The sequence below is a fragment of the Phoca vitulina genome, unplaced genomic scaffold (genome assembly GCF_004348235.1).
Source record: "Phoca vitulina isolate PV1807 unplaced genomic scaffold, GSC_HSeal_1.0 scaffold7, whole genome shotgun sequence".
In the NCBI taxonomy this organism is placed as follows: Eukaryota; Metazoa; Chordata; class Mammalia; order Carnivora; family Phocidae; genus Phoca; species Phoca vitulina.
Genome location: NW_022589710.1, coordinates 7,336,018 through 7,596,927, shown reverse-complemented (window position 1 = coordinate 7,596,927; position 260,910 = coordinate 7,336,018). Strand labels below are relative to the sequence as shown.

Here is a 260,910-nt window from a genome sequence, read left to right as displayed (position 1 = left end):
GTTGATTTTTTTTTTTTTTTTTTTCCGAAGAACCAGCTCTTGGTTTCAGTGATCTTTTGTATAGTTTTTTTTTTTTTTCCTTAAGTCTCTATTTCATTTATTTCCCCTCTGATCTGTATTATTTCATTTCTCCCGCTAACGTTGGGCTTTGTTCTTCTTTCTCTAGTTCCCTTAGGTATAAGATTAGATTGTTTGAGATTTTTCTTATTTCTTGAGGTACACCTGTGGTTGTTACAAATTTCTCTCAGCATGACTTTCACTGCATCTTAAAGATTTTGGACTATTGTGTTTTCGTTTTCATATGGCTCCATGTATTTTTGGATACCTTTTTTTTTTTCCATTGACCCATTGCTTGTTTACTAGCCTGGTGCTTAGCCTCCATGTGTTTGTGTTTTTCTAGTTTTTTTTTTTTTTTTGTAATTGATTTCTAGTTTCATTCCATTCTGGTTGGAAAAGATGCTTGATATGATTTCCATCTTTTTAAATTTATTGAGACTTGTTTTGTTGCCTAACATGTAATCTACCCTTAAGAATGTTCCATGTGTACTTCAAAAGAATGTGTATCCTGTTGTTGTTGGATGGAATATTCTGGATATATCTGTTAGGTCCACCCGAGCTAATGTGTCTTTCAAAGACACTGTTTCCTTATTGACTGTCAGCTTGGATGATTTTTCCATTGATGTAGTGAGGTGTTAAAGTCCCCTACTATTGTTATATTATTGTCAATTTCTCCTTTTATGTCAGTTAAGATTTGCTTTATGTATTTAGGTGCTCCAATGTAGGGTGCACAAATATTTATAATTGTTAAATTCTCTTGTCTGATTGATCCCTTCATTATTATGTAGTGTGCTTTGTCTTTTGTTAGTCTTTGTTTTAAAGTTTATTTTGTCTGATACAAGTATTGACACACTGACTTTTTTTTCACTTTCATTTGCATGGAATATCTTTTTTCATCCTTTCACTTGGAATTTGTATGTGTCTTGGGTCTGAAGATAGTCTCTTGTAGGCAGCAGATAGATGGGTCTTGGTTTATTTTTATATTTTATTCATTCTATCACTCTGTCTTTTAATAAGAACATTTAGAGCATTTACATTTAAAGTGATAATTGGTAGATATTTACTTATTGCCATTTTGTTAATTATTTTCTGGTGGCTTTTGTAGTTCTCTGTTCCTTCTTTCTCTCTTTCCTTGTAATTGATGAGTTTCTTTAGTATTGTGCTTGCTTTGTAATTATTTTTTTGTGTACCGATTACAGGTTTTTGGTTTGTGGTTCCAAGAGGCTCATAAATAACATCCTAAGTATATAGCAGTCTATAATAAGTTGATGGTCACTTAAGTTGAACACATTCTAAAAGAACTTCATTTTTACTCCCTGCCTTCATTTTCTAATGTATAATTGTTGCCTATTTTACATATTTTTATTCTGTGAGTCTCCTTTCCTTTCATGATTTTATTTCTAATTATTACCTTTTATTTTCCACTTAAAGAAGTTTCTTTAACATTTATTGTAAGGCCAGTGGTGATAAACTTAACTTTGTTTGTCTGGGACACAGTTCTCTCTCCTTCAATTCTGAATTATAACCTTGCTGGTTAGGGTTTTCTTGGTTATAGATTTTTTTCCCTTTAGCACTTGGAATATTATCAAACTACTCCCTACTGGCCAGCAAAGTTTTTGCTCAAAAATCAGCTAATAGCCTTATGGGTTTCCCTTATATGTAACTAATTGCTTCTCTTTGTGGCTTTAAAAATTCTTTATCTTTAATTTTTGATATTTTAATTATTATGCATCATGTGTAGGCTTCCTTGGGTTCATCTTGGTTGGAATGCTCTGTGATTCCTGAATGTGGATGTCTCCAGGCTAGGGAAAGTTTCAGCTATTATTTCTTCAAATAAGCTTTAAAGAGTAAGCTGACTCACTTGTTAGGGGGAATAATGCAACTAGTGACTTTAAGTTGAAGCCAGTGTTCATTTATCATTCCAAAAATCTTACGGCTCTTCAGAATTATGCTAAGTCTATATTACCTGTGCTCTCTAAATGGAACAACAAAGCCTGGATGGTAACACATTTGTTTACAACATGGTTTACTGAGTATTCTAAGCCTACTGTTGAGACCTACTGCTCAAAAAAAAAAAAAATCTGTTTCTAAATATTGCTTCTTATCGACAATGCATCAGGTCACCCAAGAGCTCTGATGGAGATGTACAATAACATTAATTTTCATGCCTGCTAACACATGCATTATGTAGCTCATGGATCAAGAAGTAATTTTGACTTTCAAGTCTTATTATTTAAGAAATACATTTTGTAATGTGATAGCTGCCATGGACAGTGATTCCTCTGATGGATCTGTGAAAACTAAACTGCAAGCCTTTTAGAAAGGATTTGCTACTCTAGGTGCCATAAGGAACATTCATAATTCATAGGAAGAGGTAAAAATATTAACATTAACAGGAGTTTGGAAGAAGTTGATTTCAACCCTCATGGATGACTTTGAGGGGTTTAAGACTTCACTGGAGGAAGTAATGGCAAATATGGTAGAAATAGCAAGAGAACTGGATTTAGAAGCAGAGCCTGAAGATGTGACAATTGTTGCAATCTCATGATAAAACTTGAACACATGAGAGGTTGCTTCTTATGGATGAACAAAGAAAGTAGTTTCTTGAGATGGAGATCTACTCCTGGTGAAGATGTTGTAAATATTGTGGAAATGACAACAAAAGATTTAGAAAATTACATAAACTTTGTTGATAAAGCAGTGGCAGAGTTTCAGGGGACTGACTCCAATTTTGAAAGAAGTATTACAATGGGTAAAATGCTATTAAACAGCATCACATGCTATAGAAAAAAGGAAGTTCACAAACTTCATTGTTTTATTTTAAGAAGTTGCCACAGCCACCCCAACCTTTAGCAATCACCACTCTGATCCATCAGCAGCCATTAATACCAAGGCAAGACCTTTCACCAGTGAAAAGACTGCAACTTGCTGAAAGCTCCTATGATGGTTAGTATTTTTTAGCAGTGAAGTTTCTTAGCAATAAAATTTTTTTAGACATAATACTATTGCACTTTTGATAGACTATAGTATTGTGTAACCAGAACTTTTATATGCACTGGGAAACCAAAAGATTCATTTGACTTGCTTTATTGCAATATTCCCTTTTGGTCTGGAACTTAACCTACAGTATCCGAGCTATGCCTGTATTTGTAATTTTTCACTGGATGCTGGACACTGTGTCTAGAGCAGTAGAGAATGAGATAAATCAGAAATAGGCACATTTTTAAAATTCTATCAGTCCATGACTGTGGGGAGTTGATTTAATCTAATGAGCAGTTTAGATGGGCTTGAGGTTTGTTGTTTGTATGGTTACCTGCAGTGCACCACAGACTTGAAATTCTTCTGGTAGTAAGTTGCTATTACCTTATGTGTAGTATGTGGATCCCGATGCTGGAGGGCTTTTTCAATGTATGTTCCCTACCTGCAACTTTTAGGAGACCTTTTGTGATCTGATCATCTTAACAAAAGTTAAAATTTTATATACTAAATTACTCCATTTTCATATTGGTAGGGTATCTTTTTTTTTTTAAAGATTTTATTTATTTATTTGACAGAGAGAGACACAGCGAGAGAGGGAACACAAGCAGGGGGAGTGGGAGAGGGAGAAGCAGGCTTCCCGCCCAGCAGGGAGCCTGATGCCGGGCTCAAACCCAGGACCCTGGGATCATGACCTGAGCTGAAGGCAGACGCTTAATGACTGAGCCACCCAGGCGCCCCAGTATTGGTAGGGTATCTTGTGGTTTTTCTACTTCTTAAGTGTAGTTAGAACTACACAATTTTTTTTTAAGATTTTATTTATTTGACACAGAGAGACAGTGAGAGAGGGAACACAAGCAGGGGGAGTGGGAGAGGGAGAAGCAGGCTTCCCACTGAGCAGGGAGCCCTAGCGGGGCTCGATCCCAGCACACTGGGATCATGACCTAAGCTGAAGATAGGCGCTCATCTACTGGGCCACCCAGGCTCCCCTACACAATATTTTTTTTTTTTAATAAACCCCTTTTCATATCAGTTTACATAATAAGAATTCTGGCTGCTGAGGATCGAGTGCGCACCGCAGCGAGGAGGTGTCCTCGGCCCTCCCGCTTTCCGCCGCGTCCTCGGACTGTGTCGCTTGAGCCGGGACGCGCCTCCGCGCTCCTTGCTGCCTCCACCCCCACAGCCGCCGCTCTCCTCGCAGTCTGCACACACACCATGACGAAGAAGGAGAAGAAGTCCTTCAACCAGAGCCTAGCCCAGTGGAAGCTCTTCAACTACAGCCTGACCACCGGAGAGTTACTGGGGTGCACCGCCAAGAGCTGGGGTTTGATCTTGCTCTTCTACCTAGTCTTTTATGGGTTCCTGGCTGCACTCTTCTCATTCACAATGTGGGCTATGCTTCAGACTCTGAACGATGAAGTTCCAAAATATCCTGACCAGATTCCTAGTCCAGGACTTAACGGTTTTTCCAAAACCACTAACTGCATTGGAATATTCATTCACTGTGTCTGATCCAGAGTCCTATCAAGGGTATATTGAAGACCTTAGGAGGTTTCTAAAACCATATGATTTAGAAGAACAGAAGAATCTCACAGCCTGTCCTGATGGAGCACTTTTTGAACAGATGGGTCCAATTTATGGTGCATGTCAGTTTCTTCTTGCCTTACTTGGAGCATGCAGTGGTGTGGATGATCCAGAGTTTGGCTACTCCAGAGGAAATCCTTGTGTTCTTGTGAAAATGAACAGAATAATTGGATTAAAACCTCAAGGAGAACCAAGGATAGAATGTACTTCAAAGAGTGAAAACACAGCAGCTCTATCAACTTATACTCCCAATGGAGTTATAGATTTAAAATATGTTCCATATTATGGGAAAAAACTGCATGTGACTTATCTGCAGCCATTGATTGCTATCCAGGTCTCCTTTAATGCTACCAGCAGTACCGTAAATGAAGTGACATTCGAGTGCAAGACTGATGGGTCACCCAACCTAAAAAACCAGGATGATCGTGACAAGTTTTTAGGACGAGTTGTGTTCAAGGTCACAGCACATGCATAGTAGGAGTTAGGATATCTCCACAGAGTAAATGTTGTGTTGTCTGTCTTCATTTTGTATCAGCTGGACCTGCCGTTCTAGAATCATGAGACCACCTTGGAGAAGGGTGGGGTGGTACATGACACTGGGGTAACATCCTAATGTGCTTCCAGACCGTAGTGTTCAGTGTCCTCTCGCGTAACTGCCTGATGCTTCTGCTGCCTTTTGAACCAGTGTACAGTCGCCAGATGGGGGCCGTGAACACCAGCTCCGAACACGTGGGATGGGGGTCTGGTCTTATTTTTATGCGCTTTAATTGCCAAGTGTCTAAAGCTTGCTGTGCTGTGCAAGTATTTTATAGATTTAACACTGGTTAACTGTCATATTTTGATGCCAGCCAAGTTTTAGGGATAAAATGGCACCTGAACATCATCAAGTGACTCTATAGCTCCAAGAACTGTGGTGTGGGGAGAAGTTCTGTATGTGAGGAGAAAAAAAATTAAAAAAAGTGGATTTGAAAGGTTAGAAAAAAAAAAAAAGAATTCTGGCTGCTAAAGGAGGCAATATATGGCAATAGTGAAGGGCAAGCAAAAGAGTTCAGACACAACGGTTTTGAATCCCAGCTCTTGTTGATTTTCCTGGCTAGGTGATCTTGAGCAAATTATTAAACTCTGTCATTCACTTTCCTCTTTTGTATGGGAAGGACTGAATGAAATAATGTAAAATGGCTAATAATTCCTGACCATAGAAAATGCTCAGTGAATGGTCATTATTACCATGCTTACTCACAAAATTTAAATCTGGTGAGAGTAGAGGGCAGACTGTAGGGAGCAGAGCCCATGAGTCTGGAAGAGCAGTTAGTAAATACGTTCAGGAGATGAGAGTCACAAGGGCTTGAAATAGGACTGCAACAGAAGAGATGGAGAAGATGAACTTATAAAGGCTTATGTGTAATCACCGGTTCCCTCGTGTGGTGCCATGGGCCTGTTCTTCCATCATCCCTGTCCTTCTCTGCCTCTTCCATTAACCTCTGTTCAGTATGGTATCCCATAACCTTAAAATTGTCTACATGTCTGTCTTTCTCTACTCAGTGGGAATCCTTGGAGGGATGGGCCACGTGTGACTCCCCTAGGGCTTCCTACGGTGTCTGGCATAGAGTAGGCATCAGCAAGTTTTTTGTAACTCAACAGAAAAGTTGTTCTAGTCTCTTTCTTGCTAGTGCTGTCACTGTTCACATTGTCTGTTGTTCAATGTACGGTTGTTGGAACATTTCCAGCAGCTGTGTCCGGCTGAGTAACTCTTCCATTTTGATTTTAGCCAGATCCTAGATTTTCTGGTGAGCTTGTCTTACCTCTTGGTGTTCTGTAGGGAGAAACAATGCTGTGAAATCTGTTGGGGTTTGGGGCCTCAACCAAACAGCTAGATAATCCCACTGCTTTGATTCGTTTGAGAGCTTCATACTCTGTTACTTTCTATTTATGTCCAATTCCACAAAGATACTTTTCTTGATTTCGGTCCCCATTTCCTTGCCTGTTAGTACACACTTAACTAGTGGGTAACCTGAAGGCAGAAATGACCTGTGCTGCCCGTGGTGTCTTTTCCCTCCTGACAGAAGACCCACGATGGTGTGTGCTTTCTGGCTTCTAGGTTTTATCAGCTTATATCCCCGTGTGTGTAGGTCTTATGTAACATGATGAAGAAAATTATATTTAGCAGAATTCCTTTCAGAAAGAGGGCTGTTTTGTTTAAAAGAAATTCCTTGACAAATTTTCTTGGGGGGAAAAAAAAAAAAGAGAGCTCAAGGGACCTCACTGGGAAGAGAACAAATAGGAGTGAAAAGATGGGAGGTTTGTCTCTGGCACCTCCAGGATCTGGAGCCAGAGAGATGAGGGAAAGCAGCTCACTTTGTAATGGTACTCCTCTTGACTCTCCTTCACCATCTCCCACATCATTAGTAAACCTACCAGCTTCCTGTCGTACTTGGAATGAGTGGCTTTAAAAAGAAACAAAAATTAACATAAGAATTGAAAACAAAAAACTTGTACATGAATGTTCATAGCAGCAGTATACACAGTAGCTAAAAGGTGGAAATAACCCAAAGGTCCATCAGTGAACGAATGCATGAATAGAATGTGGTACATCCATACAGTGGAATATTACTCAGCCATCGAAAAGAATGGACTACTGAGACATGCTCCAACATGGATGAACCATGGAAACACTGTGCTGAGTGAAAGAAGCCGGGCACAGAAAGCCACATATTGTATATTCCACTTATATGAAATATCCAGAATAGGCAAATCCATAGGGACAGAAAGCATAGTAGTGGTTGCTAGTGTGTAATGTGGAATGAGTGCTTCATGGTAATGAGGTCTCTGTTTGCGGTGATGAAAACTAGAGCCAGATAGTGATGATAGTTGTACAACATTGTGAATACGCGTAGTGCCACTCGATGGAATGAGTAAATTTTATGTTGTGTATTTTACCACATATGTAGAGTGTAGGGGCTGGGCTCTGAATGCACCTGGGTTGGAGAGAACAGCCAGGGCAGACAAGGGGGTATGAAACCAGAGGAAGTAAATTACAAGAATACCTAGAGAGACATGGAAGGCCTTTGACTCTTTCATGGCATTGGGGTTTGGGTTAAGGTTAACCAGACATTTGGCAGCCCTAATGGACTCAAAGAGAAATGAGAACTTTAGAGATTGCTTTTTTAAAATTTGAAAGTGCAAACAACTTCTGAATGATGTGTAGTATAATGAAATCTGAAGTATATAGACATTTATAGACTTGCAGTCGATCTAAATTTATAATATTGTTAGAATGATTTTTTTTTTTAGGGGCACCTGGGTGGCTCAGTTGGTTATGTGTCTGCCTTCAGCTCAGGTCATGATCCCAGGGTCCTGGGATCGAGCCCTGCATCAGGCTCCCTGCTCAGTGGGGAGCCTGCCACTCCCCACTTGTGTTCTCTCTCTCTCTCTCTCAAATAAATAAATTAAAATAAATAAAATCTTTTTAAAATGATTTTTTAATAGTTTTATGGGCTGAATATTTGTATCCCCCCACCCCAAATTCTTATGTTGAAATCCTAACTCCCTATGTAATTGTGTTAGGTAGTAGGGTCTTTGGGAGGTAATTATTCCTAAGGGTGGGGCCCTCATGAATGGGATTAGTATCCTTATAAGAAGAGACAAGAGGGCTTGTTTCCTCCCTCTGTGAGGAAATGAACATTTGTTGTTCAAGCTACCCAGCCTGTGGTAATTTGTTATAGCAGCCTAAACTAAGACATGTAGTGTTGGGTGATCACTTGATCTACTTATTATCAGTTGTGGGTATGGTTTGAGTCTGTTCAGTGGTAGAATTCTCAGATCAAAGTTCAGCTTTGTGAATATGGAAGTAAGCCCTGATTCCAGTTTTTACCACCATTACTATATCTCAAATATGGATATAGAAATTCATATAATAAGAATGACCCAAGTATAAAGCTTTCCTACAATTGTCTGTGGAGGATAATGCTAGGAACCCCAAAATACTAGAGATGCAGGCTGGAGCAGTGGAAAGAGAAGGTACTCTGTCATTGGAACACATGCTTGTATACCAGCTTGCTAACCACTGATGTGCATGGTTGGGAACATTGCTAAATAGTTGGTGTGGAACCTGTACCAGCATCTCATCCTGATAAAGAGCAGAGACATGCTAGGACTGTTTGTCTTCTTGTCCTTAGCCCCCATGTCTCTATTGGAACCCTGGAGGGCTACTTGATCCTGTATGCTGAGTCATGGTGGCAAGTCTCCTTTATGAAGAAATCACAAAGCATTTCTTCAAAGCTTCATCTCCTTCAAGTCTTTGCTTAACTCTGACCTTTTCAACAAAGCCAGCCCTGAACCATTTAACACTACTCTTCCCAAACCCATTTCCCATCCCTGACTTTGTAGTACTTTTTCTTTTTCCAATAGAGTTTATGATCTTTTAACATTGTAGGTCATTTATCAAATTTATTCTTTATGTTGTGTCCTCTCTCTAAAATATAAACTCTGTGAGGGTGATGTATTTGTCCTTTGCTTGTGAGAAATTAGAATCCTTTTCAGTATAAGTTATATTGACCTTTTGCCAACTTAGAGATGACTTTACCTATATCCTGTCATCCTGCTTTAGCCCTCAGGGACGAAGTTATCATTGCTCACCTCACCAAGGTCTTTCCTGCTGGAAATCCAGTTCATAGGTACCTGGCTTCTGTGGAAATCTTCTCAGTAAAAATTAGTTTTTATTTTGCATGTTAATAATGTTGATTTTGAACTTCAATGAAGTAGTTGAAAGTGCAGCATGTACAATTTCAACCACATTGGAAAACATAGATAATGATGTTGCCAATTCTTAAAATAGATCTTGTTTGGCTAGTAAGATCCACTTTTTAAAATAGAAACTTTAGCTACATAATTTAACATTTAGATTTTAGCTTAAAAGTAATTCATGTACTTATTATAGCCAGAGTAGCTCTGTTCTAGAATAACTCTCAGTGGGGGGGGGGGGGTCAGATATCTAAAAGGACACCCAGTAAAACCACACCGCCCAGTGACATCTCCAAACATTTCCTTAAAAACACGAAGAGAATAGCCACATTGTCATAGACACAAACAAGTCAGTTCTGGTCCTACGTGGAGACTGGCTGAGGACTTTGATGATTTCGTCTTTTTTTTTTTTTTATGACAGAATGTACATGTTCAAAGGATAATTTGACCTGAGAAAAAACTATGGTGGTCAGGAAAAGTGAGGGCAACTTGCGCTTCCTCTTGGTAATGGGTGTGTTTGGGAGATTTTATAATATCAAACATACAATTTTGATATGTGGTCCTAAAATTTCTTCATGCATGCTGCCCTCTCACTCCTTCCCATTCTCCGTCCCTCCATGATTTCTGAGCCTTTTTCAAATATCAGGCCTTGTGCTAGTTGGGCGGGGGTGTGTGTGTGGTGACTAAGGTGAATAAAACTCTGATTCTGTACCAGGTAACACTTTATGGCCTAGCGACTAGGTAAGTTTACATATTGTAAACCTTCTATCACTTCGATCTGTAATAGGCATTGCAAAGATCTGGTATGGGGGAGAGAGACTCTTATGAATATGACATTAATAGACCTGAACTAACACAAAACATTGTTCATAGCTGAAGAAATATTATTTTCTTCAAAATTAAGTGTTAAATATTTTCAGGCCTTCCTAATAAGAGCAACAAATCAGAGTCCAGGCTAAGGGGTCACTGAAATTTTCCTAGCCCCGTAGCCACCCAAAGTCCCAGGCATGAGAAAAAGACAACATGATTTTTGATCAAGGCCAGCAGTGTGCCGTGGGGGCGGGAGAGCAGTCACATTTGTTAGATGCAGAAGAGAGTAAAATCTCCAGTGGCAAACCTTGGCTAGCATGGGATGTTCCGCAATGCTTGGGGAGGAGGCCAGACCACTGTTGCTTTTCTTTGGTCATAGATTGGCCGATGGAAGTAGACAAAAGTCGACGAAGACATGGTAATGTTGGCAAGAAGAGATGGCAGTGGAAGGCTCCAGTCAATATAACAGTGGTTTTTTTTTTCTTTCCTCTTTTTCCTCTTTTAAATCAGTGGTTTTTGCCTCTCAACTCCAGGAGTATTAGAATCTCATTGTCAGAAAGGAAATAAGATCACGAGCGTGGTTAAGTTGGTGGAGATACTGAGGCTATAGAGAAGGGCTTGTGAGATCGGCATGAGGACCAGGCAGAGTCCCAAGGCACTGACAGCATGGAACAGCCAAGCCAGACATGGTCCCCGTAAGGCAGAGTGTCAGTAGCATCGTCTGCTTCCTGCTGCCATAGCTAAGTCTTGAGGGGTTGTAGTGGAAGAAGTAAGCATTCCTCAAATATTTTCATTGAGCTAGAAACTGACTTTGGTTGGTTGGTAGTTTAACAGTGTAATTGTTTTAAGGTTATGATTTGTGTGATCAGAGACTCACTCAGCCTAACTCCAAGATTGGATGGCCTCACTGCAAGAACTCACACAGACCCAGGTAATAGTCCTGTTGCCAGGCCCGTGGGAACCCAGGAACACCTGTAGCCAGGCTTCCTGAGCCGGGGAAAGAGTTCAGTCCTCAAAAAGTCAATGAGGACCCACTGTGACTCCAGTGGTGAAGTCTTGTCCCTTCGGTATCAGGACTTCACGAGATCAACCCTGGTTTTCTACCCGCCTCAGCCAAGCTGAGTTCTCTTTGTTCTGACTGTCTCTGAAAGTCATTCTGCCTATGTACCTGTTCCTAACTGCTCCTTCTTCCTGAAAACTCCCTAAGAGAGAAAATCTTTGGGTTTAGCCACTGCCCAATATGGGATTATTCTCCTCTCGGCTAAGATTGTCTTACGGCAGCTTATAGGTTGAGATGCCAATCCAGTCCCCAGTGGCTCAGGTGGTAGGTCATGTGCTACAGAACATGCTTAGGGTAGCAGGGTCAGGAAATAAGGCAGTCTCCCTCAGAAAGGGCCAAACAAGAGGCAGGTGCTCAAGGTTCTTGCTGGAGCAGTTTCACTATAACTAGAAGGAAACTAACCATAGTCTGATCCCCTGGGTGGGGTGGTGTGTATCACATACAAAAGATCAAGGATGGCCATGATGTCAGACCCTATCCTGAGGTTTATAAATAAACTGACAAAATTCATACGAACACATCACTTATCTCCCTTACACATCTCTGGGGCTTTGTCCCGATAATCCAGGTGCTGCTGAGGATGGGGTGGCAAAGTCAGGTGACAGCACAGTCTTAGGAACTGCAGTCCTGGCTTCTAATCCCAGTGCTGTGACTTGACTTTATACCCCTGTGATGTTAGGTGACCTCTTTGTTTTTGTGTGTGTTTTAAGATTTTGCTTTTAAGTAATCTCTACACACAACATGGGGCTCAAACTCGCAACCCCAAGATCAAGAGTCGCATGCTCCACTGACTGAGCTAGCCAGGGACCCCCAGAAAACTTCTTTCTATGCCTCAGTTGCCTCACCTATAAAATGGTATATGAATACCTATCTCATGGACTTGTGGTAAGGCCAGAGAAGAGGGAGTATTGTATCTTGAATGTTCTAGGCTTTGTCAGCCCAATGTAAAATACATGTCTGCTGCTTAATGCCTCTGATGTCACCTGGGTAGGCTCTCAGGCCTCCCTGTTCTTGGGGCCATTTTGGAGTCCCCTAGAAGGGCCTGGTTATCCACCTTGTTGGGGCAAATTTCTGTGAATCTGTGGTTCTTTTGACACAACAGTTATTTCTTCCAGCCACTTGGCCCTGTTCCTACTGAACTCTTTCCAGTGGGAAGGGAAATACCTCTTTCCCCCTTCTGTCCAGTTCTCATCGGGAGACAAGCAGAATCTACCGTGGTAGCAGGTTTCATTGCCCACTTCACCTCCTTGGAATGGGGTACTTCCAGCAGCATGGGTTGGCTTTAGGGGTGCATTTTGTTTTTACCCTAGAACCTTCTCTTTTCTGGACCTTTAGATTGTCCCCAGAGGGCGGGTTTCACTATATAGAAAAATTTCCCCCCTTTACTGGTGATGATCTTCCTCCAGTGGCTTCTCTTGGCTCTCATCCTTGTCCATTACCCATGTCTAAATGCAAGCAATGGACAGGGATTCAGTTCTCTGTCCTGCGGCTCAGAGAAAACTGAGAAGGTGCTTGGTACAGAACACAGCTATTCTGGCTGTGTCATGGACCCAGCAGAGCTCTTGAAGGATGGTGATGCCTTAAGTCCACAGCCAGGGCCTTTCAGTCCTCTCCCCTCCCAGCTGCAGGCCCAGGAGGCCTGTGTAAAGTGCTTGGCCAGTTCCCAACACAGGAAGAGGCTCAGTCACTGGTGGTTACAATCATTATTTTTATTGCTGCCCAGGACTACTTTAAAATTAGTGCTCTCTGGTTCTGTCTAATCTAATCTAATCTAATCTATCCATACAGCCATCCAATTTATTTGGTCTCGCTGTATTGGAGTTCTCCAGAGAAACAAGAAACAAAGTCAATAGGAATATATATATAATCCTTATATGTATATCTGTATGTGATATATTCCAGCATGAATGTGTGTGTGTATATATATATGTATATATATATGTGCATATAAACGCATGTATAATGGGCGATTTATTATGAGGACTAGGCCCCCATGCTGATGGAGGCTGGAAAGTCCTACAGTCTGCTGTCCGCAAGCTGGAGCTCCTGGAAAGCCTGGGGTGGAATTCTAGCCTGGGTTTGAAGGCCTGAGAACCAGGGGAGCTGATGGTGTAAGTGTCAGTCAAGGGCAGGAGAAGAGCAGTGTCCCCGTGCAAGAAGGCAGGCAGGTGGGAAGAGGGCAAATTCCTCCTCCCTCCACCCTCCATGTCATCCATGTCCGCAGTGAATTAGATGATGCCCACCCACAAGGGGAAGGGCAGTTCGCTCTACTGAGCCCACAGATTCCAGTGCTGATCTCCTCAGGAAACAGCCTCAAAAACACACTCAGGGATGTTTCACCTGAATACCCATGGTACCGTCAAGCTGACATAAAATTAAACATCCCACTATACTATCTCGTGTGTGTGTGTGTGTGTATAAAAATATATTACATATAATGATATGTTTATAATATAAATACTGTATGTAATAAGTGTGTATATATATATAAAACCCCCAGAATATACGCACATGGGATACATTACACACACATGCACACATATACACAATACATCATCAGTTCTTTGGAAATAACTGACACTCTTGCTGGTTGCTCATCATACTTGGTATTTCCAGGGATTTGTGTCAAGCTTTTATAACTTCAACTGTTAAAAGAGACAGAAGCTTCTTAAGGAGAAATTAACCTTGGGCCTCGCAGTTAAGGATAGGCAAACTTCTGCAGGGCATGTGGATTGTCCTCTTTCTGTTCTCCTTTGTACACAACCGAACATTTCCACTGAAACAATGTGAGGGAAATGCTGAGCCGCACTGTGGCTTATGCGTACTGACGACCAGGGGCCCACTTCTTTGGGTCCATGGGCACCAGAGAAAACAGGAGACAAGCAAAAGCAAGGTTGGCTGCGATCTGATGCCTGAATCTTCCTGCGATGACAAAGCTTTCCTAGTGTTTTGTCCACATGGTGGCAGGTGCCTTTCATCTGGGAGGATGCCAGCAGACCTGCTTATTGTAAGTCTATTTGTGGATTCTGTTCCTCATGACTACCCATGCTGCTCCACAGAGGAGATGACTTCTGGCAAGTGGAACTCATAAACACTGTGTCATGGTTCATAGTCCCTCTGTGACCAGGAAGACCTGAGGAGAATTTGTGAGGCTTCTCTCTGCAAGAAGACTTTTTTATAGACACATGTGAAGTTTTAGAATTACCTGCTCTCTGATGGTTGATGGAGAGGCATTTTCTTTTTTTTTTTTTCTTTTTAAAGATTTTATTTATTTATTTGACAGAGAGAGACACAGTGAGAGAGGGAACACAAGCACGGGGAGTGGGAGAGGGAGAAGCAGGCTTCCCGCTGAGCTGAGAGCTGGATGCGGGGCTTGATCCCAGGACCCCAGGACCATGACCTGAGCCGAAGGCAGACGCTTAACGACTGAGCCACCCAGGCGCCCCAGAGAAGCATTTGCTTTAAGCCAGATCGTCCTCTGTGTGGTCAGGTGCAAACACGGTGTCAGCGGCTTGCCGTGCCGGCGCATATGTGAACGTGGCGTTCCGCAGCTCTCTCGTAGTTTGGCTCTGTGCTGGGAGGATGCCGCTGCTTGCTCGGGAGGAAAGCACAGTCCCACGCCTGGAGGGCTGCCGGCCTGGGTGGGGGCCAGGTTGGTGGAGGGGTCATAGAGGGGATTTGAGCAGTTAGGCCGGGTCAGTTGGGGTCCCCTTCAATTCTGAGTGGCTTTAATTTCATAGTTTCAGAAGCTTTTATCGAAGAGAATACTAAGGCAAGGGCTCCCAAACCCTGATGTGCTCTATTCACTTATTACCATCCTCTCTCTTTTCTTTCCTTTACAATGAAATAATTTCAGTACAGTTTTTGAAAACAGGACGTGCAGTCTGGACATGCAGAGATGGGGACATAGCCCAAGGTCCCATGGTCCAGTGCTCTAGCTCCTTGATGAGCGTGCACAAGAGCCCCCAGAGAGAACACAAACTGGAATACTTAAAAGCAGGTGGGACAAGCTCCTTTAATTTTGCTTATCCCTGGGCATCTATTTTCTGTGTACATTTGGGGTAATCTATCAACCATGGAGTTCCCTTTTGATGTGAAGCTGGGATATGGGAGGAGGTGGAGCAGGGAAAGCAAACACCAAGGGAGAAGAGTTGAGGCCGAAAGAGGACAGAGGATAAAGGTGCCTTTCAGGCAGGAGCTGATTTCTTCTCTTTGAAAATCATTATCTTTATTTTTACCAGCTTCAGAGTCAACGTGGTCTACTCCACTCTCACCTTTTTTGATTGCTTTGCTTCCAAACACGAACAGTTCGGTAGAAACCTGAGCATCGTGTGCTCTGGAGCCAAAGCATTGCTCTGGGGCTGGCTCTGCCCTGATGTCCGCATGAGGGCTGATGGCTGTCAAACATTTCTCTGACTTCAGGGAGCCTGAATGCCAGGGCGTATCAGGCTGGATCCTGGTCTTCGCTGAGACCTGGGAGCAGGCTCTTCATGTCGTGTCAGGTTTCAGAGTCCACGCCAAGGCAGATACACGGGGTATAGACACTGGCGGATTTGTCCACATGGGCAGCCAGGGAGGAGGTGATAGTTGGCACACATTACCCACTGGCAGACCACACGGGGCTGGTCACATCGGACTCTGTGCCAGGAGGGATGCAGAGCAAATCACAGGTGGCACCTGAGGCCTGAGAAAATTCGTTGACTTCCTTCCTTCCCTTCCTGTTACTACAGCGTGGAGACAAGTTGGGACATTTTGTCGTATTCCAAGAGGAGATACTTGAACTGCTGCCTGCACAGAGGCTGGTGAGGGAGACGTGCCCCCTTGACCGGAGGAATACGATTGTGTACACGTGGGGGGCTGTGCCTTTCAGCCCAACTTTGAGCAGCTGGGAGGGGTGCAGAATGGGCTACAGAATCTTGCCTTGCTGCCTACAGAATTTTATGCCCGTGCCCTAGAGCTTGTGTGACGGCCGGAGCGGCTTTTTGAACAATAGTGACACCAGTCTTTAGAAAGGTGTTGGGACGTCTCTGAGGTGGCCACGTGGAGCCCAAAGATGGCAGCGTGGAGGGGCAGTTCCTGGGTTCAGGCTTGTGAGAACCACTCCAAAACAGCCCACGGCACCTTGTGGCTGTCAAGGTCTCTGTGTGGACGAGTTGGCAGCCCCCTGAAGGGAAGGCACCGTCCTGCCTTTTGAACTTAGAGGGCAGAACCTACTCGTAGCTGACATGCCCTGAGCTTCAGACCCTGGAAAGGACGCTTGCATGGATGATGTCATGTAATCGGCACAGCGACTTTATGAAGTTGCTTTTAGAGACGATGAGATCGAAGTTTACAGAAATTAAATAGCCTGCCCACGGCCGCACAGTCAATGAGAGTTAAGGCTGCAGTTGAACTCAGGCAGTCTGGTTCCAGATGCTCTGTTGGGGATGAATATTTTGTAATACAGACATGAGCGACCACCCTTGTAGTATTGAATAGCTGTTCTTAATTTTTCACTCATGTCAAGATAGAAGGAAGTGAGCTGTACCTGTACAAAGTATTCAATGACAAATCCAGTGACACTTCCTTAACTTGATTTTAAAAAAAGATTTATTTATATATTTTGGGCGGGGGAGATGCAGAGGGAGAGGAAGAATCTCAAGCAGACGCCCCCCCTGAGCAGGGAGCCCAACGTGGGGCTCAACCCCACAGCCCTGACATCATGACCTGAGCCGAAATCAAGTGGGACACTCAACCGACTGAGCCACGCAGGCACCTCTCTTACCCTGATGCTTAACCAGGGTGTCTGAATCTCAGGAATGATGGGAACATACTGCAAATCAAATGACTCTAATTGGTACTTTAAGACAAGGAGGCCAAGGAAAGAGAATCTCAAGAAGGGAGTAGCCAACAGTGTCCCATGCTGCAGGGGGAGAGAGTAAAATAGGAAATTGGAAGATTCCCTCAGACTTGTGATTAGATTTCGTGAGCTAAAACTACCTATTGCCTCCTTGTGTAGAAAAAGAGGTCTTTTCCCCCCTCTCACTTTTAATGAAGTAGATAATACATACATGGAACTCAATTCTAAGCATGGAAGGGGTCTACAGTGAAAAACCTCACTGCCTCCCTCCCATCCCTGGCCCCAGGCACCCAGTTCCCTTTCCAGGAAGCAAACAATTGCCCATTTATTTTGTATCCTTCCTGAGATTCTCTATACACACGTAATAAATGTATATAACTTTTTTTTTTTTTACACATAGGTCATCATACTGTATGTAGTGTTCTACAGTTTTTTGTTGTCGTTGCTAATTTAACAATATATCTGTAGTCTTGTAGACTATCCTATAATAGTACAGCAAGAGTTTCCTCATGACTTTTTGCAGCTTCCTGGGGTTCCATGGTATGGATGTGTTCAAATTTATATAATGAAGGAATATTTTCAGCTGATACTCCACTGCCCAAACACCAACATTTAGGAAAGATACTGGAAATGGCCTTTTCTTTCAAGGACAGAATGTGCTATCTGGAGCTGAGTGGAGGATCAATCATGTGCTGAGGGTTGTCTGTACTGGGTCTAGTTGAACCCAGTGAGAGGCTGGGTTTACTTCTGAGAGGCTTTCTTAAAAACTACCACCCTGAATTAGGACTTAGAAACTTTATTTCTGAAAATGGCATAACTCTTATACACTGGCTAGAAGCAGCCCAGATACTGTCTCCAAACTTTTGGGAAATGAGAGAAGTTATAAGTCTTTTTGTTTCTGTAACTCTAGCATCCCCAGAGTATCTAAGTATCTTAGTTTTCTATCCTTTAATTCCTAATATCCTAATATTCTTATTATCCTCTAATTCCTCATGTCAAATGGAAAAGGTTCTAGACTCACATCTGGCCAGTTCAAATTCCACTACTTACTCACTGAATGATCTTGGATAGTACCTGAACTCTTAACCTTGTATTTCCTTACCTGTAAAGCAGGGATTGTATTACCTATTTTCTTAAGTTTTTTTATTAGGATTAAATGACCTAACATTTAGAGCACCTAACAAAGTTCTTGTCATATATTGTTAAATTAACAACAAAAACAATAAGCTGCACAACACTACATACAGTATGATGCTCTATGTGTAAAAAAAAAAAAAAGTTATATACATTTATTACATGTGTATAGAGAATCTCAGGAAGGATACAGAAGTTTAAAATTGTTTCCTATTCTTTGCTCTTCTGCCTCTTATAAGATATCCATGCAATTGATCATTGCTGATTCTTGGTTTATGTTAACTTATAAATTGGAATAGATGTTTATAAATCAGTCTTCTGTGACTTTGGTTGTAATCTTGGAATATTAATGATGGTAGCACACTTGAAGATTATATAATCTGAGCTTTTTTTAAAGTAGAAGATACCTGACCAGAAATTCGTGTGTGAACTGCGTAATTTAAAAAAAATGCTCACAGAATTAACAATTTAAAACCTATTTTAGCAGCACAAAGAAAAAGTAGCCCAAAAACAGTTTAATCAATTTTATCCTCACAAAAGTTTATAGTTGTAGACTTAGTGTAAGTAACTTAAGGCTGCCTGGGTGGCTCAGTCAGTTAAGCAGCTGCCTTCGGCTCAGGTTGTGATCCCGGGATCCTGGGATCAAGCCCTGCATCAGGCTCCCTGCTCAGCGGAGAGTCTGCTTCTACCTCTGCCTCTGCCCCTCCACCCCGCTCATGATATTTCTCTCTCAAATAAATAAATAAAATATTTTTTTTAAAAGGAAAATCCTGGCACCTAACAGACTAGGGACTTCTTGAATTGTGGCTTGGATTCTCCGGGCACATTTCAATTCTGAATCTATGTCCACATCAGCATCAGTTTTAACAGTTCTGTGAAACAGAATGCGTTTCCTCAAAACCAGTTAGAGTGATAGGTTGTCCAGAATTTGTCAATTATTTCATGACTTATTTTCCCCGCAAATAGTAGAAACTCCTCTCAAACTGTCTTAAGCCAAAAAATAAACTTACTGATATAGGTAATTGGAAAGAAAAAAAAAAAGAGCTCAAGGTATGTCTTGATCCTGTCAGTGTAAGTTTTTGGTTACAAAAAATACTTAGGAGCTATTTTTGTTTAAAAAGTTGACTTCTGGGGGCACCTGGTGGCTCAGTCGGTTAAGCATTCGATTCTTGATTTCGGCTCAGGTCATGATCTCAGGTTCGTGAGACTGAGTTCTATGTAGGGCTCCCCACGCAGCAGGGAGTCTCCTTGGGACTCTCCCTCCCTCCCTCCCTCTCCCTCTGCTCCTCCCTCAACTCGTACATGCACACTCTCTCAATCTCTCTCTAAAATAAATTAAAAAAAAAAAAATTGACTTCTGGTTCATTAAACCTAATCTGAAAAACCCAGTTCTTTTTTTTTTTTTTAAGATTTTATTTATTTATTTGACAGAGAGCTAGAGAGCACAAGTAGGCAGAGTGGCAGGCAGAGGGAGAGGGAGAAGCAGACTCCCCGCTGAGCAGAGAGCCTGACACGGGGCTCGATCCCAGGACCCCAGGATCATGACCCAAGCTGAAGGCAGCCGCCCAACCGACTGAGCCACCCAGGTGCCCCAACCCACTTCTTCTTAAGGTTTAAATTCAATTTATAAATGATATTATTCTACAGATATATCTAGCAATTTTTTCATCTCAGACATTGTCATTTCTGGAAGTCCATTTTGGGCCTTTAAAAATATTTTCTATATCTTAATGTTATACCTTCTTGAATATGTGGAATACAGTTCTAATAATTGTTTTAATGTCTTTGTCTATTAATTCTGTCATCTGTGGCGTTTCTGAGTCTGTTTGTTGAAATGTTTTCTCTTCATGATGAGCTTTATTGCCCTGTGTCTCATCTGGTAAGATTTCATTGGATTGCAGACACTAAACTTTGTTGGGTGCCTACTTTTGTATTCCTCTATTCCTGAGCTTTTTTGCAGATGGTTAAGTTACTTGGAACAGTTTGATCCTTCTGGGTTTGGCTTTTAAGGTTTGTTAGGTGGGACCAGAACCAGCATTTAGTCTAGGGCTAATCTTCCCTATCACTGATAAGTACTTTGCAAATCCTCCATGAATAGCTGTTCTTAATTTTTCACTCATGTCAAGATAGAAGGAAGTGAGCTGTACCTACCTGTACAAAGTACAGGTAATTGGTTGATGGGAACAGACACTATTCCCGGCTCCACTTGAGCAAAGAAGGTTGATCCTTGCAGGTGGTTCTTCACCTAGTTCCTCGAATTGTTTCCTCACCATCTGCACTGACCAGCATTCATCTGACCCTCTGTAGATCTCTAGAACTTTCTTCCTGTGTAGCTCTCTTCTCTCCATTACTCAGCCCTGTGAATGCTAGCTACCTTGACTCCCCCTAATGCCCAACTTTGTCTCAGCAACTCAGGGAGCCCTCTCCCTCAGCTCTACCTGTGCTACAGCCTGAAAAAAAAAAAAAAAATCTCTCCAGCAAGTAAGATGTGGCAATTGTAGGACTCATCTTGTTTGCTTTCCTTCTCTTAGGGATCACTGTCCTGTGCTTCCTGATGTTCAGTGTCTGAGAACCATTGTTTCTGATATTCTGGGTGGCGTTTCTTTGGCCCTTGTAGGATGTTTAAATCATCCGTTGGATTTTGTATCTCTTTAAGGCTCTGTCTGCTGCTGCCTGCAACACTCCCGTTACACTAAGGATAGACCGAGGGGTTCAAATGATATCATTAGCACATCTCTGAGCTCTGCATTGTCTTCATTCTCTGGTGCCTTGTGGCCATATCTATAGCCTCATTTTAAGGCCCTCCAGTTTAAGTCCGGCACATAGTGGCCATCTTGTGCCTTTCCAAGCAGTGACCTCAGCAGGAATCTAATTGCTCTGTGTTGGCTGGGTTTGACTACTCCTCTATCCCTTTATCAATTACTGTTTCGTCGGGGGTATAGTCAGCTCCACCTGAGACATATGAGTGAATGAAGACAAGACTGGGGTGACAAATATCAGGGAAAACGATGCTGACAAGCAAATCAGCATATGATAGTCACTTAGCCATAATCCTTCAGGAGATCCTAGAGTTCCTGTGGCTGTTTCTGGATTCTTAGGACACCATGTCATCTTGGGACATGGAGCTTGCTTTTTTAGCACAATCAGCTGTTCCTGTTGAGAGTGAGCCACGTTGATGGGGCTGATGCTTGGTAATTTAGAACCATCCTGAGGTTTCCATTGTAAAAGCAGCTACAAATATTTAGTCTGGTACACACTCATCAACATTCAGGGATCTCTTTGGATATCAATTTTTGAAATTCCGTGATTCTGTTGAACCCAGAGTAGCTCAACAAAGTGAAGTTGAATAGTTCCTAGTTCTCTCTGCTTAGTCTCTGTTTATTTTGATGTGGTCACTATAACAAATGAGAAGTTCAGTTTCCAGTCACATCAGTACAGTCTCAGCCTGCGGAGCCAGGTTGCTCTGTGCCTTGCAATTTGAAAACAATCAAAAAATTTCTGCAAATGTCCACTGTCTGATGACCTGGGTATATCTAACTGAATTTAAATCTTCACACCCAGCTTCAAGTTCCTTTGAATATTACCCAAAAATTGTAAGTTTTAAGGGCATGATTTGAAAATTGACAATTTAGATCATACTAGGATGTGACTTTGTCTTACAGTTTGTCCCAGTACAAAAGTACATGATAGAGCAGAAAAACAGAAGCTTCTGTTTCAGGGCAAATTTTGTTTTGACTTGAATTTTCTTTCAATCCTTTTTTATTTTGTCCTTTCCTTTTATTTTAGAGCCCCATCTATGCCAGGTGAACTGATCTTCCCATGTTGATGCCAAACTACTCAAATTCTGTCAGGTGGCTATGCTTGCCAGTCCATGCGTGTAAGCTCACTGGTAAGGCATTGGTTTTGGTGAACGTCCTGTGCTGGCTAGCCCAGGTGAGCTGCATTACCTGGAGGGCCCTGTGTTAGATGCCCGTACTCTGCACAACTCATTCCACGTAGAAGAAAGGGAAAGCGACTGGCTCAGGTTGATCAGTGAGGAGTGGCTTGGCAAGCCTTCAAGCCTCCTGCTTCCTCAGCTAGGCAATTTCGAGCAGTGGAGAGAACGAATGTGGAGCAGACAGATGTGCATTCCACCTTTGGCTCCACCATGTACCAGCTAGGACTTTGAGCAGGGTCCTTAACTTTCTGAGCTTTGTTTCCAGCTATAAAATTGGTGTTGTACCATCTGTTAGTGCTGTTGTGAGGATTGATGTAACTTTTGTAAATCACCTGGCACAGCATTTCCATTTCCTATTGACCTCCTACCCCTGATGGGCACTTTACCATGGCAGGAATCAATTCCTCTGAGAATCACCTTGGGGGCAGATAAAACTGGTTTCTGAATCAGCCAAGCTGGGGGCTTGCTGGATAGACTTGTTGAGCTGCCCAGCCCAAGACAGCAGCAACAGTGACCCTTGCCTTATTGTGGGTGGCCTGCTGGGGAACCCACAGCAGGACAGATGGGGCTAGGCTGTGGACAGTTAGAGAAAGGCCAAAATTTCCCCGGAGATTTTTTTTTTTTTTAAATCGGTTCCACAGAAAGTTTTCCATCTCAGAACCTTGGCAATGACCTTCTTTTATGTGAACTGGAGGCAAACGAAAAAAACTGTGCATTCAATGATGAGACTAGTTTCACTTATTTTTGGCGGCAAACACAACATGAAAAGAGACCACCTCCTGTGTCTTTCATGTAGTTTTAACCTAAAAAAAATTTCTGGACATACATTAAAGTCTAACTTCTCTGTTACTGAGGAAACTGGGACATTGCTTTATCTTCTTTACAGCTTATCACCTTGATTAACATTACTGTCTCTATAACATTGTCTCCTTAAGCGCTGAGCATGAAACCACTTTGATCACTTTGGCAGATGATGTGGTGCTACATACTGAATGTTTGTGTTCCCTACAAATTCTTTTGTTGAAGCCCTTACTCCCAATATAATGGCATTTGGAGGTGGGGCCTTTGAGAGGTGACTGAGTTTGGTAATTGGTAATGTGTTATAGCAGCCAAAACATTAAATTCTATCTCAAGACCAAGTCAGATTAGTAGGCCACTACCCAGATAGAACTCTTTGACTCATGAGGGTTGGGAGTACAGAAAGAAACAGTCTTGTGAATCTTGCTGTTTTATCTATTATCAGGATGTTATCTATAACATTACAGATTCCTCTTGATGAGGCTCATTAGGAGGAAAAGGTCCCTGGCCTAAGAATTTTTTCTCTGGAGCGATTGGCTTGCTTTTATCTTATAGCTGCCTTGAGTTTCAAGACTGATCAACATTCCTTATTGGTGCTGCATACCAGGAAGGTTTGAACCAAATTTAACACTTGATTTTACATACTTTTTAGAACTTCATGGGATAAATGTTTGGTCCAGTCTAGATGCTGTTAGTTGCTGCCATTACATAAAGAAGGGATTCTGTGATAAAATGTACATAGGTGTGCCAGAGGAAAAAGAGACATTAAAGTACCCACTTCAAGTCTAGAGGCAACATGGGGGACCAGGAAAACATGGGAAGGTAATTTTACAATTAAAATGCATACAAAAAAAAAAGCATTATAGTAGGAGATTCATGAACCAGTCAAGCAACATTTGCATTTTTCTTAAATTTTCACTGGCTTCAATCGTAACAAATGAGTTTTCATATTAATATTTTAATATTCAGGCAGGGTTTTCTTCCTAAGCACTTTCTCATTTGTCAAACATAACAGGAGAGAGAATGTACAATTTTAAAAATTTATTTCTGAAATACTTTATTCTTTTAATTAGTACACATTATATTAAGTATAGAATTTCCTTAAAAATTAACTCTAAGTTTCACTGTTAGGACACTGATACGAAGAAGAAAACATCTGGCTCTTTTGACTTTTCTTTTTACATTTATCTGAGTAGACTCATATTAAGGTTCTTCTGTGTTATTTCTGTCCAAGTTGTGACAGCTAAAACAAAACATAAGAATAACTTTATTTTAATCACAAAAGAAATTTATGTATTCAAACATTTGTAAACACCTTAAAAATGTATGCTTTAATCATGGTAAAATCTAGGCTTCTCATTTCATTTATTGCATTTGTACCTAAAATAATTATTACCTGAAGAGTAATAAAGGCTGTCATGTTTAAAAAAAAAAAAATGTATCAATATAGGTAGAAATTCAACTAATGGACAACAAAAACTCTGAGAATAAAGTCAATATTAACTCAGTATGAAAATGTAAAGAAAAATTTCATGTGCAGCTTTACTGCTGACAGTTTACTTCTCCACATATTTTAATTAATTTGATACTTAATAAATAAATACATCATTAAAAAGAAAAAAAAAGGTTTTCAGTTCTGGAAGGCTAGGTAAACTACTGGCCGAATTCTCCTAGGGATAGCAATTAAAACTTGAAACAAAATACAAAAACCAACTACTGGAAGGAAATGGAGAGCAACTGAAAGCTGGTGGGTTTGGGAAGAGAACGGACATTGGGAAGGAGAGACGAGCACTGGCTGAGTTTCCTGGTTCTGTGACTCTCAGCCTAAAGAACCAGAGTACGGGGACAACTAAAGCCACCGAAGGTAAGAGGAAATAAACGAGACCAGAGTGAGGGAGCCCTAAATTCTGTGTACAAACTTTTCCTAAATCTACGGTGAAACCCTGAACCACGCACAAATGAGAGAGACTAAGAAGCAAGATGTGAGCTGCTGCCCAAGAGACAGAGTTTGACATTTGAGTCTAACCAAGTTTATTGCCTGCTAAAGGCCCAAATCAATCACCTCTCCAGAAAAACAGAATTCAGTTTCCAAAAAAACATTCACAATGTTAAGGGTACAATTTAAAAAAAAATTAATATATGAAGGAACAGGAAAATGGGGGAAAGACAGTGGAGACATCTAGACAGTGAAATATATGATCTATGTGTTGAAATTAAAAGACAAGGGTTTAAAAGCAGCTTATGACAACTATCCTCAGTGAAATAATGGAGAGTATGTTCACAGTGAAAAGATAGAAAAATCCCAGCAGAGAAATACAAAGTCTATTATTAAAAAAAAAAAAAGACAACCCAAACGAATATTCAAGAACTGGTAAATACATACACCATTGCTCAAAAAAGCAGAAAGGAGATAAAGAGTGAATCTGAAGACAGTACAACTTAAATTATACACTCTCAAGAACAGAATCAGGGGCACCTGGTTGGCTGAGTTGGAAGAGCATGCTACTCTCTTGATCTTGGGGTTGTGAGTTCAAGCCCCACACTGGGTGTAGAGATTACTTAAATAAGTAAACTTAAAAAAAATAAAATTAAAAAAAATCTTAACCCCAAACAGAATCCTCAGAGATGTATGGCATAATATAAAATGTTGAACATATATAATAGGTGAATGGAGTCCCAAAAGGAGAGGAGAAAACTGGGCATAAAAATGAAGAAAGAAGAGCTGAAAATTCCCTAAATCTGGTGAAGGTATAAACTAATAGATGATGCAAGAAGCTCAGTGATCCCCAAATAAGAAAAATATGCAAGAAGTCACACATAAATACATCCTAACTGGTGAAAACCAAAGATAATGAGGAAATCATGAAAGCAGCCAGAGAAAAATTACATATTACATGTAAAATTATATTGCTCTGAATACTGTTGCCTTCCTATCAGAAACAATGGAGGGTATAAGATTGTGGAATAACATTTTTAAAGTTTTGAAAAAACTGTCAATCCAGAATTCTATATCCAGCAAAATTATTTAAGAGAATCACTGCTAGCATACCAGAGCTATAATAAATGCTAAAAGAAGTTTTGCAGTCAAGAGATGGAAATTAAAATCTACTAGAGGTGGTAGGGATGAAGAACACTGGAAATCATATCTGTGTAAATGCAAAGGATTTCTTTATGATGACTGAAATAGAAACGATAACACTGTTCACGGTCTTGTGAGGTTAATAATATGTAGATGTAAAATATATGACAATCACAGAATAATTGCTGAGGGAATTGGTCTATATGGTTGGAAGGTTCCTATATTTAATGCAAGTGGCACAATATTAACTCTATGAACAGTTAAAGATGTATATATTGTGATCTCTACAGCAACTGTTAAATTAACAGATACAACTAAAATAGAAAAGTGTTCAAATTATACAAAGGAAGGTAGGAAAGGAGGAAAAGAGGATGGCCAAACTATTTCAAACTAATCAGTAAAATGGTGGATATAAATCAAATCATATCAATAATTACATTAGACGTTAAAAGACCAACAGAACCAATTTAAAGGCATAGATTGTCAGAATGGCTTAAAAAAATCCAATTATATGCCATCTACAAGATAAACACCTTAAATATAAATTCATAGGCAAGCTGAAGCAATCAGATGGAAAAGTTATAACCTGCAAACCATAAGGATAAGACTGGAGTGACTAATTTAATACCAGATAAAGTAGACTTCAAGATAAAGAGGATTACCAGGTAAGTAGAGGAATACTGCATAATAAAAGGGTCCACTCATAAGGAAGACACAGCTATCATAAATCTGTATGTACCTAATAACAGAGCTTAAAAATAAGCTGACATGGACAGAACTAAAAAGAGAGCCTGACAGAACTGAAGGGAAAAAGAAACAATTGCACAAACATATTTGGAGATTTTATTACTAGTCTTTTAGTACCCAATAGAACTAGACCAAAAAAACCATAAAAAAACAAATCAATAAAGACATAGAAGATTTAAGTAGTGCTGTCAACTACCATGACCAAACTGAAATTTATAGAACCTTTCCCTCAACTGCTGCATAATGCACATTTTTTTAAAGTGCACATGGAATGCTCAGTAAGAGACCATATGTTGGGCCATTAAAGAGATTTAAATAAATTTTGAAACAGTAAATCATATGCATAATGTTCTATAACCACATGGTAATTAAATTATAAATCAATAATAAGATACTTAGAAAACCCACAAATACTTGAAAACAACAACAAATTTCTAAATTATACATGGGCTAAAAAAGAGAAAACCACCAAGTATATTAAAACTGTAAAACATGGTGATGAAAATATATTAACATTTGCGAAATGCAGCTAAAGCAGTGTTGGGTAAGAATTTTGATTTTTATGGCCTTAAATGTTTCGGTGGAATTTAGGAAACAAAACAGATGAACATAGGGGAAGGAAAGGAAAAATAAGATGAAATCAGAGAGGGAGACAAACCATAAGAGACTCTTAACTATAGGAAAGAACAGGGTTGCTGGAGGGGAGATGGGTGGGGGGGATGGATTAACTGGGTGATGAGCATTAAGCACTTGATGTAAGGAGCACTGGGTGTTATATGCAACTGAGGAATCACTAGATTCTACTTCTGAAACTAATAATACACTATATGTTAATTGATTTTAAATAAATAAAACTAATGAACTTAATATCCCCAAGTTATCAAAACAAAGGAAATAATAAACCAATGAATAGAGAAATTAGCATAAACATCTGGTTCATTAAAAAGATTAACTAAATTGAGAATCCTCTAGTTAACCCAAGAAAAAAATATTCCGTTTTGCCTATTCTAGAACATTATATAATCTGTGGTGGAAAAATATCAAAACCATGTTTTGGGGCAGGGAATGACTAAGGGCAAGGATTGACCGGGCAAGATTATAAGGGAACTGTGTGGTATGAGGGTTCTATATCTTGAATAGGAGTTTGGGTTGAATTATTCAGGTGAACACATCTGACAATACCCAGGAATGTACACTTAAGATCTATATATTTCACTGTTATAAATTTTACCTCCAAAGGGTACAAAACAAAAACCCCCTCAAAAACTAAAACCCCTAGGCAACGAAGTATTAAGGGGGAAGTGCACGGATACCTACAATTTACTTTGAAATTAATGAAGTTGTAGCAATCAATAGAATGAAGAATGGATAAATGAGTAGGTATCTTATAAAGCAAGTACAGTAAAATGTTAATGGGGAGTATACATGTGTTCACTGTATCTTCTTGAACTTTTCTGTATCCTCCTATCAGTGGGCAACTACATTACGGTTAAAAATACAAGAACCACATAATGGGGATAAGAAAGTTGTGCTGGAAAATGATGCTAGGAATAGCTGCTAAAAATGAGTACAGGGTACTGTTATGATTTTTATGGCAGCCAAGGCAAAGGTGAGTGAACATTACTGGTTAGACTACTGAGCATCCCCAGTAGTTAAGCTTCCAGAAAGTGACCTTAATTTCTTAGCCCAATTTATATTTGGCAAAGTCAGAAATGTGGACAGTATATAAGGAAATGGGGAACTGAATTTTGCCTGAGTACACTACTCCAAGTTTAAATTCTCTGAATTTATCTTTTCATAGACTTGGGATAATAGAAATAATGTTATGTATCAGAGTTTTCTGTATAGTTGTTCATGGCAAAACCTTGTATTTTTATAGCTCTATGGCTTTTGGCTTCAGCTGATTCAAATGAATATGATTCTCTTGCTCTCTTTTGAAAAACATCAACAGCAAGTTATGGTATATTAAGAGAAACTAACAAGGTACATTTTACCTGTTTTATGAACTGTGTAGCATTAAAAAGTTCACTGCAGCCATATAAAATGTGTTTGCCTTGTTTCCCCTGTAAAAATGAGAAAGAACTCATATAAGTAAGTAACAAGTAATATTTTCAATATTCCCAAGAAGACTGATCAAGTCCAATAAGACTTTATTATTCTTAAAGGTTTTTTTTTGGGGGGGGGTGGTTGTTGAATTTTGGTGTACACATGTCAATCCTAAAACTGCATGGAAAAAGGTGGTGAAATGGGCATAATAAATTTTTTTTTAATGTATTAATGTACCCTCTTGGTGCCATTTATACTGAAAATAGAAGGAATCTGATGACCGCCACATTTCACAGGAACAATCGTCTATAAAGTCCTAGGCCAGCATTCTTCCAATGTAGGATCTGTACTACTTGAAGAAAATATGCCTAGGGTTTTGTTATGCTGACAGCAAGATATGGTACAAGTAGCATGAATTGTCTCTGCAGTCCCATTTGTGTCATACAGTATTTCTATATTAATATACTCCATTTTGTAACTCCTTATGAATTTCATTCCTAATTTTGGCAGAATGTTATAACCCAATTACAGCAGTCAAAACTGCTGCGGAATTTGGTAAGTCCTTAATGCTGAAATTATTATATATATTGTGTACTTAAAGGAAAATTCATTTCTTCTTTAATGTAAAAAGTTTATAACAAAGCAAATACAATAATTCATCAAGAAATAGGATTATGGCTTTGTAATACAAAAGGAGAACATTTTTCTGTGATGTCTCAGCTGCATTAAACATGGTTGGCTGAATAAATGTCCTAGCTGGCCATCTCTGAGAACAAATAAAACAGTCACATCTCACTCTCATTTTTTTCAAAATGAGATGTTATGTGCAACAACTACATAGGATTTGTCATATAAGTGGGATTCTTGAGGCTCCACAGGATATACCTACACAAGACATTAAAAAAGGTAGAGATCACAGCAAAGAAGAATAAAGAAAGCATAGGGAAACTTTAGAAGGGTCCAGATATTCTAGGCACAGCTCCCAGGATCCCATCTCAGTAGCACAGGGCACATTTTATTTTCAATTGTGAACCACCAAGTTCCTGGTTGCAGGGGAGTCCCAGTCTTGTCCAAGGGGAGGGGTCTTTTATACCTCTCTGATCATGTAAACAAAATCAGGCTTTCTCCATGTGGTTTTGACTTTCATTTCCCTGATAATTAATGATGTTAAGCATCTTTTCATGTGTCTATTGGCTATCTGTATGTCTTCTTTGGAAAAAATGTCTATTCAGGTCCTTTGCCCATTTTTAATTGGATTATTTTCTGGTGTTGAGTTGTGTAAGTTCTCTGTATATTCTGGATATTAACCCCTTGTTGGATACACTATTTGCAAATATATTTTCCCACTCAGTAGGCTGCCTTTTCCTTTTGTCGATGGTTTCCATTGCTGTGGAGAAACTTTTTACTATGATGTAGTCTCATTTATTTTTGCTTTTGTTGCTTTGGCTTTTGGTGTCAGATTAAAAAATCACTGCCAAGACCCATGTCAGTCAAGGAATTGACTGCTTGTTTTCTTCTAGGAGTTTTATGATTTCAGGTCTTATGTTCAATCCCTTAATCCATTTTGAGCTAATTTTTGTGTATAGTGTAAAATAGAGATTGATTTTATTTTATTCTTTTGCATGTGGCTGTCTAGTTTTCCTAGCACTATTTATGGAAGAGACTGTCTTTTCCCCATTTACATTCCTGACATCTTTGTTGTAAATTAACGTACCATATATTATATGGGTTTATTTCTGGGCTCTCAGTTCTCTTCCACTGATCTCTGTGATTGTTTTTATGCCAGTACCATACTGTTTTAATTACCATAGCTTTGTAATACAGTTTGAAATTAGAACATGTGATACCTCCAGCTTTGTTCTTCTTTCTCAAGCTATTTGACTATTAATGGTCTTTTGTGGCTCCCTACAAATTTAGGTTTGTTCTATTTCTGTGAGAAAATGCCATTGGTATTTTGACAGGGATTACAATGAACCTGTGGATTGCTTTGAGGAGTATGGACATTTCAACAATATTGATTTTTTTCAATCCATGAACACAGAATATCTCTTTGTGTCTTCAATTTCTTTCATCAATGGCTTACAGTTTTCAATAAACAGGTCTTTCAGCTCCGTCATTAAATTTATTCCTAGGTATTTAATTTTTTAAAATGTGATTGTAAATGGTTTTCTTGATTTATCTGATAGTTTGTGTATAGAAATGCAACAGATTTTTGGGTACTGATTTTTGTATCCTGCAACTTAACTGAGTTTGTTAGTTCTGACAGTTTTTGAATAGTCTTAAGGGTTTTCTCTATATGTCATCTGCTAATAGTGACATGAGTTTTACTTTTCTTTCCAATTTGGATGCCTTTTATTTCTTATTCTTGCCTAATTCACACTATATGCAAAATTAATTCAAAATGGACCAAAGACCTACATTTAAGAGTAAAAATTGTTTTTCTTTTCTTTTAGAAGAAAACATAGGGATCAATCTTCATGACCTTGAATTTGGCAAAGGATTCCTAGATATGACACCAAAAGCATGAGCAACAAAAGAAAACAAATTGGACTTCAACAAAATAAAAAGAACTCTTGTACTTTAAAAAACACCATCTAGAAAGTGCAAAGACAACCTAAAGAATGGGAGAAAATATTTGCAAATCACATATCTAATAAGGGGCTTGTTTCTAGATTATATAAGGTACTCTTAAAACTCAATAATAAAAAGGCAAAATAACTCATTTTTAAAAATGGGCAAAGGATCTGAAAAGACATTTCTCCAAAGAAGAAACTGCCTCCTTCATTTGAAGCTGAAGGTCCAAGATGGGTTTCAGTAGCTTAAAGAAAGATTAAATCTGCAATTACCCATATTGTATGTCCTGATGATTCTCATAACATCTAGGGGATAGACAGAATAATTCTAATCCTTCTTTTCTTTTACAGGTTTTATATATTTTCTAAGATCCCTCTGGGGAAGCAAAATTAGGATACTCTTGCCACTAAAATATATACAAAATAATTTGTTCAACAACAGAGCCGAAGACCACTGTGGAACTGTTAACCTAAGTGATGATCTGTTAAGAAAGGTGCCTGGATACAGGAACTTAAAATATCTGCTGCATGCCTGACTAGTCATAGTACCATGTGCTCTACTACCTATACGCCATATTTTTGTGGGTGGAGGATAATAATCAAGGGAAAAAAAGTATTTAGTAAACTGAAACCACATACCTATCACTGATAGTCTGATGTTCTTCTGATCAAAGTGACTGATCAGAGAAAAAACTAAAGAATCAACTTAATACATTTCACAAAATTAAAATTTCTGTAGTAGAAAAAGGTAAGTTGTCAAAGCTTATACATGATTAAAAATAAGTTTGCAATCTACCAAATGTTCTACTGTAATGTTGCTCCAAAATTATGCCTGTATTTCAGCCACTTCACTCCACAAGTGATTAGTATTTTGGTGTTTATCCTTCTGGTTTTTCTTTTCTACAAATATTTTTAAAAATGCAGGAAAAAAGAATGCTGGTGAGTGTAATTAAGAAAGCTTAAACAAGACTGGGGGTGTGTGGAATGTATAAGTACAGGATTAATTTCATCTGGTCTGTTGCAGCCCTGTGTTTATCCCTGGGACCAACTGGAACAGTCATATTGTTGACTCCATGCCACACCTGAATGAAATAGATCAACTAGTGATTAATAGTCCCAGGGTCACAGATAGACCAGGGGACAACTTTCAGTAGCTTGTCAGCACTCTGTATAGAAATTGTACAGATTGATGGTGTGCACCTGGTTCCTGCTATATGACCAAAGAGGGATTTAAAAGACACCTCCTTGTACAAGATGGATGTTCCCTGGAGATCATGGCATCTTACACAGATCTTAGTGGTTCACACTCTGAAGATGAGGTATGTCCTACGTAACTGAAATAGGATCCCAGGAGTTGTGTCTGATAGTTTTGAATCTCCATGACATTTGTCTTTTCTTTATCTCCTCATGTACCAAAATCTTGACCTTTTTAAAGCCTTACATAACATAGGACATAAGGAATGATCATTATTTAAAGTGAATAATCAAGATTACAAAATGTCATTCCAACAACTGATAATTCTGTTGCCCCTGTATTTTAAATGGTGTTTTGCTCTTCAAGTTATACCCTTTCCTTCATATTCTTTTGCATAGTTGTCTGTCACTCCCTGCTGCTGGGAGCTTTGAGTAGCACTCTACTTCTAATTTGCTACCTCCTGTTTGCTGAAAAAGCAGACATTCCAAGTGTGTTAGAAGTATGTTGCTGATTTAAGTCAACAGGATGGGAAACAAGTACTTATTATTCAGGTAAATGGGTTTGGTAAATCATTTCACCAAGGGAGACTTTTTGGAAGAGGAGCTTATTTGAGGTCTCTGAGCATTTATTTTACTTTTATAGGGAGCAGGGGGAGGGGCAGAGGGAGAGAAAGAGAGAGATAATCTTGAGCCAGACACCACCACCGTGAGATCATGACCTGAGCTGAAATCAAGAGTCGGATGCTTAACTGACTGAGCCACCCAGGCACCCTGTAGTTTATGAAGATAGATAGCTTCCAAGTACATTACATGAATAAGATACATTATTTTCCAGATTAACTACAATTTTAGGCTAGAAATGTGACAGGAATTGGAAAACAATGAGCATATGGGCATTTCCCCTTTATGAGGACTTTTAAACTACCTCCAGAAGAGGGCTATGTAAGAATCAGAAGAACCACCAGAGAATGCTAGTATGCTAAAGACACAGAACAACTGTGAAACATCAAATGATTAAAGAATAAAGAGGCCAACATGTACCTTTATATAGTCAACAAGATTTTGGTATTCAATGTAGTTGCCTCCTCCCACCACAAAAACAATTGCCTAAAAATGCAAACGGAAAAAAAAATAGGTAAGTTGAAAGAAATAGTACTTTAACTTTTAAGCAATATGGTTTTTAGTTTGAAGCATATTCTACAACTTACATAAAAAAAATATACAAGCTAGCAAAAGGTCATATCCTAAGCACCTAATGCTACTTCAATTAAAAGAAATTTCTAAAAAGTGTGTAGAGGAAAATAAACCTCATTCTTCAGTTAAGTAATAGCAAATAAATCTAAAGGGCTTCCTCCAAAAGGCTTTTTAAAATTAGAGTTTATTGTAGGTAGGAAAAACAAAACTTGGCATTTATATAATTTCCAAAACAGTTCTTTACTTATTTTTATTGAGAAGCTTTTTGTATCTCAAAGGAAAACACAGTCATATCTTCACAAAAGCTTGGAAGCCAACTTTAGAAACAAGTTCCACACATATAAAACTTTTACTGCAGTCTTAAACTTCTTTTTCGTGAATTACCTAATTTTGTGTCCCTTTTTAAAAAAAAAATTTAATTCCAGTTAGTTACTATACAGTGTAATATTAGTTTTAAGTGTACAATATAGTAACATTTCCATACAACACCCAGTGCTCATCACAGCAAGTGCACGCCTTAATCCCAGTCCCCCCACCCACCTCCCCTTGTAACCATCAGCTTGTTCTCTATAGCTAAGAGTTTGTTTCTTGGTTTATCTTTTTTCCCTATGCTCATTTGTTTTGTTTGTTAAATTCCACATATGAATGAAATCATATGGTATTTGTCTTTCTCTGACTTATTTCGTTTAGCATAATACACTCTAGCTCCATCCATGTTGTTGCAAATGGCAAGATTTTGTTCTTTTTATGGCTGAGTAATATTCCATTGTATATATACCACATCTTCTGTATCCATTTATCAGTCGATGGACACTTTACATGAAAAGATGCTCAATCAACATCACTCATCATCAGGGAAATCGAAATCAAAACCACCATGAGATACCACCTCACACCTGTCAGAATGGCTAAAATCAACAACACAAAAAACAACAGGTGTTGGGGAGGATGTGGAGAAAGGTGAACCCTCTTACACTGTTGGTGGGAATGCAAGCTGGTGCAGCCACTGTGGAAACAACAGTATCGAGTTTCCTCAAAAAGTTAAAAGAACTACTTCACAATCCAGCAACTGTACTACTAGGTATTTACCCAAAGGAGACAAAAATACTAATGCAAAGGGATACATGCACACCAATGTTTATAGCAGCATTGTCTACCATGACCAAACTACGGAAACAGCCCAGGTGTCCATTGACTGTCAGTTATTTTTAGCTATTCTAAGTAGTTTTATAAATCAGGAAAATATGGTTACTAATATGGTTACACAGAATTGGATTTATCAAAATTACCATACAGTAACTGTAATAAAGCCATGTTTAAGATGAAGACAATTCTTCAAGACTGCTTGGTCATCTGCCTTCCATTTTAGAGACAGAATTTTTATATAGAACTCACCTCCTGGAATGGATTTTTGTTCCTTGGAACTGAGCTACAACAAAGAAAAACGATAGTGAAAACTTCACACAATGCTTTCACTATGGATAAAAGAGGTATGGGGAACACACACATGTACACACAATTAGATATGTATTTGCAATTCTCCCTCCTTCACTTTCTTTGAGGCTGGGTCCTTTAGTTTTGTGTACTCAAATAGTGAATTGGGAAGGCAGAGAATATGAGGTACATTTATCAGCATCTAAAAGGGAGTAGGGCAATCTGTTAGCTTCAAAATAAAACCTAAGAGAAAACTGAAAGGGAGAAGGAAACACTGAGCAGCAGCTCTCAGAAGGAATAAAATGTGGGTATAAGGTAAGTTGATAAAACACATATTTTAGTGGTAAATTATATAAAATTTTACTATATGCAACATAATGTTGCAGTTTGTCAGTATCCACATTTGTGTAAAAACTATGTAAACATGTATGGGAAATAACAGGAAATGGGGGCTGGGAGGAGGAATCTGCATTTTGCTGTAGCTTATTTCTTTGTATTTCTCTATACCATTATATATTATTACATATATTAGCCACATATTTATATACTTATAATGTATTTTAAAAATACTTGTGTCTAAGATCTTTTAATAAAGATATTTTTCAAAGCCTTTGTGAGTCAGACATATATTTGTTTCAGTGATAAAACAGGCTATACAAAGAGAACTTAGGTTTTCCTCACAAGCATTTTTTTATTTGACAGACAGAGAGACAGCGGGAGAGGGAGGAGCAGGGAGCCTGATGCGGGGCTTGATCCCTGGGATCATGACCTGAGCCGAATTAAGCCGAATTAAGCAGATGCTTAATGACTGAGCCACCCAGGCGCCCCCTCACAAGCAATTTTTTAAAAATGTCAACGAAGAGGAGAGTGCTATTATACCATCCTTAATTACTGAAAGGTCAATTCCACACCTTTATCATCTTTTCCTTATTTCTATGGCCTGTCTGAATGAATACTCCATAGAAAGGGCCAGAAGCCCACCCGACTGAAACACCTCATCTGTGATAAAGCACTCTGGAAAGAAGTTAAAGTTCCTCTAAGAGTACACATAGAATCAGGAGAGATTTAAATAGCACAGTATTATTAGTTATTAATAACCAAGATTAACTGTGATGAAATAGCTCAGGAGAAGGCAAAGGAGAAGTTTCTACGAAGCAAAATGTGTCTACTTGTTAGCCATATGCAAATCCAAGGATAAAATGTAAGCCAGAGAATATCAAGACAGGAAGAGTTGAGTCCAATGTTTTAAAGTGTACAAACCAGTGGTTTTAGTATATTTACAGAGCTGTACAACTGTCACCACTGTCTAACTTCAGAACATTTTTTACCATCCTCAAAAGCCCCATACTCATTAGTTGTCACTCCTCATTCTCTCCCTTCTAGAATTTATTCTTTGTCAAATGCTCCTTTGCCAGCTGCTCTTAGCAGCTTCTTCTGCAACTTTAGCAGTATTTCTGGTAAGTTAAGAAAAGAAAATAACCTTTTAAGTTACGATCTAATCTAATGATCTAAAACAATCTAACAGGGGCGCCTGAGTGGCTCAGTCATTAAGCATCTGCCTTCGGCTCAGGTCATGCTCCCAGGGTCCTGGGATCAAGTCCCGCATCGGGCTCCCTGCTCAGCGGGAAGCCTGCTTCTCCCTCTCCCACTCCCTCTGCATGTGTTCCCTCTTTCACTGTCTCTCTCTCTGTCAAATAAATAAATAAAATCTTAAAAAAAAAAACCAGAACAATCTAACAATCAACTATCTAGTGACTAGATTATTCTATCGACAAAGATGTAAAAGCTTAGGATAAAGCAGAGACAACGTTCTAAAGATCCCAAACATAGTAAGATGTAGGCAAGAAACCAGCTTCACTCAAGTTTAGGTGAGAAAGAAGATCATTCCATGAAGGTTTTTCCCCTCCCAATTCTGCCTGTTCTTTCTTTAGTTTTGTAGGCTATTTTTCATGCTACCATGAAGTAAATCTTGAAAAATGATATCCATTATGAAGCAAACAAGTACCTTACCACACCATGTTTATTATAAGATAGAGAAATTATCTGTAGAATGTTTCATTGCCATAAAGTATTTACAACAATCTACAGGGGCTTGGCTTTATGGACCAGTTAAATAAAAACAACTGGTATCCAACATAAAGTTCCTGTCTTTGCTTTGGTTCAATAAGAATATGCATTTAAAAACACATTATCCAAATTCCCCTCCCCCATACAGTCTATAATACTGTCATCTCGTCATAAAAAACAAAAAACACCTAATGTATTTTTTTGATGTGTGAGTATATATACTTGAAAAGAACCAAAACGTCAAGTAAAATTAGCAATGATTATCTGCAGGTAATAAGATTATACATATTGTTTACTTACCAGTTTTCTATATAGTTTGAATTTTTAATAAGCACTTACTGATTTATAATAAAAAATTAAGTTACTTCCATTCTTATCAGGGTGGAAAGACCTACAAACAAATTACACAAGTCAAGAGCTGCTTACCTGTCATTGCCCCGCAGCATTTTGGGATCAAAATATCTATAATCATCAGTTTCCTATAAAAAAACAAACAAACAAACCAGAACTTGGTTTCTCTTCAGAAAGTTACCATTTGGCTTTGAGTATTTTAATTACTTAAGCTATTAATCTGGTAGATTAATTAAATCTGTGTCACCACCACCACTACTACTAACAGAGCACTTACTACATGTTAAACATTATTCTAAATGCTTTAGATGAAATTACTCACTTAAATCCCCATAACATCTGTGAGGTAGTTACTGTTACCTCTATTTTTTCAGATGGGCAAACTGGGGTACAGAGAAGTTATGTAACTTTCCTAAGGTCACATAACTAGTAAGTACAGGAAGTCCAGGATTTGAACCCAAGTAGTCTAGTTTCAATGCCCAAGCTCTTAACCACTATACTATACTATACTGTCTTGAAAATATACCCATTTTATAAACCAATATAATTATTTTTATTTTGTTTCTGTTTTAGAATTTTATTGTATGTCCATGATTTTACTGAATATACAGAATAACCTAATACAGGTTTATAATCTCTATTATTTGAAACATTTAGAGTTTGGTGTATTCTGGAATTTTGAATTAAAAAAAATTTTTTTTTGAAGATTTTATTTATTTATTTGACAGAGAGAGAGACAGCGAGAGAGGGAACACAAGCAGGGGGAGTGGGTGAGGGAGAAGCAGGCTTCCCGCGGAGCAGGGAGCCCGATGCGGGGCTCGATCCCAGGACCCAGGGATCATGACCTGAGCCGAAGGCAGACGCTCAACAACTGAGCCACCCAGGCGCCCCTTGAATTAAAAAATTTTTAGTTAGATGATATCATGCATATAACATTCCCAGTTACGGGAGTTGGGTTATACAAAATCCTTCAGTTTTCAGAACTCTGTAGATTTCAGAAGTTGTGGATAAGGGGTTGTGGACTCTATAAGCTGGAAACTAGCTTCTTGATAATAAAGGAGCTGGAAAGTACTGTTTTACTTCTTGCAGTGTAATCACTCCCTAACCTCTGCCTCCCTCTCCTTCCACAGCACAGTCAGCCAAAGGAATCTGTTGTTTGCTGGAGAATGGATGGCCCTATGCAAACCTGATCAATGACAAACTATGCATTGGTTGCCACCACCTAGTCCTGTACTCAGTGGTGGACAGTGCTTAACCAATTACAAAACTCTCAGTGCACTCACAAGTAGCATCATAATCCTTCAACACTGCTTCGGGAAACCATTACTAACCAGATTTACAAGATGAAACCTATCTGATATTTTTTTAATTCCCTTCTTTCAATTTATCCAGTCAAGACAAATCAAAGGAGAACACTTAAATAAGTGATAAGAGTGCATCTAGAATTAGGATATAGCATTTCCAAGCCTTTGAGATAAGATGCATTCAAGATTACTAGCCAGGTCTAACTTAGTCCACTTTGCTAAGCTCTTTAGTATTTTGCTAGTCTCTCTTTAATGCCTCCAAATCAAGTTGTCTATCTGGAAACAGGAAAAGGATAAGAGAAAGTGAAGACAGCTGCCTCATTTAGCAGATGGATTAAAAAAATGCTTTCAAAGCAGAAAAAATTTACTATTTCTAATTAGTTAAAAAATATGTCTGTAGTGGGGTGCCTGGGTGGCTCAGTTGGTTAAGCGTCTGCCTTCAGCTCAGGTCATGATCCCAGGGTCCTGGGATCGAGCCCTCCATCGGGCTCCCTGCTCGGTGGGAAGCCTGCTTCTCCCTCTCCCACTCCCCCTGCTTGTGTTCCCTCTTTCGCTGTCTCTGTCAATTAAATAAATAAATAAAATCTTTAAAAAAAAATGTCTGTAGTAATGTGTCTTCCGTTATACAGTTAAAGTCACCAGTTAACTAATAAATGAATTTACATAACCTGGAGAAACATCAGAATAAGAACTGTAATTTAGCCATCCATGTGGAAGGCATGTGTATGCTGGAATGAGTAGTAAACAGAAACATAGAAATAGTAGATTTTTGGTTCCAGTTGTGCTACTAAAAATAGTGTGACTTGGGAGAAGTCATTTAACATCTCTTGGTTTCCTCTCCCCCACATTCAAATTACTTCTAATGTTTCCTTAAACTCTAAAGCTCTGTGATTCCATGAAAAGCATGTTTCTTGCCCTCTTCAATACAGCACAGTGGTGAAAAATGTGGCCTGCCCAGCTCTGCCATTTATTAACTTTGTGTCTTTGGGCAAGTTAATTAACTTTATTGTGCCACAGTTTCTTCATCCATAAAATGAAAATCATAATAAAATGGTATTTTTCATAGAAGTTTCTAATAAAAAATAAATGAAATGTGAAAATGTTTTGAATGATTCCTGGCATATAAAAAGTATGTAATAAACATTAGCTATCATCTTTATAACTGTCATTATTCATTATCTCAACTTAAAAATTAGGGATAGTAACAAAATATCCCAAACTTCCTTAACCCCTTGTGTATTTGGCATCTGTCTAAAATTCTCCATTTATTTATATTTTTAATCTTTATTAGTGTTTGGGATAATATCCTCCACAAATTTAGAGCTTATTATGAAGTAGTAGTCTCTAAGATAATTAGTTACAAATGTATACTTCTCTCAGGCTTTCAGACTTTTCAAGAAGAGCTACTTCTTCGTATATTCTAGGATGTTTTAAGGAAGTCTATTGTTACACTACATTGTATACCATTTTCTCTGTATCAATTCCTAGACCGGAGAATCCAATCTTTTTAAGTTTATCATTATAGAACATTCTCTTATTCCTTTCATAATTGTAATTGTCCCCTTTGGGGATGTTTTATTACACTCTTTGTTTTCACATGGGCAGATTTTTAAATATGTTTTGTTAATTTCCTTTAATGTTATTATCATCATGTTTTAACAATTACAAAAAGTGACACATTTATCTGAAGATTCTGTTCTTTCTTAGCATGGGATCTTAAGCCTTGCTGCCAAAATCTATGGAGATCCAGATCAATCCAAACTAGGGTTCTGATGCTGCCTTTCTTGATTCTAGACTCTTGTGATAACCACCTTCTAGTTGCCACAATAATAGGATGAACTGTTTCATGAAATGGACTGCGATAATTTTCACATTCCTTTCTTAAATTGTAAACAGATAGCTTGGAAACCCAGTAAATGCTAACAATATTTACCCATTTGTCTATTCAGCCAACAATATATCTCTCTCAATTTACTTTTCAACCCAAGACTTTTGTGCCATCTGAACACATGCACTTAAAAATTTCACTATGTACTCCTCTCCTAATTTTCATAAAGTTAAATTGGTCTGGTACTCTTTATACTACACCAGCTGATGCTCACTAGTTCTTTGTCATTTACAGAAACTTGCTCCTTAGGATATATTTTACATTTAACTATATATGGAATATAATCTACATTTAATTTGGATGACAGCTGGCCAGAATAGTTATAGCAGCTGAGAAAACCAATTCTCATTATCTGTGATAATGGCTAAAAAGGCTCTTTGAGAACATGGACTCTTTCCTTTCCCTCATGTAGTTTGCTGTGATTAAGCCCACAATGAACTCAGATTTTACTGCTTTTCATGTACTGAGTTTGATATGTTCAAGAACTTACAAGTACCATGTCAATATGCTACTCACAGGGTTTGACTTCATCTCCATGAGATTGTCTAAAATACGAGTAACAGGTAGATTCTGTGGAAAAGATAAGTATTTGTTAAATATTAGAAGAATAACCAAAGTTCTTCTCTATTAACAAAACAACTGAATTTTTTTCCCCACAGTTAAGTATGCTTACTTTTCCATTAAACACATTCTAAAATTCAGTATTCCGTGAATGGTGTCGTAGATGTAAATACCCCTGGCACTACTCAAGTTTCCAAAGAAAAAATATAATTCTAAATCAAAAGGTCCTTTTGATGTGAAAGTGTAACCAGGTTTTAATACAAACACGTTTGGGCTTTTTACTTTGTTGGATGTTTTCTTTTTAATATGACCAACTGCAAAATTTTGATCAAATAAGAATCCCATTTTTTCCCTATTTCCTTTCTGCAGGTAGTAAGAGTTTCTTTAGAAGCAGAGTAACTTAAAGTTTGAAAATGTATGAGATTAAAGAAACTCAAGAGTCTTTCATTTCTAATGTATATTCTTCTAAGCCAAAAGGATACTTGTGATCTTTGAAAAATGGGGAAATGGATACATATAAATTCTATTGACCATTTTTGTTTTGCCTAGGATAAATTCCAAATTTCCAGTGACATACTGCATTGTCTTCTTACAGAAGAAATTCCACTTTGAACATGAAATATGTAACACTGGTGTTGGCAGAAGACTGCCTCTTGACATGCTTACATGCCTTGGGATAAGAAGTAGTATTGTTAAATTTCAATCTATTTTTACCATTATTTTGAACATAAGACATGAAGTACAGAAAATTTACTAAGTGACTATTATGTTTATTCAAAATGCATTCCTACCAGGATGGTATTCTGCCTACTTTGAACTGATATTTCATTTGTGAACTGTACAGGATGTTCTGTCTATTTTGTATCTTAGAGACTTCTTACAACAAAGGCAACATTAAACCTGATTATTTAAATAAATGTAGATAACACATTACTATTTTACAAGAGTTTTGCTTTCTTTAGGTCATAAAACATTTTACTGTTACCAAAATGGACTTCCACTACAGAAAATGCTGCTTTGCCCAGACAGAAAATAGGAATTTTTTTCTTTTTCTTTCTCTAGATTAGCAAATAAAAAACCTTTTAAGATGATCTTAACCAAGTAAAATTAAAGCTATTTCATTATTCCCTGATATTTGTGTTGGCCAGAAACTTTTTAAATAAACAAAAGCACCAAAGGTTCAATCTAACTGAATGTACTTCCTGAATTCCATTATTTGGAGTAAAAAAAAAAAAACATAGCTCAAAATTTTACCTTTTAAGTTTTGTTTCAAATAAAATTGAGTTTGTACATGTAGGAATAAGTCTAAACCATGACTTTCTCTGAAGAATGACTGGGGGCAGATTTACATCTATAAAAATGCTTTATCCCAAAGAAAAAACTAGTTATATATTTGTTCCAAGTCATGTTAACAAATGATGAAGTATTTCGCAAAATAAAAGGAGGGAATAATTTTTTAAAAACATCTAGAGCAAGAATGCATTAAAATTATAAAATTTTACTAAAATTAATTTTATACTAGTTTCTCTATTTACTACAGCTCTCCACTGAAATCCCTGAATTGCACTACTAGATCTGTGCCATGGAGAAAAATTCAGAAAAGATGTTATGTAATGATAAAGCCCTAAGAGTCATATTACTTTTATATTTGTGAAAATAACTGGAAATTTGAATATTTATATCAACATCTCATGATAAATCCTCATGTAGTATAAAAATGAGATTTTTCTAAAAGGTACAACTAAATTTTATAACTCTGCAATACCTTAAGACAAACCTGCTAGTGAACAGGTCATTAAATAATATAAGCAAAATTTTTTTCTAGCAAAATAATCCAAAAGTTCATGAGCCCAGAGACAATTCTTTATGTTTTTGTCTGGTCTTTACAACCACATAACACCCAAAGAATCATCTACCACTGCTGCACCATAGGATATTCACATACTACCAGACATTAAGGAAAACTTCAAGTGTGGAGAATGATAAAGGACATACAAAATTTCCTTTCCATAATGTTAAAGGCATAAGAAAGAGTACTTCAGAAAACAACTTCTGAGATCCTTGTCACAAACTAATGCTCTACCTAGCTTTTGTTCTTTTATCTAAATGAAGACTTGAACTGAGTTAATCATTAAATCAAATTAATTTTTTTGAGAGTGAGCAAGAATGGGGATGGGGGGCGGGGAGGGAGGGGCAGAGGGAGCGAGAAGAGAGAGAATTCCGAGCAGGCTCCACGCCGAGCATGGAGCCTGAGCCTGACGTGGGGCTCAACCTCACAACCCTGAGATCATGACCTGAGCCAAATCAAGAGTCAGACACTTAACCCACTAAGCCACCCAGTTAATCATTTTAAAAGTAATTTTTTGGGGGCGCCTGGGTGGCTCAGTCGTTAAGCGTCTGCCTTCGGCTCAGGTCATGATCCCGGGGTCCTGGGATCGAGCCCCGCATCGGGCTCCCTGCTCAGTGGGAAGCCTGCTTCTCCCTCTCCCACTCCCCCTGCTTGTGTTCCCTCTCTCACTGTCTCTCTCTCTGTCAAATAAAAAAAAAAAAAAAAAAAAAAAATCTAAAAGTAATTTTTTGTTTTTTTTTGAGAGAGATGGGGGTGGGGGCAGGGAAGGGCAGCGGAAGGAGAGAGAATCTTAAGCAGGCTCCATGCCCAGCACAGAGCCCGAGACAGGGCTCGATCTCACAACCCTGAGATCATGACCTGAGCTGAAATCAAGAGCTGGACACTTAACCGACTGAGCCATCCAGGGGCCCCAAAAATCAATTTCATATTAATAATTTCTATACAATACTAATCAATGTTTGAAGAAAACTGAACTATGGCAGCTAAACACTAACAAAGAGAAAACATCAGAACAAAACCATACATGAGACCAGAGGGAGACAAACCATAAGAGACTCTTAATCTCAGGAAACAAACTGAGGGTTGCTGGAGTGGAGGGGGGTGGGAGGGATGGGGTGTCTGGGTGATGGTCACTGGGGAGGGTATGTGCTATGGTGAGCACTGTAAATTGTGTTAAGACTGATGAATCATAGACCTGTACCTCTGAAACAAATAATACATTATATGTTAATAAAAAAAAAGTGGGCTAAAAAGAAAAAGAACAAAACCATACAATTTTCTCTGTTCAACAAATGTTACCTTACTCATCTTCAGAAACAAAAAATTTCTGTAGCTCAGTAAGAGGTATAAATGAAATTTAATCAAATAAAAAAACCCATTAATTGTTTAAAAAAATTCCCAAGCATAGTTTTCAATGTTTTTGGAAACTGTTTTAGAAAAAAATGTAAAACATTATCATATAGGTTGGCAAATAAATCTCTAGTAGTCGAAAGCCTAATATATTACATAGTGTTGAGAGACAAAAAAGTCTCATACACATGAATATCCTAAATTAAAGATCAGTATTTCTAAAATCCTCAAATTTCAGATACATGAACTAGAAATTTTATTTGGAGAAAAAAAAATCTATTTCTAAAAACCCTTACTGGTTTTATGACCACAGTCATGTTTTGTAATTTTAGTCACTGGAAAAGTTTAAACAGAAACAATGTTAATTTTATCTTTGACAGTGTCATTGCTTAAAAGCAAAACTGAAATAAAATATTCACAGAAATTAAAAAACAATCTAAGAAAAGTAATACAGCTTTACATCCAAAACAGTTAAAAAGTTTTTTTCCTTTAGTTCTCCTAGAATTAGCCACTTGTTGCCCTATATTGCCATCTGGTCTATGGTGACTATTTCTAACTCTCTCCTTGCAGCCCTGGCCTGGGGATGATATTCTGATGCTGAAGTCAGCATTGAGGCTGGGACAAGAGTTGCTGCTGTTGTGATTGTCAAAGCCCTGGATAATGAAAACTAGTATGTGGACTTCCTTGAAGAAAATGCTTATCTTGAAGACTGTATCAGCCAAGTAAAGAATAAGATGAAATGTGTGGATACCAGAAACACATTGGGAATGAGCAATTATCAATGATAATAAGGGATAGAAAGTTGTCAGTGAAGTAAAGATAGGAAAAGGGAGGGGGAATAAGATAGATCACCTGTTTCCAAAATTTTGAAATTATAAATCATAAAGGGATCTATGGGTGAATCCAATATCCACATCAGTATCTTACAGATGAGGAAATAATAAAATATATAGTAGTATTTTTGTTTTGCATTTTTATATGAATAAATGTTTTAAGCTATAAATGAAATAAAAAGAATATTTATTGTCTAGTTTCCTACATTGCAAGTAAGAGCTTTGTATATTTTGTTTATTGGGCAAGGTAAGTTTTATGCATCACAACTATCAGCTATCACATAAAACCACCTGAATGATATTTACAGATTTGGAATTTATTTGTGTGAGGTAATTATACAAGAATGTGATGAGTAATACAGCACAAAGTTGAATAATTTAGAAGTCTTAGTTCACTCTGGCTTGTTTGCTAAAATAATCCCTCTTTTAAAAATGAATAAATAAATAAATTGCAAGCAGTGGAAATCAGTAGGTTAAAAAAGAGTTAAAGATGTATCCTCTAGGGGCACCTGGGTGGCTCAGTTAGTTAAGGATCTGTCTTCAGCTCAGGTTGTGATTCTGGGGTTCTGGGATTGAGTCCCGCATCGTGTTCCCTGCTCCTCGGGGAGTCTGCTTCTCCCTCTGCCCCTCCCCCTACTCTCTCTCTCAAATAAATAAATCTTTAAAAAAATTATTAAACTGACAAAGACCACACACATATACACAATATATGCACGCACCAAGGTTGGGAAGGATGTCAAGAAACAAGCACTTTAAGTCCCTGCTAGTCAGTAGGTACATCTTTTCTGGAGGGCAGTTTGGTAATATTTATTAAGAACAATGAGAAATGCTCACCCCTTTGATTCCATAATTCAACTACAGGAATTTATCATATGGAAGTAATCAGAGATGAATACTCACCAAGAAAAAACTAACATTTAAAAATTAGGCATATATCCTTCAGTAAACTCATTTTTATGGAGCACTGGGTGTTATACAAAAACAATGAATCATGGATCACTACATCAAAAACTAATGATGTTCTAGGTAGCATTGACATCTTCACAATATTTGGCGGGGATGCGGAGAAAGGGGAACCCTCCTACACTGTTGATGGGAATGCAAGCTGGTGCAGCCACTCTGGAAAACAGTATGGAGGTTCCTCAAAAAGTTGAAAGTAGAGCTACCCTACAACCCAGCAACTGCACTACTGGGTATTTACCCCAAAGATACAAATGTAGGGATCCGAAGGGGTATGTGCACCCCGATGTTTATAGCAGCAATGTCCACAATAGCCAAACTATGGAAAGAGCCAAGATGTCCATTGACAGATGAATGGATAAAGATGTGGTATATATATACAATGGAATATTATGCAGCCATCAAAAGGAATGAGATCTTGCCATTTGCAACGACGTGGATGAAACTGGAAGGTACTATGCTAAGCGAAGTAAGTCAATCAGAGAAAGACATGTATCATATGATCTCACTGATATGAAGAATTCTTAATCTCAGGAAACAAACTGAGGGTTGCTGGAGTGGTGGGGGGTGGGAGGGATGGGGTGGCTGGGTGATAGACATTGGGGAGGGTATGTGCTATGGTGAGCGCTGTGAATTGTGTAAGACTGTTGAATCACAGACCTGTACCTCTGAAACAAATAATACATTATATGTTAAAAAAGGAAGAAGAAGATAGTAGGAAGGGAAAAATGAAGGGGGGGGAATCGGAGGGGGAGACGAACCATGAGAGACTATGGACTCTGAGAAACAAACTGAGGGTTCTAGAGGGGAGGGAGGTGGGGGGATGGGTTAGCCTGGTGATGGGTATTAAAGAGGGCACGTTCTGCATGGAGCACTGGGTGTTATATGCAAACAATGAATCATGGAACACTACATCCAAAACTAATGATGTAATGTATGGTGATTAACATAACATAATAAAAAAAAACTAATGATGTATTGTATAGTGACCAACATAATAAAATAAAATTAAAAAAAAAAATAAAGACTAGACTTACTGTTTAAAAAAAAAAATGAGGGGCCCCTAGGTGGCTCAGTCGGTTAGGCGGCTGCCTTCGGCTCAGGTCATGATCCTGGAGTTCTGGGATCGAGCCCCACAGCAGGTTCCCTGCTCAGCGGGGAGTCTGCTTCTCCCTCTGCCCCTCACCCTGCTTGTGCTCTCTGTCTCTCACTCTGTCTCTCTCTCAAGTAAATAAAATTATATTTTAAAAAAAGTTAAAAAAAAAACCAACAAAAGATCATATTAAACTTTGTTTTTTAATATAGCATTTTTTACTTCACAATATAAAATGAACTACCCTCTGACCCAAAAAAATCAATAAATATTTCCTCTAATTTGAGCCTGAAATGTATGTCTTATTAACATACACTTTAAAAAAATGACACAGCTCTTCTAGTCATGGGGACAGAATATACTACAGATAGAGATAACCACCAATCATACCAAATTTTACTTTTATAAGTGAGAAACTGCCTATTTCAAAGTAGTTTGTTACTTGTAATATTAAGAAAAGCAAAGGAATTTGAGGTTACAGATGCCAGGTTCTTTTTATATACTAAATGAATTTTAAACAAACCAACTTTTGTGTTAACACAATAAAATACTCAAGTTGATCAGTTCAGACACTTCTTACAAACACTAGTGGACATGCAACATGTGACTCTAAGGTAGTAAGTTAAAAAATCTATCATTTCAAAGACTGAAGTCTATAATTCTCCATGCTGAGTTATTCTACTACTGTGATTTCCTTGTAAGAGTGAACCGTTAGAAAAATAAGTAAATCTCCTTATACATAAATTTAACTACATGTGGTTATACAACAGCCACTCTGTCTACTGAAAGGCGGACAGTATCTTAGGGGCTGGCGGTTCCCCTTCTGTATCACATGACAAAATCATCTTGTCCATAGTTAATGATAAATTAAGTGGTGTGACAGAGATTCTCTCCTTGACAAAACTCTACTCAGGCTCCCCTGAGCCCTTTCAATGGGGCCTTGACTTCTGAACTCTGTCCATCTTTGAATAGTCCGATTTAAAAAGAATCCTGTTAAGTCAGTTTAGCGAGAATTTCTCATCTTCAATACCTGATCACCCTAATATCTGATCAGGTTCCTCATCCTCTACCATCTCCCAGGTGATGTCTGATCACATTTGGCCTGCCTTCAGTAAAGATCCTATTAGGTTGGTTTAGCCAGAATCCTCTTTTATCCCTGATGTTTCCTTTTAGTAATTTTATATCCACTGATCCCTACCCTGATCCTTGGCTATAAATTCCCAGTTTTCCTTGATAGATTTGGAATTGAACCCAATCTTCCTCCCCAACTGCAAAACCCTACTGTGGTGGTCCCAATACCTTTTGTAGTCCCCTTGAATGTCTGTCTTATTGTTCTTTAACAAGTGTCATGAGTAATTTTCTCTTTAGCAGGTGCTAGGTTAAACTGTAAAGTATAACACGTTGGTCTCTAATGTGCCCAACTTCCTATTTTGTATCTTTTCAACCTCTACAGTCAAAGAGAACAAAGAAACTGACTCAGGGAAGTACTGTAAACCAGTAAAAGAGTGGATTAAGTACTTACTAGTAGCTCCTTACCAGGAGAGAGGTAGACTGGGAGAGATTGAATAGAATTCCTAAGAGGGATAACGAAGCTAAAAAGTATTCCTAAGTAATTAGGAAATAATGAAAACTATCTAGAACGTATCTTAAGTAAAGTTTGGAAAGTCATCAGCCTTTTAATTAAATAAATCAAATTATAATTTTTTCACTGTTCTTTACTAATACTACATGGCTTTTATAATAAAACGTTACCCAAAAAAAGAACTGAATTACCTACTGTATGCAAAGTGCTATTGAAAATTCAAAGATGGGGAAAAAACTGCTTGTCCTCAAGGATCTTATCAAGAAGTAGTTAAACATATGTCAATTTTATCTCAATAAAACTGGGGGGGGGGAGTAAAAAATAACATCAATACAAAATACTACATGTAAATATTGTAAAAAAGATAAAAGTATGGAGGAAGTTCAGAGAAAGAAACGATCTATTTTTTTCTGAAAACAAGTAAACACTTAATATTCACATTTGAATAACCGCTAATTCACTCTCTTTTTAAAATCTGGCCTTTAAAATCCTTCTCATTATAAATTGAAATATTTATGTATGAAATATTATGTCTCAGATTTTCCTTAAACTATCTCAGTAAAAATAAATAAATGAATAAATGAATATATAATATATATATATTATGGAATATGAAACAAGAATGACAGGATGCTGAGTACTGAAGCCTGGTGAAGGGTTCAGGAAAGATTGCTATACTAATGTATATTTGAAAGTGTCAATAAAGTCCAAATGAACAAATTAAAAAAAAAAGCTCTGAACTACACATGTAAAATATTCTTAAATATACCAGAATAAAAGACCCTTTGATTTTACTTTATTCCAAATATTTCCAAATAACTTGAATATATCTAGAAAGTTGTTCTAGCTGAGCATCAACCTGCCAATATTTATGTTCAAAAGTTACCAAAATGGGGGCGCCTGGGTGGCTCAGCCGGTTAAGCGCCTGCTTTTGGCTCAGGTCATGATCTCAGGGTCCTGGGAATCGAGGCCACATCAGGCTTCCTGCTCAGCAGGGAGTCTGCTTCTCTCTCTCCCTCTCTCCTCCCCACCATTTTTCTTGCTCTTTCTCTCAAATAAAATCTTTTTTTTTTTTAAGATTTTATTTATTTATTTGAGAAAGAATAAGAGAGAGAGAGAGAGAGCACATGAGAGGGGAGAGGGTCAGAGGGAGAAGCAGACTCCCTGCTGATCAAGGAGCTTGATGCAGGACTCGATCCCAGGACTCCAGGATCATGACCTGAGCCGAAGGCAGTCGCTTAACCAACTGAGCCACCCAGGAGCCCTCAAATAAATAAAATCTCAAAAAAAAAAAGTTACCAGAATGTTTTTTAATAAGTATACTCACTTGCTGTTTCAATACCAGGTTCTTCACTCCCTCCATAACAAACTGTGATCCTGTATTCATGACTCGTGATAAGAGACTAGGGAAAAAAGAAGATCACACGAAGTATAAATTATCTTTCCAATTTGTTACAGATAAAATATTTGCCTGATTATACATGACCTGCTGATGCTCACTGTACCAGCACTTTTATTCTCACTAAACAGAAGTGACCTAAGAATTTTTGCTTTCATATACATCATTGCTGTAATTTTATCTAACAATAAAAGTGATAAAATACTCTGACTAGTAAATAATTATTCATAAAATGTAAAAATAAAAGCTGTCTTCAAATTAAACATTTTAATTGCTTAGTCTTAGCTATATAGGCATACCTCATTTTATCTTGCTTCAGTATAGTGCACTTTGCAGATAGTTGTTTTTTTAAACAAATTGAAGGTCTATGGAAACCTTGCATTAACAAGTCTATTGGCACCATTTTTCCATCAGCATTTGCTCACTTCATGTCCTTGTGTTACATTTTGGTTACTCTCACAATATTTCAAACTTTTTCATTATGACTGTATTGGCTATGGTGATCTGTAATCAGTGGTCTTTGATGTTACTACTGTAATTGTTTCCGGGTGCCACAAGCCTCACCCATGTAAGACAGCAAACTTAACTGATAAATGCTGGGTGTGTTCTGAATGCTCTATCAACTGCCTGTTCCCTTGTCTCTCTCCCTCTCCTTGGGCCTTCCTATTCCCTGACACACAATATTAAAATTAGGCCAATTAATAGCCCTATAATGGCCTCTAAGTGTTCAGGTGGAAAGGAAGAATCACATGTCTCTCCCTTTATTTTTTTGATGTCTGATCTTATTTATTTGTTACTCTTAGACAATCTCCTTTTTGACTGGATTCAGACTTAGAGGTAGAAGCTCTCAGAGAGGACAGCCTCCATCCCTTGGCAATCTGGTCCTGGTGTTTTTCTTTGGCCTCCTTCATTCTCTTGGCCAAAAGTCTAGTATATCCTGTAGCTTCTTCCTTGCTTTTCTTAGTACACTGTTTCTTCAGAGCAATATGCCGATGCTTGTGTTGGAGGACATGTGGAGTAACAAGATGTTAAATCTTGGATGCTTTTGGTTCCTGGTTTCCTACCTTCTTTGTTTAGGGGCTTTCTTACAACATACTGGTGGACATCATCTTTACAGACACTGAAAAGTTTGCAGATTCTGCTAGCTCGTTTGGGCCCCACGCAATGACGCCCAGTGCTTTCAGTGAGTCCAGGAATATCCCTTCCCCCCCTTTTTCACAATGACCAAGTTGAGAACATTGAGATTGGCATTTACAATGCAACCTCAAACAGATTTGTGCTTTCTTTCTTCAGTCCTCCTTGGTCTTTCTCCAGACCTCAGGAATGTTCCTTATTCAGCAGCAGGCAGACATGGCCATGGGTCAAGACACCTTGCTTTACTGGGAAGCCTTGTCATTGCCACCACTGACTCAGACCACGTAATCTTTCTTCACCCAGAGCATCAGCAGCAACTTCTGTGGCCAACACTTCTCATAAAAGAGGTGAAGTTTGTGTTTATCATCCACTTCAATGAGTTTCTGGCAGCCAGTAGCTGGTAAAGAGATGCTCAGCTGCATCCTAAAGCAGCCTACCACCTCCGGGCACCACGAAAAAGAGCACGTCTCTCACTTTAAATCAAAAGCCACAACTAATTTAGTGAGGAAGAAGGCATGTTGAAAGCTGAGAAAGGCTGAAAGCTAGGCCTCTTATGCCAGTTAGCCAAGTTGTGAACACAAAGGAAAAGTTCTTGAAGGAAATTAAAAATGCTATTCCAGTGAACACACGGATAAGAAAGCAAAACAGACTTATTACTGATATGGAAAAGGTTTGTGTAATCTGGACAGAAGATCAAACCAGCCACAAAATTCCCTCCAGCCAAAGTCTAATCCAGAGCAAGGCCCTAACTCTCTTCAATTCTATGAAGGCTGAGAGAGGTGAGGAAGCTACAGAAGAAAAATATGAAGCTAGCAGAGGTTGGTTCATAAGGTTCAAGGAAGGAAGTCATCTCTATAAGGTAAGTGCAAGATGAAGCAGCAAGTGTTGATGTCTAAGCAAGTTATCCAGATTTAGCTAAGGTAATGAATGAAGGGGGTACACTAAACAACAGTTTTTCAAAAGAGACAAAACAGGACTTCTACTGGAAGAAGATGCCATCTAGGACTCTCACAGCTAGGAGAATTCAAGGCTTGGCTTCAAAACTTCAAGGACAGGCTGACTCTTATTAAGGGCTAATGCAGCTGATGACTTTAAATTGCAGCCAACACTCATTTACCATTCTGAAAATCCCTAGGAATTATCCCTTAAGATTATGCTAAATCTACTTGTGCTCTAGAAATGGAACAACAAAGCCTGGATGACAGCACACCTGTTTGCATGATTTACTGAGTATTTAAGCCCACTGTTGAAGTCTACTGCTCAGAAAAAAAGATTCCTTTCCAAATATTACTGCTCATTGACAATACACCTGGTCACCTAAGAGGTGTGATGGAGATATACAATGAAATTAATGTTGTTTTCAAGCCTGCTAATAAACTATCCATTCTGTAGCCTATGGATCAAGGAGTGATTCTGACTTTCAAATTTTCTTATTTAAGAAATATATTTCTTAAAGCTATAGCTGCCACAGATAGTGATTCCTCTGATGGATCTGAGCAAACTAAACTGAAAACCTTCAAGGTTTTACCATTCTAGATGCCACTAAGAACATTCGTGATTCATGGGAAGAAGTCAAAATATCAACATGAGCAAAAGTATGGAATAAGGTGATTCCAACCCTGCCAGGTGACTTAGAGGGGTTCGGGACTTCAGTGGAAGAAGTCACTGCACATGTGGTAGAAACAGAGAACTAGAATTAGAAGTGGAGCCTCAAGATGTGACTGAGTTGCTGTAATCTCATGATACAACTTGAATGAGTAAGGAGTTGTTGCTTACAGATGAACAAAGAAAGTAGTTTCTTGAGACTGAATCTACTCCTGATGAAGATGCTGTGAAGACTGCTGAAATGACGACAAAGGATTTAGAATATTCCATAAATTTTGTTGATAAAGCAGTGGCAGGGTTTGAAGGACTGACCCCAATTTTGAAAGAAGTTCTACTACAGGTAAAATTATCAAGCCCTATGCGTTGCTACAAAGAAACTGTTTGTGAAGGAAGAATCCATCGATGCAACAAACCTCACTGTAATCTTGTAAGAAATTGCCACAGTCACCCCAACCTTCAGGAACCACCACCTCGACCAGTCAGCAACCATCAACATCAAGGCAAGACCCTCCACCATCGAAAAGATTATGACTCGATGAAAGTTCAGATGATGGTTAACATTTTTTAGCAATAAGTTATTTTTAAATACGTACGTTTTTTTGACAATATGCTTTGACACCTTTAAGTGACTACAGTATTGTGCAAATATAACTTACATGCATGGGAAACCAAAAAATTAATTTCGAGTTGCTTTATTGCAATATTCACTTTATTGCAGTGGTCTGGAACTGAACCCACAATATCTCTGAGGTATGCCTATAGTTTTTATTTATTTATTTTTTAAAGAGGGAGACAGCGAGAGAGGGAACACAAGCGGGGGGAGTGGGAGAGGGAGAAACAGGCTTCCCGTCAAGCAGGGAGCCTGATGTGGGGCTCGATCCCAGGACTCTGAGATCATGACCCGAGCCGAAGGCAGACGCTCAATGACTGAGCCACCCAGGCGCCCCTGCCTATAGTTTTTAGGCAAATTATAATTTGAAGAGAATTCCCTGCTTTCCTGATTGCCTTAATACTAAAATAACAAAATTAGAGACAGTAAATAAGATAACTTGTTTTAGGAATTCAAAACACACTAACAAGTTGAAAATATATATGAGTGTTAAGTATTACGAGTAGGTCAAAAGTTACTATTTTCTCTACATCACAGCAGCTAGATCCAGTCCTGTGTTATACGATCCCCCCACAATACATAAAATCTATCATATAAAAATGTGAAGCACAACATACTTAGTGAGTTTTACCTCAATTCTGAAGCAATGTTTATTGTCTGAATTTTTAACAACAAAAATAACACCAACAAATGACCTGCCACATTGGGTTTACATTTGTGGCTTAGTCTCTCACTTTGGATCAAGGGATGCTTTGTGGGATAGAATGGTACTCCTGTATTATGATATCAGAAGGCTAGGAATATCCTTCAAATCAAGATTTTCCTATAGCACATTTTATTAAAATTCTCAAGTACGAAATCCATAAGAAACCTAATAGGCTTTTAATATTCAGTTAAGATTTTAAGACATGAAACTGGAAAGTCTATTAAATAGATGAGAGAAATTTTCCAAATAAATTTCCTTTTCCCTATCTTGTCCTTACTCTTCTCTGAAATGAAGAGCTGGACAAGACGGAAAATCCTTTCTTTAATAGAAACAAGAGAACGTAATCTTTGTTGGAATAAAGAGTTTAGAAGCAATTCCCTAGTACCAGGCAACTTTGAGTGCTAACCTACATAGCACTGCACAAAGGTGAGGCTAGCTGGATTCATCTTATCAAGCATTTACAAGGTCCTGCCTTAGGCTGAGTGTTTTTGCTTTTTGCAAACTGTTTCATTAAAACCAGAAGCTCAGGGTGAGGCTAGAATAAAACTGTTTTCCTGTTCTAAAAATTAAGGAATTTGAAATAAGTATGGTATAAAAAAGAGTAGTTAGAATTACCTTGCTCAGCTACTTTGAAAATCATGCACACTATAGGATTCTCTGGAATCAGAAGTCAGACCCACCTCTGGGGACCTCCTCCTTGTCATTTAACAGTATACCTAGGTCTATCTTGAAGCTAAGTCTCGAGTGCCTAGCTCCAAATCCATATACTTATCAACACTGATACAAGAATAGCTTTAACCTTCATATAACTTCTGAAAACAAAAAATAAAATGTTTTAAGAAGGAAGAAGAAGCTAACAGCTCATACCATGTAAAATATATTAACTTATATTTTAAAATGAGAATTTAAACTTAAGGAAGGCAAAAGCACGTTGACATTCATAGCACAATGAAAACATTCTGAATACAAAGTGTCAGTGTGTTTCTGGGTGCCTGGGTGGCTCAGTTGGTTAAGTGTCTGACTCTTGGTTTCAGCTCAGGCTCCCTGCTTATCGGGGAGTCTGCTTGAAGATTCTCTCCCACTGCCCTTCCCCCACTCGCTCTTTCTCTCTAAAACAAATATATCTTAAAAAAAAAATTAAAATTAAAACCCCCAAGCCCCCCAAAAACCAAAGTGTCAGTGTGTTTTTAAGGCACGTGAGTCTAATTATGGTCTGGAGTACCAGACTTATTCAATCAGAATTATTAAAAACACTTACCCCATTGGTTTAGTGGTAGTGTTACCATAGCTGGCAGGAGCTGAGGCCATCTTGGCAAAAGCCCTATGAAATAAAAAAGTTATATTAAAAAGTTGATTATCAGAGCTAACATTCAGCATCACAGAATTAAAAACTCTATTGACTATAACTCTTACTATGCAGACATTTTCTGAAAATTGTAATGATTTTTCAACTAATACAATGTTTCAGTGCAATTAGCACTGGAACAAGTATATAAATACTGATTATATGATTTTTAATCATGTAAAATGACACCCAAGTACAGTACAATTAGTACTGAAACACTGAGATTCTTAAAAAAAACCACAAATGCATTTCCCAAACTTCAAGATTTTTTTCCTTTTATTATATATGATCCTTAACATGAAACAGACTTGCTGCCTTAAAAGAACAATCATGTGCTGATTAAGTCTCTTTTACTGTTCCCCACATTCCATACTCCCTCATCCCCAGACACGTATCTTTACTCATGCTGTCCTTTGAGGGGGATAAACTGACTGCTTTCTTCTCCAACAGAAATTGTGCATTTCCTTTTAAGACTCAGCTCAAAACCCCTTTCTTCATTAACACTATTCTAATTCTACTACCCAATGATTTTTCCTTTTAAGAGTTACATTCTACAACACACACTTTTATACTTAATTGCATATAATCATTTATTTTCAAATCTTTCTAAATGTCCAGAATCTATTTAACTAAACTATGGAATTCCTGAAGGCTGGGCAAAAAGATGGCACTTAAGATGTGTTTTTAAAAATATTTGTCTTCTGAGAATATGTTCACGGTAGAGAATCCAGAAAACAGAATGGTCCCAAAGAACCTTACCACTTTGAGGATCACTGTTAGGATTTGTGTGTATTTTCTTCTAATCTTTGGATATATGTATATATAACATATAGACTTTCAAAAACAAAATTGATATCATATTGTAAATACTTGTTCAATAACATTTTAACAGCATACCATAAATATTTTTATGTGACTCAATATTCTATTACAATAATTCCTAATTATTTCAACTGTTTTTGTAAAAGAAAAGTCTACTTACATATGAGAAAATTTCATGAGAGTAAAAAAGGAATGAGAATCACTAAGATGTGAGAGTTGAGATGCTAAAAATACGCTATTTCAATCTGGACAAAAATCACAATCTTGTTCAGAAAGGAGGGTGTGAATCAAATGTTTTCAGAAGTAGACTAGAATTTCTGCCTTCAACCAATATTTATTTTTCACTAGATATATACTGGTACATTTTTATGGCTGAACATTATGCAAACACTAAATACCACCACTGAAGAAAATTTAAAAAACTACTATTTAAGAAAACGAACTGGTAATGAAAGTTAATGGAAAAACTAGAATATATATTAAACTGTATCTATAATAATGATTTCCAAGTCTTAAAAAATACATGTAATGTGCATATAAAAAGATATACACTAATATTTAGCTGTAGGCTCTGGATGATGAGATTACAGGTAAAGTTTTACTTTATACCTGAGTTTTCTAAAATTTTCTTTGAAAAAGTGGTATTACTCATAATTAGAAAAAAAAAACTGTTAGAAATTCAATATTTTATAACCATATAAAATGATGCCCAAGACTGGCTTTCTTCTTATAACAAATGTTTGATGAAGGAGTTCCAGACAAATCAGAATGTAAAAAAACAATGACAATATGCCACACAGCCAAATGTGTAAAGGGTATGTATTATAAAAATTGGAAAAGGCAGTTTTCAGTTTCTCTTTTTAAACAGACATTTGTTGTATGTTTTTCTTATTGCAAGAACACAGTCAAATGAAAGAAATTTGAAAAAGCAGGGGTGTCTGGCTGGCTGGCTTAGTCAGTACAGCATGTGACTCGATCTTGGGGTCATGAGTTCAAGCCCCACATTGGGGGCAGAGATTACTTAAAAAAAAAGAGGGGTGTCTGGCTGACACTCCAGTCAGTGAAGTGTGTGATTCTTGATCCCTGGATTATAAGTTTGAGCCCCATGTTTGGTGTAGAGATTACTTAAAAATAAAATCTTAAGGGGCGCCTGGGTGGCTCAGTCGTTAGGCGTCTGCCTTCGGCTCAAGTCATGATCCCAGGGTCCTGAGATCAAGCCCTGCATCGGGCTCCCTGCTCAGCGGGAAGCCTGTTTCTCCCTCTCCCACTCCCCCAGCTTGTGTTCCCTCTCTCGCTGTCTCTCTCTCTACCAAAAAAAAAAAAAAAGATTAAAAAAAAATAAAATCTTAAAAAAAAAACATAAAAAAACAAATCTGAAAAAGCAAACAAAAGTATAGATAATAAAAAGCACTCAAATTCAAAAACTCAGAGATAACTCCTGATAACAACTTGGCACATTTCTTAATACAGTTGAGCTTGGAAAGCATATTCAATCTTGTAGTATTAATTATTTTAAGAAATATTGTGATGGTAATGTTTGTTGTAGAAAATTTGGAAAATAAAGATAAGCACACAAAATAAAAAAATTCTACTACTTGGAATTACCCACTATTAACATTTTAATGTATGTCATTTCAGCTATGTAATGATATGTATATGTTCATACATACATACACACACAGAGATGGATGGATAAATGTATAGATAATAGAGATCATACTGTAAAAACTGTCATCTAAGTTTAGCTCAAATACCACCTACTCAAGAGACTTTGCCTGATCCTCTCGACAAATTTAACTCTCACCCCCAAGTTAAGATCTTATCACTTGCACTCATATGTGGAATTTAAGAAACAAAACTGATGAACATAGAGGAAGGGAAGGAAAAATAGAATAAGATAAGAACAGAGAGGGTGGCAAACCATAAGAGGCTCTTAACTACAGAGAAAAACTGAGGGTTGCTGGAGGGGAGGTGAGTAGGAGGATGGGGTAACTGGGTGATGGGCATTAAGGAGGGCACTTGATGTAATGAGCACTGGGTGTTATATGCAACTGATGAATCACTAAATTCTACCCCAGAAACTTAATAATACACTAAAAGTTAACTAACTTGAATTTAAATAAAATCTTAAAAAAAAAAATCTTATCACTTGGTGTTATTTTCTTTATATCACTTAGTATGGTTTAACATTATTCTGTTCATTTTTTGCTTATTGGTTGATTTATTGTTCCCTCCATGTAAATTCAGTGAGCATAGGGGCCTTCCACATGTTTGCTATTGTATTTCCAATGTCTAGGAGAACCCCTAGGCATAGAGAAGAGGAATCAATGAAATCAATAGTGTTATAAACTATTTTTTCACTTTATCATATAACATATACATTTTCCAGTGTTATTAAATAAGTCTTCTATAACATGATTTTTAATTTTCAATTGTATTCTATCTTATGGAAATGCCCACTATACGACATTTAGGTTGGTTGCTTCTAAGATTTTACAACACCAATTACTTCTTTGGGATAAATTCTTATGAGCAGAAGTGTGCGGTCAAAGATTTTTTTTTATTTTTATACCGTCTAGCAAAAATTGTGACAATCTATATTTTTAATAGCAGAATTTAAATGCACCAGTTAAGCTGCCTATATCCTTGGCACAGCATTTTACTAAATCTTTGCCCTATGCTAATCTGCATTTCTCTACTAGTGAAATTAAAATTTTCTTTTAATGTTTTTGAGACATTTGACCCAAACTTTTCAGTCTTTGATGTTCTTATCTAATCAATGAAGAAAATATAAACTTGTCTAGGAAAGAAAGTTATCACCATTTTATGTAATTTTAAGTTGTGGACAGGGAAGGCCAGATAGGGAAATATTTATGCCACTGGAAAAAAAAAAAGGTATTGTTAAATTTTCTTGGTAACACTCCCATTTTCTTGGGAACTCTACTTCCATTGTACTCTCTTATATAAGAAGAAAACAAAACTTACTTCCACTGTTTGATATATTGTAAGGGATTAAGGTTGCATCCTGCATCAATTAGAGCTTTTTTGTATTGCTCCAAATCAGCCTGAAATAAGCAAAGAATGGTATCATAAAAAATTTTACTTTTGTGAAAGAGAAGACCATTTTGTTTGTTATTATTAGATTAATCAAAACGTTAGATCAAAGGCATGAGTTTAAGTTCTAGGCACCCAAGTAGAGTGGAGTCATATTTTAAGTGAGCCTGTGAGTGAGCACCTGAGACAAAAATCACATCTAATGAAAATTACCTTTGACAGGCTCCCAAATCACCTATCTGGTATTTGGTCATCCCTCATTGAGTCCAACAGAGCCAGTTTTTTCTCCATTTTTGAAATAGACTGCCTTTCCTTGGGATAAGCACTAAATGAAACATTTGACTTGACCAAGAATATTTTTAAAACCAGAAACACAAGGGGACATTGTGACATGACACTGACTGAGGGGAAATGCAGATTCAGGTTTTCCCCTCTCATATGCACTCTTGTGGTCCAAATTCATTAACTGAGTATCAGGTGTCTTACACTTTTTAAACTGTTTTCTCTTTCTTGCTATTTTTGTTTCTTGATGAGTAAGTGTAGTTGAATTCCTGTACTTTATAAGAGCCTATCATCGTAGTGACTCCATCATAAAAATTTTACAAGACAAATTTAAAGCTCACCTTCAACGAGAGATGTTTACTACTTTGCATTTTTGGGGCTATCAGGCTGACATCAGTAGTCATAATTTGCTTTAAGCCTCTTAATGATCACTTAAACTTATGAAAAGACACGGTCCTTACCAAAAATAAATAAAAATAAAATAATGTGGTCAAATTAAGGGAATATGGAATTAAGTTTTAAAATCATAAATTCTTAAGAAAATATTATAAATAGGCTATAATCCTTTATATATATATATATATATATATATATATATATATATATATATATATATACACGCCTGTAAGAATCCCCAAAGATACAGGTATGAGATATTTCTGAAAAGAAAACCACATTTTCTTACTGAATTAAAATAAAAGCTATATGCCCAAAATAAAGTAGAATTGGCCTAAAGCAAATATTGGGTTTAGTTTACTGTTTTAACACGCCAGAGATTTTTGACCAAAAGAAGTGTTAAGATCTAACAGGCTTTTAAAAATAAATGCTACCAGCGAAGGAAAGAAGTTTACAACAATTATATCATTCTAGATGTCATCTCTAAAATTCTTATGCTTGTTGCTCATCCAGTAAAATTTCACTGAGTTAACATTAGAGAGAGTTAGCAGATCTCTAACCCGGCAACAACACTGATACCAAAATCACCATTTGCCTTCAAAATCAATTACCTATATATACTTAAAATTTTTTTTTCTTCAAAAGCAAATGATGGCCTATGACAGAAAAAGAAAACAACAAAATTACCCACAATCCACTCTTCCAGTGAGGAAAAAAAAAAATCTAGAAAGGAAAATTTGTCATTTTCCAATCATTCTGAAATTTATTGATATAAAAGTTATTTGATTGCAATACAAAAAAATGTCAACTTTATTTTTATATGAGTCATATGACAGATACAAATCCGAAGTTTAATCTCATTAAATTAAATTATAATATTTACATAACTTTTTGGAACTCTGGGTATTTTCCTACAACTGACTCCTTATATTCTATAACTAACATTAGCTTTTAATAACCTTAAAATATTACCAAATTTAAAAAAATATATTATCAAATTTTTACTTTGGGTTAAAGATAAATTTATTGGAAAACATTAGTGGCTATAACTCAAAGAAACAGTTTTTAAGATTATCACATAATGAGAAATAAGACCAATGTTTCAAAAAGCATAGCAAACTTGGTTAACTTAGTTTACAATAGCTATTTTCCAGAAATAAGAATTTTGGCCATTTGAATCCAATTCATATTCCAACAATTTAAAAGTGGTCAGACATTTCATGAGTGGATAGTTCTCTTAGTGACAATAAATATTGCTATAAAACTCAGCAGTAAATAGAACCAGCCTTAACAAATTGTTTTTCTTTTAAAGAAAGGAATAAGGTAGTTATTTGGCCATAGTGATCTGGTCTTCTATTTTTGAAACAAACAAATATTTCTCCTTTTGCCCAATAACTGAACAAAGAGGACATACCTCAGAGGGTGCTTGCTGTGCACTTATATAATAAATAAGAAACAGCCTCATTTTATCTTCTGGAGTTCCTGCTACATAGGGGAATATAAATAAAAAAACTTTCATAATTGTGGTTAAATATTATAGTCAACACAAGTATATAAAAATTTAAGGCACAGATAAGTGACAAGATAAAATATGGTTCTTGATTTAACTGACAAAATCTATAGGCACTATAACTATAACCATGGATAATACAGATATGGAAAAATTATTAAATGCTGTGGGATTAAAGGAATGGAATATAGAAGTACCTCCATTCTATCTTTCAAAATGTCTGTAAGAGATTTACCTTTTAGATATAAACTCAGAAAGAAAGGTATAGGTAGGGTAATCATAGAATTCTAAAACAGGATACTTCTGGGATGGAAAGGGGATGCCAGTAATAATTATGTAAGGACAACAGATATAAAAATGAGACTGTTCTGGGAAAATAGCTGTATGGTCACTCTAGGTGTTGGGTTACAAAACTTTGGTACTTCTCAAAAGTGGGGTCACTATATATATGACTCTTTCTGAAGAGTATTGTATCACTTATAAGATTTGGGAAAAGAATACATTTATATTAAAATAAACACTGTTGTATAATACAAACTATATTTGCCTGAAATTGTTTAAGACAAAACATAAGATTTCAAAGAAATTTCTTGCTCGCAGTGAGTTTGATCTGCTACTCCTATTATCCAGAGCCCAAAACTGTACAGAGAAACTCACTTATTCTCCCCTCTGCTACTGGGTGTACTCTGGTACAAAGTGATAAAGCACTGGTCAGAGATAACTCAGTTTCACCACCAACAAATAACAATATGCACTCTCACTTCAAAGTGTGTCCTAATCCTCAAGAACTCGAAACTGTTATATTTTATTATAGAATAAAAACTAGGAAAAATTTTTCAAAATATGACTAATGAACCATTGAGTTTTTATATGGTTCAAAATCCAGATAACCATTCTCAAATTATCCTTACTCCCTAAAAGTGTTAATAAAGATCAATGATGGGTTTTTCCAAAGTTTTAATATTTACAAATAAACATTGTATCTTGGACATTTTGAAAATCAGATTATGAAATTCAGGGTCTTGTTTAAGTCCTAGGAGAAAGCTGCTATTTTTGTTTAGCAGGTAATTAGACTGGTTGGGTTCAGGCCAAAGTTTCTACAGCTTTCTCTGGGTTGTGGTTCCATCATTGATTTATATTTTCAAAACCTTCTGCAGTGCTACTGGGATCTGTCCAACTATCTAGTGGCCTCTATGGGAACTGGGAAACTGTCTAGCCCTTCAACTCTCAGTCTTTGGAATAATACTGTTTAGGATCTGATTCACGTATGTGCAGTTCAGGGGTGAGCCCAGGAATTCATAAACAACCTTATGAGGTTGCTTTCCTGAGCAACTTCCTCTCTGCAATCTCCCTGGTAGCTTCCAATTCCCTTGGCTTTCCCGTTTTGGTGCTCCATCCCAAAAGCTTTGGCTTTAGTTACCTGTTCCATTGTGCATTTCTTGCAATTATGACTAAGCAGTTAGAAGACAAAGAGAAAAAGAGCAATGAGGCTTGCTGCAGGCTCTTGGGACCACTACTCCTAAAATGGGAGAGAAAGGCTCCCCACCTTCGGAGTTTTAGGGGCCTTGCTATTATTTTTAACATCCTCAGCATCTAGCATAGCCTTTCTAATAGGAGGCACTTATTATGCTTAAAGAAGAGAGAGTTCCCACTCTCTTCTTCAAGAAGAAACATATTTTATAGTTGCTATAGTGTTAATAAAAGGCCTCAAAATTTCTGCTAAGGGTTTTAAGAATACTATGATAAGAGTTGGAGAGTATCCTGATGCTTATAATGATATTAATCACAGAGAAATCAAATGGAAATTATAAAAATGTATCCTTTACAACTGCAAGCACTCTAGAACCTACAACTAGCAGCCTGGATCCTCTTGTCATACCTAAGTTTCCACTGGAACTGCTCTCAATTTTAAAGTCAGTTTTCTTACTGAGTAATCTGATACATCTTAGAGAAAATTTTAAGCAGAATTCAGAAAGCTTTTTATCTCCTTGAACAATCTGAGAGTAAGTTGTTGACCTGCTGTCCCATCATTCCCAAATGTCAGACATTCTCCAATATAATAAGCTCAATATAACAACTACCAAAATCAGGAAATCAGCATTGATGTATTACTAACATCTAATCCTCAGATGTAATTTCAAGTTTCACCACTAGTCTCTATAACATCCTTTATGACAAAAGGATCAATTTCAGAATCACGTGGTATATACAGCTGTCACACAACACACAGTTACCTTCTGTATGGAGCAGTCCTCAGTCTTTCCTTGACTTGCATGGCCTTGATGTTTTAGGAGATTACAGGCTGGTTTTTTGTTTTTGTTTTGGTAGACTATCTCACAATTAAATTTTGTTTGATATTTCCTCATGATCAGATTGAAGTTATATGCCTTTGGCAGGAATATCACAAGAGAAATACTATATTCTTTGTATTGCATCCTACTGGGTGGGGCATTATTTCAATATGTCTCATTACTTATGATGTTCACTGTGATTACCTAGCAAGGGATCTATCATATTTCTCCACTATAAAGTTAGTTTTTCTCTTTGTAATTAGAAGTATTTTGTAGGGAGGTAATTTGAAACTAAATATCTTGTAAAACTTCAATTTATTCATTTACTGTATCTCTACGGCCTGATGGCTTCCTATTTCATTCCGTGAGTTATAATGTTATCATTATTTATTTTGATGCTCATGATGTCATGATCTGGCCACTAGGGGCCTCTTCAAGCTGACTCTGGGTTTCTTTGACATGTCCCATCACTTTCTGAGTACTTGCTTTCTGACACAACAAAATGTTCTAGGCTCATTTTGTACTTTCTCTTCCTACCTCAGCCCTGGAATCAACTACTTCTCCAATGAGTCCTAGTAGAAAATGGTATTTATAAGCTAAAATCTTTACTACTGGAGTATTGTTGCCCCAGCCCTGCTTAGTTGGCTGGACTAGGGAATACATATAGGTGTACACACACGTATCTGTATTTATTTCTCTGACAAATACATAGTGAAAACCCAGGTCTACAATGATGCCTCCAATTCCAATCCAACATTACAGGGCTCATTATAGTTTTCTCCCTTTCCATATTTATACCTTCCTTCTCTGACAACAGGAAACCTAGCTCCCTTTGTATTATCTGACATATACACTTATTTAACCAGTCTGTGGTACGTAACAAATACCCTATCTCTGCAGCCATCGCCTTGCCTGCATGGATGCCTTCTCACTCCATTTGGGCTCTGATTTCCTACAATGGATTTGCTCACATGCCTGGCCACACTTCTCACCCCACTTGGACTGATGCTGGGTTGCTCCTGCGTACAGTCACCTTCCTCAATCTGTTAGGGCTTTTATATACCATGCTTTCACATGTGGATACTCTGCTCGAATTCACTGGGACTTTGACACTTTATGGTAGGTCACCAACCTTCCCTTTACTCCACATGTGGTTGCCCTTCTCAACCTGCTCAGGTTCCAACATCTTGTCCTGGGCTAAAGTGGCACCAGACTTCCACTTTGCATGAATGCCTACCTTGCTCTGCCATTCTTAATGTCTTTACAAATAAACTGAGAAAGTAAGGGGAAAGAAAACAGAAAGGTTCTGATTGTTTTTCTATTAACACATTTATTTGCTTCAACTTTACTCAAAACTTATTGTAAATAATCAGGAACATCTCTGAAGTGATGGGCTTATATATTTTGCATTTTTTTCATTACAAAGCATAAATACGTAAATACTTTCAGGAGTTTGAGCCCCACATTGGGGGTAGAGATCAAAAGTGTAAATACCTTCAAAATGCTAGGTTCTCACTACAAATCTAGCTTCTTAAAAGTGTGAGCAATATTTATAGCTTCTTAGAAGTTTTTAGGAGTAGAATCTCTAATTACAAACAATTCGGAATTTATTATTTTTCAACTTAAACTCATACCAAACTTTAACTCAAAAACCATCATCATTCAGCTAAATAACTTGTATGCAAAATATAAACTGAACAGCTTATATTCTCTTTTTTCATTTTGGAAAAGCACTGAGATTTGAATTGAAAGCTACTCTGAAATGATCAAATCTCTAAAGTTTAGATAATTTTAGAGGCTAAAACCTATGCAGATCCCATGATCATTATAACTGAAAGCAATAATTATAATACGTTTTCTTAAGTACAAAGAATCGTATCTTGTTTTAAGAAAATCTAACATACAAATTCTTAGTTAAATGTAAATATAAAGGGATTAATTAAGGAGTTTCTTTAAAAGCAAATTCCCTAAATATTTAAAACAGAATTCAGTTTTAGATGTATCTTTTTAGGAAACTCTTTAGGGTTAAACCAAAGTAATTAGAAAGCGTATCACTTAGAGACACCTGCTTTGAATTGTCAAATCTTCCTAAAATCAGGAGAAATTGAACTTCAGATATATCACTTTAAATAAATGAATATAACGAGTTCTTAAATACCATGAGAGAAAAGTTCAATGAAATAAAATGCAAATCATTTTTTCCACTTTAGGAACTGCTTTGCTACAAACTTCTCAACAGAAAATAGCTCATTTAGTTATCTCATTATTAGCATGGGTTCTCAGGAAAAAAAAATAATTCTATTCATATTTTACTTAAATTGAAAATGCTGGATTCATCAGCTGTGAGTCTTAACAGTAACCTCAAATTTATGGTACATACCATCAGGGTCTGATATTATATCTAGAAGAGATTTATCCAGAGTAGTTTTGCTCATTATTTTTTCTTCATATTCAAAATATACATCTAGTTTTCTTGCCTGTTTCAAAATAAATATTAGATTAGGCTACATCAAGTAATAAAAACACACTAAGGGCCTCTCAGCTTACAAGTTTCTATTTTCTATGATCAATTTTTAAAAACATTCATTTCCTAACAGAATTTATTTTCAAGTTTCTTACTTTTGATCATACACTTAATGTAAAAAACAATAACTATTTTATCATATCTGACTTTATATATATTAGCAAAGATAAAAATCACACCAATCTCAATTACTATTAATTCATAACTAGCATATAAATCATATTGTATTCCATGCAAATTAATGTCAGGTGGTCATGTTACGTTTACTTTTTTAATGCGCAAATCCACACATTTTCACCTTAACTGGACAGAAAATTACCCTAAATAAATTACTTTCCATGTTTTTTAAATAAAACTAATTTTCCTCATTAATTTTCCTACTTAATACTTTGAAGTTTTAGGTAATGGAAAAGTAGTCAAACTTAGCTTTTCTATATGATACCTCTTCTAATTTAAAATTTATTAAAATTATCCAAAAGAAGTTAAAATGTTAGGATCCTCCAAAGTAAATAAAAATCATCTTTATCAAGTATCTACTAAATTATGTTTCAATAATACAAAAGAGAAAAGAATATGATTTCTATTGAAAGTGTTAAAATCTAAATGGGAGTAGAAATCATTCATGAAATAAATCAGAATACTCATAGAGATACCAATGAAGAATCAAAACAGAGAACATAAATATATTAAGCTAAAATGATAGAATGAAATAAACAGTTAACCAACTGTAGAGAAGGAAGTAATGTATTTTGACTTAAGTTTTGAAAGTGATTTGGGGACATGAACAGAGTTCATTTCAGTGAAAGGGATCACACCATGGCATAATCAGAGAGCAGAAGTCTGAATGGTAGACTAAGGAGTGATTTCATATATAAGGTAACAGAAAATCAGTCAGAGTCCTTCAATCCCACTTCCCCCACAGTGGCACACAAGGCCAGAATTTTAAATAGATGAAATACTCAGTTTAAAAATCAGAACAACATAAGAAGGTATACTTTGAGACCTGTCCTCACCCATCTTCTCTTCTACCCCTAAGCCTATGGATATTTACTTCAATTATTTCTTCTATACTTGTCCAGTTCCTTTATGCAAAATGTTAAGAAAATAGGGTCTATATCCTAATATTCTTCAGCTTTCTGACACAAAGGGAATATACTATACTCTTCTGTTCTTTGCTTTAACTCAACAATATATTCTACATCAGTACACAGAGAATTCCCTTGTCAATCAACTCCTGACAGGAGTTTAATAAACTCTGTAAGAGTTTTCCTTCTTATAAACCTTTTGGCCCTTCACAGTCTTCAGATAGGAACTATTTTAGCTATTGTATTAAAGCTACTTTCAGTACCAAAACAGATTAAGAGGTGAAGTCCTAGGAATGGAAAAATATAATATTAAAAATGGACAAAAGAAATGGAAAAGAGATCCTAGGAAAGAGACCATGACAGTGTCTGTGGGAATGGAAAGAAAGAGACAGGTATATAATAATTAACATGTGAATAATAATTAACATGTGAATGGATATGGGAAGCAAAGCAGTGAAAAAAAGTCAAAGATAACTCCAGGGAAACTAGGATGATGGCAGTAGGAATTATGTTAATGTGAACTGAGTATCAGACTGGGAAAGGCTAATTATCTGTAGAGTGAAGTCAGGGAAGAAGAGGGGGGAAGGTGATAAAATAAGGTATTAAGCTGACTTTCAGGCTCTAGTCAACCTTTTCTGTTTCACAACTATTCACTGTATTTAGTTTCCTCTAGTCACATCAAATACCTCACTTTTCATTAAATATCATGTATGCTTTTAGTCCTCTTAAGTATAGGCTTGGGTTATTCTCTTAGCTTTCTAAGAATATATTCCTCCTCTATTACCTGTGCAGTGAATTCTATTCATTCTTTAAGGACGAGCTTCTCTGCAACTCTCTTCAATCTCTGTTCCTTCCCCTGACTGCCCTTCCCTCAGTCTCCTTCTTGGCTGGAAGAATTTATTACCCTCTTAAATGTGTACCATCAGCATTTTACATACCTCTTTATAGTATGATCACACTTTATTACTCTCCTTTGTTTACATTCCACCCTTCTAAAAATTGTTAAATTAATTGTTTCACCCTAGGAGTCTAACATAGCACGTGGCTCATAACAAGTACTTGACAAAGTATTTGTTGAATTTCTCAACTAAGACCAGGAGATACACAGATCAAGTAGTCATCTTTAGAAGTCATGAAGGTAGATAAATGAACTTCTAGAAGTGAAAAATGTAAAGAACTGTCTTTGGTGACTTAATATATAAAATTAAGTATGCTAAGTGCCATAATGGACTCTAATGTCTGTACCTACAAATCAGTGAAGAAACATGGTTCATTAGATTTGTTTTCCTTTCTTCTTGATATATCAATTTACTTATATTTAAAGTTCTAATAAGCAATGGAAATAGAATCCAAAATAAGTTAGTCTGATTGATAATGGGTAGGGAGTTTCTTTTGGAAGTGATGGAAATGTTCTGAAAGTACATTTTGGCTGTGGTTGCACAACTCTGTGAATAAACTAAAAACCAACGAATCGTACCCTTTAAATAGGTGAACTGTATGGTATGTGAATTAGACCTCGATAAAGCAGTTAAAGAGAAGTAACTTAGCATTTTAATATACTGATTCCCATGAAGGAGGGAAAGGAGTGAAGTCAAGATTTTCTAACCTGCATGAGAACTAGCATACGTCCAGTTCTATCTGTGCAAGGCACTTTACTTGCAGCTATGGCTTTCAAATGTTTTTAAACAGAGAACCTCAGGACCCTCTCTCTCAAACCAAATCTTCTGCAGAACCCCATAAAATAGATACAAATGACCCATCAAATGTCCCTACAGTGACCTAGAGTACCAGAGAAGAATGTTTAAAAACTACTAATTTAGATAATCTCATTTAATTCTCCAAGTAACACTATGAACTAGGAATTATTAGTCCCATTTTAAAGATGAAGAAACAGACACACAGAAACATATATTTATTCAAGGTTACCAGAGTAGAAGTAGTAGAGAGTTGAGATTCAAATCCAGGTCAGACTCCAATGTACACCACAGATAAAGAGTAGGGAAAATTATATTTTCCTCAAGTACAATTTATTGCTTCTTTTGTATATGCTTTATGAAAGAAAGTATATTTGTCAATTAGTACATATTTGGTTTTTTGGGGGGTAATACACATAATTTATGTATATGTGGTAAAAGGTTATTTTGGCCAATATATATATTATCTAGAGATCCTTTCTCAGTTTCTTGAAGTAAAGGAAAATACTAAGAGAAACAATTTCTGTAATCCCAAAGATTAATTATTCTTATACATGTGAGTTCAAAGGAGAATACAATTTGGATAACAACAGTTACATGGAAAACAGACAAATTAAAAATATAAAACAAAATAACGAGGTCAAGATAATAAACAGATTTTTGGTAACTTCAATAAATATCAAGAATAAATAGTAAGAAGGGAATACTATAGAAAACCAAAGGACTATGCATGGAATACAAATTACATCTAGTGAATATGAACTCTGAAAGCCATAAATTTCTCAAAAATCCCTTTAAAAGGGCTAAGTGAAGAATCTGATTTTTAAAAAATTCTAGTGTTTTTCTCCCAATTTCAGAGTTACCAGTGGAAAATCAGCCTGATGTTTTTCACTTTTCAGTACACTACCTCAACATTTATATTAAATTAACATAACACACACACACACACACACACACACACAACTTTTTTGACTGGCGACAGCCTATTTTGAAATGGAACAAAAGAAGAGGGCACTTTTAAAAACTAGCTTGCCCCTTCACTCACAATAATAGAGAACTCTTAAGAGTCATCTGGGATGTACAAGTAGTATTCATATTTTGTCTTTTGAAAATCCATTACCAAGGGACATTTGTCAGATGAACTGTACAGGGCATGAAACGAATTCCTTTTTCCCTGTGAGGGATTTTTCCTTCTCTTAACCATTCTTTCCATTCTAGCTACAAACACCACCATTCTGGTGTTCCCTGCTCCCTGCTCCCTGCTCACTGCTCCCTCCTCACATGAGGAATTCTCATTCCTCACCTCAGTCTATGACTGTTGATGACAAAGTCTAGAGTGGTATTTCTTGGCCTTCCCTCTTTTCCAAACCCTAATTCTATCCCCTAGCACAAGTCAGCATTGAAAGTAAAGGTAAGAAAGGATTAGAGTTGGGGCACCTGGGTGGCTCAGTCGGTTAAGTGTCCGACTCTTGACCTCAGCTCAGGTCTTGATATCAGGGTCATGGGTTCAAGCCCTGTGTTGGGCTCCACGCCCAACTTAAAAAAAGAAAAAGAAAGGAAGGATTAGAGTTATATTTCCTTTTACTATTAAGAATCTCAATATTCCTCTCCTTCTACTTCTCACGGGAGAGAGAGGGGATGATAAACCCTTCTCAGTTGAAAGACAATACTAGGAATATTCCACATAATGAATTAAATAGGGTTTGAAAGAATAGGGATCTATACATCACATTTTATCTACAGGAAAGTATAGCCTAAGCTAAGATGAACTTAGAACTGTATTTTTATTTTATTTTATTTTTTAAAAGATTTTATTTATTTATTTGACAGAGAAAGAGACAGCAAGAGAGGGAATACAAGCAGGCGGAGTGGGAGAGGGAGAAGCAGGCTTCCCGTGGAGCAGGGAGCCCAATGCGGGGCTTGATCCCAGGACCCTGGGATCATGACCTGAGCTGAAGGCAGACGCTTAATGACTGAGCCACCCAGGCGTCCCTAGGACTGTATTTTTAGAATATAACCTATACCTAAGTTGAAGATCATTTATAACCTAGCTTTTCCTGTTCTTTCTTTCTTCTTCACATGTCTAATACCTATCATCTTTTAGTGCTATATTTGGATATCTGATCCCCTGGGTGGGCAGCACTTGTATTGTAATAGTCTGCAGTTGGTCGGTCACTAGAATATGAACTCCTTGTGACTACTTATTTATTTTTATATGCCTTGTCCCCTGCAAGGTAATGAACAAATTCTCCAAATCTCAACTGCTTTTTATGATATAACAAAATAGCATGTTAATATATTTTCCATTCTTTAGGTGTACATTTTGTTGCATTTCATACTGGTGGGTTTGAATTGGTTGCCATCATAAAAAATTATGTGGTGCAAAGCCCAGATAATACATGAAATTATCTTTGAAGGTGTTCTGTAACACAGGTGGATGAGTATATTTACTCTGGAGTACTTGTTCATATGACAGAGTGACTTAGAAATCTTAAATAAAATTCATCTATGCAGTGATGGACATTGATTGCACTGTCAGGGTGAGGAACTTGGTTAGGATCCTCAATTTTTACAACAGGCTATCAATCTTACCACTTGATTATCTCATTTCCAAATAGATGCATTTTTCTCTCAAATAAGAACACTGAATTTCTAGCATTTCAGGCCCAAATCAGAATATGCCACTTCAACTTCTCTGCTATCAAATTCCTACCAAAAGCTCAATTGAAAAAAAGTCATAACATATTATTTAAAGAATATGCAATCTTTCCACTCCAGATACTAAAATGTTATAAACTTAGACCTTACTACATTGGAAACTCATAAAACTGCCCTCACTAAATTATATATATTTTTTAATTTTTTAAAAGATTTTACTTATTTTAGAGAGGGAGAGAGTGCGTGAGCAGGTGCAAGCGGGGTGGGGGGCCCACGGGGAAGGGCAGAGGGAGAAGAGAGAGAACCTCAAGCAGTCTCCCTGCTGAGCATGGAGCTGGATGTGGGGCTGGATCCCCCTGAGATCATGACCTGAGTGGAAATCAAGAGTCAGACACCCAACCAACTGAGCCACCCAGGCGCCCCTGAATTATATTTTAATATTATACCTTTGACGTTCATTAAAGTTGCTATACAGAATTTTATATTAATATTTATATTATTTATAATATATTTTGATAATATTTATATTATTTTATATATTATTTTATTTTAAAATTAAGTACACAAGAATTAAAATTATGTTATATTAAAATTCATTACACAAGAGTGTAACTGATATTAATACACTATACCATTACATCACTTAATTTATTCTAGATAATGCCCAATATAAGCAATGTATTTTGTGATATGATGCTAAGGAACACTTTGCTTAGAATAAAAAATATACTTAAAATAAATAAATATACTTAAATAAATAAATTAATTAATTAAATTTAAGGGGTGCCTGGCTGGCTCAGTCAGTGTAGCATGTAACTCTTGATCTCGGGGTCATGAGTTCAAGCCCCATAGTGGGAGTATACTTAAAATAAATAAATAAAAATTTTTAAAAAAGAATAAAAAACAAATTCTCCTTTCTGATAAGAAGGGTTTTGTTTTTTTTTAAACTTAATCACATCTCTCTCTTTTTTTAAATCTTGGTTGCCTGAAAATACAAAGCCAAATTTGAGAATTATCATTATAACTATATGTCACCTACTCCATTTTTATTTCATTATTTTTGTCCTATATGCTATTTGTGAAATCTGCCTTAAATCTGTTTTAGAATAAACAACTTTAATCTATAAATGATACTATATATTGACTCCTAAAAAAAACTCTGACTAAAGTGATCTATGTAATAAAAAATTTAAAATGTATGTGAAACGATCTTTACAGATGAAAAGTATTAAAAATACAAATATTAGCAACCTTATTATAATGAAATACCAAAAACTGCTTTATTTATAATATTTCTGGAAAAAATAGATTTATATGGCACTTGTAAACTATAATAAGTCTTATTTTACTATGACTCTCAGAAGCATTTAGTTTTAATTTATAACAACAATGTGTTGAACTCTTAAAAGATATAGCCAGGAAAAGAAGAGTAAATTAAATTTAAAGTAAGCACCAGAAAAGAAATAAGAAAAATTAGAACAGAAATCAGTGAAATTAAAAACAAAAAATTAACAGAGAAAATCACTGGAACCAAAAGCTGACTCTTGGAAGAGATCAATAAAATTGATAAATATCTAGCCAGGTTAACTAAGAAAAAAGGAGAGAAAACACAAATGGAAAAATATCAGAAATGAAAGAGAGGCCATCACTACTGATCCTATGACATCAAAAGGATGATAAAGGAGTATTTTGAACAATTCTATGCTCACAAACTTGAGAATCTAGATGAAATGAGCCACTTCTTTGAAAGACACAATCCATGAAAACTCACTAAAAGAGAAATAGATAATCTGAATACGTCTACATCTATTAAAGAAATTGATCAATAATGAATAACCTTCCATAACAGAAAGCATAAAGTCTAGATGTGTTCACTAATGAATTCTGTCAAACATTTAAAGCAGAAATTATAACAGTTCTCTACAATCTCTTTTAGAAAATAGAATGCAAATCATGAGAAACTAGATGCTTTCCAGCTAAGATAGGAACAAGGCAAGGATGCCCCCTCTCGCACTCCTATTTAACACCGTATGGGAAGCCCTTGCTAATGCAATAAACAAGAGAAGGAAATCAGAGGTATACAGATTGGGAATAAAAAAAACAAAACTCTTCATTTGCAGAGGACACAACTGTTAATGTAGAAAATTTCAAAAAACAACCAAAAATTTCTGGAACTAATAAGCGGCTATATCACAGGTGCAGGATACAAGGTTAATATACAAAAGTCAATGGCTACAGTAGGAAAAAGGCAAGGATGTCCCCTCTTGCACTCTTTCAACCGCATAATGAAGGTCCTAGCTAATGTAATTAGAAAAGAAAAGGAAATAAAAGGAATAAAGACTGGGCAGGAAGAAATAAAACTGTCTTTGTTCACAGATGACATGCTTGTCTATATAGAAAATCCCAAAGAAACAACAACAAAAACTCCAGGAACTAGTAAGTGATTATATCAAGGCTGCAGGAGACAAGGCTAATATATAAAAGCCAACTGCTTTCTGATGTATTAGCAATGAACAATTTAAATCTGAAATTAAATAAAAAATACTATTTTCATTAGTACTCAAAAAAATAAAAAAAGAAAGAGTTATAAATCTAACCAAATACGTGTAAGATCTGTATGAGGAAAGCTACAAAACTCTGATTAAAGAAATCAAAGAAAACCAAATAAATGGAGAGATATTCCATGTTCTTCCTAACTTGATCTATAGATTCAATACAATCTCAATCAAACTCCCAGCAAGTTATTTTGTAGATATCAACAAACTGATTCTAAGGTTTATATGGAGACATGGGAGACCCAGAATAACCAAAACAATATTGAAGGAGAAGAAAAAAGATAGAGGACTTTATGACTTAAAATATAGCTACAATACCTAACCATGTGTTACTAGCCAAAAAGTAGGACAAATATATCAATGGAACAGAAAAGAGATATGCAGAAATAGACCCACACAAATATAGTCAACCTATCTTTCACAGAAAAGCAAAAGCAATTCAATGGAGAAAGGACAGTCTTTTCAACAAACAGTACCGGAACAACTGGGTATCTACATGCAAGAGAAAAAAAAAATGAATCCAGACACAGACCCTACCTTTAACAAAAATTAACTAAAAATGGATCATAGACCTAAAGGGAAATTCAAAACTATAAAACTCCTAGAAGATAACATAGGAGAAAACTTAGTCGACTTTAGGTATAGCAAAGACTTAATAGATACAACACCAAAGGCATGATCCACGAAAGAAAAAAATAAGCTGGACTTAATTAAAATGAGAAGCTTCTGTTCTGTGAAAGATACCGTCAAGAGAATGAGAAGACAAGCCACAGACGTGGAGAAAATATTTGCAAAAGATACATCCATTAGAGGACATTTTCCCCCAAAATACAGAGAATGCTTAAAACTCAACATTAAGAAAATAAACAACCCAGTTAAAAAAATGGGCCAAAGATGGGAACAGACACCTCACCAAAGAAGATCCAGATGGCAAGTAAGCATATGAAAAGATGATCCACATCATATGTCATTAGGGAACTGCTAATTAAAACAATGTGATACCACTACACATATATTAGAATCATTGAAATCCCAATGCTGACAACACCGAATGCTGGTAAGGATGTGAAGCAACAAGAACTCTCATTCACTGCTGGTGGGGATGCAGAATAGCGCAGCCCCTTTGGAAGGCAGTTTGGCAGTGGGCAGTTTTGTTACAAATCTAAACATACTCTTATCATATGATCCAGCAACCAACTCCTTGGTATTTATCCAAAGGAGCTAAAAATATATCCACCCAAAAACCTTCTCATGGGCATTTATAGCATCTTTATTTATAACATACATACATATATATATATATGTATGTATGTATGTATGTATGTATATATACCCATGAAATCATGAACACCATCTAGATAGTGAACCTACCATTCATTACCCAGAAAAGTTTCCTTTGTAATGCCTCCCTTTTGGCCCTCCAATACTCTTCTCCAGGTTACTAGGCAAGCAGTGATATGCATTTCGTCACTACAGATTAGCTTGCATTTTTATGAATTTAATGTAAATGCAATCATATTATGTACTTTTCTTTAATGTGGCTTCTTCGTGTATTTGAAATTCATCCATATTGTTGTATGTGTCAAAGCACCTTCCTTTTCATTGCTGAATAGTATTCCATTTTATGGATATAATTTATCCAATTCAGCTGTCAGTGGACATTGAGTTGTTTCCAGTTTTTGGTTATTACAACAAAGTTGCTGTAAATATTTGTGTACAATAAACATAGGCTTTCATTTGCCTTGGGTAAATACCTAGGAATGGAACAGCTGGACCAATGATAGGTTTCTGTTTAACATTTTACAAACTGAGGAACTATTTTCCAAAGTGGATATACCATTTTATATTTCTACCAGCAGTGTATCAAAGTTCTAGTTCCTCTGTACCTTTGCCAAAGGTTGGCATGATTGATTTTTTAATTTTAGACATTTTTAATAGATGTGTAGTGATGTCTCATTGTGGTTTTTGCTTCCATTTTTCTAATGATTAACGAGATTAAACTTACTTGTCATCTATATACCTTTTTCAGATAAGTCTGTTTAAATCTTATGCCCATTTTTTAATTAGGTTATTTATTTTCTTATTGAATGTTCTGAGAAGTCTTTATTTCTCTGAATTTAATCTTTATAATTGGATCTCAATGACAATGCTTTATCTTCTCAAAAGCAGATGGCAGAGAAGTGAGAGCAGAGAGCTAGAGAAAGGTAATCACACACTTTTTTGGGAGTTGTGGAAATAGTCTCCTGAAATTCACAGTGAGTGAGAAGTTAAAGGATATTCCACTCATTCAAGAGCTACCTTTGGTCAAAAATTGAAGAAAACTTCAAGTTCTGATAGTGACTCATCTTATTTGGACAAGAAGAGGTAAAAGACAATGAGAGCTTATCCACTGGGGACTTTCTATTACGGAACATATTGTCCCCCTGCCTCGAAAAGACATCAAGATCATACGAACATTCGCTTGGTATGTATACTGAGATCATTTAAAATATAGCCAGAGAGGGGCGCCTGGGCGCCTCAGACGGTTAAGCGTCTGCCTTCAGGTCAGGTCATGATCTCTGGGTCCTGGGATCCAGCCCCCCATTGGGCTCCTGGCTCAGAGGGGAGTCTGCTTCTCCTTCTCCCTCTGCCTCTCTCCCCTGCTTATGCTCTTTCTCTCTTTCTCTGTTTCAAAAGAATTAAAAAAAAAAAAAAAATACAGCCAGAGAAATGTTCTGATTTCTAGTACAGTAAAATTTCTTCCCTATTGTGATAGGGGAGTGGTGATCAGTTAATGAAAGTCAGTTAATGTAAAGAATGACAAAAAAAACCCCCACAAACCTGTGTTTTGGGTGTGTGTGTGTGTATAATATAAAACACAAACATACATTCTAAATACTGACTTTTAACTTAAGACCTAAAATACACAATTGTCTGTCAATCTTTTTTTTTTTTTTCCAATTTTTATAGCATTTATTTTATAATCATGATTTCTTAGTCCTTATTAAGTTGATACAATTTGGGGAAATAAATACTCCCCTTTTTGTTGCATATGTATGAGTAGAGGAAGAGGGAAGAGAACATGAGAGAATAGGCAACAGGTGTAGGGAGCAGAAAGATAAAGTTGAAGAGAGACGGTGAGTGTTTCTATGAACCCTTCCTAAGCAGTACCAACCAACAAAGTATACGAAGTTGGCAACGTGAGCGTTTTCTTCTCAGTGGACTTCTGAAAGTGTGAAATAATATGGAACCACATTCAGCATACATTAATTATATAGCATCGTGGCAGATGTTTTCTATCAGACATGATGTATATATTCTTTTTTCCTCAATTTTTAAGCTCCACAGATGACACTATTCATGAAGCACTTTTAGTGTATTATTCAGCAAATATTAATTATGATCATATAAACCAATCTTGCTTAGCAGAAAGCACTATTAGCTGCCATGCAAAGGTCCTCCTTTCAAGTAACACTTAAATGTACACTTGGAGCTTTCAGATAAAGTTCTTGAAGGGCATTCCTCTTTCAGTTGGGTTTACAACTCATCTGCAACACTAAATGCAGATAAAATAAAGATCACACCTTGTTTAAAGGTTTCCACATAAATGCCCCTTGCAAACGTAGCCAATATCTTGTCCAGAGAGTAATGGTAAAGAAACTGTTCTCCTTCAGCCTTTTTCTTCTCCCATTTCCTCTAAAGGTCTTTATCCCAATGTCTCGGTGCTCCATCGGTGAGTGTGAGGCAGGGCTGCCTCCGTGCTGGAGATGCCTGTCACAGAGAAGGTCGGAATGTGCGCAGATAACCCTGCCTTATGCTCATCTCATCAGCTGATGTAGGTCCGATACCTTTTCTTTGAGTGCAGAGGTTTCACTAAATTTTTTTTTCTTTCCTGCATAAAGCACATCTATAAGGGATCACCTATGATTTCTAGTTTCAGATTCTTTGAAGTGAAACCAAAAAACTTACAGACATTTGCAAAGCAATTTTAGTATTTTTCAAGATTTTCCCAATTTTTACAGTTAAAAAATTTTTTTTTTAACCTAGTACTAATTTAAACAAGAGTTAAATCACCATCTTCAATAAGTCTAAGGTGTATAACCTAGTTTTAAAGAAACAATCCTCTTTTCCTACTCATACAATTGGCATAAATAGTTTGGAATCAAATATAAATAACTCTTAGGTAAGCAAAAAATTCAAACTGTGAGGCATCCTAGCCGCCAGCTGTCTGCATGTCATAGTGTGGCCAGCAGCCGCTATGTTTTATAGAGGGAATAAAGGGCATCAGTTAATTTGGCATGTTGACTAGTGGAAATCAGTTAAGAGAGTGTCTATTTTATTTTTAAAGCTTGTCTTCCCCTAGAAGAGATAAAAAGTTGAGCCAAAGTAAAATAAGCCCCCTGGAGGAGATGCTAAGTTTAAAAGCTAGCACTGCTACCAAGGGCTAAACCTTGTACAGAGTGTAGACATAAGGCAGTAGTACATCTGCTTGATCAGATGATGTCTTTAGATCTAATTCAGTACCTCTTAACTTTCTCCACAAGAAGCAGCAAAACAAAAATAAAAATTCAGCACCAGTGAAGCCTCAATCCATAACAGCTTACTAACAGCTTGTTTTTGCTGGTTGTATTCAGATGGAGTGTTCAGATGTTAGAGATCTTCCTTTCAGGTGGGAGCATTAGGGGAAAGAGTACATCATGCCATTTCTAACTCTCATCTACTATGACTTACACATAGGGGTCTTTTCCTTTTCTTAGGTATCTGCTAAAGAGTACTTAATTCAGTTTAACTATGCAGGTGGGATAACAATAACTGAAATAAATTAAAATCTGTCTATAAATTATTTAAGTAATCCCAGGAGTCATTCCCCAAAAACCAGCAAGTGGTGAAGCCATATTTGTATTAGAAATGAAAGAATTGCTAAGGAGAGATTTAAAAGGTATGGATTACTCGAAACAAATGAGAACTCAACAATTTACTCTTTAATCTATTAAACTAAAGTTAACCACCCAAGCCACTAAAACCCTTAGAATAGTAACATAATATTTGCCAAAGTTGTTGCAAATTGATGTGCTACTTCTAGCTTTCCACCAAAACAATGATTGCCAGATAACTGTCACGACTTCTAAAGAAATTATTTCCTTCTAGTATTCTGCTTCAGAAAATGATCTAAGGAAATGTAAAAAGCAGCTATGATCTAAACATCCCAAAAGGAGAAATATGCAAAACTGAAATGAAGATGAATGAATACCAAGGGAAATGTTCTAAGATCTCTTCATAAAAAGTCATAATATTCTTCCTAATAGTAATAAAAAATATTAGGTGAATAAAAGTTTACAAAGAAGTGAAGCTCAAATAGTCAATAAACTGGGGAAAAGAGCAAGTGACCATGGAGAAAACTACTTACTTAGCTAATAGGAACATTACAGCCAGAGGTACCTGGTGTAGAATAGTAATAGTACAAATAAACACGCCACTTAAAAGTAAATATTATGAGGCTGGAAATTTAATAATTATGGAAAACTTTAAGAAGAAATTTTATAACCAGCAGTAATGAGAAATATTGGGAATAGCAGAATTTACATCCTAATTTTGACAAGGAGGAAGAATAACTTAAAAGAGAGGGTCAACATTACAAGGACTCTTCACAGAAAACATTCCAATTTTTCTCCACTAAAAGAATTTCTTGTATCAGAATATTTCTTAGAGTATGCAGTTTATTAAATACAACTATAACTGATATGTAAGTATTTAAGATAAATATTCTCCTTTATCAATGATATTTAAAGATGTTCTGATGTTGACTGGGTTTTTTAAGAATGACCCAATGAGGAACAGTGTATCCTATAGAGGGCATCAGTTTCCTTCTCCAAGTGAATGTCCTTTGTAGCACGGTTTCTTTAAATCAGACCCTGTTAAAAGGGTGTCCTCCTTGCGTTAAAGCAGAACAATTATCCCAAAATATGTGGCTTTTTAATAAAATCACTTAACACACTGAATGACAAATTAGTTTGAACTTGTTTTATAAAGAGAGCCAAATTACCAGGTCTTAAAGCAGAATTATGTGGGTCATGCATGGTAGCATGTTAAAGTCAGACAGATGGCCTCTACTAGCACAAAATGATTTTGAAAAACTCATATAAAATCATTAGTGTAAAATTACAAATAAACATCATAAAGAATTTATAGTAAATTTTGCCTTAAAAAAACACCATTTTTCATCTAGACAGTAGTAATAGCTGTCTTTCAATTCCACACTTATTTCCAGAACTCACCCATCACTCATACTCTTCAATTCTCCATTTGAAACGCAAATCAGATCATGTCATTAATCTCCAATGACTTCCCATCACACTTAAATTGCTATTTCTCTTGATCCCATAGTCTATCACTTTTTCCCTCCTCACCATAAGCACTATTAGTCTTCTTTTACATCCTTAAACACACCAACCTCGTTCCTTGTCCTAAGGCTTTTGCACTTTTTAGTCCCTCTGACTGGAATGGTTGGCCCTGAGATTTTTACTAAGTGGCTCCATGTGATTCAGGTCTCAACCCAAACATCACATCAAAGGTGATTTCCCTAACCACTTAGAGTAGCCCTCTCAGCTGTTCTCTATCACCCTGTTTTTACGTCACCTAAATGACTGAAGTTATCTTATCTATTTTCTAATTTGGGTACTTTGTTTATTGTTACTACAATATTAGCTCCAAGAGAATAGAGAACTTGTCTTATTTACCCCAGAACTTCCAGTGCCTAGCACAACATACAGTTTCAAAAAACATGACTGAATAAGTCAATTACTTTAGCTAGAATTTTCCCAAACCATAAGCTCTAGTCTCTGACCTGGAGTATATTCATATAAATTTGTAGCAGGATAATGTTTGTAAAGTTTTATGAATAGGATGAAATTGAGTGCTTTCCACAGGTACAATAATCAGTTACTTTGGGTTACACAAATCAGGTTTGATGGAGGAGCTGAGCTTGGCATATTCCTGGTTTTACAGCTATGAGACCTGAGGTCAGAAAGTAAAATATAAGAATAAACTTTACTAATGAAAAAATACACAAACAAAAAAAACTAAAGTCAAAGGAAATCCAAAGAACAGCTTAAATCTTAAAGCCCATATAGGACTATTAACAACTGTCATAACTTCTTAGAATTTGTTTTTTACTTCTTGTCTATTTATTTGCATGTAGCACCTAGCACCCTGCCTGGCATACAGCAAGTACTCTAAAAATGTTTAATGGATCATAAGATCCTCAGTATATAATTACAATTTAACAGATATAAACTAGAACTTATATTTTGTTCTGAAACAGGAAATTTAAAAAATTTTTTATATTAGATTCATTCTTCACCTTGTAAGCAAAGCCTTTCTTTCCTACTGAAGGGAATTCTCAATATAGCTCTCTGTTACATTTCACCTGGTTATATACATTATCTCCACAGGAAACAATGACCTCAGGTGTTTACAGATCTGAGCAACCTTTTCCCATTTTACAAAGATGCTACATATGGAAGGGAAATATCATCAGCAGAGTCATCTATAAACAGCACAATTATTCTATTTCTATTTCTGTAGGTACATGAAAATAGCAAATATCAATACTGAGATGTGGAACAAAAGAAATTATGCATGTTTAAATTCCATGCTGCACACTGTCCATTATCCATCTGTACTAACTCCTTCCTATTCTTATGACTTTTTAGATCATTAAAAAAGAAAAATGTTTAAGTCCCCTTTCCATAAATTCAAGGTGTTATCAACATCCTTGACAGGCAACAAGCATATTTAGCTTTTTTACATTCCTTTTTCAAATGTAACATATCACATGGAAAGCAGGGGTTAGTAATAACCATGTTCTAGCATATGGTCAATCTGTCTTTGAAATTCAGCTCCACACCCAGAGAATAAGTGACAGTAGAATACTGAGGGGCTGATTAAGTCAGGCTGATATGGGATAATCATGAACAAAGTAATGAGGTAAAAGAGCTATAACAACAACATATAGAAAATACAATCTACTATTTTCAAAATCACAGTACAACAGGAGACAGAAGCTTTAATGGTGAAAGACTCATCTAAAACTAAAAGTTAATGGACATTTTAGATAGTACTATAGTAAAAGGGGTGTCTAAATCTGTATTATTGATGGTTAGACACAGGTCTACTGTTAACATAGTAAAGTGTAGAGATAGTATTGAGGCAATATTGAGGCAACATAATAGAAATAACACAGATTCTAACTTCTATTTACTGAACGTGTGACCTTGGCAAATCACTATTCTTTCTGGATTCTTAAGCTTCCTCATTTGTGAAAAATGAAGGTAATAATGTTGCCTTTGGTAATTGTATCTCATAATGTTATAGTGAGGCCTCAATGGGATAGGGAATATGAAATCATCTTAAAAAGTATAAAACCCTATATAAATAGAATACATAAATACTGTGGGGGGGAAAAGTTAAATTTACCTTTATATGCTCTAAAACAGCAGTGGCAACATTTGTATGGAGATCAATAAGTCTTTTTTTTTCAAGGAGTTCTGGCAAAGAACTACAAGTATCAAAAAATTGAAAATTAACCATTAAATTTTCTAAGAAAATGACACAGACCTTAATAAAACACACACCTGGGTGTTTCTTCTGAGGAAACTTAGAACAGTAAAAAAAGTGACAAGATGACAAGTTAAACTGTCTATCAAATGAATTTAATCTCTAAGCTTTACCATACACAGTATTCACTACTTTAATATAGGCGAAATGCTTCTTGGTTTAAAGTAATCTGTCTCTTAAATATCATTATTCCACCATTTCACTTTCTGATTCCAAAATCTGGAGGTTTAGAATATAGTCAGATTAATGGAAAAACAATTTTACCTATATATCTAAAACACATTTCCTCTCTTCTTGATGGCATTTCATAAATATCAGAAAGAAATTGCATTTAACCTTTAGTTAATAAAATAATAGCAGCAATGATAAAATTAATAATAATTTGCATTATTTTATCACCAATACTATCTTCTCGGTAAAAATATCCCATTATACAATTCTAACTAGTGAAAGAAGCAAATGATTTGTTATATGAAAAAGGGAATTTAAATCAGCTGGAACACATTAAAAACACAATTTAGTTTTTCCAAGGTCTATGCTATTACCTACTATTTCTTATTATAAAAATATTAGCCAAGTTTTTAACGTTCAAAATAAATCTTATCAACAGAAAGACTTAAAGAGCATATACTGCTTACTTACCTAACAGCTGATGTAAGCTTAGCAGTATTGTCAGAAAGCATACTTATGGCTCCTTCATCTTCCCCTTCTAGTCCCTGAGGAGGAAAAAAAGATCTCAGAAGCATAAAAATCAATATATTCCTAAGATCAGTGATAAACACTAAGATTTAAGTCACTCAGAGTAACAGTTCTTCTCCTCTAAGGAACAAGCATATCCATTTTTGACAGTTACAGAAAAGTTCTGGTCACCACCAGTCTAATAAGTTGGATGATGAAGGACCAGCAAGTATTTTCAGATAAAGAAATAGGTACAGAGACTTGCCACAGGTCATGTAGTAATAAATAGTAGAGCTGAACTCTGGGATTAGGTCAAAGTGTAGTAGAATGAGCAGCACTGGAAAATATATCTCTAAAATGAAGCCACATTATATATTTTTTCAGACCGTAAGTTCAGATTCTTTTAAAACACTTTGCTCTTCTCATTATTCAGGTTTCTTTTTGACAAAGATCTTTTATGTAAGTTGAGAATACTCTTCTTATTAAAACAATGAATGGTTTCAAATTTTCATGAGAAAAAAAAAAGTTAATCTCTTTCTCTCTCCAGATGTCCTGCTTCCCTGTAATTCTAAGAAAGCAAAGGAAATCTTACCATAATGCTTTTAAGTCGTTTAACCTCATCTTCCTGTGCTCTGTAAGATTCTAGTTCTTGCTGAACTGACTCTGCAACTTCTGGGAATGGACTGAAACAGTATTGAATAAAAGGAACTATGAGTATGACATTAAAATGTTGATTTTGTGTGAATTCTGAAATATACTCAATGAGGATTTATTTTTATTTTAAATGTACCTATTTGAATTTGAATATATTTAACATATGATATAGCATAAATTTAGCATAAATATAACCATATATCCTTGGATATCTATTTATATTATAAATACTATTTCTTTAAAATGCGTATCATAATTCTTATACACCTAAGCAAATTTAAATTTATTTCTATTATTTTCATTAACCATATCACATTTTTCTTCACATATACACTGTTAGAAAAAGAAAAGTAAAACATTTAAGTGACTGAAAAACAAAGAAGAGAAGGTATGGTATATGAAACATCAATTAAATATTACCACCCAAATTAACACAGAGGGTCAGATGGTTCATATAATTACAAAGATGGCATTTAAAAAATATTTCATGCAAGTAATTGTGAAAAAAAATTTTAATTCTGTAAGCTTAGTATCTTAGAACACTGCTAGTAAAAATAGAACATAGGTCACAGTTTTGTTGGTCTAAAGCCTGATGTCTTCTTCCAGGCAAGTGTGGCTTAGCAGTAATTTCCATAGACTTCAGACACAAGTGATCTGCAATCATTGAGAAGCTTTGATAGAAAAAATTTCACATGGCACTAATCTTGAATAATTCTAAATAAGTGTATGTTGACCATAAAATGGTTCCTAATGTAAGTATTTTTCATTTACAGCTTTAGAGGAGGCCAGAAGCTTTTCTTCCTTTAAGAAAGAAAAGGTCATATTTGAGCAGCAATGAAACAAAAACCCTTTGCCCTGACATTTGATAGCACTTCATTAATGATCAGCACATTTCATCCAGTAGACACTGAGAGAAATGACAGAAGACCCTGAGAGGACTTTGAAGACCACGGTCCAGTTTTATATGACAACCACAGGCGCTAACCTCCGCTTCAAGAGACTCTATGCTGGCAGAACATAGCACTGAGCATATTAAAATGTGCTGGTTGAACTAGATGATCCTGAAATCTCCAGTATTTTAGATCTCAGAGCTAACAGACATCATTAACTGCTTACATTTATGGAGTGTTTACTGTATGCCAAACACAAAGTGCGAAGAATGTGTCTCTATTCTCTCATATAACCTAACCACAATCTTGGTGAGGTACACTGTATTAATAATTAGGACCAGGGCCTTTTGGGATCTTCCAGGACTGGGCTTTATTCTTGCTTTTATCAATGACAACTGGATGACTCTGGGTAAGTTACTTCTTTATATTATTTCACTTCAACTTCATAAAAACCTTCTGAAATAGGGCAACAGGTAGAATTATCATACCTACGTTTTACTGATGTGGAAACTGAAGCTCAGAGAGATTTAAGTAACTTGTTTTATTCCACACTATCTGCCAGTGTCTTTGTGCCCATATTGCTATTACTATATTTCTAGAATATCGTAGTATGACATTCAGAGGGAGAGTTATTCAGGGCTATTCTTACAAACAAAAAATTAAAGTTCTTACTATTCAACTGACTTCTTGGATTGTTCCTAAATATATAAAGAAAATATTCAAATCTTCCATAAATGAAAAAAAATTTTTTTAAAGATTTATTTATTTGACAGAGAGAGAGAGACAGCGAGAGAGGAAACACAAGCAGGGGGAGTGGGAGAGGGAGAAGCAGGCTTCCCGCAGAGCATGGAGGCTCGATCCCAGGACCCTGGGATCATGACCTGAGCCAAAGGCAGACGCTTAATGAATTAGTCACCCAGGCACCCCGAGATTTTTTTCTTAAGCTTTTTTCTACTAGAAAATATAAATCCTAAGATTAATTTTAAAATATCCTGCATCCTTTAGAAATAATGTAAATGTAATTTCTTGTACCTTGCCACTATGGCAAAAAGCATAGACTATGAAATTCCAAAGAGAAGAAAATTATTTAAAATAAATTATAACAGTACCCAAATTGCCAGTCAGAAAGAGGAGGACAGGGACTTTTCGCTGCAGAGAAAATAAAATTCCTTGTTATAAGCAATGTGACTTTGCAATGTTAAAAAAATAAGTTAATAAATAAAAAGATAAAACACACAAAAAACCCAGCTGGTTGAATCAAGTCTTATCTTACTTCTGTTTAAACATAAATGAGGTCAAAAAGAACAGCCATATCAGGACTTGGTCACATATATAGGTACAGTAATACCTGAAATACTCAAAATAATAATAACATTTTATTTCATAATTGTTGAGGAGCAGCATTCTTTTTCTCTCAGAAAAATGATTTTTTTTTTTTTTTTTTTGGTTTAGAATGATTTCTCCAGCCATAATGACCACTAGATAACTATTTTAACAATTACTGAGCCCATGAAATACCCTAAACTTTAAGGGACATAGCAATGGGATCTGTATATCTGCCTATAAGAAATCACACAGCTAATTATTATTTCTAATGTGCTTTAAATAAACGTTTTTCAGGTTTAGGTATTCTCTTCTCCACAGAGATCTAAAACTATGTTTGTATGAAGGCAAACATGGAACAAAGAGGGAAGATTACATTTCAATGTTTCTCTATCATAAAAACCTATTTTAATGAAAGGCAGAAATGGTCTTGCAGAAGGTCAGTGGGGACAACAACACAATTTAGAAAGACTACCTGTAAAATCTACAAAATCATATGGTATGAGCTTACTGAAAAGGGAAGTGGCCCCTGAAAAACAACAAGACACAACCTAGGAACCGGGAAGAAACAGATATATCCCTATAGACTAATTATAGCTCCTACTCATTGTGTAGAAGAACGACCATGATCTTTTTGATTTTTTTCATCAAATTCATTAAGTCAGATGACATCTTCATTTCCTTATAAGGGGTGAATCTTTAACTTACTGATGTTTTTCTTACTTACCTTCCTTTATGTTTCTGCCAAAATTTATCAACTGGAGTTAAATCATAAGACTTCTTGTTTTTTCTCTTTGGTCTAGCACCAGCTGGAGAATTTTCTACTCCTAAAGATTCTTCCAAATTAACTCTGTTTAAGTGGAAATCCTAGGAAAAAGTAATCCTTTTTTAAGTAACAGTTCAAGAACCATAACATTTCCTACAACAAGGAAAATAACACAGATTCTTAATGCCTTTTCTAATAATTCTAAGGACAAAATTCACATCTGAAATTTAAAGACCTCCTTCCAATGTTTTGTTACACACAAATGTACCTTTAATATTTATGTATTTTAATTAAAGTAGTAGATGCAAATGATTAAAACTTCAAAAAATACATAAAAATCATGTTAAGGTTCTTGTGTATCCCTCTAGAAAAATATTTTTGCATATGCCAGCATACACATATCCTTTTATTTTATTTTTTTAAGATTTTATTTATTTGACAGAGAGAGACACAGCGAGAGAGGGAACACAAGCAGGGGGAGTGGGAGAGGGAGAAGCAGGCTTCCCGTGGAGCAGGGAGCCCGATGCGGGGCTCGATCCCAGGACCCTGGGATCATGACCTGAGCCGAAGGCAGATGCTTAACGACTGAGCCACCCAGGCGCCCCCCACACATATCCTTTTAAAGAACTGCATTACATTATACGTTTTTTGTACCTTACTTTTCTCAAGTAATAATGTATTTTATTATTATTTTTTAAGATTTTATTTAATTATTTGCCAGAGAGAGAGAGAGAAAGCACAAGCAGGGGGAACAGCAGGCAGAGGGAGAGGGAGAGGCAGACTCCCCGCTGAGCAGGGAGCTGGACCTGGGACTCGATCCCCAGACCCTGGGATCATGACCTGAGCCGAAGGCAGCCGCTTAACTGACTGAGCCACCCAGGCATCCCCTCATGTAATAATGTATTTTAGAGTTCTTTCTCTAACTGTATATGTACATCTACCTCATCTTTATCATTGTTATATAGTAGTCCAACATTTGGACATATCCATTTATTTAAACAGGCCTCTTGATGCTTACTTGCTTCCAGTAACAAACATAATCTTAAACATAATATTTATTTTTATTTTTTTAGAGAGGGGGAGAGAGAGAAAAAGAAACAGGGAGAGAGGGGGAAGGAGGCGAGGAGGGGACAGAGGGACAATCTTAGGCAGGCTCCATGCCCAGTGTGGAGCCCAATGCAGGGCTCGATCTCATAACCTGAGATCATGACCTGAGCCAAAATCAAGAGTAGGACACTTAACTGACTGAGCCACCCAGGTGCCCCTTAAATATAATTTTTAAACTCTTAGAGAGTCTTAACATTCTGATCTATTGATTGATGGTTTGTATTTTTTAAAAATAATTATAACAGAAGCTACAATAATAATAGCACTCCCTTTTACATAAATTCTAAGAGCTAAGTTGGACCATTATATAGTTATAAACTTTTCTGCCCCACTCATGTGAGGCTTGATTTTTTTTGTCCTTTCTCAGAAAAATGAACACACAAAAACCACAATAAAATTTTTGTTTTTTTTTAATCTTTCCCCCTTCCTTTTTGCCTTAGACCTGGGGGGTTCCTTCATGTAATAACAGTATTTTATGGTTCAACTCTTCTCTGAAGAATAGTGAGCTAAAGACAAAATATGGCTATAGGGACGCCTGGGTGGCTCAGTTGGCTAAGCGTCGGACTCTTGGTTTCCACTCAGGTCACGATCTCATGGTCCTGGGATCGAGCGCAACGTCCGGCTGAGCTCAGCAGGGAGTCTGCTCAAAGATTCTCTTCCTCTGCCCCTCTCCCCATTCGCACATGCTCTCTCTAAAATAAATAAATAAATCTTTAAAATAATAAATACACAAAGGAAACAGTCAACAAAACAAAGAGGCAACCCACAGAATGGGAGAAGATATTTGCAAATGACACTACAGATAAAGGGCTGGTATCCAAGATCTATAAAGAACGTTTCAAACTCAACACCCAAAAAACAAATAATCAAATCAAAAAGTGGGCAGAAGATATGAAAAGACACTTCTCTTTAGAAGACATACAAATGGCTAACAGACACATGAAAAAATGTTCATCATCATTAGCCATCAGGGAAATTCAAATCAAAACCACACTGAGATACCACCTTACACCAGTTAGAATGGCAAAAATGGACAGGGAAAGAAACAACAAATGTTGGAGAAGTTGTGGAGAAAGGGGAACCCTCTTACACTATTGGTGGGAATGTAAGTTGGTTCAGCCACTTTGGAAAACAGTGTGGAGGTTCCTCAAAAATTTAAAAAGAGAGCTACCCTATGACCCAGCAATTGCACTCCTGGGTGTTTACCCCAAAGACACAGATATAGTGAAAAGAAGGGCCATATGCACCCCAATGTTCATAGCAGCAACGTCCGCAATAGCCAAACTGTGGAAAGAGCCGAGATGCCCTTCAACAGATGAATGGATAAAGAAGATGTGGTCCATATATACAATGGAATATTACTCAGCCATCAGAAAGGATGAATACCCAACTTTTACATCAACATGGATGGGACTGGAGGAGATTATGCTAAGTGAAATAATTAAAGCAGAGAAAGTCAATTATCATATGGTGTCACTTATTTGTGGAATATAAGGAATAGCATGGAGGACATTAGGAGAAGGAAGGGAAAAATGGGGGGGGTAACTGGAGGGAGAGATGGATGAACCATGAGAGACTATGGACTCCGAGAAACAAACAGGGTTTTAGAGGGGAGTGGGGAGGGGGGATTGGTTAGCCCGGTGATGGGTATTAAGGAGGGCATGTACTGCATGGAGCACCGGGTGTTATACGAAAACAAGGGATCGTGGATCACCACATCAAAAACTAATGATGTACGGGAGGATGGGTTAGCCTGGTGATGGGTATTAAAGAGGGCACGTTCTGCATGGAGCACTGGGTGTTATGCACAAACAATGAATCATGGAACACTACATCAAAAACTAATGATGTAATGTATGGTGATTAACATAATAAAAACTAAAAAAAAACTAATGATGTATTGTATGGTGACTAACATAACATAATAAAATTTAAAAAAATAATAAAAATTAAAAAAATAATAAATACAAAAATAGTAAAGACAAAATATGGCTATCAATAAGTGAGTGAATGATGAACAAAAAATAAATTATGTGGAGAAATTATCTAGCATGGCTATATTACTATCATCTTAGTTCTAAGATATGTTCTTAATTAATAATTAAACTTCTAGGTTTTAGCAGATTAAATGTACTGAATACAATTTAATCTCCTCTTGATATAACTAGGTCAACAATACTGAGTCTAATACATTAGACCATACCCTGCAACTTTCTCAAACCCTTTATACAGTAATTTACTTCCTTGTTATTTTCCCCTATGGCACAAAAAACAAGAATGCAAAATATACAGATGTCCAATTGCCATAGTTGATTAATAAGTCTATTGACAAAGAGTATACAATGTTATATTTCAGCCTGCTAATACTATGTCTTTCCTATAGACTCTTCATATCCTCACAGGATAAATACATCAGTAACCTTACTTAATTCCTCTTACTTTCCCATCCCCAAACTGTTAAAAATAGTTTATATAACAAATCATCCAAATAGGAAGAAAACACAATAAATAGATATTAACAGCTAAATCTGAGAAGAACTCTTGCTTTAAAAATTAACAAAAGATACTGATAGTTAAATAGTTATGCCTTATTAACTAGAATTTTTTTTTTTTTAAAGATTTTATTTATTTATTTGACAGAGAGAGAGACAGCAAGAGAGAGAACACAAGCAGGGGGAGTGGGAGAGGGAGAAGCAGGCTCTCTGCTGAGCAGGGAGCCCGATGCAAGGCTCGATCCCAGGACCCTGGGATCATGACCTGAGCCGAAGGCAGACGCTTAACGACTGAGCCACCCAGGCGCCCCGTGTGCTCTTATTTTTCAACCAGTAATTTCGTTAACAAGTTACTTTATTTTGAATGAGCTGTATCATCACCATGGAAATAGTACTAATTTACTAGAAATTCTAGTTAAGGGGCACCTGGGTGGCTCAGTCGGTTAAGCGTCTGCCTTCGGCTCAGGTCATGATCCCAGGGTCCTGGGATCGAGCCCCGCATCGGGCTCCTTGCTCAGCGGGGAGCCTGCTTCTCCCTGTGCCTGCTGCTTCCCCCTGCTTGTGCTCTCTTTCTCTGTCAAACAAATAAATAAAATCTTAAAAAAGAAGAAAAAGAAGAGCATATACTATTACTGAAGTACTGATGGAATACTTAAAAGAAAACATAAAATGATAAAGGAATAAAAAATGGTAAGAATTTTGAGAAATAACAATAGTGGCAAGAATACTTCCATTGTTTGCTTAACAGCCAGGCAAATAAGGAAAATTTTAGTCTTGAAAATTGGGAAGTTAGAACATTCTGTGCTGAACTTAATCATGTTGAAGAAAGTGAACATTTATCCACAAATAAAAGACAACAGAATTAGTTTCAACATGATAGAGTCTAACCTGTTCCTACTGATATTCATATTTTGACTTAGAAGACTGGACAATGGTGTACCAAATCATGAGATAAAATAAATCCCATTGAGAAGAAAAACATGGATAAGTTTTCAGCAGTCTTAGTTTCCTTTTACAAGTTAAAGCAGACCAGTAAACCCAAACAGAGCTAATGTTAACAAAATTACATTTGGATGATAATGGGTGACACCCATTTATGCAGAGCTAAGATTTATATTCACATGAGGAAAAAAAGCATAAAAGTAACTTTTATTTTGGCAAACTGAGCCAAATCTAATCAAGTCTCTAGATCTATCAGTTTACAGAAATACCGGGGATAGAGAACCACATCAAATTGTGTACCACAAGAATACAATCAACCAAATGCAGAAATATAGGAAATTCTTTAGAAAACCAATCCAATTCCTTCAACCAAAAAAAATGGCAATAAAAAAGGAGTGGAAAGAGAGGAATTGTTGTAAACTGACAAACTTAAAGATGTATCAACCAATGCAATGTATGGATACTGTTTGGATCCCTATTTGAACAAACCAACTGTAAAGATGTGTCTTTGAAACAATTAGGAAACACTGAATACAGAGATAGTAGCAGATATTACCAAAGAATAATTGTTAATTTTGTTAGGTATGATAATAAAATTATGGTACTTTTTTTTAGATATATTTTTGCATAGATCATACAATGTCCGGGATAAGAGGCATATTGTCTGGGAAACTGAGTGATGCACGTGGGGAGTTCATTACAGTATTTTGTAACTTTGTGTGATTTTATATGAAATATTCCCTAATAAAAGTCTTAAAATTTTATTCATAACAATGAAACAGGATTTAAAATATAACCCACAATTGTTTGCCCCTTGCCATAGTGACTGTGAAAGTATGTGTTGAGATGAGGCCTCATTAACCTTAATTTGGGAGTGACTATGATAGGTCAGAGGTCCTCCTTGCTCATCCACATGGGACAAGAAACAAGAAATACCGTGAACAAAAATAAGTATTTGTTATTTTAATCCACCAAAGTTCGAGGGTTCTTTTATACTGAACATATCCTAATTCAGATGCCAAGGTATTCTGTACAGATTTAGCAATGTCAGGAACTTTGATAAGCTTGTTCATTCTTATTAAAGCAGAATTCCTTATCACTCTAGGAATCATGGGCCAGAAGCCACCTGAGATATATTGCTGACAATATGCAAACATTTTCTACCAGTCTTCGTGTAATAATCTCAACTCACAAGTAACTTCTTTAGTCTCTAAACTAGTGAAGAACTTGAGTTGTAACTACTTAGAAACATGCTGTCTAATGCAGTTGATACTGTCAATGTGGCTACTGATCATCTGGAACGTGGCTAGTCTGAATCAAGATATAAGTATAAGATATATACCAAGTTTTTAAGACTTAATATATAAAAAGAGAACACAGAACAGTTTTAAATTGATGATGTGTTAAAATGCTAATAATTTAGACTTATAGGGTTATATAAAATACATTATTAGAATAAATTTCATCTGTTCCTTTTCATCTTTTTAATGTGGCTATGAGAAAATCCAAAATTACATCTGTAGCTCATACTTTATTTCTGTGAGACAACACTGATTTAGAAACCCTGCATTTTGCTCAATGGTGACAAGAAGGAAAAGAAAAATATGTACAGAAGACCAAAAAAAAAAAAAAAGGCAAAGAAAAATCTAACTTAGACTATTTCTAAGAATCATTTAACTGAAAAAGAAAATCTTTGTATAATGCTCATCACAGACATAGACAAAGGTCTCAAAATCTTATGTACTAAGCAACTGGGATATAAGGAAAAAAAACAGTAGCAACCTAAAACAGATTAGTAAATAGCAAATAATACATACAGCAATGAATATGTAAACACACTAAAACAATACCATTTTTTAACAAATGAATGAAATCAAAGATGTTTTCTTGGATTTCACATAGTCTACACACCTTTAGTAGGAAATTCCCAGGAACAACTTAGATTTAAGTAAAAGTTTACCTAAGATATGAAAAACCAAAGCCCAAGTAAAGAACAAGATACTAAGATGAAATAAAGCCCATCCCTTTGCCTAATGGTAACTACTCATTACAGATGAACAATCAAATCCACCCCTCCCACAACCAAGGTATAATAAAAAGGAGTCATGACTTTCTATTATTTTTGCTTCTTATATCCCAGTAAAAGGAAAGGGGCACTGCAAAGTTTTTCACCAGAAGAGTGTATTTCCCATGTTAAATGACAAGAATCTTTCTGGCACACAGGAAAGTTGTATGAATTTTCAGTTGTTTCCACAGTCTGATATATAAATACTATCAGTGTTCGAGATTTTCAGGCAAAGGTATTTAATATAAAAAGCAAGCTCCAATTTCAGATTAACAGTTCCTATCTAGAACTTTTACTCCATCTTGTGGAGGTAAAGGGTATTAAGAATTTTAAAAACTCCAAAGAAACTTCAAAAGCAGCAGTTTTAACAAAAAAAAATGACATGAGAATAATTTATGATATCCCAGTTATAGTTGTTTCACATCTAGAAACTGCATTAAAATTAATTAACAGGAGCTACCATACGATCCAGTAATTGTGCTACAGGGTATCTACCCCCAAAATATGAAAACACTAATTCGAAAGGATATACGCACCCCTATGCTTACTGCAGCATTATTTACAGTAGTCAAATTATGAAAGCAGCCCAACCGTCCAATAGATGAATGGATATGGGTGCCTTGGTGGTTAGTCAGTTAAGCACCTGACTCTTGATTTCAGCTCAGGTCATGATCTCAGGGTCATAGGATTGAGCCTTGCAGTGGGCTCCCCTCTGAGCGCCCTTTGCCCCTTCCCCCCTTTGCCCCTTCCCCTGCCTGCACATGCACATGCTCTCTCTCTGAAGTAAATAAATAAATCTTTAAAAAAAAAATAGATGACTAAAGATGTGGTATATATATATATATATATATATATAATGGAACATTATTCAGGCATAAAAAGGAATGAAATCTTGTCATTTGCAACAATATGGATAGATCTAGAGAGTATAATACTAAGCAAAATAAGTCAGTCAGAGAAAGACAAATACTATATGATTTCACCCATTCAAGAAACAAAACAAACGAACAAAGGGAAAAAAAAAAGAGACAAACCAAAAGAGACTGTTAACTATAGAGAACAAAGAGATGGTTACCAGAGCTGAGGTGGGTGGGAGGATGGGTTAAATAGGTGAAGGGGATTAAAAGTACACTTATCTTGATAAGCACTGAGTAATATACAGAACTGTTGAATTACTATATTGTACACCTGAAACTATAACACTGCATGTTAACTCTACTGGAATTAAAATATTTTTTAAAATTGAAGAAATTTTTTTAAATTAAAAAATAAAATTAATGAGCAAGAATAAGTAAATATAAATTGTGTAGTTTATCTTTTTTTTTTTTTAAGATTTTATTTATTTATTTGAGAGAGAGAGAGAGTGAGAGAGAGAGAGCGCAAGAGGGGGTAGGGTTAGAGGGAGAAGCAGACTCCCCGCCGAGCAGGGAGCCTGATGTGGTACTCGATCCCGGGACTCCGGGATCATGACCTGAGCCGAAGGCAGTCGCTTAACCAACTGAGCCACCCAGGCGCCCAAACTGTGTAGTTTATCTTAACCAATCTCTTTAAAGACACTATTTTCATAAGACCTAAATATTCTGATAATAATGCCGTGAAAAGACTGCCTAAAAAGGTAATATGGAATCTGAGAACCTAACCTAAGAAAGTTAACTAGAGATGTGCATTGCTCTATTATTTATAAGAAAAACTAAAACCAACAATAACCCAAATGTCCACAGGAACCCACTAGTCTAACCTCCATGCATCAGGCATAACATCTGCTTGGTTCACCATGTATCCCAGAGACTAGCAGTGTCTGGTACAGAGTAGGCACTTAAAAAGTATTTGTTGAACTGAATTTTTGGAGACACACGGTTGCCAACTTTTAATTGGCTTACTTGTTTATATGTATGTATGTATTTCTTGATTTATTCAAAAGATTTATTTATTTATTTGAAAGAGAGCGTGAGGAGAGGGGCAGAGGGAGAAGGAGAGCAGCAAACTCTGTATTGAACACTGAGCCGGACGCGGGGCTTGATCTCACAACCCTGAGATCATGACCTGAGCCAAAACCAAGAGCTGGACATTTAACCCACTCAGCCACCCAGATGCCCCCGCCTTGTATTTCTAAAAGGATTATTTTAACTTCCAAGAATAGGAAATAAAAAATTAGTAAATTATATATCTCACAAAAATACAAGGATAATAAAAAAGGTAAGCACCCACAAATTAGCAAAAAGGTCGATCAAAAAAACTCATTTCATAGCCCTTAGTATTCTCATTTCACTCTGGAACAGTAAAAACCTCAAGGACCAGGATTAGCCTTGTCTGGTTTGGGGAAATCTCTGCCCTAAGTTATGTTTCCCAATTTTCTCTTCTAACAATACAGAATAAGAGCATATTCCTTCATGGTGCAATTACTTGTATATACATCTTGTCTCCTGTGCTCAAAACATCAAATACTTTCATTAGAAAAGGAATTAAAAGGATTGAAGTATCTCAATGCTCTGTATAGCCTCCACATACAACCAGGAGTGAAGAGATGACTCCTGATCTGTACCACCCCTTGCTCCCACCCTAAAGCCAGGACTGCACCAACCAAATCTAATTTGAGATTATGAAAACTATCTCATCATGCCAATCTCTCTATGGCTCCCTATACCACCTCTTTCAGATTCCACTTCTCATCTTAACCAATTCCTAAAACCTTTCTGTCATTAACCTCTAGAACTCATACTCAGTCAATAGCAAAATCTCCTATTCTGAACATCTACTCTAAACTTCCACTGTACTTTCTCACTCTAATTGAACTCCAACTGGATGAACCCGAGACTGAGATACCTGCCTTCCTTGCTACTCCCAGACTCTTCACTTGTCTTCTTCCCTAAAACAACTCCAGCTTTGAAACTCCTGTCATCAGCCTATTAATAGCAATTCTCACTCAGAGGCAATTTTGCCCCTCTTCACAGCCTGGGTATATTTGGCAATGTGGGAAGACATTTTGGTTGTCACAACTGAGAAAGTGCTACTGGCACCTAGAGGGTAGAGGCCAGGGACGCTGCTAAACATCCCAAAATGCAAAAGACAGCCCTCCACAACAAAAAAATTATCAGGCCCAAAATGTCAATGCCAAGGTTGAGAAATCCTGGCCTATAGTGATCCTGATCATTAATGCCTCCTACAGACCTGCATCAACTTTTCTCTTTCGATCATTCCCACTGATATACAAACATGCTGGAATGTTTCACATTTAAAAATCTTTTTTGACCTCACATTCCCTTCTAGCAATTACCACTTTTCTCAACTGTCCTATGCAGCAAAAACCCTTTTAAGTTGCTCTTACCAAAGTTAGTAATAACCTTCATGTTGCCACATGCATTGGTGACTCCTTAGTCCTCAGCATTTGTCCAAGTTAATTCCTGCCTCCTCTCTGAAAACAGTTAATTCACTGGTTTCCAAAACAACACAGATCTAGTTCTCATATCTCACTACTGGTTGCTTCTTTCTACATTATATTGTTGGTTCCTATTCATCACCCAGAATTCTAAATGTTGAAATGCCTCAGAGTTCAGTTCTTGGCCCTCTTCTCTATTTATATTCATCCCTTTGGTGGTCTCATTTTATCTCTTGGCTTTAAATACCATCTATAAATGGACTACTCTTAAATTATTTCTCTAGACCCATACATCTAACTATTTAATATCTACTTGAATATCTTAATAGGCATCTCACATTTAACATGTCTAATACTCAGTATCTGATCTTTCGCTCGAAATTTCTCCTTCCATGTCTCTATCTCAATAAATGACATCTGTCCATTTGCAAAGGCCAATACTCTGGACTCATCTTTCACTCCTCTCTTGGATCTGCATCCAATTCATCAGCAAATCCTATGCTATGCATTCCATATATTATCATAACCCTCACCATTTCCATCCTGTTGTAAGCCATCATCATCATCTCTTGCTAAGATAATTCCAACAGCCTCCTACTGGTCTCTTGACTCTTCCTATGCCCTTTAAGGAGTCCATTTTCAGCACTGCAGCTAGAGTGGTACTCTTAAAATGTGTATCAGATGCCACTCCTTTACTCAAACCTGCATTGGCTCCCCATTTCCCTCAAACTGAAAGTCAGTATCCTTATAATGGCCTATAATGTCCTATGCTATACTGCTTCCCATATCCTATTTAACTTTGCCTCCTGCTATTTTCCCCCTGCCTTACTTTGGCCACCTTGGCTGCCTTGCAATCCTTGAAACATATTAGGCATTCTTCTGCCTAGAAAGCTATTCTCTTCCACGTAGCTATGTAATCCACTACCTTATTACCTCCTTTAGATCCTTCCTTAAATGCCTCTTTTTCAGTGAGGTCTTTCCTATTTTCAAGTTACAATCCTGTTCACCATTACCTGCTTTATTTTCCTCCAGAGTATTTTCCACCTTCTAAAATGTCATATATTTCATTTTAGTTCTTGCCTATCCTATCATAATGTAAGTTCCAGGAAGACAAGAATATTTTCATTTGCTTTCTTTATTGCTAGAACCAGGATCTAAAATGTTTTGTCAGACAGCACACCCTCCAGTAGTGGCTGAATTCTTCTTCAGCCTCTTACCTGACTTCCTAAAACTAGCTTCCATGTTCCATTACTCAGGGTTTAATTCAGTAGTCCCTCTGATTCTTCTTGCCCTCTCAACTGACTCAGAGTTGCCTAGTATTTCATTGACACTCATCCTTACAATCTAAAATGACACAGGACTCTAGGATACAGAAGGGTACAGAACTGCCAATTTTCATCAGTAACTCTGAGATCTGATTTATTTAATAAATATCTTATAGCTAGAATCTGGGCTTTAAAGAAATAAACCAAACAAAAAACCATCTATTATGTTTTTCATTTCCTTTCCATATGACATTTCAGTCACTCTTTGCAATAATGATACCATTATATACTATAATCCCTAGAGGCCTGGGCTAGAAGTCAGTAAATTAGAGTGCTAGTTTTGGCAGAGCCAATGATTTGGATTCAAATCATTTAACTTCTGTGTCTAAAATTTTTCTATCAAACGGGAACTAGTCTGGCTTTATTACATAGTGCCTTGTACAGAATTTATTTGTGAACATATTTTCTTCCCATTGACTTTAAAGATTGGGCCTGTTTTATTTATCTGTGTATATCACATGCTATACACAATATTTAGTAGATGAATATATGCATGAATATAAATACAGATTTTTGTTTTAAGCATGATTTTACATATGTGGAATTACCTCAAAAAACATATGGTACAATATAAAAAATGCTATTTACATTTACCATAAAATGAGGCTTAACTGATTCCCAGGAAAATGGAAATTATCGCTTTCCTCCCCAGAGAGAAACATATTTATTTACTTCCTCACTATGGAAAAAAAAAAACTACTTTGTTAGAAAAATTTTTTAAAGTCACTCACTGAGGGGTGCCTGGGTGGCTCAGTCGGTTAAGTGTCCGACTCTTGGTTCGGGCTCAGGTCATGATCTCAGGGTTGTAAGACTGAGCTCTGCCCGCATCAGGCTCCACACTGGGCATGGAGCCTGCTTAAGAGTCTCTCTCCCCCCTCCCTCTGCCTTACCCACCGACCCCAACTCGTGCTGTGTCAAAAAAAAAAGCACTCACTCATTTTCCTTCATTCCTTTTCTCCCCATCACTGCCAATAATACAAATAATCTTACACTTTAAAAATAAGTTTAGAACTTTACACTTCAATGCTTCACTATTCTCCAGCATCTACACCCAGTGATACCAAATTCCATCACTTTTTTGTTCATACTTCTCAGCTCATTCTTCTCACCTGTGTCTCTGTAGTCATGACGTTAATTTTAAATTAAAAGGACCATTGAGTATTACTACATTTTAGTAAAATGTGGTATATTTAGCCTCTTACCAGTACATCATGCACCAAGGCTTGATATGTCCAAGTATGGTGTAAAGGAGTCGCCAAATCTATGTTTCTGTCAACAAGGACTAATAAAGGCCTTTGGAAGCTGTAAATATATTAAAAAAATATTATGTAACTCTTAATAACAGTTTCTACATCTCAATTTTTCTAATACTTTCTGGTTTTATCATTTGGACATGAACAGTAAGTATGCTAATATCGACATTCCATAAGTATTGCTTTGGACTACTCAGAGCCTGTGTATAATGCTAGATTATAAGTCTTGAGGAACTGTCTTAAAGAAAAAAATCTATGCAAGTACTTTTACAGAATAATATTTATAGTTATCAAAGTAAGAATAAGTTGCCTCTACTTAGATTTGTATTTCACATTTTTTTGGGAAAAAAAGGAATAGCTATTGTCAGTTTCAGAGAAAACTATTAGAGAGAATAGGATCTTAAAAATTTACAAAAATGTTTGACAGTTTCATAAATTACAAATTGCAACTTTTTTCTGTAAACACAAATTCAAAAAGCAGACTCTAGAGAAGAGCCTCATGAAACCATATCCCATTACAATATATAAAACTAAAACATTAAGCCACGATGGTACCTAATTATATAATTATTCACTTACCAAACACTTCATATGTTGTTTACTGCGCTATTACAACTTAGATGTGAAATAGACTATACTTAAAGCAAAGTGAGGCACAAAGTCATCTGTTGTCCTATGTCTCCAAAAGTTGTAAAGGTCTGCTGTGGCAATACCATATCAAGGGTATACATCAATTTTCAAAAGATACTGTTATATGATTATATTAACTATTCATATTTTGTCCTGCAAGAGAACTCTGACTATTTTAGTAACTCATTACACTGCACGGATTAAAAATGCACTGCACTGATTATAAAACTCTGCAATAAATAAGTAGGAGTGGCACCCTTACCACCTACTATCATTTATTACTCCAGAGCTAGGTGAAAGGCAAAGAAAGATAGCCTATGGCAAAGTTTCTTAATTCAGCACTACTGAGATTTGGGGCTGGATAATTCCTCATCATGGGGGCTTGTCCTGTGCATCGTAGGATGTTTAACAGCATCCTATAATGCAACCCACTAAATTCCAGTCGTATCTACCCAATTGTGACAACCAAACATGTCTTCAAGCATTACCAAATTCTTATTGAGGATCATTAACCTACAACTGGATTCAAATGTCCAAAACAATAGTTCAACAAAGTTGCTGACCCCTAATTAAAATAATTTAGAAATGCACCCAACAAATTAAAAATAAGACAACTATATTATAAGTTTTTAGAAATTATCCAAATAAAACAGCGCCTTTATGTGGGTTTCTAAGGCTTTTATGAGAGCACTATAGAAAGGGTACTGTTAAGTAAGAGATGCTACAGTGGGTGCTTCTGTTGGGAAAAAAATCAGGGCGCCTGGGTGGCTCAGTTGGTTAAGCGACTGCCTTAGGCTCGGATCATGATCCTGGAGTCCTGGGGCTCCCTGCTCAGTGGGGAGCCTGCTTCTCCTTCTGACCCTCTCCTCTCTCATGCTGTTTCTCTCTCTCTCTCTCTCACTCTCAAAAAAATAAAATCTTTAAAAAAAAAAATCAGGTGAGAATTTGATATTTCTGCTCTCCTTAATGAGAAGCATTCTGAAGAGTATTTAAGACCAGCAATGAAATCACAGAAGAGTTTAAAATAATGTGGGGGCTGAGACAGTTGGAACAAACAACTGAAATATAATGTTAGTGTTAACTCCAAATTATAGGAATAGTACATAAGACAGTAGGAGCCATCTAAACTGACTTGAAATGAAGTCTATGGAAAGTTACCACAGAATTATCATCCCTGGAGGTCAGTTATACTGACTATCAATTTATTTTTACAGGCTTTATTAATTCACTTAAAACTGGGGGTAGGGATTAATTTTCCAAAATACTGTCTATTCCCTTTGAAATAATTCTCAGCCATTTGTGTGGGTTTCTTTACTTCTTCATCCCAATATTGTCCATTATTTTTAATAAACAAGTATTTCAATGTAAAAATGGAAACTAGTTGATAGGTAGAAATAGACATAAGCATCACAAGTTTTTCACTTACTTTTGTCATTACCAAGAGGCTTAATGATAACTGAAATAAAATGGCTTCTGACCTTCAAAGCCATATAAACAGAAAAATTTCTCCTACAGATGAGAAAAATGCAAAACAATTTCATGGGGCTTGAACTCACAATCCTGAGGTAAAGACCTGAGCTGAGATCAAGAGTTGGACACCTAACTGACTGAGCCACGCAGACGCCCCCAAAACAGAAATTTCTAACAGAAGGTAAATTAAATATTCCATTTGTATTTCAAGAACAAACTGAGTCAAAACCCTGATAAAACATAATACCTGAATTGGCCAGCTCCAAGTGTATCACCTGTAAAAAGACTGTTTCTTGCATCTCTTAGATTTTCTCGAAGTTTCTTATCTAGTTTCTGAAAAATCAAATTTGATAATAACTCTTAAAAATTTCACAGAACTTTATATAGGATAATAAAATGTGTTATTATGAACATTAAGAACATAATGTGTTCTTAGTTTCATAACTTAGAAATCTGGAACTTCTTTACAAAATAGCAATTCTAAAATCTAAGTATTTTAGTTTCTTTACTATTCAGTAACATCATAACTTGGACTTGAAAAGACCAATGCCTTTTTTATTGTGACTCAGGCCTGGTTTCACTAACAACCACTTTCCACTGACTATTTTTACTTTGGGTACAGGAATGATCTGCAGTAATAAGCCACCCTCTTACCCAATCATGACTCTGTTTTACAAGGAATGTCTCTATATAGTGATGGCTGCAAGAGGCTCCAGAATAGAAATGGAATATGTGAAAGAAAGCAGCCCTCCATCAGTCAATGATTCATTGTGGCTAATAAAACTAAAAAATGTTAGTGCATCTTCCATCTTTCCACTTACCCTTTCCTTTTCAGTAATTCTGTAATTTCTCTAATCCCTTATTTTTTAATCTTTAAAGCAAATTTTTGAATGCCCAGTTTATACTGAATATTTTACTCCAATATAATGGGATAGCAAATGCACTGCATTTTAAAAACAGTTATGATTGTCAATAAACATTTGCTAAATGAAGTTAAATATAAAATGATCTGGGGGATCAAATAAGCGTTACTTGGAGAAACAAGGCAGAAAGACAAATATACATTTTAGTAAAAAAGAAACAGCTGGAATAGCATGTCGAAGTAAATCATTTTTCTCCATCACATAACAGCATACGATGTTTACTTTTTTTTTGGTGTAATCCCAATGCCGTAAAATAAGAATATTTGCCTTTGGTACTTAATATATAACCCATAGCAATCACATACTTAATATTAACAAAAACACTTGAGGCACTGAAGGAAAACAACTGATAGAATATTACTTGTCATCAATGGATATCTGTATGAACTCACCACTGCTACCATTTCCGCTGCTGTTCCTCTTGAACATCTGATTATAGGAACAGCACCTATTTTAACAACAGATGTTAGCAATGATTTCAGCTCTTAATATTCAAAATGGATATCTGTAAAATACCTAACCATCAAAAATACAAGAGAAGTATAAAATTTCAGGCTAGAAACATAAGAGGATTTATTATCTCAAGAGTAAAATCAAGGTTTCAGAAATAGACCTTTCCATTCAAAAAGAAAATATTAGGGAGTTAAAAAAAAAAAAAAAAAAGACCATTTTTATATGGTGTTGGCTAATCAGTGTGACCAGATTTTTTCAGTGAATTAAAACTAAGGAATCAAAGACTGGCATTCAGGGCTGGAAATTAAAGGAGAAAAATATCTGAAAGGAGGGAGCCCCAAAGCTTACACGTAAATTCTCCTCAAACTTCTGTTTATATCCTAAACTATTCATGGTATCTCTCTTTTCCTCAATTTTCTCATTTGTGAAATGAAGAGAAACTTTAATAATTTAGTGTAAGGGTCATTTTAACTAGGGTTTTCAGTGTCTGCAAAATTAAAATTGCAATTCGAAGGTTTCTAAACAGTAATTAGTAATAGTAAAGCATAAAATCACACATTAGACACTGAACACAAGGTAGCTATAAGTAAATTTAGATGTACCAAAGAAATGTTTAAAATTCTGAATATAGTGGATTAATGGTATATGTAAATTTAGTGTTTTCTGGAACCTTGGGAGTGTGCCTTAATAGTTACATTTATCTCCATACTTAAAAGTGTATTTGAAATTTTTCCTAATGGAGTATTAAATATTTTGAAGAAATAACTAGAAAGATTTGAGAACTTACCCAGAGTAACAAAAAAGCAGAAGAGGCTGTCAACAATAGTGTCCATAACAGTTTCCATCTCTGTGTCTGTGATATCTGGCCTGTTAATAGCTAAAATAACATAGAGAGAAAAAAGTTACCAAACTCCTATGCCTTCATAACATTTGTAATAAACACTCAAACAAGTAAAATTTTTCATGTGTTACACTTTTAAGTGAACAAGTATCCATTAAGAACTATACTAACTCAAAAAAACCCCAGAGCACTTCAGTATCAGTAGGAGTGAGCAGTATCAACACCAGAGTAGTACTAAGAAAAAAATCTGCCACATAAGGTATACAAAATTTTTGTCAGAGCAAATAAAAAAATAAATATCATATTCCATAATTTTATTCACAAACACTAGATGGCCTCAAGAAACTACTGAACTTATTACCCAACTACTGTCAGAAAGGACAATGCAAATCAATTATCACAAGCCCAGTGTCCCATATCATTTTTTTTGTATTACAGTAAGTTATAGGAACTTCTTTTCTGATGTACTACACTGTACTGAAATGGTTTCTAAACTTTAGTGGGTATAAGAATCACTCTAAAAATATGAAAGAAGAGAAAGTTTCACTGGAAGCTATTAAAAATTCAAGATTCTTAGCCATTTCCCCCAACAATTCAATTCAACAGATCTGGATAATTCTAAGAAATCTGCAATTTTGACAAACACCTCAAGTGATTCTTAGGGCTACACTTAAAAAAAAAACAAACATTGCCATGAAAACTATACTTGACAAAGACCTTGCCTTACTCCTCTTCCATCTCTCACAATACTTAGGCCTAGTATTTGACAAATAGATGCTCAATAAATGTTTGTTAAAAGACTGACTGGACTAAAACATTATCTATATAATATTTTAAATTTCCCAACACCCTGAATGCGAAAACAAATATAAAATTCAATACAACTTGTGATTATCATGAGAGGAAAGCAGAATCCAACTGTATATATTAAAGTATTTAAAGAAAGTATGAACCATCCAGAGGACATAAAAATAATAAAGAATTCAACCACGCAATATAGAATCTAGATGAGGAAATATACTGCTACTTGGTGTTGCGGATTCAAATCAGAAGACAGAAATGACCAAAAGATACAATGTGAATTATGTAAATTCAAGGGACACCAATCCAGGGAAATACTCAGCTCATTCCATCAATCTAAGATGCAGGTAAGATCCAAATGGAAGTCTCCAGCCCTTAGGTTCTACAACCTGGTCTCACACCTCTAAATAAGAACTGACTTGAAGAGTCAAAACATTGCCCATCAATAACCTCAACTCACTTATGTTAACAACTTGGTTTGTCTGAGATAGTAGCCTGACTTTGAGAAGATAAAATCTGCTTCCTTTAAAAGGATAAATTTCCAATCCATGAAAAGTAGGTGAAATAAATAAAATCCATGACACTAACATATTATGTTGGGACTAATCTGTTTATCAGTTGAAGCACTTGTGATATTTGAGAGGATTTGGCATATAATTATGTAATGAATAAGAGCACTGACTCTGGAGTGAGTGCCTCGGTTTAGTAATCTGGTTCTGCCATTTCCTTACCAAGTTACTCAGTATCTGTGCCTAGGTTACTTCATCTGGAAAATGTAAGTAATAATACTACCTACTTCACAAAGTTACTCGGAGGAGTAAACGAACTTACATTGTAAAGTGCTTAGAGAACAATCTATTATTATTATAAATATACTATTGAGAATCTGGGCAATTAAGCATACAATTATACTTTAAAATTAATAAACTTATACTTTAATAATTTCAGACTTGTGATTCTTTAAGTTGAGAGGTATAAGAAAATTGGTTATATTTATAAGTACCTGAAAATGTAATGAATTTAGACTCACTATAAATTTAATTACTTAAAAAAATTATTTAAATATTTGGGCAGATTTTGCTTATTAGATTTATAAATTTGTCTGGTCTTATATTTAAAATACTTAAAAATGAAAACACTGAATTTACAAATGCAATTTAAACTGTTTAAGGGAATTCAGCAAACCAAGTTTGCTGACTAAGCTTGTTAATTGGGGCTCACTAGAATCGAGTCTGTTCAATCTGAGTTAATTGATCAAAGAAAAAGTTAAGGTGCTTGCTTGTTTTTTGCTGTTGTTATTGTTGCTGTTTTTATTGAACACCTCATGAATTTGCATGTCATTCGTGCACTGCGGCCATGCTAATATCTGTATGGTTCTAATTTGAGTCTATGTGCTGCTGAAGTGAGCACAAGGTGCTTTGTTTTTATACAACCATATTTATAAATAACAATTTATAAGTTTCACTTAAAGGCTTAAGGAAAAATAGGTTTTATTTTTTTATTTTTTAAGATTTTTTAATTTATTCATTCAAGACACAGAGATACAGAGAGAGAGAGAGAATATGAGCAGGGGGAGAAGCAGAGGAAGGGGGAGAAGCAGGCCCCCCGCTGAGCAGGGAGCCCAACGCGGGGCTCGATCCCAGGGCCCTGGGATCATGACCTGAGCCGAAGGCAGACACTTAACCATCTGAGCCACCCAGGTGCCCCGGAAAACTAGGTTTTAAACATGTAACTTAAATACTTAAGTAGCTAGTTAATTAAAACTCAATTAATTGTAAATAGACTTCTGTAAATAACAACTATTGTCAAAAATCTCTGACACGGGCAATTCAGCAAATGCTTACACCCCTTTAGGGATGTTGTTTAATTTCTAAAAGACAGCATGCTATGGAGCTCAAGAAAGTCAAAAACTGATGTTCCCTTCTCTCAGGGAGCTTAACATCTGGTCCAATATTTCCTAATAGGGTACCACTGGCATTTTGGGCAGAACAATTTTCTGTTATGAGTATGGTTTACACACTGCAGAACATCTAGCATCCCTAGTCCCTGCTCACTGAATGCTAGTAGCAGCCCAACTTAACGTGACAATCAAAATATCCTTACACATTTCCAAATGCCCCCTTAAGGGGCTATACTCTCCACTTAGGAACCAATGAAGTTCTAGTCAGCCCCAAACATCTCAATCCTTAAGCAGCAAATTAATGATTATTTGAATGAACTGGCTAATCATATCTACTACAGCCTGTATTTTTCTTTAAAATATCTGAAATCATCAGTGGACATAACGTTTCAGTTAAGCAAGATGAGTAACTTTTAGAGATCTGCTATAAACACTGTATCTAAAGTCAACAATACTGTATTGTACACTTAAAAAGATTAAGGGACAAATAAAAGTGTTTTGCAAAAAAAAAAAGCAACATAGATAATAAAATGGGGCTTGGGTGTTGTGTGTGTGTGTGTGTGTGTGTGTGTGTGTATATGCATGTGTGTCTACTAGTTTTAATCTACATCCAGGAATGGTCAGTTTACCAAAATTCTGAATACAAACTCCAGAGGTGGTTAGATAGCATTTGATCAAATACCAATATTCAATCCACTAGTGCATGAAGAGGGTATAAGAATCAAGGGAGTCTAACAACCTGTATTTGAGAAAGGCACCTGTACTTCATTCCATAATAGTGCTATAATAACGGTTGACAAAGAGCAATATTAGCCAACCTTTTCTGAGTCCTTATTATGTGCCAGGAACCTTTCTAGGCATTTTACACATACTAATTCATTTAATTTCCACAAAAACTCTGTGAGGTAGATAGTATTATTATCCCCACTTTACAGATGAGGAAACTAAAGCAGAGAGAAGCAGAGTAAGTTGATCTTGTCCAAGAGTCAAAGTACTAGAAGATACACTGAATCCTACTACTAAAATACTGTCTTATTTGCCATGAATGAACCATTCACGCAAGCTGCTATGTGGCACCTAAAAGGTCAGAGAATTGGTACTTCACTGAGCTTACAAAACAACTTTACTACATGTTGCTTACAAGTGACAGAATTCAGTCTGAGACTTATTTTCTTGGGTGTGCTTTAAAAAGTCTTTTAGAGTTCTACTGCTGTAATCAAAGCTGGCTTTTGACTGTACCAAATATGCTATTTTTGTTTACGGTACATCACTCATTTTGTTAACGACGAATTATAATATTCCTGTTTTTACATACCACGATATGAAACAAGCTCCTTATTTTGATTACATAATACAAACATATCATCTTCCAAAGTAATAAAATTGAGATACTGATCAAAAACCTAGAAACAAAAGAAAAGGTTTAGAAATCAATTTTACAACATATTTTTTTAAGTAGACTCCATGCCCACTGTAGGGCTTGAACTTATGACCCTGGGTCCAAGGGTCACATGCTCTACCTACTGAGCCACCCAGGTGCCCCAATTTTACAATACTGAAAGCACACTTAGTTTGATTTAATCAACCAATGGTAAAAATGGAAAAAATTATAATTATATTCAATAACTAGAAATTATACTATTGTAGCAGACTGCCTCCCTGAGTAAGAATGAGGAGTTAGTATCAAAAAGGAATGTAAATAAGGAGGGCAGTAATATTTTCAGAAAACAAAATTTAAGAAGATACAAAAATATAGATATAGATATAAAAATTTGTTTAAAGACTGTGGTGGGGATCGGAATTTATATTAGTTCTGAAGAAAAAAAATCACAATTTCACATTCATTTTAATAACATTTTCTTAAGAAAGTCATAGTAACTATTTTTCCACCTTGAACACTTATAAAGAAGTTATACTAGTTCTTTAGAAGTGCAAATCAGGGGAAAAATTAAGAAAACTCTTTGAAATATTATTTTATTTAAAATTAATGATAAACTTTGAAAAGAAGAACATTAAGACACAGGCCTCAAAAACTAATCAGTAGTAGTTAGTAGACTATCTAAATCTAACCAGTGGGAAAAAATGGGAAGTAAATACATAGTTGTTTAGGCTTTTATTTGTCCTATATCATTTCCTAGAATTTCATGTCTTGTCCAAATTCAAGAAGCACAGGGCACAGTAGGGCTATAACCAAGAATACATTTACAGATTTATTTATAACTAAGCTGAACCTATCTAAAAAGTAACTGTGATGTAGAATGGCCGGCCTGTCCTAAGTTCCTTCTTTCTTATAATACGCAATATAACTTCTTTGGATTCTCTCTTCTAAGTAGATCTGAAGATAGTATGGTGACTATAAATAAATAATGTCAATATATTTTTAGTATAATTTATAACAACACAACTGTCAAACTATTTCTAAGTCAAGCTAAAAAGATTACAAATCCTAGCCTAAAACAAAGACAGATTTCCGCATTTTATTTTTATCTTTCAAATTCATTGAATTATAGGTACCTTTAGTTTGGTTTATTTTGCCTAGTTCAAACTGTAGATAATTTGCATTATCAGAACTCTTTCTAAAAGTAATGAGTCTAAATATTTCTTAGGTTGATTTGGTCCTCTGTAAATTAGGCACCTAAGTCAATTAACAGGTTTCAGAATATACTAAATTTTACATTAACAAAATGTCATCAGCCAACCAAAATCTCTTACCTTGGCTACTTGTGTTACTGCACTGGCCGCTAATGCTGCATTTGCAATATCTTCCAGTTTACTTCTTGAAATAGCAGAAATAAAATTTAAATAATATGATTCATAGAGTTGATTTCGCAGATCCTAGAAATACAATGAATACTTCATTCTTATGAGCAAGTATAAAGGATGACCACAAATAAAAATCTTTTAGATAACTACAGGAGCAAGATTTTGTCATTATATAAATGACAATAAAAAAAAAAATCCCAAGAGAAAAAAGTCATGAAGAAGTACTGATTATTTGGTTGCCAGATATAATGGACCTATATATTAATAAAGTTATAATATTATCAATAAAATTCTATTTTAATTACAATATCACATAAAACTGCTTGAAACAGTGTATCTGCGTTTTTCTTAAAAATATCCAGAAACGGCTCTCATATAGTAAAATGCTTATTATATTTTGCAGATACTATCTTCTACTGCTCTAGTCATGCAGTAATACAACATATTTCCTTTGCTGTTCAGACATAATTCCAATGACCAATTCCAGAAGTATTACTTCTCAAACATCCAAAAGTAGTATAATTTAAAGTTATGCAAATTCTTAAATCAAATTTACTTATGTTTTTAAACTCTAGGCAAATAGATACCTAAATAACCATACAAGCATACCTTGTATATGTTGCGGGTTCAGTTTCAAGCCACCACAATAAAGAAAACATTGTAACAGAGTGAGTCAAATTATTTTTTGGTTTCCCAGTGCCTATGAAAATTATGTTCATATGATACTGTAGTCTATTAAGTGTGCAATAGCATTATGTCTAAAAAAAAAGAGTATATACCTTACTTAAAAAATACTCTATTGCTAAAAAATGCTAACCACCATCCAAGCTTTCAGCAAATTATTACTGATCACAGATCACCGTAACAAATATAATAATAATGAAAAGTTTGAAACAGTGTGATAATTACCAAAATATGACAAAGAAACATGAAGTGAGCAAATGCTGTTGGAAGAATGGCACTGACAGACGTGTTTGATGCAGGGTGCCACAAACCTTCAATTTCTAAAAAGTGCAGTATCTGTGAAGCACAATAAAACAACGTATGCTTGTATTTGTTTGAACCTAAGATACTATCCATTGAAAGAAGCACCATTATGTACCACCAAGAAAGAATTAATGCTGCCAATAAAATTCTATAACACACCATCAATTTTAAGATGCATCTGGTATCAGAGATGTTTAAGTGTGAAAAACAGAGGGTTTGGAGCCTGTGTGAGGAAGGCTGCTGAGCAGGGCAGTGGTTAAACAAAGGTTGCGGGACTGATTAAAGGATGAAGGACTGAGAATTAAGGGGAATGAGAAAATAAGTCAGTACGTGGAAGATATTGGGAGTTATGTTTCTCATTGTCATAAAAAGGAGTTACAGATTTGCAAAGGGAAAAAGAAAAAACTAGGATGAATCCTGTATTTCTGAAATGAAACAGTTTTAGATATTACCTATCTGTCTTTTTATCTAGAGAGATAAGGAAGATTTCTAGAGTTAAATATAGATATAAAGTGTGCGTATATATACCTACATATATTTCCTAGTTCTGTCCATTGAGATGTCCTAAGAACTCTAACACCCTCGTAGCAATGCCTATGCCTTATTCCCAGTTGCTGATTTCTAAATACCATTCTCTACAAAAAACAACCAGGGCTCCTTAGACAAATGGCTGAATCTTGGGCTAGAACAGAGAAAGTATGAGATGAGACTGAATAATCTTATTGTGCCTAAAAATAAGGAAGTGGTCCAAGAATGATGGAGACATTGCAAAAGGACACAGAAATTGAACAAGGTTGCAGGATATAAGATCAACATATAAAAGTCAATTGTGCATCTATACATTTGCAATGAGCAATCCAAAAAACAGAATTAAAACAATCCCATTCACAATAGCATTAAAAAAATATGAGGGAATATATTTAACAAAAGAAATGTAAAACTTTTATTTGCACACTACAAGACATTATTGAGAGAAATTAAAGAAGATCTAAACAAATGAAATGATATTCCATGTCAATGGATCAGAAAATTTAATACTGTAAAGATGACAATGTTCTCCCCAAATTGATCTACAGATTCAATGCAATCCCTATGAGATGCAAGCTCCAGGTAGCTTCCTACAGAAATTCACAACCTAATCCTAAAATTAATATAAAATTCAAGGGACCTAGGAAAGCCAAAACAATCTGGAAAACAAAGTGTAAAGTTGGAGGAATAAATTTCCCAATTTCACACCTTGCTACAGAGCAAGAGTAGTAAAGACAGTGTGGTATTGGCATGGGACAGACATAGAGATCAGTGGAATAGAACTGAGAGTCCAGAAATAAACCAATGTATCTATTGTTAATTAATTTTCAATAAAATTGCCAAAACCATTCATGGGAGAAAGAATAATCTCTTCAATAAATGATGCTGGGTCAACAGGACAGCCACATGCAAAAGAATGAAGTTGGACACCTCACTCATACTATACATAAAAACTAACTCAAAATGGATCAAAGATCTAAATGTAAGAGCCAAAAGCATAAAAATCTTTGAAGAAAACATGGAGATTTGTCCATGGTTTCTTAAATATGACACCAAAAGCACAAGCAACTAAAGAAAAAATCAACTTAAAACTAAGTTTAAAATCAAAATTAAAAATTTTTGTGCTCCAAAGGATACCATCAAGAATGAAAAGACAACCCACAGAATAGGCAAAAACATTTCCAAATGATATACTTGATAAGGGTCTAGCATCCAAAATATAGAAAGTACTCTAACAACTCAACATTAAAAGAACAACCCAATTAAATACTGTACAAGGGATCTGAATAGACATTTCTCCAAAGATGTACAAATGGCCAATAAGCACATTAAATGGTGCATATAATATCATCAGTCACCAGGAAAATGCAAATCAAAACCACAATGAGATAACACTTCAGGATGGCTATAATCAAAATGTCAGATCATAAAAAGTACTGATAAGGATCTGGAGAAACTGGGAGCCTCACAGACTGCTGGAAAGAATATAAAATGATGCAACCACTCTGGAAAACAGTCTAGCAGTTTCTCAAAAGGTAAACCATACACATGCATATCCATAAAAATATTTGTGTGTGGGGGGCACCTGGGTGGCTCAGTCGTTAAGCATCTGCCTTTGGCTCAGGACATGATCCCAGAGTCCTGGGATCAAGCCCCGCATCAGACTCCTTGCTCCGTGGGAAGCCTGCTTCTCCCTTTCCCACTCCCCCTGCTTGTGTTCCCTCTCTCACTGTGTCTCTCTCTGTCAAAAAAATAAAAATCTTGAAAAAAAAAATTGTGTGTATTCTTCAAATGCTACATAAACAACAAAATGAAAGTAATATTCTATATAAAATTTTGTCTCCCGCCTTATAAAAAAAAAAAAGTTAACTATAGAGTTATTTGACCCAGCAATTCTATTCCTAGGTGTTAATGGACATAAGAAAAATAAAAACACATACATACACAGAAATGTGTACAAATATGTTTATAGTAGCATTATTCATAATAGCCAAAAAGTGGAAGGGACTGATAAATCCTATCTCTTTAAAAAATGGCACAGTCAGGTTTATGCAAGATAAAAGAGAAAGCTGGGCATCATCAGCTACATAGGACACAAAATATGTGACCTTCGTTAACAATTTAAATACAGTTGACCCTGGAACAACACGGGGGTTGGGGCGCTGACACCTTGCACAGTTGAAAATTCATGTGTAACTTCTGATTCCCCAAGAAATTAACTAATAGTCTACTGTTGACCAGAAGCCTTACTGAAACCTAGTCAATTAACACATATTTTGTATGTTATATATATTATATACTGTATTCTTATAATAGTGTAAGCTAGAGAAAAGATTAAAAAAATCATAAGGGAGAGAAAATACATTTACGATACTGTACTGCAAAAAACCCGCCTATAAGTGGACCTGTGTAGTTCAAACCTGTGTTGTTCAAGGGTCAACTGTAGTAATTTGATTCAATAGTCAGCAACAAGATGCTAGCAGACACTGTTAGCTACTTATCTAATATCCATTTTCCCCCTCTTCCTTGCTATAAGAATCCAGATTTTGTTCGGGGACAATACACTCATTTAAATATTAACTTTTGCACCCTCCTTTGAAGTTAATTCTATCCAGTGAAACATAAATAAATTAGAGTCTTCTGGGCATTTCTGGGAAATCTTAGCTTTCCTGATCAAAATGAACAGTTAGGACTGGCATAATTTATTTCTCCCTTCTTGCTTTGAACATAGATGTGATATCAGCCTCAGCTGCCACACAACATCCAGGAAGCAACAATCAAGACATTTAAAAGGAGAAACCAAAGACAACAGATCAGAAAGACTGAAGGAGCCGGAGTCTTTGACTACTTCATAAAACTATTATACCAGCTTGGACTGCCTACTTCCAGACTTCCTATTATCTTAGAAAAATACAACCCTATTTTTAAAGTTAATATAGTTAGATTTTCTGGGGCGCTTGGGTGGCTCAGTTGGTTAAGCATCTGCTTTCAGCTCACGTCATGATCCCAAGGTCCTGGGATCGAGCCCTTTATGGGGCTCCCTGCTCAGCGGGGAGCCTGCTTCTCCTTCTCCCTCTGCCCTTCTTTGCTGCTTGTGCTCTCTCTATCTCTCTCTCTCTCAAATAAATAAATAAAATCTTTAAAAAAAAGATACATATAGTTAGATTTTCTGGTTTTTAAAGCCAGGTTAAGTCCTAATCAATATGCTTCTTCAGCCAAAAAATTTTAAATCTTTCAGTCTCTTTAAAATTCAAAGATAGTCTCAAAAATTAAAGTGGGAAATTGGGTAAGACAACTTCTGATTTTTCACACTGGAAATCTAAGAAATTTTTAGTTTTTATTTATTTGATACAGAGAGAGAACACAAGCAGGGGGAGCAGGAGAGGGAGAGGGAGAGTAGGCTCCCCACTGAGCAGAGCAGAGAGCCCACATGGGGCTCGATCCCAGGATCCTGGGACCATGCCCTGAGCTGAAGGCAGCTGTTCAACCAACTGAGCCATCCAGGCGCCCCCTAAGAAATTTTTTTTTTAAAGATTTTTATTTATTTGTTTGTTTGTTAGAGAGAGAGAGAGAGAGAGAGAGAGCGCGAGTGCACACAGCAGGGGGAGCGGCAGGCAGGGGGAGAAGCAGGCAAGGGGAGAAGTAGGCTCCCTGCTGAGCAAGGAGCCCAATGCAGGACTCGATCCCAGGACTCTGGGATTATGACCTGAGCCGAAGGCAAGCGCTTAACTGACTGAGCCACCCAGGCATCCCGAAATCTAAGAAATTTTTTGGAAAAAAACCTGTTTCCACATTACAGGGTCAGGAAATTAAGAACCCATATTACCTGGCACATTCTGTCAATATTTTCTTCAGTTGGCATTACAAAGTACACTGCAGGAACATCTGGTATAGGATCTCGATCAGAGTGCAAAAGCCTAAAAGACATAAAGAACATAAAATTCATTTTTTTCTTAGTCACTTATCTACAAATATAGTTTAGAACAGTATTTCTCAAACTAGGAATTAACCAGTTCAGGGACAAGAACCAGTATACTAAAAGTGCTTGCTGAAATTAATCATTTAACCCAGCTTTTTCCTTGTATCATTGCTAATATTATTTATTAGTAAGATTCTAATGTCAGTCTTCATCTCTTCTACTACAATCACCTTATTTCTAATACCAATATTCTTCCTGAAGAACTAAAGCACATTCAATATCAATTTTATTTCCAGTTTTCATAGAAATATGGTTGGGGAGTGCAGTTCTGTAAGAGGGTAAAAAGAAAGCTGGAAGAGTCTTTAAAAATAATGAAAAATTTTGGGGCGCCTGGGTGGCTCAGTTGGTTAAAGCGTCTGCCTTCGACTTAGGTCCTGATCCCGGGGTCCTGGGATCGAGCCCCACATCGGGCTCCCTGCTCAGTGGGGAGTCTGCTTCTCCCTCTTCCACTCCCCCTACTTGTGTTCCCTCTCTCACTGTCTCTCTCTCTGTCAAATAAATAAATAAAATCTTTAAAAAAATCATTAAAAATATAATAATGAAAAATTTTAACCATAAATAAAATCAAATATATTTTTTAAATGAAAGATATATGAATGCTTCCTTAAAACTTTAAAACAATCTATTTTTTTATATTTATTGCATCATAAGAGAGTGAACAAGAGATCTAAGTATTTCATAGATTATACCACCTGATAGTTTTCTCCTACAATTCAGGGAGTATCTTGATTCAAATATCCCAATATCAAATAACAAAATGTCTCTATTCTTCACTGTAAGATTCTGCTATCCTTGTATCAGGAAATATGACAACATGCTCTTTGTACAATAGTCTAGTCATCCTATGAACAATCTTCTAAATGCAGTCTTCCTATACATGCTTCTCTATTGTAGTCACCTCTCTATAAGGAAGAGAGTGAAAGAGGCTGCCGCTGTGTCTGCATTTCGTGACTTCCTTCCATCTGTTTGGCTGCTGCTACTGACACCAGAAAGATTACACCGTTATGGCAGCCATTGTTTGTTATCTTCTTATGCTGGCTGTCCAACTGCCTAAAGGGCTACAACCACCATTTCATCTTCTGGAAACTTAATAATTATTATTTTCTACAAATCAGCCTAAACCAGCTTGCAGGATATGAAGTAACTGACGAAGTATTCTTCAGCAAATAGGGAAGAATAGCCAGAGGCACCATGCACAGAAATTCACAAGGGCAGCTGTGTGATCTTTTCATGTTCTGGTGACAACAGCAACAGGTAGCAGAAAGAATTTATTACTCTCAAACTGGCAGACTAGCTTGTCACTCCTTAAGGAAGTACTAAGGCTCATCTCTGTTAGTCACCGTTACTGAGCCATTATGGCTCAGTAGACAAACAGTAGAGAATTCATGGTCAAGCAACCTGAACACTGCTACTAACTAGCTGTACAATTATGGGACAATCACTTAAACTCTATAAACTTTAATCTTTTGTTAGTAAAATAAATGAATTAATAATCAGTTAGGCAGCAATAGTAACCAATGCTTATTTTTTTCATCTTTTTTTTTTTTTTAAGATTTTATTTATTTATTTGACAGAGAAAGAGCGAGAGCAGGAACACAAGCAGGGGGAGTGGGAGAGGGAGAAGCAGGCTTCCCGCGGAGCAGGGAGCCTGATGCGGGGCTCGATCCCAGGACCCTGGGACCATGACCTGAGCCGAAGGCAGACGCTTAACGACTGAGCCACCCAGGCACCCCTAAATAAAATCTTTAAAAAAATAATAATAATAATAATTTCTGTTAAAATTGACAGAAAAATGCTGCCAATTTAACCATGACATAGCATTAATTAGAAGATAGATCCTAATTTCAGAAATATAAGAAAAGTGAAAAATATATTTTAGAATTAATGCAATATAATATTCTATTAATTTAAAACAAATGCTCAACATAAAATTGTAGAATTTAAGAATTTAACCACATTCTGATATGTTACTCACTGTAAATCTAAAACCACATTCCCACTAAAAGAGCACATTTCAATCCAATATATCATAACATAATAGAATGAGAACTGGTTATAACACCATAAATAGAACAAAATGCAAATATGTTAGAATATCTTGGATTCCTTCAGTACATAAAAGTATTAGTATGTATTCATGAGTACAGCCCTTCTCCAAATGTTCTATTCAGCCAAGTCTACAAAGCAATGCAATTTGTTTTATTTATCAAACATATCAGAAGTAATAAAATCAAATACAGTCAGTAGTTAAGAAGACAACATAGATAGGTCCTATGGTGATTAATAGTGATTATTTCATAGATACTTATATTTTTCATATTAATGATAAACTAATTTAGATATTCTTTTTAAAAAGTATATTTAAATTGAAGAAATAAAAAATTTTCAGAGATGGAAGAGACCTTAACAGAACCAGTTCTTTTCCTTCACATGAGAGGGTAAACCAGTCTGTATGAAAAGACACAAGAGAGAAAATTTAAATTCTGAAATTATAAAGTCTCAGATTGAGAATTATTTTTAACTTCAGAAGTAAATAGATAAAAGGAGATAAGAGAAAAAAACATTGTTTTATACAAGTACTGTAGCTAGTATTATTTTCTCTATAAATGTCCCTTAATAATTTGATTTCAAGGTGGCCAAATATATCCTTTAACAAAGTATCTGAAAACAAATGTCATTATTAGAAATATGTCATTATTAGAACTCACAGATGCAGAGTGATTCCCATGTCTCTCAGCTCTTTCACAGACAGCAGTGGAGAGATGATATCTTGGCCAAATCTGTCATAAATGAGCACCTAGTTAAAATTAAAAAAAAAAAAAAGTGTTTTTGAATATCAGTGAACAGTCGATGAAGAACTCATATTAAGACAATGCTGAAGTATATTTTATTTTAATAAATCATGTATGCTGAATTCTTTTACTTACCTCAATTTAATATTTTCCATCTTTTACTAAAATGTACATTCATGTCCTAATCTATTTTTTAAAGCATGCTCACTTAAGGCTGAAATAATATTACATAAATTTATTCTCCTAAAGTATTTTTTCTAGGATAAAAAAGCATACTAGAAACTATAAAATATTCATCCGAAACTAGTAATAAAGGACTCTGAACATACAACAAACTCACATATGCTTCCCCACAGAGTTAGCACATATCTTTTCTAAAAAGAGAGAAGTAAAAATTAGTCCCTCTCAAAACTGATGTGTAACAAGTATAAAGAAAATTTGGTAATTTAAGCATCTCAGGTTAATAATATACTCATTTAAAAAATTAAGTCCCTCAAGAGTACTTGCCAGCCTTATTGTCATACATTTTTCCACATTCTAAAATATTAAAACTGACATCTTTGAAGGGTAGTAAGAACTCTGAGTCTTCTAACTCAAAATTACCTTTAGAGTTAAAGCAAATAAAAGAGAAACTTCAATTAGTGTTTCTTCATAACTACCTCAATAATTCTTTATGGAGTAAGAAATTGCTAATGAGAGGATGAAACATGCTGTCATAAAAAAATGCTTTTGCTATATGCCAGCATTTCCTTTAGAAAAGCTAAAACTGGAGGCATCTGGCTGGCCTAGTCAGAGGAACTTGCCACTCTTGACCTTGGGGTCATGAGTTTGAGCCCCACACTGGGTGTAGAGATTACTTAAAAATAAAATCTTTAAGGGCGCCTGGGTGGCTCAGATGGTTAAGCATCTGCTTTCGGCTCAGGTCATGATCTCCAGGTCCTGGGATCGAGCCCCACATCTGGCTCCCAGCTCAGCAGGGAGTCTGCTTCTCCCTTTCCCTCTGCCTCTCTCTCTCTTAAATGAATAAATAAAAAAAAATCTTAAAAAAAGAAACAAAAGCTAAGACTCTTCTGCTCTAGTTATAAGAAGTTGGATGTTTCATCTCTCAAAAGTCTTCCCTCTTTAAAACTCCGTATATTTGTATTATTAATCTTGTATAGAAGAATGGGAAAGGAGAAAATTTGACACAAATCTGTACCCAAGAAATTCTCAAGCTATTTAATTGAAAAGCTTAATACAGGCTTTAGAAACAATAAATGAGCATTGCTTATGCAAGGGGCAATTAAGAGGATGCCCACAAATAAACATGAAGAAGGTAAAAATTAGGGGATACTCTGAAGCTTAACTTATAAATTCAAAATAGATGACTTTAACCACCTTTAGAGTTAACCCAAAGGAATTAAAAGGACTCATCAGAGTTTTTGAAACATCCATAATAGTAATCAGGTTGATCTGTTCTCAATTATTAGTAAAAAAGAAGTATAAAGTGACGATAAACTAGTAAGTTTAAACCTAATCAGCTGTATTCTAATCTCTTCGAAGAAAGAAAGTAGAAGTTTAGAATGAAGAAGCTCAAAGGACAGGAATTTTTAAAGGTTCTCCAGCATTTCTCAAAGGAGAAAGATTATAGATTGCTTTCTAGTCCAATTAACAGTTTCCCTGACAGTTTTATAGATCATAAACTAATAAGCTGGCATTCTAGTTTACAGATCACTCTCTCATGAGTTGGTTAAAACGGACCAGTCTCCCTGAATCTGACTAACCTTGAACAAGCTTGCAAGATCCAAATTCAGGACTTGCAAAGCTAAGGAACAAAATATCAACCAGACTAAAGACCTACTAGTGAGAGCCAAGAGATCAGCTGGATTCCCCAGATGAGTATTACCATCCTTGTCTGTCTCCCTCCATAAAGTGTTTATTAAAAAGATTCACATTAAGAGGCTCCTGGGTGGCTCAGCTTGGTTGAGCATCCGACTCAGGTCGTGATCTCAGGGTTGTGAAATAGAGTCCTATGTTGGGCTCCTCATTGACCATGGAGGCTGCTTAAGATTCTCTCTCTCCCTCTGCCCCACCTCCTCCCCCCCACCGCTTGCTCACATGCGCACGCTCTCTCTCAAAAAAAAAGAAACCATGTTTAATAAAAATACAACTAAAATGTGCTACTGTTCAGCATTAACAAGAAATTTCCTCCTGAAGAGCCAAGAAAAAGGAAACAGTCCCCATTAAAATAAAGTCTCTTACCTTCCATACTGGTTCTCCAGTGCTATTTTTAACATGAGGCACATTGAAATTCAACATACGCTTCAAAGCCACTGGAAATGAAAACGGTCTTATTAAATATTATCATTATTTTTCAGGATTTCATTCCATGCCCCCCGCATTTATTACTCACCACCTCAAAACAAAATGCACAAATCATTCCAGTAAAACTGATTAATCAAATGACTGGATATGCAGAAGCAGGATAAGACTTTGTAAGACCATTTCATCAACAGTTAACTGGCAAGTGTTGGGGAGATTTTTCTGTCGCCAGATGAAAATGTGAAAAATGTTCAGGAAGAAGCCTTTCTCGTTTCTCATGACAATCCCACACTACGTTTTTTTAAGTTTTTAAAAATTTTAATTCCAGTATAGTTAACATAGTGTTATATTAGTTGCAGGTGTACAATATAGTAATTCAGCAACTTTATACATTACTCAGTGCTCATCATGGTAAGTGTACGCTTTAATCCTCATCACCTATTTCACCCACCGACCCTCACCTCCCCTCTGATAACCGTTAGTTTGTTCTCTCTAGTTAAGAGTCAGCTTCCTAGTTTGTCTCTCTTCTTTTTCCTTTGCTCGTTTTGTTTCTTAAATTCTACATATGAGTGAAATCATATGGTATTTATCTTTTGCTGACTGACTTATTTCACTTAGCATTATACTGTCTAGCTCCATCCATGTTGTTGCCAATGATAAAGGGTTAGCATCTAAAATATCTTAATAACTTATATAACTCAACAACCAAAAAACAAATAATCCAGTTAAAAAATGGGCAGAAGACATGAACAGATATTTCCCCACACTACATTTTATAAAGATGAAAAAGAAGTTTTATCAACTGCAAACTTGCAGGGGTCTCAATAGACAACTGGAGCTGTTGTCTATTTACTGTTGGGCTGAAAGCACAGATCAGAATCACTTGAAAAACAAAAATTATGTATGATATATTTAAGTGGTTCATATACAAAACCTTCATACAGCAGGTCTATGTTGTAGTTATCTTGCAGTACATTTTATGACCAATTTATCTCATTAGATTCACAGAAAAGTTGTATTGGTTTAATATTATATGCTCCATGGAAAAAGTGAGACTTTCCCATAGATATAGTAGATAACTCCTGCTAAGAAAATACACAATTTCTTTTTTTTCTTAATCAAACAATTTTAATCAAATGAATAGTAAGCAGTAAAAGTGCAATTGCATGAAGAGCCCCATATTTCACATGTTCAAACTGTTTTCCAGTGTCTTTACTTGCAAGGTGTTGAAGGTGGGACCCACTCTTGAATCTTCTTTCTAGTGGTAGAATAAGGTACATATTGTTCTGGAGTGCCACTCACATTGAACTTATGGTTTGTCCAGATGAATTTATGAGTAACAGGTGGTTTTGTTGTTGGAGGATCATCGGTCATACAGTGAAGCCAATGATGCACACAGAAGGCTGTGGCTTCCATCTCAGGTGATCTCTTTACTTGCTCTCAGGAAGCCACATCCAGAGATGGCCTTGTGGAGGGGCCCACAGGAGTGATCGCAGAAGCAAATCTTGGAGGTCTGCCTACAGCCATTCAGGGGGCACCATGCTTCCATCCACATCCCAAAATGTGTTTTTGCCATTCGTTTCAGTAACCCATCGGTGACGGCCAAAAAACTGCTTGTTGTCTTCATAGTATTTGTTACCATATTTGTCCTCCCCCACTAAGGTACCAACCCTCACATCATTTGCCCTGAAAAAAACCCGTAGATAGCCCACATTTCAGGACCTTGAAAATACACAATTTCTAAAATCAAAGCAGTTATGTTCTATATGTTATTGTACTTTGAGGTTTTTATTGCTCATCTTTATGTGTGATAACAGACTCAGAAACATTTCCTAAGGAAAATAAAAATCTCAATATACTTTTATGTGAAGTCGAGAATGCCAATATTGAAGGAAGGGTAGTAGTTAGATAATTTAATTTTTAAGATTGTCAGCCCTGAAATCTACCTGGCTGATTTTTAAAAGCATTTGTATTAGACTTTATTAATATTAATCTACAAGTCAAACTCCTACCTATATAATACTATATACTGTATACTATATATAGTATATATAATTTATCATATAATATTCAAATCACCAGTGTTATCAATTTATAGTAGACTGATTCATTCACTAGAAAAACTTCTATTAAATACTTACTTCTTTAGGTAGGTAAAGTACTATCAGTGTACATACAGACATGACTTTTTGGTAAAATGTTAGTAGCTAATGCCTAGCCAATAATACACACTGCCAATAATTTACAGCTGCTTCAAAAGCTTACAGATATTATATTATATAAAAACACACATAAACACACAAAAAAACCACTTTTGTATTTAAAACTGAAATAACATAGAAGGCATAGAGGGTGCTGCAGAATTAACTCTCCCACTGAGCTTTAATGAATTCTTCCTCCCACTTCCAGGTAATATAGACATCACCACCCTGGCACCCATGGCCTAAGAGAGAGAAAATCTTGTTTCTGGGAACAGCTATTCATATTCTTGAAACAGGACAACTAGGAAAAAAACACAGCCTAGCCTGCATGTGAGTCCCAGGAGTTCTCTAGAGCTAGGCCTTATCTTACTGAAAAAAAGGTGTTTTAGCAGATATTCCATTTGCCTTCTCAGTCCCATCTAGGTTAAGTTTCCTCAACTCTGACCCTTGGCTAACTTGTTAACAGAGATTTTGACACAGTGGATTTGATTTAATAAAGTACAGGGTCTATGTTTAAAGAATGTGTAAGAATATAATTTTACTTTCATCAGAGTAACTCCCTAAAGGCTTAAATCATTGCTTTTAACTGAAATAGCAAACTAGTTTTCTTTACTGACCCTAAATATACCATCCACAGTTCTAGGCTTGGTTAATGTAGTTTCACCCTTACCTGGAATATTTTCTTCACTCATTCGCTATATATTCAACTATACTTACTATTCATTCAACAAATGTTTAGTGATTGTTTACCATCTGCTGGACACTGCTCCAGCTGTTGGCACTAAACACAACAGATGGAAAAAAAAATGACCTATCCTCAGAAGCTTTCATTTTAGTTTGGGGAAAAAGACAACAAAGTAAGTTAAACATGTAGCATGTAAGATCATGACAAGTGCTATGAAGAAAAACAAAGGAAAGAGGGAAGAGAGAGTTGCAGTGTAATTTTAAGCAGGGTAGCCGACAAAGGTCTCCTGAGAAGGTAACATCTGAGTAAAGGTCTAAGGGAGGTGAAGGAGTGAGACACCCAGTTATCTCTGAAACACTATTCCAGAAAGAGGTAATAAATAAAAAGGCTCTGTAGTGGGAGCATTCTGGTGTGTTCAAGGAAAGAGGAGAGTAATAGGGAGTGAAGTCAAAAAAGTTAAGTGGGGAACAGATCATTTAGACCTTGTAGACCACTGTAAGATTTTTTTGGCTTTTACCATGATTGAAACGGGAAGCTGTTGGAGAGTTCTGAGCAAATATGTGGCAAGATCACTTTGGCACTGTATGAAGAAAAATGAAGAGGAACAAGAATATAAAAGCAAGAAGACTATATAAGAGGTTAATGCAAAAATTCATGGTGTTTTGGACTTGCGTGATAGCAATGACAATAATCAGATTGTGGATATATTTTCAGAATAGAACTGATAAGATTTACTCACAGATCTAATATGGGATATGAAAAACAAAAGTCAAGAAACCTTAAAGGCTTTTGACCCGAGGAACTAACTACAAGGATGGAACTGACATTCTGATCTAAGAAACAAGGACGGAGTTGCCATTAATTGATATGGTAGACAGAGTTCAGAGGAAAGGTCTAGGGCAGAGATATAAATTTGGAGATCATTAGCATATATATAGTACCTAAAGCCAAGAGGCTACATGAGATCACTACAAGAGAGCAGTTGATCTGTGGCTCCCCAATGCTGAGAAGTGGGGATGTTGAGCAAGAACCCTCAATGGAGAGGCATGCGTGAAAGGCTACGGTTACACAAGATTCTGCCTGTTGTACTAAAGGTAAGAAGAGAGAGGGGAGTGTTCCAGGAAACTTCCACAAACGAGATGACTTTTGAGGTGACTTTAAAAAGATAAATATTCTTCAAGCAGGCAAAGCAAAAAACAGGCATGCTAGTTACCCTCCCTATACCTTAGTTTCCTCATCTACAAAATGGAGACAATAATACATGTAAAATCACAACAGTGCCGAGCAATATTAACTGCTCAATATCAGCTATTATCTACCCAAATAGATTGCAAATTCTTCTGTATCACAGTGTCCTGTACTCAGAATATTTGAGAATTCATTTTGATTTACTTCCCAAAACATTCTCAACAGTCATCAGGGAAATGTTTACTTCTGCTCCTATAGCACATATACAGGGTTTTACCTTTCTCTGAAAATAAGAACTCAACTAGAGTAGTAATTTGATAAATGATTAATGTGGCATAACCTATCTAGTTATAAGGTGAAATCTCACTATAATGAAGTTTATTTCCACAGAAATCAAAATTATACTATTAGATTTTAATATTCTACAAAGTTTCTGCATGTAAAAATTATGACCATACAAATTTCATTTTTCGAAAAGCTCCTTTGTAGTGGTTAAGTCTTCCTTGATATGTTGTTTTATTTTAATATGTAGTATGACCTAATTCATTGGGCTTCATTAAGCTGTCAGAACCATACTGCAAAGACAAGTGGGGCTTCTATTTGCTTACAGATAAAATGTACGGCAGGTATTTCCCTAATCTTATTTAAATTATGCTTAACTTTATCTGATAGCTTATACTAAATTACCTAATGGGAAAAGCAGGAACACAATTCCATATGCACTCTGTCATTACTAGATTGAAATCTATCAATTTTTTCTTTGAATTCTAAAGGAAGGAATCAAGCACAACCAAAATCCCTTCTGTAAGTCATATTAATTGTAACCATTTATTTTTCATTTCAGATTAACATGCAGAACATGGTTACAAGTGACAGAATTTCCAAATATGCATATTCTTGATGGGTTGTTTCTATTAGCTCCTCAAACAGCTTGCCAACTTTCAGGACAATTAGCTAATAGGCATAAACCATTAGTTTGTAGCTAACAGGTATAAACCATGTTTATCAGAAGTTTACAAAAAATAAGGAAAAACAAAGTCTCTAAGATGGAAAAAATATCGAAGATCAAGGGAAGAAATACGTACCCTAAAAAAAAACCAACCAGATTTCACTGTACAAATGGAAGCTATAACTGCTCTATCGAGGATGAAACTAATAGTTTTAAAATACTAATCTGTCAAACGGTTAAAATGACAAAGCTACTAATTCATTTGATTTTTGCCATTCCTCAATTCCATTCCGGCAAGCTGAAGAAGGAAATCTTTATCACTAGGCATTTCTCTTCAGATACCCCCAAAAGACTGGTCCAAAGGAGAGAAATAGCAGAACGTAAACTGCTCTGAAAGAATACCTAAATTTTGTAATTGTGGAGGAAGTGCCAAAAACGAAACTCCTTCAACATTAAAACTAGCAGAGAACTGAACCACGCACAGAAACAAACCCAGAGACTTCATAGGTGGCAACAGAGGGGGGGAAATGCCAGCTACCATATCTTCTTGTGATGCCCTTCTGACGCCCAGTAGAAAAGAGACAGGAGCAGGCCCGTAGCAAACTACCCACCCTGAAGCCCATTCTCCTGAACCACATATGAGGGATCGAGTTCTCAAGCCACTGGCATCTTCCCTAAAAACTCAAAAGGGGAGGGGCTCTCAATGCTCTAGAAACTGGACTAAGCCTCTGGAGGGCCGTCTCTGAGCTGCACGCACCGCGACCGAGGGAGGGCGACAAGCAGAGGAAGAGGCTGTCTCCACCGCAAGCGTAAAACCGCAGGGAGAAGGGAATAAATCGTACCGGTTTGTCTCTCTCGAATACTGGCCCCTGCAGCCGCCGCCATCTTGACTCCCACCATCCACTGCACGGTTGGCGAGGACAACCCGAGGATTACGTGGCCACCCCGACTGCCCCGGAAGCAAAGCCCAGAGGGGCGGGCCGAGGGAGGCTCTCGCGGGCTGGATCCCGCCTCCTTCAGCTTTCTTAAAAACTTGGCAGACCCGGGGAGTTAATACCTGAACACCTGGTGTTTACTTTCAGCTGTGAAATAGTAGGGATTTTTATCCTATCTAATGAAGCCACAGCTTCTCATATCGTAGCTGCTTTAAACCGAACTTTTAGGGAGGAGCGTGGTGTTAGTAATTAAATACTAAATTGGTCGTGGTGTTAGTAATTAAATAGTAAATTGGTCGTTTTCAGATCTCTTAAATGTTGAGAATGCTCTAGGGGTTTAAGGATCACTGGACTAAAGTAAATGAAGCTCCAGGAACAAAGTAGGCGTTTAAATGCTAGCTCATTTCTCCGTTTCCAAGTGCAGTAGAAGTATCCCCTTTGCCCCCTTTTTTCGGGGAAACAAGGCAGTTTTGGAGCATTGCTCTAAATTCTGGCAGATTTCTCAATCTCATCTGTTAGGGAAAACGGTTTAGTTTTATGGTGTTTTGCCTACATGAACACAGGAACTAGGAAGGTACAAAATGGCAAATTGGTATCCTCCTCCCTTTTAAGTAACTGCAAGATCACATAACATAACGGGTGGGGGAGGTTAGTGGACAGAGCTGGTATTTTAATATACGCGTGAAGCCATGTGATGACAAAACGTATGCGCTATTGATAACTGATTTTAGTTACTTTTGTGTAAAAAAGTTTTTCGACTTTATCGAGGTGTAACTGACAAAATTTGGAAAGTAAAGTTTACATCGTTAATGATTTGATAGAAGTAGAACACTGCGAAAGGATTCCCCCTATCTAGTTACCACATCCATTACCTCATATATTTCTCTTCGTTTAGGTGAAAATATTTAAAATCTACTCAGCATATTTCAATTATACAATAGTTATCAACTGTAGTCACCATATTATATATTAGGTCTCAGACGTTATTCATCTTACAGCTGAAAAGTTGTCACTACATCAAATGAACTATATGTGGAATCTAAAAAAAAAAAGGGCGCCAAATTCATGGACACAGACCAAGAGTGACTACCAGGGGCTGGTGGGTGGGGAAAAATAGGTTGATAAAAGGTTATGAACCTACATTCTTTACCTTTAAGAATTGCATCATCTCTCATTTTTACAGCTAATTGGCATAATCACTAAGAAATTTACTGTTGGAGTATTTACTGTTTTCTTCAGTGTTATTTTGAAGGAATATTTTGAAGGAATCACCAATGATGTAAGTGTACTGTAATTAAACAGAAATGACAATTCCTGCCCTAGGGGAAAGTTCTACTTCATCGTTTGTCTTCATGGAAAGTAAAACATACACTTTATCATCTTCCAATATCTGAAAGCCCAATCTTGTTCATTTGGGTACTTTCATTTTCAAATGCAAATCTATCAGCTAACCATTTCAGTTCTATCACAGACTTCTTCCTAAGACTGTGAGTCATACTAATACAAAACATTAAGACAATGTTTAACATTTATATACAGTATATACATATGAAATGATAAAAAGTGTTCTGACCAAGGAGTGCACAGAAGGTGGGCAAAAAAAGTATAAAAAAATATATCCCGCAAAATAGTGGCAGTAGACAAATAGAACCTGTAAGGCTGAGATTGAGAGAGGAATTTGTTATGCATTCCTAGAATCAGCAAGAATCAAACTATGGTTTCAAAGTGTTAACCTAATTTACTGTAGACTTTTAACTAACTGGCTATACCTATCCAGATTTTTGGCTTAAATAATTTATTCTGGCAAACAACTTTTTTACATTAGGGAATAGTTTTAACACAGAATGTCTCAGAATGGCTCATTCAAGAGAGGTTCTCAGGTGTCAGCCAACAACTGCTTATAGGATCTCTCAAATATGAAAAAGATCTTGTATCTATTTAGTATTGTCAGAATCTTGACCTCAATAAATCCTAACAAGTTACTTAACTTAGTTCATATAAGCACTTCACATTTAGTAGCATGAACGTATTTATTTAGGAAACGTCATTATATCATGTTTTCTGGTTACATCTGAAGTCAAGAAAGGGGGAGGGGAGAATAGGCTGCCACATCAACTATCACCTAGCATAATATCTGGCATACAGTAGGTATGGGAATATGTTTGGCAATTGGAAAAGATAACAGTCGAAATGAGAACTTGAAAATTGGGTCTTTTCAAAGCAATCCAAATTTTTCTAAACTACATATACATTCAAGTAATCCATTATTCAATGTGTTCCACTTTGTATTGCATTACTTGAAGCATAAAACTTTGTATTGCATTACTTAAAGCATAAACACTAGTTTAATAGCTTATTGTAAAACTAACAATGAAGAATGTGATAATCCCTATATCAAAGAATTACATATAAATAGAATTTCTGTTCTAATCATTTTCTTATAATGACTAAATACTAAAGGCAAAGTCATGGAGAAAACTTACCTATTATAATCTCCTTTACTTAGCATTCAGCATTGAGTTCCAATAGCTTCCACAAATTTAGGGAAAAAATTATTACAAGTTAGGCATAAAGTAGAAGCCAAAGTGAATTCTCAGGTTAGTAATCAAATGAAGGCTTTTTACTTGACCCAAATAATGGCTTATTCATAATATGGAAATTAAATATTACAATGTATAAAATCATAACCCAGTTTCTGACAAGATATTTTAAAGAAACTTTAACCTTAAATACTAAAACATTAAAACGACTAAGTACAAGAATAGTAAAGAATTGTATAAAAGGTATTCACATGAAGTTCCCATACTAAAAGTTTTTAAAAGTGTCTAAAAACAATGAATTTAAAACTAATCAGACTATTAACAGTAAATGTACAATAGATGACTTTATGGTTTTCCTTAATATTGAGAGCAATAGAAAACAAACTTGAAATATATGACATTTAGATGACTGAAATAGTTAAGAAATACAAATACACACTTATAAGGCTTTATAGCATAATTACTTTTAAAAATCAGTGTAAGTTGTGTACTGACTAGAACGATGAATAGAAAAAGAACATCAACCATGTGACATAGTAACACTGCAGAAAATAAATAACCTATAGGATTCTCTACGATGTGCCTTGACTATATAGACTAACTAAAAATCAAACTCATGTAACATCCTTAAGCCTAGAAAATGCTTTGCAGTGAGTATGCTTCACTTTAAAACATGAATATCCTAAATTATTATTTACATCACACCTTATCCCAAGGCCCTGTCTACACATAAAATAGTGAAATGAGAGCTGAAATACTGTTTTTAATTATAGTCAACCCAAGCACATTGCTTCCCTACAACCCCACCCACCCAAAAACTGTGTGAATGTTCATCAGTTTTAATTACCACTGTAGGAGAAATTAAAACTACAAATGACCAGAAAATAGCTTTAATTAGATTTTTTGGTTTCTATTGGTTTAATGGCTTTTTATAAAAACTAGGTACGGTTGAGAAATATCCAATTCACATTTGGAATAAAAGTTGTATGGCAAATTTGAAGTTTATGTTAGATATTCAAACTCTTAATCAATCTTTGAATTACTTTTGATGATCTAACAATTCAATACAAGACAAATAAATGCCTTGTATAATGTTCTTAAGAACTTCAAGTTAAAATGAAACTTTAATTTGCTGGGTTTAATTTATGTTTTAGTTTTCCTTTGGTATTAAGAGATACATCACCAGTATCAAATCAGTCCTGTTGTTTTTCTTTGAAAATATCAGTAACTTAAGGATGTCTTGGGGAGGATGAGAATATGATGATAGTTGTTACCTGCTTTGTATATAAAAAAAATGTCGTTAAAACCAACCTCTCATAATGATTTACCTCTCGTCCAATTTAAATTTACTTTGGTGGAAGGCCCATTTATGTTTGATAATAGATTAGGAACATAAACTTTTCCACAAATCTTTTGCAAGAGTATAAACATGGGGACATGACTATGGAACTATGTACCTTCAAATTGTTATTACATGATTTATTACTTTTAGATATTCTTTGACTTTTAGTAACATTAATAAAGTTTAAAAGGAAAGGAAAGGTAAATAGTTTATAGAATGAATGAAACACAGTAGTTAATTCTGCATGCTGAGATTAGAGTGGGTTTTTCATTCTATTTGTATTTCTTTCTTACATATTTTTACATTGCTTATATAATAACAGATATCTTTCAAGAGCAAAGAAGGTAACTGTATAATGCAATGGTACCAGCTTACCTATCATACAACCAACTTGATAATAAATAACTGTCAAAGAGTCAAATCTATCACATGGCAATCCACAGAGATAAATTGACACACCCCAAATGATTCTGGATCAGACATAATGTGGCTTAATACCACACATGGGATACAGAGAAAAAAAGAAAATCCTATGATTAAAGCCAAGCCTTTAAACACTTTTTAAGGTATTTTCAACAATACTTTATCCACCTCAGAAGTGTTCTTAAGACTATGGAATGTCCATAGGTTCTAGAATATTTGTGCAATTCTGCTTTTTCATATAATACTTCCCATTAGGCATAATCTAATTGCAGTGTGGATCTGTTTCAACATAAATCAGTAATCTAAAAACATTTTTAACCAATTTAGAGCCATCCTAGAAAAAATACTTATAACACACACCCCAGAATATATGCCTTTGATTTATATAACAGGATTTATCAATTTGCTTTTCCATTTAATGCTTTAAAATAAAATAAGAATTTGAAAATTACAAAAAACTAGAAAAATCATTGTGGCATCCTATAGCTAATGCTAATTTGCAGAAACAGTGAATATAAGTTTTTTTCTTATATATATATATATATACACACATATATATATATCATGCTATTATACTTGAAAAAAGTCTGTACAGCTGTTTTAACACTATTTATATTAAAATTTATGATGCGTGTGTATTAAGAAAATAGAAAAGTATCATCACTTTGACTGGTACACGTTAACAAAAAATTTTTTTAGCTTAAGTGGCCAAAACATTCCTTTATGTTCATATAAATTTTATTGGGCCAAGAAGCTGACAAGTTTGTTCAAATAATGGACAGATTTCTGAAACAAAAAGTATCAATAGCAGCTTGTAAAGAAGCATTTCTTTCTTCAAAACATTTTAATGTCCAATGTAGTGAGAACTTTCTTCCTTTTCTAGTCTTAGAGTGTTTCTTATAGCAAAGTCCATATTTTCTTGAAACTCTTGATATGTATTGGTGATTGGAAGAGCTAAACAGTTATTACACTTGTTTCCAACAGGAAAATCCATATGAAGGCACTCAATTGAAGGAGTGGGTTTAAATCCCGCAGGTGGAATGGAACTGCAACCAGTTGCAAAAATAAGAATGTCTTCCATTGTTATTGCAGATTTACCATCTGAAAAGTTTACCAAAAAAGAAAATCTATGTTATATATATTACTATCATCATAGACTCTTTCCCAACTAGACAGGGAATATTTAAGAGACTAACATCTATCTTGGGCAAAATAAATCACCAGATCAAGCGCAGTAACAGGAAAATAGTACACTCAATAAATGTTTAGTTGAACCTCAAAGTATAACTCAGAAAGTCATTTAGTTGAACTACTCATTATATATTTGAATGTCTTCTCTAATATAAAATTATCAGATAATCCAAGAGGTTCAGGGGGCATGATAGTAAAAATAATTTTAAGCCATTTCTAGATCATCACTATTTGATACACTAGGTCATCAAACTCAGAGAGGAAAACTAAATGGTATAAAACAACTGAATAACCTACCTAAAAAAGAATTTCAACTCAAGGTTAAATCTTTCCCACTCTATTAAATGGAATGATTTTACATTGCTTATGCTCAATGATGTTTAACGTAAAATTGAAAAAGATGAAATAGATGATAATTAGCTTTAAGATTATTCTATGCTGTGGCAGTCACCCATATAGTTTTCTAGGAAGAATGTCTTTCACCTCAAATTATCTAGAGGAAAACAAATTGCAAAATTGAAATTTACTCTGTAATCTTTCCTCATCACTTTGAACTCAGTAATAATATACACTTGACTTAAAATAAATTTTGTAAATGTGGAGTTAGCAGATGAAAGTATTACCAAAAAGCAAAACTCAAAGAAATAAATTAGTATACTGAAACAAATGTTCTATGACAGTTACATAAAAATAAAACATCCACATACCCTCAACAGCCTGTAAATAACTGTTCCAAAATCCCAAAGCCTGTACATCAGATAATGTGCGTACTGTAAAAAGATCACTAAGGATTTTTGCAGAAAGATTCTCAGGTTTATGACAGAAGATGCTATAAAAGGCTTCCGGGTAAGTCTGAATTTTTTCCAAAACACCAAGAGTTTTCAGACCCTGCTTAAAACTTAAGAGAAGATAAACAATAAGCCAACATTCATACACGTGTTTAGTATTACAATTACAAATTAACATTTCTAGCTAATTTACTATCACACATACTTAGATGTGAGGAAAATATATAATATAGATATACATGATATGATACTTTTAAGACAATATCAAGCAAGTTTATTAATATAAAATTAATTTTATCTGCCCACACTATTTGATTTTATAAAAGTTTTAAAACTAAAACAATAAAAAAATAAATAAGCTAACAATTTTTAAGAGGAAAAATGTAGACATGTGAAGTATTTTATACTTCAAAGCTAATTATAGTATAAAATGAAGTTTCCTAGAAACTGCAAAGAAAAAGAGCAATAAATCTTAGCCACAAAAAAATTAAACTTATGTACTGCTAAAAAGAAATTAACAAAGACAAAACAATGTGGGAATATATATGACAGAAAACGAATTTCTCTAATATACAAAAAATACAAATCATTTTTCTAAAAGAACAATTTAATAGGAAATTAGCAAAATATGAATGGATAATTAACAAAATACAAGTAACAAGTAAATTATTTTAAATGCACATTCTCACTAGTTAGGAAAGAATGGAGGTATATTTTTATCTATCAGACTAAGTCCTACCTGTAGCTCTGGTACCCTGAGGAGGCTACCCACCTCCTCAGGTACCCTGCTACAGATTCATCTCCCCTTCTACTGGCTCTTTCTCAAGATAACAGAAATGTGCTTATCTTTCCCATCTTTAAATGGAAAAAAATTTCATTCAATCCCATGTTTTCCTTTAAGACAACCTACCTGAAAGACTTAGTACATTCACTGTCTTCATTTGCTAATTGCCCATTCACTTTTATTCCACTCCTGTCTACGCCTGAGGAAAAACTGCCCTAACTTATGAATGATCTCCTTCTATGGCATCAGTCTTCTGGTTTCCCTTATTTCTCTGGCCAGATCTTTTCAGTCTCTTACAAAGCTGCTTCTTTCTTTACTTTGCCTTAAATGTTGCTATTTGTGCCTCATAGATCTGTAACAAGGCCAATTTCTCTTCTCCCTTACCCTCTCCCATGGCTCTATTTAGCAGGCATACACTCATCACTATAAAATCTATTATTTCTGGGAGCCTGGGTGGCTCAGTCAGTTAAGCGTCTGCCTTCGGCTCAGGTCATGATCACGCAGTCCTGGGATTGAACCCCACATTGGGCTCCCTGCTCTAGCAGGGAGTCAGCTTCTTTCTCTGCTTCTCACCCTGCTCGTGCTCTCTGTCTCTCTCTTAAATAAATACAAATCTTAAAAAATAAAATAAAATTTGGCTTGTGTTAAAAAAATAAAATAAATTAAAAATAAAATCTATCTCTAGCCCAGAAATATATCCAACAGGCTAATGGGAACCATATAGTCCAAGTACCCAAACTTATTAAGTGCAAAAGAAAGTTAATCACCTTACTACTAAAATCTAAACCATAATTGATGGCATATGCCTCCATTATCCATCAAATGAGTATAGCTGAATCTAAAAGTCCCCCTTAACTATTTGCTCTTCCATTTCTTATTACCAAGTCCTATGAATTTCCTTGTCTGTAATCCCTTTTATCTGCTCATTTCTCTATATACCCCTTTACCACCCTATTACAAACTACCTGCAGAGGAACTGCTTTACCAGGTGTGCAAATTCCCAAGTTCATTTTCCATGTTGTAGCTCTAGGCATGTGCCAGAAATAAACCCCAATACTGTCATTTATCCTGAGGTAGACTGGAGTCCTAGCCCCCCAACCCCTGCCAGTAAGTCTACATCCTATTTCCTGGAACCTATGAATGTGATCTTATTTGGAAAAAGATTCTAAGCAGATATAATTAAAGATCTTGAGATCATCCTATCTAGATTACTTGGGCTGGCCCAAAATCCAATGACAAGTGTCTTTATAAGACACACACACAGAGGAAAAGGCCATGTGATATAGATTCTAAAAATAGAAGTATTTACTACTATGGAGTAACCGCCAGTATATATTGCCAATTTTAAAAAATGACTGGAAAGAGTGGATGGTATGTTACTATTTATCTAATAAAAGAAATTAGTACATATGCACACATGTATTTATCTGCTATCATTTAAAAAACTGACAAATAATAGGAGAGTAAACAATAAAAGCAACTGAAATGATGACTTCATAAGGGGGTGAAAAGTAGATGTGATAAGGATGAAAGCTATACTTCTTTGAATGCAATCTGTATCATAGAGCTGAGTTCTTTTGATATACTTTCATTATAATTTGAGTTTGGAACCATGCAAATATTTTACAGAACTTTAAAAAAAATGAAATTTTTAAAAATCACTAAAAATAAAATAAAAAATGAAAATAAAATGTATATACAGTTGGTAATATAACAATACAGAATGAATATTCCAAATGTCTTTAAAATACAGTAATTTGACTACACAGCCCTAGAAAAATAATGTTAACCTGTTTTCAATAATAATATGTTATTGGTGATAATGTTGGTAATGTTACTTGAGACTATTGTTTATGAAATGTGGAATAAATCAAGTAAGTAATTATTTCATACTCTAATTCTCCTGTGTTGTTCATAAGTTGATAACGGAGATTCTCAACATGGGACAAAGAAAAGGTTAAAAAATCTTGTAGTAGTGAATTTGAAGTATCAGTAAAATGCAAGACGTATTTTACCTTAAAAAACTGAAACCAAAACCAAACCAAAACCCTTTATGTCCTAGGTTGGGTCCACTGAAAAGGCCTAGAAACAATGACCAATCTGGCAAAAATAAGCATCCCTACCATCCAGATTGTAGTTTGGAAATATCATTCCCCATTCAAAGACACAAAGATTCCTCAGTCCAAAATGCACAAAATGAGCCTGAAATACCTTGCTATATACCATATACCAAGAAAGCTATAAAAGATCATTGAGGTCTACCTCAAAAAGAACTCAAAAGAAACAACGTAAGAACATTTACAATGGCCAAACATGGAGACACTGAGAACTCCAGGAAGATTAAGAAGTGAATGGTTGTGAACACATCAAATATATTTAAATCTATGGGTTAATGATACTGAAAATTTTTTTAAAAATGATCACTTCTGAGATGGTATTATGTCTGGAATTTGCTTGAAAATAATCCTGGAGTCAGGGCGCCTGTGTGGCTCAGTCGATTAAGCATCCAAACTCTTGGTTTCGGCTCAGGTCATGATCTCATTGGTTGTGGGATCGAGCCCCACGGAGGGCTCCATGCTCGGCGGGGAGTGTGCTTGAGCATTCTATCCCTCTGCCCCTACCCCCATGAGTGCTTGCTTTCTCTCTAAAATAAATAAATATTTTTTTAAAAATTAAAAAAAAAAAAGATAGAAGAGAATCCTGGAGTCAATAATAAAGGCAGGCTAGATGAACAAGACTGGCCACAGGTTGACTGATTACCTATTACCTAGCAGACAACAGGTACTCAATAAATAGTTATTAAATGAGTGAGTAGAAATGGAATAGTTGGCTTACATGCTAAGAATTTAAAAATTTTTTTGATTTAGAAAAATTGTAAGTTGAGATAATGATTACTTTTCCTACCCAAGCATCATACATTTATGCAGTTCTGTATAAAACAGTTAGAGCGGTAATCATCCTTAAGACATCAGTTTTAAAGCATTATTTTAAAATAGCATTTAAATTTTTATCAGCTATATCTCATGTTATAAGACAATCACTTTAAACATGTAATTTGAGGGGCGCCTGGGTGGCTCAGTTGGTTAAGCGACTGCCTTCGGCTCAGGTCATGATCCTGGAGTCCCGGGATCGAGTCCCGCATCGGGCTCCCTGCTCGGCAGGGAGTCTGCTTCTCCCTCTGACCTTCCCCCTCTCTCATGTGCTCTCTCTCTCTCTCACTCTCTCAAATAAATGAATAAATAAAATCTTTAAAAAAAAAAAAAAATAAACATGTAATTTGAGAGAATCACATATAAACAACTTACCTTTCAAAGGGTGCTTGGACTCTCTTAATTACATGGTAAACTAGTATGTCTTTTGCCAACATATATTTATCACTTAATGAAGTTATAAGTCTTAGACATCCAATAAGCTCTAGGTAGTTATAGCATTCATTTACTATTGAGTTTAAGTCAGCCACATTTGTTGCAGTATTTACCTATAACAAAGAAGAAAATATACCCAGTTTACTCACTCACTTGTGAATAATATTCACATTTCAAATGACACTTACTACTTTATAATCAATTCTGGAGAACACCACCGTGGAGTAAAAGTATATCAAGAATTATTTTTCTAGAACAAAGGACAATCCAGTTTAATAAATAGTGTCAATTTCTGCCTTCAAGAAGCCTACAGTAAACTGCCACTTTAATACAGGAAATTATTTACATAAGAGATAATAACTGACACAGAACAGTTACATAGCACTAGAGAGGCAAGAGAAATAACCTGAGATTTCATGAAAGAGAAAGAATATCAGCTATCTGGCTTTAAAGACTTAATGAGGGACTTAAAACAGGGATAGAATCAAAAGAGTAGTTCAGGAAACAGTATAAACAAAGGAACACCTGACCATTTATGTGCCAGACACTTCCACACAGGTTAGCTCTTTAACAAAGTTACACAGGGAAAGAAAGATTAAAAATAGGAAGCAGTCAATGGTTCATTTGAATACAAAATTTCCTTTTTATCTCTTCCTTCCAAAAAACTTTTTCCAGTGATTTATATGATTTCCCTCATTCACTTCAGATCTCTGCTGAAATTCCAGAAGTTTTTCAACTACCCTGTTCAAAATATTACCTTCACACACTGTCAGAGACTAATAGTTAGGTACATATTACCTTTGCTCCCAAACCCACTACCCTGAGTTTTAGTTGATAGCCAAACTTTCCTTGCAGCTAAATGTGGCTATATGTGATTGAGAGCTATCCAAAGGAATGTGAGTGAAAATGTGTCAAACTTCCCTAAACTCTACTTCCATTTCCTCCCTTAAGAGCAAGCTTCATGTAGATGAAGACGATATCCTAAGTGATTACACAATGAGAGGAAGGAATCCAATTCCCTAGATGACTTGGTATATCATAACCACACTGCTAAAATACAAGCCATCTGAAAGGCCAGACAGCATCTTATGATATGTGGGCTATAGCGTGTCTGTCACAACTACTCAACTCTTCCACTATAGTGTAAAAGCAGTCATAGACACATAACAAATGGGAAATGGGTATGGCTGTGTTCCAATAAAACTTTATTTACAACAACAGAGGCAGCAGGCCAGACTTGGCCTACAGCCATAATTTGCCAATCCCTACACTAAAATCTAGATAACAAATTTTAGAGAAATAAAATATCTGTTGGGGTCTCTGTTACAGAAGCTTAGCCTAAGCTCCAACTTATTATACCCCAAACATTATCTCCTTTCTCTTATTCTTTTTTATTTATTTTTACAATACATTTTACTACACGACAGTATATTATATATTTATCTTCTCTGTTTCCTCTAAAATGTAAATTTCAAGGAGGCAGGGACTTTAGTTCACTACTATATCTTCAACGATGAAACAATATGAGGTACATAGTTATTTGTTGACTAAATGAACAAACAAACATTGGATAGGAGCACAGAAACAGAAATAAAGCGATGAGAGGAGTTGGAAGTCTTAAATACTCTAATGAATAGCTTGAACTTTGTTCACTAGGCAATGAGAAGCCATTGAAGATTCCTGAGGAAGAAAGCAATGTTATCAAAACTATACTTTTAAAAGAATCATCCTGAATATTAGAATAATATCCTAATTGTTTGAACCCAGAAATAATTTCAGTTTGGTATAGTAAATACATTAGAAATAAGAGGGAAGGGGCACCTGGGTGGCTCAGTCGTTAAGCATCTGCCTTTGGCTCAGGTCATGATCCCAGGATCCTGGGATCTAGCCCCGCATCGGGCTCCCTGCTCCACGGGAAGCCTGCTTCTCCCTCTCCCACTCCCCCTGCTTGTGTTCCCTCTCTCGCTGTGTCTCTCTCTGTCAAATAAATAAATAAAATCTTTAAAAAAAAAAAAAAAGAAATAAGAGGGAAATGCTGAAGATAAACTTCACTTTTAGAGATAAGATGACTTGACACATACTGATAAATGGAATATGGAAGAATGAAAATGGCCCTTTTTCCAGAAAGGCATGGAAATAAGAAATCTTTTGAAAAGAAAAATCAGGCAAAAAAAAAAAAAAAAATTCTGGGGAAAAAACAGTTGTCTTATTAAACATGTTGGGCTCAGTGTGTTAGGAAGACTCAGACCCTATCTGGATATAAAAGACTGGTGGCTCAAAAACACAGGTCTGGGAATCATTCAGAAAGGTTATGGGTAAGAAGAAGTTTTCCAAATAGTACAGAGGGAGGACTGTTAGGATAACACGGAATAATACCCAAGTTTCAGGGGTAGGAAGAAATGCAATATTAAAGAAAACAGAAGAGATAAACTCAAAGACAGTGGTGATTATAAAAGGAGGATATGAGGAATTAGGAAAGAAAGGCCTTTGCATGTGGTGATTTAGATCCCTGGAATCAGCTACAAACTAGCTAACTTGGGAGAATGTTCTGTGGGAACAGAAGTCTGACTATAAGAAGTTGAGAAATGGGTAGGATAGAGGAAGCTGAGACAATGAAGTTCTACTAAAGTACACGTTTTGGTAAAGAGGAGAAAAGGAAAAATCAGTTCAGTTAAAGGATCAATTTAAACTACCATTTTAGGGGGCACCTGGGTAGCTCAGTCAGTTAAGCATCTGCCTTTAGCTCAGGTCATGATCCCAGGGTCCTGGGATCAAGCCCCGCATTGGGCTCCCTGCCCCGCGGGAAGCCTGCTTCTCCCTCTCCCACTCCCCCTGCTTATGTTCCCTCTCTAGCTGTGTCTCTGTCAAATAAATAAATAAATAAATCTTTAAAAAAAAAAAACAAACTACCATTTTAGGATGAGACACCTTGGGCCAAATAAAAGGACACACTTCCATGTTGTTTACTTTGTGATTTTGAAACTGAGGCTTACCAAGATTAACTAACATGCCCAAGGTCACACAGCTTATAGCAGTTATTTCAAACTAAAATCTGACTTCTGAGCATTTGCTTTTAACCATTAAACTATCCTGCCTATTAATGGAGACAATGGATAGCAGGAAGAAGGTTAAGAAGGTTAAGCAGGAAGAAGGTTAAAGGAAAAAAAGTTGGATGACTTTCATTGTCTCAATTAGTTTCCAAATCAGTAACATGTAGGCAATAATACTTATAGGGCATTATGATAACTAAATTGAGTTTGTACAGGTAATATGTAGTACAGGGCTTAATAAATGGTAACTATTTTTAGGTGGAAACATTGAGTCTCCTCACTTGCTTCCATAAAGAAGAAGTTCAGCCTGGTCCTTCTCTCCACCTATCATACTTATCTCCCTGTAGGAGTCAGACTTAAGTTTTTTGACTGGTAAGCCAAGTCCTTCCTCTTTGCAGATCCACCTGCCTGTAGAAAGTGCACTTTCATCTGAAATCTAGCAGACAATAAGAACCTGCCTTATATTGTCTCTGGCAGGGTAGATAAATCCATCTAATTCTGAGAAGTGTTAACAAACCACTTTGACCACAGACCAAAGTCACATTATCTAATTAGTTATATCAACATTACACCTGGCCCTTTGATCTCTAGTTGTCTAACCTTAACATCTATCTCTTAATTGTTTGTGAACTCTGCTGGTAAACAAAAATATTGATGCCTCTTGACTACTGCACAAAGAGTATTATTCTATTGTAGATCCAGCATTTACGTTCAAATATAACTAGAATGTAGTCTGTATTTTAATAAACAAGCACATTTCTTACCCTGATTATAATTTGTGCCACGTCAAAGTCTGAAACATCATCTAAAATTGGTTGGGTATTTTCTGGTCCATAAACAAGGCAGTTAAACAAGGTTTTAGAAAAGAAACCAGGTGAAGGACCACCATGAACCAAAGAAATGGCAAGGATTTTGCCAGCTTCGTAGTAAAGATTTTCTTTCAGAGCTGTAGATACAGATAAAAATACATCAAATATAATTCTTTTATTATAAGATAACCATATATAATGAATACATATACAGTAAATTAAAAATCCCAAAAAACTAAGACTTAGACAAATGTAAAATAATTTACAGAAACTAGAATCATGTATAAAATACAGATCTCACCTAAATATATTTTTCTGAATACAAAATAACATAATAGAAAAGATGTAAATACAGAAAATCTTTAATAAAAATCACATATAATTCAATCACAATAACCAGTGTGCACACTTTGATGTGTATTTCTAGTATGTGTATTAGTGTACAAATAGTTTGACTTTTGCTTTTTTTTTACTTACAATATTATTGTAAACTTTTTCTATGTTATACACAATTATTCAAATCTACAGTTAATGACTGATTAAAACTAATTTATAGATGTGCTGCAATGGAAACCATCTTATTACTGGCTACCTTGGCTAGGTCATAATTTCAAAAATATGAGAAACAATATTATAATCAATATCTATTTCCATATTCTTTTTTATATATCTTTGATTATTTGATTAGTATAGTAGTTCAAAGGAGGTTGTTGATAAATAGGGCTAAATTATTTTCCAAAATGGCACAAATTTACTCCCAAGAGTATATGCTATCTTACCATGTCATCATAACTTTCAATATTTTTTAAATTGTCATTTAAAATGTTTTAGCTACTAAGCAAAATAAGTCAGAGAAAGACAAATAACTGTGTGATTTCATGCATATGTGGAATTTAAGAAACAAAACAAACAAGCAAAGGGAAAAAAATAAGAGAGAGACACACACACACACACAAATCAAGACACAGACTCTTAATTATAGAGAACTGATGGTTACCAGAGGGGAGAATGGTGGGGGGATGGGTGAAATAGGTGATGGTGATTAAGGAGTGCACTTGTCGTGATGAGCACAGGGTGATGTATGGAAGTGCTGAATTACTATACTGTACACCTGAAACTAATATAACACTGTATGTTAACTTGAATTAAAATAAAAACTTAAAAATAAATAAAATGTTTTAGCTTTGATAAATCAAAAAGATATGTATATTTTCCTTTATTTCTCTTAATAAAGAGCAAATTATTAAGTAACATTATCAATACATGAACTAATAATAAAATCTCAACAATAACCTTATATGCTACGTATTAGCAGTCACAGTTTCTCTATCTGTTAAATGAATTCCAGAGAGGTTGCATAATTAATCTAAGGATATAAAGCAACTGAAATAGATGTGTACAAAACTGAATTCAGATTTTGTGAATTTATGCATTTATCCACTGTACCAAAACTGTCTTGAGTTAACATTACTGATTATTTGGAGTGATTTTTTTTTTTGGGAGTTTAGAGTTAAACAGTGTGTACAAATAAACCTTGGTAGTTTCTCAGTTATTTTAATGATGCTTCAGGCAACAGTAAGGAAGTTCTAGGGAAAATATAAGAGAAAATTCAAATGGAATGAAGTTAAGTCTTCTCACTCTTTTGAATTTCCTATTACAGCAAAAGTGGTATAAAAGCTCCTAAAAAAGAATGCTAGAATTAATCACTCTTTTGAAATTCATGTTTTAATTCATCATCAGAAGATAGAAAAGTATCATATACATAAATGTGCATGAAAAATTCTTGAAAGCAAAAGTACATTAAAAAAATCTGTCAGATGTGGACCAGAAAATTATGTGATAAAAATCCTAGGCTGTGAAGAAACATCCGATCTGCAAATTTCAAATATGTGAACAAGAAGGGCTCAAATAATCATCCATTCTATTTGGCCACTCTATTCAAAGGAAATTAGAATGAATATAAAGTACATTTTTAAGAAGTTACACTTAATTATAAATTAAGGAAGATATTGCTAAAACAAATTAAGTATATTCTTAAATAAAAAGTTTCACTACAAAATTTAAAGAACATCACTCCCCTTTCTCTACTCTTCTGTGATTCAATCAGTATTTTACAACAAAGTGAACTATACATTTTGACCACAGGGACTGAATATTAATTCTAACCAGCTATCTCTTTCACATGGTATATTCAGCAGATACAGTAATAAATAAAATTACCTTGAGAATTTAGAGACAAATTCTTTGACAAGGACCCTTCAAATATTGGTGAATTCTCAAGATGCTGCATTAAGAGACTTAGGAATTCTTGCTTTGATCCAGGATGCTCTCTTCCAAAATTATCATTTTCACTGATATATGCTACTTCAATTGTGTATGAAGGATTAAAGTTTTGATTTCTGAATCCATCTAAGGCACTATTCCAGATATTGGCTTTATTAATCCATAATCTTTTAGTTTTTTTTTTAATTTGAAATCCTAATTCCATCATTATCGTTGAAACGTCTCTTCTAAATTTACTGCTTTGCCTATAAGATATGAATTTAAACAGAGAGGTTAAGTACTCTAAAGTACTTTACATGACACAGCAGTTATTTAGCCAATAAAAAATAGAAAAATTAGTTAAAAAGGAAATTCTTCCCCAACTCCCACCCAAAAACGGACAGCAGCTGCCACCAGAACCAAAAAGCTATTTGTTTCTAAATTCTTGACTCCCCAATTTCCTACCAATTAAAATCTAATATCATAAAAGATCTATGAGAATGTTGATAGATCATTCTCTCAAATTTGATCAATTCAGTGGATTCAGATGTAAGAGAGAAGCTCAGAATCTCACCCTCCTGGCCAATGGCTATAGCAAACAGTTGCTCCAAGGCATTTCAAGTTTACTAGATCCTTTAAAAACAGAACAAATGTAATTTCTGCTTACTCTATGAGAGAACCATAGTTTCAAGAGATTTCACAATGTATTTCTAATCATAAAGTTAGTTAACAGTAGAGTCAATATTATAAACACAATTCACAATTCTATAGCAATAATTCTCAAAGTGTGGTTCGAAACTAGCAGCAGCAACAGCATCTGGACACTTGTTAGAAATGCAAAATTTTCCCCCAAGACTTTATATTTAAGTAATCTCTACACCCACGTGAGACTCGAACCTACAATCCTGAGATCAAGAGTTGCATACTCCACTGACTGAGCCAGCCAGGTGCCTCAGAAGTGGAAATTCTTGAGCCATAACAGCAAGTAAACAGAATCAGAACCTCTGAGCATGAGGCCTAGCAACCTATGTCTTATTAAGACCTCCAGGCAATTGTATGGACTAAATCAATTGTCTCTGCCTCAATTTCTCCATCTGTAATTGAAATTAATGTACTCAAAATAATCTTGTTTGGAGCAACGTCCATGGATCACCTTTCCACATCAAGTATAAATTTTTCTCATCGTAAAACATTACAATGCTCCAATGTGGACAAGGCTTTGCTTTTTCTTTCTTCACACACACCCCCTAATTCATTAACCCAGGTTGCAGGAAAACCGAAGTCTTTTGGAAGTAAGACAATCCTTCAGAAATATGCCTTTGTGTAACAGGTTGATTCCTTGTTCCTGCCTGGAATGGCAATGCTGATGTTATTCTTTTAGAATATGATGTTAAAGCATGGAACAAGGAATCAAACTTCCCTGGTATAACATCTTTGGAAACCTACATATTAAAAGTTTTAAAATTAATGTGAACATTTTTGATACTGAAAATATTAAAAAACATCTGTAACAAGTTTTCAGTTAACACAAGTGATATCTTAAAACAGCAATTCTTCACTTTTTGAATAGTACTTCATATTCCACTTCATCTATAAATCTAGTTATCAAGTATTTTCACAGAAATTCTCTTTACCTTCTAAGTTTTAACTTGATACTATTTTTTTTAAAAAAAGAGTGTACGCGTGGGTGCATGTGCGGGGAGTGGGGTAGGTGGGGAGATGCGGGGGGAGACAGAGGGAGAGTGAGAGAATCTCAAGCAGATTCCCTGCTGAGCATGGAGACCCACGTGGGGCTGGATCCCAGGACCCCAAGATCATGGCCTGAGTCAAAACCAAGAGTCAGCCAGACGCTTGACCGACTGAGCCACCCAGGCGCCCCTAACGATACTACTTTTAACAAAAAAGTACTTCCTTCCATCATGCTTAGCTACTAACGTTAGCTTTGCGTGTTTTTCTAAAAACTCCTTCGCAAAGCTACATATAGTTAAAAATCCTAACTTCGGCTGAATAAATAAATACCTGACATGATACTAAGTTGTAATTCTAGTCTTATTTAAATGTTATGATTTTGAAAGTTACTTATTTTACTATGTACAGTGGCGTACACCTGTAGTCCCAGGTACTCAGGAGGCTGAGGCAGGAGGATCGCTTGAGCACAGGAGTTCTAGGCTGCTGTGTGCTATGCCAACTGGGTGTCTGCACTAAGTTTGGCATCAATATGGTGACCTCCCGGAAGCTGGGAACCACCAGCTTGCCTAAGGACGGGGTGAACCAGCCCAGGTAGGAAAATATTTAGGCATTAATACAATACAATAATACTTGTATGTGTGCCTTAAACTTTCTAAAGAGGTGACATTTAGACCTCTGATATTGACAGCAAATATATTAAGCAAATGATTACACAATTAAAAAAAAAATCACTATATTAAATATGATTCCTTCCTTTCAACCAAGTAACATGGTATACTTGGTATTTTAAACTATCTTGAAAATGATCTATAATATATATTTTACATCATGACTCAGTATACAATAAAATAAATTTCATATATATTCTATTTGCAATGCAATCTGATATTTTACATTCATTCTATCCTGTTTTGTTTTCTTTTTTCAATGCTGGTTGCATTCCTTCATGATCAAATATTGGTCCTACAGTTTGAAAAACACTCTTCCAGAATACTAAGATCAGCTAATATTCTAAGTGTGTGTGTGTGTGTGTGTATATATACATATATATATATATATATATATATATATATAGCGCCACTTCCTAGTCTAATTTTCTCAAAATAGAGCTTTATAGGGATGCCTGGATGGCTCAGTTGAGAGAGCATGTGACTCCTGAGCTTAGAGCAGTGAGTTCAAGCCCCACACTGAGCACAGAGCTTACTTTAAAAAAAAAAAAGAAAGAGAGAGTTTTATATTTTTCCCCAATTCAAAATACATACCTCAGTAGATCTTTATGCTGGGCTCCAGGTGACTGTCTGGGTAATTTAGGTGATGATTCTTCCAACAAACAATCAGTTATTCCCACACTGTTAGTGTTGGGTAATGTATGTTTTTTGGCTTTTTGGAAATCCTCTGTAGATTTAAAACCCAATGTTAGCATTACAGATATACAGGAAGAAATTTTAAAATAATATACATTTGAAAAAACGTCTTTATTCAAAATTACAAAATATTACCTGAATTGTAGAGAATACCTCTACATTCCAAACACTCCCAATTTTGTTCCCATGATCGTAATGAGGAACAAGCTAAATGTGTTCCGCTAGAACCACAACACTGACAGCGCTTTATTTCCCATTTGCTGAGGACATAAACAGAACAGATGTTTACATTTTAGTATTAACTTGGTCTAATTCCAACCACCTGCACTGCCACAGGCCACATTGTCCATCTCACATATAACCAACCCTTCTACCAAAGGAGGGAAAACAGATTATCTGCTTTGACACTACATTACTCTTATTTTTTTTCTATTTCACTTATTATGTTTGTAACCTCTTCCTCTAAATAGTCACTAACTTAAAATACCTAAACTAAATATCAACATGTACATGCACATACACAAGACTATAAACACCAGAAAGAATAGGATTAAGAAGGAAAAAAATTTCTTTTATATTTGGAAATTACTAGCTCATAGGGAAATTGCTATAAAAATGTGGCCAACATGGAAGAAGCATCAGTAAATATATTATCTTACCTAAAATATTATTTTTCACATTCATTGTGAGGAATTACTTCCTATAAACGCCAGTATTATGTAGCTCAACAGGATCCAGACTTACTATCTTGCCCATATTTATATTCCCCTATTTGTTCCCTTCCACCCCCACCTCCATGTTTCTCCACTGGATTGTGTGATATATGCCAGTCCACACTCACATTTTCTGTATAGGTGTGGGTGTGGGTTGTGGTGTGGGGCTTACTTTTTGTTTGGTTATGAGTATACCCTCTAAGAATAAAATGGGTATACTCCCTGAGTGTGTGGATGTGTAGGTGATGAGAGAGGTAGTTGGGGGCGCCTGGGTGGCTCAGTCGGTTAAGCAACTGACTCTTGATTTAAGCTCAGGTCATGATCTCAGGGTCATGAGATGGGTCCCTGTGTTAGGCTCCATGCTGGGTGTGGAGTCTGCTTAAGATTTTCTCTCTCCCTCTCCCTCTGCCCGTGCCTCCTGCCCCCCCGCCACGTCTATGTACATGATGCTCTCTCTCAAAAAGAAAAAAGAAAGAGAAAAAAAGAAAAAGAATGAGAAAAAGAAAAAAAAGGAGGTAGTTGGATACCCTCCCCTCCATTAGGTATAGGTGAATCTCTCTGTGTGGATATGGGTATGGAGGTGTGTGTCTCCCTCACTTTCCCAGATAGTTCTGCCAAATGATGAAGAGAAAGAGGACATCTAACATGAGTGCTTACTATACACCAGGCCCAGTTCTCAGTCTACACAAAAAGTTTAATCCTCATAATTTTAATAGGAAAAATCGCTATTATCCTTCATTTTAAAAAGGAGGAAACCAAGGCATACAGAGGTAAATAACTTGCCCAATTAAGTTCACACTGCTAGTAAGTCCCAAAGTGGGGCTTCCAACCTAGTTTACCTGGCTTCGGACCCATGCTCCTAACCACTACACCATGGTGCCTTTCAGCAAAACCACCTTCCTATCACTAGAATGAGGGAGTGAGATTACAAAACAAACAAACAAAAAAACAAAAAGCATTCAGATGGCAGGTACTGTGTCCCAGGAGAAAAGACAAGGAATAGCAGCCTCAAGTAGTTGCCAGAAAGGAAGGGGAGTTTGGTAGCTACTGACTGGGTGATCAGTAATATATAAGCAATATATACAGATTAACTAAAACAGCCCAAAATAGGGGCACCACGGTGGCTCAGTCGGTTAAGTGTCTACCTTCAGGCTCAGTCATGATCCCAGGGTCTGAGATTGAGCCCCACACCAGGCTCTCTGCCTGCTGCTCCCCCTGCCTGTGCTCACATGCTCTGTGTGTCAAATAATTAAATAAAATCTTTAAAAAAATAATAAAAATAAAACAGCCCAAAATAAATTTAGAAAATATCAATATGAGTGAATGTATTGTTTCTTAGAAATCTAAAGTGCCTTATGGTTTACAAAGCACATTTATATACATTATCTCATCTGTGCCTCAGCACAACCCTTTAGAGGTTTACAAACGAATAATCAGGGTCACCAGTCATGTAAGCAAGAATATACAATACTTGACATCTTCAATAAGATCTCTGCCCTTAAATAATTTTTAGTCTAATGACAAAAACAAATTCCAACAATGTCACTTGCATTGTAACAGGCACACAAAAGAAAAAACCCAGCCTAGAATGGGAAATCAGAAGTGGTAAGAGATGCTTAGGGAAATTTTTCAAAGCTGGCAAGACATCAGCTGAGTCTTTGCAAATAAGAGCTAGCTTACCCAGCCAAATCACTTTCCATGAGAAACAAGACTCCCGATATTCTGCTTTGCACTTTAAGTTTCAGCTTGCCATGTTAAGTAAGATTGTATAATAGGGATTAAAAATTTATTGAAATATCCTCCATAAACTCAACAAAACTGGATTTGTTACTATTTATTCTGCATCTTAAAAAATGAAGATACTCTTGGGCGCCTGGGTGGCTCAGTTGGTTAAGCGACTGCCTTCGGCTCAGGTCATGATCCTGGAGTCCTGGGATCGAGTCCCACATCGGGCTCCCTGCTCAGCAGGGAGTCTGCTCCTCCCTCTCATGCTCTCTGTCTCTCATTCTCTCTCTCACAAACAAATACAATCTTAAAAAAAAAAAAAAAAAAAAAAAAAAAAATGAAGATACTCTTGATTTCTGGTATCTAACACAGTATGGTGTATACATAGAAGGCACAAAATAATGGTAAAGATTAGAGCCAGTATCTACTGACATTACAAAAGAATCAATAATTTTAAATATTAAACACTTTTTATAGTGATCCAAAAGAACACTGTTAGATTACTTTAGTTAAATTAAGCTCTAGAACAGTGCCATCCAATAGAAATACAATGCAAGTCATTTAATGAATTTAAATTTTTCTAGCGACCTGATTAAAAGAAACAGGTGAAATGAATTTCAACATTCATTCATTTTACTTGACATGTAATCAATATAAAAAGATATATATATCTTTATATATATATATATATAACAAGATACTCTTAGTTCTTTTTGTCTTACTATTATGGGCTGAATTGTGTTCCCTCCAAATTCATAAGTTGAAGTCCTAAAACCCAGTACACCTCACTATGTCACTGTATTTGGAGATAGGGCCTTTAAAGAGATAATTAAGAAAATGAGGTCATATGGGTGGGCCCTAATTTAATATGACTGGTGTCCTTATACGAAAAGGAGATTAGGACACGACAGAGGGACAATTATGTGAGGACACAGCTAGCAGGGAACCATGTACAAGCCAAGGAGAGAGGCTTCAGAAGAAATAAAACCTGCCGATACCTCTATCTTGAACTTCTAGTCTCTAGGATTGTTAGAAAACAAGTATCTGTTGTTATAGCAGCCATAGCAAATTAAGAACAGTGAGTCTTCACTGTGCATATCACACTTATAACACCTCTCAATTTGGAATAGCCACATTTCAAGTGCTCAATAGCCACATGTGGCCAGTGGCTACCACATAGGGCAGTGCAGCTCTAGAAAATGAAGCCTCATGAAAATACACCACAGAAAAAAGTTACAACTATGCTGATAGCAATAATTTCTCTGTAAACAGATGTCAACATGTATTTAATAAATATACTTCCTCTCAAGTTAAAACTTCAAACATCCTAAGAGCAAAACTACATTTCATTAACTAGAAAACTACTTCCTCAGCTGACAGTTTAAATAAGTACAATAAGCACAACTGGACTTCCCAATATACCTATCAGGTGCGTTATAGTCTCGCCCTTCTTTGCAACGACATCTTCGGACATCACAATGCTCATAGTGCTGCAGAAGTTCTTGATAAGCATTTTCCTCTAATTCCCAAGATGCATCTCTGTAAATGAAGAAAGATATAAAATACACTTTGAACTAAAATGTTACATAAAAGGATTAGTTATGAAATCTAAAAACAAAAACTTTTCACATACTTAGGAACAAGGATAAAACTTTTTCTTTTTAGGATTAATCATTCTCTTCAAGATATAAATCTATTAGTGTCATTTTATCCTGCAGTTAATTATTCTCACAGTGAATTTTCAAATGTTAAATGAAAAATTAGATATTTTCGGGGCGCCTGGGTGGCTCAGTCGTTAAGCGTCTGCCTTCGGCTCAGGTCTTGATCCCAGGGTTCTGGGATCGAGCCCTACATCAGGCTCCCTGCTCAGCGGGAAGCCTGCTTCTCTTTCTCCCACTCCCCCTGCTTGTGTTCCCTCTCTCACTGTGTATCTGTCAAATAAATAAATAAAATCTTTAAAAAAAATTTTTCTAAAACTTACATTTTTCCTAATATTTTACTTCTAATCTTTAAATTTCAAGTTTAGTAACATTATTTCTGGATTCCTCATCTTTAAGTATTAAGAAAATCCTTGTTAGGGCGCCTGGGTGGCTCAGTCGGTTAAGCATCTGCCTTCGGCTCAGGTCATGATCCCAGGGTCCTGGGATCGAGCCCCGCATCGGGCTCTCTGCTCAGCAGGGAGCCTGCTTCTCCCTCTCCTTCTGCCTGCCACTCTGCCTACTTGGGATCCCTCTCTCTCTCTGTGTCAAATAAATAAATAAAATCTTAAAAAAAAAAAAAAGAAAATCCTTGTTATACATTTTAAACCACATCGTGATTCTCTTAATTTATACATGCCATTTTGAAGTCTATTATATTGTGTATAAGTCAATCAATTAATACTGTACACAATTGAAGTATTTATTAAAGAGACTATAACTCAACTAATGAGACATTAAAGTCACAGTCCCTGCTCTCAAGAACTAGCAATCTGGGAAGAAGGAGGCAGTGGTAGGGACAGGTTTATATTTCCCCATTTAAGATGACTGCTTCTCTATGACAGACATAAGTGATTACTTCCATTGTTATTAAATCCTACATGTAAATTATCTTTTTGTCAAAAGGCTAAATGGTACTCACTTTTCAGGAATATGAATTCCCATTCTCAGCATCTCTTTCTGAAATATATCACTATTATTGCATATTGTGCATCTAAAGAAAAACACTCCTGCATTTATTGCTTGAACCTACAGTGGAAAACAGAAAATCTATTGTTAACAATTTAACACGGTATCAGGTCATAAATTATAATAGCTAACAGAACATGTCCTACTTTTCACTTAATATATTAGGAAAACATTTTCTATGCTAGTTCTCAAGCTTTGATAAACGAAGTTATTCTACTGCTAAAATTTTGAGATCTTTTTTCCCCAATGATAAAAAAATTAAGTTAAAGAATTGGCTGTTTTTAGCTTTACATCTATCTTTCTCAACCTTTTTATCCAATGTCATTTCTGTCCCCACATATCATGTTGTTCATCACTCTTAGTGAATAAAACAGTAAAAATATTGAACTACTTCAACTAGGAGGGATATTTAAATAAGTGTTACTATAAAACATCCTTGGTTCTGTTTTTAATTCAATCTCTAAGCTAGTTTTCTTCCTAAAAGGGGAGAAATATAGAACCTACTCTCACTGCTTCAGCAAATACAAATACAGAACCAGCAGGCAGAGGGTACTCAGGAACAGAAAACTATAAACCTACTAGAAAGAGTAGCCAATCCCCAATAAAAAAAAAAAAACTAGTAGCACACATTTAACAATTATTTAACCCTACTGTGTAAGTAGCAAACACTATGCTATATACCAAAAAGAGAAACAAAATAACTTAGATCCTACTTCAAGGAATAATTGTGAGATACAATTATAATACTTTATAAAAGTGTGGTGTGTGTTTGTGTGTGTGTGTGTTTTAAAGTATATACATGGAAGAGAAAGGAATAAGTACCTAAGGCTGCGTAAGAGCCTGACAAAAATGTCACAGGAATGGCAAGGTCAAAGCTAAGTTTGGAAGAGGAAACAAAGGTTTGTCAGGAAAACAGGACAAAAGGCATTACAAGGATAGGGAATTGCACATATCAAGTCTCCATGGCAAGAGAGAGCACAATGTGATCAGGGAACTAATTAATAATATGCTTAGGGATTACATGATGGCAATTACATTACATGTCTAACTCAGTAATGAGGTTAGACAGGGAAATCAAAGCCAGTATTAATAGAATAAGGTATGCAGGAGAAAAGGCCAGTTAGTAGGCCCCTTCAAAAGTCTAGTTTTGTTTTTTTTTTTTTAAGTGTCTAAAGTTAAATCACAGAGGGTTTTAGGCAGAGGTTAGCAACAAAAAAAAAGATACACAAAAAATATCTATTAGGTAGACCTGATATACTTGGGAATAGTTTATGAATGATAAAGAAAACAAAAGAATTCAGGTTCAAAGAACACTAGTAGCGGGGTGCCTGGCTGGCGTGGTCGAAAAAGCATGCGACTCCTGGGTCTTGGGGTCATGGGTTTGTGCCCCATATTGGATGTAGAGATTACTTAAATAAATTAAAATAAAAACAAAAATAAAAAGTGGGACACACAAAGAATGTCAGAGGAAAGCAACAAGTTACTGAAATCTCTGAACCTAACGGGCCTTTAGGAGTAATTGGACACAGATATTAAGATCGTAGTAAATAGATATGATACAAGGGAGTGTCTAATATGGAGGAAAAAAACAACATAGGGCATAAGGAAGATACAAGACCACTGCAATGATGGAGAAATCCAAACTGAACAATAGTGGCAATTCTCTATATACACAGAATGAAGTTCCCATCAGCTTTAAAATATTAATCTGCACTCTCTCCGTATAAAATTCCAATGAATATACCATTGCAGAGGTCACAAATGATGAAATATGCTTAACTATATATAATTCTCAAGCTATTGCATAGGACTGTTCTTCCTTCAAGTCTTATATTAATGAAGTTTAGAGATTAAAAAAATTTTTCTTTGGGTATTGTTATGTAATAGGGTAGACTCCATTTACTATTTCAGTTAAGACTTGTTTGACAGAATGGAAAAGGCACTGTAGCTCCTTTACAGAACATGACTCAAGAATTATTTCTAACTGGTCTCTAATCAGGTTAACAATTGCATGTTCATATTTAGGTCACAGACAGGTGTCCATGTGGCTGTGATTTTATATTATATTTGCATAAAGTAGACCTACATTTTTGTAAGTAATATTGACTTTTTAATGACACGATTAGAAATTTGGTATTTTCAGTGCTCACAAAAAAGCCCTATGAATACTAGAGTCAAGTTTGAGAACCTCTCTGTGTTTCATTACTAACAAATAACTGAAGCAAGTCTTTTTTATTTTTCTTATTTGTTGAATGAGGCAAATCTTAATTTGAAAAATAACATGCGCTTATAAAATTAACAAGATAATAGATTTGGCAGCAATTACATTCATTCAAATATAAACTCTTAAGATAAATTACTTTTGTAAAATTCTCATACAGTGTTAACTTCTTTCTCATTAGGTGAAGATAACTTTTCATGATATTTATGAACTGCACTCCCCGGATACTTTTACGAACACTTCTTTATAAGAACTAACAGAATTTATAAAATTTACCCAACAAAACAGGCTCCATCCTGACACTTTTAACAGAATAATCCTAAATATAAAAAAGTTCGAGGCTCATGCAAAAAAAATACAAATTAATCACTCTAATGTTTTTCTTTACCCAAATCATGTTTTTATTAATAAAACAAGTAAAAACGGATTTATCAATCTTCACACAGAACTGCAGGTGAAGGCGTAGTTTTAAAACAAAATGCACCATATACGTAAGGGCTTTGGTTCTGGTCTAATTAACTAGGATTGTCATTCTTCTTCCCATATACCAGATGCAAAGCCTAGAAGTCAAGGCTTTGACATTCATATAGATCACCTGTAATAATCCTACTTATTTAAAAAATATCTATTTACAGACATCTACAGGGGATGACAGTCACCATTATCTCCTACCTTTTGTTACATTTTTAGCACTTCCCTTCACCCCATTGTAAGCATAGATATCTAATTTCATAATTCTGATTTTTTTTTAAATGTATAGTTCTTTTTCTTGATTTCATTTAGTTATATACATTCTTGGCCATATTTACTTTCTTTATAAAAATAAATCAACAAAATAAAGAGATGGCTTGAGGTTGCTTCAGTGTTCAAGTTTGCTTTTCTTTTTTCCAGCTTTTCTTCAGTTGTCCTAAATATGACTAGTCTCATTTTGTAAGTACACATGATACTGCCACCAAGTCAGGTTTAGATACTGATGGTCCCAACAGTAAGGCATTTAAACTTCTCCAGAAACCAAGGCTATAGCTACTGCTGCTATTGCTGGTTTTGAAACCCCAATTACCCCAATAGTAATCTCTTGTGAAAATTCTGTGGGACACCAGGCAGATGAAGCCAGCTTAACCTTGTTGCTCCGTCAGTGGGTTAAAAATCTTTTAAGCTTCCCTGTGGAAGATTAACACTGTATTGTGTCACCCACTGCTAAAGTCAATATATAGTGTGACTTTATAGACATAAGTCTTGTAGTATTTCCTGCAATTCACTGGGCATCATCTGTCTGTATGTCTTCACGGAACATCGGCACTCATGAGGGCAAAGTACAGAATAAGTAGAGGAAAGTTATTTTGTGCAGTTTCATTTCACTGAAGTTTTTTATTTTAAGGCACTGCTTCTCTCAGGTAAGGCTTAAAAAGGGACATGATTGTGCTTAATCACTAAAAGGAGAAAAGAAAATCAGTTAACAAAAGACTATTACACTATACATAGAAATAGAAGAAAATAATAAAGAAGAAAAGAAATCACTTAAACTCAAGAGACAGGTACAGTAGGAAAAGCTCTGGGGTATTTCACTACATGTTTTTACAGACAATGCATGCTGCTTTCCTTTTCATCTTTAGACCCTGGATGCTGGCTTCACAGAGTGGAGACATTTTTAAGGAAGACAAAGACAAGGCCAAGAGTACCACGAAATCATGAAGTTTTCCCCCTGTCCATTGGCACCAGGAGTCAGCAGTTTTTAAAGAGTTAAACCTTGTTTCTTTTCTTCATGTAAGTAGTGTTTCACCTAAAGCTTTAAAAAAAAAAAAAGAAAGAAAGGCATGGGGTGCCTGGGTGGCTCAGTCAGTTAAGTGGCCAACTTTTTATTTCAGCTCAGGTCATGATCTCAGGGTCCTGGGATCAAGCCCCATGTTGGGCTCCATGCTCAGCAGGGAGTCTGCTTGAGGATTCTCTCTCCCTGTTCTCCCTTTGTCCCTCCCCCTACTCACACTCTCGCTCCCAATAAACAAATCTTTAAAAAAAGACAAAGAAAACCACTGTTCTATTTCTTCCTCTTATCAAAATTCAGTAGTGACATGAGGGGGAAAAGGTATTGGGCACTGGGTGTTATATGCTGGTGATGAATCACTAAATTCTACTCCTGAAAGATATAGTACACTATATCTTAACTAACTTGAATTAAAAAAAAAAAAAAAGGTACTGGGAATACCTAGGCATTAATACATTGAGAATTATCCACAATGGGCTACTGGTAATACTGTACATGGTTAGGCAGCAGACAATCAAGTCTTTCAGCAGATTACCTTTCATGTGATGAATTTCAACTGCTCATGACATTACATTGAGGTATTATTAGCTCTGTGGGCTGACATTTAACATTAGCACACCACCATCTTGCCGTACCTTCAATTTGACAAAATCCTATGAGGCAGTGGAACTTTGATGACAGACTAGTTTCTTGAACTTCAAATGTGATTTTAGAGATATAGGGCCTTTTGGCTCAGAAACGCCTTGGTATCTTACACTGTTCACAACAGATTAAGGCTGTTAAGAATGGTTCAAAGAAATACAGGCAGTACAACACAACTGAGACCCCTCATCATTTTCTGTGTCTTGAGTCCTTGGTGTTTTGATGGTGGACCTTTGATCTTTGGGTTTTGGTGGTACGGGATCTACAAATCCAATATTGTCATAAAAGTTATGAACAGCGCTAAAAAATAAAATGTGGTCCTCGGGCGTGAAAAAGAATTTCTTTGGTTAATGTCAGTGTCAGTCTGGAGTTGTCTATTACAGATTCTCAACTGCTGCCTTTCTTTGAGTGAAGGTACTTGGGATATAGAATTTGATCTTTTCAGGTGCCTTTGAGTTAGATTATTTTCCATTTCATTGACCTCAGATTTTAGTTTATCCAGCTTTTTCTTTTGAATCTCAAATTCTCTTTGAAGTCGTTCCATTCTGGCCTTTTGGTGTACCAATAGAGCTTGAGTGTAGACAGCAGCATCAGACCCCATACTCAACCTCTGTGCTTCACTCATTCTATCCACATGTGCTATAAAGTAGGGTCCATGAGGTGCTGAATATTCTGTTTCTACATAATGATCAGGATGGCTTAGAAGATTTTTAAGTTCAAAGGCAGGGGATACCACCCCTGGTGAAACTGCAGGGGTTTACTAGGATAAACTGTAATTTTGAAAGTATATTTTGTACTAGGTTGAGTGATCACTACTTGAGAAGAAGTTGCATAATTATTGCCTATTGTTCGACTCACTCATGTACTTTGACTATTATTAGTACTTTTAAGACTTTCTTGAAATATAAGAGGATTTACAACATCTCCTAAATTTAAAAAATACTTTTGTGAATAACCTGTAATCAATAACATTTTATTTTACTAAACAATAATAAAAGCCAAGCTCTAAAAAAAAGTGTTAAACTTAATTAAATCCTTTGTTATTTGGCATTCTATTAACTGTAACTGTCTCTCAGTTGGCACTTTCATACATGTACACTATTGTATTTGATGTTATCAATAAGTGAGATCTTTTTAAAAATCTTCAAGAATCTTCTGAATCAAATAAATACTAAAGTGTTTAATGTTATGTGTTTCATGATATTTACTTAAAAACTTGTCATCGGGGGCGCCTGGGTGGCTCAGCTGGCTAAGCGTCTGTCTTCAGCTCAGGTCATGATCCTGGGGTCCTAAGTCTTGCTCCCTGCTCAGTGGGGAGTCTGCTTCTCCTCCTCCCTCTGCCCTTCCCCCCGCTCATGCGCGCTCTCTCTCTCAAATAAATAAAATCTTTTAAAAAAACAAAACAAAACAAAAAAAGGGGCACCTGGGTGGCTCAGTCATTAAGCGTCTGCCTTTGGCTCAGGTCATGAAATCGAGCCCCGTATCGGGCTCCCTGCTCGGCGGGAAGCCTGCTTCTCCCTCTCCCACTCCCCCTGCTTGTGTTCCCTCTCTCGCTGTATCTATCTCTGTCAAATGAATAAATAAAATCTTTAAAAAAAAAAACAAAAAAAACCCCCAAAAACCGGTCATCAGGTTTGACATACAAGGTGGCTTTCAAAAAGAATACCTTTAATTCATTAAACAGTAATCAGTCCCTGTCAAGAAGCTGTGATAAAGTGTTTACATAGTTTTTTTTTTTAAAGGCCTCAACATTTAAATATCTTAGCTTCCAGTTAAATTAATCATTTCACATATCTTAGTTTTCTAAGCTTAAATATGTAAATGAAGTTGGGAATTAAATCTGTGTTTTATTCATTGTGAAATACAGACAAAATCTTAGGTTAAAACAGTAAAAACTTTTAAGTGTAAATATACATTAAAAGGTAGTGTTCTAAAGTATTTTAAAATATTAGTTGTACACTTCAATAGAGCAAATTTTATACGTAAAATATGCTTTGATAAAGCTGTTTTTAAGTTACAAGTAGAGGTAAAATACACAGGTCAACTCTTTACAATTTAAAATTCAAATCAGGGGTGCCTGGCTGGCTCAGTCAGAGGAACATGCAACTCTTGATAATGAGTCTGAGGCTCCCACTGGGTGTAAAGATTATGTAAATAAATAAGTAAATAAACCTTAATAAAATAAAATATAAAACAAATTAAAATTCAAATCAGCTAGGAACAAATTTTATATCAGATAAAGCTTACAAAATAACTTACCTGTAAACAGTCTCTATGAAACCAAGCATTCTTACAACAAGGACTTCGTAATATGCTGTAAGTTGGAATAGGCTCGATAAATTCCAAGCAAATGGTACATGGTAAGGAGTCTCTATAATTATTAGATGAAATTATTTGAACAGGTCGATGTTTCCAACAAAATGACCTAAAATGTAAATTATTTAAAAACAACATCTAATAAATTACAAAACACAATGAGACTACCATTACAATTCGCATTTATAAGAGGAAACTCATTTGTATCTCACTCATAATTAACCTACAAGACTGGAACTTTGGCACTCTTAATCAGTCTCACAAACTATGACCAAGGAGAGCAGGATTTTTATAATGTGAACCTTTTGGTGGTAAGACTTAACTCCTAGAGGGGCGCCTGGGTGGCTCAGTCGGTCAGGTGTCTGCCCTTGTCTCAGGTCATGATCCCAGCATCCTGGGATCGAGCCCCGCCTTGGGCTCCCTGCTCAGTGAGGAGCCTGCTTCTCCCTCTCCTCCCTGCTCCTGCTCTCTCTTGCTAGCTCTCTCTCAAATAAATAAAATCTTACAAAAAAAAAAAAAAAAAGACTTAACTCCTAGAATTTCAGTAACTAGTATTATGTTGAGAATCCTATGTAATATTGTTAGCAACACCATTATACTCAATATTGTACAAAATTAAAGGAACTTAAAAAGAAATATTTTAATTATGTAACATAAAATACAAATAAAAACTTATTCCAAACCCACTAAATTTAGTTCCATTTGCATTTTCTAAACTGCAGTTTTGTACATGCTAACAATCCATTAAATAGGTCAAGAACACAAAGACTAAAAGAAATAGAACACTCATAATATCAAATACTAAAATTCATAAATCTTGATGTTTAAAGCTGGATTCAGAAAGTAAATATTGTCAGGGGCACTCCAGGGCACAATATTTATTTTTTGGACTCCACCAAATCTAAATGCCTTCAATTTACTCAATGAGAAATACATATGGCTCTGTGGAAGAAGAGTGGACCATAATAAAGAGTGACATAAAAATCTAGAATTATGTAAGGTGGAAATTTTTACAAAATATTAATAAATTAACAATTTCATATTATATTCCAGAGCTGAAGATGAATATTAATTGTTAAGCCCATTCAATTCTGGCAATTCCCAAGACTTTGCAGATAGAGATGACTCCACAAAGGAGGGGGGAAGCAATTTTAAATATATATAAAACATATATGTAACATATATGTGTAAACTCACATGTGCAGCTCTGAAAAGAAATTTTACAAAGGATTTATATCATTGGCATATCCATACCCATTTTCCATTTTTCCTTAACATTCATCTTTCATATTCAACAATTAATTAACTTACGCAAAATTGCCAGTAAATTGGAAAATACATTCTCTCTGAAGTCCACATGGGAAATGATAACTTCGTTTACATCGGGGTGCAACACATCCAATTGAAGCACCAGTTTTCTTGCAAATACAGCATTTCTAGAAGAAAATATGAAAACAGAGGTCATAACATACAAAATCTGAGTAATATAGTATGACCAAGTTATAAATGAATATTCCTGTGGGGAGTCTGAAAATTATTTTCATCATACAACAGCTATGATGACAGTTTATTAAAGCAATTTCTGAAAAAACTGTTCTACCCAGAAACAGTCTAAAGACACTAAAGATTCACTCCTATAACAATTTCTGGTAAAAGAGTCATCTCTAATCTAACATGTGGATGGGACAGAGAAGCTTTTCCTTCCTACCTGGCTAAAATATTTTCAACTGAAGGGTTTTGTAAACATAATGGCTATACATTAAAGTCTCAAATCTCAATAAAAAACACATAAATAGGAAATATTCATCAAGGAAAACAGCAAAACAATATTAAAAACCAATCTGTGAAAAAAGTCAGCTAGGATCACCGTATCCTAACCAAATGAAAAAGTGAGATTATGACTTGAGCCAAAACCAAGAGTGGGACGCTTAGGTGACTGAGCCACCCAAGTGCCCCAGAAATAGAGTCTTTGTAAATGTAATTAAGTTAAAGATCTCAAGATGAAACCATCCTGGATTTAGGGTGGTCCCTAATCAAATGATTGGTGTCCTTCTAAGTGAAAGGAGAGGGAAATTTAAGACACATACTCACAGAGGGGAAGACCATGTGAACATGTGCAGCTGGAAGCAGAGACTAGAGTTATGCTGTTACAAACCAAGGTTACCAGCAGCTGCCAGAAACTTGGAGAGAAGCGTGGAAAGGGATTCTCCCCTCACAGCTCCCAGAAAGAACCAATCCTTCTGACAGCTTGATTTGGAATTTCTAGTCTCCAGAATTGTGAGAACAAATTTCTGTTTTAAATGACTCGGTTTGCTGTAATTTATTATGGTAGCCCAAAGGAACCAAATACAATACCGCTGCCACTAACTAAAATATAACAGTGGTATAGGAATACAAAGACTATTAGATGATTAAAGCATTACTAAGATACAGAGCAGTATCTAAAATATCTTGGAACCCTTGAGAGAGCCATTATAAAATGGTCACTGATGAAGGGATTATACAGTCTTATGCTGACCCATGAAATACCACTAGGTTATTGGAGAATACCTTGCCAACCTGAGGCTTTTCCAGTAAACTGACATACGGAACTCTAGCTTAATGTCGCAAATGGAGACAACTTCTTCAGGATAAAGATATTCTCAAAGGTTCAGAATAGGGGAGCCTGGGTGGCACAGTCGGTTGAGCATCCGACTCCGTTTTGGCTCAGGTTATGATCTCAGTGTTGGGAGGATCAAGCCCCGAGTTGGGCTCCACGCTTGGCGCAGAACCTGGCTTGATATTCTCTCTCCCTCTCCCCCACCCCTCCTGCTGATGCGCTCTCTCTCTCTAAAATAATCTGGGCACCTGGGTAGCTCAGATGGTTAAGCCATCTGCCTTCGGCTCAGGTCATGATCCCAGGGTCCTGGGATCAAGTCCCGCACTGGGCTCCCTGCTCCCTGGGGAGCCTGCTTCTCCCTCTGTCTCTGCCTCGCTCTCTGTCTCTCATGAATAAATAAATAAAATCTTTAAAAAAAAATAGAAAATAAAATAAAATAATCTTAAAAAAAAAAAAAAGGTTCACAATATAGTCAGAGAGGATTCAGATGTTTTAAGAAAAAGATATTTCCAAACTGCACAGAGACCTTTTGAGGTCATCTTTCACCACAAGTTCACTATCATCAGGAGGTTGAGGAATTTTGATACTAATACTCTCACATAGTCCTTAGATAAATGCCACTGCTAACCTTTCTCCCAAGGTTTTCTCTTGTGTCCTACAGCCTCTATTTTACCATCTGGCCCCCAGCATCCTCAACATCTTCAAAAATAATTGCTTCCATTTTTTTTGCTTCAACTAAGATAAAGGTCTCTATATGCTTGCTTCCCTTACAGAATTTCTTGAGTGAAGCTACTTATTTTCCCATCCTCCTTTATTTTCATCCAGACTTGGCAAGGGTTGGGAGTAGGATATGGAAAAAGGCAAGGGGGACAATCAGAACATTATTTTAGTTCTCTGTTGCAGGTTGTAGGCCATAAATTTGCCTTCATACTTTAAAAAATCTGGTCCTTTGAGCCTAATGATATCTACCCTCTGTCACCTACTAGCTTCCTCCACACTTTGGCACCTTTCTCTAGCTTCCTCCACACTTTGGCACCTTTGGTATCTTAATTCTTGCTACCCCTTTGTAAACAACTTCGACATTGATGAGACAACCTTTCTTTGACAGTTATGATGTGTCCCTTCATCACTACTCCAGTGTAATAATGAATCCTGTCATCACCCAAAACTGCTCCACCACTGAAACCATCAGTTCCAGTTATATTCTCTGGACAAAATTCCCTGTACTTCCAACTTTCTCATTTTTTTTAACCTTCTCATTTTCTAACTCTCATTATTTTTTTTTTAAAGATTTTATTTATTTATTTGACAGAGAGAGAGACACAAGTGAGAGAGGGAACACAGCAGGGGGAGTGGGAAAGGGAAAAGCAGGCTTTCCGCCAAGCAGGGAGCCAGATGCGGGGCTCGATCCCAGGACCCTGGGATCATGATCTGAGCCAAAGGCAGACACCTAACAACTGAGCCACCCAGGCACCCCTAACTCTCATTATTTCTACTCAGACCAGGTGGAAACCTACAATCCTTTCCTTGCATTATCCTGGAGAACATGAGAACACAATGAACAAAGGTACACAATGTCACAGAATGTCCACAAGAGGTGGAGATATCATAAATTACTGGTCTGCATAGCTGTGTAATTTCCACCTCAACCCATCATGCCAACCCAGCAACTGAGGTATAAGAATGAAAAGTGAACATCTGGGTTGACTCAGGATTAAAGGTTTGAAGAACAGCAGAGTGGAAGTATGGTCATAATTCGGATGGTAGGAGTGGGTGAAATGATAGATAGGTTGGAATAAAATAAGGAAGTGAAATCAGCACTGTCACATATATTATTCAGGGTTGGTTAACCTCGCTTTTATTTGCAAATACACAAAAAGTTCTTCTAAAATATACCTTATTTGACAAAAATAAGCCTTTGAACAAAAAATCAAAGTCTTATAAATTTCCAGTAGGGAAACGGATGGAAAAAACTTCCCTAGTATGATCATACTTATAGTATTTAGTATAATGAGTAAAACAATTTACTTACCAGTTTAGAAGCCCTGTTCACTTCTTTCCTGATGTCTTCTATTAGAAAACCATAAACTCCTTCTTCTTCTTTACCTCTCTGCCAAATTCCACTTGACATCAACTATAAATATATTCTCAATTAGAAAATAGACCTTAAGAAACTAGTTTGAAATATATATAAATGTAAAATGTGTGAATATATAAATATATATGCATGTGTTTGTATATATTAATATACACACACATATAATATATATAATGTTCCAATAAAAAATGGACATAACTTGAATTTCAAGCACCTCTTATCTATAATAGTTATTTTTCATGGTCAAAGTAAGAGGCTACTCACATTCCTTGATTTGGAAGACATTGTACATTAACAGTTCATATAACCAAAGTGGTTTCTAAAAGTATTCCAGGAAATAACAGAAAAAGGAAGAATGCAAGGCAGAAAACATCTGTAATGAATGAATGAAGCTTTAGAAAAAAAGGCGATAAATACCAAAAGGTATAAATGTAATAATAGTAAACACTATGGCAATAATTCAGTTTATCAGTGATATTTCAGGCTAACTTTAAATGTAGCTGGATTCTGAATCATAAAAGGTGTATTTATGGAAGCCTATTGAATCATGGTTAACATAAATGTTTGAATTTTTAAATATCTTTTAACTTCAGTTTAAATATGTTAAGGAAATATGAATCAAAAAAATGGATGGAACTGTGAATAAGAAATCCTGGCTTGCAAACCAGGCTCTGTGTCCAACTTTCTGGAATTCTAGGCAAGTAATTTAATGTCCCTCACCTTAAACAACAAAAATAAAAACTGTACTAGATTGTCTCAAGTCTCGTTAAGCTCTAACATTCCATTACCATTTATAACATTACTGCATTTTCCTGTTCACAGTGAAATAGAATCTTGTAAGTGTTGAGCCTAGGGTGGGTATGTTTTGAATTATTACACTCATTAATGAAAAACAGAATACAAAGGAAATTTGATCAAATTAAATATATTAATTCAAAGCTACTTCAAATTTGTGATTAGAGAAGAGGATTATTTTAATCAATATAATATATCCTAGAGAAACAACAAAAAAAGTAGACATTACTTAAGAATTGGTTATGAAAAAAAAAAAAACCCAATTCTCCTAATTCTACTGCATAAAAAGTAAAATAAACTCTCAGAAAAATGAAAAGGTTTCCTTTGGTGATACAAAATATAAGACTTCCAACTTACAAATAAATTTGGAATGCCAAATTCATGTTCCCTTAAATCTTGGTACAAAGTAATTAGGTTCCTAGACAAGTCTAGAAGTCTATTTAACCCACAGGGTACTTGAGATACAAAACTATAGTCTTAGACAACCACCAAGAAATATGTTAGATGGTTTCTCAAGGAAGCATCTAGAGTTTTAACATGGATGCCGGGGTGGGTATAATAATAAATCTACAAATTTGTTGATACTTCTTCTTTTAAGAGACGGGGCCTAATTCCCTTCCCCTTGAATGTGGGCTAGACTTAATGACTCACTTCTAACAGAATAAAGTAAAAGTGACAGTAGTATGTGACTGTGAAGACTAGGTCATATGGTTCTATCTTGGTGTCTTGTCTGTCCGTCCCTCCCTCCCTCTTTCATCACTTACTCTGGAAGAAGTCAGATGCCATGCTGTGAGTACCCTACAGGGGTACCCAGGAAGTAAGGAATAGAGGCCTCCTGCCAACAGGTAGTAGGTACTAATGCCAAAAGCCATGTGAGTGAGCCATCAGAGGTGGATCCTCCAGCCCAGTCTAACCTTCATATGACCGAACGCTGGCTGACATCTCACTTGCAACCTCATGAGAGCCCCTGAGCCAGAACTATCCAGTTCAGCCAATACCAGATTCCTGACCCTCAGAAAATGTTTGAGATAATTGTTTAAGCTGCTAAAATTCAGGATAATTTGTTAAGTGGCAATACATAACTCATACAGTATCAAGAAATATTGTGTCTATTAACTGCAGCCTTGGCAGGCTAAGGCAGTGATGGTGCCATTAAGATCTTAAGGCACAGATTTAGTGAGGTGAAAAGTTGGTGGAGGGAAGGGGAAACAAATGAGACACTAATTCTCAATATGAAATCACTTTTTCTTTCTTCCGAGTGACCCATAAATTCACCTATTTCCTTGTCCACAAATATTTACCACCTTTATTTAGAACTTTTCTTTCTAGGTTGTCTGCAAAATAAATACTTTCCTTCTCCTCCCTGAACCTTCAAACAACTCTTTTCTGAGATTTATCACTAGCAACAATGGAAACAAGAAAGTGGTAAAAAGATAACTCCCTTAGAGATCTAACCATTTTTTCCTTTTTTCATTTAGGCTCTAAAGGGTTAGGCAAAAATAAACAGATAATGATGACAGGTCTTCCCTCATACATACCAAATAATTTCACAATCTTAGAATTTGATAGATGAAAAACCTGATTTTACGTACAGGCAAAATGAGATCCAGAGAAGCAAAATGACTTATCCAATTCTCAGAAACCAGCCATCAAAATCTGTCTTCTTTAGAAGAGTATCAAATTTCCAGCATTTAATTATAAATTATACTCACCAAACAATAGTAATGTACAGTGAGATTCCATTTCTCATTAGTTTTCTTTTCTCCATATTTATTAGGACAGTCATCATTTTTTCGACAAAAAACACAAGCTAACAGTGAAAAAAGTAAATAGATATAAAAATATTTTTAAATTTTTAAAATAAAACCTATGGAATTGGAGCTCTCAAGTGATGTATTCAATTCTTTCTGAGAGCAAATCACATTATATTATCAGTAACTTAAAATTTTTAACACTTATTTCTAAAGCAATAAACATTGTTTTAGACTTTACATTTTTAAATTAATTTTAATAATGAATTCCAGTGTATAATTAAAATGGCAACTTGTAGGGTAACATCACAGAAAATAATGGATTAGGAAACTCCAAAACTCTATCTCCCCACTAAAGCAACAAATTAAGCTGCCAAAAACTGTCAGAATCAACTTTTCAGAAATTCTGAAATCTAATTTTAAAACTTATAACAATGAGGAGAATGCTCAATAAAGAAACAGAATGGTAAATTCTGATAAGCACTCTGTAGCATTTTAACTTACCTGCCTACCATCCCCCACTCTCCAGCTGAGCAATGAATGGCCTTAGGTTCGATGGCCCATGTTCCAGGTTTGGATTGTCCAAGAGGAGATAAAATGAACCTTGTTCTTAAAGAAAAGTGATTGTGTGTTTTGATCTGCGTGGTGGATCCCTGAGGGATGGGCTCAGATGCTTGCCCTTGTTTTGCCTGCCTCAGAACTTTCTCTGTCAAAAGTGTTTAAGACAAATACACTAGATGAAGCAGCTTGGAGTTAAGGGTAACAGATAGGACAAGCAGGTGACAGACCAAAAGACCTACAAAAGAAGAAGCTGGGAAAAGGAGATACATGGGTAAATAAGGGCTTTGAAAAGCTCCCACAGATAACAGGGAATCTAGAGGACACATACATGCTCAAGGCTGGATGTGTGCTCAGAAAAGACCCCAGAAACCCTAAGCTTTCACCTCTGGCTGATCTTTATGTAAGCCAATATGAAAAAAGAAAGACCCCCAAATCAGTAACAATTTTAACCTTAAAGAGCTAGAAAAATAAGAGCATATTAAGCCAAAAGCTAGCAGAAGGAAGGAAAAAATAAACACTACAGCATAGATAAATGAAATAGAAAACAAAAACAAGAGAATCAATAAAAACTGAAGTTGGTTTTCTGAAAAGATCAACGAAACCGACAAAACTTTAGCCAGACTGACCTAGAGAAAAAGAGTAAATTCAACACTGAGGAAAAAGCTACAGAAATCAAAACAGTGTTGTAGTGGCATAAGGACAGTGATATAGATCAATAGAGGAAAAGAGGCCAGAAATAAACATATATATCTATGGTCAATTAATTTTGAACAAGAATGCCAAAGTTATTCATCAGGGAAAAACAGTCTCTTCAATAAGTGGTACTAGGACAGCTTGATAGCCACATGCAAGATAATGAAACCTAACCCCTGATACCATAAACAAAAATTAAATCAAAACAGATCAAAGATGGGGTGCCTTGGTGGCTCAGTCAGTTAAGTGTCTGACTCTTGATTTTGGCTCAGCTCATGATCTTGGGGTCCTGGGATCATGCCCCATATCAGGCTCTGTGCTAAGCGGGGAGTCTGCTTAAGATTCTCTGCCCCCCCACCCCTCCCCCAGCTCGCAGTCTCTCCAATAAATAAATAAATCTTTTAAAAAGCACAACAGATCAAAGACCTAAACATAAGCACCAAAACTAAACTCTTAGAAGAAAATATAGGGGTAAATCTTTATAACCTTGGACTGGCAATGGTTTCTTAGAGATCACATGAAACCAAGGGCAAAAGTAAAAATGAAAAAAAAGAAAATAAACTGGACTTCATCTAAGTTTTAAACTTTTATGCAAAGGACACTAAAGAGAGTGGAAAGACAATCTATAGAATGGGAGAATATATTTAGAAACCATATACCTGTTAAGGGTCTAGTGTCCAAAATGCACAAGAAATTCTTAGAACTCAACAACAAAACACAAACCAATTTTAAAATGGAGCAAATGATGTGAATAAACATTTTTCCAAAGAAAAAATATAAATAGCCAATAAGCATATTAAAAGATGTTTAATATCATTAATCAGGGAAATGCAAATCAAAACCACAATGAGATATTACTTCACATCCGTTAGGATGGCTATAATCAAAATGTCAAAAAATAACAAATGTTGGCAAGGATCTGGAAAAATAGGAATCCTCACACACTGCTGGTGGAAATGTAAAATGGTACAATGACTTAGGAAAAATAATTTGACAGTTCCTCAAAAACTTAAACATAGTTACTGTATGACACAACAATTCCACTCCTGGGTATATATGCCAAAGAACTGAAAATGGATGTTCAAATACTTGTATACTAATATTTATAGCAGCACTGTTCTCAACAGCCAAAAAGGGAAAACAAACCAAGTATATATCAATGGATGGATGAATGGATAAATTAATATGTTATATCCATACAATGGAATATTATTCTGCTGTAAAAAGAAATGAAGTATTGATACCTACTACAACATGGATGAGCCTAGAAATATTATGCTAAGTAAAAGAAGCCAAGCACAAGAGGTCACATACTATATGACTCCATTTATATAATAGATTACATTATCCAGAATAGGTAAATCCACAGAGACAGACACAAAAGCGGATTGGTGGCTTCCAGGGACCAAGGAGAAGGGAAATGAAAAGTAACTGCTTAATGGGTAGTTTCCTTTGGGGATGATGAAAATGTTCTGGAACTAGATAGTGGTGATGGTTCTCACTCCCCCTGCTTGTGTTCCCTCTCTCACTGTGTCTCTCTCTGTCAAATAAATAAAATCTTTTAAAAAATAATAAAATAGTTAAAATGGTGAATTTTGGGGTGCCTGGGTGGCTCGGTCGTTAAGTGTCTGCCTTCGGCTCAGGTCATGATCCCGGGGTCCTGGGATCGAGCCCTGCATCTGGCTCCCTGCTGGGCGGGGAGCCTGCTTCTCCCTCTCCCACTCCCTCTGCTTGTGTTCCCTCTCTCGCTGTGTCTCTCTGTCAAATAAATAAATATAATCTTAAAAAAAAAAATGGTGAATTTTATGTTATGTGTACTTTACCATAATAATAATAGTTTTTAAAAGGCAAACTGTAGAGTCAGGAAGATCTGAGTTAAATCTTGGCACTACACTCTTGCTGTGTAACCTTGGACAAGTATAATTAAAAGGGTGTGGCAGGTACATATAACTGAATAGACATTAGTATAATTATCAATTTTTCTAACTTATGATGTTTACTTATACAGAAAATTTCTAATAAAACAATGAGAAAAACACTAGCTAAAGAGAAAAGACTGAGAATCTCAAGGCAGCAGATGAATACAAGATGAAAGGAGCCTGAATCTCTAAGTGATTGCATGGAGCAGAAACTCCCCGTTTGTTCCAACTCCCCTAACCAATCCACATTGAATTGTAACATAAGCCAAGTAATAAACTTTTGTTGTGTTAAACCAGTAAGACCTCAGCATTTACCTATTACAGCAGCTAATCTTATTTACTAATTATTAGCTTAAAATAAACAGTCTTATTACTAATTATTTAGCTAATACATGTAATCAAGAATGGATGTTATGCATTGAAATGGTACATCTGTTAACAGACTACTCACAAAATAGATTCCAGGACTGGAAAAAAACATCATGAGCTAATACTTAATGCCGTTAAAATATCTCCCCTATATTTGCCTCCCTCACTATAGGTTAATGAGATAAGCCATAACTGAAAGCCCTTTCCTCAATCTTTCAAAAGATTTCAACTCCCCTTCGTTTTGACCACATCAACTCTAGCAAATTGCCATTTATTTATTGGACATCTTATACCAGCAGCTCTCATCTTAATTCCTTCATTCCCAGTGCCTATACTTTTAGTTCTAAGTGTGCATGCAGCTATCCTTTTCCTATCGAGGAAAAGGAATACAAGGAATGAGCTGAGACTACAGAACAGAAGTACTCATGATGAGCGCTGGATGGAGATGCATTTGCTATTATGCTGTGGACCAGTAGCTCTTCCATTTGTTCCCTTCCTCCCTTCATCCAGATATGGAAACACTGGATGCAGAACAGACTAGGTTTCAGGCATGCGTTTTTATAAGTAGACTGCTTTTGTTTGTATTTGTTGTTTTTGAATTTTAATATTTAAAATTCAGTAACATTGTTCTGACTTCACTATATTAAGATCCCCTCCTAACTATGACAAATGATACTGGCTGTATTAAAATAATGACACAGGGGCGCCTGGGTGGCTCAGTCGTTAAGCGTCTGCCTTCGGCTCTGGTCATGGTCCCAGGGTCCTGGGATCGAGCCCCACACTGGGCTCCCTGCTCTGTGGGAAGCCTGTTTCTCCCTCTCCCACTCCCCCTGCTTGTGTTCCCTCTCTCACTGTCTCTCTCTCTCTGTCAAATAAATAAATAAAAAATCTTAAAAAAAATAATGACATACACACATATAAGTAAAAAAACTGAGTCAATCTTAGGAAAAATACTAAGTAAATAACAGTAAAGATAGTATTTGCAGTCTACAAATACATGAAGGTAGACTATGAATTACTAAGTTTCAGAACAATGAGCACAGTGGATAGAAGTCTGTAGGTAAAAGCAGAAAAGCAAAGTAGAGGGAGGATTAAGAGCAAATTTCCTTATCCAACATGATGTGGTGTTAACAGATATTCTCTATCAGTGATGGTCAAGATAGAGTTTTAAGTATATTTTAATTTGTGAGGGAATCAAAAAATAAATCTTAAAAAGGGTAGATGAGGGGAGTAGTGGCAGAAGAATATAAAATAACAATTTAAATTTCTCATTTTCCATGGTAGCAAATCAATATATACTGTTAAAACTAATAAATGAACAAAGCAACAACTAAAAGCAAAGGTCTCTGAATCTATTTGAGATTGTTATGAGCACCTACAGGTAAGTTTTCCTTTTCATGTTAAGTTTAGTGTATTGTTTAAAATGGTCTCGCCTGCATTTTTCCTTATATAAGAAAAAGTCATACAAAAAGATGAAAAAAATTGTTTATCAAATAAACAATGCTGTTTCATTCAGATACAAAGCATACCTGATAAAATTTGGCAAATTGTCCTCTTACAGCAGATTTTTGTTGAAATGAATACATGTAATATTATGTTTTCGTATATGGATGTGTGAACAAAAGCATGGATTCCTATATTTTGAGCCAGCATTCTAAAAAGTCTATTGTAATAAAAAAGCAAGAGTAAAATATCTTAATATTTTAAATTATATTTGAAAATGTTTTAAGTATTTTACTTACCAAGATTCTGTGAGGCACCAGGTTTATTTTCATTCATTTTACTAAGAAAAATAAGAACATACAATACAGCCATCTTAATTTCTAAAGTTTCAAATTATCAACTTTAATAAAATTTAGTCACTGAATAATTACAAATAAGTTGCATAATTCTTTCTTTCTCTAGTACTTAATTTCCTCACCTTTCACATATCTAAAACCATTAGTTTTCAACAAGCATGTTAAAGCCTGGGAACAGTGTTAAAATCAGAGGGAATGTTTTTTAGTTGTCAAGAAGATTAAGATGACTACTGGCGTTTAGTGGAAAGAGGTCAGGATTGCAGGGTAACCTGTAATGCACCAAAAAGACCTACATAACAAATAGTCTAGACTTCCAAATTTCCAGCTGGATGTTTGAATAGGTTAAAAACACTGTAATTACATTAACCTAGAACCTAAGCCCATTTGACACATAAATACAAAGTCTTTTCTTTCCTTGCTATTTTAGAACAAAATGAATTATTTTCAAACTACAACTCCTATGTAAGTCAAGAAAATTCGTATTTTATTTTTGTTTATAAGTTTATCAAGAATTGTTCATTATTTAGGGGAAAAAAGTCACATCATCAATAGCAATGCCACTGAGTTGCCTACAAAACAATCCTTATCAAGCTATATTTGTGACTTGTACTTGCAGGGATTCTTCACAGAGCTGCAAGCATCTGACTTCCATATCACATCTTCTAGTACAATGTTCAACCTTGTGCATTCTGAAAGACATTGATCTGCCTCTGTCTCCTCACTCCCTGCTAGTTAACAAAGTTACTTATATTCGTTATTGAAACATACCTTTTTCTGTTCTCTAGTTTGAAAAGATCAGAACATTATCATCAAAGTTTCACTTTACCAAAAATATATAAACAGCCTACTTAAAATGTTACGAGATTCAAGTAGATAATGTATGTGTGAGCTCCTGGAATTTAAGTAGAAAAGAATAAACTTAATAATGCTACTAGGTAAATGTAATCTCATTTTAGTTTTCAAACCAATGCTCAGAGAAGTTAAATAGCTGTCCAAAGTCAGAGAGCTAGCTGAGTGGAAATAGACTAACTTATTACTGACTATACCACTTTACATGAAAATAATGAGCACAATAAATAACACAGAATATTAAATGTCAAAGGAAGGATAAAACCCCCCTACAAAGATTACTATCAAATTCCATCAATGCTTTTTTACAATTTGGAATTTATATTTCATACTGATTGTAAGAACTGTTTTGGGTTTAAACACTGATTTTCTCATATCACTTTTGTGTTTTTATAAAAAGTCACAGACCAAATTTGGGTCATTTTGTCTCCAAGCCTTCGGTATTTCCTGGTTCTTCCCTACAAAAAATCACATGTGCCATTGAGATTGGTAGTTTTTTTTCTTTTTTAAGGTTTTCTTTTTTTTTTGGTAAAGATTTTATTTATTTATTTGACAGAGAGAGACAGCGAGAGAGGGAACACAAGCAAGGGGAGTGGGAGAGGGAGAAGCAGGCTTCCCGCCGAGCAGGGAGCCCCATGCGGGATCGATCCCAGGACCCTGGGCTCATGACCTGAGCCGAAGGCAGACGCTTAACGACTGAGCCACCCAGGCGCCCTGAGATTGGTAGTTCTTAAAAGAATCCATAAAACAACTAAAGAGCCCCGTGTTAAGCAGGCTTTGCAATTAAGTAGGTCTAGCCTATCTTTCCCATCTCCTCCCCACAACCATTAATGCAATGTTAAAGTAGTATTTTAGTGTTTTCTAGGGGCGCCTGGGTGGCTCAGTCAGTTAAGCGTCTGCCTTCGGCTCAGGTCATGATCCCAGGATCCTGGGATTGAGCCCCACATCGGGCTCTCTGCTCAGTGGGGAGTCTGCTTCTCTCTCTCTCCCCACCTGCCCCTCTACCCCACTCGTGCTCTCTCTCTCGCTTACTCTCTCTCACATTAATAAATTAAATATATTAAAAAAAGAGTGTTTTCTAGACTTTTTTTTTTTTTTTAAGAAGCACGGATTTTACTCTATAGGCATATGACGACACTTTTGATGTTTATACATGTTCATACAATGACTGCAGACTGCCCCACTGGCCAAACTGACTAAGGATCACAACCTGATTTTAAAACATGCTAAAAGATGTATGGGGATAGGGGTCCATCTTAAAACTGATGAAATACAATAAATAGGAAGATTAAATGCCTCTTTTATTAGGACTTCTTTATAATTCAACTTCCTTTTTTTTCCAGTTATATTTTTTTTATTAGTTTCAGAGGTAGAATTTAGTGATTCATTGATTGCATATAACACACAATGTTCATCACAATGTCCTCCTTAATTTAATGCCCATCACCCAATTATCTCTTCCCCCATCCACCTCCCCTCCAGCAACCCTTAATTTATTTCCTAGAGTTCAGCCTCTATACTTCAACTTCTGATGAATTCTGCATAAAAATCTATTCACATATAAGTACATGTTTATTCCATAAACATATAACTGTAGTTCACCTAGAGTAAACATAAATATTTTAATTTATAAATGATGCTTAATCAAATCCAACAACACAGATTTATATTTGAGATCCACTCTCAGTTTATAATTCCTTACCTTCTCCCCTCTGTCGGTAAATTGCAACTATCTTTTTTTTACTTTTAGATTTAGTGTAATTCAGAATAATGATTGAGGTCCACAACACAATTATAATAAAGATATTTTAAATTCTCTCAATGACCTTAAAGCAAACATTAATCACATATTACTTTGTATTATGTTTACTTCAATTTTTTTAATTCTTCAGCTACACTGGCAAATTCCCTGAGGGTAAAATTCCTGTATCCTTCAGCACAGTACTAATAAATATTTGAATATGACTGATACATAGTCCAGAGATAATGATATGACGGGCAAGGTTCTAGACTACATTTTCTATGTGGCTACATCTTCTCTTCCTCTTCCCCTTCCCACTGCAAGGACCCAAGGCATCTCTTGGTGGACAGTGTGATGAAGTTCTGTTGAGATCTTTATAACATATATAACTATGTTACCTTAAGAAAAAAGGTGTCTGAATTTTTTGTTATTACTAGTCTCAAAATTCTGCACTAAAACAAGAGCTTTCTCAGTTACAAATAAATGTAAAAGAATTAAAAGTGAACATCAATCTCACATGACACACACACAAAGTATCACAGAGTATGTAGAGAACCACGCTGAAAAGCCTCCAGATGTCATTGGCTATAAGCTGATCATAAGAAAGATCTCCAATGCTGGCAAAACATGTATGGGAAAGATTTTTCCTATGTATGCCAATATCTAATAAACACTTTATGTAGTTTTTCAAAGTGTATTAATATACACAATTCCACAAAGACCAATGGAACAAAACTAGAAAGCCTAGAAATAGATCTTTTTCCAGTCATTCGATTTTCAACAAAGGTAACAAAGCAATCAATGGGGAAAAGAAAAGTCTTCAACAAACAGTGCTGGAAAAACTGGATATCCATATGGAAAACGAACAAATGAACCTTGATCCATACTTCACACCATGAAATTATTAATTCCAAGTGGATAATAGACCTAAATGTATAAGCTACAACTACAAAAGTTTTAACAAAAAAAGTAACAAATTATACTACATAAAAATTAAAAGCTTCCACTCATCAAAAGATATGACTAAGAAAGTAAATATGTATGCCACTGTAAAAGATGTGTCTGACAAAGCCTTGTACCTAGAATATATAAAGAACTCCTACAACTCAACAAATACAAAGCAAACAATCCAATACAAAAAAAAAAAAAAAAAAAAAAAAGGTAGGGCACCTGGGTGGCTCAGTTGTTAAGCATCTGCCTTCAGCTCGGGTCATGATCCCAGGGTCCTGGGATCGAGCCTCCATGCTCTGCGGGAAGCCTGCTTCTCCCTCTCCCACTCCCCCTGCTTGTGTTCCCTCTCTCGCTGTGTCTCTCTCTGTCAAATAAATAAATAAAACCTTAAAAAAAATTTTAAAAAAAGGGCAAAAGATATGAATGGACACTTCATGAAGGAAGATATGTGAATGGTTAATATACACAGGAAAAGATGTTTAACATCATTTGTAATTAGGATAATAAAGATTAAAACCAAGGCACTGCTGGCTGACTCAGTTGGTAGAGCATGTAACTCTTGATTTCAGGGCTCTAAGTTTGAGCCCCAACATTGGGTATAGAGATTACTTGAAAATAAAATCTTGAAAAAAAAGTTAAAACCACTATGACAGACCACTTCATACCCACAATAATGGTTAAGATTAAGAAGACTATCAACACCAAACATTGGAAAGGATATGAATCAACTGAGAAACTCACATAAATTGTTGGAAGAAATGTAAAAGTGTTAAACAGATACCCATACACTAGCCTGTGACGCAAGAATTTCACATCTAGTTATTTATCCAAGGAAAAATAAAAACATATACAGACAGAAACCTTATGTACATCTTTTAGCAGCCTTCTTCATGATACTCCAAAGCTGAAAACCCACTAGTTCACCACTAAGAAAATGGATAAACAAATTGCAATTTATTGATAAAATACACTACTACTTAGCAATAGGGGCGCCTGGGTGGCTCAGTCCGTTGGGCATCTGCCTTTGGCTCAGGTCATGATCTCAGGGTCCTGGGATGGAGCTCTGCATCAAGGTTGCTGCTCAGCTGGAAGCCTGCTTGTCCTTCTCCCTCTGCCCTCCACCCCCGACCCCATGCTCACACTCTCTCTCCCCCAAATAAATAAATAAAATCTTCAAAAAAAATACTACTTAGCGGGTGCCTGGGTGGCTCAGATGGTTAAACGTCTGCCTTCGGCTCAGGTCATGATCCCAGGGTGCTGGGATCGAGTCCCGCATCGGGCTCCCTGCTCAGCGGGGAGCCTGCTTCTCCCTCTGCCTCTCTCTCTCTCTCATGAATAAATAAATAAAATAAAATCTTTAAAAAAAAAAAAATACTACTTAGCAATAAAAACGTAAGAAGTGTTGCAAGATGCAAAAAAACAACCAAAAAAAACCCCAAAAAACCACAAATGAACCTCACAGATACTATGCTGAGTAAAAGAAACTACATAGCATTCATATTTACATTATTCCATTTGTAAGACGTTCTGAGGCTGGCAAAATCAATCCACCATGAAAATATCAGAACAGTGCTTATCTCTCAGTCAGGGAAATGACTGGAAAAGGACATGAGGAAACTTTCTGAAATATCCTACTTTTGCTAAGAGGATCTAAGTCAGTAACTGATACAGAGAAGAAATCTCAATTTCCACAAAGATACAGAGCTATAGATATGGGCTTTCTGAACACAACATTCCTCCTTCCTCTTAATTTTGTAGTTTTCAAGGAAACACCACCATAGGTCCACTGTGTAGTCCAGATCTGATGCTGACTCCTTTAGTTTACACACAGCCCTGGCTTTGCCTGACCTTATCAAAACACTAGTTCATTTAAATTTCACCTAAATGCCACCCTTCTCCAAAATCCTTTAAGAAATTGTTTTACCCTTTGTTTGGTGAGAAGCCCGGTGGTTCCTCTGGTCTGCAATCTCTCTCACTGCAATGAGTTAATAAACCTAACTTTATCACATTACAGGTTTATCTCTGGTGGTTTTAGGCTGACTTTTAGGTCACAAAACAATTGCTGAATATTATTCAGGAGTTCTGTATACTATTCTTGTAACTTTTCTCTAAGTTTAAAATTATATCAAAATTAAAAGCTATCCCCAAATTGGATTTCTAAAGATAGGACACAATTAATACTTTTGACCAGTTGACATTAGCCTTCTTCTTAATCCCCAGACCTGAAATAAAACTTTTTTCTAAATCCTGATTGATGATCACTTTATTTCAGTCTCCAAAACTTTAGCAAAAAAAAGAAAAAAAAAAAAAAGAGGGGCACCTGGGTGGGTCAGGTCATGATCCTGGAGTCCTGGGATAAGCGGCTGGCTCTCTGCTCAGCAGGGAGCCTGGTTCCCCTCTCCCTCAGCCCCTCCCCACCCATGCTCGCACTCTCTCTCTCAAATAAATAAAATCTTAAAAAAAAAAGATTATTCACATATTTTTAATTGATTTTATCATTTGTTTTCCTTCCAGTGTATGAACTTTGAAACTTCCTAAGTAGGAGGAGGAAAATGTTATGTAAATATGTCTCAATAACAGCCCAAGTCTTAATAGACTTGGTGTTCTAAATAATAGCAAACTATTCTCTCCTTCCTTGAGACGCCATGAACAATTTAATGAAGAGTTCTAAGAAGCCACTGTCAAAATGTATTCTGAGTCTCTTCCACTGTTTACCTCCACTTGGCCAATCAGTGATACTCCTCCCTTCAAAAAGTGAAGCCTGATTTCCCTCTCCTTGATTGCGGCCATGCTTAGTAACTTGCTTCTACCAAAAAGGCTGGCAGAAATGACAATGTATGACTAGGTCATAAAAGTCACTGTGACTTCCTCCTTACTCTCTATTATGGAGGAAGCTAGCTGTCAGGTCATAAAGACTCTGAAGATGCTCCTTGGAAAGGCCTACTTAAGCAAGAGTGAGCCATTTTAGAAGCAAATCCTCCAACCCCAATTAAGCCTTCATATAACTGAAGACTAGCTAACAAACTGAGAGCAACTTCATGGGAGACCCTAAACCAGAACCACACAGCTAAGCTGCTCCCAAATTTCTGACCCACAGAAACTGTCAGATAATGTTTGTTGTTCTAAGTCACAAAGTTTTGGGCTGATTTGTTACATAGCAACAGATAACTAATACAATAAAGTAAGCCAAATTCCCTCTTGTTACAGCGGGATAGCTATTCTAAAAGTTTTCTCGTGAGATTTTTTAGGATTTTCAATATATGATTGTGTCATCTGCAAATAGATAATTTTACTTCCTCCTTTCTGGTTTGGATGCCTTTTATTTCTTTTTCTTGCCTGACTGCTCAGGCTAGGAATTCCGGCCACGTTACATAGGAATGGTGATAGTGGGCACCCCTGTTCTATTCCTGATCTTACAGGAAAACTTTCAACCTTTCACCGCTGAGTATGTTAGCTGTGGGCTTGTTATGTTTGGCCTTTAATATGTGGAGATATGTTCCTTCTGTACCCAATTTGAGAATTTTTATCATGAAAGGTTGTTGAATTTTCTTAGATGCTTTATCTGGATCTATTGATATGACCATTTGATGTTTATTTCTCATTCTATTAATCTGATATGTCACATTCACTGATTTGCATAGGTTGAACCATCCTTGCATCTGGAATGAATTCCATTTGATCACGGTGTATGATCCTTTTTTTAAAAATTGAAGTATAGTTGACATACAATATTAATTTCACATGTACAACACAGTGATTCAACATTTACAAACATTACAAAATACTCATCAAAATAAGTCGTTACTATTTCTCATCATATAAAGTTATTACAATATTACTGACTATATTTCCTATACTGTACTTTTCATCCCCCATGACTTATTTATTTTATAATTAGAAGTTTGTATCTCTTAATCCTCTTCACCTATTTCACCCATTCCCTCCCATACCCCTCTGCTCTGGCAACCATCAGTTTGTTCTTTGTATTTATGAGTCTGTTTCTGATTTTTTGGTTTTTATTTATTCGTTTTGTTTTTTAGATTCCACATATAATTGAAATCATGCAGTATTTGTCTTTCTCTAATTTATTTCACTTAGCATAATACCCTCTAGATCCATCCATGTTGTCACAAATGGCAAGATTTCATCTTTTATGCCTGAGTAATATTCCAACGTGTATATACACACACACCATATCTTCTTACCTATTCATTTATAGAGGGACACTTGGGTTGCTTCCACATCTTTTAAATAATGCAATAAACATAGGGATGCAGGTATCTTTTGGAATCAAGTGTTTTCATTTTCTTAGGGTAAATATCCAGATGTGGAAATACTGGATCATGTGGTATTATGATCATTTAATGTGCTGTTAAATTTGGTTTGACAGTATCTTGTTGAGAATTTTTTCATCTACACTCATCAGGGATATTGGCCTGTAGTTTTCTTTTCTTGTAGTGTCGTTATCTGGCTTTGGTATCAGGGTAATGCTGGCCTCATAAAATGAGGTTGGGAGTTGAATATATAGTTTAGAAAAGAAATACAAGGCCAACAAACAAATGAAAGAAGGAAAGCTGGAAAAAAAACACAAAACTGCAGAGTATCCCTCCACATATGAATTTCAAGGAACCCTTGATAGTCAAAACCAAAAAATAAAAAGTGAATGATTTATACTTCCCAATTTGGACACTTACCACTACAGCTATAGTAATTGAAAAAGGTTAGTACTGGCATGAGTATAAACATATAGATCAATTGAAAAGAAGAGTACAGAAATAAAGGTGTAAGTCTATGATCAATTAATTTTTGACAAGGGTGCCATGACTATTCAATAGGGAAAGAACAGTCTGCTCAACAAATGGTGCTGGGACAAATGGGTAGCCACACACATAGCAATGAAGTTGGATCCCATCTTGCACTATATGCAAAAATTAACTCAAAACAGATTGAAGACTTAATATGTAAGAGCAAAAACTATAAAAATCTTAGAGGGAAACATAGGGTCATGTAAATCTTCATGACCTTGGATTTGGCAATGGTTTCTTATATATGACACCAAAACCATAAGCAAACAAACAAAAAAACAAAAAATAATTTGGACTACACAATCAAGAGAGTAAAAAGACAATCCACAAAATGGGAGAAAATATTTGAAAATCATATATCTGATAAAGAGCAAGTACCTAGAAATATTTAAGAAACTTAGAACTCAACAACAAAATGACAACCAAATTTAAAAACAGGCAAATGGTCTGAATAGACATTTCTCCAAAGAAAATATTTGTATGATCAACAAGCACCTGAAGAGATGCTCAACATCATTAGTCATTAGGAATATGCAAATTAAAACAACAATGAGATACCACTTGATGCCCCCTCAAGTGAGTATAATTTAAAAACCAAGAATATAGAGGGGTGCCTCAGTCAGTTAAGCATCTGCCTTCGGCTCAGGTCATGATTCCAGGGTCAGCAGGGAGCCTGCTTCTCCCTCTCCCTCTGCCTGTCACTCCCCCTGCTTTTGCTGTCTCTCTCTCTGTCAAATAAATAAAATCTTTAAAAAAATTTTTTAAAAAAAGCAAGAATAGAGAGAAATTGGAAACCTCATACATTGCTAATGGGAATGTAAAATGGAGAACCTACTATGGAAAATAGTCTGGCAGTTGCTCAACACATCACATGTAGAACTACCATATCATCCAGTAATTACACTAGGTACTTATCCAAAAGAACTGAAAGCAGATTTTCAAACAAAAACTTGTACACAAATGTCGTTAACAGTACTATTCACAATAGCTAAAAAATGGAAATAACTCATTTGTCCATTAAACTGATGGTATACAAAATGTGGTATATCCATAGAATGTAATATTATTCAGCTATAAAAAAGAATGAAGCACTGATATATGCTACAACATGGATGAACCTTAGAAATAAGCTAAGTGAAAGAGGTCAGACACAAAAGGTCACATATTATGTAATCCCATTTATATGACATAACCAGAACAGGCAAATCCATAGAGACAGAAAGCAAATCTGTGGTTTCCAGGAACTGGGGGAATAGAATATATGGAATGCTTGTCTAATAGATATGAGTTTTCCTTTAGGGGTGATAAAAATATTTTGAAACTAGATCGAAGTGATGGTGATGGTACAACATTGTGAATGTACTAAATGTCAATGAATGGTTAAAATAGTTAATTTTATGAGTGAATTTTACTTCAATAAAGTTAAATGTACACCTATCATATGATGCAGCCAATAGTAAGAAAGACATGTGCATTGTACACAAATGTCCACAGTGGCTAAAAAATGTCCTACTTTTATAGCCAAAAGCCATAAGAAACATAATTGCCTATCAACAGAAAATGGATAAGATAAATTGAGGTATGTTCAAATAATAGAATACATTTATTAAAACCAAACTGTACCCATAAATGGAGTGAATTTTATTTTATACAAATTCTATTACCAGAAAGATACATAAAATTAGTACCTTCACTAAAAATATATTTACTTAAATTAAAAAAAAAAAAGCAGCATGTGAGTAGGTTTTAAGTCCCTACTCCATCCTAACAGTAAGAGCTGAAAACACTGAAAAATCAACATTTTTTGGATCAGTAAGAGGGAGGGACACCAGACAAACCACTGCCCCCAAGAATAGAGACATGGGTGAGTAGAGGGAGTCACAACTTACTTTAGCAGAGACTTAACAGCTGGAACCACTGTGGGATCCAGTGCTGGGGTAGGAAAACCTGAACTGTAATTGCCTAATGGCTGGTGACTCAGTATGGACAATTTGAGAGTTAAAAACTTCAGGGGGACCCAGTTATGGGGAGTCCCCACAATATTGTTGAGAATTATCACTAGGAACTCAACCAGGATCTTGACCAGGATTCCACAGTAAGTATCAGAGAAAAATCTTGTCATTCTGGCAGGAAGAGGGGGGAAGGTACCATTTTGAAATATGTCAAAGCATTCTGTTCTTTTTTTTTTTTTTTTAATTTTTTTTTTTGTTTGTTTTATTTATTTATTCATGAGAGTCAGAGAGAGAGATAGAGAGAGGCAGCGGCAGAGGGAGAAGCAGGCTCCCCTCCTAGCAGGGAGCCCGATGCGGGACTCGATCCCAGGACCCTGGGATCGTGACCTGAGCCGAAGGCAGACGCTTAACCATCTGAGCCACCCAGGCGCCCCCATTCTGTTCTTTTTAATAAGGCCTGCCCTCAGGAGAAACTAGTTAACCAGAGCCTAACCTGCTAGGGTATTATCAGAGCCTAACTGACCTGGGGAAAGGGAAGTAACTGACTCCAAGCTACTCTAGCCATCCTATCTCGTATGAGGGGAGATGTGGGGGAAGCTGAGAAATACCTGTAAGTTCACAGACATAAGCTCATGAAAAGACTAAGACCTAATCATAGGACTACTGAACTCTTTCCCTTCACCCACAACTTAACCACCACATTACTAACAGCTATTTACAGCAATTCCTTTTACTCGGTATGGCTATCAAGAAAAAATTATAAATCACTGTGGCAAAAGGCACAATTTGAAAAGACAGAGCAAGCATCCAAACCAGACATGGCAGGAATGTTGGAATTATCAGACTGGGAATTTAAAACAACTATGATTAATATGCTAAGGCTCTAATAGATAAAGTATACAGTATACAAGAACAGATGGCAATGAAAGAAGAAAGATGGAAATCCTAAGCAAGCACCAAAAGAAATGCTAGAGATCAAAAACATTGCAACAGAAATGAAGAATGTCTTTGATGGGATTCCAGGTAGACTGGACATGGCTGAGGAAAGAATCTCTGAGCTTGAAGATATCTCAACAGATACTTTGAAAACTGAACAAAGAGAACAAACACTGAAAAAAGAAAAACAAAATGAAATAAAAAAAACAAAACAAAATATCCAAGGACCTTGGGACAACTACAGAAGGCGTAACATAAACGTTTTGGGAATACCACAAGAGAGGAAAGAACAGAAGAAGTATTTGAAACAATTTAATGACAGGTGCCTGGCTGGCTCAAATGGTAGAGCATACGATTCTTGATCTTGGGGTCATGAGTTCAAGCCCCACGCTGGGGGTAAAGCTTACTTAATTAAAAAAAAAAAAAAAGCTAAAAAAAATTAATGACAAGTCACTGTGAAACATCAAACCACCGATCCACTAAGTTCAGAGAACACCAAGCAGAAGGGGAAAAACACCTTACCTATAGAGGAACAAAGGAAGGAATTACATCTGATGGCTCCTCAGAAACCATGTAGGCAAGAAGTGTTGAGGAAAAAAAAATTCCAATCTAGAATTCTGTATCTTGCAAAATTATCCTTCAAAAGTGAAAAAGAAGGGGCACCAGGGTGGCTCAGTTGGTTAAATGTCTGACTCAATTTCGGCTCAGGTCATGATCTCAGGGTCATGAGATGGAGCCCTGCCATCAGGTTCTGAGCTGGGTGTGGAGCCTGCTTGGGATTTTCTCTCTCCCTCTCCCTTTGCCCCCCACCCCCCCAACTTGCACACATGTGCACATTCTCTCTTAAAAAAAGTGGAAAAGTAAAGATCTTCTCAAACAAAAATTGAGAGAATTTGTTGCCAGTAGACCTGCCTTATAAGAAATGTTAAAAGTAGTTCTTGAAAGAGAAGGAAGATAGTATTCAGATACTCAGATCTACATAAAGAAAGTAAGACCATCGAATAAGGAATAAGTGAATGTAAAATAAAAACTTCTGTTTTTCTTATCCTTAACTGACCTAACAGACAACAGCTTGTTCAAAATAACAGTATCAATAACATACTCAATTATTGTACTAGTTGTAAATGTATATTGCAAATTCTAGGACAACCACTAAAAAAAGTTAGAAAGGAAATATAACTGATATCCTAAGAAAGAAAAAAAAATCATTTGAAATGCTTAACTAAAACCACAAAAGGCAGAAAAAGAATGGAGACAAACAGGAACAAAAAACAAGGGCAACAAATAGAAAACAGTAACAAATATAGTAGACATTAATCAAACTATATCAACAGTCACAGTGAATGTCAATGGTCTAAATGTACCAAATTAAAAGACAGATTTCTTAGGGTAGATCAAAAAATAAGACCCAACTATATATTTTCTACAAAAAATCCACTTTAAATATAAATTAAACATAAATGGAGAAAAATATAACATGCTAATACTAATAAGAAAGCAGGAGTATATTAATTTCAGACAGAGCAGACTTTAAAGTAAGGAAATTATAAGGTATAAATAGGGCATTAAATAATGATAAAGGAGTCAACTCTCCAAGAAGATGTAACAATACTTAATATGTATACACCTAAGAACTATGTTTAACTATGTTAAATTATGTGAGGCAAACTATGGGGGGCAAAAACTAATAGCACTGCAAAGAGAAACAAGTAAATCCACAACCACAGTTGGAGACTTTAACACCTCTCTATCAGAAGTGGACAGATCCAGTAGGCAAAAAATCAGTAAGGAACTGATTTGATAGTTGAACTGAACATCATCATGAAACAACTAGATATAATGGACTACTTTATCCAACAAGAGCAAAATGCAGATTCTTCTCGAGCTTACATAGAGCATTTGCCAAGAAAGACCACATACTAGGCCATAAAACAGTCCTTAAATTTAAAATCGAAATCATACAATGTCTGTCAGACCACAATGGAATTAAACTAGAAATCAATAATAGAAAGACAGCTGGGAAATCTGAAAAATATGTGGAGATTAAACAACACATTTTTAAATAACACAAGAGTAAAAAAGAAATCTCAAAAGAAAATACAAAATATTTTGAACTAAATGAAAAAGAAAACACAACTCATTAAAATTGAGGGATGCTGTCAAAGCAGGGCTTAAAGGGAAACTTAGATCATTGAATGCATATATTAGAAAAGATCTAAAATGAGTCATTTAAGTTTCTACTGTAGGAAACTATAAAAAGAGTAAACTAAATCCAAATTAAGTAGAAGAAAATAAGTAATGAGAATTAGAGCAGAAATCAATGAAACTGAAAACAAGAAATCAATAGAGAAAATAAACAAACCAAAGCTAGTTCTTTGGAAAGATCAATAAAGTCAGTAAGACTCTAGACAGGCTAAGAAAAAAAATCAGAGAGGACACAAATTACTAATACCAGAAATTATAGAAGGGATATCATTACAGATCCTATGGACATTAAAAATATAATAAAGGAGGGATGTCTGGGTGGCTCAGTTGGTTAAGCATCTACCTTCAGCTCAGGTCACAATCCCTGGGTCCTGGGATGGAGTCCCACATCGGGCTCCTTGCTTGGCAGGGAGACTGCTTCTTCCTCTGCCGGCCGCTCCCCCTGCTTGTGCTCACACTCTCTCTCTCTGACAAATAAATAAAATCTTTAAAACATATATATAATAAAGGAATACCATGAACTCTATGCACACAAATTTGATAATCTAGATGAAATGGGCCAATTCCTTGAAAGACACAATTTGCCAAAACTCACACAAGGAAAAATAAACACTCTGAATAGGACTGTATCAGAGAAACTGAATCAGTAATTAATAACCTTCCAAAACAGAAAGCACCAGGCCCAGATGGGTTCGCTGGCAAATCCTACCAAACATTTAAGGAAGAAATTATACCAATTCTCTACAACCTCTTTCAGAAGATACAAGCAGAAGGAATACTTCCTAGCTTATTCTGTCATCATTACCCTCATACCAATGTCAAAGACACAGATGCAAAAAACCTTAACAAAATATTAGCAAATCAAGTCTAACAACTTATTTAAAAAATTATACACCACAACCAAGTGGGATTTACCTCAGTTATGCAATCATGCTCCTTGGTATTTACCCAAAGGAGGTCAAAACTTATGTCCACACCAAAACGTTCACATGTTCACAGCATCTTTATCCACAATTGCCAAACTTGGAAGCAACTAAGATGTCCTTCAGTAGGTGAATGTATAAACTATGGATCATCCACGCAAACTATAGATCATCCAGACACAAAAGAAATGAGCTATCAAGCCATGTAAAGACATGGAGAAAACTTAAATGCATAGTACAAAGTGAAAGAAGGCAATCTGAAAAGGCTACAAACCGTATGATTCCAATTATATGATATTCTGGAAAAGGCACAACTCTGAAGACAGTAAAAAGATCAGTGGTTGGGAAAGGTGGAGTGTAGAGGATCTTTACAACAGTGAAAATACTCTGTATGATATAATGATGGACACCTGTCATTATCTATTTGTCCAAACCCAAACAATGTACAAAATCAAAATGAACTGTAATTTCAACTATGAACTTTGAGTGCTTATCATGTGTCAATGTAGGTTCAACGATTTCAACAAATGTACCACTCTAGTGGGGTATGTGGATAATGGGAGAGGCTAGGCATGTGTGGGGGAAATCACTATTACCCTCCCCTCATTTTTGCTCTGAAACTAAAATTGCTCTAAAAAAATAGTCTTAACAAAAGGAAAAGCAATAAAGTTATACATTTTACTGACTTTTATAACTAATCTCTGGAAAACAGGTTGCCCTACCCCATTGTTTATTGGCTCCCTCTGCCACACTTTCTTATTTCTTCATGATTCCACTGTGATCTCAGCAATATAAAGACCTTTCTGGCTTAGCTCCAGTAATTTTTGGTATCCCAATTCCAAAATTCAAGAAGAAATAATGTGAATGGTCTAGACATTCAGCTCTTATTCATTCCTATATCTGGTACTTCTTTGGCTGGAGAAGGTGTGTGGAATGGGAGCATATCAGGATCATAAGCTCCTTAGACCAAACCCTACCCAATGGTCTTTAGAGTGATGTCCCTATATTTTTGGGCAGCTTTTTAGAGAAAAGGTTACGGGCAAAGAGATCAAGTAACAGCTATTCAAACTCAAAAGGAAAGGCAAATTTTGCTGTTTTTTAACTCCCCAATATTTTCTTAATTTAGAATTGAATTAACATAGAAATGAATACTTATGTATGTACTTCCCTATTATTAATCTAATTACACTAAACATATATTATTCTTGTAATAAAAAAATTCCACCAGGAGAAAATGGAATGCAAAAAAAATTTTTTTAAGTTACTAAATCTTTTGGTACCTAGTTTCTTCATCTTAACATGGGGATAATAATAAAAGTGAGAAAAGTGAGATTAAGTGAGAAAATATGTATAAAGCATCTGGAGTTCTGTGAATGTTAGTAAATATTACTCGTAATTTTTTACCACTTGAAATGTCTTCTGAACCTACAATTTCTATACATATTTTTCCGTATTTGTGAAATTTACAAACCATATGGTATCACTAAAATCTCTACTAAGCTATCCAGAATTACATTCTATCACTTCAGAAAAAAAGTTAAAAAAAACAAACAAACAACAAACTTCCTCAGCATTTAACAAGATACAATGTGTTAAATTGTTAAAATAACAAGCACTGGTTGAACATATACAGTTTCAGAGTACAAGGACACTCACTGTTCTGTACCAAGAATTGCAGATATAAAGACAAAGAGGACAAGAGCTCTCAGTCTAGTGCTATGTTTACAACTAAATTGCACTGAGGAAGAATTCCACCTGGGGAAGTCTAGGAAAGTATTGGAAACCCACTGGGTAAAATCTTAAAGGGACCTAAAAAAGTTGATGGTTAAGTATATATAAAAATGAGAGAACAGATTTGGACAATGGTACTAGTACGGATAGAACATCACAGGTTGGAAAAGAGTGGTAGAATATTATGAAGTTGATGCTTGCAAACAGAGGTTGGAACCAGATTGACAAGGGCTTTGTAAAAAAATGAAAAGGTTGAGAAATCTGAATTATATGTGGTAGACAAAGAGGAGTCATCAGAGATTTTTAAGAGGCAATAATTGAAAGGATAGACTGCAGAGAGAGGCAGGAAGCATTATTTAAAATAATAATAATAATGACATAAAAAAAGAAGCATAAACTTTCTAATTAAATCTAGTTTCTGAACCTGGTTCAAACATTTTGGTAGTTGTGTGAGAACTGAACCCTCTTAGCCTCCATTAATTTACATGAAAATAGTAAATATTGCAGTGTTATACGTGAAGATTGAGATAATGTATGTAATGTGGTTTGTACAATGCTCAGTAACTCAATATAATTGGAGATATATGTATCATTTACTATGTGCCACACACTAATCTAAGATTTTTATATGTGTTGAGTCATTTGACTCTCACAATAATCCTTCAAGGTACGTATTGTTATTATCCCATTAACACAGGTCAGGGATTTGAAGCACAGAAAGGTAAAGCAGCTTGCTTGGGTCATACAACTACCAACTGGTGGAGATGAAATTTGAACCGAGGCAATCTGACTCCAGTTCCCTGCCCTTAACAGTGTATTATAATGCCTCTCTAGGAAAGATCAAGTCAGTGCCCTTAAAACTCTGTCAGGGTGCTCCTGGGTAGAGCAGTTGGTTGGGCTGCGGACTCTTGGTTTCTGCTCAGGTGGTGATCTCATGGTTTGGGAGATGGAGCCCAGGACGGGCTCTGCACTGGGCATGGAGTCTGCTTGGGACTTTCTCTGTCTCTCAAATAAATAAATCTTTAATTTTGAAGTGTAGGAATCAGCACTTAACAAACCCTTCAAGGTAATGTGTACATAAGAAAATTTGAAATTCGCTGATGATTTAGGTAGATGGAGCAAAAATAAATGAAAAAAGTCCAGGTAAGGACAAGAAACCTATTAAAATGTAGAGACTAATTTTTTTTAAATTACTATTTGCTGGTAGCGCACATAAAATGAGCAGAACAGCTGTCTGCAATTCTTAGGAAAGTACAGCTAATGTCTTTGCTGCAATCTTACACAAACGTTTAAAGTTCAACAATCATAAATACTGAATATTTAAATCTATTTTTCCTGGCTAATAATGAAACAAAAGTTCACTAGCAGGGATAGGAGAGTAGGAGCAGCCAGTAATAGATGAAGAAATGTCTATTTTTTAAAAGATATTTATGCATTTTTATGGTATGATACCCTGGTGTTAAAATCTTAAAAGGAACATAAAATACCGGTTCCTATAAAACAACACAATATTAGACAGTGTTCAATAAGGCAAGATATAAAATTTCTATACATTTAAACTCATTTATATTTTAGATGTAGGGTACACATTTAAACTATTCCAGAAGAAGGCAGACTTTGCTATGGGGTTAAACAGCGTTTGCTATTTGAGGTAGTCCATCACCAAAAGTTAATAAAGCAAACAACAACAAAAAACAAAACAAAAAAACAAAGAAAACCCAATTCTGTTAACATTAGTAGAGTGTTTCCATAATGACTCCAAAATAACCCAGTTGGCCAATGAATGAAGCAGCTGAAAAGGCAGATCTGTGGAACTAGCTAAACCTTATCCCTATTGTTAGCAAACTAAGACCTCTATGAATTACAGCTGTTACTATAGTCAGTTTAAATGAGCAAGAGTCCCGGATTTTTGCGGTACAAGAAAAATGTCAATCGTGAAAGAAAAATATCCGGGTTTTAAATACAAAGGATACTCAGATTTCAGTTTAAATCCCCACCGGGCATTTCAAAGACTGTCATATCCCTGCGGTCCAGAGTAATAAAGACTACTCTGAGTATCACTCTTAGGAGGAACCCGGAGCCACGTACAGCATCTCCTCATTCTAAACCTGCCCCCAACCTTCCATCTTTAATAAAGGAAGATCCTTTTTACCTGCGGTAACGCTTTCGCAATTAGATCTAACTACTGTTACAGCTTCAGCATTCGAGTCCAATTGGCGGAAATACTAAACTGTGTTTACCAGAACGTCAGATTAAATAAGGCTTAATCTCGGGGGCGGGGGGCCTCGGAATCCTCAATACTTAGAGTTGGCTCGTGTGCGCCGGCCCGGGAGACGCTCCCCAGCGCCCCGACTTCCCAGTCTTCAAGCCCAACCCCACCACCCGACACCCCCAAAGGCACTCCGAGGCCTCCGCTACACTGTCCCGCCTCTCGACCCCTGTCCCCTCCGACGGTCCGAATCCTCTCCCTGGAATACTCAGTTTCTTCCCATTCTCCATTCACTCACCAAGGCGCGTTGGGCAGAAGTTCCAGAATGGTCGTGTGACTTTTCCCTTCTTCCGCGGAGCCGCAAAGCCGACCGCAAGCAGCCCCATCCAACGGCCCACGAGATTCAAATTCGTCCACTTCCGCCTGCTATCCGGAAGGTGCGCTAAATTCCACCCCCTGTGAGGCGGGGCCCGCGGCGACGCGGCGCGTGGGGGAAGGACGAAGTACGCCGGGCTCTTCTCTGGAGGAGTGCGGTCTATGTTGTGCTTCCTGCGCTGGTGTCTTTTGTCTGTGTTCTTACTTCACAGGCCACAGAAAAGTGCAGGCGCAGAGTCGGTGTTTCTGCCCGGTGACTCTTGAGAGGATCCTCTTGTTTCTGAAATGACAGAGACGGCGCTGAAGTTTCATTCCTTCAAGGACTGGAGAGAATAAAAGCACTAATGGGGCCCTGACGTTTTCACTCCTCCCATCGCCCCCGCGTAAACAGCTACAGCGAAGAGGAAAAAACAAACCGTGCACAAACCTGCTTTCCGGCACAGTCAGGACATTTACATGTCCCTCCCCCTCTGAGGAAGACAAAAAGCCAAGTGCACCAATCACGCTTATTCGAACCACGAAGTGAAAATAAGTGGTGGTCGAACTAGTTCTGGTCCCAAATGAAAAACGTGAGGGTAAGTGTTAGAATTTCCCCCTCGGATAAGAGACTATTTTACATGATTATTACGTAGTTGTCCTGTGAGATTCTTAGGACAATAGTGTCATTTTCTTTTACCAAGGACTGCTTCTGAAGGGGTGCATCTGGGAGCTACTAGAAAAGAAAGACAACATTTTTTAGCCCCAACCCCTCCAAAAAGGAAACTAAACAACTCTGATTTTGACGTTGCCACCAGATCATCCTCACGTCTGATTTACCTCAACAGATCATTTCAAACCAAGCCATGACAGAACACCTTGAGCTTCTCTCAAGACTGCAATTTGAAAGATCAGATTTCTATGAATTTATTTTACAGATAATCTGACAGAAGGGAGTGTAAAGCTATTAACTGGTGTACTGTTTTTAACAGTGGAAAATAGGAAATAACCTGTGTCTATCAATAAGGAAAAGATTAAATAAGTTATGATACTTTAGGATCTGATACACTGACATTGTACAGGCACTAAAAGAAGTAGATCAGTAGGTACTCAAATGAAATAAGGAAAAAAAATCAACTGTAGAAGGACTAAATATTGTATCCATTTAAAGTATGTGTATGTGCATGGCATACAAAGTTTCCAGATGGATAGTAAACTGTAAAAAGTTTTCTCTGGTAGTCAGATTGGTGAATGGAGATATGAAGAGACTTTTTTATCTTTTGCTTTATAACCAATTGAATCTTTAAAAACATGTTTTACTCTTGCAATTAAATGGTTTTTTAAAAGAATATTGTTGGGATGCCTAGGTGGCTCAGTCGTTAAGCATCTGCCTTCCGCTCAGGTCATGATCCCAGGAACCTGGGATCGAGCCCCACATCGGGCTCCCTGCTCAGCAGGAAGCCTGCTTCTCCCTCTCCCACTCCCCCTTCTTGTGTTCCCTCTCTCGCTCTCTCTGTCAAATAAATAAATAAATAAATAATCTTTAAAAAATAAGATTGTTAGAAATTCTATGTTGTAGATACAGAATCAGGTTTAATAAATGTATAAAAGTATAATGTTTGAATAGTCTGTGTCCACTCATTCATACAGATTCATTCAACAATTATATGGTAATGGTTTGACCACACATTTTGTCATCCATGATATGTTGTATTATTTAATGTCACCACATTTCTAATGTGGCCGCATTAAATATATTGCTCCTTCAAGTTCTTTGAAGGCAGAAATGATGTCATATATTTTCCTATATTCTCATAATTCTTGGCAACTTCCCACCATTAAATTTCATCCTTCACATGAATTAAATTCTCAAGTTAATCTGCAAGCAAAAGTTAAATACTCAAATTTTCTTCTGAGTTAGAACTGAGTTAGAATTGAAGAATTTAGAGTCCAAAAAGAACTGTTTTTCCTTACTCAGTTCTTCTTCTGCAGTTCTTCTTTTTAGACTCTAAATAAATTCTTCAATTTCTTCCACCAGGATGTTGACAAAGTTATCATCACTAGCAGCCCTGCCATTAGTCAGACCAATGATATTGATTTCTCATCTGCAATGGAAGGTCCCCTTAAAGTCACTGGCATATTTTTTCCCGTAGGGCTAGCCAGGCTTTTACTGTATAAATTGTCTAGGGCTGGTGTTTATTGAGTGGAATATCAGGTTATTTGCACTTTTTAAACTGTTACACCCCCTCCCCAAAGAGTGAATACAGATGAATTTGAATACAATCAGTATTCAAGTAATGCTACAGCATTTCATTAACAATATCTGCAATAAATACCCAGTGACTAAATCAAAGAACCTAAGTAATTAGACTAAAGAACATTTTAAAGAAAATATTCACTACAGGATATATTTAAATCTAACAAATCTGGCCATCAAACTGGGCATTCAAATAGCTAATAAAAGTTTTTAAATTAAGTAAAATGCATTGATATGAGTATTCCACTTACTAAAAGCTGCAAAAACTGGAGGAAAAAAAAAACACAAAAGAGTCTTATTTAGTTTCTGATAACCCCTCAGTAATCTGAATTAGCTGAGAACTGCCCCATAGAAAATTTGAATCATAGCTAATATAACCACTCTTCCCTGCTTTCCTCCTCCTGTTCACTCCATATGCTGCAGAAAACAAGACAAAAACACTTCTGGGACCAATAGTCATCAGTTCACACACAAGAGCCAACACAAAGTGCTTTGGCAGAAAAGCTCCTAGAACTTACTTTGAAAGGTTCTTATCACAAGCAACATGACTGACAAGAACAATAAAATGCCTAGAAATAAATTTTTTTTGAAGTATAGAATATGTAAAAAACTGTCATTGGAAAATGTAAATGATTTCAATATTAACAAATGGAAGATGAATATTTAAGAATGGTTTAGAAAAAGAAGATTAGCAGAGGCTGGTAGTAGGAAATGTGTCTTACTAGATAGTAAAACTTAACACAAAGCTATTATGATCAGAGTTGTAGTGAAAAAAATTATTAGTATAAAAAAGATAAATACAGGGCACCTGGGTGGCTCAGTCGGTTAAGCGGCTGCCTTCGGCTCAGGTCATGATCCCAGGGTCCTGGGATCAAGTCCCACATCTGGCTCCCTGCTCCACAGGAAGCCTGCTTCTCCCTCTCCCACTCCCCTTGCTTGTGTTCCCTCTCTCGCTGTCTCTCTCTCTCTCTCTGTCAAATAAATAAATAAACTCTTAAAAAAAAATACGTAGAGAATCCAGAAAAATTCAACTATACATAGAATATTAATATATTATAAAGGTGGCATTTCAGTTTAGTGCACAAGGAGTATTTTCATTCATAAATTAGCAAAAGAAGGCAATAACTGGCTATCTGGAAGATAAAACGTTAAGCTTCTACCTTGCACCACATGGCAGATAAATTCTATGAGAATTATAGATTGAAATATAAAAAATATAACAAAAATGTATTGGGAGAAAAATTAGAAGAATAACAGTGACTTTGGGTTAAAGAGATTTCTTAAGGAAGGAAGGAAACTTAGAAGCCATAAAATTAAAGATGAATAAGCCATGCCAAAATATGACACTTCAGCATAAAAATTATTTTGAACTAAAGAAGGCAACTGAGAAGCAGACGCAGGAAGAACTCTACTTTCCCCCATCTAACAAAAGCAGGGCATAAATTTCCCTTTGTGAAGATGTTCCTCTCCTCTCTCGTACCCAAAGGAGGGGAACAACCCTTAGCATTAGAGATGGATATGGCACTGATGAGTCTGCATAAAAAAGTCTTACTAAATAACCTTTATCTACCATTAGTTCCCCCATATATTTACCTTCCCACAATTTACCACTCCTAGAAGCTCAAACTCCTCTTCCTTTGTCTACTCGTTTCACAATTTATCATCCTTCATTAAAACAGTATAGGAGCTCTCAAGCCTAACCACTTCTTTGAGTTTTTACTTTTTTCTGTGGACCCCTATGCATGTAAAATTGAAAAGAGAATTTCATACCTTTCTTCCTGTGAGCCTGTCTTTGCCAATTTAGTTTGTAGGACTCCAAGTTCTACCAAGAGGGTAGAGGAAAAATCTTTCCTCTCCTGCAAATACACATGGCTATGCTAAAGTTTAAAGTATTTATTGGCAAGATACACCATAAAACCTCAAAAGATAAATGAAAGAGTTGTGATAATATTTATAATACATATGATACAAGGTTAACAACTCTAATGTAGACAATGCTTATAATTTGATTTTTTCAAAAAGTAATAAAAATGAGCAAAAGAAGTGATCAAGAGTAAATGAGAAAGGACAGTAAACAAGAAAATACTCAAACTGACTACCACACAGCCAAAAGCTAGTTTTCCTTTCTTGGATTGGCAAAAATTGAAACAAGTCATAACATCTAATACTGGGAGGATGTGGTGGTAAAATGTACATTCTTGCCTACTGGCTGCATGCGTTACTACAACTCTTCTGAAAAAATCACTCTTTGACCAAATTTTCTCAACTTTAGGATTCTCCTGTAGAAATAAACATGATAGTGTGTTTTGAGGCACTCCTAATTAGAAACAACCATCCATCAGGAGGGAGGTGATTGAGAGTTATGGTACATCTATACTATCAAAAGACTTCACAAAGCTGTATTGCTGTCTCCTAAACTATTGCCTCCAAAGTTAGGGCTATTGAACCCCCAAAGACATATAAGTGAAAATGAAGAATGGCATTATTTAATTAGAAAAGTAATAATATTCTGCTCTACAGTAATACTGATAAACCTGGCCCTGGAAAATGGCATTCATTCTTAATTAGCACTCACCAGAATTGGCACACATTGCTGGATTAATTGTCCTTTGCAGCAACTGAGTTGCTGTAAATTAGCCATATTGGACTACTGGTAATCCTTTCTGCCTTTCACACAAGTCAGATTTTCTTTCTTTCTTTTCTCTTTTTTTTTAAGATTTTATTTATTTATTTGAAAGAGACAGAGCCAACGAGAGAGAGCACAAGCAGGGGGAGGGGCAGAGGGAGAAGCAGACCGTCTGTCTGCTGAGCAGGGAGCCCCACGCGGGGCTCAATCCCTGAGGGGAAGGTAGACGCTTGACTGACTTAGCCGTTTAGACGCCTTAGCCACCCAGGGGCCCCCGATTTTCTTGATCCTCGTCTCCTATCGACACTTAAAGCAAACACTTGACCCAGATTTTGGCAGGTCCTGGTCTCCCCTTCTTATTCCCTGGTAGGTCCCTGAATGCCTGTTCCCCTTGAGGATCAATTTCTAGCTTTCTGCCCTTAAATCATTCCTTATTAATCCCTATCAATATTGTGCCTAGTACCCAAGGTTACCTCATCCATCTCTCCTGACTAGTGACCATCCCTGAGACCTTGGAATGAAACTTTTTATTATATCAAGTTTCTTGCTATTCAGAACCCTATCAGAGTCAGACAATGAGAAGTGTACTTCTAGAAGGGACCATTCGAAGAGTCTAATCAGGGGTACCTCAGTGGCGCAGTCAGTTAAGCATCTGCTTTTGGCTCAGGTTAGGATCTCGGGATCATGGGATTGAGCCCTGAGTGGTGCTCCCTGCCTGACCGGAAGTCTGCTTCTCCCTCTCCCTCTGCCCCTCCCCCTGCTTGTGCTCTCTCTCGTTTGCTCTCTGTGTCTCTTTCAAATAAATAAATAAAATCTTGTGTGCTCCTGCTTGTGTGGTCTTTCTCCTCTTCCTCAAATAAATAAGTAAAATCTTAAAAAAAAAAAAAATAAGAGTCTAATCAGAGGCATACTCAGGTTCTTATAATAGGGTACCTAGCCTAGAAACACCATGGTTGTGTTTGGGTTAGGGTGGGGAGGGAAGAAGGGAGAGGGTTGGGTGTTGGTAGCTGAGGGAGTAAGCAAACATGTAAAGACGGTGTCACTTTTATTTTTCCCAGTCTTGATTTCACACTTCTTTCTTCAACATCTTTTATTATGTCATTATAGACTTAAATCTAATGTCAACATACTGCTTTACCAAAAAGGTACTTCTTTTGGAGATTATGCTAGGGGAGCAACAAACTAGAATAGGTCCCACTTAGTCTCTCAGCAAATTCTTTAGACCAGCACTGCCCAGTACAAATATTAGCCACAAATAGTTTTCAGTTTTCTAGTAACCACATTAAAACAAACAAACAAACAAACAAACAAAAGAAACAGATGAATAACTGAAATAATGTATTTTATTTAACCCACCACATTTAAAATATTTAAATTTTAATATGTAATCAATAGAATCAATTATTCATGAGATATTTTACATTTTTTTTTGTGCTAAGTCTTCAAAATTGATAGACAGTTGACCTTTTGAACAATATGGGTTTTAACTATGCATGTCCATTTATATGTGGATTTTTTCAATAAATACAGTAGTAGTACTCTAAATGTCTTTTCTCTTCCGTATGATTTTCTTAACATTTTCTTTCTCTAGTTACTTTATTGTAAGAATACAGTATATAATACTTACAATATACAAAATATGTGTTAATTGTTTATGTTACCAGTAAGGCTTCTGGTCAATAGTAGGTTATTAGTAGTTAAGTTTTTGATGAGTCCAAAGTTATACATGGATTTTTGACTGCATGGGGAGGTCGGTGCCCCAACCCCCGTGACGTTCAACAATCAACTCTATATTTTGCACTTCCATCACATCTCAGTTGTACTAGCCATATTTCAAGTGTTCATAGCCATATGTGACTAGTGGCTTCAATACTGGCCAGCACAGTTTAAAATATGCCACAGTTAGTCCCTCCAAAAGAATACAGGCTACCAAGAGACTCAATTCCCAAAATTCTATTTCCCTAACTTCTAACAAACATTTGAAAGCATGAAATAGAGGTAATTATCTTTTTCCCAACTAACTTTGTATCTTAACTATTCCTTCCATATATACCTCAGATCTGTTATTTTCACTTTCTTCTTTAATGACCCTCTTTGTGCTCATTTTTCTTTTCTGTTCCATAAGCTTTATTCTACGATTCTCAGTAATATTCAAATACTTTGGAATATACTTATTTGCAAAACAAATTAGCCCATTTAATTGATCACTTCTTGTGGACAAGTCATAATGAGAATACTGTACAAAATAAGTATATGACCTTTATTAGTGTCTGACTCCATGATCAATAAGTATTTATTAAGCATCTACTATGCTATCAGCAGCACTAATAAATTTCCGAATGGAGTTTTCACTGTGTACACTAACATATTCCTTATATTAGTTTGCCTGACCAGTCTTTTTACATCAATTTTTAAACTTGAATCAGCATACATTTTAGGAGAAGTAGGCTGTTTGCTACCAAACAGAATTCTTTTCCTCAGTGTCTCAGTCACATAAATGTTTTGATCTAAATTTTTAATCTAACTGTGGTTTGCTGTCTTTTAAGTCAAACACACCACCTCCTGGCAGCAGGAAGCACCACCCAAAACAGCAATTTCAGGTTTCTTGTTTCAGGGTTGTTTGGATAATAAGTAGGTTTATTAACAACAGTGATTTGGAATGATACCATTCCTGCTGGGTAACTGCATGATTTTAGCAAGAAGGGCTCAAAGTTTGTTGTAGCCAATATGAGACATGGTGTTCTAATATAGGTCAAAGTTATTATCTATTTTGATAACATTCTTTCTCTCCAGGTTGGTGTTTCAAATGGTTGTCTGGATTGCTTTTCTTAATTGCTGTCTTTTGGCCTGAAGTGTTTACATAGAAATCAGAGCCCTTTTCCAGTTAAGAGTAACTCCACATGCAGGCACACACGTTGGTAATGCCACCCAGAATAAATCAAGTAATGAACAACATGTTTGAACTGAATCTTAAAAATTCTTGGATACAATTGCTGGCAATCAAAACTGTTTTCAGTTTATTTTGTGTACTTTGATTTTTTAATCCCTCCCAGAATACTCGAGGGAAATGACTTCTCAAGTGAGTTGATAAAGTGATTATAATGAGCCCAATTCTCACCTGCGTGTCTTGATGGGGGTGGAAGAAAATTTCAAATTCTTACTAAGGTCCAGGGCATAGAATTACCATTTAGGAAGCAGGTACTTGCTTAAAGCCTAGACCCTGATAGCTGTTCTTTAGGGAAAATTCTTCAAGGAGACCAACATAGTACAGTGTTAAGAACCTGGCCTTTCAACCTAGACAGCCAGGGATTTAAATACTAGCACTATTACTTAAAAGCTAAGTATGAAGGACCCAATCCTCTGCGCATCACTATTGGTTTATAAAATGTAAATCGTAGTAACTACGTCACAGGTTTGTTGTAAACTTTAAATGAGAAGACATTTTCCAGGTAGTTATGAGTAGGCAAAATGGGCATAAGATACAGTCAACATCCTCTTCCTTCCCTCGATGGCATGAAGAATGCCACGTCCAGTTCCTTTAGGCAGGTGATCTACTTAGAGTTGCCCAGACTCTCATCCCAAGTGGATCTTCACCTTGTTCCTCTCCTCTCCCCTCAGAGCCGATGATAAATTACTCGGTGACTTGCTCTCTACTTTCCACTTTGGCAGCTAATCCGAAAAATTTATCCTTGTTAATATAAAGAGCCAATGGATTAGTTTTAATAAACTCTACCTGTAGCTCAAAAGGACAGTGAGAAATTTGTGGGTAGTCAGATATGACGTTTGGTATCTAACTCTCCCTCCTCTTTTTTTCAATAATTTGGGTTTACAAGTCTGGTATCTCAGAAGCAGTTCACATCTTTTTTTGGCATTAGTACAGTAATAGATATTAAACCTTCAGCATGTGGGCAGTGATTATAATGGGCAATCAGATTTCTCATAAATGAGATTAACTAATGAAAGGCATATGATTAGAAAAGAAAAAGAGAACTAACATTTATTTGATACTTTCCATATTCCAAACACTGTACTAAAACTATTCAAAAGTTGATTTACTTAATCCTGACTAATAAAATAGGTAATGAAACTAGGTTTTAAGGCAATTAAATAATTTATCCAAGGCCACAGTAGGCAGAATTGGTATTTAACTCCAGCTCATTTGCATACAAAACCTATTCTTTATCCATCACAATATTTTAATTCACACATCCCATGAGAGATAGGAGCAACTTTAGGAAACCTGACATTAACCTTAAACAATCAACTAATAGTAGAGTTTGGCTTTTATGGGAAATCTGTTTACTTATCTGCAGAATTATAGGATGTTAATTTGGTAAACGACCTTAGATATATCATCTCTTCTCTACCCCATAGCATGTAAAACCCTCCCGACTTTCTGGGCCTTTCGTAAAACATGTATTCAAGAGAACTGAGGGGAAAAGAAAGTGGTCCAGAATTCCCCTTGAGCAGATAGAGTTTGGATCTCAAATCAAGCTCCAGTTTTCTGCTCATTTAATTAAGCTATCTACATACTTATTTTTCTAAGAGGGGCATTGATATTTACAATGAATCCTGATTGATGTCTGGCATCACTTTACCAAGGTACAATCCCTGACCAATTTTCAGCTAGTGGCCAGTATGCTTTTGTAGCACAAATCCCATAATACCAGTTGTTGAGGACCACTTGATGATCAGTTTTCCACTAAAATACTCTCAGGAGTTGTCAAATAGTGTGGTAACATTTTGACATCACTGGTACCAGGCAATGTTATCTATAGTATTGAGATGCTTAAGATAGATTTAAAGCAAAAGAGATGCAGTGTATCTCACTTATAAAATCTGTGGCAGTGAGACAACTTCCCAATATACATTATCTGCTCCTTAGAGCTCTTTAAAATTCTATTCCTCTAAATAATTGGTTACAAAAGCTAGCTCCTATGAAAGTACCCTAATTTTTATTTCAGCAAAGATAGAAAACTCCATTTCTATCATAAAGATGATATGATAGGGGATTTTAGATTTATGGCTGCCTGACCTATTATATTGTTTACCATCTAAATATTCACCCAATGATTGAGTCCAGTTACCCAGGAAACCTTGGGTTTCCTTGATTCATTACAAGAAACTGGTGCCAAGGAATGCTGAGTGTCTCCCAAAGGAAAATGTATACAAATCCATGAATCAGTAAGATTGTATGCTTTAGTCAATTCATGAGTAAATTGCAGCCAGGTGTTGGATTCATACCAGCAAGTGACTAAAAGCACAAAAACTAACATTAAGAACAAGAGCTTTAAAGAAAAATAAACAAAAGGCATTTAGATAGGGAAGAAAGAAGTAAAACTTTATTTGCAGATAACATGATTGTCTATATAAAATTCTGAAGGAATCTACAAACAAGTAACTAGAGCTAATACATGAATTTAACAGGTTTTTGGATATAAAATCTATATACAAAAATGAGTTGTATTTTTATATTCTAGCAATGAACACTTGGAAATTAAAATTTATGAAATTATCTGGATTAGGTAATGATTTCTGAGACTCAACACTAAAGCACAAGTGATAAAAGAAAAATTTGATAAACTGAACTTCATCATTTTTTAAAATGTGCACTTCAAAGAATACCACTAACAAAGGTAAAAGACAAACCCACAGGCTGGAAGAATATATTTGCAAATCATATAATATGATAAGGAACTTATATCTATAATATATTAAGAATTTATAACTCAACAATAAGACAACCCAATTAAAAGATGGACAAAAGATTTGAATTAAAAAAAAGTACACAAATGGTCAATAAACACATGAAAGAATGCTCAGTGTCATTAAGCAGTAGGGAAACGCCAATCAAAAACCACAAAAGAGGGACACCTGGGTGGCTCAGTCAGTTAAGCGTCTGCCTTCAGCTCAGGTTGTGATCTCTGGGTCCTGGGATCCAGCCCCACGTCAGGTTCTCTGCTCAGCAGGGAGTCTGCTTCTCCCTCTGCCTCTCCCCCCACCACTTGTGCTCTTTCCCTCTCTAATAAATAATAACAGAAGTCTTAAAAAAAAAACCACAAAAGATATCACAAGAAATATAGCCACTAGAATAGCGGTAAAACAAACAAAACAGAAAATAACTAGTACTGACAAAGATGTGGAGAAAACAGAATGTAACTGTGTCCCAAGCAGGCTAGAGACTACATATCTCTAACTCACAGACCTCTAGCCCCTAGCGTATAGCTTGTGGCCTCTAGCTTATAGCTTGACTAATTATAACTTCCTCGAGATTTCAGTAGAACACTGACTCTGAGGAAACAAGGAGCACTAGCCACTCACTGCTGCTAATGTGACCAATTGTTGGATCAGTCATCCAAAGCCTTGGTGAGTATGATTATTCTAATCCTACAGTTATTCCTGTATATAATTTCACTCATGTACACCCATGTGCCAAAAATAGTTTGGCAGTTTCTTACAGTGTTTAACAGAATTGTTACATGACCCAACAAAATTACTCCCAGGAATCTCCATAATAGAAATGAAGTATGAGTGCTCACATAGAGACGTGTGCACAAATGTTCATAGCAGTATTATTCATAATTGCCAAAAAGTAGAAACATCAACTGTTGAATGGATAAACAAAATTTAGTGTATCCACACAAAGAATACTATTTAGCAATTAAAAGGAATGAAGTGCTGATACATGCTATAACATGGATGAAAGCATTATATTCAGTGAAAGAAATAAGATACAAAAGATCAGATATTGTATGATTCCATTTATATGAAAGGTCCAGAAAAGGCCAATGTATAGAGACAGTGATTAGTGATTGCCTTGAGCTGTCAGGAGGAGATGGGGATTGGTTGCTAATGGGCACAAGTTTTCTTTGTTTGAGTGATCAAAGTATCCTAAAATTAGATTGTTGTGATTTTTGTACCAGTCTCTAAATACAATAACTGCCATTGCATTGTAGACCTATCATGAGTGAGTTTATGGTATATAAGTTATATATCAATAAAGCTACTTAAAAAATTGTAAATTTTGTCTTTTTGGATAAGAGTTTCCTGGAAATATAAGTCATGTCAATAAAGACAAAGGAATGATAAAGTTTTGTTTGTGAAGACAGCAGAATAGTAAAGCCAATTTATGTAGACAGTTAATTTACGGGTTTATGGTTTCAGTTTTTAAAACCAATATATATCTTTTTAAATCATAAACACATCAGATAGTTAAAACTGCAATGCAAAAATTAAAATATAGTATGTTATAGAGTGAATGGGTGGTTATTCTAGATTAAGCATTCAGAGAAGAGTTTTACAAAAACACCTTTTATTTATTTATTTTGCTTACTAAACCTCTGGTTTAGTAATATGAATGATAAAGAGGAGCCAACCTTGTGAATATGGAGGTGGGGTGGGGTGGAAGAATAGGAAGAGCATTTTAGCAAAGGAAATAGCTAGTGCAACTAGGGGTCTCTTTGTTCGTATTTCTCTAATGAACTCTTCAATTTCATCTCTCCAGACATCAGAACAATGCATTTCTCTACTTCCTGCCAGTGCTCAGCAAACTCTTGAATTTATTGATCTTTCTTTAATTTAAAAAAAATCTTTATTGGGCTATAATTCACATACCATAAAATTCACCCATGTTAGGTGTACAATGTAATAATAGCATATTTATAGATTTGCTCAAAAATCACCACAATCCAATTTTGATGACCTCAAAAAGAAACCTTGTAAATAATGTGACTCTTCTTTATACTCCTCTCCTTTTGTTCCTTTCCCTCTCTCTCTCATCAACCCAAGGTTGGTGAAAACTTTTTCACTCTTCTGCATTGGCCCACTGACCACTAGTTAAGAGCCACAATTTTATAGCAGTTTCCAACATTAAAATTTTTGTGATTCTCTGACTTATCCATTCTTTCATTGTACTTTTCTTTCTTTCCTGAACTTCCTAAACTTATTTTCTAGTTGACAGGGTAGGGGCCAAGGGCAGGCTTGGCAGGCCAAGATGGGTACTTTGGCATGAAGATTATTTTGAGTGGAAGGCAATTGAGACCTAACTTCCTTAACTATATAGAAGGATCTAAATTGGGGGTCTTTTCCAGAATAAGGGTTATCAGCAGAGATAAATTTTATATGAGGGACCCCTGTGTGGTAGGGCAAACATCTAATCAGCAAACATGTGCTCTTCCTATTGCCCTGTGAAGTGCAGTCCTTTCCTCTGAAGTACCAGCCCTGGCCGCCTTCCCCTTGTTCAGAATGACATATAGACCTCATTTTGCCTGTCTCCAGAATTTCCATGTCTGTATGGATTCCCCATATGTACGCTATTAAATGTGATTTTCTCCTGCTAATCTGACTTATGTCGATTTGATTCTTAGTCCAGCTAGAAGGACACTTGAAGGGGACAGGAATTCTTGCTCCCCAACAGCGGCATTATCTTTATTATCTCGGGGAAAATTAGAATTGTTACGGCAGAAATCAATGCAAGTTTTACTATTTTTAAGACTTCAGCTAAGTCTCTTAAGAATAAAATATTAAGGGGGCACCTGGGGGGCTCGGTCAGTTAAGCGTCTGCCTTCAGCTCAGGTCATGATCTCAGGGTCCTGGGATTGAGTCACGCATGCGGCTCCGGGCTCAGCGGTGCATCTGCTTCTCCCTCTGCCTCTGCCCCTCCCCACTGCTAGTGGTCTCTCTCTCTCTCTCTGTCAAATAATAATAAAAAAAAAAAAAGAATAAAATATTAGGGTCCTGAAAGGATAGAAACACAAAATTAGTGCCAAAACAAAGATAAAATACTAAAATAGGTGCAGATATACCTAATTTCTTCCAAGGCCTCTTGCCACCTCTTCAAGACACCTCATTCTGCCCAGAGACTTCTTTGAGGATACAATTTAATGCCCTATATGAATACTTTCTTTTTCTTAACAGAACAGTAGTAAGCTTCCTCCCCTATTGGAGGATGGCGTCCTTAATCTCCTATAGTCCCTGTGGGTGATGGTGGTAAAGAAGGGAAAGCCCTGGTGGATCAGAGGGAGTCAGAATAGTGGGGAAACCTCCCCTGATTCTAATTCATTTAGTAAATATTTGTACCAAGCATTCTAGACTCTGAGTGTGCTATGACTTTATGACAGTGAAATTTTAGGTGAACAATGCACTGTAAAGAATTATAATTTGGTAGATTTTGCAATAAATATTCATGAAATTTATTGTTTATAACATTCTGGAATAAAAGTTTCACTATGTTTCCATCTATTCGAGTAAATTAATGTCAATAGCCCTTGTCAATGTTTTTATACTGAAAACTAAGCTTTTAAAAAACTATTAACCATCCACTAAATAAATTCCATACTTCCTCATTTGCCTTTTGAAAATAGTAAAGTCAGCAGGAGAGGAGTTCTTGCCAGCATTTACTCAGGTTCCCTCCTGCTATCCTTCTCTTGCCTCCAATCAACCCTTGCTAACTCTTGCTAACGTTTTGTTTGCAGAGAGAAGATGTAAATAAAAACTTTCATTGAAGAAGAAGTAATAGGCTTATTCCAATGAAAATTCTGATTAGAAGCCAAATACTACACATGGTGTTTTTCTGGATTCCTAATTTTATTTTATTTTATTGTATTGTATTTTTTTAAAAGATTTTATTTATTCATTTGAGAGAGAGAGAGAGAGCAAGCATGAGCAGGGGGAGAGGGAGAAGCAGACTCCCCACTGAGCAGGGAGCCCGATGTGGGGCTGGATCCAAGGCCCCTGAGATCATGACCTGAGCCGAAGGCAGACGCCCAACCATCTGAGCCACCCAGGTGCCCCCAGGCTCCTAATTTTAAATGAATTTTTAAAGCAGATTTTTCTAGATAGCTAATACATTAGATTGTCCATAAGAATTTATAGTCAAATATATGCCAGAAAAATACTGCCTTATTAGTACCTTACTGAACTTCATATATTATCTTTTCAACACAAATTTATTAAATGACTGTACTCAGCTGTTAGAGGACTATTACATGTATAATATGCTGGCATAGCCTAGAGGTTATAGAGGTTGCCAGACTCCTCTCTGGTCCCTCATTTTCATTCATTACCCCACCTCGGTTTTTCTTGAGCTTTAGTTTCTGGGATCTTTCTCTCTCCACCATGGAGCAGATGAAAAAAGAACTGTGTAGAATGTGCCTTTGAATTACCAGCTGGTGAGACAGAAGAGAGGGTATTTATTCTCAAGCTTCTGTTCTCCCATTTATTAAGGGTTCTGTAGGTAAGCTAGAATGGCTGAAAGGGTGCCCAAAGGCATCCCAAGTGGTGACGGAAGACAAGTCTGGCAGAAAGTAAGAGAGCCTTGCTGTACCTCAGACAAGGTGCTGCCAGGCCACACCTTCCTATAGTTTCTTGTGGCAACAGTTCTGGAACCAAAAAGTGAGCCAAGATCATGTAAGACAAGACATAGAGGATGTGCAACACAGCCCAGCAGTTCTGGACCCAATTCTAATGTGTGTGTGTTGGGGGGGGAGGGGTCAGTTTTTCACACCACCAGTCAACTCTCCGACACCAGCTGGGTGTCCGGCAATTCAACTCAATTCTGACACTATCTACTGGAAGATAGCTTCACATTCCCCTGGTTAAGGGCTCAGTCCCACAAGACTGCTTCTCTGTCCCAACTTCAGACCCCAGTCAAAGCCCATCTTATCACCTGTGCTTCTGACCTACATGCTACAGATTGGGGGTTCCAACAACCCCATCCTTGGACTTCAGAAGTCAGTCCAAAGTCCAGGTCATTACTTGTACTTCTGACCAACTGGCTATGTATCAGAGGTTCCCACATCCCCTCCTAGGGTTTGATTAATTTGCTAGAATAGCTCACAGAACTCAGGAAACTCATTTGCTCCCTAGATTTACCCATTTGCCATTTTACTATGAAAGGATATAACTCAGGAAGAGTCAGACAGAAGAAATGCATCAAGGCAAGTTATGGCGGAAGGGGGCAGAGCTACCATGCCTCCGCGGGCACAGCACTCTCTCTGAATCTCCATCTGTGCACCAAAGTGGAAGCTCTAAAATCCCATTCTTTTGGGTTTTTATGGAGACTTCAGTATATCAGCATTAATCAATTCAATCTCTAGCACCTCTCCCTTTCCTGGAGGTCAGTGGGTGAGACTGAAAGTTCTAACACTCTAATCACATGGTTGGTTCTCCTGGTGACCAGCCTTTCTCCTTAGGTGAGGTCCAAAAGTAACCTCGTGAGCATAACAAAACACACCTTTATTGCTCTTGTCACCTAGGAAATTCTAAGGGCTTAAGAAGCTCTGGTGGCTCCTGGATGGCTCAGTTGGTTAAGCGTCTGACTCTTGATTTCGGCTCAGGGTCCTGAGATCCAGCCCCACATTGACCCCCACATTGAGCCCCCACACTCTGGCTCCACGCTTAGCAGGGAATCCGTTCCTCTCCCTCTGCGTCTCCCCCAGCTCATGCATGAAATCTTTCTTTCTCAAATAAATAAATAAATCTTTAGAAAAAAGAAGCAGCAGCAGCAGTTCTGCCAAACAGGAACGAACACCAAATATATATTTCTTATTATTAGTCACAATATCACACGGTCTACTTCTAGCCTGGGCAAAAGAAGACCGTAATGGGTCATGCCCATCTCAACTGAGGACTTTTTTTTAAAGATTTTGTTTTTAAGTAATCTCTACACCCAGCATGGGGCTCAAACTCACAACCCCAAGATCAGGAGCTGCACACTCTACCAACTGAGCCAGCCAGGTGCCCCTCAAATGAGGACTTCCAAGTTTGGAACAAAAGCCTCATGGTAACAAAGATTATACATTTGTTCAGCATTATCTTCTCTGCATACACATTCTTGGGGAGTCTGGCAAGGACATTTAGCTATGGCTTAATGAGATTAGTGTGTTTGGGGACCTGGATTCTTGCCATCTCTCGGTATCATTCTACCTGGTAGGTATGACTGAAATAGGCCATGGCTCTTGACCTCACACAGCGCAAGTGTTTCTGGCATATTGTCAACTGAAATGTCTTACTGATTGTGGGATAAGTGTGAAATAAAACCTCTGGTCTTGAAGAATATACCTCCATTACAACAAAAAATTTTAAATGTGTAAAGCTGATTCTGATATGACTAAAAGGAAAATATCAAGATGAAAATTTAATTATTAATGTTCACAACTGGGTTTTCCATTGATGGGCTGGCAATATAATAAGAAATGCAGGGCGCCTGTGTGGCTCAGTCAGTTAAATGTCTGCCTTTGGCTCAGGTCATGATCCTGGGGTCCTGGGATCGAGTCCCACATCGGGCTCCTTGCTCCACAGGGAGTCTTCTTCTCCCTCTGCCCCTCCCCCCTGCTCATGTGCTCTCTCTCTCTCTCAAAAATGAATAAAACCTTTTAAAAAATAAATATATAAAAATAAAAAATGCAAATAGCATAAATTCTGTAATAAATAAGGAATAAATAATAATACACATTTATATCTATCTATTTTATAAAGTGCATTTTCTTACCTTACTTTCAGAAATTCCCATCTTCAATCACTTTAAAATCCTTTGAAAAAATATTCCTTGGGGCATCTGGCTGGCTCAGTCAGTAGAGTATGTGACTCTTGATCTCGAGGTCATGAATTCAAGCCCTACATTGGATGTAGGCTTACTTAAAAAATTTTTTTTTAAAAGAATATTTCTTTAATACCCAAGCATTATATCTCAGTTATATTTTAATAAACCCGAAAAAATTTTTAAATATATCACAAATGCAGGAGGCCTGGGTGGCTCAGTGGGTTAAGCATCTGTCTTCTGCTTAGGTCATGATCCCAGGGTCCTGGGATCGAGTGAACATCAGGCTCCTTGCTCAGCCAGTAGCCTGCTTCTCCCTCTGCCTGCCACTCCCCTCTGCTTGTGCGCTCTCTGTCTCTCTGACAAATAAATAAAATCTTAAAAAAAATAACAAACTTCTTCCTAGGTTCTGCTTTAATGGCTTCACACAAAATTTGATATGTTGTGTTTTCATTTTCATTAAATTGAAAATATTTTCCAACTTCTTATTTTGATTTATCCTTTTACCATGGATTATTTAGAATTATGCTATTTAATTTCAAGTATTTAAGGATTTATCAGAAATCTTTCTGTTATTAATTGCTAATTAAATTCCACTGTTGTCAAAGAATACACTTTATATGAGTTGAATCATTTAAAATTTATTGAGACTTTTATCATGGTCCAGAATGTGGTCTCTCTTGGTAAATGTTCCATGTGTACTTATAAATAATTCTGCAGTTCTTTGGTTGTGTTTTTATAAATTCAGTTAGGTCAAGTCAGTTGATTACCTTGTTCAAGTCTTTTATAACCTTAATAATTTTCTATCAGATATAGAGACTAGGGTTTTGAAATCTCTGACTGTTATTATAAATTTGTGTATTTCTCTTTGCTCTTCTATCAGTTTTTCTTTATTTATTTTGAAACTCTATTATCTGGTGCATACATGTTTAGGATTTTTACATAATCTTTATGATCTACACTTTTACCTTTATAAAATGGCCTTTTATATCTCTGGTAATCCTTGTTCTAGAGTCTACTCAATATGATAATAATATATTAATATTGCCATGATAGCCTTTTGGTTTGCTTGTTTATTGTAAGCATGATATATCTATTTCTATCCTTTTCCATTTCCATAGAAATTACACAAGCCAGAAATCAGTGGAGCAACATCTTTAAAGAATTGAAAAAAAAAAAAAAACAAAACCCCAAAACAAAAACAACTGTCAACTGAGTTCTATGCCTAAAACTTTTTCAAAAACAAAAGAGAAATAAAAATATTTCTAAACTTTTTTAGACTTTTATTGCCAGCAGACCTGCATTATAAGAAATGTTAAAGAAATTTCTTCAGACAGAAAGAACATATACATGATACCAGATGGGAATTTAGATCTATGCAAAGAGATTAAGTGTTCTGGAAATGGGTAAGAATGAGCACAGCATTATAAGTTGTTTCCAGGAATTTTCCACTACTCATGCCTCTTCAGCCTTTAACTGTACTATAAAAATTTAAAGATATTTGAGCAAATTTATGATAGATAAAATAAAAGGAAAAACATTTCTTATTATCCTCTGAAATATTACTGATTCATTTTTCTACACCTCAGGTTTTTCAAGCTTTATCTTTTACGTATGTAATATTTTTCATTTCATATATAGAATTCATAGTCAATGTTTCTTATTAAAATATCTTTATAGCCCTTGTGTTTCTGTAAACAGAGACATAAGTCATAGGGCTAACATCATTTACTAACACTCTGGTGACTATCAGAATGAGTATAAATGGCATCTTGACTGAAAAAAATCCAGTAATATATGGCTTAAAACCATTTATGTCTTTGCCTGGGTGGCTCAGTCAGTTAGGCATCTGACTCTTGGTTTTGGTTTGGGTCATGATCTCAGGGTAGTGAGATCAAGCCCTACGTCAGGCTCTGTGTTGGGCATGGAGCCTGCTTGGGATTCTCTCTCTCCCTCTCCCTCTGTCCCCTCCTTCCCCTAAAACAAAAAGAGAAACTATTTATGTCTTGGATATTGTCTTTTAGAATACGCATTTATTTAAAAAATTTATTCATTCATACAATGAATCATTCAACAATGATTATTGAGTTGCCAGGTACTGTTCTAAACCCTGAAGACAGAAGAGTAAATAAAATCTTTATTCTCATGGAGCTCATAGTCTAGTGGAAAAAGACATAAAATAAACAAGTAAACTATATATATATATATGTAATATGTCAGATGATGGTAAGTACTGTGAAGAAAAATATAATAGAGCATAGTAATAGAAAGGATGGAGGTTTTAAAGTGAGAGATCATTGAAGTTCTTTCTGATGAAATGACATTGAATAGCTATGAATAAGATCAGAGAATGAGGGGCACCTGTGTGGCTCAGTCATTAAGCGTCTGCCTTCGGCTCAGGTCATGATCCCAGGGTCCTGGGATTGAGCCCCTGCATCGGGCTCTCTTCTCTGCAGGAAGCTTGCTTCTTCCTCTCCCACTCCCCTTGCTTGTGTTCCCTCTCTTGCAGTGTGTCTCTCTCAGTCAAATAAATAAAATCTTAAAAAAAAAAAAGATCAGAGAATGAGACCCTGAGACAGAAATGTGCTTGACATGTACTAGGAATAGGAAAGGTGTCAACTGGTTGAAAAGAGTGAATGAGACAGAATTGGAGGAGATGAGGTAATTGGGGAGACCAGATTATGTACACTTTTGGGCTATAATAATGACTCACATTTTACTCTGTGTGAGATGGAAAGCTATTGAAGGGTTTGTGGCAGGAAAGGGACACTATATGACTAGTGTTTTAAATGTGTAACTTCGGCCATTCTGTTGAGAATAGAGTGAAGGCACGTTGAGAGAAGAAGCAGGAAGACGTGTTACAAAGATAAATAACATGACATAGAAAAGCTTTAGATCAACTCTATGCACCTTGTGCTCTGATGATAATACAGTCCAAGTGTCAATTTAAGGAGCAACTGAACCAGTGCTACTTTGGAGCTTTCTAGGTTTGCAGCTCTGTAAAATGGCCTTTGTGTCCATTTGGCAGCTACTCTGAGGAACTGTTCTAAGCATTTGGGTTGCAGTTCATTTTGGTGGTGTTCCAGTTATCTATTGCTACCTAATAAATATCCTTAAAACTTAGAGGCTTAAAATAATGACATTTGTTTTGTTCACAAATCTGTCATTTTGGCAGGACTTGTCAATTCAGATCTCTGTTCCACTTGGCAACAGCTGAAAGGGCTGGAATCATCTGAAGGCTGGGTCACTCACATCTGGCATTCGATGCTGTCAGCTGGGTCCTTGGCTGTGGTTGTGGTCAGAATACTTACATATAATCCTCCCATGTAGCTCCATGGCGTCCTCACAGCATGGTGGCTTTGTTTTAAGAGCCAGTATCCCAATGGTGGCTGGGTTCCAAAGTGAGCCACATGGAAGCAATATCACCTTTTCTAACCCTGCCTTGAAAGTCATGCAACAATCCTTCTGCTGCCTTCTAGTCATTAGAAGCAAGTTTGTAAGGCCAGCCCATATTCAGGAGGCAGGGAATTAGTTGCCACCTTTATGATAAGAACATCAAACCCCACTCTGAGGCAAGTTGAGTTGACAGAATGGATGGCCTTAGTAATATCTCTAGGCCTTGATAAAAAAAACTTTCTTTGCCTAGCTTTAAGAGGACACAGAGTTTTGGAAGAAAAACATGTGAAATACAAGGTTAAAAAGAGAGAACGCATCAGAACCAAACTTGATAATTTATTTTCCCAACAAACAGCTGAATCCTTGTCACATTTTAGGAACCCCAAAATGCAAATGCAAGTCTTTGAAGAGCTCATGATCTAATGAAGAGAAAACACACAAACAGATCATGAGGTCGTCAATAGAAGGGCCCATTTCTCACTTATGTATCCTCAGTGCCTAGCACTGTTGCTGCAACATATTAGACACATAACAAATGTTGGGTAGTTGAATATTCTATTGTAACAAGTGTATATACAAATATTTAAGAGAGTACAGAGGAGGGGAGAATATACCATAAGGGGATCATAGATTTTGCAGAGGATGTGGCATCTAAATTAGGTCCTGGGGCTGCCTGGGTGGTTCAGTCAATTAAGCTCTGACTCTTGGTTTCTGCTCATGATCTCAGGGTTGTAGGATCAAGCCCAGAATTGGGCTCTGCACTCAGTGTTGAGTTTGATTGAGACTCTTCCTTTCCCTCTCCTTCCCCCCGCCCACCGCCCCTCTGCCCTTCTCCTGGCTCACACATATACTCTCTCTCTCTCAAAAAGATACATAAAAAATCTTTTAAAAAAATTAGATCCCGAATAATAAAGAGGCATCAGAAATATGTGCAAAGACTTAGAAGCATGAAAGACCATGACTGATTAAGAGAACAGCAAGTTCAGATGACTATGTGGCTAAAATATGTCCTTGATACAGAGTAGGCACTCAGAAAATAAATTGTTGAATAAATGAATGGATGAAGAGCGTTGGATGGTCAGCCTAGAAAAGTGAGGTTTATGTTGGGATGTGAATCTTTATGTCATGTAAAGAATGTTGGAATATATCCTACATGCAATATGGAGCTATATAATGTTTTTACACAGGAAAATGATGTAATTAGAGATGTGTTTAAGAGAAAGAACTCTTGTAACAACAAGAATGGTTTGAGAGGAGGGAAGATTGAACCTTGGTAGACCAGACTAGTTTGGAAGCTACTGCAAGAGTAAGACAGTAAAGTAAGAGGAAGAGAGAATAGACAAAAGAGATAGTTTTGATGGTGGAATTGATAGGATTCAATAAGTTGATTAAATCTTGGGGAGTAAAAGTGAAGGAGAGGATACTTCTTAGTTTTCTAGTTGGGTGACTAGATGATGATTATGCCATCAAATGAGATAGAAAATATGGGGATCAGGATATGCTTTGTATGTTTTGTTTTGTGTGGATGTGTGATATAATCTGTTCAGTTCTATGTATTGTATACTAGATCCTCAAGTGGGACATACAGAGGGAATGACTGGTTTTACATTTAGAATGATGTATGTAGTCTTGGTTTTTCTAGGGCCCACAGGCTGGGACATAAAATAATATTCGAACAAGAGACTTAAAATTGCATCTCATCTAACTAACTGGAAATCTAGCTTCATATTGTTTCTTCCTGATTCAACGATATTTCTGAGCTGTTTAATGTGTCCTAGCAGGTGGTGGTAATAATCTACTTCTTACTTCCCTGAAACATTTTCTCAGTTTTCCCGTTACTATCAGTATCAGGAAACTAGTACTGTGGTTGAGCACAGATTCTTTTAAAATTATTTTAAGGATTTTACTTATTTACTTTTAGAGAAAGAGGGAGAGAGAGAGAGAGAGAGAGAAAAGGAGTAAGAGAGAAGAAGGGTAGAGGGAGAGAGAAAAATCTCAAACAAACTGCACACTGAGCAGGGAGCCCGACATGGGGCTTGATCTCATGACCTGAACTGAAATCAAGAGTCAGACACTCATTCGACTGAGCCATTCCAGCGCCCCTTTAAGATTTTATTTTTAAGCAGTCTCTGCACCCAACATGGGGCTCGAACCCACGACCCCGAGATCAAGAGTCACATGCTCCACTGACTGAGCCAGCCAGGTGCCCGTCACTGATTCTTCAAGACAGTTCTTGTTTCTGTTTCATTCCTTGCTTTTTCACATCCATTGTCGGGACCTCATGGAACTGAGATGACAATTCGGAAATTTCTGAAGGTGGCATGGCTGTTCTTCCATTCTAAATCAGGAGACACCATCATGATGAAATAAGAAAAAAGACTCTCCCCAGCAATTGTGTGCTGGCCATGGAGGTGTGCCTTCTACATGTCCCTTCAAGATAATCTCTTGTTACTTGCTTATTGACTGATAGCCTCCAGCTGCTGCACCTTGGGATCCGCTGTGGTACTTATGCCAAAGTTATGTTTCTTAAGGGCTGCTCCCAGTCAATGACTGAGCATGGCTGGGGTACTAGAACTGAGCTACCTCAGCCCAACATGGGACGCCTCTAAGGGCAACCCTTGCTCTGAGACACCCCACTGGTTTGGCCAAGGCTTTCTCAAAATGACGCTGTCATTTGAAAATCTTCCTGCCTTGTGATCCGAAGGCTCTTCTCATCTATTCCTGTTCTTTCCCCCTTTATCTTTCACAGGTGTTTTCTTCCCAGGAAGTTTCTTATATGTCTAGTCCTGTTTGGGCATTTGATTTTTGGAAGACCTGAACTGACAAGAGTGGTCCCGAGAGTGGGGTTGTGAAGCAGGAATTCCTACTATCTATGTGTTCCCTTCCCCCAGATCAAAGGTGAGATTTTTTTTTTAAAGTGGTTCCAAGTTGGTAGTTCCAATGGGCACTTTAGATGCAAACCCAAATCTTTCTGAAGAAACTCACTTTAAATTCGGTCCTCAAATAAATTTCATATACGAAGTTCCAATAAGTGTGAGTTCACAATAAAAAAATCACAAAACACATGAAATATATGCCTTTCAAGAATTAAGCTCATACCTGTAAATGGGAACAAATGGAGCAATAATGTCCTATACAAAGATTCATCACAACTGAAAGATTGATAATGCATAGAAATGGAATAAAAGCAAGAATTACAGACAATTTTATCATAAAATAAGGTAAAATTTCTTGGATATTTTAGTTTATAACAACTGAACACAAAGATAGGATTCTTGAATTCTGGTTTTGTCAAGAGAAAGAACATGGGCTGATAATGAGAAGCAATAAATAATAAAATTAGTAAATTCTTCAATGCCTAGAATTGTTCAGAAAATATACCCCCTAGGAGTACTTATGCTCTCCAAATGGTATTTTTTAAATCGCTCAATAAAACTTCTCTTCTTTTAAAAATGAGCTATCATTTTATATTTGCAGAAGTTTTGACACTGCTGTCTTTAAAAAAATCCAATACCCTTGAGACTGGTGTATCTAATTAATAAAATGCTCTTTGCAAACAAAATAAATTCGGCAAAATTCATGCCACAATTATAACATTGAGATAAACATTTGCATCAAAGCAATTTGATTTCAGATGTTGCATCAAATAACAAGCTGAACACTTCACACTGTATTTATAGACATTCCAAGAGACTGAATTATGCATAATTTATTGTAACTTTGAGCTTGCCACTCACTATGTAGTGTTAGCAGCAAATACTGTGGGATACATATAAGTATCAAAATAAATTATGGAAGGTGGGAGAATATGTATTTAAAGCTAAAAGCCTCAGCAGCTCTTTTTGCATTTTCTACAAAACAAGAATTAAAGCCCTATCTGTTAAGTTACCGAGTAATGGTAAATATACTTGCGATCAATTCCTTCTAGAGTTTCTCACCACAAAGATGCTTATTTTTCCAGGTTAATTTGACAAATACTTTGGTAAGCTTGAAAGTATGCGTCTTTTCTTATGTTTCTCTCTTCCATGTTTTGGATCTATCTGCTTTCTCCAGATGATTTCTGCTATGGACTATCAGCTGAAAACAGGCCTAGATTGTATGATAAGCACATGGAGATTATACATCATTAGACCCTTATGCTGCATTACCACCAGCAAGTCCAGTTCAGGAAACTGTTGAGTCATTCTTTCCAGCTGCGGCAAACGTGGGACCAGGGGCTTCTTTTGCTATGAAGAGGGAAGGACTGGCCTGAGGAATTTCAGAGAAGGCGGGGGCAGCAGCCTCTTGCAGCCCGACGCCATCAACATGGTGGGATCTCTTTGGGGATGAAGAAACACAGGAGGAAGTGCAGGAGATTAGGAGTGTGTGAACTGCCTGATATAAATGTGGTGTTCTTTGCTCACAAGAAGGCACGGAATCTGTTTTCAAGAGAGACTGCTGTCAATTCAGACTCTGGTGCCAGGAATGCAGGGACCAGAGAGAGATGGAAAGAGAACACTTGAGGTTTTAAATATATGCAATATATGGTAGGTGGAGAATGTGGCTTCGGAAAAAACTTTATGAGTAGACAGACCTAGGGACAAATCCTGGCTTCAACAACTGCTAGCTGTATCACCTTGGGCAAAGTGTTATAAACTCTTTGAACCATAGTTTCTTTGTGGCAAGAGGATTAAATGAGCTAATGTATATGAATATATATAAAGGACTCAACGGAGTGTCTAGCATGATAAATGCTCAATAAATACTAGTTTTCTCTCTCTAAAAAGATTATTATTTACAAAAGAACTGTAAATACAATTGTATGTCATTTTATAATTAGTCCCACTTGAAAGGGTCTAAGCTTTAACTGTTTATATACATATATATATACAGATATATATAATATTATAATAACAACAATAGCTAGCTTTCGTTAAATTATTTAATTTATGCCCAACATTGTGCTGAGCACTATATATGCATGATATCATTTAGTCCTCCCATCTGCCATATGAGATACATGTTTTCTTTTTTTAATTATTATGTTATGTTAATCACCATACATTACACCATTAGTTTTTGATGTAGTGTTCCATGATTCATTGTTTGCATATAACACCCAGTGCTCCATTCAGTACGTGCCCTCTTTAATACCCATCACCAGGCTAACCCATCCCCCAACCCCCCTCCCCTCTAAAACCCTCAGTTTGTTTCTTTTTTTTTTTTTTTTTTAAGATTTTATTTATTTATTTGACAGAGAGATAGAAGAGCACAAGCAGAGGGAGTGGCAGAGGGAGAGGGAGAAGCAGGCTCTGCACTGAGCAGGGAACCCGATGTGGGACTCGATCCCAGGACCCTGAGATCATGACCTGAGCCGAAGGCAGACGCTTAACCATCTGAGCCACCCAGGCGCCCCCTCAGTTTGTTTCTCAGTGTCCATAGTCTCTCATGGTTCGTCTCCCTCTCTGATTTCCCCGCCTTCATTTTTCCCTTCCTGCTATCTTCTTCTTCTTCTTCTTCTTTTTTTTTTTTAACATATAATGTATTATTTGTTTCAGAGGTACAGGTCTGTGATTCAACAGTCTTACACAATTCACAGCGCTCACCATAGCACATATCCTTCCCAATGTCTATCACCCAGCCACCCCATCTCTCCCACCCCCCACCACTCCAGCAACCCTCAGTTTGTTCCTGAGATTAAGAATTCCTCATATCAGTGAGATCATATGATACATGTCTTTCTCTGATTGACTTATTTCGCTCAGCATAATACCCTCCAGTTCCATCCACGTCATTGCAAATGGCAAGATTTCATTCCTTTTGATGGCTGCATAATATTCCATTGTATATATATCTCCCCACGATTTCCTTGCCCTAATCCATTCTTATCTCCAGCTGCAAGAAAAAACTTTCTGAAGTTCAGCTTCATGCATTCCTCCTCTTCCCACTACTGACTGAATTAAGTCCAAATATCTCTGACTTTCTTTCAATATTCTCAATAACGAAGTGTAAATCCTTCTTTTCACCCTAATTCTCAGTTTAGTGCTGCATTTTGGATGCCCCAGTTAACCTGGATTACCCATGGTATCTTGGATAATGCCCAGCTACCCTGGACAACCTTAACTACCTTGCTTTGCTGCCTTTAACAGCTCCCTGTTCACCTCAGTCCCTAAAGCCTCCCCTCCCCTAGCCCCATCAGAATTTTACTCATATTCTGGAGTTTAGAGCCAATATTCCTTCATTAATCAAGACTTTGCTAATCTTTTACCTCTCTTTGTGATCAATCCCTCATTTCAATATACACAGCTCTTTATTTTTGCCTCCATTATGGTACCTTTCTTTTTCTGCCATATTACTATTTTAGGTTAACATATTCTTAAAAGTAGAAACTGAGTCTTATTTATTAAACATCCCAGTTATTTGAATATAGTAAGTCATAGTCAACACATATATCTCTTAATTCTGTTCCAGGCATTGTTCTAAGATCTTCTACATATATTAACTCAACCCATGCAATGAACCTGCTAGGTAGGTGTGGTAGGTAGCCTTTAAGATGGCCTGTGATGATCCTGGACTCCTAATGTTCATACCCATCTGTAATCAACTCTTTTTGAATATGAGCTGGACATAGCAACTTGTTTCTAATGAATACATATGGCCAAAGTGATGGGATGTCACTTCTGAGGTTAGGTTACAGAAAAAACTCTGGCTTCCATCTTGGGCTTCCTCTTTGTTCATTTGCTTGAGGGAAGCCAGTTGCCATACCAGGAGCTGTGTCACAAAAAGGCTCACATAGCAGGGAAATTCGAGAAGCTGCTGGCCAACAGCCAGAGTGAACCTGAGGACCTCAGTCTGATAGTCCATGAAGAACTGAATCCTGTTAAGAATCAAGTGAGCATGGAAGTAGATCATCACCCAGTCAAGCCTTCAAGTGAGACCACAGCCCTTGCTGACATTCTAAATACAGCCTTAAGAGAGACCTTGAAGCAGAGGTACCCAGCTAAGCCATACCTGGATTCCTGACTCACTTTTGTGGTAATTTGTTATACAGCAAAGGATGATGAATACAGTATTATTATTATTATTATTCCTTCTTTTCAGATGAGAATGCTGAGGCTCATGTACTTAGTAAGTGACAGGGACAGGATTCAAACCAGGGCAGTATAGCTCCAGAGTTCACATTCTTAATCACAAAGTTAACTTGTCTCATAAATGATGAATAAAAGTTCTTTCCTTAAACTGGACCATTGACTATAACATAGCAAAGTGATTAGCTCAAACAAACAATTAAGAATTGACTGCAAAAGAGTTTATAGTATCCTAATTCACAATTATACCAATGGATCTCTGATTATATCAAACAGGCTTATATTAAATATGCTTATTTAAAAAAAAAAAAACAAAAAAACCCCAAAACTTTATGAGTAGAGGTGCCCAAAATGCAATTTCTAAAATGTGAAAGAAAACAGGAGTGTTTCAAGTATGTATTCTCTGAGAGAGGCAGTGCTGCAGTATGCATAAATGATGGATTTCCCATTGGCTCCCCCCATCCCTTCCAAATATGGAATTATAGGGTCACACCTCCTCATGGGCTCTTTCTCCTAAGTGAAATTTAAGTTCACAGATGGGAACTGGCATGGATTGACTAGCATCCCAGTGAAACTGAAGCCATTAAGTTTTTTTTTCTTCTCTTCTCTTCTCTTCTCTTCTCTTCTCTTCTCTTCTCTTCTCTTCTCTTCTCTTCTCCTCTTCCCTTGTGTGTGTGTGTGTGTGTGTTTTGTTTGCTATAGTTTTGGCTGGTAAAAATCATGTGGGTTCTGATTTTAGTATTTCCTGATTTGGCTGCATTGGTTTTGTTGGGGAAATGATATTTAACAAATAATTTATGCTTGTGTTGTAAATTGCTGAAGCAGTGGTCATATTTGTTCTGGAAGTTAATTGTGTTTTGTAATTTTTTTGTTGAGTGTGAGGTTTGCAAACATATTGTTCATTCCACCATGCTGTACCTCCAGCATTTAAAAAAAGGAGACATGATATGTTTGTGGTCAGAGAAACTCAATTTTGTAGACACTGATGGAGCTACATTAATTTCAGTGGAAGAGTGGAGGGGGTCCGTTTTTAGTATTGTAGCTTGCTTAAGCCTATCATTGTGATAACCAATTTTTCCCAAACTTGGGAAACTATTCTGCAGTGTCTTTAGTAGGAGTGTTATGGTAAGAGAGTTCGTGGCCAAACAAGTTTGAGAAAAACTTTCTTGAGCAGATTTATCTCATTTTTTTTCCTGCAGAACTTCTCAGTTTTTAATTCATTAGTATGCATTTTTATTTTTAAAGATTTATTTATTTATTTTAGAAGGAGTGGGGGAGGGGCAGAATCTTTAAGCAGACTTCCCGCTGAACAGGGCCCTGGACACAGGGCTTGACATGGGGTTCCATCTCAGGACGCATGAGATCATGACCTGAGCTGAAATCATGAATTGGGCGCTTAGCCAACTGAGCCACCCAGGCACCCCTAATATGCACTTTTAAGTGCCAAGAGGGAAATACACAATGCAGTATTTCCATGATATTTTTGGTCATAGAATACTTTAATATGCATACTAATTAACATCTTTTAAATAGTTTCTTAGGAAAAGAGTTGAAGAAACATCAAGCTATGGAAAGGGACTTAGCTACTTGTTCCTGCTTAGTTCATACTCTGGGGCTTTGGACAAAAGCTTCATAGTAATAAGGAAGGGATATTTACCTGGCTTTAGGCTCTGCCTAAATTCCTTAGGCATCTTGCAAAGGGCCTAGGGAGGTAAGAGTAGTTTGGACAGAGGGAAGGGAAGGGAAAGAAGAGGTATGGTTATGGCAGGACAAAATACAGGCATTCAGAAATCTTGCATCCTGGCCAAATAACTGTTTCACTTCCACCTTTGACCACTTCTTATTAAATCAGAGAGATCTGGGTTGAAATCAAAGCTATCCTAGCTATCAACAAGGTGACCAAGGGAATGTTACTTAACCCCTTTAAACTTTAGTTTCCTCATCTATAAAATTGAGGGACTATAACTAGCTCATTGAATTAGCGTAAGAATTACTAACAACCTACCTGGCACACAATAAGCATTCAGTAAGTATTCATTGAACAAGTGTACCTAGTCTAGTGTCTGGCATATAATCCTCAATGAATAGAAGTTTTTGTGCTTACTGCTATCATTATGATGTCTGAATCCCAAATATAAATGCAGTCATAATGGACATCAGTGTTGAGAAAGATGTATTCACCAAACCTAATTTTAGACATGCTTATGGATATTTTTTGAAGGGATCATATATGGGTCTATAAATAATCATAGAGCTAATTCTAGACTTACAACATATCATAAGGAAGTATTAAGTGCCCAGATCAGGGAGGAACAATATACCATGTAACCAGGGCAGCAGACATCTCATCATTGCTTGTGCTAGGGAAAAAATGGGCCCAAATGTGAATAATAAGTTCTCTGCTCGTATCAAACTATCCTACACACCAGAGCCAGAAGAATCTTCCCAAATCTCAATATGTCAGTTTGCAGCTCAAAATCTTTAATATTTGTCTATTAACAGAGCAATGAGCCCCAGTTAGAATCTGATGACACTTATGGATATCCTTCCTAGAGAAATGCATGTATGCTTATGCACAGAATAACTTCCCTATTCCAAGAAATTCTTGGACACACCCAAAACCCATATGAACCATGTATGGTCCATGGATGCCACCATCATAATTCCTAGGATTGAATCTAACAAGATGTAGTCCAGCATTTTAATCTTGACATTAAGACCCCATACAACAGATCTACAATAATTTTATTTTCTATCCTTCCCACCCCTGTTGACCACACACATAAACTCATTTTTGCAGGGAAAGGATTTATCTACTGTCTTTCAAAAATGCCAGAGCCAGAAAATTCTTGTCTCCCAATCCTGTTTGTAACTATTCCTCCAGCCTGAAATACTGTTCTCAGTCTTCTTTGGTTATGTAATTCCCACCCTCTCTTTAAAGACTATTTTATTTTATTTTAATGAATTAATTAATTTTTAGAGGGGGGGGAGGGACAGAGGGAGAGGGAGAGAGAGAATCTTAAGCAGGAGCCTGACATGGGGCTTGATCTCACAATCCTGAGATGAAATCAAGAGTCGGATGTTTAATTGACTGAGCCACCCAGGCACCCCTAAGACCATTTTAATCCCATGTATTCCTTGAAGCCTTTTTCAAGCAAAGGTGACCATCGAAAGCAAAGGTGACCACACCTTCCTCAGAGTTCTTATAGTATCTGCCTTTATCATTTGATAATACATGTTCTCTTTTATCACCTTTTTGTACACATACGTCAAGTCTCTCTGATTTGTAACCAGGGACTGTGTTTTATTTCTGGGCTCAAGGGTGAAATACTACAGATAGTAGTGCCATGTTTCTACAAACTGTAATAAATTCTTTCAGAAAACATACAAAATTTAGCCTAATTCTTCATAAATACAATTATCTGATACAAGCATGGATATAAAAATAAAATGACATTTAAAAAAAGGTGAAATGTATTTTGGAATTTGGGAGAATTACAATCATTTACCACTAGATGGAGGAAGTGATTTTCTTAGTCTCTGAAATTGAAGTTTTTCCTTTGAAGAATTACAAATGCTTGCTTAGGCCTCAGATTGTTATAGATAGGAATTTATCAGATTATCAATATCTTTAAGAAACTTAGTTTTCTTCATAGTTTTATAAAGAGTATTTTCTATCTTCCTTTCTCAAACCCCCACCGCTAACAAAGGCAAAACAAAAAAAGCAAACAGGTAAAATTTGTATGAAATGAAATCCACTAAATAAGTGGTTTAAAATATACCTTTAGACTCAGGAAGAAATTTTATTATGATTTCATCACATGTTAGCATAATTAATGTCTTTTTATAATAAGATAAAATAAATGTGCCGATGTTTATAGACATTCATAGACTTCAGTGTCTTTCAGGGTAACATGCTGTTTGACTGTATTTATTGCTAGTGTTGTATTTTAGACATCAAACATGCCAACTTTTGCTTCAATTTACTTTTATTTGAAAAGCCCTTTGTGTTCCTTCAAAAAGGTAAACTTGCAACTTGGAAAAAAATGAAATCTGTATAATGGTGAAAATCACTTTTCACTAAGAGCAAAATTGGTATCATTGCAATTGGTTAGAAAGTGAAACCCTTCACCTTTCTTTCTTTCTTTCTTTTTTTTTGTAAATGTTGTTACTTTTCTATAACTCTAGCAGAAATGTTAGAATTATCATAAATGAGCTTTTGCGCATGCTGTTATTTCATCTTCTGTAAAAAATTTCAATCATATTCTTAATGTTTCTGTTTCCAAGCCAACTGTTTAATGCTCAAGGCTTTATTTCGGATTGCAGCTCAGACTATTCATTTATGCTAACAGTAGAGCTTGAACAATACTCTAAATTAAAGAAAATGTAATTTTGGGATTTGTCTTATAATTTACCATTTTCAAAAAGCACTCTCTGGAGAAATTAATAGCTTAAATATTACTGGAATAATGAGGATCAAGTTTGAGGAAAATATAGCTTGAAAGTCTATTACTGAAAATGATGGAAATAGGCATTTTTGTATTGCTATCTGAGCAAATATAATACCATACCATTTATCTCTAATTATCCCTAAGAAAAAGAACAAGAAGCACTGAAAAAACAAAGAATAAAGATTTAAATGGATCTGTTATTCTCCTGCTTTCCCTCACCTACTATTTCTGTTATTATAAATATTAACAAAAATCAGCAAATAGAGCTAGAGAGTAAAAACAGAAGGCCGATATAGTCTCTGGGCCAACAAAGAGCTTCTACCTAGCACATTGAAAAATCTTGAGCCTATTATTCTGGGAAAATATCCTCACATATAATCCAAATGTTCATTTTCAAATCCATTCATGTTCAATGAAGTGTGTGATTTTTCTATTCAAGTTAAAGAAAGCCAGATTGAGAATTTATCTAAATTCAGCTAATTACATTTGGTCAAGCATTGTCCTTGGCACGATTAATCTCCAGATCTAAATTTTTGTACTTTCAATCAGCTATGGCTGAAGGGGCCATTGGCTGCAAAAATAGGAATTTTAATTACCTCAGGATACAGTGCTACCACTAGACCTCTATATTTTTGTGTTGCTTCTTCCTGTCCAAATAAATGGTTAGGTTTATGCAACAAATGTGTCCTAAAGAGGTAAAAGAGGGACAGACAGCATGGAACAGTTCAGAGAGATTAATTTGTATCTTAGTTCAGCTTTGTCAAGTTTAGAACTTAATTTCTGAATGGTAGGTAGCTTCTGACAGCCATTTACGTTGTTGTATCTCTTATAGCAGAGTCATCATATGGGCCGGGCAGTTTCACCACCACCCAATTAATTTTTAAATTATACCACAAGGAGTTGACACATTGTCCTGATGCATTTGTACCTGTGATCTTGAAGCTGTGATGCTTCACTTACTGCTGCCCTCCCCAAGCTGTGAGAAAGACTTCTCTCCTTTGTAAAGGCGGGGATGTGAAACAGAAAAGAAGCAGGCAGCGTTTTTGCCCCTCCTCCTGTCAGTCTGGATGATTCACTAAGCTTGGTAGGCTCATGCCCTGTATCAATACAATTACATAATCATTACCTGTAAGTTAAATCACTTCACACACCCACTGGCAAAAATATAACAATAAAGCTATTCTTACGATTTTTCCCTTTCAAAGTAATTATATATAGTTGAAAAACGAAACTGCCTTCAAACTAATGTAACTTCAAACATTACCTTTTCCCTTATGAAACTTTTTGCTCTTCTTATCTTGCACTATACTGAATTAAAAAAAACCCAACTAGTTAGTGTGAAGAGATAAAATGAATTTCTCAGCTATTCAGCAGATATATTCAGAAAAAAAAAAAAAAGAAACTGGTAGCATTTTCACATTGCCTAACAGGTAATAGGTGCTCAAAAAGCCTTCATCAAAGCAATGTTAAATACATAAATTTCTTTCAAAATGACTTGAGAAAATGCCAAGATTTCCAAGAATAAAAATGTGTTTCGGGGATTATTTTTCTGTAATAAATGTGAGCATTAATACCATTTCCATGAATTAAGGGAAATAAGGATGACTTTCTGATTTTATAATTAGTTAGCTTTGAAAATTAGTGTGCCTAAGTTCTGAGTATTTAAAGGATTTAGTGATAGGAGAGGAAGCCATGTAATTTCCAGGGGCATGCTTTTGAATCCAACGAAGGTTGTCACAGAAAGTTGATACCATTTGACAACTATTTTGTGAAATGAGCTGGTCTCAGTCCAGTGGACAGATGTCCATACCACAAAATGCTCTAATTGGCAGTCTTAGTGGCTGAGCCAAGAATGGAACGGGCCTGGAATCTGAACCCTCTTCTCAATCTCTAGAGGGGCAGCCAGAGGTTCATTCATAAAGGGAGCTTAGAATTGCTGATGGCAATCATATATATGTTTTATGGATAAACAGAAGACATTGTGTTTAAAACCTGTCAGTCTAATTTTTCAATATACTGAAGTACTTTTAATAAGGCTCCCCCAAGTTGAAGCAAGTGTTCATTACTTTCTGCTGCAAAGTAATATTGCAAGCTTGCATTTTGTTAAAGAAAAACCAGAGCCGGACAGTATTTAAAGCAGTAGAAACAGATTTTTTATTCAGGAACTGTTGCAGTTTGGGAAAAGGACCTCGACAGAGAACTGGGCTCAATTCTAAATACAGCATGGGTAAGTGAGGATCTATAGCCAAGGAACAGGGTAGGGGGCAGCAAATGGAAAATTACTAAGAGGAAACATCAGCCGTAAGGAAAGATTCTGGCTAAAACGACTTGATAGGATTCTTGCTGAAGGCAGGCCTGGGTCATCAGATATCACCTGGAGGATGAGGAATTTGATCAGATATCAAGGGTGATCAGACATTGAGGGTGGGAATTCTTGCTAAACTGACTTACCAGGGTGTTTGCGAAAATTGGGTGATATAAAGTTCGACAGGGAAGTCTGAAGGTTGAGGCTTAGTTGAGAAGGTAGTTCAGAGAAGCCTGACTAAAGTTTGGTCAAGGAGAGAGTCTTTGTCAAAACACTAGTGCGTTTCTCATATAACATGTGCACTATTGTTGGGTTTAATGACTATCAGTAGTCAGCTAAAAATATCACACATGCCATGAGAACTGGCAAGTAAAATTCAGTAAGTACTTGAACTTAGAATATTTGCCTGTGGCTCAAAATATACCCAATCTGCTGTAGCTTTTCTGTGTGCCACACTGAAGCAGATATCCCCAAGGCCTGGGAAATCAGATGGACTGAATTACTGACCATATCCTTTTAGAATTAATGACAGAGCAGTAGGCTTGATCAGGGTCTTTACATGGAAAAATAACAAATGACTGCCTGTTGATATGATTTTAGCAGCTATGAGAATGCCTATTGTCTCCATATGCTTAAAATTCCAACCTGAAGGGTCATTCTTGTAGCTTTGGTTTTGTGCCTTTGGGAGAGGTCATTTTCCACAGTCCACAGAACACTGCTAGCTCTATGGCTGTTCCCCTAACTTCCCCCTCCCCCCCCCCAGAAATGGGGGATGTGTCTGTGTTTGTGATTCTGTGGTCATATAAATTTGGGGAAAACTTAGTTAAATAATGTTAAATAGGTTTATTTATGCAACATTTACAAAGCCTTTAACATACAAATATGTCTTTTGATTCTCAAAGAAGAGAGACATATCTAACTCAACTGAAGCCCAAGGTGGCCCCAGACTGGCCCATTAACAAAACAGGGACCAAACTCTGCCTACAACAGGCAGAGAGCACCACTGTGACTGAATGCAAATGCAGCTTAGCTGCAACGGTAGGGAGCATGCAGCCCACATAGGAGACCCCCCTGAAGTGCCAGGTTCTGGTGAACAGGGCACATCACACTGCCGGGCACAACAGGACCTCGTCTTCATAAGGCCACTACTTTTAAGAGCAGGAGGCGTAGCTGACTTCCCTAACACATAGAAACAGATGCAGAGAACTAGGCGACATGAGGAGACAGAGGAATGGGCTCAAATGAAAGAACAGGACAAAATCCTAACAAGAGAGCTAAATGAAACAGAGATAAGTAATATGCCTGATAGAGAATTTAAAGTAATGGTTGTAAAGACACTCACCGGACTTGAGAAAAGAGTGGAGGACCCCAGTGAGACCCTCAATGAAGAGATGGAAAACATAAACAAGAATCAATCGGAGACTGAGAACTCAGTAACTAAAACATAGAATAGCCATTAACATTGCTGGAGACTAGTGTCCCAAGGACCACAGATGGAGATATGCTCTTCTCAGTCATTTAGAGGATGGTGTGTGCTAATTCCTAATTATTACCTGACAGCAGAATTTCCAAAGGAAAGGCGGAAATAGGCAAAATTTATTACCTGGAATTACTAGGGACTGTTTTTCCGCAATTCTGCTGACATCAAAACATTGTTAAAAGAAATAAAACTTTCCCCAGAATGAAAACCGTTTCCCTCTCTGAGACGTTCAGTCGATTCTCAGTAGTGCGTTGCTGCAGGTAAACTATTCTCAGTAAATCCTCGGGACAGGTCAATTTCTTGTTATCAATTTTCTTTGAAATGTTAGATGAGTAAAGTACTATTTGGAGTCCTTCAGTGCCCTTTCTCTTTCAGCCTGCAGTCCTCCTCTGCATGGGATTGTCACGGCAGGCTACCACCAGTAACATCTGCGACGTAAAGGAAAAATACACTGGACACGTATTGAGGAGAACCATCTGTGGAAAATTCTTTCATCATCATATGTGGAAAATTATAGGATTTGATTCTCACCGACTCTAATCAATTTTTCTCCTGTCAGAAATGTATTTGATAATGGAGCAGAGACAATTACAATTACAAATGGGCCACTCATTTTTTCTTTATTAATAGGAATTGCATAAGGTAGAACTTATTTCATGTTCCTATTTGTAGGGCACAAACTTGTAGCAATACTATTATTCCTTCTATAGAGAGTATTGTAAAATCATTGCCATATGAAGAAGGATTCAAAGAATATGAATCCAAAAGATGTGGGGGAAAAGTGTCATAGAGGTGTGTCAGGTAGTTAATTCGCAAAAATATTATATTATTTTTCTGGCATTTGAGATATACATAGCATTGGTAAACTTTTATTATTTTTTAATTGCTTTGATTATTCTCATTAAGAACAAATATTTACTTTAATACTTAATTTTGTACTATTTAGCTGTAGGCACCACAAAACCTGGCTCTCTCCCTGATATACTGATCCTAAAATGAATTAAAGTAGTATTCTTTTATATGTTTCCATTATATTGATCAACCATGCTTTAGATTAAAAGAGAAAACAATTCTCTCTCTCTTTCTCTCTCTCTGTCTCTGTCTCTCTCCAACTTTGAAGGAAATCCTTAGTGGATGAAAGTTAATTGTTAAAAAATTGCGATAGCTCCTCAAAAAGATGTGTTTGATTGGGTGAAGAAGTGGAGCTCAAAAGAAGACTAGAAATAAGAAGATGAGGGAAAATGAAAAGAGGGGTAGTGCAATTTGAAAAGGAGAAGAAAGAAAGTTAAGGCAGAAGAGACATAAGAAAAGAAAGGAATTAGTGAGAACAGAAAAAAAAAAGAAAAAGGCAAGAGAAGAAGAGAGGATGGATAAAATACTAACTGGCTTTATAAATAGTTACTGACAGCTGACTTCCATAAATTATAATCTCTGAGTGGGATACATAGTGTGATGATCAATTTTCTGTGGCTTTACTTCTTTCTTAGTTTCATCTTCTGTGTTTCATACCATACACACTCCCACCTCACATGATCTAATGCTCATTCATATGAAAGTGCTAGAGATCAATTGTATTACATAAGAACTTAGGAATTACCACATTTGGGTGAGATTTATGGTCTCTCAACTCAGCATTTTGTTTAAACAGGGTCTCCAAGATGTGGGAGAAAGTGTTCTCAAACTGTGTTTATATGGATTTGAAACTGCTGGAAGTACTGTTTATTTCAAGCAGTCCTAAGGAAAAGCTAGACCAAGAGAGTCTGAAGTATTCTGTTTATCAAGAGAACCTAAGTAATACAGGACCAGTGAGTTTGTTCACGTGCAGCTTAAATGAGCAGATTTAATTTCTCATAACAACTCTACAGATTAAATGGAAAAATACAATTTTATATTAAAAATGTTTATTACATACTTTGTGATTAAAAATAGTTAATGTATTTAAACAACTAGAAAAAAACTATAATTCATGACCTGGTGAAATCTTTGCATTGCTGACCTCCTGATCCTCTATTGATGGAAGCATGATCTCTCCAGTCATTTAAACTATAAATTTTGGAGTTCTCCCAAGTTTCTGCCCCCTCAGCCACAATATCCAATTGGTCACCAGGTCCTGCCATTTCTACCTTCTTAATGTTTCTGGAATTGTCTCCTCTGTAATTTCACGTCCACTGCTCTAATTCAAGCTCTCATTATCACTCATATGGATTATTGCAGTCACTTCCTAACTGATCTTGTTGATGTGGGATAAATCATCTAATCCAGGGGTTGGCAAACTATATAGCTCACGGGCCAAATCCAGCCTGTTGCCTGTTTTTTCTTTTCTTGAAAATAAAGTTTTTACTGGAACACAGTCATGTCTATTCATTTACCTATTGTCCATGGTTGTTTTCATGCCACAGCAGCAGAGTAGAGTAGTTGTGACAGAGACTGGCCCATAGGCTCCAAATATTTACTATCTGGCCCTTTATAGACATTTGGCAACCTCTGATACAATCCATTCTCCACTCTGCAGCCAAGGTGATATTTCAAAAACTCAAATCTGGTAATCACTCCCGCTTAATATCTTGTACAACTTCCCATAATCCATAGACGAAAATTCATATACTTGTATACCAAGTATAATTCCAGGCCATTATTTTTTTTGGCCCATGCCTACTTCTCTAGTCTCATCTTCTATGATTTTTCCACTTGCTTACTGTATTCTATTATGAAAAAGTACTTGCAGTGCCCTGGAGTTGCAATGTTTTTCCTCAAGTTCTTGCTTTTGGTAAACTCAGTCATTTTTCAAGCATATGCACACTGTTGATCCTTAACTAGACTTTCTAGATCTCTCCATGCAGAATTAGATTCTCCTTGTGAATTTATCATTTTAAAAATACTTGTCACTAATTTTAATTTGTTGTCATTTTTAATTACTTCTCTCACTTTCCTAATAGATTATGAGCCTTTGAAGGATCTGGAGGGTTTCTCATTTATTCTAGTATCCGCTGTGTCTAACACAGTGCATTATATATAATGAACACGTATGAAACATTTGCTGAATAAATGAATGAAGAAGCTTTAGCTGAATTTCTCTTGCATAAACTTGAATGTGATATGTGGAAAAGTGAACTTTTTGCTTCAAAGACAGTAAAACACTACTGAATGTTTTTATACCAAAATTTGCTGAGGACTGTAAACATAAAACAGAAAAATAGCACTTCTCTATAAATTTATGTAGAAGAACAAAAATCATTGTTTTAAAGTCAGAGGAATGAAAAAAATTTTTAATGAGAAAAACAAGAAAATGTTTTTATTATTGATTGTGACTATAAATATACTATTATTTAAATTAAATTATGTTGTAAGTTGAATTCATGAAGAGATTCAATTTGCATTCATAATATAAGATGATTTTTTACCTTCTAATAATGCTTTACCAGGTTTAATAGACTGAGCTGATTTACACAGACTAATGTTAGGACTTGAAAGGCTTCACATTTTTTTTTTTAAGATTATGTATTTATTTATTCATGAGAGAGAGATGCAGAGGAAGAGGGAGAAGCAGGTTCCCCGCAGAGCAGGGAGACTGATGTGGGACTCGATCCCAGGACCCTGGGGTCATGACCCAGGCTGAAGGCAGACGCTTAACTGACTGAGCCACCCAGGCACTCCTGAAAGGCTTCGCATTTCTTATGTGAAGGTCAAATTAAAGGCTCTGAATCCAGATAACCAACAGATGTAATGAATATACCTATCAGAGCACACAAAACACATCACATGGTAAATATCCATGTAAAAAGCCAGATAATATAACAATAATTGGAAAAAACCAGAATATGAAAATATATATTAGATTTAAGATTTTAGAAATAGCAGAGCAACTTAGCCAGAATAATCTTGCAGATAACAATTATAATATATATATGAACAAGATATATTCAACACCCTCCCCCATGCCATATTTAAGAAAGACAGAACTGCAGCTAGTGAGATTTGGGAATCTGTACTTTTTGCCTGAGGGTACATCCCAATCCGTACCAGGCTGTTGGTAACAGAGAGTTGCAACTTTATGGCTTGAGATAAAGAAGACAGAGTTCTAGGCTGGCAGAGAAGCTAGAAAAACTAGGGGGGGAAATCCTGGAAGAAAGGAGGCTGCAAAAGGAGTGAACCTCAGGATCTGTATATAAATTCCTCTCAAACCCTTGATTGACCACTAAGCTATACATGCCCCAGAGATACTCCAGTATGCCCGGTGAAAAAGCAGCAGCTGGAAGAGGAAGGACTTGGGCAGAGATTCTAGCTGCTGCCCACTATAGGGAGATACATTTTGGGATTCTAAGCAGAGCCAAGTTAATTACCTGCTGGAATAAAAATCAATACTCTTCAAAGAAATGTAACTGAAGCCAGAGTCTTTAAAATATAGTTTTCTTTTTTTAAATAAAGATTTTATTTATTTATTTGAACAGAGAGAGAGAGAGAGAGAGCACAAGCAGGGGGAGCCGCAGGCAGAGGGAGAAGCAGGCTCCCCGAGAAGCAGGGAGCGCAAGGTGGGGCTCGATCCCAGGACTCTGGGATCATGACCTGAGCAGAAGGCAGATGCTTAACTGACTGAGCCACCCAGGCACCCCAAAATATAGCTTTTAGTATATGATGGGGAAAAACCCACCAGATATACAAAGATATAGGAAAATGTGATCCAGAGTCAGGAGAAAAAGCAGTTAGTAAAATCCAGGTCCATAAAGCCAAAGCAAGCTTGAGGAAGAAGAACAAAACTGGAGGTATCACAATCTCAGGTTTCAAACTACACTACAAAGCTACAGTAATCCAAATAGTATGATTCTGGTACAAAAATAGAAACATAGATCAATGGAACAAAATAGAGAACCCATAAATAATTCCATGCTCATATGGTCAATTAATCCATAAAAAAGAAGGAAATAATATATAATGGGGAAAAGATAGCCTGTTCAATAAATTGCATTGGGAAAACTGGACAGTTACATGCAAAAGAATGAGACTGGACAGCTACATGCAAAGGAATAAGACTGGACCACTTTCTTACACCAAACACAAAAATAAACTAAAAATGGATTAAAGACCTAAATGTAGACCTGAAACCATAAAACTCCTAAAAGAAAACACAGGCAGTAAACTCTTGGACATCAGCCTTGGCAATATGTTTCTGGATATATCTCCCCAGGCAAGGGAAACAAAAGCAAAAAATGAACAATTGGGATTATACCTATTTTGGATATTAACCCTTTATTGGATATATCATTTGCAACTATCTTCTCCCATTCAGTAGGTTGCCTTTTCATTTTGTTGATGGTTTCCTTTGCTGCGCGAACTTTTAGTTTGATGTAGTCCCAATTATTTGTGTATTTTTAGAAGTTTTAGGTCTTACATGTAGGTTTTGGGTCTTACACTTAGTTTTTCAATCCATTTTTATTTTATTTTATATTTTATTTAAATTCAGATTAGTTGACATATTGTGTATTATTAATTTCAGGGGTAGAATTTAGTGATTCATTAGTTGCATATAACACCCAGTGCTCATTACATCAAGTGCCCTCCTTAAAGCCCATCACCCAATTACCCCATCCCCCCACCCATCTCCCCTCCAGCACCCCTCAGTTTGTTCCCTACAGTTAAGAGTCTCTTATGGTTTACATCCCTCTCTGTTTTTTTGTTTTTTTTTTTTTAAGATTTTATTTATTTGAGAGAGAGAAGGAGAACATGCACAAGCAGGGGGAACTGCAGAAGGAGAGGGAGAAGCAGGCACCCCACTGAGCAGGGAGCCTACTGCGGGGCTCTATCCCAGGACCATGGGATCATGACCCGAGCTGAAGGCAGACACTTAACCAACTGAGTGGCTCAGGCGCCCCTCCCTCTCTGTTTTTATTTTATTTTTCCTTCCCTTCTTCTATGTTCATCTGTTTTGTTTCTTAAATTCCATATATGAGTGAAATCGTATGATATTTGTCTTTCTCTGACTGACTTATTTTGCTTAGCATAATACACTCTAGTTCTATCCACGTCATTGCAAATGGCAAGATTTCATTCTTTTTGATGGCTGAGTAATATTTTATTGTGTATATAGACCACATATCCTTTATCCATTCATCAGTTGATGGACATCTGGGCTCTTTCCATAGTTTGGTATTGTGGACATTGCTGCTATAAACACTGGGGTGCATGTGGCCCTTCGAATCACTATCTTGTTTCTTTTGGATAAATACCTAGTAGTGCAATTGCTGGGTCAAAGGTAGTTCTATTTTTAACTTTTTGAGGAACCTCCATACTGTTTTCCACAGTGGCTGCACCAGTTTGCATTCCCACCAACAGTGTAAGAGGGTTCCCCTTTCTCTGCATCCTCACCAACATCTGTTGTTTCCTGAGTTGTTAATTTTAGCCATTCTGACTGGTGTGAGGTGGTATCTCATTGTGGTTTTGATTTGTATTTCCCTGATGTTAAGTGTTGTTGAGCACTTTTTCATGTGTCTGTTAGCCATTTGTATGTCTTCTTTGGAGCGATGTCTGTTCATGTCTTCTGCCCATTTCTTGACTGGATTTTTTTGTTCTTTCGGTGTTGAGTTTGATAAATTCTTTGTAGGTTTTGGATACTAGCCCTTTATTTGATATGTCATTTGCAAATATCTTCTCCCATTCTGCAGGTTGCCTTTTAGTTTTATAGATTCTTTCCTTTGCTATGCAGAAGTTTTTATTTCGATGAAGTCCCAATAGTTCATTTTTGCGTTTGTTTCCCTTGCCTCTGGAAATGTGTCTAGTAAGAAGTTGCTGCAGCTGAGGTCAAAGAGCTTGCTGCCTGTATTCTTTTCTAGGATTTTGATGGATTCCTGTCTCACATATAGGCCTTTCATCCATTTTGAATATATTTTTGTGTATGGTGTAAGAAAGTGGTCCAGTTTCATTCTTTTGCATGTGGCTGTCCAGTTTTCCCAGCACCATTTGTTGAAGAGACTGTCTTTTTTCCATTAGATATTCTTTCCTGCTTTCTCAAAGATTAGTTGACCATATAGTTGAGGGTCCATTTATGGGTTCTCTATTCTGTTCCATTGATCTATGATACAGGAATTTAGGAAAGTTGCAGGATATAAAATCAATGCACAGAAGTCTGTTGCATTTCTATACACCAATTACGAAGCAGCAGAAAGAGAAATCAAGGAATCGATCCCACTTACAAGCGCACCAAAAACCATAAGCTACCTAGGAATAAACCTACCCAATGAGATAAAAGATCTGTACTCCAAAAACTATAGAACACTTATGAAAGAAATTGAGGAAGACACAAGAAATGGAAAAAGATTCCATGTTCATGGATTGGAAGAACAAATATTGTGAAAATGTCTATGCTACCCAAAGCAATCTACACATTCAGTGCAATCCAGCGAAATACCATCAGCATTTTTCACAGAGCTGGAATAAACAGTTCAAAAATTTGTATGGAACCGGAAAAGACCCTATTCAGCCAAAGTAATGTTTGGAAATGAAAACCAAAGCTGGAGGCATCACAATTCCAGACTTCAAGCTGTATTATAAAGCTGTAATCATCAAGACAGTATGGTACTGGCATTTTTAGTTTATTTTTCTGCATGGTGTAAGAAAGTTTAATTCTTTTGCATGTAGCTGTTCAGTTTTCCCAAGATCATTTATTGACTGAATGAAATTCTTATTTATTGATCTGGGTGCTGTATATATGGATATGTTTATTTTGTGATAATTCATGGAACTGGACATTTATGATTTGTATACTCTTCTTTATGCATGTTATACTTAAATAAAAATGTTTACTTACAAAAATGGGCTAAGATCAGGCTGTGTAAATCTAGAAAGACACTATACAATTAATCATTTCCCTAATAAAAGCATATCAGTGCAAAGAAATAGTCTATTTTAAGTCAAATATGTAAAAGCAATGTTCAAGTATAAAAATTAAATTTTAAAAAATCTCCATAGTTCAGAGCTATGGGTAGTGAAACCCAATCATGGGTGACTCTATAGAATCCTCTGTAAATGTTTTTTTCAAAGTTCACTAAAAAAAAAACAAAAACAAAAACAAAAACTAGAAAACCGGTACCATAAATAAGGAGAGTATCGATGTCATTTTGTAAATCTTGAATTTGTAATAATGTTTTTATTACCATCTTTGCTCTTCAAGATCGCCTTCCTTCTACATTCTTTTATGAAATACTTGCAAATTTGTTGTTATGTTGCAGATAATATTCATAATAAGAGCATTGTATTTTTCTTTGTGGTATTATGACTCAGAACTGTCAACTCCCATGACTAGGGTCATGTTTTTGGTGTCAGAAATCTGTAGTTATTTGGATGTTTGAGATGGAAAAATCTTTGAATTATCATTATTTAATTAACTCAGCCTAGCTGGGCTCATATTTTTCAAACCTGCTCCTCGATATACGAGGTTATCTGATGTTTCACTTAATAGTATCTTGCCAAAGCACATGTCTTCCACTCCTTCATCTTCAGTTCCCTTGAGTTAATAGATTCAGGAATACAATTCTAATTTCGGAGTTTATTTTCTTCCAGCTCTAGCTATCTAAGAATTCATTGCTAGATCCTTTACTAATTCTTAGCTAGTTTCTTTACCCTTCCTTTTGAGTTTCAAGTCCTTCTTTTTCTGATATTCCCATTAGGAGTGACTCCAGTTTGAACATATGTTGAAACTTCTGTGGTTTCCAGAAAGGTATACTGAAATAAATCCAGATATTTCGTAAGGGTTACTTGTAGTAGGCACTAGTACCATATATCATATTAACAATGACTATCTCTGGCTTTTAGAACTATAGGCTATTTTCTTCTCTTCTTTTTAGTATTAATCATTTTCAATTTTGTATGCCAATTACCTTTATAACAGAAAAAAAAATCCCTAAAACAGAGTAAGTAATCACTTGTGGACTGCTGGAACTGACTCTTATTGGATCAGGGGAGCAGGCTATGGACATTTCTTCCCAACTTCCTGCTCAGTGATCTCATGTTGGTAGCTTGAAATCAGCCATGGTGGGAACATTTATACCATGAAAATTGCCAACATGAAACATTGGGGCTCTAGTTTTAGAAAGTCTGCTCACCAGTGCACCATAGACAACCAGTATCTCTGTATGAACCACAAGAGGAATCAGTTGGCTCTACAAACAGCAGCTAGAAAGTCCACAGACACACGAGAGTTGGGGCAGGGCTGCCCTTATACATCACGCACTTTGATAAAACCCAACCACAAGCAATCTTGGTGAAGGGCTCACTAGAAATGAAAACATTAAACTGCTGGCTGGTTGGGTAGTGAATTCTGGGATGAGAAAAGTAATTGCAGCTCTCAATTCTTTGGTTCACTGTAAACAAAGCCACAGAAGGCCTGAGAATTATCTTATTCCTCATATTAAAAAAAAAAACTACTAGTTTAATTGAAGGTTAAATCAGAAAAGGTAAGTTCACATTTGGGTGTATGTGCAGTTTGGATTATATATAAATCTTGTGAACTGCTAGAACCCGTGACAAAATTAATCATCTAAATCTCGTCTTTGGTGACTTTTCAGACAATAGAATGCTGTTTTGGGGGGTTTGGGTTTTTTTTCCCCTGAAGACAAGGGAAATTACATGGTATTTTCATGTTTCTTTTGGACTTTGTGCTTATAAAAATTATTTTGGTGGACACATTTTTATAAGAATTATATTCACTTAAAAATAGTGGGAGAAATGCTATTTTCTTCTCAGTCAGAGTTACTGGGTCTTAGTATAGTGCTTTTCTCACCATGGAAGTGTCAGGGAAAAAGACTACTGCTGAGGATGCATTATTACTATTCATAGCAATATTTAAAGACACAAAAATAGAGATGTTGATACTCAGCTTTAATGCACTAATCAAAGCGATTGGAAATTGCTTAAGTGGACCAATTTTAAATCTTCTAAATGCAGAAGACTTCTAACCCAATACCAAGCAAGAAATGTGTTAGAACCTAATGATTAGAATGTTGTGCTTAAAAATGATTTTACTTGGAATTTAATTTGGTTAGATTAAACAGACATTTGTGAGTTATTTTTTATGTGGTGGTCACTGTTTTAGAAATAGGAGAACATTGGGGAGACACACAGTGTTGGTTCTTAAGGAGTTCAAAGACTAATTGCAGGGGCTGTCATGTAAAAAAAAAAAAAAAAGCCACCATTGTTAGAGACCTACGCAAATCCCCAAAACCCTAGATTCATGATATTTGATAAAGTATTTCAGCTCTCAGAACCCTGAAAAAACAAGTTGCCTGGTCATATAATAATTACTACACTGGAAAGTCCTTTTATATGCCAAAATAACCAGTCAATTCAGGAAAAACAATTCAGTTATATTGTACAATAAAAAATGTTACTGAAATTGGTTGTTTTATGAAATTCAAAAAATAAATTGATTTATTTTAATAAAATGTTTGCTAGATTATCCACATAATTGCTTTTCTGATTCTGTCCTGGCTGTTTGACATAATGAGTAGAGTGAACCTCAGGATCCTGAAAATACTGCCATTGTGACAGAGAAGACAGCAAAATAGACATGCCTGCCACCCAGTGCTGGCAAAGGCAAAATGAGGGGCTTGTGGATGTTATGAGCACAACCTACTTGAAATTATCTAGACAGGTGAAGTCAATGGCTAAGTTTTCTGGTTTTTTTTTTTTTTTGAAGATTTTATTTATTTATTTGTCAGAGAGAGAGAGAGCAAGCAGAGCCAGGGGGAGCAGCAGAAGGAGAGGGAGAAGCAGACTCCATGCTGAGCAAGGAGCCCGATGCGGGGCTCGATCCTAGGACCTTGGGATCACGACCTGAGCCAAAGGCAGACGCTTAACCAACTGAGCCACCCAGGCATCCAAGGTTAGGTTTTGCTTCCACATTATTTAATTTAAAGAAGCTGGGACTAGGGTGGCCTTTTTAGTTGTTTTCTTAGATAGGGGTTATTATATGCAAAATATTTTTGCCAAATATACTAAGAGTTTTATGTGGTCTATACAATAATTAACAATACCTTGGTTTGCTAAGTAAGTAGGTAAAAGAGTAAAGAAACCATTTGAAAAAGGAGCCAGAGACATGAAAGGAGAAGTAATTTTCATAAGAAAACAAAGCATCATCTAAAAAATAAATTGTGATTTATCTTGGACAATTTTCAATGGTCTGCGTATTGTATCAAGTTCTCTGATTTCCAAGATATTTCTCTTCTTTTTTTTTAAAGATTTTATTTATTTATTTTACTCGAGAGAGAGAGAGCGCAGGCAGAGGGGGAGAGGGAGAGAATCTAAAGCAGACTCCATCCCGAGCACAGAGCCCAATGTGGGGCTTGATCCCACAACCCTGAGATCATGACCTAAGCCCAAACCAAGAGTCGGGTGCTTAACCCACTGAGTCAACCCAGTCGTCCCTAAAATCTTTCTCTTCTGTTGTTCCTTGGATTTATACAGAAGCCACCTTAGACCGACAAGTTAAAAAAAAAGTAAGGTTCTATGCAATAAACCCATTCTGTTCCTCTCCAAAAATGAAATATGGATAAACCAAATCAACAGAGACTTTCAAATTCATTTTAGATATTATTTTTATCTTCTACCTCGGAACCTGTATGTAAAGGGGGCAGGGAAAACCATCCCCTGAAAGTTTCAAGTTTTCTCTTCCAATTCTTCCTGATCTATTCTTGATTGCAAAAAACTAATAAGGACCAAAAGAAACAAAAACTATCTCTCAAAGGAGATATCAGGAACAAGAACAATTAACAAACCTGTCAGTCTTACCCTAAAAATGAGAGAATTGTTCTTAACAACTAAGAGAATAAACAGAAAATCCTAAACCTGTAGTGGCGTATTTTTCCCCATGGTAGAACATCAGCAACAACTAGGTCTAAAGTGAATTACCTACTCACCACAGGAAAGTATTACTGAGACAACACCCAAGAGGGTTTTGGGGGTAGTCTCCATAGCATTTCACATTGAAGAAGGGATCGGTTTCAACACCTATTTCAGAAAATCTTTTGGTTGGCTTATTATGTAGGTGTGCTTTAGATGTAAAGATATAAATTAGGTTCTTTCTCAGTTCAGTTAATTAGTTTTACAGGGAGAACTCAGAGTTATTTAAAAGGAAGGTGTTTTTTTTTTTTTTTTTTTGGTGTTCAGTGCAGGTGATATTTATTAACAAGTAGACTGTGTGCATAAAGAATATGTTTGTATGCATGCAAAGTGGTATTTCATTGAATAACGCAAGGTAGGTTGTCATGGAGATTAAAAGCCTTGAAGTGCTATTCACTGGTGCTAGTTATGGTTGCTGGGCACTAGGATATTAGGTTCTGGCACCCTGAATCTCTCATTGTTGTAAAAATAATTACACTTTTATCTTCACTGTAAGCGCTCTTCAAGTAGGATAAATAAATACAGACGCAAGAACAGACCTAACTTAAAGGTAAATATAGCAACCCTATGACCCATCCTAGTGTAAAATTATGTTGCTGTAGTTACCATACCATCAAAATGCTTGATTTTCATTGCAGGGTCATTGAAGCTGTTTATAAGATGAAATTACAAAATGCACAAAATCTGCACTTACATTAAAAGGCAAAAGAAGAATGAAAGCTATTGACCGTTAGTATGGTCACTGGTAAATATAAAGGTTTCCTTCAGAAGCAGAGGAAACAAATGAAAAGCTTGTAATATGTTTTGCTAGCGTTTTCTTGAAATACTATATTTATATGAGATTTCCAACCTCACTTTGAGCTCTATGTAAAGCACAGAGTGATTTTTCTGGTGTTCTTTTCTCTTCGACGATTAGATGAAATGATCTTGACAAGTTTACCTCAGTGAGAAACTATGTATTTTCTCTATAAAGAGAACACTTATGTCTGGCAGAATCAGTATGGACATTTTCTTAACCAATAAATCAATAGAGAGAGTTGGAATATAGCAAACTACGCAACATACACAATATAACACTGAAATTTGCAGCAGTAAGTAATGTGGTTTTCAAAACTGCCTTAAGTGATGATTAACTAGAATTATATATATTTATATTTAAACTGACACCATGGAATTCTTTTAAGTCTTGACAGATATGTGGAATATTTAAATGTAGTAATTGCAGTTGCTAAACCTCCTGGGATTAACCTGCTGGAGAGATAGTGATATCTTAGGCAGAGAAAAATGATTTATACTGTGGGGGGAAAAACTAAAAATGAAGTAATTCCATGTGTGTTTTATATAACTCTTCAGAAAAAAAGTTTATTGTAGCTAATGAATTGGTAATATTCTGTAATAATCCACCATGTGAATAATTACATAATTTATATAAATGTAGGCATATAATTTAGTTTTTTCAACATTGATTTTTAGGTTTCACGATATAGCACAGTTCACAAAAAGTAAAACAGAATGAGAAGTAGCTTAGCACTGTATTCATGTTAATGGTAGGAATCTCAGATTTTTGTTTAAAGGTGGGCTCCATATTACTTTATTTTCCATTGGTGGGGAAGGATGTAACACAGTACTTCTCAGATCATTTTAAGAAACAATTGTTGTGTGCATATACAAGCTTATATATGCTTCAAGCATATGTTTCAGTGAATTTAATTGAAGTCAAGGAGCAAAATCATTAGTAGAGGGAGATACTATTGATATGTTTTCATCAGATTAAATTATATAAAATAAGTTTATAGTATTGCCGTATTATCTGTAAATAGCAGATGTGTTAGTCATAAAGATTTTTGTCCCTGGTATTTAGAACTTCTGACAAAGTTCCTTGAGTTGTATCTACATAACATAATCAAATAGTCTGCAACTTGAACTTCTGAAGCATTTTAATGATCTTGACAAGATATAAATCCTTGTGCATCAGTATAGCGGGAGAAGATATTAGCAAATCTCTATTTGGGTAGATACTTTCTAAGTTTAAGTCTGTCTAGGATTCTAAATATCAAATTGTATCTCAAAGCTTTAACATACTTTCAAAATTGGCAAGTTTATATCCATAATATACCTGAGATAGTGGGATAATCTATTTTACATTATGGTAGATTGAGGTAGGTATTTTTTTTTTTTTTCAGGGTAACGGGTTTGTGGCTGACACCATGCGTTTATTTATTTTTTTCTTTTTGAAGATTTTTTTTTGTTATGTTAATCCCCATACATTACATCATTAGTTTTAGATGTAGTGTTCCATGATTCATTGTTTGTGCATAACACCCAGTGCTCCATGCAGAACGTGCCCTTGAGGTAGGTATTTAGTAGAAGTATATGTTGCAGTTGTACACAGAGAGAGGGGCTATTGGATTGAGAACCATAAATCTTAATTACAACTGTGCTACTAACCAATTGTGTGATTTAAAATAATTTGTTTATTGCATTGGTGGAAAATGCTGGGCCACTGTGTTATGGAAATTTCTCTAGCATAGCTGCCATTACTGCCATTGGAAAAAGGGATGTTTTTCCATTCAACAGCCTGAAGGCTGGCTTTCCTGACTACCTGTTCCCAGAATCCCTACACTGTAGGGAGTCTAATGGTTCCCTTTCTAAGGATAGAACAATACTGTCCTCATGAAACTTACAACTGAGTAGGGAAAGACCAGCACTGAACAAGGTATTACAAGTGTGAGATGATTTACAAAAGCTAAGTCCAGGATGCACTGAGAGTATATATCTGTTTGAAAGAGCTGTAGATGGAATATCTGACCCTACTAAAATGACTCCAAAATGGCTTTAACTCTAATCTCAGCCTCTTTTCTGGTTATAGACCTATGTTTCCAGTTACATTCTTGCAGTTTCAACCTAAATGGAATTAGCTCTTCTAACTCAACGTGTCTAAACCCAAATTCACCATCTCCTTTCCACACACTTTCTAACTTTCCTACTTATTTTAGTGGCCCTGTCCTTTTCCCAGTCACTTAGGTCTGAATCATCAGCAGACCTAAGATCCATCTTTCATTCTTTTTTTATTTTGTCTTTCACATCCATTCTGTTGCCACGTGTTAGATTCAATTTTGATAACGGTCCTCCTATCTCATTATTTTTTCCATTCCTATACCCACCAGCATTGGGCTTTTAAGTAAATTAAAATCATTATTTATTCAACCAATAAATATTCACTTGTTTATTCAACAAATATTTGAGTGCCCATCATAGACTATGCTTTGTGCTAGGGATATAATAGCAAAGCAAAACATCTATTGTCTTGCTTTCATGGAGTTCACAGGGTCATAGATGAGGTAGATATTAAATGAATTATCTCTCCTATAGTATATATATTATCTACAAAATATAAATGCTATGAAGGGAAAGTATGGGCTACCATGCAAAATGATAAGAGGGGCATTTTGTTGGGGGAAATCCTCTCTGAGACCTAAGGGATGAGTAGGAGTTTGCCAGAGGAGGAGTGGAAGGAAAAGCACTCTAGGTGGAGGGAAAAAGTCTTGCAAAGTTTCTGTTTCTAGAGAGTGTAGGGTATTTGAAGCTGGAAAGAAAGGCAGAAGTCACACTGTGCAGGATATCAGCAGTCTTTTTAAGGAGTTTGGATTTTATTCTAAGGGAGATGGGAAGCCACTGACGTGTTTTCAGTAAGGGAGTAAAAATAGAGATTTGAGATATACATAAAAAGTAGAATGAGCAGAATTTTTTGAAAGATTGTATATGACAAAGTAGAGGAGAGGCTAGATTTCTGACCGAGGTAACTGGGTAGCTGAAATGCTGTTTGGTGAGACAGGGAATCCAGGTTTGGAAGGCAGGATGATGAGCTCAGTTTTGGACATGCTAAGTCTGAGGAAAATAGGGGTATCTAAATGTTTGTTTAGGAAGTAACTGGATATTTGGATAGGTACCGCTGTCAGGGAGAGCATTTATCTAACGGGTATTAAAACATGTAGAATAACTGCATGAGAAGGTAGGTTATATTTAATGCCACACTAAATTGATGGCTCAGGGAAAAACTTATGGAGAAAGTGATGTTTGAGAGGACCTTGAAAGGGAGAGAGAATTTTGACAAACACTACTTGGTTGTCCACATTTGAGAATGATGTACTCTAATGCTGACAGGATGTTCTAAATTTTTTAAAATTAATTAATTTATTCGTCAGAGAGAGAGAGAGAGAGAGAGCACAAGCAGGGGGCGCGGCAGGCAGAGAGAGAAGCAGTCTCCCCACTGAGCAGAGAGCCTGATGCGGGGCTCAATTCCAGGACCCTGGGATTATGACCTGAGCCGAAAGGCAGCCGCTTAACCGACTGAGCCACCCAGGTGTCCCAGGATGTTCTAAATTTTGAAGTTGTTTACTGAATGGTGTAGAATGGTAGGGGGTGCATTGATCTTTTCTTTGAAGGGTCCTCAAGTGACAGTTTCTATAGATTATTTCTTTTGGCTGATCACTTTCTTCCAGTTTCTGGCCCTGGACGTTATAAAGTTGGCTGCCAGTATTCTAGAAGTCAAATGGGGAAGAGACTTCTGGGTATTACCATTTCATAGATGAACTTTTAGTCAATTTCTCTGTTTTAATTATGACGCCTCTGCCCTTGGCTTATCTGATGACCCAAGACCAGAGTTCTTTAGGTTTAACTTCCCCAGAGAGTAATCTCTGCCAGGGTGGGAAAGAGGAACCCACCTTTTTCCTTGGGGAGGAGATCTGGAAATCTCACTGCTATTTACCTTTCAACAAATTCTTCAGTCCGTAGCCTTCCAAAGTTCCAGGTGCTTCTAATTCGCAAGCCTTTCTGCCTGAGGGGAGAGTAAGAAACCTCTTGCTGCTTATCTTCCTCCTCCAAGCTTAAGTTTATACTTCCTTTAGCCTGCTAACTCAGTACCATAATTTATTTCCTTTCCAGCTTCCCAACTTTTGTCCAGTTCTTCTGTTCTCTTTGCCTTTGTGTGCTATCTTCCTTTACTGTCTGCTGTGGTCTGAACGTTTGTGTTCCCCCAAAATTTATATGTTGAAATCATAGTGCCCAATATGATGGTATTTGGAGGTGGGGACTTTGGGAGATGGTTAGGTCATAAGGGTAGAGCCTTCATAAAATGAAATCAGTGCTTTTATTTTTTTAAGAAGAAAACATTTATTTATTTATTTGTTTGTTTGTTTGTTTATTTATGGGGGCGGGGGGAGAGGGGCAGAGAGCAAGGGAGAGAGAATCTTAAGCAGGCTCCACACCGAGTGGAGCTGACGCAGGGCTCAATCTCACCACCCTGAGATCATGACCTGAGCTGAAATCAAGAGTCAGATGCTTAACCGACTGAGCCACCCAGGCCTTGGGATTAGTGCTTTTTTTTTTTTTAAAGATTTTATTTATTTATTTGACAGAGAGAGACACAGCGAGAGAGGGAACACAAGCAGGGGGAGTGGGAGAGGGAGAAGCAGGCTCCCCACCGAGCAGGGAGCCCGATGTGGGGCTCAATCCCAGGATCCTGGGATCATGACCTGAGCCGAAGGCAGACGCTTGATGACTGAGCCACCCAGGTGCCTCAGGGATTAGTGCTTTTATAAAAGAGACCCCACAGAGGTTCCCTAGCCCCTTCAGCCATGCAAGGAAACAAAGAGTTCTCTGCAAGAGGAAGAGGACCCTCACCTGACCAGGCTGGCACCCTGATCTCAGACTTCCATCCTCTAGAATTGTGAGAAATAAAATTCTGTTGTTTAGAAGCTACCCAGTGTGGTATTTTATTATAGCAGCCCAAATGGACTAAGACACTGCCATTCAGAGAGAGTTGGAATAAACTTGGGTTTAATCTGCCATGTGTACCAGTAATGCAATTTCTAAAATGTGTCTAACTATAATGATAGTAAATATTGGAAGATGATAGATTAATAAAGTATATATTCTAATTTTCTCCTATAATAACATACTTTTTTAAAAAAAGATTTTATTTATTTTGAGAGAGAGAAAGAGCATGTGCGTGAGCAGTGGCGGGGGGGGGGGGGGGGGGGGGGGGGGACAGAGGCAGAAGAGCGAGAATCTCAAGCAGATTCCACGCTGAGTCTGGAGACCAACTGGGGGCTAGATCTCAGGACTCTGAGATCATGACCTGAGCTGAAATCATGACTTAGATGCTTAAATGACTGAGCCACCCAGGTGCCCCAATAATATACTTCTTTAAGGGAAATATTTCATAAATTCAGACAACATTTCGAGCTTCAATTATTTTACAGTTCATTTAGTGCCATTAGTGCCTTATATAACTTCAGGCATCCTTTTTCTCTCTTAAGTCCATCTGCATCAGATAATCACTAAATTAATGAAAGCATATTTATACCAAACTGTTTTTAGAGAATGAGCTTTGGTTAAAAAAAAAAAGCTAAAGCTATTAGAAACAAAAGGCACAAGGACAAAAACAGCTACATTTAATTAACACTACAGTTGTGAAATAGACTGACAACAAATAATGAAATTGGGAATTTAGGCTGGTACTATAGACTGAAGTATAATCACTCTGTGCCTGAGGATGGGACTTAGAATGATGGCATCAGGTGATATAGGTGGTGGGATGGTCCAAGAATGATTTCTCAAGATCCTAAGATAATGTCAGCTTTAAGGAAATAATTGAAGGTTCTGTGCCTTGTCTTTTTTTTTTCTCTCTCCATGTCTTTCCCCATCTTACCAAATGCTTTATTTAAACTACAGATTAAGGGGCATCAGTTGGGAGTCTGCCTTCGGTTCAGGTCATAGTCCCAGGGTCCTGGGATCAAGCCCTGCATCGGGCTCCCTACTCTGCGGGAAGCCTGCTTCTCCCTCTCCCACTCCTCCTGCTTGTGTTCCCTCTCTCGCTGTCTCTTTTTCTGTCAAAAAAATAAAAATTAAAAATCTTTAAAAAAAAATAAACTACAGATTAAATTTCTTCAAATCTTCATAATTAAACCTTATGAACATCAGAACAAGCTAAGATGTTCATAAAATTTTCCTTACTTCTGTTAGCTTAATAGTCCCAAACTCCAACTAGTAAAGATAGATTCATTTGTCACTCCATCAGCTCCTTCACTCATTTACTCATTCAAGAAATAATGAGCACCAATTTTTTTAAGCACCAATTCTGTTGGGCATATTCGAAGATACTGGTGGACACAGTGGTGAACAAAAGGAAGTGTAATCCCTGTTGTCAGGTAGCTTTTAGTCTAGGAGAGGAGACAGATATTAATTAACTAAACCCAAGAATCAAATAAACTGAGATAAGTGCCCTGAGGAACAAAAAACAAGTTTTGTTGGTAGGTGTATAACCAAAGGGTCTTACCTACACCGGAGGGCCAGGGAAAACTGGAAGAAAATGATAGTTGAGCTGAGATCTTAAGAATGCCAACTTAAATAAACTAAATGGGTAGTGGCATGATGGGATCAGTATTTACCAGCACAGTAAAGGAGTACAAGGTATTTGAAGGAGGAGACAAGCCTAGTGTAGGGAAGGCTTAAAGAGGACCACGATTGGGCTGGGGAAGTAAAATGATCAGATCATAGAATAATGAGAAGTCTGCAATATTGGGAGCGGGAATGAAGGAGTAATATTAAAGGAAAATTTCCTTCAAATAGCAGTACCTGCGTAGGTGATGTTAAAACTGATGCTCCTATTTCATCACAGCTGTTCTAACCAGGTAAAGCTGATAAAGGACCATGAATTTGAATGACACCCACCCCCATCACCTCAGGATATCAGACCCTTACTGGATCTAACTGCAGACTCTTTTCTGATTAATGATGAACAATGAATGGGACTACTTGTTTTAACCAACTATGTAAAGACCTATAGACTCATTTTATCCGACCCAGAGTGCTAGCTTTCAATGCTTAATTAGTATGAACACCGTAAGTTCTTTCTTTCTGGGTACTTCTGAGTACCTCACCCCAGCTAGGATTTCTTTCTTTGCAGGTGTTTCCTTGCCTGGCAAGAAATATTTGTTTTTAATTTTTTAGCTTAAATGTTTGTTTGTTTGTTTGTTTTGTTTGTTTTAACAGTAAGATATGGGGTGATGGGCCACATAATATTTGAATCAGAGAAACATCCTCTCTGGTTGCAGTTTGGAGGATGGGTTAAAGAATGAATCAATGGATTCCTGGAGCCAAGTTAGATGATTACAGTAGTCCAGGCCAGAGATGGTAACAGCCTGCTCTAGAATGGTGCAGTGGAGACAGATAGTAATGGATAGATTTGAGAGATATCCTGGAGGCAAACCCGCAAGACTTGGGGATGGATTGGATATGGGAGTGGAGAGAAGAGTCATAGATGACTTCTAGCCTTGAAGGGATGGTGATGTCAGTCATTAAGGTAGGGAACCCTGAAAGACACCCAAATTGGAGGGTGGAAAGAGATGATTAGGAGTTCAGTGTTGCTGTTTGTCATCATCCAAATTATTTACATGGGTTTCAGAAGCTTTTTAAAGGAAGAATCTTGAACAGAATTAGGTTTTTATGTGTATTGTATTTCAGAGTCATTAGACCTACAGTTTTTCCTATGTAATACTCTTGATTTATTTGTTACATATCTCTAGATTTTCCTTGGGCAATCCTACTGGTATTTTCCACTAATAATGACCATAGTCCTTTCAAATCACATTTTAAAGGAAGTTACATATAAAGGTATTGTGTGGTTTTGCTATGGATCATTTATGCAGAGTGGAGCACATACTGAGAGTTCAATTCAAAAAATAAAACAAAAAAAGCAAAGGCTTTCTTACATTAGTGCATTGTAATGTGTGAATATTGGTTTGGATGGAAGTAATTGTAGAAATCAAATATGGGCCTGGGGAAACATTACCTATTGCTCACTTAGCATTGATCGTAGTGGCAGCAGGTTTAGATAAAATCTGGGATCAATGGACTGTCACAACTAAATGATCTCTCTCATTTCCAAAGGAGGAGAAGAAACCCCGACTCTTTTCTTAAAATAAAATTTTCTTTTCTTACAAAAGCAATATGTTTTCAATATAGAAAATATGGAAAACAAAAGTTTTTATTCTAGAGCCTTTTTTCTTTTTCCAGATAGATGTCATTTAAGAGGTTCAGAACAGGGCACCTGGGTGGCTCAGTTGGTTGTCTGCCTTCGGCTCAGGTCACGAACCTGGGGTCCTGGGATGGAGAGTCCCTTGTTTAGCTCCCTGCTAGGCGGCGAGTCTGCTTCTCCCTCTGCCCCCCCACCTTGTGCTCTTGCTCTCTCTCTCTCATATTCTCTCTCCCTCAAATAAATAAATACAATCTTAAAAAAAAGAAGAGGTTCAGAACAAGTCTCCCCAAAATGTTCCACTTTGGCATGTAGGCTATTTTGAGCTGAAGGTAGTTGAGACCCTGCAGCCTCAAGAGAAACTTTTGCCCCTCTCTTAGCTACCTAGAAGAATTTAAATTGGGGGTCTTTCTCAGAATAAGAGTTATTACCAGAGAGAATCTGAATGACCCATCTGTATGGCAGGGCAAACATCTAATTGCCAAACATCTGTATTTCATATCACCCTGTGTATCGCTCTCCTGCCCTCTGAAGCCCCAGGCCCCTACCCCATTCCTTAGCTCAGGATGGCAGATGTATCTCATTTAACCTGTTTGTCTTTAAATCCCTCGTGTATGTGGGCTTCCCATACATATGAGGTTCAATTTGATTCTTTTCCTGTTAATCTGTCTCATATCAATTTAATTCTTAGAGTAGCTGGAAAAACCTTTGAATTGTAGAGGAAAATCCCTGTCCCCCCCCCCCCATTAGTGAGGCTTTTGGGTTTTCTTTTCTTCTTTTTCTTTTTTTTAAAAAGATATACAGGGAGTGGGAAACAAACAAACAAAAAAACTAAACAGAATCTCTCAATTCTATTTGTGACCCACAATTCTAGTTGCTCCAAAATTTTAATTCACAACTAGATTATCCTTAACACCATAATGTGACTAGATACGAAGTAAAATAACATGCTTATGTCTGTTATCCCCCCTAATATAGAATTGATCTTTAAGGAGCTAATGTTGGTCATATTTTTGGTAAACCTCTAATGTTCACTTTTAAGGTATTGGTGCAACTTTTCTTCCTTCCTTCCTTCCTTCCTCCCTCCCTCCCTCCCTCCCTCCCTCTCTTTCTCTCTTTCTCTCTTTCTTGTAGGTCCCCAGACCAGTACGGAGCCCACCGTGGGGCTTGAACTCACAACCCTGAGATCAAGACCTGAGCTGAGATCAAGAGTCAGACGCTCAACCCACTGAGGCACCCAGGCATCCCTGGTGCTTCTCTTTTTAAAAAATAATGTATTGTTCCTGTTTTATATTATTTATCACCTTATCTCTTTATTTATTATATTTATATTCTTTTTATGTGTGTTCCAATATTTCTACTTTAACTATATTGTAGAGACTGTTTTTAGGCAACAGGCTTGAACAATGGTAACCTGAGTAAGGTAAAAGGGCCCACAATGACCACTGGGCTGAATGCAAACAGGCTCAGCAGGCGACCCACCTCAAAGTATCCATAGGCCCTAGCTGACCAGTGGGCCTATGTACTGAAAGGGGAAAATTCCATAGTTCCCATACCTCACTCCCCCGCTTAATTATTGTCCCCCACCATTGCCTCCTGGCAGACAGTTTGCCCTTTGCTGTACTCCCTGCTGCTCCCTTACAGTGTATTCGATAAACTTCTATTTTGTTTGTTTTGCATTGGGTACATTTTTTCACTGCCAGAGCCACAGGCCTCCACCTGAGCTGGTCGCCCAACATGTATTATGTTGGTTGACCTCCTTAGCTATTTCAATATTCTGGCCTTTGAGCTGAAAGGGAGCAGAAAATGATACCCCAAAATATGCTTTTGTGGCATAAGGATTATTTTGAGAAACTGGGGCCGGATGCTTGGTTCCTGGGACCTATTTTGAAAGCATAAGCAGCACTATAGTTGTATTAGTTATATTCTTAACTTAGCTGCATGTTCTGTTTTGTTCCTTACTTGTGTTTTTTATGTTAATTAAGCCCTATGCACTATTAATCATTACCTTTGCCCTTTTGACTCTACCCCTTGGTTGCACATTGATTATAAGAATCTAATGGGAAACAGATGATAACATTTGTCTTAAAATTATTTAATGTGCCATGTCCCAATGGCACCTCACTGTCTGGAAGAATGCATACCTCCAGATTTTGTCAAGGACCCACCCCCCACAGGCTTACAAGGTTTCACTCCTCACTCTCCTCATATATTTACCTACTTCCCCAAACAATAGGCTATGCCTAGGCTCAACAGGGCAAGGCAGATTTAGGAATGATCCCCCATGGGGGCGCCTGGGTGGTTCAGTCGTTAAGCGTCTGCCTTCGGCTCGGGTGGTGATCCCAGGGTCCTGGGATCAAGCCCCGCATGGAGCCCCGCATGGAGCCCCGCACCCGCATGGAGCCCCGCACCCGCATGGAGCCCCGCATGGAGCCCCGCATGGAGCCCCACATCGAGCCCCACATCGAGCCCCACATCGGGCTCCCTGCTCTGCGGGAAGCCTGCTTCTCCCTCTCCCACTCCCTCTGCTTGTGTTCCCTCTCTCGCTGTGTCTCTCTCTGTCAAATAAATAAATAAAATCTTTAAAAAAAAAAAAAAAGGAATGATCCCCCATCTCCTCATTGGACTGCCCTTCTGATACAAAAGTTTTCCTTGCTTCAAGACCTGTGTCTCAGACACTAGCTTACTGCGCATCGGGGGCACAGAGTTTGAGTTTGGTAATAAAACTGCAGACAATGGAGTCTCTGAAAATAGAGAACTTACTCTTTTGCAAGGGAAATTTAATTAGAAAGAGGGCCTATACAGGGAAGAGAGCCAATACCGGACGGAGATAACACTGGTAACTACTGAGAGACTCACCTGCATGGCAGGGCAAATTTTCTTTCCCACATAATTCCTCTTCTCATCTTCCTGTGATTTGCTTTCCTCCCTTTTGAAGCCCCAGACCCCTACCCCTTTCCTTAGTTCAGGATGGTATATAAGGCTCAATTGCTTGGCTGTCTTTTTGGAGTCTCATACCTTTGTGGGGTTCCCGTACGTAATTAAAATGGCTTTTCTCCTGTTAACTTGACTGACTATTGTGTTTCATTGTGACTGGTTCTAACTACCTGAAGCTGATAAAAGACCATGCAGATTGGAGATGACCCCCGCTGTCTCTGCCTCCTGCCTGTAATAACTAGACCTGGCTGAGGACTCCCTCCTGACTAATAAACAAAGGAGCTTGTTTTAACCAATTATATTGAAGAGGAGCAGAATATGCCATTCCAAAATACTCTTCTTTGACATAAGGATTATTTTGAGCTGATTGTTTTTAAGAAACAGCAGACACAGGAATATTTCTGAAAACAGAGTAGAAGTTGCCTTTTTGTGAGGGAAATTTACATTTATAAGGGAAATCTCCATTTGTACAGGGTGTCTCCCTCTCTGTACCAGCAAGAGGAGGATACTAAATTTCTAGAAACTCTTACCAATGAGAAGGCAGAGACTTAGTCTATATACCAAACATTTACTTGTTTACTGTGCTTTTCATGGTAATCTCCCATAACTGGCCTCCCCTTTTCCCCCCAACATCTTTTGTCTTTAGATGAAGAAGGTGTTCAAGGTGATGGCTCAGGCCATTTCAGAGAGTTACTCAGTTTTCCTGGGTGTCTCCCATGAATATAGGAGGTATCCATGTTATTAAACTTCTCTTTGTTTCTCTTCTGTTAATCTGTCTTTTATTACAGGGAGGTCTCAGCCAAGAACTCGGAAGGATAGAGTTCCCTCTACCTTTTATTATTTTTTTTCCCCCTACAGTTTATAAATTCAAAGACTCTTTTCAATTCTTAATTAACTCAACCACCATAAACTGTCTTCCCTCTCTGCTTCCTAGCATTTAAAACCCCTGACTTTTCTCCCTCAATAGAGTACTCAATGAGTTTCTTGTAAGATGCGCGTTCCTTTGCCTGGCTGAGTTTGTTTGACACTTATTTCTGAACTTGCCTTTCTAAGACTCCTCTCTGCTCTCTGCCCCAGGCTGCAATCACCCTTCCCCACCTAGTTCACACCGGCCTTCCATCTGCCCTAGCATTTCTCAGGGTTTCCTTATCTTCCTCTTATTTTTACTAGTTTTCCTATCCTTGCTTCTTTAATTTTCTCCAGGGTTGATTGGTGGCTAGTTCACTTTTTTAAAGGAAATGAAAACTCGTGTTCCAGTTATCAAAGAAAATATTTCTTTTTTTATCCTCCAAGAAAACTTTTATAAATAAGCATCTTCTAAAGAAAATGGGCACCGGAAAAGGAAATGCCTATTTTCATAAACTCTCTCCTTTAGGACCTTGAAGCACTATCTTTTTGCCACCTGTAGTGTTTGGCTCGTTGTGACTGTTTACGTATTCATCCATTTACTTTCCTGTAATAATTATGTGGGCTGGCTTATGAGGAGCCTTTACATCCCATGTAAAGATAATTTTGCTCAGCATCTAAAATTACTACTTCTAGAATATGATATTTATATCATTTGGGGGCTACTTGGCAAACATGTTGATTCAACTCTACTGATTTCTTTTTTTAGTTAACAAATTTTCAATTCTAGCTATATATTTAAGTTAGGTCTATCTTATTGATGCATGAACATTAGAAATCTAATGGCTAGGCTTGGCTCAGGGTCTTTTGCTGTGTCATTATACGATCCTACTTTGCTAAAACAAGTTGTAACTGAACTAACATGAGTCCACTCCTTGGTGAGTTACAGGTGGAGACTGCACCAGGTGTTGTCATACAAAGGAAACTTTATTTGCAGCAAATAAGGAGATCACCAGAAAAACTTCCAAAGCTGTGACTCCTCTAGTGGGAGTGAGTGGATTTCTTTTATTTAGGTTTAGTATGAATATTCAGAAAGGGTAGTTTTATCATTGCAGGCAAAGGGGGGCATAAGGTCAGACAGGCATACTTAGAAAACATGCCTGAATGTGCATCCTGTGTTACGTTAATGAAGCTTGTGTTCCTCCTCCAGTGGAGATTTTAACATTATAATGAGGTAGAGGTAACTGTTGGATACTCCATTGTCCATCTGTGTAGGGGTGTGAGTTGGTGGTGGTGGAGCTCAAACTGGAGTAGGCCACTGGAGCTCTTCCTGTTGTTTGCCTCTAAAAGGTAAGGTTAACATTCCTGTGAAAAAAAGGGGGGTCACCGGGGGTCTTGCTGGTGACAGTTTTAACCTCATTAACCCTATGGGGTACAGTTTCAAAGTTACCAAGCTTTAAGGTATTTGAATGTTGTCCCTCCTGCCCCAATACCACCAAAACAGCCTGTTAATAAAACACAGCTGACTTTATTGTAGGAAGGGAAACCACTACATTGACAGAGTCTAAGGGTCTTGAAAGGTAGAAAGAAAAGTTGAGCAGTTGTCCTATTGGGGAGAAAGAATTCCTGTCCCTTTCAAGGTCCTTCTAGCTAGACTAAGAATCAAATTGGCATGAGACAGATTAACAGGAGAAAATAAAATTTAATAGCCTATGTACTGGGAATCCACACAGATGTGGATGTTCAAAGATAGGCAAAATGAGATATAAATATTATCCTGAAGGCAAGAGAGGAGGTAGGGGTCTGGGATTTCAGAGGAAAGTAATACAATTTACAGGAAGATAAAAAAGATTAAATGTTTGGTAAACAAATTTTGCTGGGCCACTCAGAAAAAATGGGACAGAGAGAGGACTTGATCAAAGTGGCCTTGCTAGGTTCCTCATTGACAACTATACCTAGTTTATGTCATAATGTACTTATCCGTGGTGATAACTCTCTTCCTGGAGCAGGTTTTCTATCTAAAGTCTTTTAAGCAGTTGAGGGGGAGGTAAAGAACTTTTCCTTAATTTTTCAGGGTTTTGATTGCTTTTTAAGTCAAAATAATCTTCATGCTAAAGTGGCCATTCTTGAAGTGGTCTGCTTTTGGTCCCTATTGTCCCTAGGTACCCTTCTAGTGAGTGGCCAACATGGAAGTCAAACCTCCATCTGGCTGACTCTACAGCTCCCATCATTAACCACAAGATTACATGGTGAATTTTGTCTTAACCGTAGGGGGTAATTTCACATAAAAACTTGTAAAGTTCAAATTGAGAACCTCTGGTGCCACCACGGGACCTTCCCCTTCAAAAGATTATTTTCTCTTTGCTTATAGGACTGAATTAGAGTCCCATCTATTTCTACATGAAATACTTTTGTGAGAGTCTCCAAAAAAATCTTCTCCAACATCTATAGATTTTCCAAACTTCTTGGATTACCCATGAAATTTAGGGTCCTGAAGTTATCCTCAGGGTCTTTCTATTTTACCTTTTTTTTCTCTTGTTTTTTTGCATCTGTTCTCACAAATAAATAAATCAATTGTTACAGATCTGGGAGCTCTGAAGTTTATGTTCCTAAAACTATACTACTAGAGTGTTCTGTAAATTTCTCTTCATCTTGTCTAGGCTTTGGGAAGTCTTTGACAATGATTCATCACTTAAAATGGTACCAGGCCATATAGTCAACCATGAGGGATTTTTCTGTGGAAAGATTAATTTTAAGAGGTAATTGAGTCTTGGGTGTTACTGGCTGGCCAGAAAGGAAGGGAAGTAGGTCAGAAGGAGAGAGAGAATGATATGTAGGAGCATAGAATGGGGGGAAGAACAGTAGGATAAGAATCTTTCACTTCAAGTTGAGATTTGAAGTATCTTGAAGAAAGCTAGTTTTAAGTTTTTCAAATTTTGCTTTGGCCAAGGAATCTCTTAATAAAGCAATTCTGGACTCTGAATTTCTTTGGCATGCTTCCTCAGACCAATAAAAACATGCTGACCATTGGCACTTAGTATTTTGTTCCCTTTTCATTCTATAATGCCTATCAAATGAGCAATTTTGTTGATATCTAAAGCTCACCAAAGTGGCCACTATAAATTCTATATTGGTGAAATTATATTACTTGAAAACCTATGTAGAAGAATTTGAGATGTAGCATAAATACACATGAGAAGGAAGAGTCCAGCCCAGAGTAGCTGACCTGGATTTAGAATGAGACTAATCCATGAGCATCTGGGAACAGTCAAAATTGCTGCTCATGTACTTTGTGAATTTATTCACCAGCCTAATGGCCATACCATCTCCTACTGTGATACTATAGAAAATATATATTGGTTTCTGCCCCCAGTTGCTGGCACAAAGCTCCTGAAACCTTTGTGATTTCCGAAGTGATAAGAACACTAGGAGTATCTCTTGTTCTAATATTAGTCTCTGACCTCTGTTCCTGACACAGAGCTTCTGCAACACCTGTAATTTCCTGGGGATAGGAATGTCTTTTGTTCTAATGAGGTGACTCTGGGTGGGCTCCAGAATGGGGGTGGTCATCAGAAAGACCAACCCATAATTAGAAGCTTGGAATTTTCAGCCCCGTTCCCCCCATTCTTTAGAGAAGAGAATAGGGCTGAAAATGGAATTCATGATTGATAATGCCTATGTGATGAAGCCTTCATAAATCCTACAAGTATGGGGCTTGGGGAGTTTCCAGGTTGGTAAACACATCCATACCTGGAGAATGATACACCCCAAGTCCACAGGGACAGAAGCTCTTGGACTCAGGACCCTCCTAGAGCTTGCCCTGTGTATCTCTTCATCTGTATCTTTTATCATATCCTTTAATAAACTGGTAAACGTACAGTTGGGGAGCAAGAATTTCTGTCCCCCTCAAGCTTCCTTCTAGCTGTACTAAGAATCAAATCAACATGAGGCAGATTAAAAGGAGAAAGTCAAATTTAATAGTGTACATATGGGAAATCTATACAGACATGGAAAGATAGGCAAAATGAGGTATATGTGTCATTTTGAATTAAGTGGTCTGGGACTTCGGAGGGTGATAAGAAAAGTAGATGTTTGGTTAATTAGATGTTTCCCCTGCCATATAAATGCGTCAGTCAGATAAAATATATCTCTGCTAGTAACTCTTATTTTGAAATTTAGATCCTTCCATATAGTTAAACGAGAAGCAAACATTTTTCTTGAGCCCATAGGGTCTCAATTGTTTTTGGCTCAGAATAATTTTCATGCCAAAGTGGCCCATCTTGGGGCTGCCTGCCTTCCACTCCTATAGTAGGTAGGTGTTTCTCTGAGTTCTGCGAGCCACTGTAGCAAATTAATTGAACCCAAGGAGGGGGTTTTTGGAAGCTCTGATCTATAGCTGATTGGTCAAAAGCACAGGGAGAACTTGGGCTTGCAACTGGCATCTGAAGTGTGTGTGTGTTGGGTGGGGGGGATGGTCTTATGGGACTGAGCCCTTAACCTGTGAAATCTTTGTGTTGATAATGTCAGAATTCAGTTACATTGTAAAACACCTAGCTGGTACTGCAGTGAATTGCTTGGTGTGGGGAAAAACCTCCACACATTTGGTGACCATAAGTGTCAGAAGTGTTCTATGTGAGTAGTAAAGGAGACACACAGGAAAGAAACATAGTAGGGAAGAACTGTTTTTTTCCTCAACACAGAAAAGTGGAAAAAGCTGTTTTTTCTTTACACCAACGGAAAACTCAACTTACTTATAGTTCTTGGTGGAAGGAAAGGTTAAGAGGAAATCTGACCCAGAACCAGGATCTCAGGGACATCTCAGGACTGAAGGAAGTTCCCATGATGTTTTGATAATTGACCAAGGGTAGAGTCTGTCCAAAGGATACCAGTCTGAGAAGAAATCTTCAGAAATTCTCCATTCCCAGGGCAGCTCAATGAATGGTCTTAAAATGGACCTATGCCCTTTCTCTTCCCTATTACTTTTCTTTCACAGATACACAACAAAAAAGGAAGAACAGACAAAGATAAATAGTAATTATTGTTAGTAATTAGTCAGGTTTCCACTAGGGGCAAAGGTTTTGTAAATCTGATTCAATAATCAAAGAATTCCTAAAAAGGGTTTCATATTCCAAGTGAGTCAAAATAAACTCACCATGTGGGGAAATTAAAAAGAAAGAAAGCAATTGAAGCTTAAACCCACTGTGGACTTACCTCAACACTATCATCTAGGAGACTTTTGAAGAGAAGAGACTCACCCAGCCTTTGAGGAATACTCCTTGTGGATGGTTGAGCCACTGTGGTGAACAGATTTCTACTGTATCTTGATGGGACTGTGAAGATTGTTGAAATACCATCAAAATAGCCTGTTGATAAAGCAAAGCCACATTTATGTTTACTGCAGTATGGGAGATCACTACCTTAACAGAGTCTTGGCACTATGTCTCAGAGGGGATAGTAAGAGTGGCAGATTTATGAAGTTTTATGGGTTTGATTTAAGATAGATTTTTTTTTTTAAAGATTTTATTTATTTATTTGACAGAGAGCGAGACAGTGAGAAAGGGAACACAAGAAGAGGGAGTGGGAGAGGGAGAAGCAGGCTTCCCGCTGAGCAGGGAGCCCGATGTGGGGCTCAATCCCAGGACCCTGGGATCATGACCTGAGCTGAAGGCAGACGCTTAACGACTGAGCCACCCAGGCGCCCCTAAGATAGATGTTTAATGCTTCATCAGGACTGGGCAAAACTCATGATATAATAGTTTCAAATTAGTAAATACAGCCAGGTACTGTTTTCAAGGCAAATCTTTAAGAGTAAACAGTCATTTGAGGAGCTTAATTAAACTATCCATTGTCTTGAGAAGGGGATATTTATTCTAATGACAGTAAGTGGAGCAATCTAGTGGTCAGATAAATGGAATTTTGGCAAGTTTCCTGAAACAAGCTATAGTTATTGCAATTTTCATCTTCTTGGGCAAGAACTTCCTACAATAGTAAATTTATGTTAATGCACACAGTTGAATAGTAATGTCATGTTGTAGACAGTAAGTTGCGGAGATGGTCTCATTTGTCAATACTTACCCCCCAACACACACACACACACTTTTTTTTCTTGTTGAAACTTTGGAAATTTAGGTTCAGGAGCCATATGAAATGTTGCTTCAGTTTGCAAAGTTCTTTCTGTTTGCAGTGACACTTTTTCGCTTAGTTGACTTAGAATTTGCTTTATTCTGTTGTCAGTTGGGATTTATTTTGTAAAATGAAATTAAAATGCCAACAGTGAATTTAAAGCACATAATGGCCTATAAAAATGAGAACATTTAGCCACAATCAACATAACTTTTTCCATTTTAAATCATGGTCAAATTTGGAAAGGAAAATTTAAAAGTATGATTTCTTTTTTTTTTCTCCCAGCAGGCATTATTAAATATAGAAAGCTTAAAATTTCAGAAACAGTCTATGTTAACATGATTTAAATAAAATATTCTGTTAAGATCATTTAAAAAATAGAAATCTGGGGTAATCTTGGTGCTATATTTTCATTGTACACTTTAAAAAATGTTCTTTTGCCAAATTCAAAATCAGTTAAAAATTTGCAGAGCATACTTACTTTTTGTTTCCAGATGATTTGTTGAAAATAACATCTTTTGATTTTAAAAGCAATGAAATTTTTATTATAACATTTTAGAAAATGTAGCAAAGTACAAATGAGAAAGGAAAATTTGTAAAAAAAAAAAAAGGCTACTTTCTAGAGACAGCCACTGTATTAGTTTTTTATGCTGAATTGTAAATTGCCACAAAAGCAGCTTAGAACAACACATTTATTACCTCACCGTTTCTGTAGGTTCGAAGACCTGGCACAGCATAGCTGGGTTCTCTGCTCAGGGGCTCAGCAGGCTGTAATCCAAGTGCTGGCTGGGTTGTGTTCTCATCTGGAAGTCCATCTAGAGAAAATCTGCTTCCAGGCTCATTCAGATTGTCGGCAGAATTCACTTCTTTGCAGCTGTATGACTGAAGGCCCTGGCTTCTTACTGATTGTAGGCTGGAGGCTCCCTTCAGGCCCTAGAAACTGCTTGTAGTTCTTAAAGGCTGTTCACAGTTCCTTGCCACATGGCAGCTTGAATTTTCAAAGCCAGCAGGATAATCTTTCTCTCTCCAGTCTGCTAAAATGGAGTCTTATACAATGTAACATAATCACGAGAGTGATATTGCATCCATTGCCTTTGCCATATTCTATTGGTTAGAAGCAAGTCATCAGTTCTGTAAGCACTCAAGGATAAGGGGATTATATAAGGGCAGGACTCACTGGGGATCAATTTAGGATGTCCACCACAGCCACTTTATTTTGGGGGGGATATACTTTCTGTGCCTTTTTCTATGATTGCCTGCATATAGTATATTACAAATATACTGTAAATTGACATTCACTTTTTGTCCATATTCTTCAAGAAACTGTTTTTTATTTAATATACATACATAAAGTACATAAATGTTCCTATGTACTATAGTATATAATAGTGCCATAATTTGTAATAAAAATACATCAGTAGTATATATCAGTTGTAAAGTGTGTAATATAAAAACAATGCATCATATCTAAATGCCTGATAAGAGAATGCTTACATAATTTTTACTTTTAAATCTCCTCTTATTGTATATTAAGATGACTTCTAATTTTTATATATTACAAAAAATTCTTCTACAGAGATCTTTGTGTATTAAAAAAAAAAAAAGCCATTAGGATAGACCAGCAGCAGGGAAATTCCCAGGTCAAATGTCAAGAACATCTTAAAGGCTTTGGATTTATAATCCCAAATTACCTACCGGAATGGCAGTACCATTTTAAACTTGTCCTATTCCTCCAATTTGATAAGTGGAAAAATAGTATCTAGTTTTAAATTTCCTTCCTTTCCCTGTAAGTGAGCAAGACATTTTCCATATGATTTATTCTCTATTTACATTTTTTCTTTTATGATTACCTGTTCTTTCGCTTATATTTCAACTAGTTTGTAGTTCCTTTTTATTCTTTATGTAGAAAGGGTATTAAGGGATATGGGAAGCATTAAAAGTTTGTTTTTTGCAAGTGAAAAATGCTTTAAGATAGGCTTCAAAATATATAGATAATAATGAATACTAGCACCTTATAGCATTGCCCACTGAAACACTAAAAAGTACAAGAAGTTCACAACATATTGTAAGGAAAATTCATCAAGAATCTGCTCTGTTATCTTGGAGGTACCAGACATACCATATGCTGTGTCTAGGAGTTGCTATGGCAACTACTTTTAAAATTTAAGAACAGGGTAAATTGTTGCCTAAAATCTCCATAACTTAGTGAGTCAATTAAGATCTTGTCAGAGCACTGCATTCCTTTTACCTGGTAATGCTTTATTTCTTGTAGTTTTCTCGCATGTAAAGTCTCCGGGTCAGAGAAGAATGTGTTTATTTCTGGCTATTTAAGATCCTGGAAAAGGAGCTGTTCACTTGGGATTTTTTTTTCTGATTAGCCAATGAATCATTGTAAAGGAGACACAAGAAATAGCCTCACTGAAGATGGGCAGATTTGAGCATGTAAGTGTAAAATTGAGAGAAATATTTAAAGCCCTGGCTTTAAATAAGGAAACTAAAGTGAAGAGACTTGGCCACAGTTTTTTGGATTTGGCAGAGCTGGGACTAGACCTCAGTTTCTTGCCTCCCATTGTATCACCACATGAGACGATTGCCACAGTTTAGTCACTTTTTAGAAAATTAAATTATGTTTTTATTAAGCTAATGCATTAACCCACCTGCCAAAGCCCCCAATGTGAACTCAAAGCTTTATAAGAAAATGATCAGTTTCTGACCCTCCCCTACCTCCTGCTAATTTCAGGTTTTCAAATTTTGATATTATCTACAGATTTTTATGATGGTAATGGAGGTTTTAACTCTTTTATACTTTCCTCTGTCCCTTTCCTTCTCCTTCATACTCCCTAAATAATTATAAAATACTGTTAATTCAATAATCAAATTTACAAAAATCATGATCTTATAAAATCATTGTTGACTACAGAAACAAGTAGTTTTTTTTTCTCATACAACTTTTTATTTTCCCTGGAGTTAATAATTGTCCCCTTTAAAATTTTCTATGTATTCATCACTATTTTTTTGGTCATACACCTTTCAATTATAAAACAATATATTGAAACACAATTCTAAACACTAGGACAGTTCAAGCTCCCACCCTGAGATATACTTCCGAAGCCATCTTTCCTCTTGTTTCCATTTTGACTAGTTGCTTTCTAGGCTGCTGCATAGCTGTCAACCTGGATTTCCCTTCATTGTCCTCATGTGTTGGAGCTATTGCTTTCTGAAATCCATGTCTTCCTCTTTCTCCCATGTTGCTGAATATTCTCCACAAGGTTCCTAGAAGACAGTGTATAGGAGGAAAAATTTTAAATTCCTGAATGTTTGAATTGACTTTAATTTAATCTTGCAGTTAACTGATAGATTAGGTACACAAGTTTTAGTTGAAAATAATTGTCTCTGAGAATTTTGAAGGCATTGCTACACAACTGTGTAGCATTCATATTGCCACTGAACAGCCATTTTTTAATCCCGGTGTTTTGAAATTTCACAATGATGAACCTTGGTTCATCATAATGCACATTCATTATGTAGACCTTTTTTTCCCTAGAGATTCATGAGCTTCAGTTCTGAGAAAGTTTCTGGTACTATATCTTTGAGAATTTCCTCCCCTTGGTTTTCTCTGTTCCCTCTGGAATATCCTCTGGGAGATTTAGCCAATTTTACTTGCCTATCCTACTACTGAAATTTTAAAATATGGCGGGGTGCCTGACTGGCTCAGTTGGTAGGACATGCAACTCTTGATCTTGGTGTCATGAGTTTGAGCCCCATGTTGGGCATTAGAGAGTACTTAAAAAAAATTAAAGGGTTTTCTTTCTTTTCTTTTGTTGTATATTGTATGCATTATCTCTATTTGCTTAAAATTCCTAAGTTTTCATTAGAGACTCCAAATATGCCTTTTGAAAATTAAAAAATATATAGAATTATGAGATTTTAGTTCATATAAATGATCTTATTTAACATTTTTGGTAAAATATTTTATTTTTTTAAGTAATCTATACACCCAATGTGTGTCTCAAACTTATAACCCTGGAAAAAACCAAACAAACACAACACTGAGATCAAGAGTTGCATGCTCTACTGACTGAGCCAGCCAGGTGTCCCTGACCTTATTCAACACTATGACAGAAAAATACTTAACTACTGAAATATGTTCAAGAAACTTCTTTATAAAGAAAGTTACTAAATAGCAGTGATTATGCATTTTACTTTTTAAATTTCCTACAATACATACAGTAGGAAAACTTTTATACCTATGGTGTATACATACAGTATATATAAAATACATACTGTAAATAAAATTTTTAAAGTGCTGATTCTGCACACTTTGACAGGAGTCTTACAGGAGTGGAAAAAATAGTACTCTCTACTCACCATGTAGTTTCTCTTTATGTATTTATATATTTGTAATTTTTAAAAAAGGTTTTACTTATTTATTTGACACAGAGAGACACAGGGAGAGAGGGAACACAAGCAGGGGGAGTGGGAGAGGGAGAAGCAGGCTCCCCGCCGAGCAGGGAGCCTGATGCGGGGCTCGATCCCAGGACCCTGGGATCATGACCTGAGCCGAAGGCAG

The 260,910-nt window shown here is 36.5% G+C and overlaps 3 protein-coding genes and 1 non-coding gene across 6 annotated transcripts; 1 reads left to right on the top strand and 3 right to left on the bottom strand.

Moving 5' to 3' along the window:
- The first annotated feature begins 4,248 nt into the window (after nucleotides 1-4,248).
- On the top strand, nucleotides 4,249-5,092 carry LOC116632610 (sodium/potassium-transporting ATPase subunit beta-3-like). Its single transcript, XM_032404559.1, is given in 2 exon segments — nucleotides 4,249-4,488; nucleotides 4,490-5,092. Coding segments are annotated over 2 exon segments (843 nt in total).
- An 18,874-nt stretch (nucleotides 5,093-23,966) lies between these two features.
- Nucleotides 23,967-126,520, bottom strand: SCFD1 (sec1 family domain containing 1). Of its 2 annotated transcripts, XM_032404873.1 has the most exons (26): nucleotides 126,410-126,464; nucleotides 121,847-122,230; nucleotides 120,485-120,555; nucleotides 118,160-118,248; nucleotides 115,299-115,389; nucleotides 109,907-110,029; nucleotides 108,510-108,597; nucleotides 104,440-104,529; nucleotides 103,592-103,647; nucleotides 102,524-102,609; nucleotides 100,126-100,225; nucleotides 87,578-87,717; nucleotides 84,576-84,666; nucleotides 83,948-84,021; nucleotides 83,165-83,246; nucleotides 66,575-66,671; nucleotides 61,808-61,878; nucleotides 59,647-59,726; nucleotides 55,753-55,815; nucleotides 50,368-50,443; nucleotides 41,329-41,382; nucleotides 37,696-37,748; nucleotides 35,164-35,197; nucleotides 33,616-33,681; nucleotides 28,756-28,824; nucleotides 23,967-24,178 (listed from the first exon to the last, which is right to left on the bottom strand). In XM_032404873.1, exons 3-26 carry the CDS (start codon nucleotides 120,539-120,541, stop codon nucleotides 24,155-24,157), a joined length of 1,854 nt encoding a protein of 617 aa, XP_032260764.1. In that variant the 5' UTR covers nucleotides 120,542-120,555; nucleotides 121,847-122,230; nucleotides 126,410-126,464; the 3' UTR covers nucleotides 23,967-24,154. The 2 variants fall into 2 exon arrangements, with proteins under 2 accessions (XP_032260764.1, XP_032260765.1); XM_032404874.1 differs by lacking the exon at nucleotides 121,847-122,230 and having other exon boundaries at nucleotides 126,410-126,520.
- LOC116633368 lies at nucleotides 106,601-106,704 on the bottom strand. Its single transcript, XR_004299656.1, has one exon. It is a non-coding gene; the product is annotated as a U6 spliceosomal RNA (small nuclear RNA).
- A 2,005-nt stretch (nucleotides 126,521-128,525) lies between the features above and the next one.
- Nucleotides 128,526-189,427, bottom strand: G2E3 (G2/M-phase specific E3 ubiquitin protein ligase). Of its 2 annotated transcripts, XM_032404870.1 has the most exons (15): nucleotides 189,339-189,421; nucleotides 170,682-170,722; nucleotides 165,359-165,456; nucleotides 162,786-162,887; nucleotides 159,466-159,590; nucleotides 158,098-158,263; nucleotides 151,167-151,273; nucleotides 149,970-150,086; nucleotides 146,245-146,369; nucleotides 146,008-146,140; nucleotides 143,015-143,322; nucleotides 140,750-140,931; nucleotides 136,876-137,048; nucleotides 132,706-132,896; nucleotides 128,526-131,908 (listed from the first exon to the last, which is right to left on the bottom strand). In XM_032404870.1, the coding sequence occupies exons 2-15, from the start codon at nucleotides 170,716-170,718 to the stop codon at nucleotides 131,652-131,654; spliced, it is 2,121 nt and encodes a 706-aa protein (XP_032260761.1). In that variant the 5' UTR covers nucleotides 170,719-170,722; nucleotides 189,339-189,421; the 3' UTR covers nucleotides 128,526-131,651. The 2 variants fall into 2 exon arrangements, with proteins under 2 accessions (XP_032260761.1, XP_032260762.1); XM_032404871.1 differs by lacking the exon at nucleotides 165,359-165,456 and having other exon boundaries at nucleotides 189,339-189,427.
- Nucleotides 189,428-260,910: the final 71,483 nt, after the last annotated feature.

What these genes read in the sequence shown, in the direction of transcription:
- SCFD1 (XM_032404874.1), bottom strand. Translation starts at nt 126,467, where the DNA reads ATGGTGGGAGTCAAGATGGCGGCGGCTGCAGGGGCCAGTATTCGAGAG. An exon ending in ATATTGACAGAATGTGCCAG is followed by an intron (nt 110,030 to 115,298) that starts GTAATATGGGTT and finishes TTGTATTTCTAG; the next exon opens with GATCTGCGAAATCAACTCTA. An exon ending in ACAAAAATCCATTCCAGGAG is followed by an intron (nt 33,682 to 35,163) that starts GTGAGTTCTATA and finishes TTGCATTTTTAG; the next exon opens with GCAATTGTTTTTGTGGTGGG.
- G2E3 (XM_032404870.1), bottom strand. Translation starts at nt 170,718, where the DNA reads ATGAATGAAAATAAACCTGGTGCCTCACAGAATCTTG. An exon ending in CTGTACATTACTATTGTTTG is followed by an intron (nt 162,888 to 165,358) that starts GTGAGTATAATT and finishes ATATATTTATAG; the next exon opens with TTGATGTCAAGTGGAATTTG. An exon ending in TTTGTCTCTAAATTCTCAAG is followed by an intron (nt 140,932 to 143,014) that starts GTAATTTTATTT and finishes CTGTATCTACAG; the next exon opens with CTCTGAAAGAAAATCTTTAC.